Below are 279,352 nucleotides of genomic sequence, written 5' to 3'. Positions count from 1 at the left end.
AGAGAGAAGGGGGGAGGAACAGGAAGCATCAACTCCCATATGTGCCTTGACCAGGCAAGCCCAGGGTTTTGAACCGGCAACCTCAGTGTTTCCAGGTCGACGCTTTATCCACTGCGCCACCACAGGTCAGACCCTGGTGTTTTGTTTTTGTTTTGTTTTGTTTTTGTATTTTTCTGAAGCTGGAAACGGGGAGAGACAAACAGACTCCCGCATGCGCCCGACCGGGATCCACCCGGCACGCCCACCAGGGGCGACGCTCTGCCCACCAGGGGGCGATGCTCTGCCCCTCTGGGGCATCGCTCTGCCATGACCAGAGCCACTCTAGTGCCTGGGGCAGAGGCCAAGGAGCCATCCCCAGCGCCCGGGCCATCTTTGCTCCAATGGAGCCTTGGCTGCGGGAGGGGAAGAGAGAGACAGAGAGGAAGGGGGGGGGTGGAGAAGCAAATGGGCGCTTCTCCTATGTGCCCTGGCCGGGAATCAAACCCGGGTCCCCCGCACGCCAGGCCGACGCTCTACCGCTGAGCCAACCGGCCAGGGCTCTGGTGTTTTTTTTGTTGTTTGTTTTTATTTTTTTATAGAGTGAGAGTGATAGGAAAGGAGAAAGAGAGAGGGTGAAAAGCATTATCTTGTAGTTGCTTTCACTTTAGTTGTGCATCGATTGCTTCTCCTACGTGTCTTGACTGGGGCCAAGCCAGTGTCTCCTTGCTCATGCCAGCAACCTTTGGGCTGAAGCTGGCAAGCTTTGGGATCATGTGGACTATCCCCCGCTCAAGCCAGCGACCTCGCGCTGATGAGCCTGCGCTCACAGCCAGTGACCCGGGGTTTTGAACCAGAGATCTCAGCATTCCAGGTGGACACCAGCACTGCTCAGGCTACTGAACACTTTTTCTGCATAGGCATATAGCAGTGAACCAAAGTCTCTGCCCTCATAGAGTTTTCATTCTAGTTAAGGAGAGGAGACAAGTAAATCAGTTTACAGATAATGGCTAGAAGTGATGTGATAAGCACTGGAGCAAAATGGCAGAAAACACATCCAATGTACCCCTGCGAGGGTTCAGCTAGTTCACTTTGTTAAAGACTTCCTGGATCCTAAAGCAGACAGAAGTTCTTTCCTCATCTACTGTGGGTTCAAAGTTGCTGGTTGGCAGCAGGAGGTAGCAATAAGTGACTAACAAGGCCAGGCTCTGCCTAGAGGTGGCCACACTGGGCAGCTTACTAAATGAGTGGAAGAGGCATTCAGTTTCAAGACAAGCCAGTTGGGAGGACTATGCTGGCTAGGCTGTCAAAGGTTCAGGAGGGTGTGAGATTTAGGCAGGACCCAGAAGAATGGGTATGATTTCACCTTTTGCTAGGCTTACCCAGGGCCTGGTATGTATGCATAGCAGGTGGTCAATAAATGTGGTGAATGACGAATTTAGCCAATTAAAAAAAACAAAAAAGGCCCTGGCCGGTTGGCTCAGTGGTAGAGCATCGGCCTGGTGTGCAGGAGTCCCGGGTTTGATTCCCGGCCAGGGCACACAGGAGAGGCGCCCATCTGCTTCTCCACCCCTCCCCCTCTCCTTCCTCTCTGTCTCTCTCTCTTCCCCTCCCGCAGCCGGGGCTCCATTGGAGCAGGGTTTGCCTGGGCGCTGAGGATGGCTCTGTGGCCTTTGCCTCAGGAGCTGGAATGGCTCTGGATGCAACAGAGCTACGCCCCAGATGGGCAGAGCATCGCCCCCTGGTGGGCATACCGGGTGGATCCCGGTCAGGCATATGTGGGAGTCTGTCTGGCTCCCTCCCCGTTTCCAGCTTCGGAGAGATGCAAAAACAAAAAAACAAACAAAAACAAAAACAAAAAAACAGGCCTGACCTGTGGTGGCGCAGTGGATAAAGCACCGACCTGGAAATGCTGAGGTCGCCGGTTCGAAACCCTGGGCTTACCTGGTCAAGGCACATATGGGAGTTGATGCTTCCAGCTCCTCCCCCCTTCTCTCCTCTCTCTCTCTCTTTCTGTCTCTCTCTCGCCCTCTCTCTCTCCTCTCTAAAAATGAATAAATAAATAAATTTAAAAAATAAAATAAATAAAATAAAAAATAAAACAAAGATAGAAAGTATGTTGTTGGGTGTGTGTGTGATCAGAGCCCAGAGCTTCCGAAGACCCCAGAAACCCCAGGGGGCAGCAGGACTCATCTAGAAAGGCAGAAGATAGGGGGCAGCAGATACCGTTGGGAAAGTGGGGAGGCTTCCTGTGAGTGGAACAGCCCTAGCAAGTGTAGGCAGAGAGTTTCTGCTGGGTTGGAAGCTGTCCTTTCTTTTATACTGTCCCTGATAGGATGATTTGAAGTAATTCCAAGGAGGTGGCTGAGCAGCTGGGCCCCATGAGTCTCCCTTAACACAAACTCTCAGGCCCCAGAGGGCAGCGCAAGTCAAGACAGCCAAGAGCTGGCCCAAGACTCACAGCCAAGTGGGGCAGAACCATAGTGGAATTTCTCCTGCCTTAATCACACTGCAGAGGCTTCTAGTCTGGAGTCCCCAACGTGCTGCAGGGTGTTCTGGGAGCCTTGTAAATTATAGGTAAGGTTCTGTGTGTAGGAAGTGTTGGTATGGGAAAGCATCGATAGCTTTTTTTTGGGTTACGGAGGTAAGAAGGATTGGGACTCTGCCACAGAGAATGAAATCCATGGAAACCCCTTCTCAGGCTTGGCTTTCAGACTCTGCTTCCTCAGGGTCTGCTGACAACACTCAGCTGCCCCATCCGAGACTCTGTGTGTCTAATCAGGGGTGTGGCGGGAAACAAGACTTTCTCCTTGGGGGCTGCTAGGCAGAGCTGGGAGCTTGGAGCGGTTTCCTGCAGCTGCTGGGGCCGGGGAGCCAAGGAATGCTTGTGCTTCCCTAACTTCCCTGGGACCCACTGTCCTGCTGCTGCAGTCACAGGGCTCCACCAGTCCCCGCTCGGGGCCTTGCTGTTGGTACATTTTATCCCATTATGAAAGGAATCTGGAACGAGATGACTGCAGTGTTGGGCAATGCAGGACCAGCAGCTGCTATCTTGTCAGTTCCCCTACCTCCTTTTCTGAGCTCCCCCTGCTTGGTTCCCAACTGCAGACCATTCTGCTCAGTCAGGCAAGTTCCAGCAAAGTACAGGATGCCTGCGCAGGCCCTGCTCAGGCAGTCACCTCTGCCCCGTTCTTGTCTCTCTAGCTGGGCCTAGACAGGCTCTGCTGCTGCTGAACCTCTCCTGGGAATTCACCAAGGCTGCAGGAAACCCAGCTGCTCCTCTCCCCGAAGACCATACTGCAGTGACCCCTCCTCCACACGACCCGGACCAGGCTGGGCTGCATGACTCCCACACACCGCCTTGTTTCCTGGGTACAACTTTTCCCGCTGAAGAGCTGGAACAAGTGTGTCTCAGTTGTCCTGGCTGTGACTCCTAGCTCTCTGCTTTTGGACTTCTTGCATGTCTGGGAACACAGTAGGTGCTCAGTAAAGGGCTTTGTGATTTGATTTTGCTACTTCCTGGCCCTCTATACCAGTGGTCCCCAATCCCCGGGCCGTGGACCAGTACCGGTCCATGGGCCATTTGGTACTGGTCCACAGAGAAAGAATAAATAACTTACATTATTTCTGTTTTATTTATATTTAAGTCTGAACGATGTTTTATTTTAAAAAAATGACCAGATTCCCTCTGTTACATCCATCTAAGACTCACTCTTGACACTTATCTCGGTCACGTCCCACCCTAAAGGCCAGTCTATGAAAATATTTTCTGACATTAAATTGGTCCGTGGCCCAAAAAAGGTTGGGAACCACTGCTCTACATAGTTCCTTACCCTTTTATACTTAAGGACTGATGTGGGTTTAGATTAAACGCCAGAACTACAGAATACCCTATAATCAGGCTACTCTGAGAATACCTCTGTCCAACCACTGGTTCCCAGGCCTTCTTGCTTCTTTGCGTGTGTGTGTGTGTGTGTGTGTGTGTGTGTGTGTGTATGTGTTTGCAAGAGAGACAGAGAGGCACAGAAAGGGACAGACAGACAGGAAGGGAGAGAGATGAGAAGCATCAAGTCTTCATTGCAGTCCGTTAGTTGTTCATTGATTGCTTTCGCATGTGCCTTGACTGGGGGGGGGGGCTACAGTGGAGCGAGTGACCTCTTGCCCAAGTCAGCAGCCTTGGGCTCAAGCCAGTGACCTTTGGGCTCAAGCCAGTGACCATGGGGTCATGTCTATGATCCATGCTCAAGCCAGTGGGATGAGCTCACCCTCAAGCCTGCGACTTTGGGGTTTTGAACCTGGGTCCTCTGCATCCCTATTCCAAAGTTCTATCCACTGCGCCACCACCTGGTCAGGTTGTGTGTGTGTTTGTTAATGTTTATTTTTTATTGATTTTAGAGAGAGGAATTGTAGAGAGAGAGAAAGGAATATCAATCTGTTCCTGTATGTGCCCTGACTGGGGATTGAACCAACAACCTCTGTGCTTTGGTACGATGCTCTAACCAACTGAGCCATCTGGCCAGGGCTTTTGCTGCTCTTTAAAAGGGGTTAGCTTACCTGTAGGCCTCTGCCTTTTCTTCCATACTGAGGTTGGCCTGAAGCTTCTCCCCCTGCTTACTGGTCCCTGACTGTTTCCACAACTCAACAATGTCAAGACTCCAGTAAGGTAAAGCCAGGGTGGCCACTGGCCATGTGCATAAGGGGAGAGGGAGATAGACTTGGCCCTATTTCTCCTAAATCTGGAAGCCCCTTTTAGGAGACCAAAGCCTGTGTGTCACGGCACCAGGGGTAGATGGGTCCTGGTAGTTGAAATTTTGATTCAAATTATCCATTGCCTGACCTGTGATGGCGCAGTGGTTAAACTGTTAACTTGGAATGCTGAGGTCACTGGTTCAAAACCCTGGGCTTGCCTGGGAGTTTGATGTGGGAGTTGATTCTTCTTGCTCCTCCCTCTATTCTCTCTCTCTCCTCTCTCTCGCTCTTTAAAAAAAATGAACAAATAGCCCTGGCCGGTTGGCTCAGTGGTGGAGCGTCGGCCTGGCGTGCAGAAGTCCCGGGTTCGATTCCCAGGCAGGGCGCACAGAAGAAGCCCCCATCTGCTTCTCCACCCTTCCCCCTCTCCTTCCTCTCTGTCTCTCTCTTCCCTTCCCGCAGCCAAGGCTCCATTGGAGCAAAGATGGCCCGGGCGCTGGGGATGGCTCTGTGGCCTCTACCTCAGGCGCTAGAGTGGCTCTGGTCACAACATAGCGACACTCCGGATGGGCAGAGCATCGCCCCCTGGTGGGCAGAGCGTCGCCCCCTGGTGGGCGTGCTGGGTGGATCCCGGTCGGGCGCATGCGGGAGTCTGACTGTCTCTCCCTGTTTCCAGCTTCAGAAAAATACCAAAAAAAAAAAAAAAAAAAAAAAAAAAAAAAAAAAAAATGAACAGGCCTGACCTGTGGTGGAGCAGTGGATAAAGCGTCGACCTGGAAATGCTGAGGTCGCCGGTTCGAAACCCTGGGCTTGCCTGGTCAAGGCACATATGGGAGTTGATGCTTCCAGCTCCTCCCCCCTTCTTTCTGTCTCTCTCTCTCTCCCTCTCTCTCTCCTCTCTAAAAATGAATAAATAAATAAAAATTAAAAAAAATGAACAAATAAAATCTAAAAATAAAAAAAGAACAACTTCATACCAATATATTAAACAAAATTAGCCTGACCAGGCGGTGGCGCAGTGGATAGAGAGTCGAACTGGGATGCAGAGGACCTAGGTTCGAGACCCCGAGGTCGCCAGCTTGAGCACGAGCTCATCTGGTTTGAGCAAAAGCTCACTAGCTTGAACCCAAGGTCGCTGGGTCCAACAAGGGGTTACTCGGTCTGCTGAAGGCCTGAGGTCAAGGCACATATGAGAAAGCAATCAATGAACAACTAAGGTGCTGCAACGCACAATGAAAAACTAATGATTGATGCTTCTCATCTCTCTCTGTTCCTGTCTGTCAGTCCCTGTCTACCCCTCTCTCTGACTCACTCTCTGTCTCTGTAAAAAAAAAAAAAAAAAAAAAAAAGAATAAAGAACTGCTGCTAATAAATAAATAAATAAATAATCCATTTGTTCGCCCACTCAGCAAATATCAGTGAAGTTCCTTGCCCTGGGCCAGGTGCAGTGAAGGCTATGAAGATGCAGATCCAGCACTTGGCCACTTACTGGTTGTGTGACTTCTTTATTTATTTATTTATTTATTTATTTATTTTTATTTTTTACAGAGACAGAGAGAGTCAGAAAGATGAATAGACAGGGACGGAGAGAAATGAGAAGCATCAATCATTAGTTTTACCTTGCGTGTTGCAATACCTTAATTGTTCATTGATTGCTTTCTCATACGTGCCTTGACCGGGGGCCTTCAGCAGACCGAGTAACCCCTTGCTTGAGCCAGCGACCTTGGGCTCAAGCTGGTGAGCTTTTGCTCAAACCAGATGAGCCCTCGCTTAAGCTGGTGACCTTGGGGTCTTGAACCTGGGTCTTCCGCATCCCAGTCTGATGCTCTATCCACTGCGCCACCGCCCGGTCAGGCGGTTGTGTGACTTCTTTTTTTTTTTTTTTTTTAAATACTTTATTTATTGATTTTACAGAGGAGAGAAAGGGGAGCATGGAATAGAAGTATCAACTCATTAGTTAGTTGTTCACTGCTTGCTACTTGTATGTGCCTTGACCAGGGCAGCCCAGGGTTTCGAACCAGCAACCTTGGGATTCCAGGCCGGAGGTTTATCCACTGCACTACTACAGGCCAGGCGGTTGTGTGACTTCTGATGTGACTTAACTCTTGGGTCTCAGTTTGCTCATCCGTAACATAAACCAATACTAGGAACTGCCTCAGACGGTTGTTGGGAGGCATACTGAAATTTTGTGCATCCGGGGTGCAGGGGTACAGGACAGATCTTAATGATGGCAAGCTCTGCCAGCTAGGAGCTTGAGTGCTCTGGAGACAATGAGGAGTCAGATGCTTGGGAGGATCGTGGGTGGGTTTTTTTTTTTTTTTTTGTATTTTTTTTTTCTTTCTGAAGCTGGAAACGGGGAGAGACAGTCAGACAGACTCCCGCATGCGCCCGACCGGGATCCACCTGGCACGCCCACCAGGGGCGATGCTCTGCCCCTCTGGGGCGTTGCTCTGTTGCATCCAGAGCCATTCTAGCGCCTGAGGCAGAGGCCACAGAGCCATCCCAGCGCCCGGGCCATCTTTGCTCCTATGGAGCCCTGGCTGCAGGAGGGGAAGAGAGAGACAGAGAGGAAGGAGAAGGGGAGGGGTGGAGAAGCAGATGGGCACTTCTCCTGTGTGCCCTGGCCGGGAATCGAACCTGGGACTCCTGCACGCCAGGCCGACGCTCTACCACTGAGCCAACTGGCCAGGGCTTTCATTGTGGTTTTAATTTGCATTTCTCTAATGAATAGTGATGTTGAGCATTTTTTCATATGCCTATTGGCCAGGAGGCCTCATTTTCAATAAAATATCCACTCATTCATTAGCATTTTATTGGGCACCTTCTCAGTTTCAGGCCCTGTCTCAGGTACTAGACGTTCCCAGGATAGAGGGAGGGTATAGACAGACACAGATCCTCCAGTCTGTCTTAGAAATCAACTTTATTTATTTATTTTTTTAAACTTTATTCATTTTAGAGAGAGGAAGGGAGATAGAGAGAGACAGGAACAGATTCTGTTCCTGTCTATGCCCCATCCAAGGATCGAACTAGCAACCTCTGCATTTCGGGACAACGCTCTAACCAACTGAGCTATCCAGCCAGGGCTAGGCATCAACTCTAAATCTAACATAATAATATGGTGGGCGAAGCAGGATCCAGAACAGGGACACATGCCCAGGCTGGAAACTGAGACAGGAATGAAACTGGCCAAGTGGGAAAAGAATGCTGTGGGCAGAAGTGTCGCAAGTGGGAAGACTTGAGGGGAGAGATGCCTGGCATATTTGTAGGAACTTTAAAGAGTTTCTGTGTGGCAGGGGTCATGAAAAACTAGGGTAAAGAGGGTAGCTTTGGAGAGGAGTGGAAGTGGAGATCATCTGGATAAAAGTAGAGGGTGGGGTGGGTAAGGTAAAGTGGAGAGAGGGGGCCGCGCTGAGCAGGTGAGAAGTGAATTCTTGTCCTTCAGCAGAAGGAAGTCGGGCAGAGCGCTGAGCAGGGCAGGATCACAGGTGGATTTGGGTCTGGATGTCAGCTCTGGCTGCTGCTCCAAGAGGCCTGGGTCAGCAAAGGACAGGGTCCCACAACCTCCTCCTCCCCAGAGGTCACACCTGAAGGTGCTCAGAAGAGCAAGGCCCCAGAAGACAAGGGGGATGCGTAGGGTGAGAGCTGGCACCTCACCCTTGGGCTCCCAGGAGGCAAGGGCACCTTGGCCCTTCAGGGGCCTGGGAACAGTGGCAGCTGTTGCTCCTTGCAAGGGCACATGTAGCTCACAGCTGTGGTGAGTCTCTAGGACTTCAGGACAGGGACGTCTGAAAGGCAGGGCTGTGGGTGGGCCAGCAGGGCTATCAAGGCAGAGGAAGAGGTCATGGTAGCTCAGCCCAGGGCAGGACCCCACTCTGACCCAGCTGTCTGGGAACAGCTGCCTTCCCAGAGGGAGGGAGCTGGGCAACAACAGGTGAGGAAGTTCCCTGGCTGCCGGGGTGGGAACTGAGGGCAAAGCCAGTGGGGCTGGGAGGGCATTGGGGGAGGGGAAGCATCTGTGTGCCTGCCAGCCAGCCTGGCTTTCAGAGCAACAGCAATTCCTCACGGGAGGGGGGAGGTTGGGGCTGGAGCTGGGCAGCTGAGAAAGAGCCAGTGCTCTCCTCCCAGTTCCTGCGCTTCTCTAGGACCATCCTTCCGGGCTACACTGCCTCCCTCAGGACCCCTCTGGGCCTCTCCCAACCCTTACCCCTGGGTTGGTTTCTTCCCTCCCCACTCCCTTCACCTCCTTATCTGCACCTGCGCCCTGACCCTTCTCCTAGGAAGGAAAGTAAACAGCCTTTTGGATAACTTGGGCTCACAAAGTTCAAAGAGGAAAAGGGGTTGTTGGCCCAAGGTCCCAGTCAGCCAGAGGCAGGCCCCAGGGCCCCAGCTTTTGGAACCCCAATCTCTGGGCTGCCCGGGAATATGCACCTGCCGGCTCTGCCTCCTGCCTGCAGAGGGGACTTACAGGGAGCAAGGCTGTCCCAGTGTGCTCACCTGCACACCAGGGCCTCAGGGTCACCAGTGACACTGAACCAATTGCCAAGGGTCCCAGGCAGCAAGGTGAGAACAAGGAGGTTTCAAGCAGAGGGAGGAGGGGGGTCAGCTGAGGCCAGCCTTCCTTCCTGTTCCCGGTCCCTGCCATGGGCTGAGCAGCTGCTGGGCCCTGGGCTGAGGCCCAGGATATCCCCTTCAGAAGTAGCTTTCCTTCCACTCCCACGTCCCCACCTCTGTATTATTCCAACTGCCACATTCCCTCATGGGCACGAGATTGGATGAGAGAGGCACACATGAACTGCTCCTTTTTAGCTTTTCCAGAAGAACTCTCCACTTACCATGAATGGCTCTTTGTACAGCCCCTGGGATGTACTGGCACCCCTGTGGAGAGCCTCCACCATGCCTGCAGCCCGTCTTGCCCACACCCAGAGGCCCTGAGCTCCGGCTTCAAGCTGAGCCTTCCCCCAGCCCTTCCCACCCCCACCTTCCTGGTCTGGCAGGTCCCTCATCAGGTTCGGCCTATAGAGCCCATCTGATGGGCACAGACCCTCTCCTGCCCATTCACAGGTAACCCCAGCCAGCACCTCAGTCCACTTTGGGTAAGTGGCAGCTGCAGGGAGAGACCTTTGAAGGTCACTTACCCTGCTCCGTGAGCAGTTGGGATATGGATGGGACAGCTGGCTGAGGCCTTAGATGCCTTCAAATTGATACCCAACCTGAGGACCTCCTACAACCCTGTGTCTGGCAGCAGCCCCTGGGGAGTGGGTAGATTATTTCCCCAGAAACTGTCTTGGGCCAGGAACTCCCCCTGCTCCTCACTCCCTACTCTTCTCTCTCCCTCCACTCCAGCCCAGCCCGTGGATCCTTTCCCCTGGGGGTTGGTGCTAGCCCTCTCTGGTGGGCTCTGTAGGGTCTTTCCTAAAGCCCTCCCCGGCAGCAGCTCCAGGAGCTGCCCGTGCCCCAGAACAGCATTCCTCCCACCACAGGGGTGCCTCCCCACCCTGTGCTTCCTCCTCTGGAGCTGGAAGGAGAGGTGCTGGGGGAGGCAGAGGTAGAGAAATAGAAATTTCTCTCTAAATGCTTGTTCTGACTTGACTTCTCTGGTGGCTGGTGCCCCTCCCTCCCCAAGACCCCCAATCACTGCCTGGTCTCAGTCTCTCTTTCTTCACCCTACTGGGGGAGGAGGAGCTCCAAGCTGGGGCCAAACTGCTGCCCCTTCATTCCTCACCCACCACATTCCTGCTGGGAGGCCTGCGGGCACCTGCTCCGCTCGCTCCCGCCTCCTCACTGTCACCCTTCAGCTCACCTACCTGCCTTCCTGAGATCTACTCCGGCAAACCCCCGCCTGGTTTAGTCTGGCTCCAGCTTGTCTTCCCACGGGGCGCTCTTTCTGCCCGGTTCAGTTCCATCACTGCTCAGGCCACGGGGACCTCCAGGGTTTCTCAGAGCTGCCCGCTGGCTTCCTCCTCCCTTCCCTAGGTCCCTTCCACTCCTTTCCTAGAGGACCCCAGGGCTTCCTCCTTTACCTCCTGTAGGATTTCCCTGATGAACTGTGCCACACAGGGGATCCTAGCTCCTCCCAACCGCTGATGATTCCATTTTTATTTACTTACTTATTACCATTTTATTTCTTATTTACTGTCTCTCTCTTTACACTAGAATTTGGGTTCAACAGTAGGGCTTCGTCTTTTATCCCTTGCTGCGTTCCCAGCACAAGACAGGCTCAGCACAGTACATATCCCTGGCCCTGACTCAGTCGCATAAGTGATAATCTGTCACTCTTAGTGAGCAGGCAGGTCTGAAGCACACACGAGGTCACTTGATGATGCGGATGACAAGAGCCTCCCTCAAAATGACGCCAGGGATCTTTCTCATTCCTCCTAGAAGTGTTGGGGGTTCCCCAGACCACAGTTGTGGCTCTCAGAGGCCCTGCATGTCTCTGTCACTCAGCTTAGAGCTAACGCTCTCTTGTCTACCCTGGTCCCACACTTTTTAGTGTTGCAGGGGCATGCCATCAGCCATGAGAACAGAGTCAGAATGTGCGGCTACTGTGTAGCCAGTCATTGTTTCTTGGCCAAGGGGCCACTGAGGGGAGCCTAGGTTGATGAGAGGGACATGCCCAGGTGTCAGGGCAACTGTGAGAGGGAGAGGTGTTTCTGCCCTGGAGGAACCTGTAGCCCATCGGAGCCAGACATGGACATATGAAAGAGAGCAGAGAAGGGACTCTCAGGTCCACTGACCTAGACGAGTGTGGGTGGCTTCACTCATGACTCTGAGTGTAGGGGCTAGCTGGTCAGTGACTGAAGAGACTCAACAAATAGGCCACTCAGCTTTGCTCGCTTTCACTGGCTGTCCAGTCAGAACAGACCTAATCTGGTGTGTAGTCTAGTGCTCAAGGCCAGTAAGCCCAGTGTTTTGGGAGCAATCACCCAAACTCGGCCTTGGGGGATTATCTTATCCCAGGGAGTGGCATATGGCTGAGGAAGGAGACAGTGGACACATGTGTTCATCCAGGGGCAGAGGTGACTTTTTTATTTTATTTTATTTATTCATTTTAGAGAGGAGAGACAGAGGGAGAGAGAGAGAGAGAGAGACAGAAAGAGAGGAGAGAGAGACAGGGGGAGGAGCTGGAAGCATCATCTCCCATATGTGCCTTGACCAGGCAAGCCCAGGGTTTCGAACTGGCAACCTCAGCATTTCCAGGTCGACGCTTTATCCACTGCGCCACCACAGGTCAGGCCAGAGGTGACTTTTTAAATTTAACCTATAATTACCCTTGCTGTGGGGTTCCTGTCCCCACGGCACTGTACTGTCCTGGAGGGCCAGGTGCGGAAGCTGCTGCCTGGCTGACCGGAGGAAGGCCCTGTCCCAGACATGTATGAAGGGGGCTGGTGGAAGTGCTGGCGTGGAGGGCCCTGCAAGGGAAGGAGTTGGCTTCTGGAAAGGCTGCTGGTGACCCGCAAGCACGCCTACTGGCAGTTTCTTCCGGATGAACTTATCAGCCCTTTGATTCTGCCAGAGCTGCCAGACAATCTGCCTTCTGTTAAATTCAGACAAAAGAGACCCCTCCCTTGCCCTGACTTGGCTGGCCCTGCTTGCCAGCCCACTGCTCTAGGCAAACCTGCAGGCGGGCATTAAGGTCAGAAGCCTCCACCCTCAGCCAGCACTACCCTCTCCCCCTTCCCAGGGGTCTGGGGGTGGACCAGCACAGGAGCCTTCCTTCCCCTGGAAGGGTCTGAGGCTCAGCACGGGCCCTTAGCCCTTGGTTCCTTGGGAACATGCCAGAATACAAAGTCCTGGAATCCTAAGACCAGAGAAAAGTTTGGTCTATGTAGATGTCTGCTGGGTTTCATCTGAGCTAGAATCAAGGCCTTGGCTTAAATCATATCAGCCTCAAGCGAACACTGGGACATTTTCCTCGGGCTCTGCACAGGACTCAGACCCTTGGGGATGAGTGACCAGCAGTAAGTAAGGCTGGCAGCACCCTGATACCTTCTTTCCCAAACAGAAATTGAGCCTCTACTGGGTGCAGGTTGTTAGGTGATGGTTGCAATGTGGAGCAAAGCAAATTGGTCTGTGCCTCAAGGGTTCATATTCCAGTTGGGGGTAAATGTTGAGCTGAAACTTATGGCTGGGAGTCTAATCAGTAGTCAGCAAACTCATTAGTCAACAGAGCCAAATATCAACAGTACAATGATTGAAATTTCTTTTGAGAGCCAAATTTTTTAAACTTCAACTATATAGGTAGGTACATTCCTTATCGAGGTAGTGCCCGCATGTGGTATTTTGTGGAAGAGCCACACTCAAGGGGCCAAAGAGCCGCATGTGGCTCTCGAGCTGCAATTTGCAGACCAGGGGTCTAAGTAGAGGAAGTGCAGGAGGCTGAAGGGCGAGGAGAGTTGATGGATGAATGTCAGTCTTGAAGGGCCCGATTCTCAGCTTCCTGGCCAGTCATCCTCAGGCCCACACCACTATGGGCAGCTGCTCTTTGGCATTCTCTGGGCCTCACTCTTGGCTTTGTCTTCCAACTGGCTATGAGCTCCAAACCTGACGTAGGGTGGCCTAGGCCCTGCTAGGGTTCCAGAACAGCCTCCAAGAGTCACTGGAAATGTGCTGAGCCTTAGGGAGGGATGTGCAGTTCCCCAGGTGGCGAAAGGCTTTGGCTCTCATGACTATAGAGTAACAAAGCCTTGACTTTACAGCCTGCACCCAACATAGGGGCACATGAAGACAGTTGTCCACCTCCTTCTTTACTTTGCTATGGCTCCATGGGGGCTGGTTAGGTCCCAAGAGGCTGGTCCAACTCTGGCAAGCCAGCTTCCTGACTTCTTCTTTTTCTTCTTCTTTTTTTTACAGAGACAGAGAGAGTCAGAGAGAGAGATAGACAGGGACAGACAGACAGGAATGGAGAGAGATGAGAAGCATCAATCATCAGTTTTTCGTTGTGACACTTTAGTTGTTCATTGATTGCTTTCTCATATGTGCCTTGACCACGGGTCTTCAGCAGACCGAGTAACCCCTTGTTCAAGCCAGCGACCTTGGGTCCAAGCTGGTGAGCTTTTGCTCAAACTAGATGAGCCCACGCTTAAGCTGGGAGCTCGGGGTCTTGAACCTGGGTCTTCTGCATCCCAGTCTGATGCTCTATCCACTGCGCCACCGCCTGGTCAGGTCAGCTTCCTGATATTTTTTTTTTTTTAATTTTTTTTTTGTTTTTTTGTATTTTTCAGAAGCTGGAAACGGGGAGAGACAGTCAGACAGACTCCCGCATGCGCCCGACCGGGATCCACCTGGCACGCCCACCAGGGGCGATGCTCTGCCCACCAGGGGGCGATGCTCTGCCCCTCCGGGGCGTCGCTCTGCGGTGACCAGAGCCACTCTAGCGCCTGGGGCAGAGGCCAAGGAGCCATCCCCAGCGCCTGGGCCATCTTTGCTCCAATGGAGCCTTGGCTGCAGGAGGGGAAGAGAGAGACAGAGAGAAAGGGGGGGGAGGGGTGGAGAAGCAAATGGGCGCTTCTCTTATGTGCCCTGGCCGGGAATCGAACCCGGGTCCCCCGCATGCCAGGCCAACGCTCTACCGCTGAGCCAACCGGCCAGGGCCTCAGCTTCCTGATTTTTATGGCTTGAAGGAACAGAAGGTTGGGCAAACACCAACTCCAGACCAAAAATAAAGGCAGTAGTAAGGCTCAGAATTCAGAGCTGTTCTGCCAAGGTTGGAGGCAAGCATCAGAGCCAGCCTGCGGCCACAGCACCTCCAAATGAGCCCCAAACATGGAGAGGCAGGGACTAGAAAGGATTTAGCTGTAAGGGCTTCAGGCAAACTGGTTGTTACTCCATTTTCCTAGGACAAGAAGTACCTATCTTACCTTTTGGCTCCAGCTAGTTGAGGTAGAGACTCTCCTTCGGCCTAAGCTATGGGAGTGCTTGGGCACAGGGCTCTGGGAGCCTCGATGACAGAATGTGGCCTGGTGCCTCATCTAGCAAGATCAGTGCCAAAAAGGAAGAAGGGAATTTACTCTGGTATCCATGGATGGTCATCTGCTATCTGTGCAGATGGTAGAAGGAAGGTATCTCATGAAGCCTGTATACAATGCTGTCTTTTGTTTTGGAAAAAAACACACAACATATTCAGATACTAAAACCCCCTGCAGAACCTAGGGTTTCCAAGCTGCACCTGGTGTGATTTTTGGGGAAAGGGGTTGGGGGAGACTCTGTAAGCTGAAGGAGTGAATGAGAGAATATATTCTGTTTAGAAAGCCAAATAATCTGCATTCTTGCCTTTTTAAAGCAATAGAATTAAAAAAAAAAAGCAGCAAAATTTTAGAGCTGGATATGAGAGACCATTAATTTTTTTAGTTTTAACAGATGATTTGGGGCCTTTACCCTGGTTTTTAGTTCTTTTTCTAGTCTGTGTGAATAGGGTTTGGAGCCTATGCAGTTAAGTATAAAGAATCACAAATGCGTACATGTTTGAGAACGGGTCATTTCTTTCTGTTCTCTCTGAAATTTGCTTCTTTCAGATGTTCCTAAGGTGGGGGAGAAAGCAGGGGAGACCCAGAGCTATCTGGATTCAGGGAGAAACCCCTGGCAGGCAGCAGCTAGTGCTGTGTTCAGAATGCTCGCAGACAGGAGTGTGGGCCTGGAAAGGAATGGACATATTCTGCACAGGGTTTGGGTAAGGAAAGGGAGCAGGGCCTACCACAGGTCCCATCCCCAAACCTATTCAGTGACTGTCAGGTCCAGGGCCTCTGGGGTAGGGGGCTGAAGGTAAGCACTGGGGAGAGCGAGAGCCTTTAGGACTCTCCCCTTGAAGGGAGACAGACCTTAGCAGTAACCCCCGCCCTTTAACTCCCCACCCCCTGAAAGAATGCAGGACACCAGGAGTGACCAGCGCATCAGCGGGTCAGAGCTATTTCTGGCATCGGATTCCGGCATTCAAAGCAGGGGAAGGGTTTGAGGGTCAAGCCTGAGGCGCTTCCCGTATCTCCAAGCCGGCTTCCCGCCTTTTCTGTCCGTGCCTCAGTTTCCCCAACCATGTAAGTGCCCAGCAACAAGCCCATCATCCTTGGCAGTTTGGAGGACGTTTCCTGACGGTTTTCATGGCTTAGAAATACCTCTTGATTTGCGATCGGGGGAAATCAGAAGGGCCGAACACAGCCGATGGGTGGTCAGTTGTGGCCCGGCCAGTTCTCGAGCCCAAACAGCCCGGGTTGGTGGATACGTCTCAGAGGCCCAAAAGCCTGGGGTTGGGCGGGACGCCCCTCCCCCACTCCCAGTCCAGCGCGTTCCGGACGACCGGGCCCAGCCGGGGTGTGTCCCGGGGACGGACCTGGCTGGCAGAGAGGCGGGGCTCCCAGATGGGACGTGCCTTTTTTGGACGGGGGCGTGGCGGGCCAATGAGCATAGCAGAGCGGACGGGGGTGGGGCCTGTGCGCGGGTGCGGCGCGCTGCGGGGCGACGGACGCAGGCAGAAGCGGGCGTCGCGCGGACTGCCGGGCGGTGCCGCCCGGAGCTGGCCGCGGGATTGGCTGCGGTGCTCGCGTGTCAGGCGGTTGCTAGGCTCCAGCCGCGCGCCCCGCCCTCGCGCTCGGCGCCCTCTCACCGCCCGGTACGTGCTCGCGCGGAGGCTGCGGTGCGGCGCTCGCGCTCCTTGGGCTCGGCGGCGGCAGTGGCGGCGGCTTCGCGCCGAGTCCCCAGGGAGCGGTGGTGGCGGCGGCGGCGGCGGCATCTTGCGGTCAGGAGGAGCGAGCACCTGCCGTGGCTGGTCGGCCGGCGCTCGGTGAGTGCGCCGCCGGTCCCCCGCCGCTGAGCCTAGCAGCCAGGGCCCCCATCCCCGTCGCCGGCCGAGCCTCCCGAAGAACACCTGCTGCTGCTCGCTGTCTGGCCTGGGGCGGGGACACAGTGGCAGACGTCCTTGCGGGTGAGGCGGCGGCGCGGCCTGGGCAGAACCGCCCCCTGGCTCTCGGTCCCTCAGGCGAAGGCTCGGGCCATTCGGTGGCTGGGCCGGGGCAGCGCGCCGCGGCGATGGGCAAGGCCTCAGTCCGGCCCGCGCTCCCGGAGACGCGGGGCCTGCGCGTCGGCCGCGGGCGGATGCGGTCTGTGGGCCGCCTCTCGGGCTTCCCAAGAGGGTCTCGCTGCCCGACTGGGCGGAAACCGGAGAATGGGACGGTGAGCCTCCGCTGGAGGCGGGGAAGGACGCCGCGGCCGCTGGGTCCCGAGTTGCTCAGAGCCTTGGGGTCACCTCCCCCCACCTCAACCCGGAACACTCACTTGATCTTCTTTGGAAGTCTGCTACCTTTTCACCTTTCAACTTGGTGTTTGGAAAACCAGATTCACCCGCGAGTATATTTGAAAAATGTTTCCATAAAAAAATGCTCTCTGGGCTTGAATTTTTTCTGCGATAAATTTTGAAGTTCATTACATAAAAACTCAAAAAGAAAATTTTTTTTTATACAAACTCAACTGCTATCATAAAATTCATATTTTAATCTCGATGACTTGAGAAGATCTTAGATTTGTAAGCTGACATCAGAATCCGTTTTAATAATGACCGTGAACTTTTGCTTTAGTGGAAGTTACAGCTTGTAACACCACATTTATAGCCTTGACTTCTAACTTAAGAGCCCCGCCTGGTGTTTCCCTAAATAAGCAAGTAAAAGTGATTTCTGGCATGAAACGGAGACTGTGCAGGACTTAGCTGGTGTTTATAGGACATAAGTCCAGATAAAGAGTTGGATGTGCTACCAGGTGTTTTGGAGTCTGGAATACATGGGATATTGTAACTTTATCAGGTTGTTCTATGCTTGGTGTTCAGAGACATGACACTTTTGGAATGTCTGTTTTAAAAAAGAATCCAACCTTGGAGGCATAAAAACCTGTAGATTAAATGTGAAGAGTTGCATTGAACGTTGTTTACCTTGGAGCCAGGGACTAAGAGCCCATGGTCTCCATGCTTAAAGGAGGCTGAGGAGCCATTTCTTGAAGAAATCAGAGTTGAGGAGGGAGTTGGATGCATAGTGTGACCCTGTTTAAAGCCTGTAGGATACTGTATGACTGTACTATAAGCATACTACCCTGCTCACAAAAATTAGGGGATATTTTATTGTTTCATATTCATTTTGAAATATCCCCTAATATTTGTGAGCAGTATATATAGGCAGCAAACACCTGGTTGAAACATGAAAGCTTGTGTTAGTATGTGCCTCTGTTGAAAGTTGCCGAGGGCAAAACTTCACTGTTCTGAAAATTTGATTTGTCATATACATTCATTCATTTAACAAATATTTGGCTTTACTACCTGCCAAATTCTGTAGTAGGTCCAGAGGACCCATGTAAAAGAGGTTAGTTCTGCCCTTAAGGAACTCAGTTTGGGGGACAATGGAACTTAAGGAACCTATAATTGAAAGTTGTCTGCCCAGGAACTGTGCTCACATGGTGCTTTGGGAGCCTGAGGAGAAGAGGAATTCGTGAGCTGAGGCTTGCAGGGCCAGCAGGAATTAGCTGGGGGATAGCAAGGTCGGGCACATGTACAGGAGCACCTAAAATAGCCCCTGTGAGTCCTCTAGCTTGACAGTTGGGAGCCCTGGGCCTTTTTTGTGCTAAGGAGTTCAGACTTCATACTCAGTTCAGGAACCTAGGAAGGCTTTTAATCAGTAGAGTGGCATGGTCCAAACCTGTGTTTAGAAAGGTCTTACAGGTTGTCACATAGGTAGTGGCAGGGAGGCCTGAGGGTGAGACCACGGGGCTGTAAGGTCAGCCAATGGAGGAGAGATGAGGGAAGAGGAGCCAGCTGAGAAGTGGCTGAAAAGGTTGAGCAGAGGGGATGCCAAGCTGTGAAAGGGGAGGAGCCTGCATTCAGGAATGTTTGGGTTAGAAGCCTAAGCATGACCAAGAATTTTAACCACCTCCTCTGCAAGTTTGCTGGTGTCTGTTAAACGTTAAGAATAGTGGGGTTTGGAGGGACCCTGGGGCCACTTTGGGATTGTTGTTTAGGGAAGGAGAGGTACAGCATTTGATTGTTAAAAACTTTCTCTGTTACTTGAACTTGGAGCATTATATTTCCCTGTGGCCAGGGCTAGTGTATTGATCTGTGAGAGTAGATATGTGTTCATCCTGAGGCAGATGCGATAGTATTCAATTCTTTATGTCAGTTACTCCAGCCTTTCCTGCTGTCTAGGTCAGTAATACAATGGACCTAAATCAGCCAACATTGGTGGTCTCTACATGCACCATTACTGATACGAGAATTTCTTATACTGGCTGAGGAAACTGAGTCACAGATGAAGGAATACTCCCAAGGACGTAGAACTGTCATCATGTGGCAAAGTTAGAATCTGAACTCAGGTTGAACATTTGGCTATACGTATCTGCATTTGCGTTGCAGCCAGTTGTTAATAATGGCCTTGGTTGGGTGCTTCTCTGGTGAAGACCAAGCCCAGGTTTCTGGTGGTGGGCGGAATGCCAGGATGATGTAGGAGAGGTGATCAGGAACCCACGTGGAACTCTAGGAACATTCTGTGAGGGACCATTCTCAGAAACAAGGGCTTGTCAGAGTCTTCCTGGCACCTGTGCTGGTTGCTCTGGGCACCGTGCTGAAGTAAACCACAGAGCTTGGGTCCTAGACTAGGTTGGGAAGACTTTAGGGGGGAGCATTGCTTTTGACCTGGACCTTGAAGAAGGAAGGGTTAATGGTTTGATTGGTGAAGGAGTGGCGCAGGAAGGCCACAGCTCTGTGGAAGGAGAAGAGGTGAGCAGAGGCAAGGGGTGGGAGGGAGAAGACTGGGCACCTTTTCTGGGTATTCCGGAAGGTTGCTCGGGTTGGAGCCAGAATGCCACATGGAGGAGTTTGGAGTTATGTAGGGACAGAGAATCTTGAAGGTCTTGGAGCACAGCTGTGATGGGATCGGCACTTGGTTTTAAGAAGTGAGCACCCACTGTGAGTGTGAAGACTGGACTGGAGGCAAGTTGGTTACTGCTGTGCTCCAGTGGGGGGACAGTGGACCTGAACAAGGACAGGGGTCAGCAAGGTAGTGGAGAGAGAGAAAGGGGGTTCAAGATGAGTCAGTTCAGCAGACGTTAGGGACCTGAATGGTGCTGGTGTCATCAGGGGTCTGCCATTGTGTGGAAGGGGCAGGAGGTGACAGTGAAAAGATGAAGATGTAAGGCTGCATCAGCCAAGTGTTGGTGAGGACTTGAGAGACAGAATAAAGAGAGCCCCCTACGCTGCAGAAAGTGGGGAAGGCTTGACTGAGTCTGTGGCAGGCGGCAGGATGAAGGACTGTCCTTGGGTGAGCAGGAAAGAGTGGAGGAGGAGGGAAAGAAGAGGCCATGTCTGAGGACTAAGGAGTAGACAGGCTGGAGCCAAAGGAACTGTCCCCTGGGGAAAAGTAGGGCAAACACTGACCTGAAGGCTAAGCTGGGCCAGTGGGAAACCCCTGGAAGTTCTGAGTGGGGGAGTGCCCGTGCCCCTGGTAGGAAGAGGTAAGAAGTCAGGAGAGCTAGTTTTGAGATAGACCAGGGTGGCAGAGAATAATGTTGAGGAAGAGGTGAATTTACAAAAGAGAAAGCATGAATTGTTGACTCATTTGGTAGCGAATGTGGGACCATTGTGTTTTAAAATGTCTGCAATGTCTGCAGTTCAGGAGACTCAGAATTGTGGCAGGGTTGATGTGGCCCTTTTACTTGTATTTTGTGGCCCTTTTACTTGTACACTGTATTTGCCTTTTTGAGTTGAATTTACTTTGGCCACAGCCTTCTTCATCTTTTTTTTTTTTTTTTTTTTTTTTTTAGTATATGTGTTGCCAAAGTGAGCACCTTTAAAAAATTTTTTTTAATTTTATTTATTTATTTATTTATTTATTTATTTATTTATTTATTTATTTATTTATTGTATTTTTCTGAAGTTGGAAACGGGGAGGCAGTCAGACAGACTCCCACATGCGCCCGACCGGGATCCACCCGGCATGCCCACCGGGGGGCGATGCTTTGCCCATCTGGGGCGTTGCTCTGTTGCATCCAGAGCCATTCTAGTGCCTGAGGCAGAGGCCACAGAGCCATCCTCAGTGCCCGGGCCAACTTTGCTCCAATGGAGCCTTGGCTACGGGAGGGGAAGAGAGAGACAGAGAGGAAGGAGAGGGGGAGGGGTGGAGAAGCAGATGGGCGCTTCTCCTGTGTGCCCTGGCTGGGAATCGAACCCGGGACTTCTGCACGCCAGGCTGACGCTCTACCACTGAGCCAACCGGCCAGTGCCAATTTTACATTTTTGAAAGCTGTTTATAATTTTGGTGCTGGATTGACTCTATAGAAAACATTAATTTTGTCAACTTTTAGAAAATTTAATTAATTTAACTGATTGATTTTAGAGAGGAAGTGGAGAAGAGAGAGAGAAAGAAAGAAAGGGAAACATTCATTTGTTCTACTCAGTCATTATTCATTGTTCTGTTCCCTTACTGGGGATTGAACCCGCAACCTTGGTATTTTGGGATGACACTCTGACTGAGCTAACTGGCCAGAGCCACTTTGTTACCTTTTGACAAAGAAGGATATCTAATTGGTGGTATTGGTAGGAGATTGAGTGGTATTCTCCACTTCCTTTGAAGTTAGTCATTGTATAATTCTGTTTCAGTAGTGGGCATTCACCAATATTGGTTCCTTCTTTTTCTGCAGGGCCTCTGCTCTCTAGGAAGATAAGGCTTGTAAAGCAGCCTAGTACTAGAAGGTGAGGTAAGGTGCTTGAAAAGAGAGATTTCTGCGAAAGAAACATAATGGATAATGAACACATACTTGGCAAAATGACTTCCCATGTATTTTTAAACTGTAGAGGGGAAAAAGCTGTATTAAATAATACATATATTGAAAAACATGGGCCTGACCTGGCGGTGGCACAGCGAATAGAGCGTCGGACTGGGATGCGGAGGACCCAGATTCGAGACCCCGAGGTTGCCAGCTTGAGCACGGGCTCATCTGGTTTGAGCAAAAGCTCACCAGTTTGGACCCAAGGTTGCTGGCTCTAGCAAGGGGTTACTCAGTCTGCTGTAGCCCGCCCTGCCCCCTTTGTCAAGGCACATATGAGAAAGCAATCAATGAACAACTAAGATGTCGCAATGAAAAACTGATGATTGATGCTTCTCATCTCTCTCTGTTCCTGTCTGTCTGTCCCTATCTATCCCTCTCTCTGACTCTCTCTCTGTCTCTGTAAAAAAAAAAAAAAAGAAAGAGTAAACATGGAAGATAAAAATATAAAAGAAAAGGAAAATCTTTGTCCTTCCACCTTTATTCTTTATGTAGTAAATGCTAACATATAGTACATACTCAAAAAGCTCAAAAAGATTATACAAGGGAAAGGAATCTTTATTCTACCCAATTCTCTCAGTCCCTGGTTCTCTACCTTAGAAACATCCATTATTCCCTGATTCCTGGGTGTCCTCCAGAGATGGCCCTTGGGCAACACTTTTACCAAATTTAGGTTAAAGTAGGGATTTAATTTTTATCCTGCTTTCCCCCTCCTAGCATGACAGCATCAACATTGTCCTATAAATATAGCATTTTTTATGGTTAACCTATCCTCAGTTCTTAGATGGATAAGTTGTTTCTAGCTTTGGTTGTTGTAGGTAATGTTGCAGTTAACATTTTTGTGCATAAAATTTTTTTAGAATCTTTTGTCACCATAATATTAAATATAAAGCTTTTGAAAAAGTAAGATGTGACTTACAGTTTTGCAGGAGCACACCTATAATATCAAGCAAGGCAGGTTTGTATTGATTTTTATTTTTAAGCACTGTGTACATTTTTCTAGTTCCTTTTCTGTGATTTGGATGGGTGTACAATTTTTATAGCCACATAGAGGCCCAGATTCGGTGTTCCCTTCCACTAGGAACGTGTGTGGCGCAGACTTCATTTTACCTGAGACAGTCACTGCCCTCGGACGCCCTAGCTGTAGGGGAAGGTGCCAGTTGAGGGGAGCTCAAGGAGGAAGCACTTGGAAGGATTTGTCATATTCAGGGAAGTAGTGTCCAGTGCCCCGCTCGGTCTCCTGTTTTGGTATTTGTTCTTCATTTCTATGGATGTTGAGTTTTTGTATGTGGAGTATGGCAGTCTACGAACAAGAAACACCCAAGGGGGTTGATCTGGGATTACTTAAGAAGCTTCCCAAGCTTCTGTCTATGGCAGAAGTGAACCAGTTCTGTCTTAGTTGACAAAAACACCTTTCTTTCTTTTTTTTTTTTTTTTTTCATTTTTCTGAAGCTGGAAACGGGGATAGACAGTCAGACAGACTCCCGCATGCGCCCGACCGGGATCCACCCGGCACGCCCACCAGGGGCGGTGCTCTGCCCCCCAGGGGGCGATGCTCTGCCCATCCTGGGCGTCGCCATATTGCGACCAGAGCCACTCTAGCGCCTGAGGCAGAGGCCACAGAGCCATGCCCAGCGCCCGGGCCATCTTTGCTCCAGTGGAGCCTTGGCTGCGGGAGGGGAAGAGAGAGGCAGAGAGGAAAGCGCGGCGGAGGGGTGGAGAAGCAAATGGGCGCTTCTCCTATGTGCCCTGGCCGGGAATCGAACCCGGGTCCTCCGCACGCTAGGCCGACGCTCTACCGCTGAGCCAACCGGCCAGGGCTCTTTTTTCTTTTTTAAAGAGTTTATTTATTCATTATAGAGAGGGGGGAGAGAGAAAGAATGGGGGAGGAGCAGGTAGTATCAACTCCCATAGGTGCCTTGACCAGACAAGCCCCCGGTTTTGAACTGGCAACCTCAGCGTTTCCAGGTTGATGCTTTATCCACTGCACCACCACAGACCAGGCTTTTTTTTTTTTTAAAGGGACAGAGAGAGTCAGAGAGAGGGATAGATAGGGACAGACAGACAGGAACAGAGAGAGATGAGAAGCATCAATCATCAGTTTTTTGTTGCGACACCTTAGTTGTTCATTGATTGCTTTCTCATATGTGCCTTGACCGTGGGCCTTCAGCAGACCAAGTAACCCCTTGCTCACCAGCAACCTTGTGTCCAAGCTGGTGAGCTTTTTGCTCAAGCCAGGTGAGCCTGCGCTCAAGCTGGCGACCTCGGGGTCTCGAACCTGGGTCCTCCACATCCCAGTCTGATGCTCTATCCACTGAGCAACCGCCTGATCAGGCGCTTTTTTTTTTTAAAGATTTTATTTATTCATTTTAGAGAAGAGAGAGAGAGCAGGAAGCGTCAGCTCCCATATGTGCCTTGACCCAATATGTGCCTGGACCCCATATGTGCCTTGACCAGGAAAGACTGAGGTTTCAAACCACCGACCTCAGCGTTCCAGGTTGATGCTTTATCTGCTGCGCCACCACAGGTCAGGCCATAAACACCTTTCTTTTTTTTTTTTTGTGAGAGTCAGACAGAGGGACAGATAGGGACGGACAGCCAGGACGGGAGAGAGATGAGAACCAGCAATTCTTCGTTGCAGCACCTTAGTTATTCATTGATTGTTTTCTCATATGTGCCTTGACTGGGGGTCTATAGCAGAGCAAGTGACCCCTTGCTCGAGCCAGCGACCTTGGTCTCAAGCTGGTGAGCCTTGCTCAAACCAGTTGAGCCTGCGCTCAAGCTGGCAACCTCGGGGTCTCGAACCTGGGTCTTCCACGTCCCAGTACGACGCTCTATCCACTGCGCCACCGCCTGGTCAGGTCATAAACACCTTTCTTAATTACTTCACTTATTCTCCAGGGTTGGGTTGATTGTCTAGCTAGTTTTTGCCAAGAAAAATGATAAAGTCACTAATAGAATTCCGAATAGCGTTCCATTTTTATTTGGCTATTAATCAGAACCTGAGACACAATCCATTTCCTGGACCCTTGTTTTTTTTTGTTTTTTTTTGTATTTTCTGAAGTTGGGAACGGGAAGGCAGTCAGACAGACTCTCGCATGCGCCCAACCTGGATCCACCCGGCATGCCCACCAGGGGGCGATGCTCCACCCATCTGGGGCATTGCTCTGTTGCAACCAGAGCCATTCTAGCGCCCAAGGCAAAGGCCATGAAGCCATCCTCAGCGCCCAGGCCAGCTTTGCTCCAATGGAGCCTTGGCTGCGGGAGGGGAAGAGAGACACAGAGAGGGGGGAGGGGTGGAGAAGCAGATGGGCGCTTCTCCTGTGTGCCCTGGCCGGGAATCGAACCTGGGACTCCTGCACGTCAGGCTGATGCTCTACCACTGAGCCAACTGGCCAGGGCCTCCTGGGCCCTTGTTTTACTGTGGAATACTTCATAAAACTCGTATCTCTCATCACTGTAAATGCCGTGTGTACTCCTGCTTAGCCGGTAGGTTGTCTTTGCATTGGAGCTGCCGTGACCTCAGGGAGCCTTGCTTATTGGATTTTTTAATACTGGAGACCTTCCTCATAAGTAGCCCTTAAACAGGGTTGGATTCTGGGTCTTGTGGGAAATGAGGAAGTGTAGATCACTTTGCTCTACCTGTTTGTTAAGCATGTCTCAATAAGTGTCTTATATTTTTAGACTTTTGAGCAGTGTTGCCAAGATTGAATTGCCTGAGTAGAGAAATTTGGTAGGAGACTAGAAGAGTAGCTCTTTATTAAAGATCTAAAAATAGAATTCATTAAAGTCACAAACAGATAACAGTAGGATTCCTGTCTCCTTTTCTGGAGTTAAGCTATCAGCTACTGCTTCAGCTTACCTGGAAAAGGTCATAATATTTTGTCAGAAGGGTCAACAGTGTAGACTTAAAACACTGTGTTTGTCAGTCTGAAGATGTGCTAGTTTTAAAAGTAGTTTGAAAAGTGATTGCATTCCTTGGTGCCAGGAAAAACTCCTTACCAGGAAAAGTTCCTTGTTCTGCTGACAGTGCCAGCCCTGAGCTGACAGGGCCTGTGGTGTCCCTGTCCCCTCAGTGCCCTGAGTTTTTCTCTCTTTTGGTTGGGCATTGCTGACCAGAGAGAGGACTCCTACGCCGTTTAATCTACCGGATTTAATCAGGTAGCACCTCAGGTCTCCATTTTGACTTTTATTAGGAGGAGGCTCCCCCCCCTTTTTTAAGGAAGGGCCCTTTTTGATTCATGCAGCTGGAAGGGAAAATGGCTGTTCATGCTTTCTTCTTATGCAGGCCTCTGGTTCTCCGGGCTGCCTGTGCCCTTTCCTTCCGTGTGAGGGGGTGAAGGAATGTCCTGGTCTGCCCTCTCTCCTCCTGCCATGAGCTTCCAGGGAGAATGGGGCCCATTGTGGGCTCTGCCTGTGGGCACAGCCCTCGGCTTCAGTGTCAGGCCTGCCATGGCCTCTCTGTCCTCCTCCACTGTGGTCCCTTGGAGCTGAGGGGCCAGAGGGCAGGCAGTCACTTCCACATGCTGCCCTGCTGTTTAGGAGTGTTCCGAGAGATGGCTCATGCTTTGTTTGCTCCTGGTTTTGTCATGTCTTGAGAAACATTCTTGTGGACTCTTCTGTGGACCTGAGCTCACTCTTCCATTAGATCAGAGGCCATGTTTGGGTAGGCAGGCCTGCTGCCCCCAAGGGTGGCTGAGGAGTGCTGGTCATAGGAGGCCAGACATGCCCTCCGAGCCTTTCTCATGTTCTGAACTCCCTCGGAAGTGTAGGGTTATGCTTTTTAAAATTTGTGAATGAAATTGGACTTTAAATTCTTGTTTTTAACAGCCTGACCAGGTGGTGGCACAGTGGATAGAACATCGAACTGGGACGCGGAGGACTCGGGTTCGAGACCCTGAGGTCGCCAGCTTGAGTGCGGGCTCATTGGGTTTGAGCAAGGCTCACCAGCTTGAACCCAAGGTTGCTGGCTCGAGCAAGGGCTCACTCGGTCTGCTGTAGCCTCCCCGTCAAGGCACATATGAGAAATCAATCAATGAACAACTAAGGAACCACAATGAAGAATTGATGTTTCTCATCTCTCTCCCTTCCTGTCTGTCTGTCCGTCTCTGACTCTCTCTGTCTCTGCCACCAAAAAAAAAAAAAAAAAATCTTGTTTTTACATTTTATTTCGGTCTTCAACTACATCTCGGTAGAGATGGGAAAAATTATTTTGGCCTTAACTGTAGAATTCATTGAAGATGTGAAATGCTAGATTATGATTCTCTAAAAGCCAGAGGGACTCAGTTTTTTAAAAAAACAGGTTTGTTCTGGATATCGGTGCTCTTCTCTGATAAATTAGACGGCCTTGCTAGTCAGGTGGTTTGTCTCCTGACCTCAGGTCAGTGTGTCCCCGGAAAGAAAATGTATGAGGTACTTGTAGGTTTTGGTGAGTGGACGGATAGAGACCACCAACTGCTTTTTTTTCAGGCATTTTGGCTTCACACAGGGAGCCAGATGTGAGTTCAGCTGTTGTGCTTTTTTTTTTTTTTTTCTTTCATTTTTCTGAAGCTGGAAACAGGGAGAGACAGTCAGACAGACTCCCGCATGCGCCCGACCGGGATCCACCCGGCACGCCCACCAGGGGCGATGCTCTGCCCACCAGGGGGCGATGCTCTGCCCATCCTGGGCGTCGCCATGTTGCGACCAGAGCCACTCTAGCGCCTGAGGCAGAGGCCACAGAGCCATCCCCAGCGCCCGGGCCATCTTTGCTCCAATGGAGCCTTGGCTGCGGGAGGGGAAGAGAGAGACAGAGAGGAAAGCGCGGCGGAGGGCTGGAGAAGCAAATGGGCACTTCTCCTGTGTGCCCTGGCCGGGAATCGAACCCAGGTCCTCCGCATGCTAGGCCGACGTTCTACCGCCGAGCCAACTGGCCAGGGCTTGCTGTTGTGCTTTTGCAGGTTAGCAGGTTCTATGAAGAGGAGATGAGTCAGCCGATGGTGGTGGTGGGATTGAGAGGTCCAGGGCAGGGCCTCCCGGAGTTAGCAAAGGTCTTTTCTTTTTTCCTTTTTTTTTAAAATTTTATTTTATTTATTATTTTCTTTTACAGAGACAGAGAGACAGTCAGAAAGAGGGATAAATAGGGACAGACAAGACAGGAACGGAGAGAGATGAGAAGCATTAATCATTAGTTTTTTGTTGTAACACCTTAGTTGCTCATTGATTGCTTTCTCATATGTGCCTTGACCGCGGGCCTTCAGCAGACTGAGTAACCCCTTTCTGGAGCCAGCAACCTTGGGCTCAACCTGGTGAGCTTTTGCTTAAACCAGATGAGCCTGCGCTCAAGCTGGCGACCTCAGGGTCTCGAAGTTGGGTCCTCCGCATCCCAGTCCGACACGCTATCCACCGTGCCACCGCCTGGTCAGGCTTCCTTTTCTTTTTTTGAGAGAGAGACGGACAAACAGGAAGGGAGAGAGATGAGAAGCATCAACTCGTTGTTGCTGCACCCTAGTTGTTCACTGATTGCTTTCTCATATGTGCCTTGACCAGGGGCTCCAGCTGCGCCAGTGACCTTGGGCTTAAGCCAGCAACCATGGGGTCGTGTCTATGATCCCACACTCAAGCTGGCAACCCCACACAACGCTAGTGAGCCTGCGCTCAAGCCGGTGACTTCGGGGGTTATTTTTGTTTTTAATTTTTTTTTAAGTCAACTTGGTTTTTTTTTTTTTAGATTTTATTTATTCATTTTAGAGGAGAGAGAGAGAGAGACAGAGAGAGAAAGGGGGAGAAGCAGAAAGCATCAACTCCAATATGTGCCTTGACTAGGCAAGCCGAGGTTTTGAAGCAGCAACCTCAGCGTTCTAGGTCAATGCTTTACCTGTTGCACCACCACAGGTCAGGCGACTTCGGGGTTTTGAGCCTGAGTCCTCAGTGCCCCAGGCTGATGCTCTTATCCATTGCACCACTGCCTGGTCAGGCGGCAAAGGACTTTTTTTTTTCTTTTTTTTTTCTTTATGGCAATGACAGATACAGGAAGACCACGCGGCAGATGAGGCCTGGGCTCAGAGCTGGCATGCATCATTCCACCTCCTTCTGTTGGCCAGAGCAGGACCTGCAGCCTTAGGGGGGATAAGGGAGAGCCCTGCAGAAGGTGTGCGTGCAGAGAGGGGTGTGGACTTGGGACCAGTGTGGTGAACTTCCACAGGCTTTATGTATGAACTTGTTTGTTCCGTCCCCATTTTCACAGGTGGAAACAGTTCAGAGAGGTATGGTGATTTGGTCAAGAGCACACAGTCAGGGTAGAGGCAGAGGTGATTAAGGTCGATTGAGGCCCTGGGAGCAGAAGAAAATATTGGCCCCCTCTGTTCCCCATCTCCTCTCTGCACAAACTGGCTTCTGCTTTAGCACTCTGCCATCTTGGCTGCTTCTCTCCTCCACATGGCCTTACTCTGCTCTCCTACAGCATGGGCTCTTCCTAGAATGTAATCACTCTTTAGCAAAGGACTTTTCCACACGAGGTCTCTATGATTGCCTGAGTGGCTGCTGAGAGATTTGCTCCTCTAAGACGCAGATAGGTAGACTTTGGAATAGTCCTGGAATTGTTTTGATCTTCTGAGTGAAAAATTGCATTCTTTCCATGATGCTTCAGTATGTACAATTTGTTTGTCTTCTGTGGAAGTGTCTTGTGAAAGGAACAGCTGGCACTGGCCCCGCCCTGGAGGTTTGCCTTCCTCCTACCTTTTATCTTCTTTTATTACAGGAAAAAAATCTAGACTATTTTATCCTTCTGCCTGAGCAGAGTGGTACTTTTTTATTTTTTCTCTGTTTTAGGATTGGGCTGGTATTTATTTTTTTATCAAATAAAGAAACAAAACAGTGCCGTGCTGGGCTCGCACTGCAAAGTGCCCGCACTGGGTATGAGACGGTACTGAATTTCTAAAGGAGAACTCTTCTTACAGTGCCCGGTCATTCTGTGGTTTTTTGGTCATGACTTCCCAAGAAGTGAGATCTTCCCACTGAGGACCCTGCTTTTTGGCAAGACAGGAAAGATTTTTGGCACAAGGGTGATGAGGTTGGACAGTGAAAACACTGAGTGCCCTCAGCAGTAGAAACTTGGGCCTGAGGAAAGAACCAGCCAGAGGTGCTGAGTCCCCTGGGACCCCTTCCATCCTAATGTGCCCTTAAGGAGAGCCTTTGCTCTCTCTGTCTCAGTCAAGTTGGGACAGAATATCCTTCCCGTAGGCTGCTCTAGTAATATGCCTGGTACCTCTCCATAATTGCTATTTGTTATTATTACACCTATTCTTTTTCTTTCTGGTATAAATGAAGAGTATGATATTTAATAAAGGCTGGACATATTTCTTAGGTTGAGTGATGGGTTCAGGGGTGTTTTTTATTGTGCATTATAAGTACATTAATAAAATACTTGGTGAACAAACCGAGACACGAGCCCATTGGTACCTCTTAGAAAGCAGCTCTCGTGTGACTGCCTGATGACCTGTGGAGCTTTGAGTGCTGTTGTGTCTTACTGGGGTGGGTGGTCCTTGGAGGCACTGGCCCCTGGGAAGACGAGAAGAGGACTAGAATAGTTTGAGGATGAAGGTCTCTGTTAACTGGACAATGTTGTTTAGATTTTTAAGGTGTTTCTTTGATGTGTCTTGGTTTCTTTTTTTTTTCTCTTGGTTTGTTTTATTCACCAGTGAAGCAGACGGGGCATAGACGGACTGGCAGTGTTACCATGTGAGTTGAATGACTAGACATGCTTTTTTATTTTACTTTATTTCTGTTTGAATTATTAACAGCAATGCATGCCTAGTGTGAAAAGCCTTTGGTTTTCACATGGGTACACATATACTTATTTTTTCCTCATGTAACCATATGACTTCCTGACTGGGTAACTCGTAATAACTCTGACTTTTCAGCCAACAGATACGTTACAGTGAGACCTGGGTAGAGTGAGTGCTCCTTTTTGAATGCTGGGCAGCAGTAGGCTCTGTTCCTGGAACCTGTAATTAAGCTGAGCTGTAGGGTTGGATTGCTAGAACAGGAATTTAAAAAATGTTTTGTTGTTAAGAGAGCAACCTTAATATAGAGCGGCTGAACCTTCCTCTGTAAAGTCAGCATCCTCCCCGGAACCCTGAGCTGTGTGAGGCTTCCTTGACTCCCTGAAGGACATATCAAGCACAGAGCTCCGGGGTGTGAGGAGGTAAGGTTGCAGGCACCAGCGCCCACATTCTGAGCCGAGAACAATTGTGATCAAGACCGAAGTTGAGTTCCAGCCTCCACGTGATGAAGGCACTGTATTTACTGATCTCTGTTTGGGGAGAACTGTGTCTGGGTTCCCAGAGGAGAAGGCTTCAGGTGATTTTCAGAGTGAAAGGCATTCGGTCTCTGACCTTTGTGTTAGAGGCAAGTGAGGGGAAAGCTGTTAGCTGTTATCAGATAAGAAAAGGACATGTCACCACAGAGGGAAGCTTAAAATAAAGCTCTCAGTGCTCACTGTAAATTCTTTGATAGGATAGAGGGGAAGCAGAGCCCAGGGGGCTGCTCCCAGCCAGGGAATTATCCTGCACAGTGCAGGACAGGCAGTCTGGAGGAGGCCACTGGGCAGAGCTGATTCTCAGAACAGAAGAAACCCCCGTGTGGAAGCAAGTCCATACCTATTACAGGCACTCCAGACTCCTTGTCATTGTGGGAGATTATTAACCTTGGCAAATTTTTTTTTTTTTTTAAATTAAATGAGAGGCGGGGAGGCAGAAAAAAACTCCTGCATGCACCCTGACCAGGATCCATCTGGCAAGCTCCCTACTAGGGGATGCTTTGCTCATTTGGGGCTGCTGCTCCGTTGCTCAGCAACTGAGCTATTTTAGCACCAGAGGCGAGGCCACCAAGCCATCCTCGGAGCCTGGGGCCAACTTGCTCAAACTATTTTTTTATTTTTAACAGAGACAGAGTGAGAGAGAGAGGGATAGTTAGGGACAGACAGACAGGAACGGAGAGAGATGAGAAGCATCAATTATCAGTTTTTTATTGCGACACCTTAATTGTTCATTGATTGCTTTCTCATATGTGCGTTGACCGTGGGTCTTCAGCAGACTAAGTAATCCCTTGCTTGAGCCAGCGACCTTGGGTCCAAGCTGGTGAGCTTTGCTCAAACCAGATGAGCCTGCGCTTGAGCTGGCGACCTCAGGGTCTCAAACCTGGGTCCTCTGCATCCCAGTCCGACGCTCTATCTACTGCGCCACTGCCTGGTCAGGCTCAAACTATTTTGAGCCATGGCTACAGGAAGGGAAGGGAAGGGAAAGGAAAGGAAGGGAAGGGAGAAAGAGAGAGAGAGAGAGGGAGGGAGAGGGAGAGAGAGAGAGAAAACTGGGCAGATGCTCTACCACTAAGGCAACCAGCCAGGGCCAACCTTGGCAATTTTATTTCAGATTTGGATCTGGGGTGGAGAAAGCAAGACACAGTGGTATGCATAGTGATGTCTATGTTTCTTAGCTAGTATACTCATGTAGGTTGTTTGAAGTGTAGAAATGTTGCACACAAGAGATTATAGGTTACTGGATTAACAGTATATGTATTTTGTATATATATATATATATATATTTTTTTTTTTTTTATTTTTTTTAAAGATTTTATTTATTCATTTAGAGAGGAGAGGGAGAGAGAGAGAGAGAGAGAGAGAGAGAGAGAGAGAGAGAAGGGAGGAGCAGGAAGCATCAACTCCCACATATGCCTTGACCAGGGAAACCAGGGTTTTGAACTGGCGACCTCAGTGTTCCAGGTTGACGCTTTATCCACTGCGCCACCACAGGTCAGGCTGTATTTTGTATATATATTTTAAAGTCTTTGTGTCAGGTTCTTTTCTAAGTGCTTTACATGCATTAGTTCACCTAATGAATCTGTGTTTATAAGCGGAAAAAGTTAAAGAAAAAAGGAATTTGATCTGGGAAGTGTTTAAGATTAAACACTGACTATTAAGCAGCCATGCAAGATAGGCTAGCCTGTGAACTACGGAGGGGACTGTTAGCTGATACCCAGTCCTGGCAAGTGACCACTGGCAGTCAGTGTGCCTCTGATTCATCATAAGGCGGAGGTGGCGGGGCAGCTAGGCCTATCTCAGAGGGTTATGTGACGAATCGGGGAGAGGACCTTGGAGAGCTGACAGGCAATTCTAGATTATTTTCAAAGCCAAGCTGACATTTGGGTGCACACAAATGTGTCTGTGACCTACTGAGCCATTTCCTGTCCCTGATGCTGTGCTTTAGGTGATTCTGGTGGGACCTGCAAAGCCAGGGGTCAGGGACTGGGCAGAGTGAACCACAGGAGTCCTTTAAGTTTAGTGATGATTTGGATGAGGGTGCAGGGGGCACTTTCAGGGATAACTGAGGAAGCTGCAAGGCAGAGTAGAGAAGGTGAATCTTGGAAAGGAGAGGGGCAGGAGAAGAACTCACACTGAGTGGAAGAACCTTGCTGAGTTTGCTCTGCTAATCCCTGAGTCAGCTGGAGGCGGTAGGAGGCAAGGGATAGTGAGGGGTGGAGACTAGAGGCGACTGTGTGGCCAGGCTGACGAGCGGTAGGGATAGGTGATAGGTACAGAGACTTGGGCAACCCTGAGATGACGGAGTTACAGTGGCAGTAGATAGAGCCAACTTCTGAACAGAAACGGAGGCAGTGAGTTGCACTGGCCCAGAGTTGAGGAGTGGAGCAGCCTGAGAAGCAGTGCTGGTGGGCTTCACCAGGGAGCACATTCAAACCCTTTACGGTACGGGAGCCGAGGAAATCTGCAGTGGTGGGAGTAATGACTGGAGGGGGCACATTGGGGTACCCAGTTAAAATAATACACCTTTATCTCTGGGAACCAATTGAGTGATGGATAAAGGAGTCATGCAGGTGGCTACAATATCAGCTTAATAACCAGCTGAGCTGTTGGAGGCCCTAGGACCTGAGTGAGCAGCCATGGGGGGCTCCTAATGTTGAACCCCAGAATTAAAGAGGTAGTCAACTTCTCTGTTCATCATTCCTGACTGGGTTCTCATCCTGCACCTGCTGCTTTGCAAAATCAAGCTCTTCCAGGTCTGGTTTTATTTTTACTTTATATTATTAAAAAAAAGTATTTTATTTTATTTTTTGAGAGAGAGAGGACAGAGACAGAGACAGGCAGGAAAGGATGAGGGGCATCAACTTGTAGTTGCGGCACTTCGGTTGTTCATTGATTGCTTCTCGTATGAGCCTTGACCAGGGGGCTCTAGCTGAGCCAGTGACCCCTTGCTCAAGCCAGTGACCCATGGGCTGAAGCCAGTGACCTTGGGATCATGTTGATGATGACCCTGTGCTCAAACCAGAGAGCCTGCACTCAAGCCGGGGACCTCAGTGTCCTGGGTCAGTGCTCTACCCACAGCACCATCACTGGTTAAGCTGAATTTTCTCATTCTTTAGGCTTTGAAAAATCTGTTCTTTTATAAGTAAAGATGTCTCACAGAATCTCTTGGTAACTAGTAGTGTTTGATTTTTTTTTTGATGTTATGATTTTTTAAAAAATTGAAGCATATCTTACATGTAGCAAAATGTATAAATCATAAATGTACTGATCAACATTTTTACTTATGCATGTATTTACTCACATGTGCCTGTCTTTTCTTGCTAAACCTAGATCTCTGACATCTGGATGGTTCTGTACAACAGTTTTGTTGTGTAGTATTTTTATACACATACAAATACACCACACTTGACTGCTTTCCTGTTGGCAGATATTTGGGTTGTTCCCTTTTTGACCATTATAAATAATATGTGTATATATATATTTTAAACTTTTAAGGTAACACACTAGCGATGTCGTTTTACATATCAAAGACATTCACAAATCTTTTTTAAAAAATTTTATTTATTTATTTATTTTTTACAGAGACAGAGAGCGAGTCAGAGAGAGGGATAGACAGGAACAGACAGACAGGAACGGAGAGAGATGAGAAGCATCAATCATTAGTTTTTCATTGCACGTTGCGACACCTTAGTTGTTCATTGATTGCTTTCTCATATGTGCCTTGACCATGGGCCTTCAGCAAACTGAGTAACCCCTTGCTGGAGCCAGCAACCTTGGGTTCAAGCTGGTGGGCTTTTGCTCAAACCAGATGAGCCCGCGCTCAAGCTGGCGACCTCAGGATCTCGAACCTGGGTCCTCTGCATCCCAGTCCAACTCTCTATTCACTGCGCCACCGCCTGGTCAGGCCATTATAAATAATATTGATGAAAACATTCTTGTCTGTGTTTTTATGGGTATATATCTAAGAGTGAAGAGTGAATAGTTGAATATACAGTATGTGATTTTTTTTTAATAGAGACAGAGAGAGAGTCAGAGATAGAAATGGAGAGATGAGAAGCATCAATCATTAGTTTTTCATTGCGCATTGCGACACCTTAGTTGTTCATTGATTGCTTTCTCATATGTGCCTTGACTGTGGGCCTTCAGCAGGCCAAGTAACCCCTTGCTCGAGCCAGCAACCTTGGGTCCAAGCTGGTGAGCTTTTTGCTCAAACCAGATGAGCCCGCACTCAAGCTGGCGACCTCTGGGTCTCGAACCTGAGTCCTTCCGCATCCCAGTCCGACGCTCTATCCACTGTGTCACCACCTGGTCAGGCTGTGATGTTTTAATTACTGGGAATTTTGTTTATATGCCTGTTGTATTTTATTTATGTATGTATGTATGTGACAGAGAGAGGGACAGATAGTGACAGACAGGAAAGGAGAGAGATGAGAAGCATCAAGTCTTTATTGTGGCACCTTAGTTGTTTATTGAATGTATCTCATATGTCCCTTTACCTCGTGGGGCTCCAGCAGAGTGAGCGACCCTGTGCTCAAGCCAGCTACCGTGGGGTCATGTTTGTGATCCCATGCTCAAGCTAGTAACCGCGCACTCAAGCTGGCAACCTCGGGGTCTCGAACCTGGGTCCTCTTTATCCCAGTCTGACTCTATCCACTGTGCCACCACCTGGTCAGGCTGCATTTTGTTATTGAACTTTTTATTTTGGAGATTTTCACAAGCACACTCAGCTAGTACAATGAATCCTATGTACCTGTTACCAGCCCCAAGACCCATCAACCTGCCCCATTCACACTCCCAACCACTCCTGTACCCCACATTATTTTGAGGCATATCGCAAACATTCTGTCAATTTCATCCATCAATAGTTAAGTGTATCTAGAAGATAATGTAACCACAATATCTGCTGAAGGGCTTCTTGCTTCTTCTCAGGTCCAAGTGATCTTATCTGGTGGTTTGTATCATGGTGGGGTGTGGCTCCCATTCCTGTTACTCCTCAACTTACTGGATTTGTCTTGGTCACCTGGTTTTTCCAGGCAGCCTTTGAACCAGGAGCTAGCATGGTATAGAGTTGGGAGGGTCACCTAAAGACTTTGGAATGTCAGTCATTGTTGTGGGCACCACTTTCTGCTGGGTTAATTGTTCATGTGTGTAAGTCAGGCTGACCAAAGATTAGAGAGAAGCCCTGGCCGGTTGGCTCAGTGGTAGAGCATCGGCCTGGTGTGCAGGAGTCCCGGGTTCGATTCCCGGCCAGGGCACACAGGAGAAGCGCCCATCTGCTTCTCTACCCCTCCCCCTCACCTTCCTCTCTGTCTCTCTCTTCCCCTCCTGCAGCCGAGGCTCCATTGGAACAAAGTTGGCCCGGGTGCTGGGGGTGGCTCTATGGCCTCTGCCTCAGGCGCTAGAATGGCTCTGGTTGCAACAGAGCGATGCCCCAGATGGGCAGAGCATCGCCCCCTGGTGGGCATGCTGGGTGGATTCCAGTCGGGCGCATGCGGGAGTCTGACTGTCTCCCTGTTTCCAAGTTCAGAAAAATCCAAAAAATAAAAAATAAATTTAGAATTGGTCAGTAGTACTTCTATGCTTAGGCCAGGGGTTGGGAACCTATGGCTCGCGAGCCAGATGTGGCTCTTTTGATGGCTGCATCTGGCTCTCAGACAAATCTTTAATTAAAAAAATAATGTTAAAAATATAAAACGTTCTCATGTATTACAATCCACTCATTTCCTACCATTCATGTTCATGGTTGCGGGTAGCTGGAGCCAATCACAGCTGTCCTCCGGAACAACACCAAATTTTTATTGGATAATGCGTAACATACACGGGTCATTGTATGGCTGTCACGGAATTACATTTTAAAATATGTGGCGTTCATGGCTCTCTCAGCCAAAAAGGTTCCTGACCCCTGGCTTAGGCCCTCGACTGTCCCGGCCTGCAATAGATGGTTGTTTCCCCAGTGCTCCACTAGTCTGGTGTGTGCTACTTCTAGGACAGCTGGGTCTAGCATTCCTCCCAGACCCTGCCCCCCCAGTCAAAGGATAATGCACATCAAACTTGGTTTTGGAAATATTATTTAGGAGAGGTTAAAGTTTTTCAGAACAGTGTAACATGTTGAATATGAAGTATGGATATTAGACTTGGAAACCTCCAAATACTGTCTAGCTTCCCTCTCCTGGCCTCCTTTGTGCTCAGCACTTGTATCTGTTTTCCACTGCCCTGAGCCTGGAGTTGTTCTAGGTAGGCCCAGAAGGCTGGTTCAGCGAAACAACGGCAGGAGCAAAGAGCCCCATGGAAACCTTACTATTTGGAGTAATTAGTTCATGAATTCTCCCTAGCAATTTTCCTCTGAGGTAGTCAAGTTTGAGTAGAAAAATATAGCATGATGTTTGGATTCATGAGTTGTCTGGATGCTCTCACCTTCATATTCTCGTATTGCCTAGCTGATGTACCATTACTCCCAGTTTGAATGTGTGACGCCACACCATTCATCAGGCGGTAGCAAGGGGCAGACTGCTGTCTCCTGCTGTTTCAGGCTGTTTCACCTTCCTTCCTCTTCCATCTCATGTCATTATTGAAGGAGTTGGACAGTAACTCAATTTTGGTGAAAGTGTTAAAAAAGTCACTCATGTCTTGAAGTAGGTAAGGTAAGGACCAGACAGCTGATGGCATCATTGTGAAGCTTATTGTGTATCTTCTGGATGGTGACCATGAATCTGATACTGGGAAACCCTGGCTTCAGATCATTCAGATCTGTGTTTAGCTCTGAGAATTTGGAACATGGTAATGTTTTTTTCTTCCGAGGGAAGGTTCCTGGGAAGGGAAGATGAAACTATTTTTAATCTTAAGCAAACATAGCTCAATGTAGTAATTTCAGGCCTTAGTATTTGACATTTTCTTCCATTATAACACAAGTCACTTTTGAAAACAATCCTTTTTTGTCTATTTTGTGTTTGTAGTGTTCCTGGGGGAAAAGGGTTTTAAAATACCCTCATTTTCCCTTATTAACCTTGAAGGCTTGGAGTCCTGGTGGGCTGTGTGTTTTGAGTCGTGCAGTCTGGGGGTTTGGTGTCTAGGTTAATATTTAACCTAGAAATATTAGTGGACGAACTGCTGGGGTATGAGGTAAGGGGGGGGTTAGGGTTCCATTGGTTGTCATGGTGTATGGAGCTCGTCTGCTGACTTGATCATAACTGTTGATGAATATTCTCTGCTTTGCCAAGGAAGAACTGGTGTCCTGAGACTGAGAGGGGAGGTAAACCATGCACCATGTTCCTTTTTTTAGAGAGAGACAGGAACATCAACTGGTTCCTGTACGTGCCCTGACCAGTGATCAAACCAGCAACCTGTGAGCTTTGGGACAGTGCTCTAATCAACTGTGCTATCCAGCCAGAGCAAAGATTTTTCAAGTCCTTTTTCTTACCACTGTTTTCATTTTTACGGCATATATTTTTGTAACTTAAATTTTGATATAACTTCAAACTTGAGAATAATTGCAAGAATAAAAGCAACTCCTAAATACTTTTCCCCTTGAGTCACCATTTGTTAAATTTTGCCTTACTTGCTTTGTCGTTCTCTTTTATTTATTTATTTAAAAAAATTTTTTTTATTTATTCTTTTCTTTTTTTTTTCCCTGAAGCTGGAAACGGGGAGAGGCAGTCAGACAGACTCCCACATGCGCCCGACCGGGATCCACCCAGCACGCCTGCCAGGGGCGTTGCTCTGCCCCTCCGGGGCGTTGCACTGCCGACCAGAGCCACTCTAGCGCCTGGGGCAGAGGCCAAGGAGCCATCCCCAGCGCCCGGCCACCTTTGCTCCAATGGAGCCTTGGCTGCGGGAGGGGAAGCGAGAGACAGAGAGGAAGGAGGGGGGGGGTGGAGAAGCAAATGGGCGCTTCTCCTATGTGCCCTGGCCGGGAATCGAACCCGGGTCCCCGCACGCCAGGCCGATGCTCTACTGCTGAGCCAACCGGCCAGGGCCTTATTTATTCATTTTAGAGAGGAGAGGGAGAGAGAGAGAGAGAGAGAGGAGAGGCAGAGAGAGAGAAAGGGGGAGGAGCTGGAAGCATCAACTCCCATATGTGCCTTGACCAGGCAAGCCCAGGGTTTCGAACCGGCGACCTCAGCATTTCCAGGTTGACGCTTTATCCACTGCACCACCACAGGTCAGGTTCTTTTTCTTTTTTTTTTGAGAGAGAGTCAGAGAGAGGGATAGACAGGGACAGACAGGAAGGAAGAGATGAGAAGCATCAATCATTAGTATCGATATTTCATTACGCATTGCAACACCTTAGTTGTTCATTGATTGCTTTCTCATATGTGCCTTGACCGTGGGCCTTCAGCAGACCGAGTAACCCCTTGCTCATGCCAGCGACTTTGGGCTCAAGCTGATGAGCTTTTGCTCAAACCAGATGAGCCCGCGCTCAAGCTGGAGACCTCGGGGTCTCGAACCTGGGTCCTCTGCATCCCAGTCCAACTCTCTATCAACTGCGCCACCGCCTGGTCAAACGTCCTTCTCTTTTCTATCTGTACACTTTTTCCCCTATACTATCTGAGTAATTGGCAAACAGTATTCCTCTTTATTTCTAAATACTTGTGTATTTCCTAAGAAAAAGGATATTGCCTCATGGAATACAGTACATTTACCACTATGAGGACATTTTGTATTGGTATAATAATATCTGACCTGTAGCCCATATTCAGATTTCCTCACTTGTCTGGGAGTATATTTCATAGCCCCGCCCCATATGAGTAGGCACAAGATAACTCGTTTGTCCTGATGATCAGCTCTGGCTAAGGAAGTGCCTGGCAATTTTCTCTACTGTATAGCTGCTGTTTTTTCCTTTGTTTGAAAACAGTTTATGCCTGGCCTGTGGTGGTGCAGTGGATAGAGTGTCGACCTGGAACGCTGAATTCGCCATTTCAAAACCCTGGGCTTGCCTGGTCAAGGCACATGTGACAAGCAAGCAAGGAACAACTAAAGTGAAGCAACTAAGAGTTGCTATGTCTTGCTCCCCCTACCTCTCTCTCTCTCTGTAAAATCAATAAATAAAATCTTAAAAAAAAAAGAAAAAGAAAGCAATTTATGGAGGGACACTTTGAGGCTATGTAAATATCCTTTTCCTCCTCAAGCTTTGACCCTTGCTTTCAGCATCAAACGATGCCTCTAAGACCATCATTCATTCTGTATTAGTTGTTATCTTACTCTGAGAAGAGTTCTCTCCTCCTTCCATTTATTTATTCATTGGTTTATTTATATTAGTTTATATTGATAACTTATTCAATGAGATACAGCTCATTCTTGTCATTATCCATTTTGATGCTCAGATTGTCCCCGGTGTGGCCAGTGTGAGCCCCTTTATGCTGGTGCTTGTGTTCTTCTGACATGTCCCCATTATTGAGCATTTCCTGACTTTGGTGCAACGAGACATTCTAGCCTCCTTGCCCAGCCTGGCACCAGCCCTTCCATAAGAAGCCTTGGTTCCCTTTAGTTGAAGTGGCACTTAGAAACTAAGGTATGGATGCATGACACATTTTTATTTGTTGAAAGTCTTTTAAAATGTAATTTTGTATTCACTTACTTAATCTTGTAGCAGTTGAATAGAGTTTTTTCATAAGTGACCAGTTCTTGACTTGTTATAGTGACATATGATATTAGCAGAGTAAGATGGACTTCAGCAACAAAATAAAATAACACCTTACCTGCTCAAAAATAAGTTACTTACTCTGAGTTGGTAGGGAAATGATCAGAACCATTGAGCTGATGTTTTAATTTTTTTATTTATTGATTTTAGAGAGGAGGAAGGGAGCAAGAGAGAAAGGCAGAAATATATAATAGATCTGTTGTTTCACTTATCTATGCTATGCATCCCCTGGTTGATTCCCATATGTGCCCTGACCAGGGATCGAACCTGCAACCTTGTTGTGTCGGGACAGCACTCCAATCAACTGAGCCACCCAGCCAGGGCCATTGAGTTTTATAAAGAGGAAAGATACACTTGAATGCCAATACCGGGACACTTGCTCTGGGCTGTGCCCTGTGTGAGCCCAGCTCCATGAGGCTATGCCATGACTCTGTTGTCAGATCTTTGAAGTAATGGTGCGTTGGCCTTCAAGGCGATGGAGGAGGTGTGTCCTGGTGTTTCAGGTGGTCTTTGGCATAGTTTTCCCTCAGGTGGGTGCCATTGTCATGGGAAGACATGGGTCTGACCTGTGTCCTTCCTGTGCCATCATTAGATTATATAAATGAATCAGATCTGGTTCCTGCTCTCACTCTTCTGAGACTTCAGTGAAGAACGGTAGGAATAATGAGGGCTAATTAGCTAATGGAGGGCCGACTTGGGCAGGTTTCCCAAAGAAGCAGCATTTAGGGGGCTGGGAGCCAGAGGGTGAGAGGTAGTTAGAAAAAACTCCACTTGGCCTGACCTGTGGTGGCGCAGTGGATGAAGCATTGACCTGGAACACTGAGGTTGCCGGCTTGAAAACATGGACTTGCCTGGTCAAGGCACATATGGGAGTTGATGCTTCCTGCTCCTCTCTCCCTCCCCCCCCCTTTCTCCTGCCACCTCTCTAAAATGAATAAATGAAATTTAAAAAACAAAAACAAAACTCTACTTAACAAAAACTTAGAGTACTTTTGTGTGTGCCTGGTAGTGAGAGTGGACCTGATTCACGGGCAGCTGTCATGAGCTACCTGGAACACGAGTTATGTGACAGCAGTCGTGGCTGGGGCAGGTTAATATGGCTTAGCCTCTTACTCGGTGTGGACCTCAGTTTCCTCGTGTGATAAAAAATGAGCTGTTTAGCAGGGTTGCTATGTTCCAGGATCTCATGTCAATTTTAAGGTATTGCAGCCTCTGGAACATGATATTCTTCGTATGGCAGTTCCGTGCAGGGTAAACCACAGTCATGAAAGTGGCTGTCTCTAGGGAGCACTCAGTCTCTGCAGGCGTCAGGCTGAGTGGCTTATGTGTCATCATCAATTTATCCGGACAGTAGACCTGGGAAGTCAGTGACAGCATGGTCCCTATTTCAGTGATGGGAAGACAAGCTTGGGCACCACCTGGAGGCTGACTGCAGATGTTTGGGCTCATGCCACAGAATCAGAGTGGAGCCAGGGACTGCTGCAGGTGCTGGAGGGCTGTGGCTGGGGGCCAGGAGGGAGCACGGATCCACAGCACTCCTCGGACTTCCGTGAGGGCCCACGCTGCCTTTTTTTTTTTTTGATTAATTAATTTTTTTACAGAGACAGAGAGTGAGTCAGAGGTATAGATAGGGACAGACAGACAGGAACAGAGAGAGATGAGAAGCATCAATCATTAGTTTTTCATTGCGATACCTTAGTTGTTCATTGATTGCTTTCTCATATGTGCCTTGACCGCAGGCCTTCAGCAGACCGAGTAACCCCTTGCTCGAGCCAGCGACCTTGGGTTCAAGCTGGTGGGCTTTTGTTCAAACCAGATGAGCCCGTGTTCAAGCTGGTGACCTCGGGGTCTCGAACCTGGGTCCTCGGCATCCCAGTCCGACGCTCTACCCACTGTGCCACCGCCTGGTCAGGCCCACGCTGCCTTCTGAGCAGCACTGATGTGTTCTGTGATGAGGGGGCCAGGACACCTGGGAGAGACTTTCTAGAGAATCTGGAATTGTGGGTCTGAGGCTGGTGAGAATTTCAGTACAGAAGTCCTTGCCCTGGTGAGAATTGGTCAGGTATGTTTGATGGAGTGTACATCCCTGCCCATTTCCTCTGCAGTGTGCCAGTTTCCGGTACCTTCAGTACCTGCCCTCCATGTGGTCTGGGCTCCAGACCGTATTGCCCACCACTGTACTGTTTCAGAGCTGCTGTGTCTTTAAAGCAGGGCTTACAGTTGATTGGAATCTGTGTCTTCACTCAGTGACATCAGAATCTGTGTAGGACCCAGGTATCAGCTTTCTAAATCTCCCGCCCAGGTGACTAATGGGCAGCCAGAGTTCAGGGCCACTGCTCCGGAGTCTAGCAGAGCTTGTACCCTCAGTTGCAGTGAGAAACCAAGACTGTCATAGATGCAGAACTGGGCATTCAGAACGTACCCATAAACCTGCCCATTGGATGGACCAAAGCTCATCTGAGGAAGATGGTCATATGGAGGCAAGCCTTAGGTGGCCTTGGGTGGCCAGTGCATCGGAATGGTGTTTTTTGCTCCCCTCTTCCTGGAAATCCTCATGCCTGAGACTGGTATGGTCTCACTGGTTTTGAAGTATAAAGCAAAGGGGAGAAATGAACTTGGATATATATGTATATGTATATGTATATATGTACACATATATCTCCAGTACCACATATGAGGAAAAACATTGATTTTGTCAGCTTACCAACCAAATATTTGTTGAGCAGCTATTCCATTGAAGGGCTGAAACGGCTGTAGCGGGAGTAAGCGTTCCAGGTTAGGTGGAAATGGTTGTGTTGTCGGAACCCTGTGGCTCTGTGTTCCGGAGAATGTACTAAGGAGTGGACTCGGAAAATGAGTGACAAGGGTTGGGCCTGCTAGGGTTAGAAGGAAAGGCATATCTGGAATGGTGAAGGAGGGGCGACCTCGGGAGGAGGGCTTTGAGCCTAGTCCTGATGATTAGCAGGGACCTGAGGGTTCAGTAAACTTCTCTGTGCTGGGCAGTGAGCAGTGTCCTCGCCTGTCGTCTCCCAGGGAAGGCCAAGGTAAAGCAGGTCTCTGCATGGACCCTCCTGTTCTCTCTCCTTCCAGTGCTCTTGAGGGAGGAGCGGACTAGACTAGGAAGTGGAGTCACACTCTGAGGCCTTGGCTTTCCCTGATTGGTGCTAACTTGCCCTCTTCTCCACTCTGTCCAGGTCCTGCTGTCTAGGCCCTACTGAACCAGCCTGAGTCCAGTACCCAGGTAAATTTGACCCTATTACAACCCCCAGGGGACACCAATCTAGTGGGGAAACTTTATTGAGACACTGGGGAAGCTAATGTTTCTTGAGACTTTAATTCTCTAAAAGACAGCAAGCTTTTCCATTTTTATGGTGTTCTTCATTTGTGAAGAGATGAAACAAATGGAGTGGAGTTGGAATTGAAGACCAGATTGGGGGGGGGGAGGTTGGATGGTGTCTAATACTGAGCAGGTGGTCGAAATTTGTTGAATAAAAATCATCAAGGAAATATATTCCTATTGTGGGCTTCTTTGTTAGAGTTAGGTGCTTATGGCAAAAGAGAAACAATTATTGCAGAAACAAACAGTAGGTGTTGTGTTATATTTATCTAGTGCCTTTCCTCCAAAGAATGAAACAGACGCCAAGTACCATGATTTAATTTGCCATTTGCCCAAGTTATCTGCATTCATGTTGCTGATCATTGTTGTAGCTGGGGTTGTTTTATTCCATATTTGCCTAGGAAACAAGGTTTCTGAGAACAACTTAGACTTATAAAATAATTTTTTTAATTTTTAAAAGTAAAATAATTGAAAAAAAAACTTGTCCAAAAAAACCCCTTTGTTGCTCTATTGTACCTGCTGTCGCTTTGCTCTCTGAAGTGCTGCGACCTCTGATAGTCGCTGACCTCTTGCCTGTCCCATACCCAGAGAACAGTCCCAGCTGAGGTTCTCTTGGTCAGGACCACTGCTTTCTGGTTGAGGGTAGATAAAATTAGAACATATTCACTCCTCTTCAGGATGTTTTGGGAATTATTTCTTTCTTTTTCCTTTTTTTTGTATTTTTCCGAAGTTAGAAGTGGGGAAGCAGTCAGACAGACTCCCACATGCGCCTAACCAGGATCCACCCGGCATGCCCACCAGAGAGCAATGCTCTGCCCATCTGGGGCATTGCTCCTTTGCTGCCAGAGCCATTCTAGTGCCTGAGGCAGAGACCATGGAGCCATCCTCAGTGCCTGGGTCAACTTTGCTTCAATGGAGCCTTGGCTGTGGGAGGGGAAGAGAGAGAGATAGAAAGTAGAGGGGGAGGGGTGGAGAAGCAGATGGGCGCTTCTCCTGTGTGCCCTGGCTGGGAATCGAACCCGGGACTTCCACATGCTGGGCCAATGCTCTCCAGCTGAGCCAACTGGCCAGGGTCGGTAATTATTTCTTGAAAGCCTGCTGTGTCCAGGCCCATGACAAGAGCTGTGCAGTAACCATTGAGAGGCCTTGGCGCCTGGGTGCTGCAGTTGGTGCTTTGGAATCACCTATCAGAACGTGAACCTTGAGAAAGCACCGAGGACCAGACAGGTGCACACTGGTCCTGTGCAAGGTGCTTGCTGAGTCTCTTTCAGATTCCTGGAGAGGCCTTGTCACTTCTGTGTTCACTGTCAGGGGGTTATCCCGGGACGAGCTGCTGCTGCCCTTTGCTCCCCTGTTTGCAAGTCTCGTGGGGGGCTGCCTTCAAGATCAGAAGAAACAGATAGGCAAGGACAGTGTCCCTGGGGGGACGTGGAGGGTGAGGAGGAGGAGGAAGGCGTGGGGCATACTCCTGGGAGGGAGAGCACCAGAGCACCAAGTTTGAGTGACTTTCTGAGGTGTCTGTGGGTTATGAGTTTATAGAGTTCGATTAAAAAATAACAAAAATATACCTCTAGCTCTCTAGATAAATGTTACTGGCAACTGGTGAGTTGGCTATATTTTTAGTTCTTTGTCCCAAAGAAGTCTGGACTTCCCCTAATCATGTGCTGACTGTATCTAGTAATGGTCTATGGCTAGCAGAGCTCTCCCTCCCTCGGGATGAGAAACATCTCTGAGGAGCCCGTGGCTCCCTCCTGGTTCCCTCTCTCATTTCGAGGCAGGTTGATGGGTGGGACACCTACTTGGGTTGTCCCAGTCAGCTCCTGGAAGTGAGGGAGGACTACTGTTTTGGGGACCATTTGTTCAACTAGGTAAGAACTGTGTCAAGCCTAGCTTGTCTTGTTGCCTTGATGAACACCTTGGTAGGGTGTGGAGGGCACTCTCCCCCGGTCCCTGTTGGTTGCTGCCCTGATTGTCTTGTCTCCGCATTGCCCACTTTCCCATACAGAAATCTCATCCAGAGGTAACCAGGTGGGGGGACAGTGTGGGGCTAAGGTCGAATCCTGTTTTTAGTCGGGCTCTACAGGGCAGCTTAGTCTGAGAATGGAGAAGCACAGCTCCGTCTAGTTTCCCGTGCTCTCTCTTGCCTGACCTTCCTGCTCTCTTCTTCTACTGACCGGGGAAGTTCCGAGAGGTTGGGCAGTGGTCATCTTCATGGTTCTGTGAGCGGCCAAGTTGTTAGGAGGACTGCCTTGCCATAAATCCCTCTGTGTCCACCTTTATCTCCGTGTGAGATCAATGCAGAGCAGAGGTTCCTGATTCTTGATTAATTCTGTTCATAAGCCGAAAGAACATTTATGATTCATTGGACAATTTTCTACAATGAGAAGACATAAATTTTTTATTTACAAGAGGTCCATGCCTGACCTGTGGTGTCGCAGTGGATAAAGCATTGACCTGGAGCGCTGAGGTTGTCCATTCAAAACCCTGGGCTTTCCTGGTCAAGGCACATATGGAAGTTGATGCTTCCTGCTCTCCCTGCCCCTTCTCTCTCTCTGTCTCCTCTCTAAAATGAATAAATTAAAAATTAAAAAAAAAACCCCAAAACCAAGAGAGGGCCTTTAATAGTTAACCTCCTGGCACGAATGATTTACACAGAGACTGGGAAGGCAGGGTGCTTATGTGCTTACTGTAGAAGCCAGCTGAAGATTCATGGGAAATGAAGATAAAGCATTTGAAGAATTAAGCTGTGGGCTGGGAGGATCTGTCTGCTGGAGCTGTGGGAGTCCATCTGTGCCTGAAAGTGGCCCAGCTTGGAAAATCACTCAGAGCTCCATTTGGGGAAAAAGAAAATGCCTTCCATGCATGAGGAGATTCTTGCCGCCACTGAAAAGTATATACTTTGTAGCTGCTACTTGCTCCCCAGTACTTGGGAATATGTAAATTACATCTGTACCTTTTTGTTATGATGGAAGATCTTTTGCATTTGTCCTTCCCTTATCCCTTTTTGCTTTTAATATTTAATCCTTGGATTCTAAAATGCAGGAATTAGTTTCCAAATAATTACTACTGAGTGGAAACCCACTTTGTTCTTTGTGCTAGGGGCATGATCAAAGCCTACAGAAAGAGAAGGTAGAGGTGGTGGGAGGTGAGGACAGGGTGCTTCAAGGATTTCTTCGGTTGTGTTAACCCTGGGGTCAGTTCATCACAGCAGAGGGCATGTGGCTGGAGATCTCCTGGAGCTTTGAGGAGGAGGAAAGCACTTGGGAGTAATGGGTTTTCTCTGTCTTCCCTGGTGTAGAGGTGCCTGAACTGGACACAGTTTCCTAAATCTGTGCTGTTGTCCTTGAGAAGCAGCCCAACATCCTTTGCTAGGAAAGGCCAGAAATGCAGAATTGACAGGATCTGGCCCAGGAGCTTGGCCTTCACCAGTTCACTAGGAACTGGGGCTCTCAGCTGCCACTTGAGGCCAGCCTGAGGCCAGGCATGGCAGGCGTCTGTCCTGCTCAGTGTTGGCCTTGCGCACTGCTTTATTGCCTGGCCTTAGAATGGCCCTGGCTTTGCAGAGCAGGCTTTCTGAAGTCTGCATGGCCATCTTTTGGCTGTTTGGCTTCAGTCTTTGGCAGCATACCCCTAAAAGCTACCAGGGAAGTTTATGATTAGATTTGTAGCTGTGGCAAGGCTGAGGTAGGTAGAAGGGCCAATTAGAGCCCTATGTGGGAGGGAAGGAATTCTGCTAGCAAAAAGGTCTGAGCAAAGGGAGTAGATGCTAGTTGTGTCTTGTCCTTTTTAAAACAAGGTTTGTTGATCTGTAAATTTCTGGCATGATTGAAATGTTTTTGATGTTTGAGCCTTAAGAAAGTGGTCCAAAACAAGAATGTGGCCAAAATCTGGTCACAACTGTAAACACTGACATTTGAAGTACTTGCCTAGAAAAATAGTATAGCAGCACCTTGCAGTGAAGATACAAGAACTCCTAGTTACCAGGGGCCAGACTCCCCTGTTTGGCTCCTGAGGCCTATATTGTGAGGTGCTGGCTGGGCCAGGGGCTGCAGAAAGGGGGACCTGAGTAGGGAGCTGCTGTGGCTGGGACTACCCTGATGTTTTATCTCATCCCCCTGTTTTGGAGTCTGATTAGCCAATTAGGTCAGGAAGGCCAGCAGTCAGCACACTCTTTCTTTCTTTCTTTCTTTCTTTCTTTCTTTCTTTCTTTCTTTCTTTCTTTCTTTCTTTCTTCCTTCCTTCCTTCCTTCCTTCCTTCCTTCCTTCCTTCCTTCCTTCCTTCCTTCCTTCCTTCCTTCCTTCCTTCCTTCCTTCCTTTCCTTCCTTTCCTTCCCTCCCTTCCCTCCCTTCCCTCCCTTCCCTCCCTTCCCTTCCCTTCCCTCCCCTCCTTCCTTCCTTCCTTCCTTCCTTCCTTCCTTCCTTCCTTCCTTCCTTCCTTCCTTCCTTCCTTCCTTCCTTCCTTCCTTTTTACAGAGACAGACAGGAACGGAGAGATGAGAAGCATCAATCATTAGTTTTTCGTTGTGTGTTGCGACACCTTAGTTGTTCATTTGATTGCTTTCTCATTTGTGCCTTGACCACGGGCCTTCAGCAGACCGATTAACCCCTTGCTCGAGCCAGCAACCTTGGGTCCAAGCTGGTGAGCTTTGCTCAAACCAGATGAGCCCGCACTCAAGCTGGTGACCTTGGGGTCTCGAACCTGGGTCCTCGGCATCCCAGTCCGACACACTATCTACTGCGCCACCGCCTAGTCAGGCAGCACACTTTTTCTAAATTTAATTCATTGAAGTCAGATTAGCATATTAGTTTTGAGCTACAGCACTTATTTGTAATCTTTTGTAGTATAATGGAAAATACATCAGAAAGCTTAGCTTTTAACTTCAAAGTGTGAAGTCAGGTGATTATTACTCTTGTGCTTGATGAATAATTTCTGGAATTTAGTAGAAACTCTTTCCCTGTCCTCTGATGGCCACCGAGTGCCTGCTTGGTGCTGGGCATCTGCTGGGGGAGAGAACAGCAGAGCGGATGCTGCCTGAGCCCCCGGCAGTGGACCTAGTCCCCTTCCCCTCCCCTCTCTTCCTCTCCCCCTCCCCTCCTCCACGCCTCCCCTCTCTCTCCCCCCCTCCTGGTGGCTGGTCTTGACCAGGACAGAAATTGACCACCCTGCCCTCACAGTGTAGTCCCATTCTACCTTTGTACTGAGATGAGGGGGTAGCTGGATAGCCAGGGAAATTTGGGGAGTCAGAGGCAATTTTTAGTTTCTCATAAGCACCTCCTTGGAAAATGCCTGTTTATAATACATCATTACTTAGTTTGTGACTTCTTTTGTTTTATGATTTAGTCATGTATGTAAATCTTAATTGAATATTTTTGTATGAAATCTAGGAAGACTGCATCGCAGATATAGCTTCATACCCAGCACAGGGTCGGGAGTTTGTAAATATGCACAGAAGTGTTAATTATTGTTGAGCTGTCTTGAGGTAATTGTAATTTGCTTTAATTGGGCTCTTGGATGCCACACAGGTACGCGGATGTGGTAATCCATCCGTGCTTGGGTTCTGCTGACTCTGGCTGCCCACCCCCTGCACTTGTTCCTCCTCTGTCCCCATCCTCCCTCCTCATCCAGCTCCTGCAGCCGATGGACAATTAGATCTGGGTCTTGTCTTTGGTCTGTTTGCCTTTTTCTGTCCTCAGTGCCTAAAGTCTAATTGGTGTGACTCTGACTAATATTTTTAGAAATTTATCGATTTTAGAGAGAAAGGAAGGGAGAGAGAGAGAACCATCAGTCTTTTCCTGTGTGTGCCCTGACTGGGGATTGAACCTACAACCTTTGTATACTGGGATGATGCTCCAATCCGAGCTATCCAGCCAGGGCCTGAGTAATGTAGGTTTTTTATTTGTTTGTTTTCAGAGAGAGAGAGAGGGACAGACAGACAGGAAGGGACAGACAACTCTTTTTTGGGGGGGTATTTTTCTGAAGTGAGAAGTGGGGAGGCAGAGAGACAGACTCCCACATGCACCCCACTGGGATCCACCTGGCACGTCCACTAGGGGGTGATGCTCTGCCCATCTGGGGTATTGCTCCGTTGCAACCGGAGCCATTCTAGCGCCTGAGGCGGAGGCCACGGAGTTATCCTCAGCATCTGGGCCAACTTTGCTCCAGTGGAGCCTTGGCTGCTGGAGGGGAAGAGAGAGATAGAGAGAAAGGAGAGGGGAAGGGGTGGAGAAGCAGATGGGCTCTTCTCCTGTGTGCCCTGACCGGGAATCGAACCTGGGACATCCACATGCCAGGCTAACGCTCTACCACTGAGCCAACTGGCCAGGGCTGGGACAGACAACTCTTAGTTGCGGCACCTTAGTTGTTCATTGATTGCTTTCTCATATGTGCCATGACTGGGGATGAGGCTCCAGCCAAGCCAGTGACCTATGGGCTTTAAGCCAGTGACATTTGAGCTCACGCCAGCAACCATGGGATCATGTCTGTGCTCCCACGCTCAAGCCGGTGACCCAGCACTCAAGCTGGTCAGCCCACGCTCAAGCTGGATGAGCCCATGCTCAAGACAGCAAACTTGATTTCGAACCTGGGTCCTCAGCGTCCCAGGCTGATGCTCTGTCCACTGCTGGGTTCTGCCTGGTCAGTCTGAGGAATATTATTTTAAAAAACATTTCTTTATGATTGTGATAAAATGTGTGTAATATAAAATTTACTATCTTATAAAGAAAATTTTAAATTGTGGTAAAAAGCATGCAACAAAATTTACCATCTTAACTGTTTTTAATAGTTTAGTAGTGACTAATGTTTAACAGCAGCATATGGAGTTCAGTGGAGTGTGGAAGGAACAGCTTTTCAATGAGCTTAATCACATAAAAATCTACCCAGGCTAAAACCCACGGTTCAGTGCATAATGACCTTTCAGCCCTGGGTTTGAAACCTTACCTTTCTTCCTTTCCTCTAGGACAGTGTTTTTCAATTGCTGGTCCACCAGAACTTTCATGCTGATCCATGAAAGAGTTAATTACTTTGATGTGTATGAAGTACTGGTATAACCCCAGACCGGTGGTTTAAAAACACTGCTAGGATGTGTTGTACCGTTTGTACCCAGGTATTAATAAACCTTTGCTTCCTTCTTGCTTTTTTTTTTGTGTGTGTTTTTTTTGTATTTTTCTGGTTAGAAACAGGGCAGCAGTCAGACAGACTCCCGCATGCGCCCGACTGGGATCCACCCGGCACGCCCACCAGGGGCGATACTCGACCCATCTGGGCGTTGCTCTGTCACAACCAGAGCCATTCCAGCGCCTGAGGCAGAGGCCACAGAACCATCCTCAGCGCCCGGGGCCAACTTTGCTCCAGTGGAGCCTTGGCTGCAGGAGGGGAAGAGAGAGACAGAGAGGAAGGAGGGGGGAGGGGTGGAGAAGCAGATGGGCGCTTCTCCTGTGTGCCCTGGCCGGGAATCGAACCCGGGACTCCTGCATGCCAGGTCGACGCTCTACCACTGAGCCAACCAGCCAGGGCTCCTTGCTTTTGTTGAAGAAACCAGAACACCATCTTCAGAAGCCACTACCCTTCCTGGGCCTCTGCTTTTAGTATCTGTGATAAGTGGGAATTTGTGAGAGTTTTCAAGTGAGGCAAGTGTTCAAAGTGGCTTTACTGTTTGATAGACTGTTGTTCAGGGCTTGCTTCTCAGAGGTGCTAATTTTCCCCCCACATACAGTGTGTCCGTGAAGTCATGGTGCACTTTGACTGGTCACAGGAAACTCTCCCAGTTTCATACCTATTCAGCACAGTTCGATGCGGGCTCATGCACAGATTTTTTAGGGCTCCTTAGGTAGCTATCCCATATAGCCTCTACAGACTTGTCACTGACTGATAGCCTACCAGAATGGGGTTTCTCCACCGAACTGCCGGTTTCCTTCAACTGCTTATCCCACCGAGTAATGTTATTCCTATGTGGTGGCACTTTGTTATAAACACACCGATATTCACGTTGCACTTTGGTCACGGATTCGAATTTAGAGAGCCACAGAACACACTGAACTTTCTTCTGTACCGTCCACATCTCGACTGGCATGGCCGTGGGCTGCTCCGCTGTATACATGGTGTTGAGTCATCATCTGTGCATGCGCACATGCTGCCACATCATCCTACAGAAACTGGGAGGGTTTTCCTTTTATTTGGTGCAGATTTCACATTTCTATCGTCTTTTGCTTTCCTGTGACCTGTCAAAAGTGCACCATGACTTTACGGACACACTGTATTTTGACTTTTGCATCTCTTGCTATGTATGTGACCCTAGACTCCTTTGATGGGTTGCTCAGCTCTGATGGTGTCTTCACGGGGCTGCCCCCACACCTCTGGTGATACTCCCATAGCATACAGACCAGGCAAGAGCTTGCCTCATGTCAGGGAAGCCTCACCTGCCTCTTGAGCTGTGAGTAAACCTTAGGGTGACACCTTGAAGTTGACATAACACCTTTCTCCTCTGACACTAAGAAGTGAAAAAGTCTGCCTTTAATTCAGAGCAAAGGGATCTGCCTGTCTTGTTAATATTTGGAGCCCAAATAAACAGTGGCTTCACTCTATTGTTTTTCATTGTGTTGAGTACATCCTGTTGGCCATCAGATTGAGCAGCTTTAAATTGGTTAACCCGGCCCTGGCCGGTTGGCTCAGTGGTAGAGCGTCGGCCTGGCGTGTAGAAGTCCCGGGTTTGATTCCCGGCCAGGGCACACAGGAGAAGTGCCCATTTGCTTCTCCACCCCTCCCCCTCTCCTTCTTCTCTGTCTCTCTCTTCCCCTCCTGCAGCCGAGGCTCCATTGGAGCAATGATGGCCCGGGCGCTGGGGATGGCTCCTTGGCCTCTGCCCCAGGCGCTAGAGTGGCTCTGGTCGCGGCAGAGCGACGCCCCGGAGGGGCAGAGCATCGCCCCCTGGTGGGCAGAGTGTCGCCCCCTGGTGGGCGTGCTGGGTGGATCCCGGTCGGGCGCATGCGGGAGTCTGTCTGACTCTCTCCCGGTTGCCAGCTTCAGAAATATACAAAAAAAAAAAAAAAAATTAAATAAATAAATAAATAAATAAATTGGTTAACCCTCCAGAATTTTTGTATTAAACTGACATTTAACATTTCACTTCTGAGTGGACAAAAGCCTCTTTGCTAGATAGAACCTAAAGTGGTTGTTTCAGTTAAGTTTTTTTGCTTTTGACTTTTCTAAAACCATCTATATAAATAAAAATGTAAATGTTTGTTCAAAATCTTAAATCTTCTAAAGTTCTTCACCAATTGCTTTGAAATTTTGAAACAATCTTGCATTTGAATACGTGCTCATTTTTATATACCTAGTATTATATAGATACAGATGTCACACCTGTGACAGATAAAAAACATGTTCTTTTTTGAAAAATAGTGCCATCTGTTGCATGTAAAAGCAACACACGCAGTACTAAATATTTTATGATTCCATTTCAATGTTTCCGATTTACGATCCATTTACATGCAGCCAGACTTGAGGATGCACAGTTCCGATCGCATTCTGCAGCTTCAGATCTGCTTCGTTCTCAACAGAATGAACACGACAGGCTGAGAGTGGCTGAAAGATTTTAACGAGAAACAGCGTTATCAGCGTCAAACACGACTCCGTGCTCAGCAATCACACAATTACAATTGCCTTGCATTCCAGTACAACCCAGCTGGTGATTATAGTTTGAGCTGGCATGTTCTCATTGGCACTATGACTGAAGTGTGTCCTTATTGCAAGGCTCTGAAATTTAATGGAGAAATGAAAGGAATGTGTTACGCCGCCGGAAAAATTAAACTGCCTCAACTTGGAGAACCGCCAGAGCCATTAAAATCTTTATTGCCGGATATACTGCCGAATCAAAGCATTTCCTAACTAACATCAGGAAATAGAACTCATGCTTCCAAATGACGTCATTCGGCACAGAAATCGTAACAGCTCAATTTATGCGAACTTTCAAAGTGAAAGGACAAATTTATCATAAAGCCAGCTCCCTGCTTCCGTTCCCAGATGGTCAAGATAAATTCCTACAAATGTATTTCATCGGTGATGGCAATGATGAATTGAATGCACGCTACAGAATTTCTACCTGCATAAAAAGGTTCATTTCCAAACTGCAAGAGCTTCTTCATGAATAAACAATTTAATGCATTTGTTCAAAACAGCAATTGACATGATGCCATCTGATACACACAAGATTGTTATTCATGCTGACAAAATGGCTGCTGGAGAACATGTGCGAGATTCAATGCTTCAACTATAGACGAAGTGGCAGTTGTTATAGTCGGAGATCAATTCCAACCTAGAGATATTGTTCTTTTTTGGAGAAACAATCAATTGACAAAAGTTGCAGAAACTCATCGATGCTACGATGCCTTGCAGTATTCAATCATTTTTTGGGATGGTGCCGATGGATATCACTTCAACATTAAGATGATAAATCCAGTCAGTGGCGAAGAAACAAATATGAAATGCAGTGCAATGAACTATTATTCATACCAATTAATGATTCGAGAGAATGAAGACAATCACATTTTGAAATGCTGTCAGTTGTTTCACCAATACATCAGAGATATGTATGCAAAAATTGAAACATTTGATATTCATCCATTTGGATCAGACCAAGCTTCTCTCTGATGAATACATTCATTTGCGAGATGCAGTTATAAATGACGGTAATACAACTAACGTTGGAAGACTAATGATTTTGCCATCTTCATATACAGGCAGTCCACGTCATATGCATGAGTATGCTCAAGATGCCATTGCGGCCTGACCAGGCAGTGGCACAGTGGATAGAGTGTCGGACTGGGATGCCGAGGATCCAGGTTCGAGACTCTGAGGTCTCCAGCTAGAGCACGGGCTCATCTGGTTTGAGCAAATCTCACCAGCTTGGTTGCTGGCTCGAGCAAGGGGCTACTCGATCTGCTGAAAGCCCACGGTCAAGGCACATATGAAAAAGCAATCAATGAACAACTAAGGTGTCGCAATGTGCAAGGAAAAACTAATGATTGATGCTTCTCATCTCTCCGTTCCTGTCTGTCTGTCCCTGTCTATCCCTCTCTCTGACTCTCTCTCTGTCTCTGTAAAAAAAAAAAAAAAAAAAAAAGATGCAATTGCGTATGTTCGTCACTACGGGCGTCCAGACCTGTTCATTACATTCACATACAATCCAGCTTGGGACTATATACAATAGCTCTTACTTCCTGGCCAATCACTGGTGGATAGGCATGACATCGTAATACATGTTTTCAGACAGAAGCTGAAATTGCTGATGGATTTCATGGTAAAACATGAAGTGTTTGGGTCTGTGCGCTGTAAAATATTAATGAGCAATGTCATAGAAGCAACAATCTTTTTTTTTTTTTTAATCCATTTTTAGAGAGGAGAGAGAGGTAGAGAGAGAGAAGGGGGGAGGAGCTGGAAGCATCAACTCCCATATGTGCCTTGACCAGGCAAGCCCAGGGTTTCGAACCGGCGACCTCAGCGTTTCCAGGTCGACGCTTTATCCACTGAGCCACCACAGGTCAGGCCAGAAGCAACAATCTTGACAGGACCTTTCAAAGGTGAAGATGTCCTCATTCCTACCATTCCTATTATTCCAACGGATATGCTATTTCAATTTAAGAGATTACAATTTTCAATTTGATTGGCGTTTGCAATCACTATCAACAAAGCTCAGGGCCAATCTTTAGAATTGTGCGCTTTAGATCTACACAGGGGCAACTTCCCTGGCCTCTGTGTCCCCGGGACCAGGGAACATCATCGGGCAGGATGCGCTCTGTACTCAATAAGGCTTTTTTACTATTCTACCAAAAAAAAAAAAAAAAAAAAAAAGATCTACACACGGATTACTTCTCATGTGGACAATTATATGTTGCGTGTTCTAGACTCGGCAAACCAGACAATCTCTATATCTGCACAGACAATGGAACAACAAAAAATATTGTATACCCACAAGCATTGTGAAATTAAACACATTAGAAACGTGCGCTTTCTCTTTTCTTTTCCATTTAACCAGACTGAGCCACAGCAACGTGTGGCTGGGTACAGCTAGTTTAAAATAGGGACATGGAATTTTATCTTTTTAGTTTGGTTTTAAAAAGGAAATCCCATTTTTCTTAAGTGTTCTAATTACCATGGTAAATGGTAGCAGTTTGACAATTTCAGTAATATTTGTAGATAACAGCTATTGAAGAATAGAGGTTCCTGGTGTTGTAAGTTATCAAAAGTTACAGAATTAATATTAATATTTTAGGAAGCTTAAAGAACATTTTATTAGTTTGGGCTAGGTGTGCAGAGAGATTTTTTAAAATGATCTCTGTACTTGTGTGATTAGCATAAAACCAAGATGACTGATGGCATTGTGTTGTAAATGCAAAGGGAAAGGAGATGTGGATTCTCTGACCTTTCCCCTCACCTATAAGGAAGCGAGTGAATAGCTAGCCAGGTGTAGGGAGAGAAAAATTAAAAGGAACCTTTTCTTATACTAATCGACCATTTACAGGCATTTGTCCCCATGGAAACTACTTCTCCCCCTCCTGAAAGCATGTAGTTAATGTGTATCTCTGGGCAAAGGAATAGCAAATGAACACTAGAAATATAGGAATGTCTTGTGGTATGTAAAGTGACATTTTTACCATTGTGTTGCCTTGTAAGTTTTATTGTGTAGAAGCATTTTTTATGAATTCTATAAACAGGTATTATTAACTTGCTAATGAATTGTGTCCCATCCCCTCTCCCTTCATCCTTTTCCGAAACCTATGTAGGTAAAGACAAAGGTTGTGATGTCATGCTTTTTCCCCGCCCATGTATAATTAAGGATATATAACCAACCCCTAGAATATTAATAAGATACATGATTTCAGACTGCTGCCCTGTGTAAGATATATGCAGCCAGCATATTTAATAAATTTCCTCCTTTAATAAAACTTTTCAAAAACTTATTTGGACTACGTGCCTCTACGAAAACCCGCGGGATTGTGGATTGGGTACTTGATAACACTGAGAGTGGTGGGTGAGCTGCCTCTGCTCATTTTGTGTGGCTAGTAATGGGTGAGTCCCACTTTTCCTTGTTAGAAAGTGAAAACTCATGGGCGCTGTACTTTCAGAGTTTCAGTTAAGATATCTTAAGGTTTCATTCTCTGTGGCTTTTCTGCTTATGAGGAAACAATAAGTTTTCTCAGAATTGAGCTAGTACCACGTATGCATTTGTTCCTCGCATTTGTGAGTGGAAAGCACTCCCTGACTGAGCCTGCTGCGTGCTGGGAGGCAGCCTGACCCGCACCACCGCTGCTCTCCTGGGGTGGGGATTCCCGAGGTCTCTTCTAGTTCCCAGGGACCCAGGAAGGCTGTCTGGATAGAGTAGGGTCACAAGGCCTGAGCCTCATGGCTGTCATCCTGTCCCTCCTCATGCAAGGCACGAGCTTCAGACCCATGTAGATAGGGATTAGTATCGGTGACAGGACCCTGTCCTGCTGAACCCTGTCTGCTTCGATGCCTGTAGTCCTGTTTGTTAGTCCTATCACTGTATATGTATAATGCTTTTGGTTCTCTGGTTGTTTTCTTGACGACTGATCTAGTAAACTTTAAATACACCTGCCTCCAGGACGGATTTTACCTATTTTGGTTTACAAAGGACACCGCCTTTTAGGCACTGCTGGACACCGATCCTTTTCTTCTGCTCATCACTGGAGAGTCCCCAGTGTTGGAGAAAGGAAGGATGGCCATGGCCATGGGCAGGTGCAGGGGGATGCTCCCCTACTGCCTAACTAGCTCTGGTTCCTCTCGGGGTGAGCTTTAGCATTGGGGTTCCCTGGGCGTCTCCCAAAACCTAGACTGTTATTTTTTAAAAAAAAAATTTTTATTTGTTGATTTTAACAAGAGATTAAGGGAGAGAGAGAGAGAGAGACAGGAACATTGATCTGTTCCTGTATGTGCCCTGTCCGGGTTCAAATTGGCAGCCTCTGCTTTGGTGCTCTAACCCAGTGGTCCCCAACCTTTTTTGGGCCACGGACCGGTTTAATGTCAGAAAATATTTTCACGGACCGGCCTTTAGGGTGGGACGGATAAATGTATCACATGACTGAGACAAGCGTCAAGAGTGAGTCTTAGACGGATGTAACAGAGGGAATCGGGTCATTTAAAAAAAATAAAACATTGTTCAGACTTAAATATAAATAAAACAGAAATAATGTAAGTTATTTATTCTTTCTCTGCGGACCGGTACCAAATGGCCCACGGACCGGTACTGGTCCGCAGCCCAGGGGTTGGGGACCACTGCTCTAACCAACCGAGCTATCCGACCAGGCCCTCAGACTGTTCTTTTATCAGAAAGTGTCGCAGGAGCCTGGTGGAGGTACTGAGCTCTTCCCTGACCACAGGCCCGCTTTCTGAGAAGTGCTGCCTCAGTGGTCCTGTCAGGTGCTGGCTGTGCGCCTGGCCTAGGGAGGAGTGGGGTGGGTCACTAGGGTGTGGTGGGAGCTTATCCCTGGTGCTGGTGGCTCTGGGGCAGCAGTGGAGGTTTTTACCAGGAGAAGAGGGAGAGGGACACCCTGAGTGTCTGCTCTAAGACAGCAGTGACCAAAGCGCTGTGATGTGTCCAGGCTTTGCAGGCTCTCACATTTTTAAGGTTTTGATGTCCCGTAGGGTGGCCTGTCTGGGACTAAGGGATGGAATAGCTTCCTGGCAGCTATGCCCGTTTTTCACACTGTGTGCCCTGGCTATTGAGCATGTGTTCAGAGAGCCAGGCGCTCCACCAAGGCTCTGGGCAGGTCCCTCTTCGCAGAGCTGGATTTCACTGGAGTCTAGGGCAGTGCTGAGCTCGGACTTAGTGGCTGGCATAGCATTGGGTACTGGCACAGAGAAATGAATCACTCACTCCCACTACCCATCTCTCAGTAGGAGACCCTCGGCAGCCTCTAACAGCCAGGCAGTGGTGCGTTCAGCTGAGGCATATTCTTGGGTTGCCCTGAGCACTTCCTAGTGTTGCAGAGGATACAATGTGTTTGTGTACAGTGTTAAAATGAGTGGTTGTGTCAGAAAGACTGGTTGACTCTGGCCATAGTCTTTCTCTGGTGTCTGAGCACCTGCTCCCATCATGTTCTGCCCACAGGTTCTGTGTGATCGTGGTCGAGTATTTGTTCTTTTGGGCCATGGTCCCTGAAAAATGAGGAGGATCTCTTCAGTGCCTCCTCTGAATGACCAAGTAGATGAGTATGTATAAAACTCTTCCAGCCTGACCAGGCGGTGGTGCAGTGGATAGAGCATCGGACTGGGATGTGGAGGACCCAGGTTCGAGACCCTGAGGTCGCCAGCTTGAGTGCAGGCTCATCTGGTTTGAGGAAGGCTCACCAGCTTGGACCCAAGGTCTCTGGCTCGAGCAAGGGATCACTCAGTCTGCTGTGGCCCCCCGGTCAAGGCACGTATGAGAAAGCAATCAATGAACAACTAAGGAGCCGCAACAAAGAATTGATATTTCTCATCTCCCTTCCTGTCTGTCTGTCCCTATCTGTACCTCTCTCTGACTCTCTCTGTCTCTCTCTGTCTCTGCCACACACACAACCCCCCCCCAAAAAAAAACAACAACCACCTTCCAGAGGGATGTCCTAATATGGGTATGTGGGTGCAGCCTGCCAAGTTCCTAGCATGGGGGATGTGACCCTTGCTTATAGAAAGCCAGCATCAGAAAGAGACAAGGCTACTTTTTGCCAAGTTGAATAAAGAGCTTTTCTCCCCAGAGCATGGAAAGCCAACACATAGCAGTTGGAGTTGTGCCTGGGACATCACCCGCTTGCTAAATGCAGAGCACTTAGTCATGAAACAGATACCCTGTGTCGTCATGTGTCTGCAGATAGCAGCCTGAACTTATGTTTTGGTGACAGGGTGTGTCTCATACTGTTGCTTTTTTTAAATGAATTGAGAATTTTAAAATAGAGAATCATTAAAAAGTAAAAGACCAACTAGCTCTAATAAGTAGAAAAGTAAGTAAACTAAAGAGTAAAGTCCTTTTTCCTCCCCATTCATTCACTAGACATGTCTGGCACTGTCATACATTAGTGATTGCAACACATGTGTCCCTGCCCTTTCATAGTTTACTACCCTTCCAGCCAGTCTTGTGGGGTGTTGGTTGAGCTGAGCCATTTACTAAAGGAGAGTTTAAATGTATGAGAAAGGAAAAGAACATTAAAGAAAGCATTATGCAACAACAAGACAACTCTAAAGTTACAATTTAATATAGCATATAACAAAAGACATAGAAAAAAGTTTCAATTAAATGATAAAATAAGCTATAAGAGAGGTAAAAAGCACAGATAATTAAGAAACTAGGAGATATAAGGAAGAAACTCAGAAAAGAGAAGAAAAACCTTAATCATTTTATGCATTGGAAAAGCTCTCTCCCTGGCTATGATTGGTCCTTTTTACTTTCTCTGTGGTGTTCTTTATTGTAGAGATATTAAAAATTCAAATTCAAATTTGTCTCCTTTTTTTTTTTTTTAAATGAGAGAAGGGGAGATTGTGAGACAAACTCCTGCATGTGCCCTAACCAGGATCCACCTGGCGACCCCCGTCTAAGGCCAGTGCTAGAATCAGCCAAGCTATTCTCAGTGCCTGAGGCCACTTGGACCAACCAAGCTATCCTTAGTGTCAGCCCCAGGCACTTGAGTCATTTGAGACACTGGCTGCCAGAGGAGAGGAGAGAAAAGGGGAGAGCGAGGGGAAGAGAAGCAGATGGTCACTTCCCACGTGTGCCCTGATCCGGGATCGACTTGGAACTTCCGCACACCAGGCCGATGCTTTATCCACTGAGCCAACCGGCCAGGGCCTCCTTTTAAAAAATGTTTATTGATTTTAGAGAGAGAGAGGAAGGGGGGAGAGAGTGGAAGAGGGGAGAGAGAGAGGAACATTAATCTGCCCCTGTATGTGCCCTGATCAGGGATTGAACCGGCAACTTCTGTGCTTTGGGATGATGCTCTAACCAACTGACCTATCTGTCCAGGGCACATTTATCTTTTTTTAAGATATAGAAAATATGTTTGAGATAATTGTGGATTTACATGCAGTTGTTAAAAATATTACAGCGAGCCTGACTTGTAGTGGTGCAGTGGATAAAAAACGTCAACCTGAAATGCTGCGGTCACCAGTTCGAGGCCCCAGGCTTGCCAAGTCAAGGCAAGACAGAGTCAGAGAGAGGGACAGATAGGGGACAGACAGACAGGAAGGGAGAGAGATGAGAAACATCAATTCTTCGTTGTGGTTCCTTAGTTGTTCATTGATTGATTTCTCATATGTGCCTTGACCGGGGGGCTACAGCAGACCGAGTGACCCTTTGATCGAGCCAGTGACCTTGGACTCAAGCTGGTGAGCCTTGCTCAAACCCGATAAGCCCACGCTCAAGCTGGCGACCTCGGGGTCTCAAACCTGGGTCCTCCACACTCCAGTCCGATGCTCTATCCACTGTGCCACCGCCTGATCAGGCAATAAATAAAATCTTAAAAAAAACAAAACAAACAGTGATCCTTGGCTGGATAGCTTGGTTGGTTAGAGCATTACCCCTAAGCACAGAGGTTGCTGCTTCAATCCTCAGAGCACATACAGGAACAGGTCAATGTTCCTGTGTCTCTCTCGCTTCCTTCCTCTTCTCCCTCTAAAATTAATTAATGTTAAAAATAAGGTTAAAGACCAGGCGGTGGTGCAGTGGATAGAGCGTTGGACTGGGATGCGGAAGACCCAGGTTCGAGACCCTGAGGTCGCCAGCTTGAGCGCGGGCTCATCTGGTTTGAGCAAAAGCTCACTAGCTTGAGCCCAAGGTCACTGGCTCGAGCAAGGGGTTACTCGGTCTGCTGAAGGCCTGTGGTCAAGGCACATATGAAAAAGCAATCAATGAACAACTAAAGTGTTGCAACACGCAACGAAAAACTAATGATTGATGCTTCTCATCTCTCCGTTCCTGTCTGTCCCTGTCTATCCCTCTCTCTGACTCTCTCTCTCTCTCTCTCTCTCTGTCTAAAAAAAAAAAAAAAAAGTTAAAAAAATGCAGCAAGATCCTTTGTACCCTTTACCCAGTTTATCCCCTTGGTAACATCTTATAAACAATAGTACAATATCTCAACCAGGATATTAAGATTGATACAGTCAAAATACAGAACATTTTCATCATCGCAAGGATTTCTCACATTGCCCTGTTACAGCCTCACCTTATTCCCTTTTTAACACCTGGCAACTACTAATCTGTTTTCTATTTCTATAATTTTGTCACTTCAAAAATGTAAAAATTAGGCCCTGGCCGGTTTGCTCAGTGGTAGAGCGTCGGCCTGGCATGCAGGAGTCCCGGGTTCGATTTCCGGCCAGGGCACACAAAAGAAGCGCCCATCTGCTTCTCCACCCCTCCCCCTCTCCTTCCTCTCTGTCTCTCTCTTCCCCTCCCGCAGCTGAGGCTCCATTGGAGCAAAGTTGGCCTGGGCACTGAGGATGGCTCTGAGTCCTCTGCCTCAGGCGCTAGAGTGGCTCTGATCGCAACAGAGCATTGCACCCTGGTGGGCATGCCGGGTGGATCCTGGTCGGGCGCATGCGGGAGTCTGACTGCCTCCCCGTTTCTGGCTTCGGAATAATACAAAAATACAAAAATAAAAAAATGTAAAAATCAAATCATGTAGTATAGATCGTACCATTTTGGGATTAGCACTTTTCATTCAGCATAATTCCCTTGAGATTCATCCAAGTTACTGAGTGCGTCAGTAGTAAGCATTCTATGGTATGGATGTACCCAGTTTGTTCAACCATTCTTCCATTGAAGGACATTTGTGTTGCACCATTTGTTGAAAATGCTATTTGCCCCTCCCCCCCCACCTCCATTGAACTGCTTTTTTGCACCTTTGTGAAAAATCATTTGGGCGCTCATATAGCTTCATTTCTGGGTTTTCTCTGTATTTTGTTCCATTGTGTTTGTCCCTCCACCAAAACTGTCTTGATTACTGTACCTAAGTCTTGATATGAGGTAGAATGATTACTCTCTATTCTTTTTCTAAATTGATTTTGGCTATTGTGTTGAGAAGCCAGAGGTAATGTATTAAATTAAGAATATGCGGCCTGACCAGGCGGTGGCACAGTGGATAGTGTCGGACTAGGATGCAGAAGGACCCTGGTTTGAGACCCCGAGGTCGCCACCCCTCCTCCTCTCCTTGAGCACGGGCTCAACAGGTTTGAGCAAAAGCTCACCAGCTTGGACCGAAGGTCGCTGGCTCAAGCAAGGGGTTACTCGGTCTGCTGAAGGCCCACGGTCAAGGCACATATGAGAAAGCAATCAATGAGCAACTAAGGTGTCTCAACAAAAAACTGATGATTGATGCTTCTCATCTCTCTCCATTCCTGTCTGTCTGTTCCTATCTATCCCTCTCTCTGTCTCTGTAAAAAAAAAAAAGAAGAAGAAGAAAGAATATGCAGCCCTGGCCAGATAGTACAGTTGGTTAGAGCATCAGCCCCAGATGGGGTTTCTGGGTGGATCCCGGTCAGGGTGCATATCTCCCCTCCTCTCACTTAAAAAAAAAATTAAAGGAAAGAAAATGTGTTCTATTGTCAGATGGGATACTCTCTGAAGGTCTAGTAGATCTTGTTGATTGATGGTATTTTGTATCCTTGCTGATTTTCTTTCTAGTTGTGGAGAGAATGGTATTGAAGTTTTCAATTAGAATTGTGGTTTTTAAATTTTTTTCTTTAAACCTTTATCAGTTTTTGCTTTACTTTTTTTTTTTTTTACAGAGACAGAGAGGAAAGGAGAGAGATGAGAAGCATTAATCATCAGTTTTTCGTTGCGACACCTTAGTTGTTCATTGATTGCTTTCTCATATGTGCCTTGACCGTGGGCATTCAGCAGACTAAGTAACCCCTTGCTCAAGCCAGCGACCTTGGGCTCAAGCTGGCGACCTCGAGGTCTTGAACCTGGGTCCTCTGCATTCCAGTCTGATGCTCTATCCCAGGGGTTGGGAACCTTTTTGGCTGAGAGAGCCATGAACGCCACATATTTTAAAATGTAATTCCATGAGAGCCATACAATGACCCATGTACATTACACATTATCCAATAAAAATTTGGTGTTGTCCTGGAGGACAGCTATGATTGGCTCCAGCCACCCGCAACCATGAACATGAGTGGTAGGAAATGAATGGATTGTAATACATGAGAATGTTTTATATTTTTAACATTATTATATTTTTTATTAAAGATTTGTCTGTGAGCCAGATGCAGCCATCAAAAGAGCCACATCTGGCTCACGAGCCATCAGTTCCTGACCCCTGCTCTATCCACTGTGCCACGACCTGGTCAGGCAGCTTTACATATTTTATAGCTCTGTTGTTTGGTGCATATACTATTAGGATTGTTATTCTTCTGGGTAGATTGACCCTTTTTTCATTATATGATGTCCTTCTCTGTCTCTGATAATTTTCTTTGCTCTGAAGTCTACTTTATCTGATATTAATATAGCCACTCTTTCCTTTAATTAATATTTGCATGATATATCTTTTTCCATCCCTTTAGTTTCTACCTATCTTTGTCATCTTGGTGTTATCTAGTGATTGCCCTTTTTTCATTCAGTTTGAGATCTTTCTGGTTCTTGGTATGATGAGTGATTTTTTTAATTGAAAATTGGACAATTTTGTATTTTGTTCTGAAACTAGACTCAGTTTTAGCTGGCCTTTTTTGATACTTCTTTGTCCTGGGAAGGGTAAGGAAAGTGCTACCTGAATACTGGGAAGTGGAGGTACAAGTCGATTCCCCATTTGTTGATGCCTAAATGTGGGTGAAGTTCTTGTTACTGCCAGAAAGACGTAGAAATTTTAGTTCTCTGGGCCTCACTACTACAGAACAGCGGTAAAAAGTCTGACCCTCTACTAGTTCTCCTCTGACACCTAGCGGGAGGGGCTCCTTCTTGCTGCTTGGGTGGGCATAGAAATCCAGGGTCCCAGGTGGTTTCCATTGACACCGAGGGGCTGGAGGAGGCGGAGGAGGGCAAGAGTTGTGCATTTTTACTGGCCCGTGGGGATGAAAGTCCCAGCTCCATCCCAACCTCAGGGGGGATATTAGGGCACCTTGTTACAGCCTCAGGAGGGTAGAAGTCTAGGTTCCCCCCCTGGACTTTGTTGGGGTGGGTCGGAGTGAGGCCCCAGTTTTTTTTCTGTTGTGTTCGGCTAGAATAGAGTTGTTATTGTCTAAATGTTTTCTGTCTTGCTAGGCGGCCACCCCCTTCCTGCTCCTTTGGCTAAAGAGAGCAGACTTTTGTTGGAGGCTTTTTTGTCTTGTCCGTTGGTGTTTCTGTATTGCCGGCTTCTTCAGCTCCGGTTCTGGGATAGATGAGGTGAAAAGAAGACCCCGGGGGTTCAGCACTGTCTTCCCTTGAGTCCTGGCAGGCCTAGGTGGTCTGCCTTTTTTCTTGACTTTTCTGAAAGTCTAATGTTTATTTTACACATAATGTCTAGGAGTGTTCATTGTATTTAGTGGGAAACAAGGGGAAAATATATCTACTCCATTTTCCAAGTCCAGTTGTCTTTTTTTCTTAATGTTTTATGTTTCTTGATGTCTTTTTTAAAATTTATTTATTCATTTTTATTAGAGAGAGAGAGAGAGGGAAGGGGGGAGGAACAGGAAGCATCAACTCCCATATGCACCTAGACCAGGCAAGCCCAGAGTTTTGAACCGGCAACCTCAGCGTTCCAGGTCGACGCTTTACCCACTATGCCACCACAGGTCAGGCTCTTGATGTCTTTTTAGTGAAATCTTTCCTTTTTCTGACATTCAACTATATTCTAAAAATTTTTTAATTCTGCTTTTTACTTTTGTGTAGCTTGATCCATCTGGGATTTATTTTGTTTGTGATGGAAAAGTGAGGGAGGAACCGAATTGTATTGTTTTTCTGCATACATGTCCCTTTGTTCCTGTGCCGGTGAGCAGCTCCTTTGCAAAGCGGGTTGTTGGCTCTCCCTCTGGTTCCACAATCAGCTGGCTACTCTCTCCATGAGGCACTGCCTTAAATACAGTAGCTTTAGGGGTCTTTGCTTTGTATGATAGGACTCCTAGCCTCCAAAATTGTTTTCCTTTCTTGGGTTTGGCTCTGTCTCATGAATTTAACTGAAACACAAAATAAGAACCTGGATAGCAAAATCAACGGCAAGAAATTCCTGCTGGAATTGGCTTGGTTTTGCATTGATGTTAGAGGACACTGCCCATTTCTGTGGTCTGGTTTTGTTTTGTTTTTAAAGAGAGGGACAGATAGACAGGAAGGGAGAGAGGTGAGAAGCATCAACTTGTAGTTGTGGCATCTTAGTTGTTCATTGATTGATTTCTCACGTGTGCCTGGACCAGGGAGGCCCAAGCCAAGCCAGTGACTCCTTGCTCATACTTGCAACCTTGGGCTCAAGCCAGCAACCCTACACTTAAGCTGGTGACCTCGGGGTTTGAAACTTGGGACCTCAGCATCCCAGGTCAATGTTCTACCCACTGCGCCACCACTGGTCAGGTTAAACTAGTGTTTGTTTTTTGTTTTTGAAGTAAATCCAGGATCTAGTAGATGTACACACTGCCTCTGGTTGCTGTCTTTCTTTTTTTTTTCCTTTTATTTTTTTAAAGATTTTATTCATTATAGAGAGGGGAGAGAGAGAGAGAGAGAGAGAGAGAGAAGGGGGGAGGAGCAGGAAGCATCAACTCCCATATGTGCCTTGACCAGGCAAGCCCAGGGTTTTGAACTGGCGACCTCAGCATTTCCAGGTTGACTCTTTATCCACTGCGCCACCACAGGTCAGGCTGGTTGCTGTCTTTAAATCTAGAACAGTGCCCTGGTGTTTAGAGATGTTAGCACTTGGACAAACCAAGCCAGTTATCTTATAGAAGGTCCCACATTCTAGATTTATCTGATTTTGTCTTCATGACTCCTGTATTTCCTGTAAAGTGGAGTTAGGTCTACTCTAGAGCATCACTGCCCAACAGAACTATAATGCAATCCACATGTGTCACATAAAATAAAATAAGAATAATTAATTTTAATAATGTATTTAACTTAATGTTTCTTTATTATATATCATTTATTAATATTTATTACTTAATATATTAATGTCCAAAATATTATTTCAATATGTAATGAATATTTTAAAAGTATTAATGAGATATTTTAGTTTCCTTTTTTTTTGTGACAGAGAGAGGGACAGATAGGGACAGACAGACAGGAAGGGAGGGAGATGAGAAGCATCAAGTCTTTGTTGTGGCACCTTAGTTGTTCATTGATTGTTTTTCTTATATGTGCCTTGACCGGGGGCCTACAGCAGAGCAAGTGACTTCTTGCTCAAGCCAGTGACCTTTGGGCTCAAGCCAGTGACCATGGGTCATGTCTATGATCCCACACTCAAGCTAGTAACCCCGTGCTCAAGCTGGTGAGCCCATGCTCAACCTGGCAGTTTCGAGGTTTTGAACCCGGGTATTCTGCATCCCAGTCCAACACTGTATCCGCTGCGCCACTGCGTGGTCAGGTACATTCCTTTTTTATACAAAGTTTAAAAAAGTTCAGTGAGTACTTTACATTTAATGGGCCAACCCCATTTCCAGTGCTCAGTAGCCACATGCAGCTGGTGGCTCTGTACTGGGCCAGCAGGATGAAACTAGATCCATCTCAGGGTAGACATTCTTGGCAGGAACACTTACGGGATAGTACTGCCTGTGCACAACTTTGAAATCATGGGAGTTGCCGAAGTCTGAGACGACTCTTTTTCTTTTTCAGGCTCTGAGTGCTCCGGGATGGAGCAGGTGTGCAGAGGTTGAGGACCCAGCTCTGGGACCACGGCACTTCCTTCCTTTCATTGTGAAATTATCGGCTTGAACAGACCCAACCTGGATGAGGATGTCTGTGGGTTTTTCACTGCTGCTCCCCCTCTGGGGGAAGACCCTTCTCCTTCTGCTCTGTGTGGCTGTGACTCGGTCCCACTGGCCAAGTGAACCTTCGGAGGCCATCAGGGACTGGGAAAACCAGCTTGAGGCGTCCATGCACTCGGTGCTCTCAGACCTCCCCGAGGCGGTTCCCACAGTAGTTGGCATTCCTGATGGTACAGCTGTCGTTGGGCGCTCATTTCGAGTGACCATTCCAACAGATTTAATTGCCTCCAATGGAGAAATCATCAAGGTGAGACTGGATTCTTGTCTTCCATTTTTGTCTTAGATTTTAGTTTTTCAGTGCTATGCTCTAGTGATTCTGAGCTCAGTTCTTCTAAAACCTACTAAGTGTCCCTTAAGAGGGGACAGCCACTGATGTTCACAAGAGGGTCCCCATACGTTTCCAGATAGCATCTTAAACCTTTATTCTCACTCCTGTTTTGAGGGTGTCACCATTAAAAAGCCTTTACATCTGTAATCTGGAAGATCTCTTGAGCAACTAGTTAGGGATTTCATGGAAAAAGGCCTGCGGATAGGAAGAGTTCTGCTTTCAGTAACCACGGGATTAAACCCAAGAAATAATAGAACTTTTAAATGCTTTGAACCTATTTTTTTTTAAAAAAAGAGATAAATAATACAGTTTTGCTCTTAATTTGGTATTTTATATTTACTAATGTATTTGGTCACTTAGAACCAAAATTAGTACCCAAATTTCAGCTTTGCTCCATCTCCTTTTGGGGAAGCAGTCCAGAGAACAAAGGGATCTGAGACCCATGTAATAGGAAGAGGATCTGGCCAACCAAGGGGGAAATCAGGTGAAACAGGAAGCTTCTGTGTGAAGAAGCACTAAGCCTTCGTCTGGGGTTGTGGGACCTTGTCATTTCCCATGGTCCTCAGTAGGTTTGCATGGTGGCTCTGTGGATTTGTGTGGTGTACCTCTCAAACTATGAACATCTCCTAGAGCAGAGGTCAGCACACTTTTTCTTAAAGGGTCAAATAGTGTATTAGGCTTCACAGGCCATTTGATTTCTGTTACAACTTGTCAACTCTGCCATTGTGCCAATGTAGTATAGACAATCTGTAATTGAATGGGTATAGCTATATTCTAATAAAACTTTACTTATGGACATAGAAACTGAAATTTAAACTTCATACAATTTTCACATGTCAAGAAACATTCTTGTTTTGATTTTTTTCTTTTTATTGACTTTATTAAGGTGACACTGGTTAACAAAATTATATAGGTTTCGGGTGCACAGTTACACAACACATCATCTGTACACTGTATTGTGTGTGCAGCACCCCAAATTTGTTTCTCTTTTTTTTCTCAATCACTTGAAAATATAAAAACCATTTTTAGTTATGGGCTATACAAAAACAGGTGGCCGGCCATAGTTTGCTGATCCCTGACCTACAGCATTCTTTCCTTAGAGGTGTGGCTTGAAGATGAACTAAAAATATTTTAAGACCAATGCTTTATGTATGGTGGGTTTTGTTTTGTTTTGTTTTTATCTGTATTGCATTTATTTATTTATTTATTTATTTATTTATTTATTTATTTATTTATTTATTTATTTATGTTACAGAGACAGAGAGTCAGAGAGAGGCATAGATAGGGATAGAGAGAAATGAGAAGCATCAACCATCAGTTTTTTGCTGCGACACTTTAGTTGTTCATTGATTGCTCTTTCATGTGTGCCTTGACTGTGGGCCTTCAGCAGACTGAGTGACCCCTTGCTCAAGCCAGCGACCTTGGGTCCAAGCTGGTGAGCTTTGCTCAAACCAGATGAGCCCACGCTCAAGCTGGCAACCTCGGGGTCTCGAACCTGGGTCCTTTGCATCCCAGTCCAACGTTCTATCCACTGCGCCACCACCTGGTCAGGCTTTATTGCAGTTAGACTTCTACATGCACACCATGTTCTGGCTACGTATTTGTGTGTTTAAGTCACCAAAATTTAGTGGTTTCAGACGTCCGATTTGCTTTGCTTACAGTTTTTGTGGCCAGGAATTTAGAGATTCAGAGCCCATCTGGGAACCTTGTCCTGCTTCACATGGCACTAGGTAGAGTGGCTCATCTGGGACTGCAGGGAACACTTCCACGGTGACTCATTCATGGCTGGCAAGTTGGTGCTGCCTGTTTTGGTTTTCTTTCTTTTTTTTTTTTAGAGAGAGAAAGGGACAGACAGGAAGGAGAGAGATGAGAGGCATCAATTCTTCATTGCGGCACCTTAGTTTATTGATTACTTTCTCATATGTGCCTTGACTGGGGGGCTTTAAGCCAGTGACTTTGGGCTTAAGCCAGTGACCATGGGGTCATATCTATGATCCCACACTCAAGCTGATGACCCTGTGCTCAAGCTGGATGAGCCTGTGCTTAAGCGGCAACCTTGGGTTTTGAACCTGAGTCCTCAGCATCCCAGGCCCACACTCTAGTATGCCACCGCCTGGTCAGGCAGTGCTGCCTGTTGACGGAGCATAGTTGGGATTGTTGGTCAGAGTTCTTGGTTTCTTTCCATGTAGATTTTTCCATGGGCTGCTTGGATTTCCTCATAGCACAATAGTTGGGTTCCATAATTAGGTAGTCCAAAAAACAGGAAGTAGAAGGTGCCAATCTCTTAAGGCCAGGGCTTGGAGACTTGAACAGCAACACTTCATTGCACATCATTGGTCAAAGCACACACAGGCTGTGGTCAGTCCTTACCAACTTGCCCTTCTCTGACCCACACCTTAGGCATCTAGATTAGAAATGGGCATAGTTTCTATTCCACTCTTCCCATTGAGAGGTGGGATTATGCCCCTTTTCCTTGAATCTAAGCAGACCCACTCCTCATCCGCACCCCCGTTGTGCTCTCTGTTGGCCCTCTTCTCTTTGGTCATGCCTTGCTTTCATGGTGGCACTGTAATCTCAGAGGTGATCATACTTCTGAAGATCCTGGTTCACTTCCATGGAGCTCTTTCTGGTTTGCGGAGTGTTTGCAAAAGATTTCTATGTAATCTTCATAATATCCCACCAAGTCAAATGCTAGTCTCACCGATAGGTGAAGAATTGCAGTTTTGGGTATGAACTTCTTGCCTAGCTGCAGATTTGATCTTCTGGCTATATAAACCCTGCAGTGGTTGCCCTTGTTCCAGTGGCCATTGGAATGTTTTACATGGGTTAATCTTGACGAGAGAGGCCTTGAATTGATACAAAGAGCTGGATATTTGATGTATCTGGTAGACAGACACTTGACAGGCTCATTTGCCAGGGGATACAGAGATTTTCCTCAGAAAACAGGATGTTATCTGAGCCTATTTACCTGTAGAAAGCAGACCATTTAGTAGCTGATCAGTCTGTAGAAAAACAGATGAAGATGTGTGACTCTTCATCCCAAATAGTCTTACCACCAGGGTTGTGTGGGGTGGGAAATTGGATCAGAATGCCAGACTTCATTCCTGGAGCTTTGGTTTCCCTTAAACGGGACTGAAAAGTCTTTATGTTAAAGAGGTTTCCCCCTCATTATAATAATGATGGATAAATGCACATTGTAGAAAAGAGATAAAGAAACTCTCTTCTGGTTCCTACCACTCAGTGAACTTCTCCATCATTTCTTCGTCAAGAGGTGTCCATGTCACATACTCACCCTGCGATCACACTGGATGTATTTGAACCTTTTTAAATTTCCTGTAGCTTGGGTTTTTTCACCCTTGGATGTTAAGTATTCTTTGGGAATGTAACTTTTATTTTATTTTTAAAGATTTATTTATTGATTTTATGGAGAGGGGAGGAGGAGAAGCAAGAAATATCAACTCATAGTTGTTTCACTTTAGTTGTTCATTGCTTTGCTTGTTGCTTGTCTTATGTGCCTTGACTGGATAAACCCTGGGTATTTTTTTTTTGTTGTTGTTTTTTCTTTACAGAGACAAGAGAGAGAGAGTCAGAGAGAGGGATAGACAGGGACAGACAGGAACGGAGAGAGATGAGAAGCATCAATCATTAGTTTTTCGTTGCGCGTTGCAACACCTTAGTTGTTCATTGATTGCTTTCTCATATGTGCCTTGACCGCGGGCCTTCAGCAGACCGAATAACCCCTTGCTTGATCCAGCGATCTTGGGCTCAAGCTGGTGAGCTTTTTTGCTCAAACCAGATGAGCCCACGCTCTCAAGCTGGTGACCTTGGGGTCTCGAAACTGGGTCTTCCGCATCCCAGTCCGACGCTCTATCCACTGCGCCACCGCCTGGTCAGGCAAGCCCTGGGTTTTAAACCTGGGACTGAAGCATGCCAGGTCGACACTCTGTCCACTGCACCACCACAGGCCAAGCAGGGAATGTAACTCCTTTAATGGCTTCCCGATATTCTTGTGTATGTGCAGAACATTTCAGATCTTGGTCCCAAGGAGCCTTGTGGGGGTGACCTCCAAACTGTATCCATTACTCTTACCATCACCCAAGCTACCATTCACTCATCTCTTCCCAGGCCTCCCACCTCTATTCTTTTTTTTTTTATTATTAATTTTAATGGAGTGACATTGATAAATCAGGGTACATATGTTCAGAGAAAACCTCTCCAGGTTACTTTGACATTTGATTATACTGCATTTCCATCACCCAAAGTCCAATTGTCTTTCGTCACCTTCTAACTGGTTTTCTTTTTCTTTCTTTTTTTTTTTTTGTATTTTTCTGAAGTGAGAAGCAGGGAGGCAGACAAACTCCCGCATGGACCTGACCGGGATCCACCCGGCACGCCCACCAGGGGGCGACGCTCTGCCCACCAGGGGGCGATGCTCTGCCCCTCCGGGGAGTTGCTCTGTTGCGACCAGAGCCACTCTAGCGCCTGGGGCAGAGGCCAAGGAGCCATCCCCAGCGCCCGGGCCATCTTTGCTCCAGTGGAGCCTCGGCTGCGGGAGGGGAAGAGAGAGACAGAGAGGAAGGAGAGGGGGAGGGGTGGAGAAGCAGATGGGCGCTTCTCCTGTGTGCCCTGGCCGGGAATCGAACCTGGGACTTCTGCACACCAGGCCGATGCTCTACCACTGAGCCAAACGGCCAGGGCCCTAACTGGTTTTCTTTGTGCCCCTCCCACCTCTATTCTTGACCCCTCTATCTGTTCTCCACACTGAAGCAAGACGTCTTTATGTCTGTAAAGCTTAAATCTGTTTAACCACATCCCCACCCCCATTACCACACTGCACTTAGGCTCAGGCCCCTTTCCCTTTGCACACCATGTCCCAGCCACACTCACCTCTTTCTGCCGCACAAACATGCCAGCCTCAGGGCCACCGCAGGCCTCTGGCTTTCTTCTGTCAGCATAGGTATGCTCAGGTTCGGTTTGAACCTCACCCGGACCTTTGAGCCCTTTCCCTCCACTCTGATGAAAGCAGCTTTTCCACAAAGCCCTGTGTTATGTTCTTAGAAAATTTATGTACTTGAAATTTTTATTTTTTGCTAGTCTGAATGTGTGACTCCCATCATCACATAGTAGGCCCCCTAATGTTTATGGGCTTGCAGAGGGAATGAGGACCCCTTCAGTGCCTGTAAACTTGCTTTGGATTGCTGAGGCCATTCTGGCTGTGTGTAGGGAGAAAGGCCAACCTGTGTGGAGGGGTTTCAGGTGAGGGCTGGTCTCCGGTCAGTTTGGACATGGCTGAGTTGCCTAACGAGGACTCATGGGCAGAGCCTCTGCCTGAGATCTGCTGAGATTAGATGGTGTGAATGTCATACTTGCTGTCTGGTCAGGTGGCTGCGTGGCGTTGGTGATAAAATAATTGAGTGTTTGCAACTGACCAAAACTCTATTGAAAGAATAGAAAAGTAAGTCTTATGCTCAGTGAGCTGCACTGGTCGCCTGCTGAGCCTTGTTTGACCTATGCGGGCTGTTGGTTATGCTGACTTTTTCAAGAAGTTATGGCAACTCTGGGAATCACAGTGGCAGAGAGAGTGCTGCTTGGCATCAGCCAGGTGTGCCCATCAGGTAGCATCAGCTCCTAAGACAGGGGCTTCACTAAATTTTATTTTATACACTGGCAGCAAGGACACAGCAGGTCAGGGGAAAGAAGAGGGAACTTAGCCCTGAGGTCCTGAGCCTGTGCTCTGTCCTCCCCTCCCCGAGCTGTCCTCCCGTATCTGGACCGCCTGCGTGCAATCCCGGCCTGGCAGTGCCGGTGCCCTGCTGTTCTCCAGCTCTGTCGGGGATCAGTGAGAGATGATCAGCCCAGCTTCACTCCCAAATGTGCTCCGCTGACTTGATGATGCAGAAAGGGGCCACAGGCTGTCTCCAGGCCCTTGTGACCGCATGGCCTTCCTCAAAGACCTGGGTGGTGAAGCTCTGCTCTCTGTGGCGGATGGTCCTGCTGTGCGCTCCCTTGGAGCAGCCTAGGGGCCTGTATACAAAGCTCATCCCAGGTCTTGATGGTTATTTGCTCTCACAGCTGCTTTTGGACCCTGGAGCACTCTCCTTCCTCATCAGGGACTCTGGGGACTGGCCCCACAGAATCCAGGTGGCCTTTGCTGAGCGGGCCGCAGGCTGTCCCACATTGGCCACAGATAAAGTGACTGACTCCTGCTTCCCCTGGGACTGGTGCCTTTCCTTTGATGGCAGTGAGTGTGGCTGTCCAGCTGAGGAAGGCAAACGTATGCCTGGAGATGTCCTAACCCTTCCTCTGTGGGTGGTCAGGAGAGACAGCTTTGGATCCCATGAAGTGACCAGGCTGCCTCTCTAGGGCCCCCCAGATGTCTCGTTTTTGTAGAGCTGGCACGGACGGCTTTTCATTCCTGTTTCCCCTTAGCCTCCTTGCTTGGGGACAATGCTGACTTTCCCTCAGCCCAAGATGTCGGCAGACTGGGAGCAGCCCTTCCTGGGACTCTGCTCTCAGCTGCTGGCATTGGCCCCCAATTGTTTCCCTGAGAACAATGGCCACTCTTTTTGGCTGGGAAGGGAAGCTCATGAAAGGAGCATTTCTCTGGATACTTGAGAGCTATGTGGCAACCCCGCCTGCGTGAGATGAACTGTGGTTTCTTCCTGCCTCGAGTGGGTGTTCCCTGGCTCTGAATGGACCCCTTGTGGACCCGGCACACCGGGAAAGTCCGGTTGGCGAGGGACGGCATCCTTGGGGGTGGTTGTCAGAATGGCATTTGCCTGGACGCAGCAACTCAAATACTCACTGAAAATATAGGCCTCTATGCTTTGAAAAAAAATACTGATGGGGACAGAAGGGACATGACAAACTAAAAATAGATGATGTCAGGGCTTGGGATAGACAGACTGATTCTGAGAATTTTATTAATGTCTATAACTATGCTAAGCTGTCCCTTACTTTTGGGGGGAAAAGATTAATTTTTGTTTTTATTTTTTTTATTTATTTTTATTTTTTTATTTTTCTGAAGCTGGAAACGGGGAAGCAGTCAGACAGACTCCCGCATGCACCCGACTGGGACCCACCCAGCACGCCCACCAGGGGGCGATGCTCTGCCCATCTGGGGCGTCGCTCTGTTGCGACCAGAGCCACTCTAGCGCCTGAGGCAGAGGCTATGGAGCCATCCCCAGCGCCCGGGCCATTTTTGCTCCAATGGAGCCTCGGCTGTGGGAGGGGAGGAGAGAGACAGAGAGGAGGCAGAGGGGGAGGGGTGGAGAAGCAGATGGGTGCTTCTCCTGTGTGCCCTGGCCGGGAATCGAACCTGGGACTTCCACACGCCAGGCCGATGCTCTATCATTGAGCCAACTGGCCAGGGCTAATTTTTGTTTTTAGATGAGTTAACATTAGGTAAAATGCTTCATAACTCAGACCAGAAGGGCACTGACTGGGCTGGACAGGCTATGTTCAGAACGTGATCCTGCGGCCTTGGCCTTGATGACGGGAGCCGTGTGCTGGTCTGAGGTTTGGGTGTCTAGCAACAGGACCAGTGATTGTCTTTCCTGAGGGTGGCTCTGTTTTACTTGTCAAAGCTTCCACTGTGGTGGTTTACCCTATGTGGGGAGAAACTTGGCTCTTTGACCTCAAGCCGGAGGTTCTTCCTGTTGACCTGTGCCATCTCTGGACCCAGTCATGTGATTCATTTGCAGAAGGTGATTTTGTCTACGGAGCAGATTTGTCTCATTGTCATGGTCCATGACATAGATACAGGATCACCCTGAATGTGAGTCAGCTTCATGGGGGCCTCTGATACTTGATTGGAGGCTCTGTCATCAGAGGGACCATTTCCTGCCTCCCTGAGCAGAGGAGGACACACAGTTGGCCTTGAACCACCTCATGTCTGAGTGCCTACAGGGTATTTATTGCCTGAGGTACCCAGTCATAGATGGCTGCAGGTTGCTCCAGCTCTGCAGTTTGGCTGAGGTGCAAGGAGACTGAAGTGTCAGGAGCCAGTGACCAGGTCTCAGGGAAGGCAGGGACTTTGCCAGGACAAGCTACTAGAGCCCCAGGCAGTGGGATGTCACAGGATAACAGTCTATGCCACTTAAAAATGGACCTCTGGTAAGACCCTCTAGTACATCTGGAGGTAGAATCAGGAAGGGTTCAGCCTGACCCCTCGGACTGTGCTGTGTAGATGTGTTAGTAGGAAGGTACCCACAAAAGGTCTATAGTGTGGAAAAAGAAGGGTTTGTAGTGTGAGGGAATTCTCAGTTCTCACCAGAGGCAGTTTTTTTATGTGAAAGTGCTCACCCATCTTTCTGGAGTCTTCTCTGGCCGTTTCTAAGTCCTGTAACTCCTGCCTGGGTAAGAGACGACCTTGTGGGCTCTGCATGGTAACACTTGGGTTTTCTTGGTTTCAGAAGCCAAAGGTCATAGACTTAATCAGGCCCTGGTGAAAGTCCAGGTGTTCAGTTGTGTAGTTCGCTTGTGCCTAACTGGCTGGCTCATGTTGCGGGCGGAGACCTGCCGTTTTTGATGAGGGACTGAGTAATGGGAGCTCCTCTCTCATTTGCTCTCTCCTGATGTGGAAGGATACTGATTTGGTGGGAGAAACTGCTTGTGTTGCATGGTGTTTAGCACAGGTGCTGTATCTTTTTCAAACCGGAGTTTGATGGTTTCTGTGCAAGAGAGGGTACCAGCAAGTGGTTGGAGAGAATGTCCCAGGATTGAGCAGGGAGTCATTACTAGCCATCTGCTAGCTCCGGCTGAGGAATGACCGGAATCTTTCCATCTGGCAGTTCCCGTCAGTGGTCATGCTCATTCATTGTGGGTATCACTGGGTGAGGGCAGTCTTTAGAACTCCTGGGTCTGCCCAGGTTTTGTGGTTTTGATTCACAATGTTGTAGATGTACTTTAGGGATCAGGATCTCTAAAACTGTGTGCATGGCTGTTTGAGATTTTATTTCTCTCTGTGCTGGGCTTGCCTTCCATCTCAGAAGCATGTCCTTTCTGAGGGTTGTTGAAACTGGAAAGATTTCTGGCTGTTTCTGGGTGCCTTATGCCATTCTCAAGTTGGGCTTTGTCCCGCAGCCCCTGCCTCCCGCAGGTGTTGCCATGCACTCTGAGCTCTGCAGCTCCTTTCCCGGACGCTGCCTTATGAGGACAGCAGGCCTTGTCTCCCATCACTCCAGGGCGGCGGTGGTTGGTGATGGGGTCTGCGTGAACTGAAAACCCTGGAGAGTTCCGTGGTTGGGACCAGACTGTCCCCAGAAATACGTGCTGGTGCTGAGGAACACTCCCACTGAGTTCTGATGCCTGCCTCTCACCCGCCTGCCGTTCCTAGCCTGGCAGCCCTTAGGGTTATTGTGGATGGTAACAGTGCAGGCAGGGCAGACGCGTTTGTATGAGGAAACCGAAGACTCCAAGGTTAGTGAGAACCTCGGGTGCAGATAGGCCGGCTGCAGCCCACCTGTTTTAGACTGAAGAGGAAGTGATTGCCGGTGTATGGGCTGTTACCTTCAGCGAGTCCTCCCCTCCCTGAACCTCCCCCCCAGGGTTTCCATTCCCTCATGGCAGACAGGTCTTAGACAACCAAGTCCCAGAGGGCCCTCAGCCTTGGCCTTATTTCCATACAGCAGTGGCTTCCAACCACTGGTCTGCAGCACTGGTCCACGAACGAGCTAACCACCCTGATGTTGTATGAAGATTATAGAGTCTAGAATCATTGGGTCTAGTCTTCATACAGCATCAGGGTGGTTAACTCTTTCACGGACCGGCACGAAATGGCGGACCGGCAGTTGAAAACTACTGCTCTGTAGGATCCTGGCCACCCCTTCCTGTGGCTTCCTCACTCCATTTGATGCTCTGAGCTGCTTCTGCTTTGGGGAATGAGTGAGGAGACAAGGCCTCAGTGTGTGCGAGGTGCAAGGCCAGTTAGCAGGGAGGCCTGGGGAGTGCAGCTGGGACATGCCCTAGACCTGTTCGTGCGGCAGGCTCGCAGGGTGTCCTGGGTCTCTGCTCAGCCCCAGGGGTGGGTGGGGCAGTCAGTACTGACGGAATTCAGCATGTGCCTGGCGATAGGATCATACAAGGATGGCCCAGTTTTCCTCTTCACAGATGAGAACACGGGGCTGAGGTTGGGTCAGGCCTCAGCCTGCCTGGAGCCTGGGACTCAGCGCAGGGCTCCTGGAGCTGGGGCTTCCCCTCGGGTGGGCTGTTGTTACAAGGATGAGTCCTGGCCTGTCATGGGGACTGTGTCTCTTAGAAAGAAGTTTTATATCCCACCTCACCCCCAGGCCCCAAGAGGAGAAGCGGTCGAGTTCTGAAAGCTGGGGAGAATGTCGGGAGTTCCCCTGGACTGAGGGACTGCTGCTCTGTCAGGGTAGAGCAGGTGTCGCAACCCAGAGAGTTCTCTCAGCTGCATGCCCGCAGGAGGGAGAGGCCACTCAGTGGGATCTTTCAGGGACTGTGGGTGCTGTCAGCCCTTCAGGCATGCTCGGACTTCCCAATGTAGGGGCTTTCCCCAAATGGCCTTGTAAATGCAGGGGTGCCAGCTTCTCTGTGACTTGGCCAGGTTCCTGTGGAGCTCAGAGTTGTTTTGCTTCCCGCGGCCCTCCCATTGACATGAGTCTTTGCCACACAAAGTGCCGCCTGGGCCTGATACTGCTGGTAGCAAGGTGCTCCGAGGTGCATGGGTTTTAGAATGTTCCTGTTGGTACCTTTTCCTTCCAGTCTGAGGAGACCCAGGACCCTGGGAACTGTCTGCTTCAGGGCTGTCGACTCAGCTTGAATACCTGTCCTGTGGCCAGGCGTGGCCAGGGTCGAGGACCCCAGGAGCCCGAACCCGCAGAGGGCAAGGCAGGCAGGTATGCAGGTTGGAGAGTCTTGGCTGTTTTCCTGACACAGCTACTCCTAAATGTCTGTCTGCAAAGCTGTAGGTAGACCATAGTGAAAGAATGTGTCTCAGTTATCAACACAAGGCTACCATTTCTGCTCTTCTGTCTCCCAGTTAGAAGTTGAGCATCATAACTCGCTTTGGTGAACCCTGGCGTTTTCTTTAATGTTTGTTACGGTATGTTCAGTGTTACTTGGCATAGTTTAAATAAGCTTATGTCTTTCAAGATTGGCTGTGTGGGAGCCTAGGCTAGAGTGGCCTGGGTTTATTTGAGGGAAGGAGGGAAGAAGGGAAAGGAAGAAGGAAAGAAGGAAGGAAGGAAGGAAGGAAGGAAGGAAGGAAGGAAGGAAGGGAGGGAGGAAGAGAGGGAGGGAGGGAGGGAGGAAGGGAAGGAAGAGAAGGAAGGAAGGAAGGGAGGGAGGGAGGGAAGGAAGGAAGGGAAGGAAGGAAGGAAGGAAGGAAGGAGGGAAGGAGAGAAGGAGAGAAGGAGAGAGCAGAGCCCTGCTCGTAAGCTTGAGGGGGTGGGGCCCATCTCTGTTTTAAAGTGCCGTGTGTAGTGGGGGTAGACTTGGAAAAGCACTGCAACTGCTTACTTATCTGTGCTGACGGGCCACGCAGAGCTTGGCACAGGCCTAGCTGCCTGACCACTCAAGAATGTCCCATGGGCTCGGCCAGCTAACTGGCACCACCTCTGGGACTTCTCCTGGTCTCTGCAGGCCCTGTTTATTCTCTATAGGTGGCTTCTCTTTGGCTGACTTCACTCAGCGCTCCCTCTAGGCCCTCCTCTTTTTTCCCTCGTTGCCCTGCCTCTGCCAGGTGTGCTCTCATCTCAGTGGTAGCAGTGGGAGGGAGTGAGGTTAGGAAACATCCTTGGGTGGTTAGAGACCTAGAGCACACACCCTGGCTCACTTAACTGTCCACCTCTCAGGACCTCAGTTCCTGCCCCACCCCTGTAAAACATCTCCTAGCCCCTGGCTTCTTCATTCAGGCCTTACATCTTTGCAAAAGAAGAGCATTCAAACTTTGCTTTATATGTTTATAGGTAGATGAGGCCATTTGCATATTTAACATACTTGAACTGAAAAAATTTTTTTTTTCTTAGTGAGAAAGAGAGAGACAGAAAGAGCAGGACAGATGGGGATGGACAGACAGCAAGGGAAAGAGATGAGAAGAGTCAGTTCTTTGTTGTGGCACCTCAGTTGTTCATTGATTACTTTCTCATATGTGCCTTGACCAGGGGGCTCCAACTGAGCCAGTGACCCCTTGCTCAAGCCAGTGAGTGACCCTTGGGCTTAAGCCAGCAAACATGGGGTCATGTCTATGATCCCACACTCAAGCCAGATGAGCCCGTGCTCAAGCTGGTGAGCCCACACTCAAGCTGGTGACCTTGGGGTTTTGAACCTGGGTCCTCAGTGTTCCAGGCTAAGGCCCTATCCACTGCACCACCGCCTGGTTAGGTGAACTGAAAAAATTTAAAGCATAGGTTTTTCCAGTCAAAACAGTTGAAATAAGTATTTTTTAAATAGCCAACAAAAAAGATTGTAAAGGCAAAATATATTTAGTGTTTTTTATGGACTTGAAAACACTGATTTCTTCAAGTATTTTATCATTTCTGATGCTGGCTATGTTTGCAGTAGATGGTGAGTTTATGGAGGACAGAAGTTCTTAGTGGTACATTAATTAGACGATGGCGCACCTACTGTGGATGGAATGTGGTGTCACAAAAGAAATGCTCTTCACAGACCCTCAGAGAGCAATTGGTAAGGACAGCCTCAATAATATTAACTCCTGCAATGTCAGATGTCTTCTCATGGCTCTGGCTGGAGGCAGGACACCTGTGCATAGGAGGGTAAATATTGGTCTGACCAGGCTGATGGGATTGCACACTGCCGTGTACCTCCTTCTTGGCTGGGAAGATCAGGTACAAGCTTGTGGTCTCCTCCCCGATCACTCAGGCACCTGGCTCTTGGCAGGAAGAAGCCCAAGGAAGCAGAGCCCCTAAGGAGCCCAGCAGGCATGGCTTTGGCCTTCTTGCCCCAAGGAGGGAAGCATTTTAGTGTCCTTCTGCTGACAAGCACGGCCATGAAGGGCAGTCCCTGGACTTGGCAGTAAGATATGCTGTCTGTTTGCCAGTGTGTCTCTGGACTTGATGGAACAGGACAGTGGAGCGGAGAGTGCCCTTAGGCGGACCAGAGAGTGGGTGCCAACTGTTTTGCATTGGGGGCAGGAGTTAGGGTTACGATGAGAGGATTTGTAGATGGGCCTTGGTCCAGAGGCATGTCTGGTTTCCCTTGTCAGCTGACGGTGGAAGTTTTTTGTTTTCTTTTAATTTACTTACTGACTTGAGAGACAGGCTAATTTGTTGTTCCACTTAGTTGCTCATTCATTGGTTGCTTCTTGTATGTGCCCTACCTGGGAATTGAACCTAAAACCTTGGCATATCAAGACAATGCTCTGATCATTTCAGCTAACCTGCCAGGGCTGATGGTGGAATTTTTATGGCGGCATTTGCTTGGGTGCTTGGTGTCTCACCAGTCTTGTTTCTGTGGAGTAAATCTGGGAGGTGCTGTTCGGGGACATAGGGGCTGAACTCTCAGGCCTGCTTCTGTTCTGGGGCTCTCCAAGGGCACAGATGAGCTCTGTGTATTTCCCAAACTTAGTTGACTGTAGAACTCTCTTTTAGATACACTGAAGCTCCTTGGAATGCCTTTCGTAAACATTCTTCTACAATAGTTGTTTCCAGCGCCCCACCTTGGGCATCACAGTTTTTCCGGAGGTTTGAAGAGCAGGGTTAATGAAAACATTAGACAATTAACTATATTTGCAACCCAAATATGCATCACTACACTTGAATGTAACTTGATGATTGTAAAGTGAGTCATTTGAGAGCATTGAGTCGATCCTTGCACCCGGACCTATGAGCATTTCCACTTTGGCCAGAAATGGCAGTCGAGGCCAGGCATAGGACTTGAGCAAAGTTGTGATGTCAGTGGAGGGCAAAGAATTCTGAGGGGAGATTGGAAAGGAATGCTGAGGGGTGAGACGTTCAGACTTGATTCTGTAGGCAGAGTGGGTAAGGAGGTGGCTGGGCATGTCACTGGTATAAAACCCCACAATATTCTTGAGCCCCATGGCATCAGTTCTCTGGAATGAGACGTGTTTGGGTGCCAGCCCTCCTGTCTCTCCACCATGTGGACCTGGGTGAATCGTTTGCCTTTCAAGCTAGCCTATCTGGCAGCCCCCATCTTCTGTGACAACTCAGTGAGCCCCAGGACAGAGGAGTTGGTTCCCCCAATAGGAATTCTGAATTATACCTCAGGCCTATCACATAGTTCCAGCTAGGCCAGTGGCTAACTGTTGTGATCAATTTCAGGTTATCCAGTGACAGTAGCACTTAACCTCATGCTGGTATCTCTTCCAGGTATCAGCTGCAGGGAAGGAGGCCTTGCCTTCCTGGCTGCACTGGGACCCACAGAGCCACATCCTGGAGGGCCTCCCCCTTGACACCGATAAGGGTGTGCATTACATCGCAGTGAGCGCCGCATGGCGAGGGGCCAATGGGAGCCACGTGCCCCAAACCTCCAGCGTGTTCTCTATCGAGGTCTACCCTGAAGAGCACAGCGAGCTGCAGTCTGTGCGGGCAGCGTCACCAGACCCTGGTGAGGTGGCATCATCTGCTTGTGCTGCTGACGAGCCTGTGACTGTCCTGACGGTGATTCTGGATGCTGACCTCACCAAGATGACCCCAAAGCAGAGGCTTGACCTCCTGCACAGGATGCGAAGCTTCTCCGAAGTGGAGCTGCACAGCATGAAGTTGGTGCCTGTGGTGAATAACAGGCTGTTTGATATGTCAGCCTTCATGGCTGGCCCAGGAAATGCGAAAAAGGTGGTAGAGAACGGGGCCCTGCTCTCCTGGAAGCTGGGCTGCTCCCTGACCCAGAACAGCGTGCCAGACATTCACGGTGTGGAGGCTCCTGCAAGGGAGGGCGCTATGTCCGCCCAGCTCGGCTACCCTGTGGTGGGCTGGCATATCGCCAATAAGAAGCCTCCTCTCCCCAAACGCATCCGGCGGCAGATTCATGCCACGCCCACACCCGTCACTGCCATTGGGCCCCCAACCACGGCCATCCAAGAGCCGCCGTCCAGGATTGTACCCACCCCCACATCTCCAGCCATTGCTCCGCCAACGGAGACCATGGCTCCTCCAGTCAGGGACCCTGTTCCTGGGAAGCCCACAGTCACCATTCGGACTCGAGGTGCCATTATTCAGACTCCAACGCTTGGTCCCATCCAGCCTACTCGGGTGTCAGAAGCTGGCACCACAGTTCCTGGCCAGATCCGCCCAACAATGACCATTCCTGGCTACGTGGAACCCACGGCAGTTGCTACCCCTCCCACTACCACCACCAAGAAGCCACGAGTATCCACACCAAAACCAGCCACACCTTCTACTGACTCCTCAACCACCACAACTCGAAGGCCGACGAAGAAGCCACGTACACCCCGACCGGTGCCCCGGGCCACCACCAAAGCTCCCATCACCAGGCTGGAAACGGCTTCCCCGTCTACACGCATTCGCACCACCACCAGCGGGGTGCCCCGTGGAGGAGAGCCCAACCAGCGGCCAGAGCTCAAGAACCACATCGACAAGGTTGATGCGTGGGTGGGCACCTATTTCGAGGTGAAGATCCCCTCAGACACCTTCTATGATAAGGAGGACACCACCACTGATAAACTGAAGCTGACCCTCAAGCTCCGGGAGCAGCAGCTGGTAGGTGAGAAGTCTTGGGTCCAGTTCAACAGCAACAGCCAGCTCATGTACGGCCTGCCCAACAGCAGCCACGTGGGCAAGCACGAGTACTTCATGCACGCCACCGACAAGGGGGGCCTGTCCGCTGTGGATGCCTTTGAGATCCACGTCCACAGACGCCCGCAAGGGGACAAGGCTCCTGCGCGGTTCAAGGCCAAGTTTGTGGGTGAGCCGGCCCCAGTGGTGAATGACATCCACAAGAAGATTGCCCTGGTGAAGAAGCTGGCCTTCGCCTTTGGGGACCGCAACTGCAGCACCATCACTTTGCAGAACATCACCCAGGGCTCCATTGTGGTGGAGTGGACCAACAACACGCTGCCCCTGGAGCCCTGCCCCAAGGAGCAGATCACAGGGCTGAGCCGCAGGATTGCTGAAGATGATGGGAAGCCTCGGGCCGCCTTCTCCAATGCCTTGGAGCCTGACTTCCAGGCCTTGAGCATTGCTGTGACGGGCTCTGGCAGCTGCCGGCATCTCCAGTTTATCCCTGTGGCACCGCCCAGGAGGCTGCCCTCAGAGGCACCGGCCACAGATGTGCCAGACAGGGACCCTGAGAAGAGCAGTGAGGATGATGTCTACCTGCACACGGTCATTCCGGCCGTGGTGGTAGCAGCCATCCTGCTCATTGCTGGCATCATTGCCATGATCTGCTATCGTAAGAAGCGGAAGGGCAAGCTCACCCTCGAGGACCAGGCCACCTTCATCAAGAAGGGGGTGCCTATCATCTTTGCAGACGAGCTGGATGACTCCAAGCCCCCGCCCTCCTCCAGCATGCCACTTATCCTTCAGGAGGAGAAAGCTCCCCTCCCCCCTCCCGAGTACCCCAACCAGAGTGTGCCGGAGACCACTCCTCTGAACCAGGACACTGTGGGAGAGTACACGCCCCTGCGGGATGAGGATCCCAATGCGCCTCCTTACCAGCCGCCCCCTCCCTTCACCGCCCCCATGGAGGGCAAGGGCTCCCGTCCCAAGAACATGACCCCGTACCGGTCACCCCCTCCCTACGTCCCCCCTTAACCCACAAGCGCCTAGCAGGAGGCAGGGGTAGGGCAGGGCCCTGGAGACAACACGGTGTTGTCTGTGGAGACCGGTGGCCTGCAGACCATCGCCACTGGGAGCCGACACCTGACCTAGCACACAGTGACACACACGCGGGGCCTGGACAAGCCCTTCCTCTCTGGTCCTCCTAAACCCCAAAGCAGCTGGAGAGACTTTGGGGACATTTTTACTTTATTTTTGCCTAACAGCTTTTTGTTTGTTCATAGAAAATTCTTCGCTGCGTTTCTGATGGCTGGCTCTGAAAGCACTGATTGGAGTAGAGGTAGATGGAGGGAGCGAGGAGCCGTGAATGAACTCGCAGGCAGTGCTGGGTGGCCTCCCGGCTCTCTGCGTTTTGCCTTTAACACTAACTGTACTGTTTTTTTCTATTCACGTGTGTCTAGCTGCAGGATGTAACATGGAAAACAGTAGCTAAAGATTAAATTCAAAGGACTTTCTTAAGGTTAAGTTTTTACATTTAATCTGCTGTTTACCTAAACTTGTATGTATAATTTTTGGGTGGGTATGGGAAATTGCTTTGCTAAAAATAAGCTCCCAGGGTGTTTCAAACTTAAGAGAAGACCAAGGGACAGTATTTTTTATCAAAGGAATCCTATTTTTTCACACTCTGTACACTTGGTTGCTCTGATACCCCAGAGCCTGACGGGGGGCCTCCCGACCCTGGCCAAGGGGCCAGGGCCCTGGTGCTGGGCTTGCTCTCCACTGCAGCCGGGGGCTGGAAGCTGGAGAGGCCTCTAGGGCTGCGAACATCCACACCCCACCCCATGCACGCTAGCGGCTTACCACCAAGGGGTCTTCATTTCCATGGAAAGGGGACTCCCAAGAGGCAGTGGGCCATGGCCCCCAACCTAGGTGCTCCAGGGTGGGCCAGCTACTCATGGGGGGACCTGGGAGGTCGAGGGACTCGACCACACCAACCTAGTTTCTTTCACCCTTCTGTGTTTTTACCCATCCTAAAAGGAATATTATGGTTTTTGAAACACTCAGTGGGGGACATTTTGGTGAAGATGCAATATTTTTATGTCATGTGATGTTCTTTCCTCACTTGACCTTGGCCGCATTGTCCCAACAGTCCACAGCCCCCACCCGGCCCCACCCACCCCTCTTCTCTGGCGCTACAGTCCCAGACCCGGGCCGAACGGCTGGGAGGGTCTGGTGGCTGGGGAGGACTGCCAGCAATAGTTCATAGTGAAAATTTGTGGGCTCTCAAAGCTAATTTTTTACTAAAGTTTTTATACAGCCTCGAATTGTTTTATTAAAAAAAGATTAAAAATGGTGATGCTTACAGCAGTTTGTACAAGCTTTTAGTGTTGATTCCATGAAACTGACGGCTTTGCTCATTTTGATTTATTTTTCCCCCCTTCTTTTCCTCATGGTTTAAATTCTGGAATTACACTGGGGCTTCTTTTGCCTTTTTTAGTAGAATGTCCGTCCATCCATCTGCATCTCTGTCCCATGACTCAGGGGTGCCCCCTCTGCTTGGAGTCTCCTCCTTTGGAAGAAACCGTTTTGAGCATGACTTTTCTTGATGTCTGAAAGTTATTTGGTACCTTTTAGGGAGGAATGCCTTTTGCAATAATGTGATCGAGAGTAGGTGGGTGGACCCAGGCTCCCTTTGCACACTGAGCAGCCATTTCTAAGCCATATAGACCTTTCTGCAGAGGAATTGAGTGTGCTGCCTCAGGAGGGGAGGGCCAGTGAGAGGGAGGGGGCTCCACCCCGCCCTCCAGAGGGCCTTGCCCTTGTGCCTTCTCCCACAGGGCTGGGCAGCGCCCCTGTGCGGGGAAGCCTGTACAGGAAGGCCCAGCGAACCTCTGGTGACTGGGCCTTGTGCCTCCAAGCCCTGATCCAAGCCAGAGTTTTCCTAGTGCCCCAGAGTCAGGAGCACAAATGGGGTCCGACCTGGTGAGATGATTTCTGATGACCTCATCAAAAAGTAAACTATTCCTAGTGTTCCAGGTGAGGGCTCTGAGAGGCCTTCCAAACAGCTCAGTTGCCCCTAGCAACCCCACCATGGGGCACTGCCATGCAGAGATGTGGCTGGCCCAGAACGGCCTGTTGCCATAGCAACTGGAGGCGCTGGGGCAGTGAACAGAATAACAACAGCAACAATGCCCTTGCAGGCAGCCTCCTCCCTGAGTGCAGGCTGGCGATGACCGTTGTTGGACTTTGTGAGACAGCCAATCTCACAGTCAAGTGTTCACCAACCACTGACGTGTTTTTATTTCCTTCTATATGATTTTAAGATGTGTTTTCTGCATTCTGTATAGAAACATATCAAACTAAATAAAAGCAGTGTCTTTATTACAATGCCATTGCCTCCAAGCATTTGTTTCCCTGGCCTCTACATTCTGGGACATGAGGGGATAGGGTGGGAAGACAGGACCCAGGCAGGCCCAGCTGGAGGTGGCCTTTGTGTAGCTCACCTTGCGGCCTCCACAGCCATCATTGTTTTGTGCCCTGGGAGAGGGTGGGTGTGTATTCCACAAGTTCTGCCAACACGTGAGCCCTCCTTAAGCACCTCCGCCCAAGCCAGCTGAGACAAGTCTCAGTTTCCTCAGTGGGGCGGGGAGGTGGGCAGCAGAAAACCCAAAGAAACTGGATGGGAGGAGGGAAGGATGGTAGGACAGGTCCTGCCACAGGCTCCCTGCCCCAGAGGGTCAGCCCATGCAGGTCTAGCACAGCAGTCCCTCAGCCTGGGCCCCTGTGAAGATGGGGACTTAGGGACTCCTCTGGCTGTAGCTCCACCCCAGCTCCTGTCTCCGCTGCCTCATGGGCTTGGAGCTGGCCAGTCTCTCAGGCAGTCTAATGGCAGGTGTGACCTTGGCCTTGGAGGGAAGAGAAAGGAAAAACCGTGTCTGGCCAAGCTGTTCTGCCCTGATTGGGCTTATTGATTCCAGGGACCTACCCCTGAGTGCCCTGCCTGAGATGGATGCGCCAGCTGGGCAGGCTTGACATGACTTTATGCCCAGGAGGGAGCTGGGTAATCCTGGGACACTGCCCAGGGTGTGGGAGGCAGGGGATGCAGCAGCTGTGTCTTCTGAGGCAAGATCAGTGTCCATTGGCCACAAAACTAGTATCATCTGGGCTCAGCCCCACCCCTACAGGGTCCTCATCATCTTCACCTACAACTCCAGTCTGTTTCTCTACTCACGACCTTCAAAACCCAGATATGGTCCCATATTGCAGCTAGAGCTGAGTCCCAGAGTGGGGAATTGTTGAGGGTCAAACAGCTACTGGAACACCATGCTAAGTGCCAGGAAAGGCTGTCCCCAGTACATGTTCAGGGACACATATGTTCCCCTCTATACCTAACAGCAGGGGCCCAGGAAATGAGGCTGCTTTTGCTCTATTGGTTTCAGGAAGTTCTGCTTAATGTCTAAACTAAAGCCACTGGATTGAGTGGACTCAAGGTCCTGAAGGGATATCCGATTTCAGCAGAGAACAGAAGTTCAGCAAAGCAGGAAGAAAAGCCACAAGTGCCTGACGAGGCGGTGGCGCAGTGGATAGAGCGTCGGACTGGGATGCGGAAGGACCCAGGTTTGAGACCTCGAGGTCACCAGCTTGAGCACGGGCTCATCTGGCTTAAGCAAAAAAGCTCACCAGATTGGACCCAAGGCTGGCTTGAGCAAGGGGTTACTCGGTCTGCTGAAGGCCCACGGTCAAGGCACATATGAGAAAGCAATCAATGAACAACTAAGGTGTCACAATGAAAAACTGATAATTGATGCTTCTCATCTCTCTCCGTTCCTGTCTGTCCCTATCTATCCCTCTCTGACTCTGTTAAAAAAAAAAAAAAAAAAAGAGCCACAAGGGTCTCTTGCCTCTGCCATCTCTTCTGGGAATATCTGACGTTTGGCTTGACAGCCCCCAGCACCCTAGCACTCCTGCCAGGTCTCTGTGACCTCTCCTTGGTGGGCGTGGGGAATGTCTACTCAGGTCTTTTGAGCCGGAGAAAGGGTGACGGAAGGGTCAGAAAGGGACACAGGCCCTGGCCGGTTGGCTCAGCGGTAGAGCGTCGGCCTGGCGTGCAGGAGTCCCGGGTTCGATTCCCGGCCAGGGCACACAGGAGAAGCGCCCACCTGCTTCTCCACACCCCCCTTCCTCTCTGTCTCTCTCTTCCCCTCCCGCAGCCAAGGCTCCATTGGAGCAAAGATGGCCCGGGTGCTGGGGATGGCTCTGTGGCCTCTGCCTCAGGCTCTGGAATGGCTCTGGACGCCCCAGAGGGGCAGGGCATCGCCCCCTGGTGGGCATGCCGGGTGGATCCTGGTCGCATGCAGGAGTCTGACTGCCTCCCCGTTTCCAGCTTTGGAAAAATGAAAAAAAAAAAGAAAAGAAAAAAAGAAGAAAGGGACACAGTGGGAGAGGAGAGGGGGGGGCTGTCAGTCATAGAAATTTGCTTCCTGAGTCCCTCTCACCCAGGATTAGTTCCTGGGATCCCTCTGATCTGGCTTCCACATCTGTGAGGTGGGAACAGCATTGGTCTCTAAGGGATTCTGAGACACCCAGGTCATGGGGGGAGAGTGGAATTTGGATAACAAGTTACGTCTGCCTGCAAAAAGGGCAGAGACTCCAAGCGAGGCTGAAAGAATTTGCATTCTCTCCTGAGCTAGAGCTGTTGGCTGGGGACTATAGGGGTGTCTGGAGCCCCTGACCAGGCTCCCCACTGAGGGATGCTGGGTAACATTTCCTTTATGGGGTCTTGAGAAGACCCAGAGGGGAAGATAGGGCAAGATATTCAAAGTATGGGTTTTCATCTGCTGGGGCTTGGGTGCTCCTGCAGGTGGGGCCTGGCCACTGGGGCTCTCTCAGTAGCACCACTGCTCTCAGCTTTGGTGGAGGTGGCCCTGTTCTCTTAGCTCTAGTGAAGCGAAGTTGGCTTGTTCGTGTCCCTGTGGCAGACTCCCTGTGGCAGCCTCCCTGTGGCCAAGTACAGTGTGCCCTTGGGTTGGTTCGCGCCAGTGATCCAGACCCCTCTCCGCCCAGGTAAGCCAGTTCTGGGACTTAGGGGAGGGGAGTTCCCACAGGCTCCCAGGAGGTGGCGCCAGAGGCCAGAATAAACTTGCCAGCGATGGAAGGGTGGGGGCGCCTGACAAGCCGGGCTGTGGGCGGGGCCAGAGAGCCAGCGTCTGGAAGCCCACTGGTATAACTGGGCCTGTCTTCTCTTGCTCAGTCACTGCTGCTCCAGTGGGACATGGCAGTGGGGCGAGTATAGCTGGGGCTCTGAGGCTTGTCCTTCTCCGGGACCTTGTCCATCGGAAAGGGAAGCCAGCAGAGAATAGGAGTAGCGATTCTGGGGCCCGGGTTTGGGATGGCTTCTGCTCCTTGGGCCCCTCCAGCAAACCTCAAGATTGGATGTGTGTAGCAGAAACTACTAAGGCCCTTACTCTGTGCACTCTGTCGCCTTAGAGTTTCCATGCCACCAGGCCTCCTGCGGATGGCGGCCAGTGCCAGGCCTGCAACCCAGCGCTCAGCGCTTGATGGGTGCTCCCCAAACCTCCTCTTCTTCCATCCTGAGAGCTCCTGAGGGCATAGCCGAAACTCCTGTAGGATCTGCGGGATCCTGTATGGAATCCAGGCGTGGGATCTGTGGGATCCTGTATGGAATCCAGGCATCTCCAGTTGCGTGATTGGGGTTCCCCTTAGTCTGTACCCCTAGAGGAAGACACTTGGCACTTGAAACAGACAGAGCCCTGGCCGGTTGGCTCAGCGGTAGAGCGTTGGCCTGGCGTGCGGGGGACCCCGGTTCGATTCCCGGCCAGGGCACATAGGAGAAGCGCCCATCTGCTTCTCCGCCCCTCCCCCTCTCCTTCCTCTCTGTCTCTCTCTTCCCCTCCCGCAGCCGAGGCTCCATTGGAGCAAAGATGGCCCGGGCACTGGGGATGGCTCCTTGGCCTCTGCCCCAGGCGCTAGAGTGGCTCTGGTCGCGGCAGAGCGATGCCCTGGAGGGGCAGAGCATCGCCCCTGGTGGGCGTGCCGGGTGGATCCCGGTCGGGCGCATGCGGGAGTCTGTCTGACTGTCTCTCTCTGTTTCCAGCTTCAGAAAAATACAAAAAAAAAAAAGAAAAAGAAAAGAAAAGAAAAGAAAAGAAACAGACAGAGATGAGGGCGCAGATGATCGCTTTCTCTGGGACAGACCTGGAGTAGAGACACCGTGAAAACCAAGGGAACACCTTGCCCAAAGCTGTCACCACAGCCACAGCCTTAGGCACACACTAGGATATCAGAGAACATCCTGTTGGCAGCTGGCTAGGGCTCCCAGGGCCAGGTCTGAGGGTACGGTTGCCTTTTGTTCTCATGATGTCAGCAGCCTCAGGCTGTAGAGGGCAAAGCCCAACCTTAGAACTCACATCGGGGAGCTCAGGTCAGGCCAGCCCCTCTCCTAGGGATCACTCCCCTCTTCTCTCCCATTCTCTCAGTATCTGTGTTACAAAAGGTCTTGGAGGAGAAAGTTAAAGAAAGGGGCTGGGTCCAGCTCCGGATGGCAGGGCAGGGGAGGTCCTGCTAAGAAGTGGCAGCAGCTTGTCTTTGGGTGTGCAGGAGAGGACCAGCTTTGTCTGGGATGAGCTCACCCTCGGGGAACACATGCCTGGCTGGGCTGGGCAAGGAGCTGGGTTTGAGGGAAGCTGAAGGGGTTGGAGTCCGGCTCTTATTTGAGGAGCATATGTGTGTATGTGGGCAGTAAGGGCAGCTCTGCCTTCTTGTGTCCAGTAAAGTGATTAGAGTGCAGATGTGAAGCTGAGGGGGCATACACTGTAACCCCAATGGCTCCGACTCAGCAACCGCTGTGTCCCCCAAGCAATGCCCTGGATCCCAGGGAGCCCCTTTGCTTCCTCCTATCTCCGACCTCCTCAGAGGAGCCTGGGCCAGGAAGGGCTAGGAGAGGGCGACCCCTAGAGAAGGTCAAGGGATGGAGAAGGGCTTGGCTGGAATCAGCAAAGATGGGGAGAAGGCTCAGCTGAACACATGGCCTTTCTGCTCTCTTGGTGGCCCACGGAGCACGTCCTTTGCCCAACCTTACTATCCATTCCTCAGTATGCACTGTCAACTCGCTGTTCGAAAGACTACCTTCCTGGTAAGCTGATGCCCATGCTAGGCCTCCCAGCTGGAGGAGTTACAAATATAGAAAGAGCAGTGAGAGTGATGGAGCTGTCTAACTGGCACCTGCTGCTACCCAGCCCAGAAGCTGGGGGAGCCAGGCAGGGCTCTCACACAACCCTGTGGCCTGAGTGTGACATCAGCCCTCGTAGCCTGGCCTGGTGATGCTTTGACCACACCCAGCACTGCAGGGCAGCACACTCATCCTGCACTGAGCTATAGCCATCAAGCCCTCCGGTTTCAGGGCTTGGTTTGAGTGGCTGCAATGCAAAGGCCAGACTTGGAGATTGCAAGCTCAGTGAGGGGAGATTAGTCTCAACAGTCTTGATTTCTGCTGCATCTTTGGGGCCCAATATCATGCTATCCTTGTCCTAGCGCTCAAAATGACAAATTTAACTGAATTGAAGTCATTCATTCTAGCAGAGGTCTCGTTCACCGTCAGAGACCCCATGCTGTTCTGCTCATCTTTCCTAGAAGGCAGAACACCTCTGTGGCTCCTGGAAACTTGCCGGGCACTCAGTAATGATAGGGCAAACAAGGCCTATCAACAGTCTACTCTGACTAGGACAGCAATGAAGCTCTGTGGAGAGGGTGGCTGTGGCCCATGGCCTGAAATCTCCGGTGGTCAAGGGTGATTCTGAGTAATGTGCTTGGGTTTGCATAGTAGAACCACAGAGAGGTTAGGAAATATGGCCCCCCTCTGAGAGACTTTCCTAAGGACGTGTGGAATTGAGCCTGATGGAAAGGCTGAACAGGCTGCCCCTTTCCCTGGATTGTTCAAGTCATGTCTGAACCTCTGTTGTCTGGACTGGTTAGGAGAGGGCATACAGCGTGACTCTCTACTGGGCCCGTTCCCCACACCCTTGCTTCCCCATCCATGGAACAGAGGTAGGTGGAGGGAACTCCATGGAACCTGGGATCCTCGTGGGAAGGATTGCAATAAGGATTGAGGTGGCATTTTCTGTAGTTATGGGGAGCAATCTGTGTGCTGGTCTCTCCTGCAAACTGAGCTCCTTGAAGGCAGGGCGCAGTCTTCTCTGGACCTCACGCCGAGTGGGAGCTGGCAGGCTGAAGGAGCATGAGAGATGCACGGTGAGACAGGCAAAGGCAGCCCGGAAGCCTGTCGGGGAAGGGCAGGGGGTGGGGAAAGCGGCGTGTTTTGACTTGGACGCTTACAACTTGGAGAAAGCGTGTGGCTTCATTATATTTTCTTGTCATAACATGCCTTTGGAAATACATAACTCTAATAGCAAAGGAACTTAATTAGCTTTCTTGGGAGCAATGATGGACGGTGAGGTTAGGCTGATAGTAAACATTCCTGATGATTTTTTTTTTTTTTACTGGCTTTTCTTTCCCCCACATAATGCAAGTTAAGATCTTCATATTAGGCAGACAAGGCATCAGACAAATTCTGTACTTGCCGGCTTTGTTCCCTTTTCCAACTCTGCCAAGGGCCATGAGCTAGCTGGAGACCCCAGTATGTGAGCGAGGCTGTCCAGGCCGGCCAGGTGGGCTGCTGAGCAGGAAGAAGATGGGGTCTTCTGTTTGTGACCTCCCAGCAGCCTGAGGCTTTTGTGAGGAGCTGCTCATTCCCCATGTTCAGGGGCAGTGCTGACAAATCTCGGCCAGGAGGGAAGCCCTCTGTTTCTTTGGGCTTCTTTACTTCCTCTTCGCTCCTGTGTCTTCTCCCACCCCCCAGAGCAGGAGTGAGGACAGGAAGACGATTTTCTGAGTTGCTGTCTTTGGGAAGGGAGACAGGTCTCTGCAGCACTAGAATAAATAGAAGAGCGCAGAGCTCATTGTTTCCCACCTGCACTTTCTCTGCCTCGTCCTCTTGCCTGCACAGTTAGCCATTCCTCTTCGTCCCCATTGGCATCATCATCTTGGCCGTGCTGAAGTAGCAGCCCAGGGTGAACGGGACAGAGTGGGGAAGCAGGACAGGCCTAAAGCCAGCACTCCGCCCCTCCTCACCCTGTGGGGGCGCGTTGCCTGACCCATGGCCCAGCTGGCATCCAGAGCAGCTCTGGGGGCCCTGCATCTCTACATCCTCCTGGGATCTGCCTTCCAATGACCGGTCACTGCCACAAATCCCAGCAGTGACCTGGCTCTGACTATGCCTTGCTCTACCTGGATGGATCTCTTTCTGCTTCCCTTTCCCCTCTGGTCTTCTACAGGTGTTTGAGAGCACAGACTGGAGCGGTGAGTGGACATGCGTCCATCCATCAGCTCTGTCTTGGCATGTGGACTGACTTTTCTCTCACATGGCCTTTCTCCAAAATGACTGCCATGTGTTACATGTCACAATGAAGTGGGAAGAAGATACCTTCAGCGAATGAACTTTAGGAAGCTAGGAAACTTCTGCAGGGTATCCAGGGCCATCTTGTCTCTGGCTGGGCAGCAGATGGACCCAGGAAGGAATGGTACCAGAAACAGGAGACTGCTGGTTTACACAAACAGAGATGTATTCATTCACTTTTCATAAAGTTAAGCCTCGTGTGTTCTAGGTGAGTGCAGACATCACATCCACAATCCCCTCCACCAGGAAAAACTTGACATAATCTCAGCACTCTCCCTATTACTTGTTTTTATGGCTAAGTTCCCCCCCCCCCTTAATTTTATTTATTGATTTTAGAGAGAGAGGAAGGGAGAGAGAAAGAAACATTGATCTGTTTCTGTGTGTGCCCTGACCAGGGATCGAACCCACACTTTTTTTTTTTTTTTTTTTCATTTTTCTGAAGCTGGAAACAGGGAGAGACAGTCTGACAGACTCCCGCATGCGCCCGACCGGGATCCACCCGGCACGCCCACCAGGGGGCGACGCTTTGCCCACCAGGGGGTGATGCTCTGCCCATCCTGGGCGTCGCCATGTTGCGACCAGAGCCACTCTAGCGCCTGAGGCAGAGGCCACAGAGCCATCCCCAGCGCCCGGGCCATCTTTGCTCCAATGGAGCCTTGGCTGCGGGAGGGGAAGAGAGAGACAGAGAGGAAGGCGTGGCGGAGGGGTGGAGAAGCAAATGGGCGCTTCTCCTGTGTGCCCTGGCCGGGAATCGAACCCGGGTCCTCCGCACGCTAGGCTGACGCTCTACCGCTGAGCCAACCGGCCAGGGCCGAACCCACACTTTTGCATATCAGAACCATACTTTAACCAACTAAGCTATCCGGCCAAGGCTCCCTACAAATTTTTTCCCGCCCCTCCAATACTCATTAAGTCAACAACATAAATGAGTAATGCAGGAGCTACAGCCAAAGGTCCCTCTGGGGTGCTTTTACGTCTGGTGGTTGGTGAATTCCTTGGGCATGCTAATGCAGAAAGTGCTCAGAGCCATATAGAGAGACCAGCCCAACTGTCACCCCCTCAGGCTATGCTGAAGGCCAGCTCAGGGGACAGAATGAGTCAGACAAGGAGGCTCCCCTGACTTGGGGAGCCCCTACTCTAGGTCAGGAGGAAGCAAATAACCCCTGGAATAGTGAATAAAATTGAAAGGCTTAATCAGAGCCCAGACAAGCAGAGGCCAACACTATCCCAGGGTGGATGTGGCATATTCCTGGGGTCTTTCACAGAGTAAGTGGAACTGAGGACTTGAAAAGAAGGCAGGGGCACCACTGACCCACACTTCCAGGGCCTCCTGGACCCACTGTACTATGTCCTTTGTCACCGAGGCAGCGAAGACCCTGGAAATCTGCTAACAGCCAGGAATCCACTCTGAGGAGGGCAACTCCCCAAGCCTTTGGCTGGGTCGAGCTAATTACCCCCATTGGAACCAAGGGCATGTTAATTTAAATCTATGGAAAGCTCTAGCTCTGTGGTTTCTACAGAAACAGAAAACAAACATCCTTCTTTCCCCCCATGCCCCTATTCCTGCTTCCAAGTAGTCCAGCTCACACTGACTGCTGTCTATGAAGCCAGAAGAGCCTAGGTTGGGACAAGGTCAGGTCATTGGCTTGCCCATAATGCCTGTGTGCATATTCTTCTTAGGAGAAAAGGTATGGCACTAAATCCTCAAATCCCAGGTTGCCCACCACAGAGACTACTAATAATAAAGTTGGTCATCTGAATGCCAGGCACTTGTCCTTGTGTTTTATTTACATCAGTCACCCCACCCTTACAACCCCCCATGTTAGAGGGGCTAATGTTATTATAACTTTGTAGGCTAGAAAATGGAGGCTTGGTGAGCCGAAGTAAGTTGCCAGACAGAGTACCTATTTATTACACTAACTTCAGAGTTTGAACAAGAAAAAACGTGAGAGGCTATTTTTATTTGCCATAGAACATGCATCAGGAAAGTGAAAGATGATCAAAGAGTAAGTTGCACGGAAGAAGTAAAGAATCAATTTAGAAAACTTTAAATCATTTAGTAAATAACATGTGGTAGAAGAGCCTATTAGAAGAAGGAGTTAAAGCAATATTTTCCATTGAAAAATACAAAATATTTTTATATATTATTGCATCTCATAATGGAAGGGTGGAAGAGTAGTCATTTTCTAAGATAAGCATTCAGCCCTGGCCAGTTGGCTCAGTGGTAGAGCCTGGCATGTGGAAGTCCTAGGTTCAATTCCCGGTCAGAGCACACAGGAGAAGCACCCATCTGCTTCTCCACCCTACCCCTTCTCCTTTCTCTCTATTTCTCTCTTCCCCTCCCACAACCAAGGCTCCATTGGAGCAAAGTTGGCCCTGGGCACTGAGGATGGCTCCATGGCCTCCACCTCAGGCGCTAGAATGGCTCTGGTTACAACAGAACAATGCCCCAGATAGGCAGAGCATTGCCCCTAGTGGGCTTGCCCAGTGGATCCCAGTCGGGTGTATGTGGGAGTCTGCCTCTCTGCCTCCCTGCTTCTTACTTTAGAAAAATTAAAAAAAAAGAAAAAAAGAAAAAAAGATAAGCATTCAATTTCCCCAAATATCCCCAATTCTTGGATCAAATTTTATGTATAGAAAGGTAATCAGAAGACCCTTATAGACTCTTCCAAAATGTAATATACTAATATCAGTGAGTGTAGTTATATTTTCAAAAAGAAAGAAGGGAAGGAAGGAAGGAAGGAAGGAAGGAAGGAAGGAAGGAAGGAAGGAAGGAAGGAAGGGAGGGAGGGAGGGAGGGAGGGAGGGAGGGAGGGAGAGAAGTAGCAGGGCTGAGTTGTGGAGCCTCCTGGAGCCTAGATTTGCACACATGGTTACCAGACATTCACGAAGATGATTTAAACACAGGAGAAAACAGCAAGGACCATCAATAACACAGGCAGATAGGCTCTCATCATCCCAGGCAGTCAGTGAGCCCAGGCTCAGGGACGCTCCATCCTGGAGGTAGGAAGAGCAGCTAAGTGTATGGGGAAAGCCCAGTCAAGGTCTGTCCATCAGCCTGACTATTCTTTTTTTTTTTTTAATTTTTATTTTATTTATTCATTTTAGAGAGGAGAGAGAGAGAGAGAGAGGGAGAGAGAGAGAGAGAGAGAGGAGAGAGAGACAGGGGGGAGCTGGAAGCATCAACTCCCATATGTGCCTTGACCAGGCAAGCCCAGGGCTCGAAGTGGTGACCTCAGCATTTCCAGGTCGATGCTTTACCCACTGCGCCACCACAGGGCCTGACTATTCTTGTTCACTGGCATCCCTAGATTAGTCCAGGTTGGGTCAGAAGTACAGACATCTTGTTTGATATATTGTACTTCTCTTATTAGGAGAATTAAATGGGTTTGTAAAATGGGTCCAAGTTTCCTTAAATTCTTCTACACAGCCATGATTTATGAAGCAAGAAATACTTTAGAATATAGTCGGAATCTTGGGAGAGCACAGGTTTGTGTGAGAAGACGTGAGACAGACCATACTGTGTAGTGCGCATACTCTACAATCTGTAGAAGTGAGGTAACAGAGAGTCATTTAGTGAGTTCTCAGGTTAGTGCAGAGGCAGCTTGCAGCCTCCCAGCTAGACAGTCCCTGGAAACCTGAGGCCTCTGACAAATATCAGCTCTTCTTCCCCGTCCCCAAGGTCACGGTCCCAGGGCCTGCTGAGGCACCCTTCCAAATGGCTTCAGGCCAGCCCTGACACACCCTCCGTCTTTTCTAGGGCCACTGCCTGAGACTGTCCCGCGGGACCAGGCCGCAGCGTGAATCCCAGATGGTTCCCATTACCATCTGGATAAACTGTCCACTCCCTAGCTGGCCTTTGACACCCTCACAATGGGCCCCATCACTCAGCATGCTCCAGCTCCGTCCTTTCATGACCTTGCGCCTCTGAACACTGTTCGTTTGCCTCTCCAACTCTTAAACATCTTTGAGGCCACAGTCGGGTGGCTCCTCTCTGAGGCCTGTCCACACGAAGCCTGCCATCTGAGACACTGAGGTTACCCAAAGGAAAGCTCTTATGCCCCCTTTCCCTGGAGCAGGAGGCGCGACGCCCCCAGGGTCCTTTCTCAAGGACTGTGCCCCTCCATCCCGGTTTGGTGGGACTGTCCCGGCAGCCCCAGCCGGGCTCGCGGGCCGCGTCGGCCTCGGAGGGCGCATGCGTTGGTCCCGAAGGCTGGTTCCCAGTGACCCCGCCGCCGGCTCGTGGCTACGCGTCCTCACAGGCCGGCGGGAGCGCGCGCGTGTTGGAGGGAGCGGGGAGGAGCGTGTGCAGAGAAGGGGCGCGCAGGCCGCGCATACGCATGCGCAGCGGCAGGCGGCGGCGCGAGCCGAGCTGGGAGATGGCGGCGGCGGCGGCGCCGAGAGAGTGAGCAGCCGCCCGGGAGCCGCCGGCCCGGGCTCAGAGCGACCCCGACTCCGCCCGCCCGCCCGCTTGCCATGGGCAACGAGGCCAGCCTGGAGGGCGGCGCTGGCGACGGGCCGGTGCCGCCCGGAGGCCCCGGCCCGGGTCCGGGCCCCGGTGCAGGGAAGCCGCCTTCAGCACCGGCCGGCGGCGGACAGCTCCCCGCGGCTGGAGCTGCGCGGGCGACCGCGGGACCACCCGGCTCCGGCCCCGGCCCCGGCCCCAGCCCCAGCCCCGGCCCGGGCCCTGGCACGGGCCCGGGCAGGTAAGCGCGGGTCGCGGCTCCCCGGGGTGGGGGAGAGCTGCAGCTTGTGGCCAGGGCCGGGGCCCATGACCCCGCGATCTAGGCTGGACAGCGAGGTCGGACTTCCGGCCACACTTTGCCCCCAGCCCTGCTGGTGTGAGCCAGGTGGTCTCGGGAGGCGGCCCTCCCTTTCCAGCAGCACCGCCTTGGCTAGGTAGGGTGGTGAGCGCAGGATCAGTCGGGGCCTGCAGACCGTGACTTCGTCACGAACCCCAAATTTTCTTCTCCCCAACGCTGGGCTCACGAGGGTCTTATGTAACCTCAGCCTGGTCCCTTTGCACTGGGGAGCAGTGGGATGGAAAACGTCCTCCCTGTCTGCTGGTGTCTGTGTGTGTCCATTGTGTTGGGTTGAGAAAAGAGCACAATGGGAGTGGCTGTCAGGGAAGATAAGTGTCACTGCGAGGAACACAGAGATATGGAAATAGTTGGACCATGAACTTGGTCATGCGCTTTGCTTGGGCATTTAGTGGCTATAATCATCTTTGGAGAAAGGGAAAATGCCACTGGACACCAAAAGCTATTTATTTGAGCTCAACAATACTAACAAGGATCAGGTACTTTCACCAAGATTTAGTGAAACACTTTGGGCTGAAGCAAAAATGCTTTTGAATCATCTAGCACCAAATAATGTTTCTGTTGTCTTATGACTTAGATTACCACCTCAAACCAGTGGAAAAGCTGAAACCCACACAGAATGCTTTAAACAGAACATATCTGATCAAATACCACAAAACCAGCTTGTTTAAAATGTATGCCAACCAAGGTCCTATAAAAACAATCAAGTGGCAGTGAATGCAGTGGAAGGGAATGCTAACATATAGTAAAATCAGTCAGGAAAGTTACTGAGAGATAACAGGATAAAATGGAAGGCATTATCTTTACACCAAATAACCCTGGGGAGTAGCAAAATGGGGGGGGGAGAGTGCTTCCAGCTCCATGTGACCCGTTGACAATATTGCTTTGACTTTTCTGAGTAGGAACACATAAACTGTGAGGGAACATCATTTTTGATTCTACAGCTGCCCAACTGTACCTCTCGTATGTTTGTTTCCTCAGAAGTAATTTCTTAGACAACTAACAGTAATGAGAGGCTCTTAGTAGCCCGAAGCCTGCCACAGACAGGCCAGTATCCCTTTTAGAGGGGGTTTGCCCATTTTACATTAGCTATTACAGTAATGCAGTCGGATGGCACACAATTCTCAGCACTGCAAATACTGTCCATTTTGCTGCGTGTTGAGCTGCTGTTTGAGTTTTAGCATGAGCGAGGCTCACCCAGGTTTATCAAGCTCCTCCTCAAAGGGAGAACCTCTAAGCTGAATGGAAAAACACCTTGGTATTGGGAATTATCTATATGGGGAATTTGACATTTCTCTCCCGGTAACCAAACAGGCTGCTCTGCTTGTAGTTTACCTGGTGTTGCAAAACCAAGCATATGGAATTTTGGAAAGACTTGGGCAGCTCAGAAGAACAGGAAGGAGGCTGGTGTCTGCTGCTCCCATACCTTTTCAGTCTCATTTCCACCCTGTCTGTGCATTCTGCTATAGGGCTGACCTACACACTACTGTGAGTTAGGGGGACCATGGGCTCCTGCTGGGTTTAGTGGTCACATAATCTTGCTCCTGGCTGTGGGCAAGGTTCACACATGGGCCTGTGGTGTTAAGGTCTCTATGGCCATCAGGCTCAGGTGTTGAGCTGCCTTTTTATCACCAAAGCACGGGACTGGGGACCCTTAGGAAACAGGGATTTATTCTTCCAGCTAGTATTCAACTTCTCCCAGTATGTCAGCTGAGCAGTACATTCATGGTAGGTCTCTCCTTCAGTATCAGAATAGCTTCTGCTTCCTCTTACCAGAGCATCTCAGGTACTTGATGCCAAATTTAGCATGTTCTGTTCTGAGAAGCTGCTGAGCAGATTGGCCCATTGATGGTGAAAAAGCCCTGTGGCATGTGCTTCTGGGCATTCAAGAGAGAGTGTTGGCATAGTTTCAGGCCAGCTTGTGAATTTGGGGGCAGTTGGAAACCTCATAGAGATAGGTGGAGGATCAGGTAAGGAGGAGATTTTTTTTACCAACCCCAGAGGGCAATGAAACCAAGGTTCTGGGGCGGTTGATTGGGCTCTTCCTGTTGGCATGTTAACCTTTGTCACCCCAGGCTGAATTAGTCTTTTCATTCTCATACTGAGCTGACTTGGGCTTTGTGTGTGTGTGTGGGGGTGACTGCGGCAGTTGTGACTGAAGAGCCTGACTTGAATCCTGTGAAGAGCAGCATCACCACACCCATAGTGCTGCTTCAACAACATCCATAATGCTGCCCATTTGGGTGATATAGCACTTTGGGCATCGGAGGGTCCCTCGAGGCAGGGCTGTTTCGCCTCTGGAATCAGGGTCATATGTACTATGCCTTTCCCAAGGAGTGCCAGGCTGGGGGTGGCTGAACTCTGTCTCAGGCTCCACTCCCCAAGCTTATGCCCTGCTGTGGGCTGCATCTTCCTAGAGAAAGGGGCACCTTTCATTTATTCATCCATTGACTTACTTTATGGACATTTGATGTACATCAGATGCCTGACATACAGCGAAGTCTTCAAGTTGACAGTACTTTTCCTGTACACACACCCATGACATACAACCTGTTCAAATGATCTAACCCTAGAAAAGACCTTTAAAAAATTGCACAAAGGACCCATGTATAATCTATGTCAGTCCTGGGGACTTGCACATGTTTGGACATTTGCAAATTGATCATTAGTCAATCAGCCAAGGTATATTTATTTATCAGTATCAAGAGCAAGCACTGTGCTGGGCTTTGAGGAGGGACTAGAAGGGAGTACAGTGCTCTCCTGTCCTCTGGCATCTCACAGTCTGGTTGATCAGACAGCTTTTGAAGAGCCGAATCATGGACGGACCCAAGGAGTGACACTGCAGGCAGTTCAGTGTCTTAGAAGTGACAAATAGGCAGCACGTATAGAAGGGTTGTCAAGTGAGAAGAGTGAAGAGGCAGAGCCAGGCTTTAAAAGCAGGAAAAACCCAGGGTATCTGGAGAAATGGCATGAGGAGTGTAGTCCACACAGGCAGGGACAGTAAGCAGAGAATGGAGCCAAGGGCAGGGGTGTGGAGGAGAGCTGGGGCAAGCCAGGCACGGCGCCTTTCCCTTATTAACCATCAAAACCTGTGGTCTATGCCAAGATTGCCTCTCACTCACTTCCAGTTCACATACCGTGGAGACATCTTGAGCCAAAAGCAGCTTAGCCCAGAAAACTGGTCCTGTCCTGGAAGGTGGGCAGGGCTACTCTGAGAACCACACCTACAGTGCCTTTCTCAAAATGGGTTTTTCATAATTATATCTCAATGAAATATTTTTTAAAGATGGGTTTATCAGGCATAACATCTCTGGTCTGGACTTTTTATATCAGTTAACAGGCTCTAGAAAAATCTGGAACTAATTTATAAGGATAAAATGAAAGGATACAATTGCCAGGGTTGGAAATAATGTTCCTTTATCATTTAAAGATTGTTTGGCTCTAGCCTGACCTGTGGTGGCGCAGTGGATAAAGTGTTGACCTGGAAATGCTGAGGTCGCCGGTTCGAAACCCTGGGCTTGCCTGGTCAAGGCACATATGGGAGTTGATGCTTCCAGCTCCTCCCCCCCTTCTCTCTCTCTGTCTCTCTCTCCTCTCTCTCCCTTTCTGTCTGTCTCTCTCTCTCCTCTCTAAAAATGAATAATATAAAATAAAATAAAATAAAAAGATTGTTTGGCTCTAGTGGCCGGATTCTCATGGAGGGCATGTAGTGGGGTTTGTACTAAAGTCTAACATCTGAATGGTGATCACATCAAAATTTCACCCAAAGGGGGAAATCATTTTTACATTTCTTGCCAGGGAGAGTGGGGCAGCTTTGAAAATATAGCTGTTCCCAGCATTAAGACTGATAAGATGCTGCCAATAAAAAAAAAGTTATGAAGACATTAGGGGGAGAAAGGCTATCTTTTAAGGTAACTTTTTTTTTCAGGGATAGAGAGAGAGTCAGAGAGAGGGATAGACAGGGACAGACAGACAGGAATGGAGAGAAATGAGAAGCATCAATCATCAGTTTTTTGTTGCGACACCTTAGTTGTTCATTGATTGCTTTTTCATATGTGCCTTGACCGTGGGGCTACAGTAGACCGAGTAACCCCTTGCTCGAGCCAGTGACCTTGGATTCAAGCTGGTGACCACTCAAGCTGGCCACCTCGGGGTCTCGAACCTGGGTCCTCTGCATCCCAGTCCAATGCTCTATCCACTGCGCCACCGCCTGGTTAGGCCTAAGGTAACTTTTTATTACAGAAAATTTCAAATGTACATAAAAGTAGTGACACTAAGCCAATGGACTCCCATGTTCCCCTTGCCTAGCCACAGCTCATGGCTGATCCAGTTTTATCATCTTCCTCACTTCCCATGCATTATGGAAGTAACTTTCAGATATCTCAACATTTCATCATCAATATTTCAGCGTGTATGTCTAGAGAATAAAGGCTTTGTGTGAATATTACCACAGCACCATGATCACATCCAGACAGGATCATGGTCCCTTCTTAATCTCAGCAAATATTTTTTTGTGTGTGTGTGACAGAGACAGAGAGAGAGACAGAGAGAGGGACAGATAGGGACAGACAGACAGGAAGGGAGAGAAATGAGAAGCATCAATTCTTCGTTGTGGCACCTTAGTTGTTCATTGACTGCTTTCTCATATGTGCCTTGATGGGGTGGGGTGGAGGGGCTCCAGCAGAGCGAGTGACCCCTTGCTCAAGCCAGTGACCTTGGGCTCAAGCTAGCGACCTTGGGCTTCAAGCCAGCGACCTTTGGGCTCAAGCCAGTGACCATGGGGTCATGTCTATGATCCCATGCTCAAGCCAGTGACCCTGCACTCAAGCTGGTGAGCCCGCGCTCAAGCCAGTGACCTTGGGGTTTTGAACCTGGGTCCTCCACATCCCAGTCCGATGCTCTATCAACTGTGCCACTGCCTGGTCAGGCATCTCAGCAAATATCAAGGCTCAGTTTTTCTGATTATCTTATGAATTTATTTTATAATTGGTTTGATCTGCAGAGGGTCTACACATTGCATTTTTTTGATAAATCTCTTGATGTATCATTAAGTCTGTAGATCGTCTCTCCTCCCCCCCCCCCCAGGCATTGATGATTGGAGAACTGAGTCCTTTGTCCTATGGTTTCTCATATTCTGGATTGTGCCGACTATATCCCTATGGTGTCATTTATGGTGTTCTTCTGTCCCACGTTTTTCCTATAAACTGGGAATTACATTTAGAAGCCATTCAGGTTCTAATTTCATTCTTTTGGCCAAGAAATTCTAAATTTTTAAAAAAGAGTTTGTTAAAGACTTCAGACATGAAGGGGCTAGAAGTTCATGGAAACAGAGCCAGACTTCAGACTAGTTTGGGAGCCAAAGGAATCATGCAATGTATCACTTTTCTGTTCTCTTGCTAAGTCCTTCCTCTAACTAGGCTTGGTTCAGAGCTTCAGGAGGCAAAGCTTTCAGAGCACTTGGGTCATGACTTGTCCCCCAACTTTGTGGAGCCCTCCCTGTGTATGTAAGTAGCAGGCTGTTGATGATAGGATTGGGAGCTTAAATAAAACCTCTCTCTTCTCAGAGGTCCTGCCCACCTGAATGGGGCTCTTTACTCTTGTTGGTGATAGAGGTGGAAGGGACAGACCCTGGTATGTGTGGACTCCCTGAGGAGAATCTGTTTCTGGAGCTGCGGCCCGTGTACAGTAAGTTGGGGCTGACTGTGGAGGTAGGTTGGCAAAACTGCCACAACAGTTATAACTACCATTGTTGGATGCGTGATTCATCATTGGCATTCTGCTAGGGGTTTGGCACATACACTTAAGCCTCGCTCCACCTGCCTGGCCATGTAGTTCTCACAGGCCCTGTCCGTCCTGGCCTTAATTGTCCTTCTTGCCTAGGGACTCTTACGTGGTGAAATGGTGTCTGAGACAAGTGTGTCTTCAGCAAAGGCTAAGTGTCACTTTAGGACTTGAAGCCCTCCTAGTAAACTGGGACTTGGTGGGCAACCTTAGCGTGGGGACTTCTGCCCAGGCCTCTCATTTGGCTCCAGGGACATGTCATTGATGGTGTCTATGGTATTGATCACGGTATTGACAATGCCTTAGTAGGACTTGCTCAGCCTCCTTTTCTGCAGGGATCTCTCCATCTCCATTCACCAGCACGGAGGCGAAAGCTAGTTGTAGCTGGGGAATGAAACGGGACCCTGGCCTCTGGGATCCAGCCTGTGGTAAGGGGAAAGGAATTCTGGGGTTCTACCCTGTGGTTTCCTCTCTTCAGATAGGGTCTGGCATTCCCTCAGCCCATGTGTCTTACACTCTAGGTTCTGGTCAGCTGTGCCTATGGGATGGAGCTGGTGAGCATGCTTCCTGTCTCATCTGTGTTGTACCTTGGGCCTTGGGCTGGGCACAGTGCTACTCTGATACCTCTGCCCTGTTCTTTGCTTTTATGGGCATCAAGGGTTCTGAAGAGAACCTTGCTCTGGCAGAGACCCCTTGTCTGGGGTCTCTACTTGTTTCTAACAAGGGGGTCATATGGAGGCATATAGGGAGCCTCCAGGGAGTTCTAGGTCACCATTGGGGTCAAACCCAGAACTGCTTGGAGAGGCCTGGCTGCCCCTGAAGTGGGTGTGGCTGCTCTCAGGGGCCAAGGTGAAGAACTTTTCCCCGGGAGACTTGGCCCCAACTGTGAGGAGATCAAAGAGCTTCAGCAGTTTGTCCACAATCTCATGCAAGGTTCACCCAACCTGGTCCCATCTGGGACTGCTCCCTGGACCCAAAGGAGCCAGCGCTGTGGCTCAGTGAGGGAGCTGTCCCTGCCAAGGGTGCTGAAAGAACCAGTAAGTAAAGCATTGGGTGCTTTGGAGGAAAGGGGAAGTAAGGAATTTCCCCATAGTCAGACTTATACATTTCATACATCTGAGAATGCAGGTAGGTAATAAGGATTGCCTGTATTTTCTATATATGGGAGCAATTGTGAGAGATTTCTACAATTAAATTCTACTTAGAAGGATTTTAAAGTAAAATTTTACCCATGTATAGAATTCAGGAAATCCCTTGCTGGGCACCTACCTAGTAGACGCCTGGCCCTGGGTGAAATGTGAGGAACAAAGGAAGGGGCACAAAATGGGCTCTACTCTCACGGGCCTCACAGTGAGGGGGGAGTAGAGACCCTTGTTCAGATCTTTCCCTCCAGGGCCTTCGAGGCAAGCTCGTCCTTGCCTCCTCTGCCTCACAGAGGTGAGATAAATGCAGGCCTGACAAAAAGAGGGGTTGTACTATTTCAGATTCTGAAATAGCTGAGCATATATTTGTATGGTATTTTACAGCTTACAAGACACATTCACAATTCTGTTGGGAGCTCTAAAGGCCTAATATGAGAGATCTAGAAGAACAGCCAGCACACTGACTTTAGCAAACCGAAATGCCATACACTGAGCACAGCTGGAGAACCGCGTCACTACTCTGCCTCCTGCTCTGAGAAGATGGAAAATTTAGCAGGAGGCTGGGGAGGGCTTTGAGGACAGGAAAAGATCAGGAAGTAGGACATTTGAGCACAGGAGAGGGCAGGGTGGGGTGGAGATGAAGAACAGTGGAAGCATCCTGGGTGAGGTCAGAAACTCAGGTTTGACTCAGTCCTGACACGGCCCCAAACTGGCTGCACCATTTGTACGTGTTGGGTAGAGCCTCAGTTCTTTCTGTCTGTAAAATGAGAGATCTAACTGGCTGATCTCCAAAGTCTCTCCACCTCTGACAGCTTCCGTCAGATGAGTAGAAAGGAAGAGTGATGCTTCCCGTTGTTGCTCAGCCCCACTAAGGAGAGAAAACAAGTTCAACACACACCCTTGAAGTTAATTACAAGCAGCTTTAAATGAAGAGGATTGCTCTTTCAGCTTCTCCAGAGATCTTTCAGACTGGACGAGATGACCTCACAATCAGGCCTGCAGTCAGGAGCAGCGCTGGCCGGCACCTGGCTTCTCAGTTGCTCCTGGTAGACAGGAGCTCGTGGAAAGCTGTCGGCCTCCTTGTACTGGGCCGGCCAGCCTGCAAGCCCCCGCCTGGGCCGCCATGCCTTCTGCAGCCCCCTGTTCCCAGCCGTGCGCTGCTGCTCATCTCAGGAGTGTTGTCTCATTGTATCCCATAGGTGTTCTGGCAGCAGCCAGTGTGCCCACGATTTCCAGGGGAGCTGGGGTTGGCAAACACTTCGTGGTGGGGGAGGGCAAGGCATGGGAAGGGCTGGCCTGAAAATGACTTTAGTTCTGTCCCCTTTGGTTGGGCAGTTGGGCAAATTTCTTCACTTGTAGAGTGAGGAGATGGGTGTGGTGCTCACTGTAGTTTCTCCAGCTGCCCTGTGGGTTCTGTGGGCTCAGGCCAGACCTCCTTCAATGTCAAGGTCCAGCGTGGGATGCCACTTTCTTCAGGGGCAGGGGATGGTTTAAATCATTATTGATTTTTTTAGAAAGAGGGGAAGGGCCTGACCAGGCAGTGGTGCAGGATAGAGCTTCGGACTGGGATGTGGAGGACCCAGGTTCGAGACCCCGAGGTCGCCAGCCTGAGTGCGGGCTCATCTGGTTTGAGCAAGGCTCACCAGCTTGGACCCAAGGTCGCTGGCTTGAGCAAGGGGTTACTCGGTCTGCTGAAGGCCTGTGGTCAAGGCACATATGAGAAAGTAATCAATGAACAACTAAGGTGTCGCAACGAAAAACTGATGATTGATGCTTCTCATCTCTCTCCGTTCCCGTCTATCTGTCCCTATCTATCCCTCTCTCTGACTCTCTCTCTGTCTCTGCAAAAAAAGAAAAAAGAAAAAAGAAAAACAAGAAAGAGGGTAAGGGAGAGAGAGAGAAAGAGAGACAGAGACATCAACCTGTTTCTCTCTGTGCCCTGAATGGGGACCGAACCCACAACCTTTGCATATAAGGATGATGCTCTAACCAACCAAACTATCTGGCCAGGGCATGTCCTGCCCATCTTTTATTTTGGGTATCTAATCTAACCCCCAATGGATACCAGAATGTCTGCTGTCATATTCCCTGAAGGCAGCACTGCCTTGGTGTGAATACTCCAGTGGTCATTGGTTTCTGGTCTCTCCTAGGCAGATGGCTCTACTATTAGAAAGTTCTTTATTTCTATTTGTCTGAAATGGGTTTCCTTATACCTGCTTCTTTTGGTCCTCAGTCTGCCCTCTGGCACAGCTGACTTATCTGCTTATATGTTTAGCAGAAGCGCACTATATTCTCATCTCCTCAATCCCCATCTTCTACTTTAGACTTGACTTCTCCAGCTGCTGTGGCTGGGATGTGACTCTGGGGCTCTTGCCAACCAGGGCTGTTCTGTGCAGGGCTGTCAGTATCCTCAGGACAGGGAGGCTTATAGAATGTACTCAGTGCTCAGCTTGTCACATAGACTAGATGTGACAGTCTGAAGAACAAGGGGCCTTTGCTCATGCAACCTGAGAACACTTTCCCACAGCTTCCTGAGCACTCTCTGGCCCTACACCCTTCACTTGTCCAGTCTCATGTGAGCTCTGTCAGATAGTTTCTTCCATCCTGGGCCTGTGCAGCCTGAGTGTGAATCTGCGGGGCTTGCCTGGGTCCCTGCCATGTCTTCTCTGGCTGTGTTTAGAGATCCCTTCCAACCAAATGAGAACTTTTGGATCCCAACTCTGTTGAACTGGGGGTTATAACTAAGGCAGTGTGTTTGTTTTGGGAATCTCACTGTGAAGCCTTCTCCCCTTGTTATGGCTCTGTGAGCCCACTTTCCAAATCCCTGTACCTGATCTTGAGTGGCCAGTGTTGGACTTTTGAGGCCAAGGTCTTAGTAACTCAGGTTTTGTGGTGGTGCCAGCTAGTGACAGTGGTAGAGCCAGGGCTGTATTGGAGAGACAACCATCCTTTGTGTCCCAGCCGTGGCAGCCCCTGTGTACTACAGAGTAGACCCTGTGCAGGCCTGCCCTTCCTTGGTGGGCCAAGTCATGCTGGCTTCTCTTTGGGGTGTGTCAGTCTTTGACTTTGTAAGGTCTATGTCCCCAAGAGCAGAAAATGCTCTGTGGATGAAAATTTCAAATACAAAAAAAATAGAGAAAAGATGGTATGATGAACTTGCTTCTGTGAACCCATCACTCAGTTTCAACAATGGTCTCTGTTTTGGCAATTTGTTTCATCTGTAGTCCTCCAACATTTTTTTTGGCCAGAGTATTTTCAGTCAAAATCTAAACATAGGCCTTGACTAGGTAGCTTAGTTGGTTGGAGCATCGTCCCAATATGCCAAGGTTGTGGGTTCAATCCCCAATCAGGGCACATACAAGAATCAGCCAGTGGGCCCTGACTGGTTGGCTCAGTGGTAGAGCCAACCAGTCAGGTGTGTGGATGTCCCAGATTCGATTCCTGGTCAGGGCACACAGGAGAAGCACCCATCTCTTTCTCCACATTTCCCCCTCTTGCTTCTCTGTCTCTCTCTTCCCCTCCTGCAGCCATGGCTTGATTAGAGTGAGTTGGCCTCGGGCACTGAGGATGGTTCCATGAATCAGCACTGAGGATGGTTCCATGGCCTCTGCCTCAGATGCTAAGAAGAGCTTGGTTGCTGAGCAATGGAGGAACAGCCCCAAATGGGCAGAACATTGCCCACTAGTGGGCTTGCTGGATGGATCCCAGTCAGGGCACATGTGCGGGCGTCTATCTCTCTGCCTCCCCTCTTCTCACTGAATTACAAAAAAAGAACCAACCAATGAATAAATAAGTGGAACAACAAAATTGATGTCTCTCTCTTTCTCCCTCTCTTCCTCCCTCCTTTCCCCTCTCTTTATCTCTCTTTCCCCTTCCCTCATTCTCTCCCTCCTTCCTCTCTCTCTAAAAAATCAATAAGTAAAATTTTTGTTTTAGAAAATAGCTGTGAAAAAGCTCCAAAAAAGAAATCTAAACATATTATTTCATCAAATGCTTTAAGATGTACCTCTAATAGTTAAAAGTTGTTTTTTATTTTAATCTAATGACATTATCACAGCTAAAAAAGTTAAATGTAATTTTATAATATAACCTAATACCCAATCAATGTTCAGTTTTTCTTGATCTCAAAACTTGTTTATTTATTAGCAAGAGAGACAGAGACAGACAGACAGGAAGGGAGAGAAATCAGAAGCATCAACTCATAGTTGAATCATTTTAGTTGTTCATTGGTTGTTTCTCATACATGCTTTGATGGGGGAGGCTCCAGCTGAGCCAGTGACCCCTTGCTCAAGCCAGCAACCATGGGATCATGTCTATGATTCTAAGCTCAAGCCAGCAACCCTGCGCTCAAACTGGTGAGCCTGCGCTCAAGCTGATGACCATGGGGTTTCGAACTTCAGCGTCCCAGATCAATGCTATATCCACAATGCCACCACCTGATCAGGCAACAAAAAGGACTTTTTAGAGTTGGTTTGTTTATATCAGGATCCAAGCAAACTTTGCATATATATAGACTATTATATATATATATTTCAAAATAATATGTATTTTTACTAACTATAATACTAATGAATATGGTTTAGATTTCCTAGTGGTTTCTTCTGAAGTCACCGGCTTGATCAAGGGCTTATCAGCTTGAGTGCGGGGTTACTGGCTTGAGCATGGGATCATAAACATGAGCCCAAGGTTGCTGGCTTAAGCAAGGGGTCACTCGCTGTGCTATAGCCCCCCAGTCAAGGCACATATGTGAAAGTATTCAATGAACAACTAAGGAGCCACAATGAAGAATTGATGCTTCTCATCTCTCTTCCTTCCTGTCTGTCTGTCCCTATCTGTCCCTTTCTCTGACTCTCGATCTGTCTCTGTCAAAAAAAAAAAAAAAAGAAAAGAAAAAACATTTTCTAGTGGTTTCTTTTGTTCTTAGTTTATATCTTTCCAGGGTGTATAACCAAAGTTTTGTGTTTTAGAGTTATTATAAACAATTCTTGCACTGGCCTATTGGTTGGTTAAAGCATTATCCTAATAAGCAAAGGTTGCGGGTTTGATCCCCGGTTAGGGCACATACAGGAACAGATTGATGTTTCTGTCTCTCTCTTTCCCTTCCTCTCTCTCTAAAATCAATAAATAAAAATTTAAAAAATAATTCTACTCTATATGGATGCCACTAAGAGTATGTCCAATTAAGCCCCCTTTTTTCAGTTTGTGTTCAGTTTATAAGGACTGTTTTTTGATCACTATCTCTTGCTACCATCATACTGCACAATAAGTCAGCCAAAACTCAGCGACTTCAAACAGCAGCTTTTATTCTCACTCATGTGTTTGCTTGCTGACTAAGATTCCTGATCTAGGCTAGGTTCCAGGCTGTGGTGAGTCCATATCTGCTCCACGTGTCTCTCTTGGTCATCAGACAGCAGGGTAGCCAGATCATGTTTTCCCATGGTGATGACAGACGCACAAAAGAGCATGCCTAACCAGACACACACACTCCCTCTCTCTCTCTCTCTCTCTCTCTCTCTTTTTCTCTCTCTCTCTCACACTTGAAGCCTCTGCTTGAAATCACACATCTACTAACATTCCTTTAGTCAAAGCAATTTCTAGTTCAGCCCAAAGTTAAGGGGTGGTGTTGCATTAACTATGGCTGAATAACAAATTACCCCAAAACTTAGTGACATAAAACAAACATTATATTGCTCACAGATTCTGTAGGTCAGAAAGTCAGGCAGGTTGCAGTGGGCTGGCTCATTTCAGCTCCACAGTGTCCGGAGCTTCAGCTGGAAGACTTTAGGGCTGGGGACTGGAAACGTCTGGCACGTGTCTTCCCCATGCACATGTCGTAGAGTTGATGCTGGCTGTTCCCTGGGGGCCTCGGTGCTCCTCCATGTGGGCTAGTTTGAGCTTCTTCACAACAAAGTTGCTGAGTTCCAGGGGTGTCCTGAGGGAAAGAGAGAGAGAGGAAGCCAGGTGGAAGCTGTACTGCCTTTTATGACCTAGTCCAGGGGTTGGGAACCTATGGCTCACGAGTCAGATGTGGCTCTTTTGATGGCTGCATCTGGCTCGCAGACAAATCTTTAATAAAAAAAATAATAGCATTAAAAATATAAAACATTCTCATGTATTACAATCCATTCATTTCCTACCGCTCATGTTCATGGATGTGGGTGGCTGGAGCCAATCACAGCTGTCCTCCAGGACAACACCAAATTTTTATGGGATAACACATAACGTACACAGGTCATTGTATGGTTCTCATGGAATTACATTTTAAAATATGTGGCGTTCATGGCTCTCAGCCAAAAAGGTTCCTGACCCCTGACTTAGTCTCATAGACTTGCATTTTACTTCTGTCACATTCTAGTGATTGAGGCAGTTACAAAGTCCTGTCTAGGTTAGAGAGGAGGGGACATGGACTCCATCTCCTGATTGAATGTTCAGGTTCTATAAGAGCATGTGGGACTGGAAATCTTGCTGAGACCAGTTTTGGAAAATAGAGTTTGCCACAGCTGAAAAATATACTCTACCTTTAGTAGGAGGAATTGCAAAGTCACATGGCAAAGGGCAGAAATCCATGGAAGGTAAAGAATTGAGAGCAATGTCACCTACCATACATTGGTATCCTCAGTATCCAAAATCCATGGATGCTCAAGTCCCTTACATAAAATAGCTTAGGCCTGACCAGGCGGTGGCACAGTGGATAGAGCGTCGGACTGGGATACGGCGGACCCAGGTTCGAGACCCGAGGTCACCAGCTTGGGCGCGGGCTTATCTGGTTTGAGCATGGCTCACCTCAAGTAAGGGGTTACTTGGTGTGCTGAAGGCCCATGATCAAGGCACATATGAGAGAGCAAACCATGAACAACTAAGGTGTCGCAACGAAAAACTGATGATTGATGCTTCTCATCTCTCTTCGTCCCTGTCTGTCCGTCTCTCTCTGTCACTGTAAAAAAAAAAAAATTAGTCTGACCTGTGGTGGCACAGTGGATAACGTCGACCTGGCACACTGAGGTCGCTGTTTCGAAACCCTGCACTTGTCTGGTCAAGGCACATATGGGAGTTGATGCTTCCTGCTCCTCCCTCTTCTCTCTCTCACTCTCTCTCCTCTCTAAAAAATAAAATAAATTAAAAAAAAAAATAAATTAAAAAAAATAGTTTAGTATTTGTAAATAACATAGCCATGTTCTCCCGTGTCCTTTAAATCATCTCTAGATTACTTATAGTACCTAATACAATGTAAATGACATATAAATAGTTGCTATACTGTATTATTTAGGGAATAATGGCAAGAAAAAAATCTATACATGTTCAGTACAGAAGCAAACATTATAGGCCTAACTATAGTAATATACATCAGCAACAATATAACTTTGCAACAATGTAACACTCTTGGGGGAAAAAAAAATATATCTATATCTATATCTAGAGAGAGAGAGAGAGAGAGGAAGGGAGATGAGAAGCTTCAACTTGTAGTTGTGATATTCTTAGTTGTTCATTGATTGCTTTTCATACATGCCTTGACTTGACCAGGGGGCTCCAGCTGAGCCAGTGACCCCTTGCTCAAGACAGCGACCTTGGGTTCAGGCCAGTGACCTTGGGCTTCAAGCCAGTGACCATGGGGTCATGTCTGTGATCCTATGCTGAAGGCAGAGACCCTGCACTCAAGCTGGTGAGCCTGTGCTCAAGCCAGATAAGTCTGTCCTCAAGCCAGCAACCTTGGGGTTTTGAACCTGGGTCCTCAGCACTCCAAGTCAACACTCTATCCACTGTTCCACCAGCTGGTCAGGTTATTGGGACTATTTTCAATCTACAGTTGGTTGACTCTGTGGATGCAGAATCCATCTGAAGGCTAACTATACATTTTTCTTTTTCTTTTCTTTTTTTTTGTATTTTAATTTGTTTATTTTAGGGAGGAGAGGAAGAGAGAAGGGGGGGGAGGAGCTGGAAGCATCAACTCCCATATGTGCTTTGACCAGGCAAGCCTAGGGTTTCGAACCTGCAACCTCAGCGTTCCAGGTTGCCACTTTATCTACTGCACCACCACAGGTCAGGCCTCTTTTTGATTCCAAATAAAATGAGTGAGTTGAATTGAAAGAAGTCTAGTTCCACCTTGTTCCCTTCCAACTTTTTTATTCCTTCCCTGATAAGAAACCCTTTTTATCAGTTTTTTGCCATTGTTTCTTTTTGAAAATATAAGAAGAATACATTTATTTACCTCTCTTTTTTATAAAAGGTAGAAGTCCCTAAACACTTTTCTGTACTTCGCTTTTCTCACGTGACACATCCCGACAATCACCCTGTCGTGGGATAGCAGACACACCCGGTTCCATTGGCACCTGTACCGCGCTCTATCATGCGGACATGCCACGGTTCATCCGCAGACGTTGGCCTGTATCTGGTGTATACATCACTTTCCACTTTTGCCAATGTGTCTGTGGGATAGTTACTTAGAAGTCAGATTGCTGAAATAAAATGGTGAGTGCACATTTTGTTGCGTGTTGCCAAGCCTGAGGGGGGCAAGAGCAGAAGCGGGGAACTAGGGAGGGGCGCAGACAGTATTCAGGTTGAAAGGATGGTCACTGACCAGGACGAGGGGATGGTGGGAAGGGAGAGGGGCTGAAAGTGCTGAAAAGTGCCCAACCTCTGAAAGTATTCTGGACGTAGAGCTGGAGTTGCTGAAGAGTTAGAGAAAGAAAGTCAGTGGACCCCTGAGTTTTGGCCTGAGCTTCTGGTGCAGCAGGGATGGGGCCTGAGGTTAGGGGTTTGTTCCTGGGCAAGTTGTGTTTTAGAGGCACCCAAGGGAGATGTTAGGTAGGCAGCTGGGTATTCAAGTCTGGGCTGGAAAAATAAAGTAGCACTTCACCTGCAAATGCATTAATATTAATGCCACCTGGTTCCTACAAGTACCCTGAGAAAGATAAGGAAGTGGAAGGGATTGAGACAATACTGGCGTTCCGAGAGGGCACGTCAAGCATGTTTGATTCAAAAGACATTTATTTTATCAAATGAAATGCTGGAAATGAAAGCACTCAGCAAAAGGCCTGGCATTAAAATGTCACTTGTTCCTGCCCAGGACTGAGGATATAAAGGTGAACAGGTAGATTAACATCCCTATTTCCTAACACAAAGGATGTTTGAAATAAGCTTATTAGGGGTGAGGTCCCTACCCCCTGAAAGCTCTGACACAACAGGGGACCCCCTGGGGGCTCAGAGGACCCACTGTGGTCCATTCTCCTCATCTTCACACGTGGCTGCTAACACAGACACAGAATTTTGGGCCTCAGGAGCTAACTTAGTGGACAAGCCCACACGCTTTAGGCCCTGATGGAGTGTATAGCCTTCAGGAAAAAGACCCACAACCACGGAAGTGATTCCATTGAAATGTGTTGGGTATGATTTCGTGACGTGCTGCAGGGATGGGGTTAGACACATAAGATGACACGGGCCAGCACCACCAACACCCTGTGCGAATTAATTTCTCCGGAGACCCTGCTTTATCTCCAGGGAAGTCTTTGCTCCTGAGAGATTCTCATTTTGAGACCGTTGTTTCTGTGTCTAACGTTTTGGTTTAATGTTTACTTTTGTTCATTCAGTAAGCATTGGCTAGTCTCACTGTGCATCAGGGTCAGTGCAGACTGGGAGTTCTCAGAGGAAATGCAGTCGTGGGCCCTGCTGGATCCCAGTCTGGGGGCACAGGAAGAGCTCAGGCGAGGCCACACGCTTAAGAGAAAGGAGCAGCAACACTTCTCTGCGGCCCCCACTGTGGGTATCAGAGCACTGGTGTCCTGCCAGTCTTGGAGAGGATTTCTTTTGTGCCTGGACAGGCCTGGGCCTCAGATGAGGGCTGCTTGTCCCTTAACCCCTTAAATGGAGACACACACACGCGCGCGCACACACACACACACACACACACTGTTCCTGCTACCTCCTGAGGCTCCAGGAACAACGCCAATCCAATGGCCAGTTTCAGCAGACATTTTCATTTTCCTGACCTTAGCTGCCGGGAGCTCCCTCTGACCACACTTTCCTTCTGGAACGCCTTTCTTGGTTTCTGTAGCACCAGGAGTAGCACTTGTCACTCTCCTTTGTGGCACTACTTGCCCTGCCTGCCTGAGGTCCCCACTACTCAGCCCTGAGCCATGTCTCTTCTGCCCTCACTAGGCCCCGCCAGGGCTTCTGCCTGAAAGGTGCCACCTGCTACAGCTCCCACACCCTCTGCAGCTTAGGCCCTCCAGCTCCCTGTGGGCATCTCCTATGCAGAGTGCCATGTCTGGCCCCCTCACTTCTCTCCCTTTTAGCAGAAGGAGTACTCACATGCTGGTTTGTAGAACCTCTTTTCTTGGGAAAACTTGAGCCCGTACCACAACGGAACTAATCTGACATGAAGACTTTTTGAGGACAGGAATGTCAATGATTTTGTTTGGTGTCCAGAAGAGAATTTGAAAAGTCTTGTGTTTGGAACAGAGGCTTCCCAGGCCTGGGCTCTCCAGTACCCCAGCGTCAGTGGGAGCAGCTCAGCAGAGTGTAGACTGTCAAAGAATATTTCAAGTGATGCCCTGGCCAGATAGCTCAGTTGGTTAGAGCATTGTCCAGATATACAGAGGTTGCTGGTTTGATCCCCAGTCAGGGCACATACAGAAACAGATCGATATTTCTGTCTTTCCCTTTCACTCTCTCTAAAATCTATTAAAAAAAAAAAATTTCAAGTGGGGAAATATAATCCAACTTGGACAGTCTTAGGCCAAAAAAGGGGCCATGTTATAAGACCAGAGTGGTGTCTTTCAGAACCTAGGAGTAGTTTACAGCCAGGCCTCAGGAAAGGATGAGGCCAGGGAGACAGCCCCTCTCTGCTGCTTTTCTGCTCTGAGAGGCTCGCTATGAGCTAGAGGCCAGTTTCAGCTCTGACCCACAGTGCAGGTGGGACTGTGTCGTACACAGTCTGCACAGGGCCCTTCTGCAGCTGCAGGAGAGATGAAGATAAGAGGTGAATTTGGGGGGAATTCTGAAAGGTTAATACATCTTCCCCACTCTTCTTCCCCTTACTTCCTCTCCCCCTTCCCTCTCATGGCAAGACTGACCCCAGGGCCACCTCTCCAACTGTTTGACCAGTGACCTCTTATAGTCTGTCCGCCAAGGGTCTTGAGGCTTTCAGCCGTTTGTTCATTGTTTTAGAGCTGAGTCTGCCAGGCCCGTCCCAGTCTCTGCTTTCATAGATGACAGGATTGTGCTTTTCTTGCCAGACCCGTTTCATTATTGGGGTCAGTTTTCACTTTCATGGCCTCCTTGAATTCCTCAGCTGCACAGACGGAAGGGGAAGCCTGATAGATAGATGGTTTCTGCCAGGTGCCTCTTTTAGAGACCATTCTCAGGTACTTAGACTCTGGTTTCTCTTCAGATCGCATAAATCTTTCGCCTTTTACTCAGGTACTCTTAGGTTTAGAAAGGCCACCTTAAGGGACCTGGGCTTCATGCACATTTGTTCTTCCTCTCCTTCCCAGTCACTGTGCCAGGTTCGGAGATGTAGTGGTGAGTAGAGCGGGCACAGTTCTATTCTTGAGGAGCTAAGGGACTAGTGGGGGAGACTGGCATTAATCACACACAAAACAGTGCTGTCAAAAAAGCAGGACCAGAAGCCATGAGATCTAGGTCACCACGTAGGTGACACCAGAGTGGGACTATATGTATGGGGTGTGTCTGAGAGGTGAGTAGGAGTCAAGAAAGCAGGTAGGTGGAGAGGCAAGGGGGCCAAGCCTTCTGGGCAGGAGGAACCACATATGCAAAAGCCCTGAGGCTCATGTTCAAAAAAGCAGGAGGTTCATTTTCAGTGGAAGATGGACCAGAAGCCTGTTGGGAGCAAAGGGGCATGGTCTGGCAAGAGTCCACACAGCCTATTTTCAGCCAGGACATTTGCTACAACTGCTGGGGCTGGTTGTTTGGATGGAGTCTGCCTTCTGTGTCCCCTCTGAGCACTCCCTAGCTTTCTCCTCTGGCATCCAATGGGAGCTCACTGCCCCTCCCCACTGCTGGGCTGTTTGTCCAGCAAGCTGACCCTGCCGCTGTGGGAGGACACCAGGACAGTCACTGGCCCCTGAATACAGGTAGAGAGTTAGCAGCAGTGCTTTTTTTTTTTTTTCTTTTCGCACTTTTCCGAAGCTGGAAATGGGGAGGCAGTTCCACCCATTGTTCCACCCGGCATGCCCACCAGGGGGCGATGCTCTGCCCCGCTGGGGCATCGCTTTGCTGCATCCAGAGCCATTCCAGCGCCTGAGGCAGAGGCCACAGAGCCATCCTCAGCGCCCAGGCCATCTTTGCTCCAATGGAGCCTTGGCTGCGGGAGGGGAAGAGAGAGACAGAGAGGAAGGAGGGGGGAGGGGTGGAGAAGCAGATGGGCGCTTCTCCTGTGTGCCCTGGCCGGGAATCGAACCCGGGACTCCTGCACGCCAGGCCGATGCGCTACCACTGAGCCACCCGGCCAGGGCCCAGCAGTGCTTTTTAAGACATGTTTTCAGATGCATAGTCAAGATCCTATCTTTCCCAGGGCTTACCACATGTAGAGGCAATGTTGAGTGTGGTCATTCCACCAGACTCCTCAACTAAGTGGATAGCTCACTGTCCACCCTTAGAGGCTGTCTGCATGATCTCTACTGCTGGCCAGCATATCAAAGTGCCCCTCTAAACCTCTTCCATGTGCACCGCTTTTGACTCACCTTACACCCTGGAGGAACTGGTATCCAGGTGAGACACAGAAGGTCAGGTGGTGGGAGGGATGTGGGAACGATGGGTGTGAAGCGCTATCCATTGTGGTTTTGATTTGCATTTCTCTTATACTAATGATTTCAACATATTTTCATGTGCTTATCGTCCATTTCTATATCTCCTTTAGAGAAATATCTATTCAAATTCTTTGCCTATTTTTTAAATTGGGCTGTCTTTTTATTGAGTTGTAAAAGTTCTTTATATATTCTGGATAGTAGACTGCTATTGGACATTTGATTTGCAAAATTTTTTTTCCATTTTATGGTTGTTTATTTACTCTTTTAATGAAACATTTACAATACAAAAGTTTTAAATCTTGATTTAGTTCAATTTACTTATATTTTGTTGTTGCTTGAGCTTTTTGGTTTTGTATCTTAGAAAATTGTCCAACCCAAGTTCATGATTTGTTCCTGTTTTTTTCTAAGAGGTTCATAGTTTTAGGTTCTAAGAGGTTCATAGTTCTTACACATTGGTCTATGATCCATTTTAATTAATTTGTATGTATGGTGTGATATTTTTTTCATATGTGGTCTTTATCATGTTGAGGAAATCCCTTCTATTCCAAGTTTATTCCTAAATCAGCTTTGATCATGAAATATTAAATTTTGTCAAGTGCTTTTCCATATCAACTGAGATGGTTATGTGGCTTTTTTCTTTATTCTATTAATATGGTATATTATAGGGATTGATTTTCAAATGTTCAGTCGCCCCTGTATTCCAGGAATAAATCCCATTTGGTCATGTTGCATAATCCTTCTAACATGCTGCTGAATTTGGTTTGCTAATATTTTCTTGAGGACTTTTGCAACTATATTCATAAGGAAAATTAATTTTTAGTTCTTTTATTCTAGTATCTTTGTTCATCTGAATTCTTTTTCAGTGTTTAGTAGAATTCACCAGTGAAGCCACCTGGACCAGGGCTTTTCTTTGGAGAAGTTATGAAATTACTAATGCAATCCTTTTACTTGTTTTAGGACTATTTAGATTTTCTTTTTTTAAATTGCTTCCTGATTTTGTATTGGTAGTTTGCATCTTTCTTGGAATTTGTCCATTTTATCTGAATTACCTCAGGGTATATGATCTTCATAGTATTCTCTGGAAATCCTTTATTTATCTAAGATCAGCAGTGATTTAACCTTTTTCCTTTCTGATTTGAGTCTTTTTTCTCTTTTTGATCAAAAGAATGTTTGTTGACTTTCTTGATCTTTTCAAAGAACCATTTTTTATTTCATTGATTTTTTTTTTCTATTTTCTGTTCCTTTACTTATGTTATCATTTTTATTGTTTTCTTCATTGTAATTGTATTTAGTTTGCTCTTCTTTTTCTAGGTATTAAGATGGAATATTAGGTTATTGAATTGAAGTGTTTTTGTATGTTTGTTTGTTTTATTTTGTTTTAGCAAGAGAGAGAAAGAGAGACAGGAAGGGAGAGAGATGAGAAATATCAACTCATAGTTTGCGGCACTTTAGTTTTTCACTGTTGCTTCTCATTCAAACCAGCGACCTTGGGGTTTTGAACCTGGGACTTCAATATCCCAGGTTGATGCTCTATCCAGTGTGCCACGACCAGTCAGGCGAATTGTTTGTTTGACAGAGACAGAGAGAGGGATAGATAGGGACAGACAGACAGGAAGGGAGAGATGAGAAGCATCAATTCTTCGTTGCAGCATCTTAGTTGTTAACTGATTGCTTTTTCATACGTGCCTTGCCTGGGAGGCAACTGCAGAGCAAGTGACCCCTTGCTCAAGCCAGCGACCTTGGGCTCAAGCTGGTGAGTTCACACTCAAACCAGTTGAGCCCACACTCAAGCTAGCAACCTCGGGGTTTCGAACCGGAGTCCTCCATATCCCAGTCCAATGCTCTATCCACTGCTCCACCGCCTGGTCAGGCAGGTGAATTCTTTTTTAATAGAGGCGTTTTCGGCTATAAATTTCCCTCTGAACACTGCTTTTACTGCATCCTATATATTTTGGTATGCTGTGTTCTCAGTTTCAGTCCTCTCAAAGTGTTTTCTAATTCCTTTGTCATTTCTTCTTTGACTCACTGATTATTGAAGAATATATTGCTTAATTTATACTTGTTTGTGAATTCTTTCAGTTGCTGATTTCTAATTTATTATGTTGTGTTTAGAGAACATACAGTGTATGATTTTAATTCTCTTAAACTTATTGAGACTTGTTTTATGGTCTAGCCTAAGGTCTAACCTGGAGAATGTTCCTTGTGCACTTTAGAAGAATGTGCATTCTGCTGTTGTTGGGTGGAAGGTTTTATAGATGCCTATTAGTTACAATGTTGCTCAAGTCTTCTGTTTTCTTGTTGATCTTCTGGCTAGTTGTTCTAAGCTTTATTAATAGTGTATTGAAATCTCCAATTATTGTTGAATTTTTTTTTTTTGGTATTTTTCTGAAGCTGGAAACGGGGAGAGACAGTCAGACAGACTCCCGCATGTGCCCGACCGGGATCCACCTGGCATGCCCACCAGGGGGTGATGCTCTGCCCCTCCGGGGGGCGTTGCTCTGTTGCGACCAGAGCCACTCTAGCGCCTGAGACAGAGGCCACATAGCCATCCCCAGCGCCCGGGCCATTTTTGCTCCAATGGAGCCTCGGCTGTGGGAGGGGAAGAGAGAGACAGAAAGGAAGGAGAGAGGGAGGGGGGAGAAGCAGATGGGCGCTTCCCCTGTGTGCCCTGGCTGGGAATCGAACCTGGGACTTCTGCACGCCAGGCCGACGCTCTACCACTGAGCCAACCAGCCAGGGCCTATTGTTGAATTTTTTATTTCTTCCTTTAATTCTGTCAGTTTTGCCTCATGTATTTTGGTGCTCCATTTTTAGGGTATATATGTTTATAATTATATATAATTATATATATTATATACTAATTGTATAATTGCATTTAAATATAAATAATTATTTATAATTTTAATCTTTCTAATGGATTCAACTTTTTATCAATCTTTATTTTCAGCAACTTTTTAAATTCTATAGTCTATTTTGTCTGATATTAGTATAGTCACTTTAGGTCTTTTATGGTTGCTGTTTGCACGGTAATCTTTTCCCATTAAAAAAATTTCAAATTATTTGTATAGTTTCATCTAAAATGTGTCTCTTGGATGTAGCATATAGCTAGATTTTAAAAATCAAGTCTGAGCCCTGGCAAGATAGCTCAGTAGGTTAGAGCTTTGACCAGAAGAAGCACAGAGGTTGGCAGTTTGATCCTCTGTCAATGCACATACAGGAATAGATCTATGTTTCTGTCTCTCTCTCTTTCCCATGCTCTCTCTATAAAATCAATAAGACTTTTTTTTAAAAAAAGTAAAAAATCAAGTCTGATAATCTTTGCCTTTTGATTGTTGTTTAATTAATTTTTATTTAAATAATGTTTTGTTATCATTGAATTTACATCAGCCAACTTGCTTTTTGTTTTTTATATGTGTCATGTTTTTTATTCTTCTCACTTTCCTTTAATGGCTTCTTTTGTATTAAGGGACATTTTCTAGTGAAACATTTGAATTCCTGTGATATTTTAATTATATATTTTAAAATTATTTGCCTAGTGGTTGCTTTAAAGCTTCCAATATATATCTTAGTTTGTCAATATCTACTTCAGATTTATGCCAACTTAGTTCCATTGAAAAATAGAAACTTGACTCATTAGCTTCATTACTTCCCTCCCTCCTTTTGTGTTATTATTGTTATACATGTTATATCTATATGTGTTACAAACCCTGCCTGGCCTGTGGTGGCACGGCAGATAGAGTGTCAACCTAGAATGCTGACTGAGGTCGCTGGTTCAAAATCCTGGGCTTGCCAGGTTAAGGCACATACAACAAGCTAGTAATGAACAACTAAAACAAAGCAGCTATACTTCTCATTTTCCCCACACTGCCCCCCTTCCGTCATCTCTGTAAAATCCATAAATGCAATCTTTAAAAACATTGTATACGCTACAAACTCAACAATGCATTGCTATAATTATTACCCTATATAATATTATATAACGTTATAATCACATATAGATCTTTTATAGAAATAGAAAAAAACAGAGGACAAGTGTATATTTGTAGAATTTGTTATATTAACCTTCTTATCATTTCTGACTCTCCTCATTCTTTCCTGTGGATTCGAGATACTGTCTGATGTCATTTCTTTACTTCAGTACTGATTTGTTCCTACCCATCTCCTTGTGCTCTTTTTATCAGACATATTACATTTCTATACATGATAAGCTCAACAATACATACACACAGAATGTTATTCAATTGCCTTTTAACCAGTTAAGAGAATAAATGAGAAGAAATAAGCAATTATACTTTGTTATACTTACCTACATAATTACCTTCTCCAGCCCTCTGGGTTTTTTTTGTGTGTGTAGATTCAAATTACCATGTGGCGTCACTTGCTTTCTACCTGAGGAAATTCCTGTGTTATTTCTTAACCCTCTCCCAGCTTTGTTGAGGTATAATTGACCTTTATATTTCTTGTAAATGCAATTTACTATCAACAATTTTTTCTGCTTTTGTTTATCTGAAAGTATCTTTATTTTGCCTTCATTAATATTTGTCCATCTTCCAGAGATTTGTAAGATAGTTTTATATTCATTACTAAAAAAGATTGTTGGCTGTGATAAGATTAAGAATCAAAGACATAGAATAATATTGCGAAATGATTAAATATCAACACATTTCTCATTCACAGTTTTTAAAAATGGCAACCAATAGTGTAGAATAATTTGACTTTATTAAAAATTGAGTTCCCAGTGGTAACATTTTGCAAAACTATAGTATAATATCACCATTAGAGTATTGACATTCATAGAACCCACCAATCTTACTCGTATTTCTCTAGTTTTACTTGTACTTATTTGAGTTTGTGCTTATTAAATTTGTGCATATAATCTTATCACTTGTGTAGATTTGTGTATTCACTATTACAGTCAAGATTCTGAAGATCTCCGTGTTGTCCTTTTATAACTGCATCCACCTCCCTCCACTCCATCCCTAATCCCTGGAAATCACCTATCTGTCCTCCATTTAAAATTTTTTTTATCATTTCACAAATGTTATACAAGTGGAAACATATAGTAGATAGCCTTTGGGGTTGGCTTTTCTCACTCAACATAATCCCCAAGAGATTTGTCAAAGTTTTTGTGTCTGTCAACACATTCTTTTTTATTCATTCTTTTTTATTGCTGAAGAGCATTTCATGGTATGTATGCACCACAGTTTGTTCAACCATTCACTGTTGAAGGACATCTATCTGGGCTAACTCAGTTTTGGTATATTACAAATAAAGCTTTGGAACATTTATACACAGGTTTTCACGTGGACGTTTCTTCATTTCTCTGGGGTAAATGTCCAGGCCATTTGATAGTTGCATGCTTAGTTTTTAAAGACTGGCAGTGTATGAATGATCTAGTTTCTTTTTATCTTTGCCAGCATATGATATTGTCATTTTAAAATTTTAGTTATTCTGATATTCATTGTGGTTTAAAGTTGCATTCCTCTAAGGTTGAGCATATTTTCATATGCATATTTGCCATTTGTATATCCTCTTTGGTGTAATGTCTGTTCATGTATTTTGCCTATTTCTAATTAAATTTTTTTCTGTTGAATTTTGAGAGTTCTTCATATATTCTGTATATTAGTTCATTATTAGATATGTGGTTTCAAATACTTTCTACTACTCCGTAGCTTTTCTTTTCAATCTCTTTATATGGATTTAACAAAGCAAAACATTTTTTTATTAAATTGAGTGAGATGAGGGGAGGCAGAGAGACAGACTCCATCATGTGCCCTGACTAGGATCCACCCAGCAAGCCCCCTATGGGGCAGTGCTCTGCCCATCTGGGGCATTGCTTCATTGCTAGGCAACTGGGCTATTTTTAGCACCCGAGGCAGAAGCCAGGAGCCATCCTCAGCACCCTGGGCCAACTGGTTCAAATTGATAGAGCCATGGCTGCAGGAGGAGAAAAGAGAGAGAGAGAGAGAGAGAGAGAGAGAGGAGGGAGAGGGGTGGAGAAGCAGATGGTCACTTCTCCTGTGTGCCCTGACTGGGAATTGAGCCAGGCTGACACTCTACCACTGAGGCAACCAGCCAGGGCCAAAGCAAAACTTAAAATTTGATGAAGTCTAGTTTATCAGTATTTCCTATAATCGATCATATGTATAATATCAAGTCTAAAACCTCTTTGCCTACACTATATCCTGAAGATTTTCCTAACATTTAATTCTGTTATCCATTGAGAGTTAATTTTTGTATAAGGTATGAGGCTTAGGCTAAGGTTTCTTTTACCCTGTCTATGGGTGTCTAATTGCTATAACACCATTTGTTGAAAAGGCTATCTTTTCTCCATTGAGTTGTTTTCGTACCTTTGTAAAAAAAAAAAAATCAATTGAGCATATTTATGCAGCTCTACTTTGCATAAATATGAAACAGAATCCTTTATTCTGTTTCATTAATTTATGTGTTTATCTTTCTACCAGTACCACGCTGTCTTGCTTACTATAACCTTAATATTGAGTAGAATAATTCCTCCCACTTTACTCTTCTTTGACAAGATTATTTTAGTGTTTGTTCCAGGGCCCATGCTTTTCCATATAAATTTTAGAAAAATTTTCTGTTTATAAAGACCTTACTGGGATTTTTATAGGAATTGCATTAAACTTATAGATCAGTTTGGGGAGAACTGACTTCTTTTCAATCTTGAGTCTTCCAATTCATGAACATGGTATGCCTTTCCATTTATTTAGGTCTTCTTTGATTTCTTTATTCAGCATTTTATAATTTTCAGCATGCAGATCTTATAAATGCTTTTTAAGTGTATATCTAAGTACTGTTTAGAGTGATTGGTAATGGTATTATATTTTTAATTCTCATTTCTTTATGTTCATTGCTAGTATATGGAAATGTGATTGATTTTTATGTATTTATTTTGTATCCTACAAACTTGCTTAACTTATTTAATAGTTCTATTATTTTTTTTGTAGATTCCTTGGGATTTTCTATGCAGACAGTCATATCATCTGCCAACTTACACAATTTTATTTCTTCCTTTCCAGTCTGCATGTCATTTATTCCTTTTACTTGCCTTATTTTAGCTAGCTAGAACTTGTGGTACTAGGCTGACTAAGAGTGGTAAGAGAATAGCTGGAAGGGAGGACTGGGCCAGGAGATCTCTGGACATCAGGTTGAGTGGAGTGGCAAGACCAGAGGGCTGGGTTTGGACTTAAGTCCAAAAGTGGCAGAAGAACTGTTAAGGATTGCTGAGATTTGTTAGGAAAATTCTTCTGTCCACTATATGTGACATGCATAGAGCAGGGGAGCCTGGGACTGACTGGAGGCTTTAGTCATAGCTCAGAACCCCATCGTGGAGCCAGCGACAGAGATTGTTGAACATAGATCTGAAACAAAAGGATGGTTCACAGGGAACGAGAAAGATACAGATGAGGAGCCACATTCAAGACTGGGTCAAGGCAGGGCAAGAAGCTCTTTTTCCTTAGCCCCTACAATACAGTCAGTGACCAATGGGAGATACCAGCTCTGCCTCAGAGAAACCCTTCTGGGGGAGCAGACAGAAAAATGCATTCTCCAAGAAGAAGGCAAGTAAGGAGGGACCTGGGTTCCAGAAAAAGGAAACCAGGGGGAGGGTGGCCGGGAAGTGTGGCCAAGAATATTGGAACAACAGAGGAGGTGATCTGCAGTGCAGGTAGCAATCATCAGAGCTGCTGGCACACATCTGAGACCTTCTCCTCGGAGGTCCAGCAGAAGTTAAGGAGGTCCTTACTTGCACTCCTGGGCATGGCAGTGTCCAATGGGCTCAGCTCTACTTTCCTGTCCAAAGCCTCATGAGATGTGTGAATGACCAGAAGCCTGGAGAGGTCTTAATAAGAGCATGGTTTCTTTGAGGTTGGTCTTCTGAGCATAATACCTCCTCAATGTTACCTTAAGGCTCTTTCTTGGTTAAAAAGTTTGAGAATGAAGCTGAGTCCAGAGCTGGCAAACATAGCCCAAGGTGCTGGTGGTAGATGCCCCTCATTGCCATTGTTCTCACTCAAGTCACTCTGCGGTGCCTCTTTCAGAATGAAGGCCGAGTCTCAGTCTAGCCTGGTATGTATCAGTTTTCAGCGTGACCCCAGTACAGGGTTCCATGTTTTTGTATGTATCCTTCGCATGGTTTGCTTCCAAAGAATTTATTCTTTTATTTTTCAATAGGAGGTAGTTATTAGATTTCTGAAACTGTGGCTTTTGTTTAAATGAGTCACAGCATTCAGTTGAAATAGAGAGGACTCCATCTGCTGCCTTTGCGTGGTCCCTGGTTCTGTTCTCTGTGATTATAAGGGAAGCAGAACTTGGTGTTCCATGAGCCCACCTTGACTGTTCCTGCCTGTCAGACACAAGCCTCACCAGTAGATATGGGAATGTGGACCCCGTTTCCAGAGAGCTTCTCAACTTGAGGGCTGTGCAATTAGCCCACTGTATTTGGGTGAGAGGGGGTGGGGTACAGGAGCCAAGGGCTCCTTGTCCACTGACCTCTGTGAGCTCTTCCCTTGGAGTGCCCTTGAGCTTGCCCTTGGGTGTCAGAAAGGGTAACCTCCGCTGCAGGGATGGTTTTCTCAAGTCCTCATAGCCTGCTGTGCCCTTATGCTCTGCTCTGTGTCTCTGGGACAGCAAGACGATTCATTCTGACTGAATTGGCTCTCTGAGGACAGGCGGCAATGCCTCAGGTCAGGAAGGGTCATGGGAGTGTGAACAATACAAGGAAGAGGGGACAGGGAAGAGATGCCTACTGCCCATCACGGCTTTGCCCTATTCACGACACCTCCTCTCTTTAAATCTTGGTTTCCTCATCTGGCCCCCCACTGCAGAGCTGTTGTGAGGGTTAACTGAGACGAGTAATGTCAAGTGTTTGGCATACACTAAAAAGGACTGCTCTGCTTGGCCCCTCGCCGTCTCCACCATGGTCCGGCCTCCTCTTCTCTGCACACGCTCTTGCGTCGGTGACAGATCGTTCCGTGTGCGGAGAGAAAGAAGAGCTGTGCTGTGAGTCAGGGCACAGCACAGAAGATGCTGACATCCCACGCAGCTCCCCGCAGGGGGGTGGCAGCTCTGCGGTGGAGGCGTCCCTTCTGGAGCCTCGTGCTCAGTCAGCGGATTGGCCTGACCCACTTGGTTGCTCACAAACCTCCTCTCGCTGGGCAGCTGCATTCCCCACCCATAGAGGACTGGGCCTACTGAGTCCTGCCCTCCGAGGCTGGCTCCTCCAGGGCAGCCAGTCGGGCCCTCCTAGGGGGCGCGGGGCTACCTGCTGCTTTCCACTTCTACTCTGGTCCCAGGACAGTGCTCTCAGCTCCCACGGCTCTGACTCTCTTTTCTCTGCATGTTGGTGGTGTGCTGCCCGGCCAGTATGGGGCATTGGTGGCCTCTTCTTTCTGTGGAGCCAGCTGAAGTGGCTGTGTGGCCTTGTGAGCAAATGCCGCCAGCTTTGCTTGTGTCTTTCTTCAGTTTCCCACCTGTACAGGGTGTATCATAGGAGTTGCCTGCCTGGGTCAGTGCCCGAGCCAACATGGGCCTGTCAGATGACCTCATTCTCACTGAGTTAACAGATGCCCAGAGCCTTGTCTAAGAGGGCCCCCCAAATGTGAGGAGTGCTGAGTGGACCCTGCTCCATTGCTGTGGAGAGTTCCATTATGTGAAGTGATTTAACTTTAAGGGAAAGGCTATGTACTCATTGGATGAAGTCGAAATATCTAAGGTGTAACCAGAGGACAGGATGGGGGGAAGAACAGGACTGTGCAGACTAGGGCACCACTCAATGCTGGGTCAGGAGCGGGGTACACGTGCACAGGTGTGTTGATTACGTGAGGCCTACCTCAAGGTGGAGACAAAGTGAGCCATAGACTACTTCTGCAGCCCAGTAAAAGTCTCTGATTTTACTGGGGGATTCTTTTTTCCTTCTTTTCCCTCTGTCTCTCTTTTTATTGAAGTGAAATTCATATAACATACAATTAACCATTTTATTTTATTTTATTTGTTTATATTAGCACACATGCGTGCGAGAGAAAGACAGGAAGGGAGACGAGAAGCATCAACTTGTAGTTGTGGCACCTTAGTTGTTCATTGATTGCTTCTCAGACGTGCCTTGACCGAGGGGCTCCAGCTGAGCCAGTGACCTTTGGACTCAAGACAGTGACCTTGGACTCAAGCCAGCAAGCATGGCATCATGTCTATGATCCCACGCTCAAGCCAGTGACCCCACGCTCAAGCTGGTGAGCCTGCGCTCAAGCCGACTACCTCAGGGTTTTGAACCTGGGACCTCAATGTCCCAGATTGATGCTCTATCCCCTGTGTCACCACTGGTCAGGCACAATTAACTATTTTAAAGTGTATAAGTCAGTGGCGTTTAGTGTGTTCACAATGTTGTGCAACCCCTCGTCTGTCTCGTTCTAAAACATTCCATCACCTCAGAAAATACCCTCCGACCCATTAGGCAGTCACTCCTTGTTTCCCGCTGCCCAGCTCCCGGCAGTCACTGCTCTGCTTTCTCTCTATTGATTGACTTACTCTGGACACTTTGTATCAGTGGAATCATAGAATATGTGTTCTTTTGTCTACTTAGCATACTGCTTTCAAGGTTTAGGTACAATGTGACTTATATCAGTACTTCATTCTTTTGTTTTGTTTATTGTGGCAAACTGCACATCACATAAAACTGACCATTTTAATCATTACTGAGTACACAGTTCAGTGGCATTAAGTATATTCACATTGTTACGCAACTATCACCACCGTCCATCTTCAGAACTTCTTCATCTTCCTAGATTGGAACCGTGTGTGCATTGAACGCGAGTTCCCCTCTTCCTCTCCCCAGCACCTGGGAAGCACTGTTCTGACTCCTGTCCTATGAGTTTGATTGTTCCAGGTACATCATGTAAGTGAGTCATAATATTTGTCCTCTTATATCTGGCTTGTTTCCCTTAACATCTTCAAGGTTCATCCTTTATAAGGCTGACTAGTATTCTGTTGTATGTATTTCTATATACCATATCTTGTTTATCCATTTATCCATTGATAGCCGCTTGGGTTGTTTCCACCTTTTGGCTACTGTGAATAATGCAGGGGTCCTTGAGTCCCTGGTGGACAGTGAGAGCAAAGACATATAGACCATCACTGGGATGAGATGCAAAGGTTTGGGAAGGAGTCCAGAAGCAGGGTCTTCTGTCGTGTCGCACGTCTCCCAGACGTACTCCCCTGCAGTTTCTCCTCCCACAGTCCTCCAGCCCCCTGTCTGCAGTGCACACCCCTGCCGCAAAGCCTGAGCATCCCCTCTCAGAGGAGCCCGCCTGACTCACCAGGGTTGCCTCCCTTCTTCATCATCTGTGTTGTTTTTCTAAGCACCTGTCATTTGAGTCAGGCTTACCTATTTGTCTTCTTGGTCTTGGCTGGTCTCCTGTACCATAAGGCTAGCCCATGAGAGGAGCAGCCTCGTCTGCCAGCTCACTGCGAGGTCACCGACATCTGCAGTGCGCCCAGTGCCGGGCGGCCTGGGGCTCCCGCTAAGGATCTGATGTTCAGTGAAGGCCCACACTTGTGCTGCTGTGGCTGCCATCAGAGCCCTCGCCACTTCTGTCTTTCCCTCTTGTGTTCGGATTGCACTGACCACATCCTGTGTCCCGGGCATCCCACCCTGTCCTCTGGAACCCCAAACCACCGTGGGTCCCCAGCACCTTCCTCAGCTGTGTTCTCGACCTTCTGCCAGGCAAGAGCCTGGCTGTGCTCGACTCCACAGCATTCCCCTTAGCCCTCAGCAGGGCTGTCCAGAGCCCCACTTGCTTGTTCCTCCTGGCCGGGGGCCTGTGGGCCTGCTGCGTCAGCCTGGCCCTCAGACCTGGTCCTTCCTCTCCTATCAGCTGTAGGCCACACACTTCTGCCGCTTTCTCCCCCTCAGCCTTGCTGGCTGGACTTCTCGTTACTTCCCACTTCCCTACAGACCGGCAGCAGAATGCCAGGCTTCCTGCCCACTCCACTTGCTGTCAAGCCAGGAAAGGAAGGAAGGGAGGAAGGAAAGAGCTAATGTTTTTCTCAGCGCCTCCTGTGTACCTGGCACTGCTCTTCCTCAGGCTGAGGCAGCCCTGGCCCCTCTGCCAGCTCAGTCTGGCCCAGCGCTCAGGGTGCCTGCCCTTCCTCTTGGGGGCGGTGCCCATGACTGAGTGTCTGGGTGTGTGCTGTGAAGAGTGTAATCACACATGCACTCATGTGCTTACATGGGAGCACACGCTAGTGCTTACATGTACATACACCCTGCTCATACTGTGTGCATCCTTGCACATACCACACTCACATATGTGCACATGTACTCACACAGCATCTCATCATGCCTTTTTCTCATGTCTTAATCACCGCTCTCAGACCCACAGCGGACACCTTCCTTATGAGAACATCTGTCTTGATAGATTTTTAATTAGCCTGGGTAGCTGAGTTGAATGTTCTAAACATCCACTGGTTGAAGGCTGGAGGGTGGGGGATGGCTTTTCTTTTTAAATGTTCTTTAATGTCACAGTGGATATCATTTAGAAGAGGGCATGTTATTCCTGCTGGAATCTTGAGTCTCATTTGCCATCTTGAGGTGCCATTTTTTGTCATTCTAGTTTTCTTTCACACACCTGCCTTCAGGCTGGTGCTATACCTCCTCAGCACCAGCCCCGCTGGGTCTGGACATCTGGTCTGGGCAGCTGACCTGTGCCGCATGCAGGTGAGCTGAGAGGGGCCATGGCACCATGGGGGTTGTCCCGTGTGAGGTGTGAGGAGTCTGCAAGAAGGCACGACAGCTTTCTGGTGCTTGAGCCAGGTTTTGAAGGTTAAATTGGGCTCTAAGGAGAGGGCCTTCTAGAAAGAGAGGGACTCCCTTCCCGAAGGCGGTGCAGAAAGAGGAAACTGCAGGTAGGAAGGTCTCTATTGTAGTCTTTGAGTCAGAGTGTGTCCACGGTGGGGCGGCCACTCGGAAGGTGGCTGCTCAGAGTCCTGACTATGTAGGGTAGGGCTTGTAGCATTTCCCCGGCCCCGCTGGGCCGGAGGAGTGAGGATTTAGCACAGTGTGGCCTTCTTATGGGGCTGATTGTGGCAGCTGCCACAGGACAGTCAGGCTTCTTTCAAATGGGCTTCCTGGGTGACACTCCTGAGCAGACTCATGGCTCTGTCCCAGACTTCAGAGTGTTTTCTCCCTCTGGACTGTCTATCATCAGCCTAACAAAACATACAGGCCCCAGGATTGTGGCAGCCCGTCCGCTCTCATCCATGCCCAGTGCGTCAGCCCCTCGACCACAGAGAGCCCCTGATCCCTGGTCAGTCATCTCAGTCTATCAGTCATTCAGTCCATAAACATGGACAGCCCTGCTCTGCGCCAGTCCCTGTGGTGAGCATGTGTAAAGGAAAGGCTGATGGTCCACTTGTCTCTGGAACCTTCTCCCCTTCCTCGTCTTCCTCTAGGGTTTTCTCTGACTGACAGCCCATATTCAGTCCTCCTTCTGGGAGCGCTGAACCTCTCTCCCCTTCCCCCCCCCCACAACTGTGCACATTTCAGTTCTGATTATTTTGTGTATGATAGAGTTTTGTGTTGCCTGACCTGTGGTAGTGCAGTGGATAAAGCATCAACCTGGAACCCTGAGGTCACCAGTTCAAATCCCTGGGCTTGCCTGGTCAAGGCACATACAGGAAGCAACTACTACGAGTAGATGCTTTCCGCTTCTCCCCCCTCTTTCTCACTTTCTCCCCTCTCTCCAAAAATCAAGAAATAAAATCTAAAGTAAAGGAAGTTTTTTGTGTGAGAACACTTGTTTTGAGTTCTTTTGATTGTAATACATTTGAAATTGCAAGACAAAGGCATTGTTCGGAGGGTTTCATTCTCATTCTCTTACCTGTATTTCCAGGGCCAAGCACTGCCTGGCTCCGCACCAGCGCTGCGGCCCTTTGTCCAAAGGCAGGGTTCTTCAGCTGCAGGGATAGCCCTGCTGAGCTAGCCCAGTGCCCTGGGCCGCAAAGGCAAGTGACCCAGGGCGGGTGCCCACAGGATGACTCTGGGAGCTGGGTGGGGCTGGGGCCCATCCTATTGTTTTACTCAGAGCCCAAACTAAGGGTCGTACATGACCTCCAGTCACAATATTCTTTTACCGTTTTTGGGCCACATAAGTTTTCTTCATTCTTGTATGGAAATATAAAAAGCAAGCAAATTATTGCTAATAAAAAAAGTTTTTTAAATTAAAAAAAAATAAGCAGGCCTGGTTTCTGGACAAAGAGGTTTTTAACATGGAATGGACAGACATTACTTTGGTGGGTTTTTTTCCCCCCAAATACGTAGTCGGCATAGTTTTTGGACTGTGTTGGCTGCCTATCAGAAAGGACTCTCAGGAAGGTGCAGTTTTGCTGCAAGCCTGGAAGAGCGGGCTCTCAGAAGCTCATGCACTGGGGTCCCCAGGCCCAGCCCAGGACCCTGTGCATGGCAAGTGTTCAGCCAGTTCATGTATCAAAGACCCGGCCGCTGGGTTGTCCTATGAACTGCATTGCTGGCCTGTCTTCCTTCTTGAGCTTGGAGCAGGGCGAGGGGTGAAGCAGGCCCGTCGCCATCGTGAGCACTGAGGATGTGCCCCGGGGGCAGGCTGAGTGCTGAGTGCCCAGCCCCGGGTCAAAGGCTGGGCAGGAGCTTGTCCAGCTTTCTGGCTTCTGCCTGGTGGTAACTGGAGCGTGGAGAATGGGGCCTGCCACCTCCACGGTCACAAAGACTTATGGTTTTCTCTTAATTCATCTTGACTTCCTGGTTTCAGCAGAAGTGGGAGGGGAGGTGACAAGTGCAGCACTGTCCCCTTGGTAAAAGGCGGTAGTAGAATTTGCAAGAACTAGAAGTGGGGGAAAGCTGGCTCGGCTTTGTGCAATGACTTCTGACTGCTGGTTAGAGCCTCCTGGCGTCAGGAGCTTTCCCATTGAGCCAGAAAACTGGACATTTCACACTCAGGTTGTCCCCATGTGGGGTCCCAAAGCAGATGTCTGCAAGCCTGGGTTTGGATGGGGACCAGAATGTTGTGGCTTGGGCTAGATCAGAACTCCTGGGCCACACTTGGGAGCCATGGCACTCCCAGAAGACAAGGTTGGTAAATGTGAACCGAGGTTGGCACTGGGGACAAGGCTCTTGAGAAGACTGTGGAGAGGGGCAAGGCTTTCTTCTTCAGTCATGTGTCCCCCTCAGAAAGGTAGGCCTAATAGGAGTGTCCCCAGGCTGGCTCGGAGGTATTCTTGAAGGCTGACCCAGTCACCACAGTCTGAGAAGGCCAGAAATTTACTTAAAATTCATATGTTGTGCATGCCATGGCTTGATGCAGGATGTGCTGTGATTTCCCCACAAAGTGTCATCATCCTGAGTGCAGACCCTATGGTGCCCAAATGGAAGAGTCCCTAAGGTTGGTGCCCTTGTTCTCACTGCTATTCTAGGTGGGGCCACCCAGAAAGCCCCTAGGAGTTTGATGGGGAGAGCCCTTCTGGAAACTGCTGACCCGAGTCTCAGCTCTGGGCGGAGACTCCGTCTGGCCACCTGCCTGACTCCTCTTCCCTCCTTTGACCCCCTTGGCTCCCAGACGGACCCCCACCTCCTGTGGTTCCCTCAGGATTTGCCTACTGATGAGCCGTTAGCCAAGTCTGATGAATAAGTGGGGAAAAGGCAGTAGGGCACTAAAAGCAGTAACAGACCCTCCTCCAGCCTTCTAGCTGCAGAAGCAGCTCCTGTACGCACTGTTGTGAAATCCAATCTTTGGATCTCTTCCTTTTGGAATTTGTGATAATTGGCTGAACTAGAGCTTTATAGAAGGTGAGTGGCATGCATATGACTGTTTAGTGCACCTAAAAGAAGTTGCTCTCAAGCCTTAAGAGGGTGATTTCCTACAAACTTTGCCTAATTACAAATTAATTCTCATCAGTTGATTAAAACAGCCTGAGCAACAGCTTCCTTTGACGGACAGGTAGGGATTGTATTCACAGTAGACTCGGGGAAGCTCTGCTCTCCAGGATGCCCAGGCTGACCTGAGAGACAGACAAGGGCAGCACTGGGACCAGGCTGGTGGGGGACACTGGGAGGGACCCCCAGGAGGCTCCACCCCAGAAGTCAGGGTGTAACGGAGCTGTGGAGTTCAGCTGGCCCCTGGCAGGCCTGTGGGCGTGGGGGTAGGAGAGCGCGTTCCTTGTCCGGGGGCTCCTGTGCTGCGAGCAGGGCTTGCATTGGGGCGTGTGGGTGAGGTTCCAGAGACAGGCTGGCGTGATCGGGCCGCTGGCGGCAGGCCAGAGCAGCCATGGGCAGTAGGCCCTCCTTGGAAGACTGGCACCTCCTGAAATCAAACAAAAATGTATATGAATGTGTACTTTTCTTCTTCATGGAGATAAGATCTAAGGTTTAAATCAGATTTATAAATAGGTCTGTGCTTTAGAAAACTTAGAACTTGCGCAGGTGAGAAGTTAGAGAAAAAATGGCTTTTGTTTTGGGTTGTAAAATGGCTTTTGGTTAAATACGATGAATTAAAACATCTCTTTGCTCAGTCTCCTTACTGAACTAACCAAAAACAGCAATAAGAACAAAAAACAGAAAACTTGATCTTCAAAAAAAGTAATAAATATCAATGAGCTGAAATAAAATGAACAAAAAATGGTTTCCAAGTATAGAGAAAGTTAGTCCAGGATGAGGGAGGGTTCTAGAAGGGAACATTTGCCTCTATGGAATCAAGGCACCGAGTTCAGAGTGCAGAAGATCAACCCCCAACCCCCTTCTTGGACTGGTTAGCAAAGCCAACCTATGTGGGAACCTTTCGGAGTGTCCTTGTGAGATGCCACGGAGTTACTAAGGGGGTGGAGCCGCCCGACGGGTTGAGCTGGGGTGGGGTGGGGGGGACGGACGGACGGACCAGGGGTTACCAGCAGCTGGGACAATGGAAAGACAAAGGAAATTAAAATAGGTGTAATTGGTACCCCTGGAGAAGAGAACTATCTAAAGACATAAAGGAAAACTTTCCCCCCTGAAATAAAGGAACACATAAATCTTCAGTTTGAAAGAACATACTGAATCAGGAAAAATAGATATGGAAAACTCGAACATATTGTGGTGAAGTTACTGAACTTCAAAGAGAAGAGTTCTGTTGTATCCAGAGGAAAATGTTAATAATGAGGAGCTAATCGGGCTGGTCCAGCACTCTCCACAGCGATAGTCAGTGCTAGAAAACTGAGGGGCTGTACCTGCAAAGTCTTCGGGGAGAGAAAGTGTGAACCTAGAATTTTATATCCAGACAAGCTGTTGTTCAAGTTTAATGACCACAAATACATGTTCAGACATTTGAAATGAATGTATAAAAATTTCTCTAGATAGGTAAACTTCATAAGACGTGAATGGAGAAGCTATGGTCAAAGGACTAGTAACGTCTCAACAGAGTTCTCTTTAGACCAGGGGTTGGGAACCTTTTTGGCTGAGAGAGCCATGAACGCCACATATTTTAAAATGTAATTCCATGAGAGCCATACAATGACCTGTGTACATTACGCATTATCCAATAAAAATTTGGTGTTGTCCCGGAGGACAGCTGTGATTGGCTCCAGCCACCCACAACCATGAACATGAGCGGTAGGAAATGAATGGATTGTAATACATGAGAATGTTTTATATTTTTAACGCTATTATTTTTTTTATTAAAGATTTGTCTGCGAGCCAGATGCAGCCATCAAAAGAGCCGCATCTGGCTCGCGAGCCATAGGTTCCCGACCCCTGTCTTAGACTAAGGGGCAGGCATCCAAGGCTCACTTGCCTTCAGGTGAGTCATTGTTCTTGCAAAGCTTGTCAGAAGCACTGCAGTACAAGAGACATTTAGCTTTCAAAGCTACAATGAGCCCCTGGCATTTGATGCTCCGGCTGACTGATGCCCACATATAGCTCTTCTGATTCTGGGAAAGCCACAGGAGGGAGGCAAAAATGGGGCTGAAGGAAGGTCAGAGGGTAACACTACATGTATCCTCTGATCTTTTTCTGGTGAAGGTGAATTCGGCCTGAGGTGGTTCTGGCCCGGTTCTGAGTAAGACACTCCAGAAAGCTGGATATCACTTGGGACAGGTCTGAGGGTCTGGGTTTGTTCTATGTCACAGTGACACGTCCATGGCCTTTATGCATATGTGCCTTGCTCCTGGGTTCATGATAGACCTTACTAATTGATGGCAACATTCTTTCTCACTGATCCTTCTCAAACCCAGCTCTCCAGGCAGACACTATCCATTAACGGTGTTAGAGGAAAGTTGCCCTAATTTCCCATCCCTGTTCTAGATTCTGAAGACTGGCTAGACCTAAAGGGAACCAAAGCCAAACTAGCTTGTCTTGAGAGATGCTATCAGCTTAGTGGACCCACGTAGGTCTCAGCGGTGGGGAGTGGGGAGCGAGGGCCCAGGGCTTGCTTTCCTGGCAGTTATGGCCTGGCTCCCATCTTGTTCCCAGCCTCCTGGTGGTCCCTCCTCTTACACTGACAGCTTCCCCTGGCCTGTGTTTGATGACACCAACCCTTCTTTGTGCTAGCCTCTCTAGCAACATCCTCTGCCTTCCTGACCCAGCTGCAGTGTCATCCCAAACATTTCCCTCAGCAACAGCAAAGAAGTCAGAGCTCACTACCTTCAACCTGTTTTCTCCTGGTCCAAAGAGACTGTCCTGGGACCACTGAAACTTGTTTGTCCACAGGAAGAGTCGACTGCTAGTGTCTAAGTGTAAAGGATGAGTGGAGATGGTGGCTATCGGGGTTCGGGGTGACACTGGGGCTTCTTCACGTGGCTTTGTCTGCTCAGGGGTGTGAATACGTGTGTGTCCGAGTGTATTAGTGTACACTTGCTTTGGGGGTTGTCACCATGCTGGTTGGGTGCTTTGCCACTGCCTGTATCAAGGAGGACCTAATTCTCTAGGGTCTTCTGGGTCTTGGCATCTTACCCTCATAGTGGGGAGCAGCTTCAAGGGCCTGGGAAGTTGGGAGGAGGGATGGTAGCCTCTTGAGGAGATCTGCTTCCAGCATCACCCGCAGGATGCCTATGTGTGGCATCTTCCCTCCCCAGCCCACAGGGGGTCCCCTGGCTTCAAGAGAACATCTCAGAGGCCGAGCCCCTATTGCTGGCTTCCTGCCCAGTCACAGACGGCCTCCTTCTGAGGGCTGCAGCTGCGCGTTACAGAGAACCTGACCTCTGTGCTATTGCTGTCTGCAAAGCAAACTCTCTTTGCTCATAGGTGGTCCAGAAGGCTGGTGAGGGCAGCCCCCAATAGCCTGGGGCTCTCCTGATACTAACGTACATATACCTTCAACAGGGCAGGGATAGGGGCAGGAGAGGATCTGGTCTGAACAACCAATAGAGACTCCTTTAAAGAAGGGGAGATTAAGCCTGACCAGGTGGTGGCACAGTGGGTATAGAGCATCAGACCGGGATGTAGAAGACCCAGGTTCGAAACCCTAAGGTTGCTGGCTTGAGTGTGGGTTCATCAGCTTGAACGCGGGGTCGCTGGATTGAGCGTGGGATCATGGACATGACCCCCATAGTCACTAGCTTGAGCCCAAAGATCACTAGCTTAAGCCCAAGGTCGCTGGCTTGAGCAAGGGGTCACTCGCTCTGCTGTAGCCCCCCTCCCCATCAAGGCATGTATGAAAAAGCAATCAATAGACAACTAAGGAGCCACAATGAAGAATTGATGCTTCTCATCTCTCTCCCTTTCTGTCTGTCTGTCCTTGTCTGTCTCTCTTTCTGTCTTTCTCTCTGTCTCTGTACACACAAAAAAGAAGGGGAGATTAAGAATTTCCTCAGCAGTAGCTTCCAAACTGGGGTACACATGCCAAGGAAGAGAAGGAGCAAAGATAGTCAACAGAGGCATGGGAAGAAAATATGAAAATGCTTGTTTACATTTATTTCCTCTCTCGTCCTTTCAAACTCGTCCATTTTGAGAGCTGTGTTTTATCTGCAGTAGACATGCACAGACTTGATGGATAAATATTCATATGTAGAGGATATGCAAACATGCTTTATTTATAGGGACACAGGATCAAAAAGACAGGAGGCCACTGGCCTGAAAGCTGGGCACGTCAAGAAATGTTTGCCTATGTGAAAACTAGAATTTTTTCTAAAGTCAAACTTTGTGAATTCTCCCATTTATTTCTGAGTGAGTAGCTCCAGGACCTGGGCCCCGGTGCTCACTGTTCTGCCAACCCCTGCCTCTCTGTCCAAATACACAGGGACCACTGGGGTGGCCCAGGGATCCTTCCTGTCACAGATCTCAAAGGAGACAGCCCTTGCACAGCATCTGCCCAGCCGTAATTGCCTATTACAGAAAGGTCAGCCATGAATTTATTAAAAACTTGTTTGAAGCTGTGGCACTCTTCCAACTGCTCTTAGAAAAAACAATTTCCTTAAGTTTATTCTTTTCCTGGTAAACAAAGACCGCCATTTATCGCTGTGGAATATTTCTCTTTCAAATATTCCACTGGAGGCCATAGGGGGCATGCTGTCGAATGCTGCCACGTGGAACTCAACCTGGCTACCCTTCTGGAGCCCGCTCTGTCTCCAAGCCTCCCTGGCTTTTCCCTCCTGTTTGCTTCCGCCTGAACAAGTCCTCCCTCCGTGTACCAGAGTGGGCCTACGCCTTTTCCCTTCCCACTGTGGACTAGGGCAGGCACATCTCTCCCTGGTGGCCCTGTCCTTACGGATGTGCCTGGTGTCTGGAGCATCTTTGGTCTCTGGAGCTTGGTGGCAGAGGGGGGCCCAGCTTCTGATCAGTGCAGTCTGGGTTATTTCTGCTGGTAGTGGTCATGGTACGGGGCAGGAAGTGCAAAGGTACTGAGTGTGCCCGTTTCTGACCAGTCAATAGCCTTACATGCTGAAAGGGAGGAAAGCTGGTAGAGAGCCAGCTGTTTTTACGTTCTCTACCCTTTGTGTCTATCTTTAGGAAATACCTATCCCTAAATACCGCATTTTAGTCTCTGCCTGCTCAGCTTCTGGTCACTCCTTATTTCTGTCCTCTCCTTCCTTCTCCACCTAACTGTCCTCCTGTGTCCTTCCTTCTTTATGGCAGTGCCCCTGTCCCCCCACTGTCCTTATCCCAGCTCTCCCCAAGGAATATAGGGTAACCTGAGGCTGCTGGGCAGAGCATTGGCCCCCAGGGACCTCCCTGCTGAAGGTCTTCCCTGCGGCCGGAGACGTCCTGCCTGTAGACACCTCCTTTCCCTTTTCCTCCCTCCCCCTTGGCCCAGGGGAGACCTTTGCTGAGGAGGCCTCCTGGAGGGCGTGCCTCTCCCCTCCTGAGGCAGGGTTACTCCGATAGCCCTGGCCCCCTTGGGACTTGTGTCTAGGGCTGTGTCACTGACAGATCTCCTGGTTCTCCTGTCATGAGTACACCCCTCTGTCATGGGTGTAACTCTTTCCTCCATGGCTCCTGGGGCTTCTCAGCCTTTGGGTACGTAGCCCCTCACAGCACTGCTGACTGCTCTTCCTCCTGGGACTTTTTCTAGCAGTGTGTGCGCATGCATGTGTGTGTGTTCTCCTTTCTCTGACTTCTCTGTTTCTATCATCTCTCCTGCTCCCACAAATGTTGGTGTTCCCCACAAATCTTCCCTAAACCAGCCCTTTTCATGTGATCTCTATCCTGTGAACTGAACCCTTAGCTCTTTCAGATAAAAATATATAAATTTATCTGAATGGGACCCGAGCTCTGACCCATCTCCTGATGTCTCCTGGATGACCCCCTACACACACACACTAACTCAAAGAAACCAAACACAGCCTCTTGATTTTGCCATTTCACTCCCCATTCTCCACCTACCAACTGGCTTTCCCCCCTGGACTTCCCCCATCTCAGTCAAAAGGACCACTCCTCCTTGGACCTCAAGACAGAATACCTTCTGCTGAACCCACCCTCTCTTTCACCACAGGGACTATCTCTTGGGCTATTGCCTTATTTTCAGTGTTTCCCTATCTCTACCATTTCTTTGATACAGGCAGGGCATGAGCATAGCCTTTAAAAAAAAAAAAAAGATTTTATTTATTGGTTTTAGAGAGAGGAGAGAAAGAGAAAAAAGGAGGGGCGGAGTGGGAAGCATCAACCTGTTGTAGTTGCTTCTTGTATGTGCCTTGCCCGGGCAAGCCCAGGGCTTCTAACCAGCAGCCTCAGCATTCCAGGTTGACACTTTATCCGCTGCGCCATCACAGGTCAGGCAAGCATGGCCTTGTTTGAAAACGTAGAGGCCCTGTTCTCCTGGCCCTTGCCATGTTAGCTCTGAGCCTACCTGGTGGGCCAGGTGATTAAGTGTGCTGGCTTGATTCCCAGGAGCTGTTCTTGGTGCTGAAATCGCACTGGCTTCCGCCTGCTCTGCCTGTCCCGCACAGCTACCCAGACCAAGCATACTCTGTCCTGCCTCTGGACCTTTGTGTGTGCTGTTCCCTTTCTCCTACGGAGACAATCCATCCATTAAGACATGGTTGAGGCCCTGGCCGGTAGGCTCAGTGGTAGAGCGTCGGCCTGGCATGCGGAAGTCCCAGGTTCGATTCCTGGCCAGGGCACACAGGAGAAGCGCCCATCTGCTTCTCCACCCCTCCCCCTCTCCTTCCTCTCTGTCTCTCTCTTCCCCTCCCGCAGCCGAGGCTCCATTGGAGCAAAAGATGGCCCGGGCACTGGGGATGGCTTCTTGGCCTCTGCCCCAGGCGACAGAGCGACACCCCGGATGGGCAGAGCATCGCCCCCTGGTGGGCGTGCCGGGTGGATCCCGGTTGGTCGCATGTGGGAGTCTGTCTGACTGCCTCCCCGTTTCAAGCTTCAGAAAAATACAAAAAAAAAAAAAAAAGACATGGTTGAGATGTCTCCTTGTCCTCAAAGCCTCCTCAGACTTCTGCCTCTCCCCCAGACCGGGTGGAGGTGTATCTTGCTGTGATTTGGTTGCACATCTGTCTCCGCTCTAGACTGGAGGTTCACAGAAGACTGGATCCCTGTCTGATCCACGTTTTAAAAAATTCATTTTAATTAAACATTGAATAGGCATTTATGAAGAATATAAGAATACTTATTAAATATGTATAAAATGTAAGGATAACAATACTGTGAACATCTGTAAGGGCCCACATTCCATTTTAGGAGACATAATCCATTCATACCATCAATACCTTCACAGGACCTGAAACAGTTCAAGATCAGTAAGTGTTTGTGAATGACTGAATGCCCAAATAAATGAATGAACCTCTAGTTTTCTCACTGTGTCTCTGTTGCTGAGCAAACTCCAGGTGAAGTGGTCATAACTAACTCACGTGTCAGCCCCACTCCTTGATCTCACTGGACTGCTCACATGTCTGTCTATTTACTTTGCTGTGCTTAGTGAGCGCCCACTCAGTGCCAAACATGCTGCCAAGCCTGTTGGCTCCTGAATCTTTTTTTTTCTTCTTTTTTTTGGTATTTTTCCGAAGTTAGAAGCAGGGAGGCAGTCAGACTCCCACATGTGCCCAACTGGGATCCACCCAGCATGCCCACCAGGGGGCGATGCTCTGCCCATCTGGGCCGTTGCTCCGCTGCAATTGGAGCCATTCTAGTGCCTGAGGTGGAGGCCATGGAACTGTCCTCAGCGCACGGGCCAACTTTTGCTCCATTGGAGCCTTAGCTGCGAGAAGGGAAGAGAGAGATAGAGAGGAAGGAGAGGAGGAAGGGTGGAGAAGCAGATAGGCGCTTCTCCTTTGTACCCTGACCAGAATTCGAACCCGGGACTTCCACACGCCAGGCCGATGCTCTACCTCTGAGCCAACTGGCCAGGGCTGGCTCCTGAATCTTTTTAGCATCAGATGGCATTCATATAGGGGCAGCAAACAGAATCTCCTCCTGTCAGTCAAACCCTACAAGGATTGGCCACTGGGGCTCTGCTGGCCACTGTGGCTGGGCCTCCACAGTCCCCATCCTGGGTACCACTAGCCACCCAAATGATACAGACTGAAGCAAGTGTGGAATTTCAGGGAAGCCATAGAGAGCATTGCCTGTGGCTTTTGTGCTCAGCTTCTTTCAAATTGGAAAAGAAAAATTGACAAAATGAACTTAAGTTGGGTCAAAAAGGAAGGAATTTAAGAGAATTGATGGATTGCCTTCTACCTCATTCAACTACTCAATTCTGCTGGCTTGACTGCAAAGGGCCAGGTCAGGATGGAGGTGGGGGTCAGGCACATTGGACTTCACTTGATGCTTCCTTCAGCGCTAGATCCTAGAACTTCAATCCCACCCAGCCTTGCGTAAGCAAAAAAGTAGTAACACTTCACTCATCTGAATGGACTTGGTCTGGCTTCAGGCTTGCTGGAGGACTGCCAGGAAAAAGAGACCTTTGTCCCTGTTGTGATGGCATTAAATAGGTATTGGGGTGCCTCCCCGACCCATCTCCATCTGTCTGGAGTCAGCTTCTGAAGGGGGCACGTTAGAATGTCACAGACCTGCCAGGGCAGTAGTTCTGAACTTGAGCTATACAGTATTTTGGAATTACCTGGAGAGGAAAAAATATTAATGCTACCACTCTGCTTCCAGAATTTCATGTAATTTGTCTGTGGTTTAGTCTGAGAGTCAGAAAATTTAAAACCACCCTAGGTATTTCTAATGTATGGTTTTGGAGCCCTGGTACTCAAAGTATGGTCTGTAGATCATAACAGAGGTATTACCTTAGAGATTCTTTTTATTTTTTATTAAGTGAGAGGCAGAGAGGCCAAGAGACAGACTCCCGCAGGTACTCTGACCAGGATCTACCCGGCAAACCTTCTACAGGAAGAGGCTCTGCCCATCCGGGGCTGCTGCTCTGTTGTTCAGCAACTGAGCTTTTTAGCACCTGAAGTGAGGCCATGAAGCCATCCTCAGCACCTGGGGCCAACTTTCTTGAACCATTCAAGCCATGGCTATGGGAGAGGAAGTGGGGGGAGGGGTGGAGAAGCAGATGGTCACTCCTTCTTTGGGCCCTGACTGAGAATCAAACCTGGGACTTCCAATGCTGCACCTCTGAGCCAACAGGCCAGGATCACCTTAGAGATTCTTAAAAATGCAGACCCTACCCCAGACTTACTGAACCAGAATCTTCACTTTATCAGGATGTAAGAGAGAACACTCATGATCCTACTATATGGCTGAGGGTTCAAGTGGGAGAAGCTTGTCGGGGTTGAGCATGGGCACAGTCGGCACTCAGCAAATGGCTGTGATGATGCCATTGGGCTGGAGGGGAGGGTGGTGATGGAGCTTGGGAGAAACCCCTGAAGGGGTCTTCTTTAAGAGATGTCTCTAACATAGTCATTTTCAATGTCATTTCAGCGTTTCCAGGAGACTGGACCCCAAGGAGCCCCTGGGTAGCCAGAGAGCACCTTCCCCAACCCCGAAGCAGGCTTCCGCTACTGCTCCTGGCCGTGAGAGCCCCCGGGAGACAAGGGCACGGGGCCCAGCTGGCCAGGAGGCTGATGGCCCCCACAGGACGCTGCAGGCAGACAGCAGGGCGCAGAGATCAGGGCGGTCCCCCTCTGTGTCACCGGACAGAGGCAGCACCCCCACATCACCTTACTCCGTCCCTCAGATCGCCCCCCTTCCCAGCAGTATGCTGTGTCCCATATGTAAGACCTCGGACCTCACGTCGACTCCCAGCCAGCCAAACTTCAACACCTGCACCCAGTGTCACAACAAGGTCTGCAACCAGTGTGGGTTCAACCCTAACCCTCACCTCACCCAGGTAACCACCTGTGCGCCGCTCCCCAGCCTGCCTTCCACCCTGCCCCCGGTTCCATTCCTCTCTGTCACCCACTGCCTTTTCCTCTCATTTCCCTTGGCCACCAGCCGCTGGGTCTTCTGGGGGTTATATTCTGGCTCCAGACGTGGCAGCGGAGGACAAGGTTTGGCCCCAGGTCTCCTGAGGGATTCCTGTACTTCCTGAAGGCTCGGGCCATTCCAGAGCAGAAGATGCTTTCTTACCTGGCCCAAGTTTGACCTGGAAAAATGGTGTTGAGAGCACCAAAGACAGTCTATGGACAACTCTTCCCAATAGGTACTATTTGAATAGGGCCCTAGGCCAGCCTCTCTCCCTGGCAGTGGGGTCCTAGAGGAAGAGCAAGGTGTCCGGAGAGGCAGGAATGCCTCCCACCCCACATCCAGGAAGCTCCTCCCTTGGGATCCTGTTTGTCTGTGAGCCGGGGCAGAGCAGCAGCCCGTCCCCAGAGAAACAACACAACAGAGACCCAAGTTGGGGGCCAAGCATTGACAGTGTGGGTGACAGTGTCCTACACTCACCAAGTGGCCACTTGAGGGCCCTTTCGTGAGTTTGGCCTCTTTTCTGCCCCCGAGGACCCTGGGTCTACAGCCTCACACTGGCTTTGTTCAGAATGTTTTGCATTGCGCTAGGACACTCAGCCAAGCCCCTGGAGGCTCTCTGGTGACCTGGAGCCTGGCTGTGCCAATGTACTCACTGAGCTGGGGCCATGCCTTTGAGATGAACTGAGTGGGTTTGCTGGCTTCCTTGCTCTCCTCCAGGGTAACCCATAGAAGTCTCTGGTTCTCCCCTCCAGGGCTCTGCCTTTGGGCAGGACGGAGAGTGTCTGACTGCAGGCACAGGCCTGTCCGCCTCTGGAACTATCACAGCAGGAGCCATTTGGACCACATGGGTGGGGGAGGAGTGAGAATAACTGTTCACAGGTCAGGGTCTATTTGTGACATGAAGTGCTGTGGGTGTGGGATGTGTGGTGTGCGAGAGGTAAGTGTGAGATTCTGAGGAAGGAGCTGCCAGTGTGGGGAGATGACTCAGTGCGTTTGGAGTCGTTCCTGGAGCGTGGGGGCTTCCTGAGGAGGCGTGCACACTCGTGATGGTTACATCTGGAACTAGAAACGGCCCAGCTCGGCCCTGACTGTTAGATAAGAGTTCGCTCGTCAGTATTTAGGGCAGTGTGGTTAGGCCAGGGCAGCTCACCGCGGTTCTTTGCCAGTGAGAAGCCGGAGCACCTGGCCTCGCCAGAGCTGAGGCTCGGCAGCAGGGATGGGAGAGGCCACTCCACGCGTCCCCCCTTGTGTGGCCTGTTCTTCAGGTCCCGCCACCCTGAGATGCTCACTCAAGCTGCAGGCCCTGAACAACTTGGGTGGGCTGGGCAGAGATCAAGGGAGAGCCCCGCACGGTGGCACTGTTTTTCTGGTGGGCATCCCAGTCCTTGCCACATAGTGGACTCCTCCAAACCCAGGATCTTCAGCACGGTGGGAAGGGAGCCAGCCCTCGAGTGTGCCTGGAAAAACAGCAGAGTGGGAGGACCCTGGCAACACTCAGCCCATCTGCCTCGCTGCCCATCTGCGGCCTGGGGCCAGGAGCAGAGAGAGGGGCCCGGAACTTACTGCAGACGCTCCCTGCTTAGAGGAGAGCAGGCCTCCTGGCACTTCACGCTCGTGCAGGGCTAGGAAAACGCAATGGCTCTTTGCAGTGAGCTTCTCAGGGCCTTCAGCATCCGAAGGGCAGTGCCGAGCTCCATGGCAGGCTGTGCTGCAGCCTCTCCCAGACTTGCTCCCACAGAACACGGGGGTTGCTGTCCCACGGCACCCCGGTGGGGAAATGCGGCCCTAACTCTTCCCCCTGGCGGGTTCCCCTTTCTGCTGGGGGCCCAAGACAGAACCTTTTCTTCTCCACGGTGGGTTTTCAGCCATGTTCCTGTCAAGGAAAAAGAACCTTCGGCACACTTTCCTGAGGGGTTGGAAGAGCCTAATTCTTGACTCAGAACAGGTGCCTTTTGTCACTTAGCTAAAAGCAGATTGACCTCCCCGGTCATGCTTCCATGAAATGAGAAAACTAGGTGGCAGGCTTTGCTGATAGATCCACCCAGCCCAGACTGCACCTGGTGTGAGCACCTCTAACGTGGCATCCTGAGGGCCGCCGCCGGGGACGAGAGGTTGTACCTAAGACGACTGGAGTGGCAATGCCGAGTCCTGGCAGACAGGATTGGCAGCCTGGGCTCTGCATCTGGCCTGAAGGTCACGGGAGACTCCTCATTAGGGCACGCCAGCAGGATGCATTGCTTCTCAGCTTCCCACCGACAGAGGGAGGAATATAGCACTCCTGGGGAGGGACGAGAGACACACAAGTACCTGGCAGGGCGTGTGGCCTCTCTGAGACTGCCAGTGACCCTGCTCTTGGATCTTTGGAGCCGTGAGAAATGGGACTGTCATGTGGGCCACAAGTAGAGAATCACTGTCTGGTTTGTAACTCAAGTTGCGGCATGGATTAGGGGTGTGACAGAACTGCTGTGCTGAATGTCTCTGCGAGGACAGTGAGCAGAGAGGAGGGGAGAGACTGGCACCACTGGGCCGATGGTCACCAGGACTCAGTGTTGCTGTTTTTCTGTCTCACGACATCTGTCAAGGTCTTTTACTTTAGCTGGGTCCCGTGGGACTAGCAGCCCAGGTCTGGAGATGAGACTTGCGTACAGGTGGAACAGTCAGCCCCCTCTGGAGAGTGGGCTGTGAGATCTGGAACCACTGCTTTTCCAGCCAGTAGACCCAAGCTTCCTTGTCAGCCCTGGGGCCGTCGACGGGCACTGCACACACAGATGTGGCGCCTGCTGTTCTGCCTGTGCTCAGGTTGGCCAGCTCTCACGGCTGTGAGACCTTGACAGGAAGTATCTGCGCATTCACTCTGCTAGGTTTCCGAGTGCCCGGAGCACACTGCGGCTGCGTGGAAGTCGGGAAGGAGCTCAGAGCACCCTCTGTTTATGGAGGAGATGACCAAGTCTTGGGAAGTCTTGGCTTCTTCTGGGTCATTCTGGAGCAAAAGAGCTAGAGACTCAGAACTAGTGGCTAGGTCTTTTGTCCTCCCTAAGGTGGCCCAGCCCTCTCTTCCCATCCACAGTCAGTTTTTGCTCCGGCCGAGGATGGTACAGAACAAGCTGGGCTCTCTGCCCCTCATCATGGTAGAGTCATTTCTTCCTGAGGCTTTCCAGTCCTGAAGCTTGGGGTAAATAATTTAACCTGTTTGAAATCATGGCAAAAGACTGGTTCCTTTGCGGGGTCTGAACTTTTCTCAATACCCACAAGAGGATATCCCTGTGAGAATGCGCTGACTAGGAGGCCAGAGGTGTTAGCATTAAAGCCCATTCAGTGCCGTGATGGGGGCGGGGAGCAGGAAGGCAGAGCTGGGTGAGCAGTGGGGATGGGAGTGATAATGGGCTGGAGAACATGGGCACTGGCCCGTGGCAGGCATTGCCCGTCTCTGCCAGCCCTCTTAGAGGCCTCCCTGCCCTGTCAGAGCAGCCCCAGCGGCACATCCTGGCCTGACTCCTCCAGATGTGAGTCTGCTCATTCCTCCCCACCTCCCTCGCTGTAGTCAGAATCACCTATAAGCCCTTCTAAGAAAACTATGGAAGAGTAAGCGTGTCCTTTCTTTGCCTGTTCTATCCAAGGTCTAGACTCTGCTGAGACCAAGCCAGGGATGTTTGATCCACTGTGCTCCCACCCCCCACCCCCCATTGGCAAACCTTGGACTTAGGCACTTACCCGGGGTGGGTGGTGTGGAGAAGGGAGGGAGGCGACGCAGTGGCCACAGTCCTCTTCTTCTCCTGCCTGCATCCCACTCCTCGCCAGCATGCACTGGGGCACCAGACGGCCCGGGGGTGGTGCTGCGAGTGTGGCGCAGATCGCGTCACTGCAGCCGCCAGCCTTGTTCCCTTTCCTCTGCTCCTCCGGGCTGCACTGCTGCCTAGGCCCGTGAGGACTGAGGAGCAGCTGTTCGAAAGCAGGGGTCAGCAGTGGGTTGAGGAGAGGCAAAGGTGTCCCCCTCTTTCCTGAGCCCAGGGGGAGGTGACATCTGCACATGTGTTCAGCCTGCCCCTCTCCACCTCCAAACAAAGTGGAAGTGGGTGTCCAGGGGGCAGGCCCTTCGGAAGGCCTTTCTCCCACCGTATGTCTCGTCCTTGGGCAGTTTGCCTTGCAGTCGGCACTTTGACCCAAACAATCTCCAAGTCAGTAGGGTCGCGCCCCCAAACTTCAGCCAGCCCTGCTGCCCGTCCATGGTCCCAGGAGACAGGACTCTCAACCTTCCCGTGAGGACTACTTTGGGGTGGAGGCCAGAGCCCCTGGGGACAGGTGGAAGAGGGAACTGTGTGGGAGTGGATGTTGGCCCACGACGGGCTTCCAGGCACGAGACAGTAACTTCTAGCTGTGAAAGGGAGCTGCAAAGCATGAACGTAAAAATAGTTCATAACAGAAAATATGAAATTTTATTCCTAAAACTCCTGCTTTTCTAGGTGCAGGCCAAAGAAACAATGAAAACAGAATCAAATAAAATGGCAGCAAAAAGGAGAAATAAGTGGAGTGGGACCAGGGATAAGGGACACGGGGGAGAGGCAGGAAAGGGAGCGACAGAGAAGCAGAGAGGCAGAGCTTGGTGGGGGAGCTGTGGCTGGCCGGCGCCCTGTTGGCTCTGCTGTTTCTGTTACCTGTTTAGCTCAGGCTTTGGCCTGGGCAGGCCCCCTCCTCTCCACTCAGTCACAGTGCTGCCACGAACAACCACACACACAGACACGTAGTCGTTCCTGGGGGTCACGGCTGTGGAGGACCGGGGGGAAGGCTGGTGGAGAGGTCGGTGCTTGGTGTGTGTGTGGGGACTCTACAAGGAGGAGAAATCAGGCCGCAGAATGTTAGACCGCAGCTGGGCAGGAGACTGGTGGAGGCAGGAGAGGCCCGAGGGGAAGTGCGTGGGCCATGCGAGGGCTTGGGAGCACACGTCCGGGGTGGCTGGGTGCCATGGCAAGGACCAGAGGGCGTGCTGATCAGGCTGGCATCTCTAGATGTGATTTCAAGGGTTTGGGCAGGTGGCAGTGGGAAGGTCAGATAGATGTGCATTGAAATTTTCTCTTTGGAAATAGACAATGGTGATGGTTGTACATTACAAATGTACATAATGCCACTGAATTGTAGAATTAAAAATGATTAAAGTGGCAAGTTTTACATTATGTTTCTCTCTTTATAGAAAGATATATATATATATATATATATATATATATATATATATATATATATATATATATATATATATAGGCCTGACCTGTGGTGGCACAGTGGATAAAGCGTCGACCTGGAACGCTGAGGCCGCCGGTTCGAAACCCTGGGCTTGCCTGGTCAAGGCACATATGGGAGTTGATGCTTCCTGCTTCTACCCCCTTCTCTCTCTTCCTCTCTCTCTCTTCTTATCTCTAAAATGAATAAATAAAATCTAAAAAGAAAAAAAATATATATATGTAGAGAGAAACATAATGTAAACACATATATATCTAGCTAGCTATAGAGAGATACATAAAACCACACCCACGCCGCCCCTCTGGCTGCTGAGTGAAGAACAGCCCATGGGGGCGGGTGGGTGGGCTCCGGCCGCAGGCTGGGGCTGGGGTGGTGGTGATGGGAGTGAAGAGCCACAACAGGTTCCTGGTGTGTTTTGGAGGCTAAACAGACAGGTTTTGGAAATGTACTGGACGTAGGGTAGGGGATAGAGAAGAACTTTTCTGTTTGGGTCATGTCAAGTTGGAAGTGCCCGTGAGTCCCCAAGTGGAGTCCAGCAGGCTGACAAATCTAAGAGCCTGACGTGCAGCAGACAGGTTGGGGCTGGAGACCTCTGAGAGCCACAGGCATATGCTGGTATCAATGTACTTCCCACTAAAGACACTTCAGCAAGCACATCATTAACTAGAGATCAGTATTTTATTTCAGTTTTTCTTTAAAAAAAAATATAATTTACACGAATGAAAAGTACAAAGCTTAAGTGTACCATTCAGTGCGCTTTGATGAAAGCTTGCACCTGTGCCGTCCAAACCTCTCTCTCAAAATGGACAGTATCCCCATGACCACATTAAGTTCTTTCAGGCCCCATTCCTGTTCTTCCTTGCCTTCCGCCAGACACAAGTGCTGCTCTGGTTCTTATCCACCGTAGATGAGTTTTGCCTATGCCCAAACTTCATACGGATGAACCCTACAGAATGTAGGGAAGACCTCTTTCACTCGACCCAGTGTGGTCTGAGGCTCATCCGTGGGAGCCTGGCTGAGAGGGAGAGGAGAGCACAGGCAGGAGCTGGGGTTGCTGTGTGGGCAGGGGAGCATTTCTGAGGAGCAGGAGACAATGGCGCTGTCCTGAGAGGAAAGGGATGGATGCCCAGGGGTGTGGGAGACAGGGTGTGGTTGAAGAGGCAGGGCCCTCGGAGACGCAGGTCTAGATCCTGAATGTGGAGGGGACATCCTGTCATGTGGCTCCTCTTTATAATTGGAAGTGGAAGCAGGACCATCATTTGAGCCAGAAAGTAAGGAAGGAGATAGGAGAAATGGGACCAGCCATTGTGGAGAAAAGCTTTCTGGAGAGATGGGGTGAGTTAACTAGGCCACTGTGGGAGCCCAGGAGAGGTGGGACATAAGTTAACTTACTGTGGAGCTCAGGTGCCTCATGCCCATTCAGACGCTCGCCTGGAGGCCTGGAGAAAAAGGGAGGCAGTTGGGTCTAGTTCTGAAGCAGACATGGGCCAGGAGAGCACACACACGCAGCAGAGTGGCTGGAATGACGGACCAGGTTTAGCTGGCGAGAAGAGAAATGAGGGCAGAGGGCCCATGGACAGACAAAGCAGAGGCTCAGTGGGAGGGGTCTCCATGCGGGGAGGCCGGGAGGGGACCTAGACGGTTGGAGGACAGGTGCAGAGCGATTCTGGAGGAGACCCAATTTAGAGTGATGGCGAATTTGCCTGACCAGGCGGTGGCGCAGTGGATAAAGCATCGGACTGGGATGTGGAAGGACCCAGGTTCGAGACCCCGAGATCGCCAGCTTGAGCACGGGCTCATCTGGTTTGAGCAAGGCTCACCAGCTTGAGCCCAAGGTCGCTGGCTCCAGCAAGGGGTTACTTGGTCTGCTGAAGGCCCGCGGTCAAGGCACATATGAGAAAGCAATCAATGAACAACTAAGGTGTCGCAATGTGCAACGAAAAACTAATGATTGATGCTTCTCATCTCTCCGTTCCTGTCTGTCTGTCCCTATCTATCCCTCTCTCTGACTCTCTTTCTCTGTGTCTCTGTAAAATAAAAAAATAAAAAAAAAAGAGTGATGGCGAGTTTGAGGGTGACACTGAAGAATAGAGATTCCAGGTGGGGAGAAGAGTGGGGAAGCCAAGGGCTGAGCCCCAAGGGTCCCAGAGATTCTAAAGAGAATTGTCACATTCTGAAGTCCAGGGAGTGCAGCTTCTGGAAAGGAATGTGCAGGACAGGGTCAGGGGAGAGGCCCTGGTCACGGGCAGGAGATTTTACCGTGAATGGGCGCAGTGAATGGGCCTGAAGGGAGGGGGCTGGCTAGGGCACAGTCAGAGGGTCTGTTCCCTGCATGGGGCTCCAGGCCCGTGAGGCCCTCTAGCCTCCACTCCTCAAAGCCCAGTCTCAGCTGCTGGGCAGGTCTCCGGGGCCTCCCGTAGGGTCTTGGTCTGAACAGACTGGCCCAGGCCTCCCCCGTGGGCCTCCCCTGTAGGCCAGGCTGTGCGGGTCCAGCTACAGACAAGTGTGCTCTGCACGATGGGACCCTGGTGCCTGCTCTGAGCCTGAGACCAGCCAGCTGACAGGACGCAGATTGTTAGTAGCCTTGGGGAAGCTGGACACTGGATGGGGCCTGACTCACTCTGCCTGCTTGTCCAGGGGCCACGGTGGGATACGTGCCTCCTCCTGTCCAGGCCTGGCTAGTGACTCACGAGCCTGAAGAGCATGGAGTCACACTGGCTGGTGGGGCCTTCCCAGGAACCTCTGGATTTGGCACCAGCAGGAAGGGCTCATTTATGAGCTGTTTCTGTGATGTTTCAACTTGTACCAAAATGGAAAAAAGCATGAATGCGGCATCAGGCACGACGTCAGTGCAGAGTGATTGGACAAATGGAACGCCTGCCTTCCCGGGGAGGGCTGGGCCTCAGGCAAGCACTGCTCTCCGCAGGAAGGAAGCCTCAGCGCTGTCTGCAGCACCCTTCCTCGCTGCGGGGGAGGGCGGAGGGGCGTCCTACCTACCAGGAAGAGAGCCTGTCACTGCCGGGGCCCCCAGAGCTTCCTGGCACCCGTGGAGGTGGCAGTGAGGCAGGCACCGCCCCAGAGTAGAAGCAGGTGCCCTGGGCAGCATCCTTTGGGAGCAGACATGGACAGCAAAGCCCAGCCTCACCCTCTGAGGTTCAAGCACGGGTGACAAGCTTCAGTGTCACCAGTGTCCTTGTGGGGGAGATGCAGAAGCCCCTCCTGAGGACTGCCCCCACTCCCCTTCCTGCCCCAGAGCCCAGTGCAGCGAGCAGCCAGGAGTGGGTTCTGCGGGCCGATCACAACCGGCTGCTCAATCCACGGGCGGTTCAGGGAACCCCCAGCCTGTCCCTGGGCCTCCGGAGGACAGTGCCACCCTAGCTGCCCTTCTGCGTTGAACAATCCAAGTAAGGGAGCAGCTGAGAAAGGCTCTTCTTAGGGAGAAAGTCCCTCCAGAGCCACAGAGCCCACAAGGCCCTGCCTTTCTGAATCCCCGGCAGGCTCCTGGCCAAGCGGGCAGTGGCTCCCGATGGGAAGCCATTTTCCGGTAGCTTCTGCTTCCCCCACCCCAAACCACCTTTTGGCCAGCACACCGCCCTAAGCCTTCTCACCCCTGCGGCTGCCCAGGCCCCTACTGGGCTGAGGTGCGTGGGTGTCCATGGAGGCCCCGCCAGCTCTCTAAGATGGTAGGACAACTTCCTTGCTGGCAAGAAGTGTCAGCTTGACAAGGTAGCCTTGGGATGTCCCCTTAGTTCCACCTCTGGCTCTTAGGACATGAGGTCTGTGGCTGGCGACCTGCCCATCTCCTGGCCATGTGCCAGGTCAGGTTCATGGACAGCAGGACCTACAAGAGGTTTCTTGTCACACTAGAAGGCTGTTTTCTCTCATTCTGATGGGCAGCTGCGTGGAGGATGCCAAGGAGTCACAGGCACTATGTGCAGTGGAATAAGACTCGTTGCTGCTGGTCCCAGGGCCAGGAGAGTCTGCCACAGGCCTGGCCTGGTAGACCCAGCCTAGGTGGGCAGGGGACTGGGGTGTGCAGCCATCTCTCTCCCTGCCCAGTGTATCCTTCACCCCCCTGACAGAGGGGTGAGGACTTCGAGTATGGAGGAAGAGGCCGAGGATAAGCCTGTCCCAGCAAGCTCCTGGTGATCTGTGGGGGAGGCAGAAAGGGACGTCTTGCTGGGTTCAGAGAGCCCCCCAAGCCAGTATCCTGCCTGGGCCTTAACCTAGGAGGGGCTGGAAGAGGGTGTGATCAAGGCTCCACGGTGTCTGGAAGAGGCTGGATAGAAATAGCAGCACCCATCTGGGTGATGAGTCACCGAGGGCCACTTCAGCCCTTTCTTGGAAAGGTTCTATTTTAGGTGAGATGCCTGTTGGCAGCCCACTTGACGGGGCTGAATAAGGGAAGGTTCTGGTGGTGAGTGCTGGAGTTTTAGCACATGGCCCTCCCCTTGTTCAACCCTGCCCAGAATCCAAAGCAGGATCACCCTGAAGTCCCAGGATAAGAAGCCTTACCTACCAGATCCCTCTTCTCAGGAAGTCCTGCCTCATGTCATGCCACAGCCGGCAGGTGCAGGGCAGAGATGGATGGGCCTTGGGCATGGACTGGCACCCACTATAGGAACTGAGTGTGTAGCTGCCGCCCTGGGCCTTCCCTCAGGAGAGTAACCCCTTTCCAGGGTACCTCTGAGGGTGAGCAGAGAAAGCTTATCCTTGGGAGCTTCCACTTTGGTGGGAACAAGCCTCACCCTGCCCCCAAGAATGACCTTTCTAAAGGGGTTTTTGGATCAAGTCCCAGGGACACAAATTTTCTCTGTGACTTTCTTCGTCTAAATGTAGACAAAGCTTCCTTGGGTTTTAAACACTTCGGGGTGAGTTAACAGTTCCCAGCTGGGGGTGTCACCACTATCCTTGGTTTGTAGGGCTGGGTTTGGTCTTTGATGGCTCAGCCAGTGTATTTCAGGGCAGCTTCTAAACCCATGAGCTGACCTGCATGAGTGGCCGTAGGAAGAGGCAGGAATGCAGAAGGCACCAGGCCTCAGCCTGCTGCTCACAAGCCTGGCAAGGCGGCTGGGCCCATCTGGCCAGCAACACCACTTCCTCGCTGTGCGAGCACAAGAACACGTCACTAAATCCTGTCAGAACTTGGTTTTCTGTACTGTGAAGACAAAGGAGAAGATGCCTACGAGCATGTCCTGTGTGGTGCTGGATACAAGGGGGTGCTCACCGAAGTAGTTCTCCCCCCCTCCACTCTTGGTGCCACTCTTGGGCTGCTGGGCAGGTCGGCTGAGCCCAGCTCTGCGCCCCGCCCCCAGCAGGCTCCTGGCTGAGCAGGCAGTGGCTCCCAATGGGAAGCCATTTTCTGGTAGCTTCCCATCAGGCAAATCAGCCCTAGCACAGTAGTCACAGCCCTGTGGCTTCGGGAGAGCAGGGCTGGAGGCACCGCTGAGGGTGGGCAGAGGGGGCTTTCTGCCCCAGGGACCAGACTGGATCTTTCCTAACAGCTGGGCCACTGTGGTGCTTTTAAAGCCTCTGGCTGCAACTGCAGACAGAAACAGCCTTGGCCTCCTGCCTCCGCTCGGTTGAGTTGGAAGGAGCGTCCTCATCAAGGCACCAAATCTCCAGTCTCATGGCTGCAGTCTTGCGGCTGTGCCCCCATGAGCAGGTTGTCAGGATTAATCTCACAAACAAGCCAATCTGGAGTGACCCCTGATCAGTGCCATGCATTTGCGCAGCCCTGGAAGCCCCTCAACAAGGGCTTATGGAGAAGCAGGAGACACCCAAGGAAACAAATTAGTAGATTACTTTGGGAAAGAATTAGTCCTGTGAAGAAAATAAACTGGGTGCTTAGATACAGACTGCCTGGGGGTACTTTAGATTGTGTGGCCAGGGGAGGGCTCTGGTAAGGAAGTGCCACCTGATCTGAGACTGAGGGCTGCGGGAAGAGTCAGTGCAAAGGCCCCAGAGCATCACTTGGCAGGACTGGAGACCCAGTGTGTCTGGGATGAGACAGCTCCCGGGAGATGACAGGACAGGAGGCCAGTTGGGGTGGGCTGGGGAGCAGCAGGGGGCCTCATGGGCCATGGTGAAGAGTCCCCTTGGAACATGTGTGATGGGAATCCACGAGAGTGTTTGAGCCCTTAAGTATATGCTCTGTCTATATGTGTATTTTTTTTTTTTTTGTATTTTTCTGAAGCTGGAAACGGGGAGAGACAGTCAGACAGACTCCTGCATGCGCCCAACCGGGATCCACCCGGCACGCCCACCAGGGGGCGACGCTCTGCCCACCAGGGGGCGATGCTCTGCCCCTCCGGGGCGTCGCTCTGCCGCGACCAGAGCCACTCTAGCGCCTGGGGCAGAGGCCAAGGAGCCATCCCCAGCGCCCGGGCCATCTAGGCTCCAATGGAGCCTTGGCTGCAGGAGGGGAAGAGAGAGACAGAGAGGAAGGGGGTGGAGAAGCAAATGGGTGCCTCTCCTATGTGCCCTGGCCGGGAATCGAACCCAGGTCCCCCGCACGCCAGGCCGACGCTCTACCGCTGAGCCAACCGGCCAGGGCTATATGTGTGTTTTTTTAAATCTATTGTGTGTGTGTGTGTGTGTGTGTGACAGAGACAGAGAGAGAGAGAGGGACAGATAGAGACAGACAGACAGGAAGGGAGAGAGATGAGAAGCATCAATTTTTCGTTGTGGCACCTTAGTTGTTCATTGATTGCTGTCTCATATGTGCCTTGGCTGGGGGCTACAGCAGACCGAGTGATCCCTTGCTCAAGCCAGCGACCTTCAGCTCAAGCTGGTGAGCTTTGCTCAAACTAGATGAGCCTGTGCTTAAGCTGGCGACCTCAAGGTCTCGAACCTGGGTCCTCCACATCCCAGTCTGATGCTCTATCCACTGCTCTACCGCCTGGTCAGGCTATATGTGTATTTTTTTGGAGGAAAAAATACTATTGGCTCATGTAACTGGAAGTCCAAGGGCAGACGGAAGGCATAGCTGAATCCAGAGAATGGAATGAAGTCGTAGGATTGGCCCCTTTCTCTTTGTCTTGGCTCCACTTCTGTCTGTAAGACTTCCTTCTTAGTCTCTCTGCATGCTGGGAAAGAAGGCTACTGACCTTCCCAAGAACATTCCTCTGACTAGTCATCCAAAAGAAAAGGCCTCTTCTCTGATTGTTTATTTACCACAGAACCCGGCTGGGCTCTGATGGGCCCTGTTTGCACAGTCACAAGCCTGTCCCTGCACCACTAGCTAAACCGCTGATTGGTCCACCTGGAGTCACGCACCCACTTGACTGAGGGAGGGGTTGGTGACAGGAAGAAACTACATGTCTGTCACGTGAAAAGCAGCACATTTTTTTGTTGTTGTTCTGAAGGCACAAAATATCCCATTTTCTTCAAAAAATGTGTCTTCCTTAAGGAACAAAAAGGGCTCATCCCCTTGTCCTTACGTGCCGCTTGCTTGTATTATGTTGGTCTCACTTATCTGGCTCCCCAGATCCGTCGCGGCGCTGGCCTCCTCACTAGACTCGGCTTCTCAGGACAGGAATCGCACTTTCCTATTTCCTGTGCCTCCCTCTCCAACCCACTTCACTTATTTATTCCTCCTGCAAGTTCTTACGGAATACCTATTGTCCAGGCACTGTTAGGGCGGCCCTCCCTCCACATTCACACTGGCTGCTGCGTGGTGAGGGCCTGCGGGAGCAGCAGGGGAAGTGGACTGCCCCATTGGAGGCTACTGGGGCACCCCACTAGGAGGACAGGGGCATGGGCGGATTGGTGGGGCGGACTGTGGGGTGGAATGATGGACACGGCTCTGAGATGGAGCCAGTGGCCAGTTGGGAGGACTCTTGAGTGGGTGGGCGTGGCAGGCAGTGGGGTGGTGGCTGTGGGGGTGGTAAGGGGAGTATGTGACTGCCTCTGCTCTGCTCCACATGCCTGGAAGCTCCTGGCCGGCTGCACAGGGCCATTTGCCTTCTCAGCCCAACTCCCTGGCAGCCCAGAAACTCCTGAGCAGGGCTTGGTGCTCCTGCCTGTGCTAGGAGCTGCTCTGGCTGCCGTGGGGCCTGCAATGACCAGTGCCATGCGTGCCCCCAGTCATGGTTGTCCTGCTGACCTCGATGCTTCGTCCTCAGGTGAAGGAGTGGCTCTGTCTGAACTGCCAGATGCAGAGGGCTCTGGGGATGGACATGACCACTGCGCCTCGTTCCAAGAGCCAGCAGCAGCTGCACTCGCCAGTCCTGTCTCCTGCCCACTCCCCAGCCAAACAGCCCTTGGGGAAGCCAGAGCAAGAGGGATCACGGGGCCCGGGGGGACCACAGCCCGGCCCCCGCCAGGCCGAGACAGCCAGGACCACGTCAGCGCTGGGGCCTGCCCAAGCAACCGCCCCTCCAGAGGTGGGGAGGGTTTCTCCTCAACCCCTGCACCCCATCAAGCCTTCCACAGCTGAGCCCAGGCCACCTGTAGGAGAGGCCACGGCCAAAAGTGCCACCACAGTGCCCTCTGGGCCTGGTGCTGCTGAGCAGACCCAGGAGGGCCTCACTGGGAAGCTCTTTGGCCTTGGTGCATCCCTGCTGACCCAGGCGAGTACCCTCATGTCTGTGCAGCCTGAGGCCGACCCCCAGGGCCAGCCTGTCCCCAGCAAGGGGCCACCCAAGATCGTCTTCAGTGATGCCAGCAAGGAGGCTGGCCCAAGACCCCTCGGCTCAGGGCCTGGGCCTGGGCCAGCACCTGGAGCCAAAACTGAGCCCACGACTAGAACAGGTCCTGCATCAGGGCCTGGAGCCCTGGCAAAAACTGGGGGAACAACCGGTCCAAAGCATGGCAAAGCAGAACACCAGGCAGTGTCCAAGGCTACTGCCAAGCCAAAGACCATGCCGAAGGAAAGGGCAGCCTGCCCACTGTGCCAAGCTGAGCTCAACGTGGGCAGCAAGGACCCAGCCAACTACAACACCTGCACCACCTGCAAGCTCCAGGTGTGCACCCTATGTGGCTTCAACCCGACACCCCACCTGGTAGAGGTAAGAGCGTTGCACCAAGCATGCTACCCTGGGCTTGGTGAGGGCCGAGGCCTGGGCCTGGTGGGGGTGGGGGCATGGTGAGAATGGGAACCAGAAGGAGCCACAGCGAGCTGGGTCTGCAGCAGTTGGGGGCTGCCCCTGCGTTACTAACGCCGCAGAGGGCTGCGCCGTTTTCTGTCCCTGCCCCAGGCCTGTCCTTCCACTCAGAGCCCTAACGGGCACTGTGGGTGGGGTCATGGTTCCCACTGCTTCTGATTGACTGACAAGTGCCGTGAGGCTGGTCCCAGAGGTCACCAGGCTCAGGAGTCCCTTAACTGGCTGCCTCATTCGCTATCATGGGCATGACCCCGATGAATGATGCCAACCTCTTCTGTTCTGGTAGGAAGAACCTGAGGTCCCCCCTTGCCCTCGGTCTGTGACCCTCACTGGGGGTCGAGGGCTCTTAGGACAGGCCGAGTCCCCCTGCCCAGGTCTAGCCCAGCCATGTGGTATCCATCTCCCATCCCTTTCTGAGGTCGTTGGTTTTGGGGGGTTGATGTTTGTTTGTCAAAGCCACAGCCTTTGCTCCTGTTTTCCCCTGGGTGGGCCTGACTCTCTGTAGGGAAGTCTGAGGGGGTGCTGGGGTTGGGGTCTGCCTCTGCAGCCCTGCTCCGGGGGAGGGTGCAGGGCACTGTGTGGAGGGGGGAGAAGGGTGTAGGAGGCAGTGTTCTGATGCTGGGATCCCTGCCCGAGAGGCTCAGATGGTACAACGGTTCCCTGGCAGAACTGGACCAGCCCCGGCCCCGAGCCTGCTCCTGATGACCCTCCCTTGTCTGTTCCACCCTGCTTGGGACCACCCAGTGAGCCCTGCATGGCTGCCTTGGACACAGCTGCTGTGTCCCTTTCTGTGGCATGCCTTGGGCTCTATGATTGGCTCAATTTGGGCAAGTGGATGTGTCCCCTCCTGTTATGTCAGGAGGTGGCCAAGACAAGGCTCTTCTTATCATAATCAGCCGGCTGAGCCCTTGAGACTCCTGGGTGGAGCCATGCATGGCCAGTGGCAGGCAGGGGGATATGGAGTGCGGATCACTGCTGGCCGAGAACGGGACAGTGGGAGAGGACATACGTGGTCTGTGTGGTGCCTGTTCTGACTGACCGTGGGCCAGGCCAGCACGGGAGCCGCCTCCTGTGAGGAGGAAGACGGCTGTGGCTGCCATACTTACACCAGGGAAGGCAGGGCAGCCCGCAGGAAGACAAACAATACCCTCAGGTGATGCCCCATGTGGCCCTCTAGTTCCCACACTACCACTGTCCCCAGCCCTCACTGGAGGGCAGCTGGCCTGGCTGACCAGGGAAGGGAGGGGGCACCTAGGGGCTGCCACAGGCCAGAGAGACTCCAGAAGAGGGACTTCCGGGCATTCCCTCGCTGCTGGTCGGGTGGGGTGCCCTGACACGGAGGGACTGTGAACCCCAGGGGACTGCTGAGCTGGCCCAGCCTTACTCCCGAGAGACCTGCATTTCCTCATTAAGCAGGATACGCACAGGGTGACAGGAAGACTCTCTCTGTCCAGGCGTGTAAACGTTCCTGACAGCTCCTTCCAGTCGCCCCTGGGCGAGGCCAGGGGAAGTGCTGATTCAGCCCAAACAAGTGTCTCAGTCACATGCTGGCTCTGCAGGAGCGTCTGGACTCTGATCTAAACCTCTCATTAGCTGCTTGCTTTTGCCTTGCTGGACCCTGCAGCTTCCGCCTCTTTTTTTTTTTTTTTTTTTTTTTTTGTCTTTTTCTGAAGCTGGAAACGGGGAGAGACAGTCAAACAGACTCCCGCATGCGCCCGACCGGGATCCACCCGGCACGCCCACCAGGGGCAACGCTCTGCCCACCAGGGGGCGATGCTCTGCCCCTCTGGGGCGTCGCTCAGCCACGACCAGAGCCACTCTAGCGCCTGGGGCAGAGGCCGAGGAGCCATCCCCAGCGCCCGGGCCATCTTTGCTCCAATGGAGCCTCAGCTGCGGGAGGGGAAGAGAGAGACAGAGAGGAAGGAGGGGGGGGGTTGGAGAAGCAAATGGGCACTTCTCCTATGTGCCCTAGCCGGGAATCGAACCCAGGTCCCCCGCACGCCAGGCCGACGCTCTACCGCTGAGCCAACCGGCCAGGGCCTGCTTCCGCCTCTTGATGGCTGGCATTGCCCCACCCCCCTCTCCGTGTCCTGCTGTCTCCATGTCCTGCTCCACTGCTACCTCCTTGGCCAGGACCACCTTTGCCTCCACTGGATTGATCGGACAGGGTCCACGGGCTTGAGGGCAAAGTTGCTCAGCATCCTGGTCCTAGCTCCTCGCCACCTTGTGCCCTCTGTGTCCCCGCCTCCTGCTCACACAGTCAGAGGGTGGCCCAACGTCCCTTTCACCTTTCTCCTCATGACTCTATTCGTGTTGAGGAGTCGCTGCCTGTTCGTGTTGCTATCCGCAGAGAACCCCTGGCTGTTTCCGGGGAAGGTGTGGCTGGGCAGCCATGATGCCCACGCCTGTGGTTCCCACCACAGGAACCAGAAACCGGGCCACCATCCTCCATCAGAGACTCAAGCTGGCTGCCTGGGGTCATCCTTAACTTACTTTCTCTCCCCAGCATCCACTCCATGGACCAAGCCCTGCTGACCCCTTCTGCCCACTGGCACTAAAACCTGGCCTCTCCTCCTCATCCTCATGGCCACAGCCCTAGTCCAGGCCCTTGTCCTTCCTCACTCAGACAATGACTAACACCTGCTCTAGGCTCTGCTCGCCCTGGGTCTTGCAAGAGGCTGGTGGGAAGGGGCTGGTGCTTGCTGTATCTGCGCTTCCCCTCCCACCAGCGTTGTTGCTTTTCTTCGCTGAGGCCCTGACCAGGCAGTAGGCTGTCTTTGATCTCACCTCAGCAAATGGCCGGTTGGTATTCAGAGCCATGTAGTGCTTCCCTGTGACCTACTTGGTGTGTTCTTGCTTAGAGGCTTCTGATCTCTCAACAGGTTCCCCAGACGCATCCTGTCCCAGGACTGAGGTGGCAGGGCCAGCAGGGCCTCCTCCAGGTCCCAGGCTGAGGGCTGCCCTGGCTGTTCCTTCCACACCTTGCTTGACCTAGGCCAGCCCACCAGGCTTGGGCGACTGTGCTCTCTGTGCACAGTGGGAGGGAGGGATGGGCCAGGGGACCCCACCGCCCACTCCCCACAGGCCCCTTAGACCTGCGGTGGCCCCACCTGAGACCGGAGCCCACTATCTGGGCTGCCAGGTTGGGAATTTTCCTCAGGGTCTCTGAGTTTCAAAAATCTTTTTTCCTTCTTTCTAGACAGGGAGTCCAGAGCCCACAATGGAAGAGGCAAGATCCCTTTTCCCACTGAACTGTCCTCTGAAAAAGAAAATAACCATAGTGCTCTTTAGTGAGTCATTTCATAATTAAGAGTTGTTGATTCCAGATTTTCCTTACCTATTTATCTTTTTTAAAGGATAATAGTACCCTCTGGCTTTGTTTTTAATTGGCTTTCAGTTCAAATAGGGTTTGTGAAGAAATTAGTGGAATTGGAATGGTTACAGTCACGCTGCCAGTTCCGTATATTATCATAATGGCCAGAATACCAGCTGCGTCCCTGAGAAGTTTGGCCTCCCTGGGCAAAGGGCCTGGCCCTGTGGTATGTGGGGCTGGGCTGGGTTTATTAGAGCCTGGGACTGCGGTGGGGACATCAGGCAAGAGGCCAGCAGCCGCCTCTACTCCAGACCTGCCTCAGGCTGCCTCGGGGGGTAGAGATCTCAGGGAGTCCAGGCTCTTCTGTGTGGAATAGGGCTTAGTATTTATTCCGTTAGGTTTCTGTGAGGTTTCTGTGAGGACCAGGAGATGCCATACCTCCAATACTCATGCAAGGTCCAAAACATTGTCAGCCCTTGAGCCAGGAGATTGAAACCAGAGTGTCCTACAAAAGAGTCTCTGTGTGGGAAAGAGTCCCCACCAGCCCCCAACTGCCTGGGCGTGAACTGACCCTGTGGCCAGTGCAAGACCCTGGTCTCATGAGGAGAGCGCAGCCTGGCCACAGAGGCACATGTTGTGGATATCGCAGATGGTCCTTCTTACTAGAAGTGGAGGCCCAGAAAAGAAGGGCGTAAGCGTGTCTGGGGACAGGGCAGGGCAGGGGGGCCCCAGGGTCAGGAGAGGAACAGCTACACCAGTGATGGCCGTGCCTGTGGCCCAGAAAAGAAGGGTGTAAGCGTGTCTGGGGACAGGGCAGGGCAGGAGGTCACAGGGTCAGGAGAGGAACAGCAACACCAGTGGTGGCCATGCCTGTGGTCTTGTGCCTCAGTCCTGCGCCCTGTGCCTCTGGGCCTCCTGTTTTCTGGAGTTCTCGCCCGGGCAGTGGGGCTGGGTAGCCACAGGGAGTTGGTTGGCCTGGTGTCCCTATCACCAAACTGACACACAGGCCAGCTCCTCTAGTAAAGAGCTTGCATCAGCAGGGTCATTCAGACGATGGCAGACAGTACGGGGACGAAGCCCGGCTTCCCGTGTAGCCTTGTTGGGCTCCCTTGGACATGAGAGCCAGTGATCCCCAGAGACAGCACGCCTCGTCTGCCTGTAGGATGCCCTGCCAGCCCTCTCAGACAGCTCACCTCTTTCCTACCCTGACCCCCCAGCTCCATCTGATGGTGGGCACACCTGCATCTCTCACCTCTAGGTGCTGACTGCCCTTGGGGGTTCCTACCTCCTGCCCCTAGAAGGGAACTGGGCAGAAGGAGGCAAGGCAGAAGGGGTCACCAGAGCCTCCCATTGTTCTTTCTGCCTGCTTGCCGGAGGGGACAGGCATAGGGTCCAGCAAGCAGCAGCTCCCGGGGCTGGGTGAGGGAGAGACAGAGAACACGCAGGTGAATGAATGAGCAGGGGTGGATGAGGGGCATGGTGGTAGGTGGGGGGCAGGGATGAGACCAGTGAATAAAGAAATTGGGGCCTCAGCAGCTGTGTTCTAACCCCAGGCACAGAGATTCTGCTCGGTCTGCTCCCACCTCATCCTCCTTCCCCTGGAGACTCAGGCCAGGACTCGCCTGACTCCACACCTACTAGCCCTATACCCCTCGTCCGCTACCCCCAGAGGGCTAGGAAGGGCCTTCAGGCAGCCAGGGCGGCTGTTTATTTTTAGCTCTCACCTCACATGCCTCCTCCTGCCTGTCTTCCCTCGCTGCCTCGCTGCCAGCTGCAGCCGAGCCAGGAGCGAGAGGGCCGCCTGGGCAGCCCCTTGTGCAGCCTGGCCCCTCCCGAGGAAGCACGGGAAGGAACGGAGCCTCAGGGAGCATGTGAGCCCAGGTGCCCTGCTTTGCTGAGGGCTCAGGTGGGCAGGCCACCGCAGGGGCTGGCTCTGAGCCCTTGACATGACGTTTGCCTCTCCTTCCAGGCCACCCTCCAAGATGCCTGTGCTTAATTTGTACTATTGCTTTGGGGGTGGGGTCTGTAGGCCAGAGGTAGGGGTCAGAGGTTTGCCAAGCCACCCAGGTGAGCCAGGGAAGATGACCTAACCTTGAGCGGTCTAATCCAGGGTGGCTGTGTGCCGGTCCCCACTGTGGAGTCAGGGCCGTGTTGCCAGCCCTGCTCTGGGCCAGCCCCGCCCTGGGCCTGGATTCTCACCCCACCATGTTGATCCTGGGGCTGGCGAAGGGGCTGTTTGCTTTTTTCCAGAACTCTCTCCTGCCCTCTGCCTACAGCCCTCCTACCTGTCCAGGGTCTTTGTGACAAATCACTGTTTGCCCTGATTGGAGGACACCTGAAGGGTCCTTTCTGTAGCTGGACCCCAGGACCTGGGTGTGGGATTGGGCCTCAAGGCCTGAGTAACAAGCCTATGGAGCAGGCCTATCCTCAGGCACCAGGGCCCTGCCACGTGCCCAGCCTGACCTCTGCTGGGACCCAGGGAGGGATGTGGTAAGGAGCAGGCCTCTCCCTCAGGGTACACCAGGGCCCTGCCACGTGCCCAGCCTGACCTCTGCTGGGGCCCAGGGAGGGAGGTGGTAAGGAGCAGGCCTATCCCTCAGGGTACACCAGGGCCCTGCCACGTGCCCAGCCTGACCTCTGCTGGGGCCCAGGGCGGGATGTGGTATGGAGCAGGCCTATCCCTCAGGGTATACCAGGGCCCTGCCACGTGCGCAGCCTGACCTCTGCTGGGACCCAGGGCGGGATGTGGTATGGAGCAGGCCTATCCCTCAGGGTACACCAGGGTCCTGCCACGTGCCCAGCCTGACCTCTGCTGGGGCCCAGGGAGGGATGTGGTAAGGAGCAGGCCTATCCCTCTGGGTACACCAGGGCCCTGCCACGTGCCCAGCCTGACCTCTGCTGGGGCCCAGGGCGGGATGTGGTATGGAGCAGGCCTATCCCTCAGGGTACACCGGGGCCCTGCCACGTGCCCAGCCTGACCTCTGCTGGGACCCAGGGCGGGATGTGGTATGGAGCAGGCCTATCCCTCAGGGTACACCAGGGCCCTGCCACGTGCCCAGCCTGACCTCTGCTGGGGCCCAGGGCGGGAGGTGGTATGGAGCTCCGCGGGCAGGACACCAGGACAGCATCCCTGATAGGGCATTTTCTATGGGGGGATGTGAGCCCAGGAGACTGCTCAGCCCCACCCTGTCCCGAAGCAGCGCATCTCCCAGAGAGCCTCCCCTGGCCCCAGGAGTCTGCCCCCTCCCTGCATAGCCCCTGCTTGGGAAGGGTGTGGGCAACGATGGTGTCTGAGGCCTGAGAGGTAGGAGGTGGGGAGGGGTCGTGAATCTAGGAGGTGCCCCGACTGATGTTCCTGGCCTAGAGGGGCTCCCCACCACTGGACTCCCCCAGGGGTTGTGTGCTCCCTGGGGTGGGCCCCAGCTCCCCCGCTTGTCCAGACCCTTGTGCAGCTCATAGCCTCCCCTCCCCTACCGTCTTCCTTGTCTGGCCAGGGGAAAAGCTCTTAACGGGGTCAGGAAGGGACTCTTCTTTGGTGTACATCTTTTTAACTTTCTGTATGTGCATTTAAAGAATGGGGAAGTCTGTCATTTGGGGGCACGAATCTATTAGTCATTTTCTCGCTGTGCCTTTGGTATCATGCTTTGGAAGCTTCGTCCTCCTTAAGTTTATAGAAATACTCACAGAAATATTCTTTGAGTACTTCAGTATCTTTGTGATTTCATTGGTTCTCCTCCCCTCCCATTTCCTTACAGAAAACCGAGTGGCTCTGTCTGAACTGCCAAACTAAGCGGCTATTGGAGGGCAGCTTGGGAGAGCCAACCCCCCTACCGCCGCCCACCTCACAGCAACCCCCTGCAGGGGCTCCTCACCGTGTAGCTGGAGCAACCCCTCTGAAGCAGAAAGGGCCACAGGGGCCGGGACAGCCATCAGGCCCTCTGCCAGCCAAGGCCAGTCCCCTGCCCACCAAGGCCAGCCCCCAAGCAAAGCCCCTTAGGGCTTCTGAGCCCAGCAGGACCCCGAGCAGTGCCCAGGAAAAGAAAACAGGAGTCCCGGCTAAAGCTGAGCCTGTGCCGAAACCACCTCCAGAGACTACCCTGCCCACTGGGACTCCCAAAGCAAAGACCGGGGTGCGGAGGACCGAACCTGCCACCCCTGTTGTCAAGGCTGTTCCAGAAGCCCCCAAAGGTGGGGAGGCAGAGGTCAGTCCCATTCACTCCACAGGGACCTTAGCTTTCCGGTGGGACAGCTAGGGAAGGGCGTGGCTTCCTGGGGGGAGGAATGTAGGCCTGGGCCAGGCCCCTTAGGGCTGAGAGGACGGCAGGGATGCCTAGATGAGGCCCTAGTGGGTCTGGAGCCTGTGAGTTATAAGCTAGTCCTGTCCCCAGCACCTTGCTGGATGCTTTGCTGGGTTTTACTACCATTAGATCTACTAAAGTTTCTCTCTGAGAACCTAGGACTGCTAGGGGTTTGCATGGAACCTGCAGGTTACTCAAGGAAGAGAAATGGAGAGGGTGGTAGGCTCCAATCTCCTGGGGGGGGGGGCCTTCCCTAGGGCCCTGGAATGGACAGAGGGGGCTGGGCTCCCCGATGAGCTTTCTGCCATGGGGAATCAGTGTCTGCTTCTCACCTACTACAGGAGCTGGTGGGCAAGCCTTACTCTCAGGACCTGTCTCGGAGTCCACAGAGCCTGAGCGACACAGGCTATTCTTCGGACGGCATCTCCAGCTCCCAGAGCGAGATCACGGGCGTGGTACAGCAGGAGGTGGAGCAGCTGGACAGTGCAGGGGTGACAGGCCCACGCCCGCCCAGCCCCTCCCAGCTCCACAAGGTAGGCAGCATGCGGCCTTTGCTGCAGGCTCAGGGCCCAGCCCCCAGAGGCGAGCGGAGCAAGCCGCCCAGTGGCAGCAGTGGGGAGGAGCAGAAGCGGAGGCCCCACTCCTTGTCCATCATGCCTGAGGCCTTCGACTCCGATGAGGAGCTGGAGGATATCCTGGAGGAAGAGGAAGACTCTCTGGGGTGGGGGCACCAGAGGGAGCAGCGGGACACGGCTGAGTCTTCGGACGACTTTGGCAGCCAGCTGAGGCATGACTATGTGGAGGACAGCAGTGAGGGTGGCCTGTCCCCTCTTCCGCCCCAGCCCCCGGCCCGGGCAGCAGAAATGACTGACGAGGAGTTCATGCGACGGCAGATACTGGAGATGAGTGCCGAGGAAGACAACCTGGAAGAGGATGATGCGGCCACCTCCAGGCATGGCCTGGCCAAGCATGGCGCCCAGAAGGGTGGCTCGAGGCCCAGGCCTGAGCCCGGCCAAGAGCCAGCAGCTCTGCCTAAGAGGCGCCTGCCGCACAATGCCACCACCGGCTATGAGGAGCTGCTCTCGGAAGGAGGCCCGGCAGAGGCCGCCGACGGTACAGGGGCCGTGCAGGGCGGGCTCCGGCGCTTCAAGACCATTGAGCTCAATAGCACAGGCAGCTACGGCCATGAGCTGGACCTGGGCCCGGGCCCTGACCCCGGCCTGGACCGGGAGCCTGAGCTGGAGATGGAGAGCCTGACCGGCTCCCCCGAGGACCGCTCCCGTGGGGAGCAGTCCTCCACGCTGCCAGCCTCCACGCCCAGCTACACGTCCGGCACCTCCCCCACCTCCCTGTCCTCGCTGGAGGAGGACAGCGACAGCAGCCCCAGCCGCCGGCAGCGGCTGGAGGAAGCAAAGCAGCAGCGCAAGGCTAGGCACCGCTCCCACGGGCCCCTGCTGCCCACCATCGAGGACTCCTCGGAGGAGGAGGAGCTGCGGGAGGAGGAGGAGCTGCTGCGAGAGCAGGAGAAGATGCGGGAGGTGGAGCAGCAGCGCATCCGCAGCACTGTCCGGAAGACTCGGCGGGACAAGGAGGAACTGCGGGCTCAGCGGAGGCGCGAGCGCTCCAAGACGCCTCCCAGCAACCTGTCGCCCATCGAGGACGCCTCCCCCACGGAGGAGCTGCGGCAGGCGGCGGAGATGGAGGAGCTCCACCGCTCCTCCTGCTCAGAGTACTCGCCCTCACCCTCGCTGGACTCAGAGGCTGAGGCCCTGGATGGCGGTCCCGCCCGGCTCTATAAGTCGGGCAGTGAGTACAGCCTCCCCACTTTCATGTCCCTCTACTCGCCAACAGAAACGCCCTTGGGCAGCTCCGGTGTGCCCAGCTCCGGCCGGCCCCTCAAGAGTGCAGAGGAGGCCTACGAGGAGATGATGCGGAAGGCCGAGCTGCTCCAGCGGCAGCAGGGCCAGGCGGCAGGGCCCCAGGGGCCCCACGGCGGCCCGTCCCAGCCCGTGGGCCCCCGGGCCCAGGGTTCCTTCGAGTACCAGGACGCCCCAGACCGTGACTATGGCAGGGCTGCTCCAGCCCTCTCGGAGGGCACGCCCGCCAGCCTGGACGTGGCTGTGTACGAGGAGATCCTTCAGACGTCGCAGAGCATCGCCCGCATGCGCCAGGCCTCCTCCCGGGACCTGGCCTTTGCCGAGGATAAGAAGAAGGAAAAGCAGTTTCTGAATGCCGAGAGTGCGTACATGGACCCAATGAAGCAAAATGGTTGCCCACTCACCCCTGGTACCAGCCCCACCCAGCTCGCTGCCCCTGTGCCCTTCTCTGCCTCCACCTCCACCTCCTCAGACAGCAGTGGGGGTCAAGTCATTCCTGACGTCCGAGTTACTCAGCATTTTGCAAAGGAGTCTCAGGATCCCCTCAAACTGCACAGCTCTCCTGCCTCCCCCAGCTCTGTCTCCAAGGAGGTTGGCACATCCTTTCCCCAGGGCCCTGGGACCCCGGCCACCACAGCTGTGGCTCCTTGCCCGGCTGGCCTGCCTCACGGGTATATGACTCCGACGTCCCCGGGCTTGGAGCGCAGCCCTTCACCATCTGCCACGGCCCACAGCCACGGACAGAGCCCCACCACTGCGAACTATGGGTCCCAAACTGAGGAGCTGCCCCAGGCCCCCAGTGGCCGCGCTGCCAGTGGCCGGGCCTCCAGAGAGAAGTCCCTGCGTGTGAGTGATGGCAAAAGTGGCCCTCCTCAGCCCTCCCAGGGACATTCCTACTTCGTGGGCTCCAGCCCACCGCTCTCCCCCTCCTCTCCTTCAGAGAGTCCCACATTCTCCCCTGGCAAGCTGGGCTCAAGGGCCACAGCAGAGTTCTCTACACAGACGCCAAGCCTGACCCCTGCCTCGGACATGCCACGGAGCCCTGGTGCCCCCACGCAGACCCCCATGGTGGCTCAGGGCACACAAACGCCACACCGACCCAGCACGCCTCACCTGGTACGGCAGCAGTCCTCTCAGGAGGCGCCCTTTATGGTCATCACACTGGCATCAGACGCCTCCAGCCAGACCAGGATGGTACACGCTAGTGCCTCCACCTCCCCAGTGTATTCCCCCACTGACATCCAGCCCACCACCCACGGCTATAGCCAGACAACACCTCCGGGTGTGTCTCCGCAGCCTTCAGAACCTCCCGGGCCACCTGGCTTCCCGCAGGCAGCCAGTGCTGGTGCGGATGGGCCCCTGGCACTGTATGGCTGGGGTGCCCTCCCTGCCGAGAACATCTCCTTGTGCCGGATCTCCTCCGTGCCCGGAACCTCCAGGGTTGAGCCAGGTCCCAGGCCCCCTGGCAGTGCCGTAGTAGACCTACGCACTGCCGTTAAGCCCACGCCCATCATCCTCACTGACCAGGGCATGGACCTGACCTCTCTTGCCGTGGAAGCAAGGAAGTACGGTCTTGCCCTGGATCCAGTTCCAGGACGTCAGTCGACCGCTGTGCAGCCTTTGGTTATCAACCTTAATGCCCAGGAGCAGACCCACGCCTTCCTCAGCACCGCTACCACCGTGAGCATCACCATGGCCTCCTCGGTGCTCATGGCTCAACAAAAGCAGCCTGTGGTCTATGGAGACCCCTTCCAGAGCCGGCTTGACTTTGGCCAGGGTGCCGGTAGCCCTGTGTGCCTGGCCCAGGTCAAGCAGGTAGAGCAGGCTGTCCAGACAGCCCCATATCAAGGTGCACCCCGGGGAAGACCCAGGGAGGCCAAGTTTGCCAGATATAACCTGCCCAACCAGGTAGCACCTCTGGCCAGAAGGGATGTTTTGATCACTCAGATGGGTACTGCTCAGAGCGTTGGCCTCAAGTCAGGTCCTGTTCCAGAGCCTGGTGCTGAACCCCACCGGGCTACCCCTGCAGAGCTGCGGTCTCATGCTCTGCCAGGTGCCAGGAAGCCACACACAGTGCTAGTGCAGATGGGAGAGGGCACAGCAGGCACTGTGACCACACTGCTCCCAGAGGAGCCAGCAAATGCCCTGGACCTCACTGGCATGAGGCCTGAGAGCCAGCTGGCTTGCTGTGACATAGTCTACAAGTTCCCCTTTGGCAGTAGCTGCACAGGCGCCTTCCACCCTTCCCCCAGCGCACCCGAGAAGAGTGTGGCCAATGTTGCCCCACATGGCCAAAGCAGCGGCCCCTTCTACAGTGCTCGGGACCCTGAGCCTCCTGAGCCCCCCACCTACCGGGCACAGGGTGTAGTGGGGCTTGGGCCCCACGAGGAGCAGAGGCCCTACCCACAAGGCCTGCCTGGCAGGCTCTACTCCTCCATGTCTGACACCAACTTGGCCGAAGCCAGCCTCAACTACCATGCCCACAGGATGGGGCAGCTCTTCCAGAGCCCTGGGCGTGACGCAGCTGTGGACCTCAGCTCGCTGAAGCAGTCCTACAGCCTGGGCTTTGCGGATGGACGCTTCCTAGGGCAGGGCTTGCAGTATGGCTCATTCACGGACCTCCGTCACCCCACAGACCTTTTGAGTCACCCTCTCCCACTGCGACGCTACAGCTCTGTGTCAAACATCTACTCAGACCCTAGGTATGGCCCTCGGGGAGATGCAGCCAGCTTCCAGGAGGCCAGCCTGGCCCAGTACAGTGCCACTACCGCCCGGGAGATCAGCCGCATGTGCGCGGCCCTCAACTCCATGGACCAGTACGGAGGGCGGCATGGCAGCGGCAGGGCTGGCCCTGACCTCATGCAGTATCAGCCCCAGCCCGGGCCTGGGCTGAGTGCCCCGCAGGGTCTGGCTCCCCTCAGACCTGGCCTCCTTGGGAACCCCACCTTCCCAGAGGGCCACCCAAATCCTGGCACTCTGGCCCAGTACAGGCCTACAGCAGCCCAGGGAGCAGCAGTTAGACAGCTGCTGCCACCCACAGCCACTGTGCGTGCAGCCGATGGCATGATCTACTCGACTATCAACACCCCAATTGCTGCAACACTGCCCATCACCACCCAGCCCGGCTCGGTACTGCGGCCCATGGTACGCAGCACCACGTATAGGCCTTACGCGTCTGGTGCGGTCACAGCTGTGCCGCTCACCAGCCTAACACGCATGCCCATGATTGCCCCCCGGGCACCTCTTGGGCCTACAGGGCTGTACCGATATCCTGCGCCAGGTAGATTCCCCACTGCTTCCAGCATGCCACCCGCCGAGGGTCCCGTCTACCTAGGGAAACCTGCTGCCGCCAAGGCGCCAGGGGTGGGGGGCCCCCCGAAGCCAGAGCTGCCAGCAGGCGCTGCTCGAGAAGAGCTTCCTACGGCCACCCCTGCTGCTGCTAAGGAGGCTGCGGCAGCACCAACCGCAGCCCCCCTGGCTGGCCAGAGGCCACTGGTTGATGCTGCTTCTGGGGGCGGTAGTGGGGCCCCCAGCCGGCCAGGGCTCGAGAAGGAGGAGGCCTCGCAGGAGGAGCGGCAGCGGAAGCAGCAGGAGCAGCTGCTGCAGCTGGAGCGGGAGCGGGTGGAGCTGGAGAAGCTGCGCCAGCTGCGGCTGCAGGAGGAGCTGGAGCGGGAGCGCGTGGAACTGCAGAGGCACCGGGAGGAGGAGCAGCTGCTGGTGCAGCGGGAGCTGCAGGAGCTGCAGACCATCAAGCACCACGTGCTGCAGCAGCAGCAGGAGGAGCGGCAGGCCCAGTTTGCCCTGCAGCGGGAGCAGCTGGCGCAGCAACGTCTGCAGCTGGAGCAGATCCAGCAGCTGCAGCAGCAGCTGCAGCAGCAGCTAGAGGAACAGAAGCAGCGGCAGAAGGCCCCCTTCCCTGTGGCCTGTGAGGGACCTGGCCGAGGGCCACCCACAGCGGCCACTGAACTGGCTCAGAATGGCCAGTACTGGCCGCCCCTGACCCACGCAGCCTTCATTGCCGTGGCGGGGCCTGAAGGGCCGGGGCAGCCTCGGGAGCCCGTGCCGCACCGCGGCCTGCCCAGCTCCGCCTCGGACATGTCACTGCAGACTGAGGAGCACTGGGAGGCAGGCCGCAGCGGCCTCAAGAAGCGGCACTCGATGCCACGCCTGCGGGACGCCTGTGAGCCGGAGCTGGCGCCCGAGCCGTGCTCAGTCAGGAGGATTGCGGACAGCAGCGTGCAGACCGATGACGAAGACGGGGAGGGCCGCTACCTCCTGACCCGGCGGCGCCGCACCCGGCGGAGCGCTGACTGCAGCGTGCAGACCGACGATGAGGACAGTGCCGAGTGGGAGCAGCCAGTGCGTCGCCGCCGGGCCCGTCTCTCCCGCCACTCAGACTCTGGCTCCGACAGCAAGCACGATGCTGCTGCCCCACCGTCCACGGTCACCGCCGTGGTCAGGGCCACGAGCAGCGTGGGCATCCAGACCATCACTGACTGCTCCGTGCAGACGGAGCCTGACCAGCTGCCCAGGGTCTCTCCAGCCATCCACATCACAGCTGCCACTGACCCCAAGGTGGAGATCGTCAGGTACATATCGGCGCCCGAGAAGACTGGGCGCGGGGAGAGCCTGGCCTGCCAGACAGAGCCAGATGGGCAGAGCCAGGGAGGAGCAGGGCCACAGCTTGTAGGGCCAGCTGCCATCAGCCCCTACCTGCCTGGCATCCAGATCGTCACCCCAGGACCCCTGGGCCGATTCGAAAAAAAGAAGCCGGATCCGTTGGAGATTGGCTACCAGGCCCACCTGCCCCCGGAGTCCCTTTCACAACTTGTGAGCCGCCAGCCTCCCAAGTCCCCTCAGGTCCTCTACTCACCAGTCTCACCTCTGTCCCCACACCGGCTCCTGGATGCCTCCTTTGCCTCCAGCGAGAGGCTGAACAAGGCTCACGTGAGTCCCCAGAAGCACTTCGCGGCTGACAGCGCTCTCCGCCAGCAGACGCTGCCTCGCCCCATGAAGACCCTGCAGCGGTCCTTGTCTGACCCTAAGCCCCTCAGCCCCACCGCCGAGGAGTCTGCCAAAGAGAGGTTCTCCCTCTACCAGCACCAGGGGGGACTGGGTAGCCAGGTATGGGCACAGGGGCTGGTCCAGGGTGGGACAGGGGTCTCTGCCTAGCTTAGGGGAGGAGGCACAGGGAAGGGCTTCTTCTGGGGTGGGGATGGAGTCAACTCCAGTGCCAGAGGCCCAGGGGAACGAGTGGAGGACTAAACCTTCCTCAGTGCACATGTGGTGAAGCTTGCAGCCTGGCAAGGACATCTCAGGCAAATACACACTCACACATGGGCTCCTGCAGCCATCTATCCATCTAGACACCACGAGAAACTTCCACCTCCCCTTAGCACTCCCTCCGCAGAGCCTACATCTAGTCCAGCCCCTGCCACCTCCCCTCTCCGGCCTCCTTAAGCCTCCAGTCTGGGCCCTTCCCACTCCAAACCTCTACTGTGGATGTTTCCTGAGAAAATCAGTCCCACAGACCTGTGACTATCCTCATTCCATAACCCTGGTCTGGCTTCCATGGCTCCATGTGAAGCCCAAGCCCCTTGGCATAGCATTGTGGGCCCATGCAAAGGGTTGCAGCATGCTTTCTGCCTTATCTTGTCCTCTGCCCCTATCTGGCCCTCAGTAAGTCTGTTTACACAGCTGTCTGCTGCCCTAGATAGGGGACCCCGGAGCATAAAATTACCCGTATCAGTGGCTTTAGTTGCCAGTGATGTCCTAGGACTATGAGAGGTGGCCTTCTATGGGCTGCCGTGGAGGGGAAGTAGGGGTGGTTAGGGCCCAACGCCAAGGACTTTGAATGCCAGGCTGATGGTGGGCTTTTCTTGAAGGCCCTTGGAGCCTCCAGTGGTTTTAGGCAGGTAAGGCAGGACAAGATGGGTACCTTAGAAAACTTCCTGGGTAGAATGTGGACAGATGGGCTGAAGGAGGAGAGGGCAGAGTGGCCCCAGGGAGGAGGTAGGAACCAGAGGCATGTCAGGCATATTTGCTGTTTTCTGGATACAGTGCAGAGGAGAGAGGCGGGGCCTTGAGGTGGGTGGTGGGAGTGATGAGCTTGGGTGCGGGAGAGCCCGGTGGGGGGGGGGTGCAGGTGTGTGACATCAGGAGTCCGGGCTGGCAAGGAGGGATGGTTAGAGAAGCAGGTGGTCTGGCTCCAGGCTAGGGGAGACACAGAGATTCCCTGGGTTAGCCATGGGGGGCCATGCCACAATGGGCACTCGTGGTATGCAGCCAAATAAGACAGACAACAAAATGAGCACTTCAAAAAGTGAAATGTATTTCATCAAAGGCCCACCCTTTATTCTGAGGTTTGGGGGCACACTATTGTTTATAACATACAGTGAGAGTAGGTGGGGTTTTTTTTGTAGTTTTTTGGCAAGGTAAAATATAAGAAGCCCGATGTTATTCCCCAGTGTATTTTGGGGATTTGGGTGGTTTGTCGAAGTCCCAAAGTCTGAAAGGGCATTCTGGGAAGGCTGTAAGCTAGAGACAAAGGGAGGACCCAGGGAACACCTCCCAGAAACGGGGACTTCCAGGTCATATGGAACGCTGGGGCAGGTGAGCAGGGCCCCATGGAAGACAGCATTAGGGATCCTTGACCAGGAAGCCATGTAGCAGGAGAGGGGACAGGAAAGGACCTAGAGGGGCACCAGCAGCCCCCGAGAGGGGTGGGCTGACACAGCTATGCAGGGAGTTGGGGCCGGGCTGAGCAGCCCAGAGCGCGTGGCAGAGGGTGGTGCAGGGCAGCTGGAAGAGGAGGCTGGGCGGGCAGCTGAGTGGCATGTCACTCTAGAGAAGACTAGGGCAGGAGGCAAAAAAGGATCCAGAGCCTGCAGCAACTGACATAGAATCAGCATGTGCCCCTTCCCACGATCCTCTAGGGAGCCTGTGGGCCCAGGACCCACTCTACTCCTGTCAGTGTGCCTCCGATGTCCTTGGTCCCCCCAGCTGCTAAGACCCAAACCCAGAGCCAGATCTGTGCCCTCATCTCAGCACACTCTGAGAGGTGGTGTTGGGGAGCCCATTGGACATGTGCAGGGTGCTCAGAACCTCCATGCAGTAGGAGTTCTCAGAGCCAGGCCAGTACTAGAGACCAGCACAGAGGACCATCTATCTGTTCCTTCCTATCCTCCTGCTGCCCAGAACACTGGCAAAGAGAAGGCCTGTAACATGGTCACAAGCTGGTGGGTGGGCAGGGCAGGCTTCGAGGCTGCCTGGTGAGTCAGGGCGCCGACAGTAGGAGCCCAACCCCTGCGCCAGGCAAAGCCAGGCTTTTTCCACCCTGTGCCCCACCAAGCCACCCACACCTTGGGTCTCAGTGCTGCCCGCCCTTCCTCTGTCTCAGGTGTCGGCGCTGCCACCCAACGGCCTGGTCCGCAAGGTGAAGCGGACACTGCCCAGCCCTCCTCCCGAGGAGGCTCATCTGCCTCTGGCTGGCCAGGCCCCCTCACAGCTGTATGCGGCCAGCCTGCTGCAGCGTGGGCTAGCGGGGCCTGCCTCTGTCCCTGCCACCAAGGCCAGTGTGCTCCGGGAGCTGGACCGGGACCTGCGGCTGGTGGAGCACGAGTCCACCAAGCTGCGCAAGAAGCAGGCAGAGCTGGACGAGGAGGAGAAGGAGATCGACGCCAAGCTCAAGTACCTGGAGCTGGGCATCACACAGCGCAAAGAGTCCTTGGCCAAAGACCGGGGTGGCCGCGACTACCCACCCTTGCGTGGCCTCAGTGAGCATCGCGACTACCTGTCAGACAGTGAGCTCAACCAGCTGCGGCTCCAGGGCTGTGCCACTCCCACTGGCCAGTACACAGACTTCCCTGTCCCTGCCGCTGTCCCCGCTGCCCTGTCTGGCCCCACGACCTTCCAGCAGCCCCAGTTCCCGCCCCCAGCCCCGCAGTACACTGCAGGCGGCAGCAGGGCAGTCCCGAATGAATTCCCGGCTCACCAAACACCTGCCTACCCAGGCCCCGGCACGTATCCGGCACCTGCCTTTCCTCCTGGCGCCAGTTACTCTGCTGAACCTGGCTTGCCAAGCCAGCAAGCTCTCCGTCCCACAGGCCATTATGCAGCCCAAACACCCATGCCAAACACACAGAGCACCCTGTTCCCGGTCTCAGCTGACAGCCGTGCCCCCTACCAGAAGCCACGCCAGACATCACTAGCTGACTTAGAGCAGAAGGTGACCACCAACTATGAGGTGATTGCCGGCCCCAGCGTAGCCATGTCCTCAGCCCCATCCGAAACCAGCTACAGTGGCCCAGTGCTAAGCAGCAGCTATGAGCAAAGCAAGGCCCCTGAGCTGCCCCGGGCTAGTGACCGCAGCAGCGTGGGCCTGAGCCCAGCCCCTGCCTGTCCCTCTGACTCCCACTACACCAGCTTGGAACAGAATGTCCCTCGGAACTATGTGATGATTGACGACATCAGTGAGCTGACCAAGGACAGCACTGCCACGGTCCCTGATAACCAGCGATTGGAACCCCTGGGGCCAAGCAACAGTGGGCGTCCAGGGAAAGAGCCAGGAGAGCCAGGTGTCCTTGAGGGGCCATCACTGCCCTGCTGCTATGCCCGAGGGGAGGAAGAATCCGAGGAAGACTCTTATGACCCCCGTGGGAAAAGCAGCCATCACCGGAGCATGGAGAGCGACAGTCGGCCAGCCAGCACCCACTACTACAGCGACAGCGACTACCGCCACGGGGCTCGAGCAGAGAAGTACGGCCCCGGCCCCATGGGGCCTAAGCATCCCTCCAAGAGCCTGGCCCCAGCTGCTATCTCCTCAAAGCGCAGTAAGCACCGGAAGCAGGGCATGGAGCAAAAGATCTCCAAGTTCTCGCCTATCGAAGAAGCCAAGGACGTGGAGTCAGACCTGGCCGCCTACCCCTCCCCTGCAGCCAGCAGCGGCCTGGCCTCTCGGGGCAGGAAGTTCCAGGACGAAATCACCTACGGGCTAAAGAAGAATGTGTATGAGCAGCAGAGGTACTATGGGGTGTCCAGCCGAGACCCAGTGGAGGAGGATGAGCGCATGTACAGTGGGAGCAGCCGTTCCCGGGTGGTGCCTGCGTACGGTGGGGAGAAGCTGTCCAGCCATGACTTCAGTGGCCGGGGCAAGGGATACGAGCGGGAACGGGAAGCTGTGGAGCGACTTCAGAAAGCAGGCCCCAAGCCCTCATCACTGAGCATGGCCCATGGCCGGGCCCGGCCCCCCATGCGGAGCCAGGCCTCTGAGGAGGAGAGCCCCGTCAGCCCCTTGGGCCGGCCCCGGCCCCCCGGGGGCACCCTTCCTCCTGGTGACACCTGCCCACAGTTCTGCTCCAGCCACTCCATGCCCGATGTCCAGGAGCATGTCAAGGATGGACCACGGGCCCACTCATACAAGCGTGAGGAAGGCTACATCCTGGACGATTCCCACTGCGTAGTTTCCGACAGTGAAGGTAATGGCAGATGGGGGTGATTTCTGCAGATGCTCAGCACCTGGGGCCCTCCTGCTCGTGGGGTTCTGGGCTCCGAGATGTCCCAGTGGGTCCTGGCCTGGTGTCTCATGCCATGGGCCCTGCCTTCTCCACCTTCACCCTGGCCCCGTTTGTGGGGGATGTGGGGGCAGTGTTATGCTTGCGGCTGTGGTGCCCACTGTGGTTTCCTTGCATGGCTTCCGCTGGGACTCCCTGTGGCCAACCCAGAGGTTGATGGTGTTCTGTTTTTGGTCTCTGAAGCGTATCACCTGGGCCAGGAGGAGACAGACTGGTTTGATAAGCCCCGGGATGCCCGCTCTGACCGGTTCAGGCACCATGGGGGCCACACAGTCTCCTCCTCCTCCCAGAAGCGGGGGCCTGCCAGGCACAGCTACCATGACTATGATGAGCCGCCCGAAGAGGGCCTATGGCCACATGATGAGGGTGGCCCAGGCCGCCACGCCTCAACCAAGGAACACCGACATCACAGTGACCACGGGCGGCACGCAGGCCGCCACACTGGCGAGGAGCTGGGCCGGCGTGCTGCCAAACCACATGTTCGGGACCTGGGTCGCCACGAAGCTCGGCCTCACGCTCAGCCCAGCCCCGCCCCAACCATGCAGAAGAAGGGTCAGCCTGGATATCCCGGCTCCTCTGAATACTCACAGCCATCCCGTGTTCCATCAGCATACCATCATGCTTCTGACAGCAAGAAGGGCTCCCGGCAGGCCCACTCAGGGCCCACAGCACTGCAGCCAAAGCCAGAACCGCAGCCGCAGCCACAGGGGCGGCAGGCACCTCCAGGGCCCCAGCAGTCACAGCCACCGCCATCTAGGCAGACACCCTCGGCAACAGCATCGCGCCAGCTGCAGACGCAGCAGCAGCAGCAACAGCAGCAGCAACAGCAGCAGCAAGGTCATGGGCTACAGCCTGCCCAGCAGATGCCATCACAGGCTCGGCTGCAGCAGCAGGGCCAGCCAACTGCCCGGGGCCCGGCCCCTGCTGCCAGCCAGCCAGCAGGGAAGCCTCAGCCAGGCCCCACAACAGCCACAGGGCCCCAGCCATCAGGACTGGTGAGTAGGGCTCCAGTGCATTGGGTCCTGCCCAGGGTAGATGCTGCAGCTGCAGCTTGGACATCCCTTGGTTCCAGGCTGGGCATGGGCAGAGTCGACGGGCAGTATCTGAGCTCTGGGTTCTGTGTTGCAGCCACGGGCAGAGCCGACAGATGGCTCTAAAGGGGCAGCCAAAGCACCCCAGCAGGGGAGGCCTCCTCAGGCTCAGCCACCACCAGGACCTGGACCTGCAGGTGAGCCTACCCTCTGGTGCCCTCGACTGTGACCCAGAGAACTTGGGCTACTCTTTCTCTAAACCCACGGGTGCCCTAAGCTCCCTTGCACTGCACACCCTCACTGCTCCCTGAGAAGGCGCCCAGTGGGCTATGGATGTCCTCGGCAAAGACCAGGTCTGGTGTTAGAATGAGCAGGGAGGTCACCAGTGCGGGGCTTGCAGCCCAGGCAGCTCTTGGCAGGGACCCTGCAAAGGACTGGGCAGCACAGGGCCGGGACCAGGACTTCCTACTCTCTCCTTCCCTCTCTGTTCTGACTTACCTCCCTCTGCTTTTCCCCCCTTTCTTCTTCTTTACCTTCTTCAGCTTCCTTTGTTCTGTTTCTTTCTACCTCTTTCTTCCTGTTCTTATCTTCCTCTCTTTATTCCTCTCTCCTCCCCCTCCCCTCCCCCTCCCCCTCTCTCCTCCCCCTCCCCTCCCCCTCCCCCTCTCTCCTCCCCCTCCCCTTCCCCTCCCCCTCCCCCGCCTCCTCCCCCTCCCAAGGCCTTTGTGTTCAGATACCCTGACGGCCACTCTCCCGCTCAGGGCCTGAGAAGTCGGGTCCAGCTCAGCTCAGGCACATGGTTTCTTTCCCCCTAGGTATGAAGGCTGGAGCCAGGCCTGGAGGGACCGCAGGGGCTCCTGCTGGACAGCCCGGTGCCGGTGCCGGTGCCGGTGCCGATGGGGAGAGCATGTTCTCCAAGATCCTCCCCGGGGGGGCAGCGGAGCAGGCTGGCAAACTGACGGAAGGTGAGCGCTGCTGCCAGGCAGGGCCACCGGCAGGGGCTACGGCAGAGATTGGGTTGGGGGAAGTACTCCGGGCTTGGTCACTCAGCCAACTGGTGGTACTTGGGCTGAGCTTGCTTCCCTGTGCCAAATGACCCTGACCAAGAGGGAGGCTGGTTCGATTTCCTGATGCCTCTCTCCTTTTTCTGTGTCACAGCCGTCTCTGCTTTTGGCAAAAAATTCTCCTCATTCTGGTGACCATGCCCTGAAGGGTGAGTATGAGCTACCTGTACCCAGTTTCCCCTGGGGAAGGTCTGAGGAGCTCGTGTGGACACTCTAAGTCCAGAGCGGTCCTGTGGGAGGAGTATGGGCTTCAGCAGCAGGCGATGTGGCCAGAGGAGCAGGAACAGAAGTCTCAGCGTGACTGTGCACAGAGGTCTCAGCGTGAGGCCCACGCAGTCGAGGTCCCGGGAAAGGGAAGCCAGGGCTCCCATCACCGTGTCCTGCTCTGCCACCCCGTCCCCCTCAGGCTCTCACAGCTGAGGGGTGGCATTAGGTCAGGGCGGTGGCGGCGGGGGTTCAGTTCCTTCCAACCCTCCTCTGCATGTGCTCCACAGGCTCTTGAAGAGGTGAAGGCAGATGATAGCATTGCTGTGGAAAAATCTCTGGAGTCAGAGGCCTGGGCGCAGCTCTGGACTCTGCGTATAACAGTGAGTGTGGGACCAGGGCGGGGTGGGCAGAGGAAGGGGTGAGGGGTCACCCGGTTCCTATGAGTGTGGGCTAGGAGGGGCCTGAGGGGCTTCCTCTAGCTGTGACAGAGGCCACTGGGCATGAGGTCAAGACACTGTTGGCTTCAGAGGCTGAGCTCACAACCCACAAGAAGGAAGAATAGAATGAGTGGAGAGGCAGACAGGAAAGGGACAGAGAGGAAAGGGAGGCCATGGGACAGGCAGTCTCAGCCCAGGACCAGAGCCGCCCAGGGAGAGTGGAAGGCTCAGGAAGAAGTCGTGGCTTTGTCTGGGCTGAAGTGGCCGAGGCAGGATGAGATGCTCCTACCTGCACCTGCTCTGGCCGGGCCCCGCCTCTGTGGGGGAGGGGAGGCACGTCACCCAGGATGTCAGAGAGGGTGGCCTGGCCATTGGTGCTGGCCTGTGCACAGCCAGGGCCCACCCTTACAGTCCGTAGACGTGGGCCCTCCTCCCTGCTTTGCCATTTCTCACGTGAGGAGTATGTAGGTTTAAAAGAAAGAGAGAGAGCTTTGGGCGCTTCTTGTGTGGGCAGGTGTGTGTGGCCAGCAGGTCAGCCAGCAGGTCAGGAGGGTCCTTGAGGCCAGGCGTGCTGGTGGGAAGAAGCTGGGGGCAGCGGCAAAAGGAGGAACAGCGGGGGGCTTGGAGAGTCCAGTTTCCTATCCACATACTCATTTATGCGAGAAATGGTTTGTCAAGCCCTAGGTCGGGGCCAGGCCCTGTCCCAGGTGCTGGGGATACAGAAAGGAACTAAACCAAGTCCCTGCCCTCCAAAGCTGACTGTCCACTGAGTGGACCAGAGAATAAATAAGTTAAAAAATTGAAATTAGATGAAAAGGTAATTTCTGAAGCCCATGAAAAGGCGGTCCTGGGGCAGAAGGGCCTGCTCTAGAGAAAGTGGTCAGGGCAAGGTAAGACTTGAGAAGGGGCTGCTGCAGGTGGGCCAGGTAAGGGCCCAGCACCAACAGAGGCTCTGATGTTGGGCTTCAGAGGCGGACAAAAGGCCCGCACAGCCAGAGTCACTGTGGAGAGGAGAGGTGGTCAGGGGTGAGCTCGGAGGGGGTGGGAGCCAGCTGGGGTGGGCTTTGGAGGCCAGAGTCAAGAGCCTGGAACTTATTCTGATTCCAGTAGCCACAGTGCAGCGCCCCCAGTGTTCCTCCTGCCTTCACCCCATGACATCGGCTCCCCGCCACTCTCCTGCTCAGCCGGATGTCTCCTCGGAGTTGCTCGAACAGACGAGAAATCAGAAGTGGTGCTGAGAGGAGTGGCAGCCATGGCCAGGTTCATGGCAGCGCCCGCCTTGGGTTCAGAGCCGGGCTCCACCCCCAGGAAGGGAAAGGAGTGGCCTGGCTGTGTTCTGTGTCCTGCCACACGATGTGGGTGGGCCACTGAGACCACTCACCATGTCGTTAAAGGAGTCTCTTTCCAGTTCTGGCATTTGGCTAGTGATTGGGCCAAACAGGTGGCACTTTTGTGAGTGTCCACATCCTGGTGTCTTGTATGGCAGTTGCACAGGTGGATTGGAGAGGCTTGCCGTTTTAAACAGATCCCCACCTCCCTCACTCTTGAGCAGAACAGAAATCAATTTGTGTTATGGTCCACCTGCTTCTTCTTTCTTCCTGTCCTCCTCCTTGCGACCTCGAAGCCGCCCAAACAGCTATCTCCCCAAGCCCCAGTGCGTGGGATACTGAGGCCGCGGAGGCGGCCATTGGCGTGTGGCGGACGATGGAGAGGAGCACGGGGTGGGAAGCCACTGTCCATAGCTCTTGACAAAATTCTTCTTTCTTTCTTTCTTTCCATCCTTCCTTCACACCTCTCTCTTTTTCTTCTCCAAGCATCTGCAATCTGGAGAACGCCTGGCCCACAGACTCACCAGGTGGGACGTGGTGGGCGGCCTCCTTTGAGTGGGATGTTTCCTACCAGCGGCGGCCAGACAAGCAGGACCACTGGCCCAGGGACCTCTGATTGTCTTTCCAGAGACCCTGCTCTCCTCAGGGCGCCACCTTCAAGGCATAGCCGTGGCTGGGAGGGAGGAGCCCTCTCTGGAGACCCGGCCGCCGCGCAGTCTTGCCGCCCTCCCCACAGCCACCGTGTGCGGCCGGCCAGCCAGGCTTCCAGTGCGTTATACACAGAGTTTGGGCGCTCGCTCCTGTTTTTGACGGACGTGCCCCCCCTCCACGATGCCAGAAGTTTTTCCACAGCCTTGGAGAGGTCCTTGGACTGAGGGCTGGGGGTCCTGGGCTCTGTTTCCTTCACATTCCAGCTGGCCCAGATCCCTCCGTGGCCACAGGGTCCTTCCCCCCTCACCCTGCCCTTGGGTGACATCGGAGCAGACCTCCATGTGGCTAGTGTGGGGTTGGGAGAACTTTACAAACATTAGGACCTAACACTGTCTCATTGCTGAAATAAGAGGCCATAGCACCGAAAAGCAGTGTGGGCACTGGCTGAGGCTTCTCCCAGCCCGTGGGTGGCAGCGTGCCAACACGCCGGCCGCCATCTCAAAGCCATCTCCCCAGCCATCATGAGCGTCCCAGCGGCACCGCCATTGTCTCCACCAGCCGTCTCCTCCTTCGTACACCTGGGGATTTCTTTTGATTTCAAGAACAGCCTTAATCATTTCAGTTTGATTTACTTGTATACCTCATAAACATATTTCTTTTGTTTCTCCTTCTCCCCTTTGTCTCCTCTCTTTTGCTCACCTCCTTGCCTCTCCTCCCCTCCACCCCCCCCCCTTGTGACTGACTGATGGTTTGGTTTCCTTCTGCTCTGCCCCTGCTCAGCACAGGGAGAATGTTGACTCAGAAGCAATAGTGGGCAGCAGGCCACCAAGAGCACAACCCCAGGGCGAGGTCTAGGGAGGCCCCTCCGCCCACCTCTGTTTACTGTGCAACTCCAGTCCTTCTTAAGCCATCACCGGTGGGCGTGCTCAGAGCAGAGGGGCCAGGGCTTCTGTCAGCCAAGGGGAGGGCCCAGAGCCCTGTGTTGAGGAATGTGGCACCATCCACCCACCTGGTGGACTGGGCAGCATTCCTCCCAAAGGCCCTTCGCTTTGGGACTTCCTTGTATCTTGGGCACAGCCACAAGTCTCATCTCTAATGTTCTATGCAATGAAATATAAACCCTCAAAGACAACTGTTAATATTTAATAAATTCCATGTTATGTATAAGGAGTTAATTGCAAACATGCAATTGAGAAACTGGATAAATACGCTCATATCAACCCCCCACTCCACCCTGCTCCCACCGTGTGTGTGAAATTCTCAGTCTGTGGCATGTTTGACCTGTGGCAGGACTCGCCAATGCCAGGCGAGTCACCGCTGTCCCGCAGTGGAGCATGCACAGCTCATAGCCTCTTTGCACGATTTCATCCATTTTAAATGCTCGACCCTCTTGCCTGGAGTTCTTTTTGCCTCAGAACCTCTCCTTCAGAAGCACTTCTAGCTGACTTCTGCACGAGCTCGTGAGGACCTGCCAGGACTGTTGCCTGAGCATGTCAGGCTGCGGGCAGGCGGTGTGATGCCCCACGCGCCCTGCTGGTTTCTCAGACCAAGATGGCGGGTGAAAGGAGTTTCCGGAGGGAACACACTGGCGAGGCCTGCACAGGATGTATGTGCGTGAACATTCGGAAGGTTTCCATCTGTAAATTGCTCCCTCATACCACAGTCTTGAAACAGAGGCTTCTGGCTGCCCCTACCCAGCAGTGTACTGCTCAGGGGCAGAGCTGGGCTATGTCTGTTGGTAGACAGACAGGCCAGGGACAGGGCCTTGTTGTGCACGGGGGTCTCCGGCTCCTGACTGCACCCACTCTATGCCTCTCCTCTGTGGCTGGGAGGCTCAAAGGTCTGTGAACTAAGAGACGGCCCCAGGGAGTCAAAAGGTGCTCAGGGAGAGCTAGACACCCGCCATTTGTAGTGAGGATGCTGAAAATACCATCTTGGACCAGAGCAGGTGTTCACACATACAATGACTTTGAGCTGAATTTCTTGGAAGGCTTCTTAATAGCAAAACTTACAGAAAGTCCTGTTGTGACTCTGGCTCTGTCCCCAGGACCTAGACTCTGCCACCCTCATCTGTGAAGCCCAGGCATCCCGCTGCTCAGCAGCTCCGCACAACCGGGCCCAGAGTGCGCAGGCTGTGGCTGGCCGCCCCTCCAGGCCTGGCCATCCTCCGGAGTGCTCTGGTTTGCACCATGCATTTCTCAGGGTCCACATTTTCATGCTTCCCTATAAGGTCTACGCAGCCCTTCAGAAAGGAGTCCTGGCACACCTCTGGCAGCTTTGGGTGGGACAGGAGGCTGTCAGCCTCTATGCTGGGCCTGAGACCCTGGTCCTCCAGGATTTGGGCCTCACATCCATGCCATAGGACACCTGCCTCATCTGAGATCAGGCCTGGGCTATGTGAGACTTATGAGCAAGGGCTGAGGGAGGCCACCATCCATCACCTCTGACCACCCAAGGCCAGGTCTGTGTGGGGAAGTGCCTAGTGGCTGAAGATGTGGGGGCTCAAGACAGTAATTCATCCCACTAAAAAGCCAGGGGATGGGACAAGGAGCAGGGAAGACAAGGAGATAACAATAGGTCAGCTCCATCAGACCCAGCCTCAGGCTCTAAAATACTAACTTTTCAGCAAATTTTCTTTCTGGCCAAGCACCCTGAGTTAGAAATTTCTGACACCTGTCATTCCCCACCTCCCAGCGTACCCACAGGACACATCTGTCCCCATCATTCCTTGTGAAGGTGGCTAGAGCAGGCCTCTGGGCCACAGGTGTCCTGGCCCTTGTGTAGACACAGCTGTGGCTCCCGGGGCACTGCAGCCAGAGGCTAAGGGACCAGCATTCAGTGCCACGTCAGTCGGGGGCATTGGGCACATCTCCAAACAGGCAAGGGGTGCAGTTCAGGCCTTCTCCATGGATCTGCCTCCCCAGTGTCATAAGCAAGGGCATTGCCTCCTCTGCCCACTCCAGGGCCCAATACACTCACTTCACATGACACCACCCCTTGCCCACCATCTGCTTAGTCCTTGGGGAAAGTGTGGTCTCAGGGCCGATGCTGAGAGGGCAGCAATGGCAGCAACTACAGCCTGGCTTCCGGAACCTGTAGGGAGTTTTCCAGGCAGACCTTTGCCAAGGCAGCATGGTCCTGGCCTGTTGGCCCCTGCCTGCCCTTGTGCCCCCTCCCCCCATTCTGTAAATACTTGTCATCGTGGACACCAACAGGGTCAGAGTGACAGGCCTGATCAACTGAAACTCCTCAAAAGATGTCACCTCTGTCTCCCTGGGTATCTGCAGCCCTGCTGCCATGTGCACTGGGTGGCCCTGGAGAGCTGTGGAAGTCGTGACATAGTGTGTGTATGCATGTGACCAGTGTGTGAGTGGGTATGCGTGCGTGTCTGCCTCATTCAGCCTCGGGATCAAATCAGCTCCTCCCTCCAGGTGCAGGTCCTGGAGGGTGGGTCCACCCAGCGCCTTTCCCCTGCTGGCTTCCATGTCTTGTTTTCGCTTTCCCTCACTCCTCCCCTCCTGCCCTTTCTCTCCTTCTCTCCTTTATTTGAGGGGGGGAGAGTGCTGTAAAAAGTCAAACAAACAAGTTTACAGTTGTAAGTGCAATGACCCGAGTCCTCCCACATGACCTTGTGAAATGTGTGCCGTCCTCCTGTGCTCTGTGAGACCTCGTGGTACTTCAGTGTCCCTTCCCCTGTATTGTGACAAGGTAATTCTGTGGTATCAGAATAAAAGGACTTGATATAAACAACCGACACACTGTCTCTGCGATGGTTTCTGAAATGGGAGGGCTTAGCCAGAGGGTCAAATCCCCAAACTTTGGACAGTCCTATCTGCTGACAGGTCAAAGGGAAAGAGGGAAAGGGGAAAGGGCAAAGTTACAGGACCAAGTCCACATCAAGCTGTCCCAAAACAATGGGCCCCCACCCAAAAGGTGTGGGAGCTTTCGGTCACTGCACAGACTGTTGAGGGATGGCGCCACCCCCACCTGTCCGTGTTCAGGCTGCGCCGCCACTTGCTGGGGCCTGGTTCCAGGGAAACAAGTGAGCCAGTGCTGCCCCCTGGTGCTGCCAACAAGCCCTTCACCTGTCTGCCTCCCTGTCGCTGCTCAGCTCTCACACTCCAGCTCCCGGACCTTAGTCCTTCCTGAGAATGCAGGATAACCTACTCAAGTAACCCAGAGTTACTACGTCATTTTAAAAACACAGATAAAAAGAGAGTCAATCTTGTCTCTGGCCTTCCCCCCTAGTTTTAATTTTTTAAAACTGATTGATTTTAGAGAGGGAGGAAGGAGAGATATTGATTTATTGTTCCACTTATCTATGCATCCACCAGTTGATTGCTGTTTGTGCCCCGACAGGACCAAACCCACAACCTTGGAATGTTGGGTCTGCCCTCCAACCAACCAAGCTACCCAGCCAGGGCTCGAGTTAGTATCTTGATGCATGTCCTTCCTGTTTGTGTTTTTCTTTTCTTTTTTTTGTTTTTAAACAACCAACATTTATTATCACAAAGTTTCTAATTTTTTGGTAGTTGAGAATTATTATTATTTTTTTAATTATTTTAGACAGGAGAGAGAAAGGGGAGAGGAGCAGGAAGCATCAACACCCATATGTGCCTTGACCGGACAAGTACAGGGTTTTGAACTGGCGACCTCAGTGTTCCAGGTTGACGCTTTATCCACTGAGCTACCACAGGTCAGGCACAAAGTTTCTAATTTTAAAAAATTAATTTTTAGAACTCATAAAACTCAACAACAAACAAACAATCCAATAAAAAAACGGGAAGAGGACATGAACAGACACTTCTCCCAGGAAGAAATACAAATGGCCAACAGATATATGAAAAGATGCTCATCTTCTTTAGTTATTAGAGAAATGCAAATCAAAACTGCAATGAGATACCACCTCACACCTGTTAGATTAGCTATTATTAACAAGACAGGTAATAGCAAATGTTGGAGAGGCTGTGGAGAAAAAGGAACCCTCATTCACTGTTGGTGGGAATGTAAAGTAGTACAACCATTATGGAAGAAAGTATGGTGGTTCCTCAAAAAACTGAAAATAGAACTACCTTATGACCCAGCAATTCCTCTACTGGGTATATACCCCCCAAAACTCAGAAACATTGATACGTAAAGACACATGCAGCCCCATGTTCATTGCAGCATTGTTCACAGTGGCCAGGACATGGAAGCAACCAAAAAGCTCGTCAATAGAAGACTGGATAAAGAAGATGTGGCACATATACACTATGGAATACTACTCAGCCATAAGAAATGATGACATTGGATCATTTACAGCAAAATGGTGGGATCTTGATAACATTATACGAAGTGAAATAAGTAAATCAGAAAAAACCAGGAACTGCATTATTCTATACGTAGGTGGGACATAAAAGTGAGACTAAGAAACATTGATAAGAGTGTGGTGGTTATGGGGGGGGGGGAGGGAGAGGGCAAGGGGGAGGGGGAGGGGCACAAAGAAAACTAGATAGAAGGTGACAGAGGACAATTTGACTTTGGGTGATGGGTATGCAACATAATTGAACGACAAGATAACCTAGACATGTTTTTTTTGAATATATGTATCCTGATTTATTGATGTCACCCCATTAAAAAAATAAAATTATAAAAAAGAAAATAATTTTTAGAGAGAAAGAGGAAGAGGGGAGGGAGAGAGAGAGAGAGCAACTTGTCACTCCATTCACTTATGCACTCCTTGGTTGATTGTGATTCTTGTATGTGCCCTAACTGGGGATCAGACCCACAACCTTGGCATATCAGGATGATGCTCTAACCAATTGAGCTACTGGGCCAGGGCTCAGTTGGTGTTTTTCTATTCTTTTTCATTTTAAACAGAAGTTAGAAGGTGCAGTACCTCTTATTTATTTCTATATGTTCACCCCAAGTACTTAGGCGGCCATCCTCCAATGCGCAGCCTTCAGAGAGTTGCACCATGAGTTTCAAGCCAGTCTACTGCACATGCCCTGAAGGGCAGGCACCATGTTCCCAGCTTTCATATTATAAACAACACTGTGATGAACATCCTGGTTTCCAACCTTTCCACCCAGATTGGTGGCTGGGACCACTCTTCCTGATCCCAGTTCTGGCCTTCACATCTTGCAGGCACTTACAAATGCAAGTGGTCTCAGGAAGTGAGGACTCTTTTTACTTAACTAGTCTGATATGGTTGATAGGAAAGGGGGAAGCTTCTGGCCAGGCAAGTGGGATCTCAGTCAAAGGCAAGGCTAGGCACAGGGAGCCAGGGCCCTGAGGTGTGGAAGACCAGCCAGGCTCAGGGTATATGGAGAAGGGGGGACATCCCTGCTGGCCCGACTGCGGCCCAGCCTCTCCTGCCCTCCTTCGCAGTCATGGCCCACTCAATCCTATGCCACTGTGCTGAGGGCGCCTGCCTGCCTGGGTTCTTCTACCAGACCCTCTGCACCCAAGAGCTTGCTTGGGCTGAGGCCTGGGGAGGCAGGCAGAGGCCTAACCACTCAGGATCACCAGCAGAGTGCCACTGAGCAGGGTGGGTGCGGGCTGCAGGGACAGATAGCTCTTGGGGTTGGCCTGGTGGCTGATAACGCCAAGCCGCACCCTGAGAGCTCAGCACTCAGACGTGCTTACCCACAGCAGATCTGTCCTCTCCGTCTCCCTGCGAGCCCCACCTAGGTCAGAGCCTGGCACCATCTGGTAAAGGCTGGCCCTGCATTGTACCAGGAGGGGCCCGAAAGTCAGCCCGAACGGCGGGAGATTCCTGCGGGGGCAGGCCCCCTCCATCCCACTGACCTGGCTCCACCCCGTCCCTCTCATGGCGCGTAGGGCCCACCCCGCCCGGCTTCGCTCCTTTCGCCTTACAGCCTAGTCCGGACTCTGACCTCACCCCCTTCTTATGTGGGTCCTGTCGTCTCTCACGGCCTCGCCCCAGCCCGATGACCCGCTCCCGCATTCCGTTTCCATTGTGCCACCCCCTCTCCTCGGAGAGCCCATTCCCTCTCGTCCAGTAACAGGCGTGGCCCCAAGCCCACCTCTTAGCAGCCCAGTGCGCCCCTAAAAGGCCCGCTCCTCTCCTCGAGATCCCTGCCCTTCCCCTCCCGACGCCCCCCGGACCCGGAGCTCCCGCGTGCTCTCCGGGAACCCATCTCCTTACCACGCCCCTCCGCTAACGGCCCCGCCCACTCGCCGGCGCGCTGCCCCTCCCGTCCCGAGTCCCGGCCGTGTGGACTTCAGGGGCCCGCTGCAGGCCCCGCCCCCCGAATCCTCACTTCCGGGCGCCAGCGCGCCCCGCGTCGCCCCGGAGCCAGACCGCGACCATGGAGCGGCAGGTGAGGGCTCGGCTCGCGGTTCCCGTGGTCTTTGCAGCCCGAGCCGGGCCTGACCCTGGTGTGTCCCCTGCGCAGGTGCTGCTGAGCGAGCCCGAGGAGGCAGCGGCGCTGTACCGGGGCCTTAGCCGCCAGCCCGCGCTGAGCGCCGCCTGCCTGGGCCCGGAGGTCACCACGCAGTATGGGGGCCGCTACCGGACGGTGCACACTGGTGTGTGTATAGAGGGGCATCGGGCGGCAGGCCCACTCGGGTGGAGAGGAGGAGGCTGTACAGGGCACGCTGCTTGACAGGGCACACATGCATGTGGAGGAAAACCGGGCTTGGAGGGAGCGGGGGTGTAAGGGCGCACGCACCCCCCAGCGGGCCATGCACACGGGTGTATGTTGGAGGACTGTTCAGACGTTATTATGGGATGGTGCCTGTTAGTACCTAAGTTGAGGGTGTGGGAATAGAATTCAGACCTGGGTGCAGGGTATGGGCCTTGTGGGGCTCATTCCCATCTATGTCAGATGTGCCAGGATTCCCTCATGGTTCTCGGTGGATGCTGGAGGCCATAGTGGTTTCTTTCCAAGATGTCATCATGATCTCAGGCGCTGGTGTCCTAGACTTGAGTTGTAGCACAGTGTTGTCTATCCTGCACCCAGGATATCTGGAGACAGATGGAGGGAGGTGGGCTGGGCCTTCCTGGGGTGGATGAAGGTTGGGGTGGCTGGTCAAGTTGAGCCCTCTCATGTCTCTCCTCACAGAGTGGACCCAGAGGGACCTGGAACGTATGGAGAACATCCGATTCTGCCGCCAGTACCTGGTGTTCCACGATGGGGACTCGGTGGTGTTTGCAGGGCCTGCAGGCAACAGTGTCGAGACCCGGGGGGAGTAAGTTTGAGGAAACAAGCGTGAAGGCAAGACCACAGCCATCTGCAAGGCTTTTATGAGTACCTACCATGTTCCTGTGTGTGGGTAGGGCCCAGAAGGGAGGCCAGGAGCCAGATTCTGGCTCTTTGGAAACTCATTCAGTCTCTAGTGACATGGCCTGGTGAGAAGCACTGGAGTTTTGCCTCAGACTTGGGCCTAGAGCAGAGCCCATGGATGCCCAGGGAGGCTGGGGAGAGTAGAGTCTGTGCCCTGGGGAGGAGAGGCAAGGCCAGCTGCCATGGTGGGGTTAGAAGGGTTACAGGGGTTGTTATGGGGCCAGAACCTCAAGAATCTTAACTAAGAGGCTGTGGCCAGTAAGGGGACAGGATGGGGCTATCGTTAGGTGGGAGACGATCCTGACCTACCACCTGTGTCTTTCTCAGACTGTTGAGCAGAGAGTCTCCTTCAGGTGCCATGAAGGCTGTGCTGCGCAAGGCTGGGAGCGCGGGCCCGGGGGAGGAGAAGCAGTTTCTGGAGGTGTGTCTACATGGGACCAGGTGGTGGGCAGCTGGGGCTCAGCCTACACGTAAGGCTATGTTGGGGGGCAGGCAGCCTGATGCCCAGATGTCTTCAGGTCTGGGAGAAGAACCGGAAGCTCAAGAGCTTCAATCTGTCGGCGCTGGAAAAACATGGGCCTGTGTACGAGGATGGTGAGGCAGCTGGCTGGTGAGCAGGCAGGGTGGACAGAAGGGGCAGCCATAGCCCAGGGCACCCCCTGATTGACCCTTCCTCACCCAGACTGCTTTGGCTGCCTGTCCTGGTCACACTCAGAAACACACTTGTTGTATGTGGCAGAGAAGAAGCGCCCTAAGGCTGAGTCCTTCTTTCAGACCAAAGCTTTGGATGTCAGTGGCAGTGATGATGAGATGGCTACGCCGAAGAAGCCAGACCAGGCCATCAAGGTGCTCAGGGCTGTGGCCAGTCCATGAAGGCCCTGCCGGGCGGCCCTGGGGCTCAGTGTGCCCTCTTCCCAGACTGTACCTGTCAGAACTAGGGAGGCACTGGCTTCTAGGGGACAGGGCAGGCTCTTGCAAGATGGGCTGGGCATTGAATATCTTGTGTTCTCAGGGGGATCAGTTTGTATTTTATGAAGACTGGGGAGAAAGCATGGGTTCCAAAAGCACTCCGGTGCTCTGCGTGCTGGATGTCGAGAGCGGTAACATCTCTGTGCTGGAAGGAGTTCCTGAGAGTGTGTCCCCTGGACAGGTTAGCGCTGACTCCACCTCCATTCTCCTGGGGCCTGAGGGCCCTGCCTGAGCTACCGTCCTGTGTTCATACCTGCCCTGTGGTCTTGTTCACAGGCATTCTGGGCCCCTGGAGACACAGGCGTGGTGTTCGTAGGCTGGCAGCACGAGCCCTACCGGTTGGGCATCCGCTTCTGCACCAATCGCAGGTGAGGAAGTGGGACGAGGCTCAGGGGCCTTGAAGCTCAGGCTGGCCTCGAGGCTGAGTGTCTCTCTGGTGGTTCCAGGTCAGCCCTGTACTATGTGGATCTCATCGGGGGGAAGTGTGGTAAGTGCTGGCACCCACCTGTGCTTTGCTAACACGCGCTGGCCCTGCCAGCCTGCATGATGCTCACGTTTTCATGTGGTCCAGAGCTCCTGTCGGATGACTCTCTGGCTGTCTCTTCTCCCCGGCTGAGTCCAGACCAGTGTCGCATCGTCTACCTGCGGTACCCATCTCTGGTCCCCCATCATCAGTGTAGCCAGCTGTGCCTGGTGAGCTGGAGGTGGGTGGGGGGAGGTGTGCAAGAGGAAGGGATGCTGAGTGAGAACTGAAGTTCAGCCTTGGCTCCTCATGGGTCCCTCAGTGTACCTCCTCTCCCGGGTGCAGTGCTGGTGTGAGTTCTGCCTCTCCTCCCAAGGCAGTGCCTGGACACCGAGAGCGCAGCTGGCGAGGGTGGGGGCTTTGCACTGTTGAGGCTCCCCACCTTGGGAGCATTTTCTGTCTACAAGAATGATCCGCCCTGCCTGACCAGATGATGGCACAATGAGTAGAGCATTGGCCTGGGACACTGGGGACCCAGGATCAAAATCCCAAGGTCACCAGCTTGAGTGTGGGATCATAGACATGATCCCATGGTTGCTGGCTTGAGCTCAAGGTCACTGGCTTGAGCAGTGGTCCCTGGCTTGGCTGGAGCCTCCCCAGTCAAGGCACATATGAGAAAGCAATCAATGAAAACCTAAGGTGCTGCAACTATGAGTTGATGCTTCTCATCTCCTTCCTGTCTGTTATCTCTTTCTGTGTGTGTGTGTGTGTGTGTGTGTGTGTTATCCCTATCTCTCTCTCTCTCCCTCTTGTGTGTATGCTAAAAAAAAAAAAAAAAAAAAGGCCAGTTGGCTCAGTGGTAGAGCGTCGGCCAGGTGTGCAGAAGTCCCGGGTTTGATTTCCAGCCAGGGCACACAGGAGAGGCGCCCATCTGCTTCTCCACCCCTCCCCCTCTCTGTCTCTCTCTCCACCCCTCCCCCTCTCTGTCTCTCTCTTCCCCTCCCGCAGCCGAGGCTCCATTAGAGCAAAAGATGGCCGGGGCACTGGGGATGGCTCCTTGGCCTCTGCCTCAGGCGCTAGAGTGGCTCTGGTCGCAACAGAGCGACACCCCAGATGGGCAGAGCATCGCCCCCTGGTGGGCGTGCCGGGTGGATCCCGGTCAGGCGCATGCGGGAGTCTGTCTTACTGCCTCCCCGTTTCCAGCTTCAGAAAAATACAAAAAAAAAAAAAAAAAAAGGATTCTCTCTTTGCTTCTCAGTTGCATGCAGCAGGCTCCAGAAGGGGCTAGGATATAGTGAGCAGTTATAGAGTCTTAGTTACAGGGTTCTTGCCCAAGAAGGGCTCTGTGCCCCTAGTATTCCTTCCAGACATCTGGCCCAGATCACCAGAAAGAAGATAAATTATGCTTATATTAAGTCCTCCCTCCCTTCCTTCCCTGAGGATAACCTTGGGTACCCTCAGAGGACTGGTACTGAACTCTGCGCCCTCGGGGCACTGCCAGTCCCCTGGTGGGCCTAACCATTGTGATCTCTTGCAGTATGACTGGTATACCAAGGTCACATCCGTGGTGGTGGACATTGTGCCTCGGCAGCTGGGAGGTAAGAGGCACGGGGCTGGACGGGTTAGTGCAGCCTACAGCTGTCTTCCTGCCATCTGTTCTTCCTGTGCCGGGCCAGTTACCTCAGCTCTTCCTTCGTGGGTTCCTTCTGAAGTCTTCCTCCCTGCTGCGCCAGCCCCATGTCCAGCCTCCGTGCGGAGCAGGACATCACCATAGAGAAGGGTTCTGATGGAGGAAGTCAGCCAGCCCAGAGCAGAGACCAGAGCGGCCCAAGCTGGCTGAGGGTTGGATTTCATTCCCATGCTGTAGTTCCTAGTTAGATTTCTCTGGGTGTCCCAGTGGCTGTCCAAAGCCACTGCTCCTTCAGGGGTCTGGGAACCTGCACTAGGCTGGAATGTCCTACTAGAGAGGCGCTGAGCCAAGGGTACTGCTTTGTCCCACCCCCAATGCCCGCCCAGCATCAGTCCAGGCCCAGCCCTTGAGTTAGCAGAGTCTGGGAGGGAAGCTCTGGGCCGTAGGCTCCAGCCACAGTCTCAGTGCTCATAGCTCTGCTTAGGATCCTGGACCATCCCAGGGATGTGCGAGGTGAGTCTCTTCTCAGGCGGTCTGGTGAATTCTAGGAGTCCATTGGAAAGGGACTGCCTCTTTCTCTTTCCTTCGTGCTGTAGGGATGTAGGATGCAGCAGTGGGCACCGGGTCTGAACCCCAGTTCTGCCCCTTATTTACCATGTCTTGACCTCTTGGAGCTTCCATTTTCCCATCTGTGGGGAGGGTGGTCATTCCTGCCTCCCTTGTAGGATTGTAGTGAGGGTTAAATGAGTGGTGGTAATCAAGACCAGGGTTCCTTCGGCCCACTGTGCTAAGCACTGGAATGGACGGACACGTGATCGCCGGTGCTGGTGAGCAGACATAGGAAAACCATTGCGTTTCCTCTAAGCACCTGCAGTTTCTCAGACGCTCCTGGGCTCTGCCTCTCCTGGGCCTTCAGGGGCCCCTGCCCCCGCCCCTCAGCCTCCTCTTCCGGCAGCTCCTCATTGCCTAGTGTACCCCCACGTGCCAAGGGTGAATTCCCCAGCAGCTCGGCCTGTCTTGCCCCCCAACACCTCTCCTGGATGCAGCCCCCAGCCCTCCTGTCTTTGCAGAGAACTTCTCTGGGATCTACTGCAGCCTTCTGCCTCTGGGCTGCTGGTCAGCTGACAGCCAGAGGGTGGTTTTTGATTCTCCTCAGCGCAGCCGACAGGTGAGGGACCCTGACTGTGTTGAGAAGCAGCCCCTGTGGTCAACCCTAATGGCTCGTGGGCCTAGAGTATAGCATGTGCACACTGCTGGATGAAACACCAGCCACAGGGTAGAACATCAGTCCCTTAAGGCCCTGCCTGCCCCTGTCCTGGCCTCACTTTTCCTTGAGGGGTCTCTCTCCTGGTGGGCTCAGATGCCATCCTTGGTCATGGTGTCCCACAGTATCCACAACAGATTCCTTGCCGTTTTTTTCCTACGGTAGCTGCAACCCCCTCCCCCAGGCATTTCCAGCTTGGGACAAGGGGGCTGGCACTGGGGTGGCCCCTAACCAGTGTACAGGGCGTGCTAGAGTTGAGGCAAAGGCCTTTCCCCGGGGATCGGGTGGGGACACCCACAGTGCTTTGGATTCCTTTTCAGTGTGATGTCCTATTGTCCTCATTCCGGCTCGAAGGGGCTCAGAGGCACTTCTTACCTTGCCTAGGGTCACTCAGCAACTTGTGATGGGGCTACAATTTGAACCCAGGCCCTCAGGCCATTTGCTATTTACTGAGTAGATATCACCATAGTTGCTCACATCCCTGGCCTAACTCAGGGGTCCAGAAGAGGGCAGAGAGGAGGTAGGGGCGGGATACACAGGGCTCTTGGACATGATGCCACATGGGGCCTCCTTTCTGCTTCAGGACCTGTTTGTTGTGGACACCCAGGTGGGCAGTGTGACTTCCCTGACGGCTGGTGAGTGGGGCTGTGAATAGGCCAGCCAGGCCAGGGGTGGGACTGGGCAAGCGATGGCACTCTCGGCCACCACACCACGGACTGTCCTGCGGCCTTAACTGACAGTGTCAGAGGACCCTGCCTGTGCGGGCCCCTGACGCAGCCACAGCCTGCCTCTCCTGCTCCCCTCTTCTCCAGATGTCTTGGCCCTGCCTCAGCGTGGCCTCAAATCTACAAACCTCCCTCTTGCCAGGGTTTGCCAGTCATCTTTGTGCTCATACCTTAGGCACAAGCAACTCTGCCACCCAGGGCCCAGGCGTGGTGATTCTGTTCCTCAGATGTCTCAGTCCTTGTCCTGCCCTGACGGCACTCACTCCCCCTCAAAGCTGCCAAAGGTCATTCCCAAACTGTATCACACTGTCCAGACCCTGCTTAGGAATCATGGGCCTCCTGCCCAGAATCAATACCCTGCTCCCTACCCGCTGGACCTAGCAGCCACTGCTCCAGTGGTGATGGATGTGGCCTGGTGGCCTGTTGTGACCCCAGAATTAGCAGCCCCTAGGCATAGCCAGTGTCTGCTGGAGTAACAACAGACTAAGGGAGGCTCACCCCGGGCTGTCTGTACTCAGATGTTTGTGATGGTCCCTTTGTGGACATCCCTTTGCTTCTCGGGGCAGAAGGGGAACCTTGCTACAGTGCCTCCAGCCTAGGACTCGGGCCTTGCAGGGAGTAGGTGGGAAAGGTGGTGGCCCTGGCCAGGTGCTTAGTGGCATCTGCCTTCTCCAGGGGGGTCAGGTGGAAGCTGGAAGCTGCTCACAATTGACCGGGATCTCATGGTGGCACAGTTCTCCACGCCCAGCCTACCCCCAAGCCTGGTGAGTGTCAGTGGTCCCCAACCCAGGAGGCAGGGGTTCTAGGCAGGCAGGGGTCTCCAGGTCAGAGAACTGGCCCCAGAGTCTGACTGGGGCCTTTCAGCATGTGAGAGGCGAGGACGTGAACCCAACCCAGCATGGTCCCTGAGGGTCTGACACCATGGAAAGGAACTAACAGGCTACGGTCTGCTCTAGACAGAACAGCGTGTCTGGGAAACTGCCCAGTCCTTTGGCTTAACAGAGCATAGGGAGATTGCAGAGCCTAGAGGAGGAGGGACGGGTGTGGGCAAGTACCTCTGTATATAGCGGCACACAGTGGGAGTCCGTGCCATACCCGCTGGAGGAGTAGAAGGCCCAGTGTTGTGAAAGCTGCCCACATCCCACCCTGGGCAGAGGTGAAAGGGCAGGGAGGCAGCCCTTGAGATACTTTTTCCCTTTGGCAGAAAGTTGGGTTCCTGCCTCCTGCAGGGAAGGAACAGTCGGTGGTTTGGGTGTCCCTGGAGGAGGCCGAGCCCATCCCTGACATCTCCTGGGGCATCCGGGTGCTACAGCCACCCCCAGAGCAAGAGAATATGCAGTATGGTGAGCGGGGCCAGGGGCAAGGGACGCCTTCTCCAAGGTCCCCAGCACAGAGCAGCTGTGGCCCCCTTTCCTGCCTCCTGCCTCCTGCCCCCCGGCTCACATTGAAGGGTTTCTTGGGATTATCTCCAAGGGTTACTCTTCTTCCTCTTGTGGACAGACATGGGGAGTATAGTGTCCAGGCATCTGGTCTCCTGCTCTGAGTATCAGAGCTTGGAATCACCAGGCCAACTCATCTGTGGTGGGGAAACCAAGGCCCAAATAAGACAGGCCCGATACGAGGTCTGTGACCACCCCTCACCCAGAAAGCTGTCCTTGCAGAGAGGGATTCCCTGTCTAGGGCAGGAGCGTGAGCTTCTTGGGGTCCATGTGTCCCTGTGTGGGCTGCCTTGGCCAGGTCTCTGTTCTAGAGGTCTGGGGCTGCCTGGCAGCGAGAGCTGAGGCCTTTGCGGGGGCAGCCCCTGGGCAGTGGCACCGGCTCTGCTGACTGCTGCCTTCTCCCTGCAGCTGGCCTTGACTTTGAAGTAATCCTTCTGCAGCCCAGCAACCCTCCAGATAAGACCCAGGTGCCCATGGTGGTCATGCCCCACGGTAGGCATCTGGCCTGAGAGCCCCTGCCCTCACCGTCGCCCCAAGCTGGCTCTTTCACCCTCTTCTCCCTGTCTGCAGGGGGCCCCCATTCATCCTTTGTCACTGGCTGGATGCTCTTCCCAGCCTTGCTTTGCAAGATGGGCTTTGCAGTACTGCTAGGTGAGTGAGCAGGGCCCCACAGCTCTGGTAGGGCTGTGCAGGGTGACGGGGTGGGTCTGGTTTGTACAAGCACCATGGGTACCACCGTAGTCTCCAGGCCTCTGTAGCCCAGACCTGGTAACCACTCCTGGGAACTGTCCTGCCCATGGTGTGGTGGCACGAGGGATTAACTTGGGACTCCCAGGGAAAGCTGTGGTCACTGGGCAGCAGCCTCAAATCTCTTGGCCCCTTCCCCCTGACAGCCTGTGTCCAGCTGGCCCCAACGCCTACATCACAGATGGGTGTAAAGGTGTCCAGGGGGGTTGGGAATGTCACTTGACCACCATGTCTGGTCCCTTCCTGGCCTCCAGTGAATTATCGGGGCTCCACGGGCTTTGGCCAGGACAGCATCCTCTCCCTCCCAGGCAACGTGGGCCACCAAGATGTGAAGGACGTTCAGGTAGCAGGGGCTGGGGCTTCGGCCTCTGAACAGGCTGGAGGGTGGGGCTGGGGGTGTGGCTCCACCCAGCCGGGCAGCAGCTGGTTGCAGTGTGTGCTCTGCCCCGCCCTGTAGTTTGCAGTAGAGCAGGTGCTTCATGAGGAACACTTTGATGAAGGCCGTGTGGCCCTTATGGGTGGTTCCCACGGTGGCTTCCTCTCCTGCCACCTGATTGGTCAGTATCCGGAGATGTATGGTGCCTGCGTGGCACGGAACCCTGTGACCAACATTGCCTCCATGATGGGCTCCACTGACATCCCTGACTGGTGGGTGTGCCCCATAGGTCCCTGCCCTTCTCCTGTCCACCCTACGCCCCCATGAGATGCCACATCAGCTCAGTCTCTTGCAGGTGTGTGGTAGAGGCTGGCTTCCCCTTCAACAACGACTGCCTGCCAGACCTCAGTGTGTGGGCTGAAATGCTGCACAAGTCTCCCATCAAGTATACCCCGCAGGTACACAGTCCTCCCCCTGTCCAGTGTGCTGCCAATCTTTCCAGACCTGGGGCCCTGCTCACCATCACTCCTTACACACCCAGGTGAAAACACCACTGTTACTGATGATCGGCCAGGAGGACCGGCGTGTGCCTTTCAAGCAGGGCATAGAGTATTACCGTGCCCTCAAGGCCCGGAAGGTGCCTGTTCGGTGAGCGCATCCGGACAGCCCTGGCTGCTGGTGGGCAGGGGAGCAGGGGAGCACCCTCCAACCTCAAACATGACTGCCCAACCTCCACAGGCTCCTTCTGTATCCCAAAAGTACCCATGCACTATCCGAGGTGGAAGTGGAGTCAGACAGTTTCATGAATGCTGTGCTCTGGCTACGCATGCACTTGGGCAGCTGAAGCCCTGTCTCTGCACGAGCTAGCTGGTTGGCAGATGCCACACCGACTCTTGGAGAGCCCCAGGGTCTGGCAAAGCAGTGAGAGGCTTCCTGGGCTTTGGACTCCATGGATGGGTGAGCCAAGAAATGTGGACTATATGGTTTTAATAAATGAAGACAGAGTTGGTTCCTGCTGGTACTTTGTGCCCAGCCATGCTGAATCCCAGCCCCGCCCCCGGGGTTCAGAGACCGTAGACCCTGGGTATGGTAGCCATAAGGACCTCATCTACCTCCAGTGTGAGAGGGAAGGGGACAATGAGGGATTTAGCCACTGCTTGTCCTTGCCAAGTGGGATTTCACCAGGCTAGCTCCCTCTACTGCAACCCCTTCTATTAGAAACTGCCCCACACCACTCTTCTCCCAACGGTTTATGTAGGGGACTAATGAGGCCCAGCCCTTTCACAACACCCACAGGCTGAGGTAGTCCTAGAGGTCAGATCGCCCCAGCCCAGGGTGCGCAGGGCCTGAGCAACCGAGGCCCTAGCAAGGAGTTGCCAGTTCATTCCCTAGAAACAGGCTAAGAAGCACCCTGCACCGGTGTAAAGAGGAAAGGTGTCTTTATGTCTGACAGGAAGCGTTGTCCTTCCCAAAGTACATGAGATCGAGGCTGGGCCTAGCCCAGCCGCATGACCTTGTGAATCCAGTCTACAAACACAGAGACACGCGTGAAGATTGCTGGCCATTGGGGCCGTGCACACACTCGGTTGGGAATTATAATTCCCTCCAGGACCCAACAGTCATGGGTAAAGCAGGCAAGTGGGCCCCCGTAGTCACCCTAGAAGGTGGGAGAACTGGTGAGTGGCCTGGGCCATGGCAGAGACTAGTCCCATCCCCCCCTCCCGGCTGGGCAGGGGCCCTGCCACTGACCTCACAGGCACCCACAGGGGCCAACAGTCCCTTAGTGCACATCTCACTCTCGCGTACACGTCCTCGGTACTTGATGTTACATTCCTGGTTAGAGATGACATTGAGCGAAGCCACGTTGAGGACCGTGTTGTTCCCTGTATACACGGTAAAGGGGATGAGAGGAAGCTCTGGCCCTCTTGCTCGGAGCAGTCCTTGCCCCCGCACTGCTCTTACCTTTGCTCTCGCCCCAGCCTGCAATCTCACACTTGGTACCTGAGGGCACCACGTACCGCTCAGGGGGCAAGCAGATCAGGGCCACACGCTGGTTCAGGGTCACAGGTCTTTAGCAGAAATTGAGCACTTAGGGCCTGAGGCCATGAGGCCATGAGGCCCAGCCCCACCTCACGCCCTCTAGACTTGTCACACACCTCTCCAGCTTGAGTAGAATGAGCTGGGAGTCTGAGGGTCCACATATCATCTTAGCCACTGCGACCCGCTGCAAGCCTGGCTCCCTGGGCTGTGGGTTCTGGAACATGGTGCCCAACCATACTTCGTAGCCCAGAAGAGGCACGTGGCTGGGAGAGGAGCTCTGCTCAGTCATGATTTATAGTCCACTGCCCCAGGCTCACCTGTTGGCTTGCCTGGGGAAGGTGACTAAGGGGAAGATAAAGGTTTGGGGGTGGGAAGAGGTGAATCCCCAAACCCAAGGGAAGCTCACCAGGAGGAGAAGCACTGCCGGGCAGTCAGTACCCACTGCTCCTTCACTAGGGACCCCCCACAGAAGTGCTGACCCTGCCTGGAGGAGTAGGGGTTGGTCACTCCTCACCCTTCCAGTGAGTCCTGGCCTACAGACTGGACCTGCCATCTCTCGGCTAGGACCTCTGAGGCTAGGGGAAGTTCCGCACCCTCTGATGACATAAACAGAGGACCCAGCCGCAGCCCCTCGCCTGGGGAGATGGGCCATTGTGCCTCACCGGTTGCGCAAGCTGACTGTCCAGGGTGAGTTTCCAGGCTGGCCCCCCACTACACGCAGCTTGGTGCTGCGGTGGTCCAGGCGAGGCACCCTCTTACCACACTTCTCAAACAGCACCTGGTCTGGGGGGTAGGATGGGCCGGATGAAACCCCCACTGTGTGTAGATGGGATAGATAGGAAACAAAGCCCCCCCTTCCCCGCCACGCCTGGCCGAAGTCGGTACCTGGGGGCTCCAGGATGGAAGGTGGTTGATCGTTATCTGAAAGAACCAAGTTCACTCAGTTTAGCAAGCCAGCCTTTGGCTATAGAGTTGGGTGCGGAGCCCTGTGGGAGTGTCCCGCGCTCACCGCATCGCCGCAGTGCACAGTAGTCAAACGGAGTCCCTGGGTCCGTAGTGTAGCACCAGGGCCCGTGGCTGTCCCCGTCCGGGTTCCGGCAAAAGTTCGCCTCCAGATTCGCGTGGGGGGCGGAGGTGGGCGTGAACCTAGGTGGGAAGGGGAGCAAATCGTAGCAGGATCATCCCACATTCTCGCCGGGCTCCAATTTGAGAGGCCACGATGTGGTGTTAGGGTTCGGGCCGGAGGCGCCGACCAACTCACTGTGGCTTGTGCGGCGTCTCTGCGGACCAGTGCTGGCACTGGACGCCCTTGCGGGTCTTGCTGACCGTGCCGCGGTACTGCTCCCCCGAGCCATGGTAGCACTCTGCAGCGGGCGGGAGGGGGCGGCCGTCATACGGTTCTCCCCTGAGTTCTGTCACTAGGTGCCTCCAGCCCCAGCTTGGGCCTTACCCTCGGGTCGCACGTTGTTGGTGCAGCGCCGGATCTGGTAGCAGAAGGCCATCCGCATGCCAGGCCGCGATGTGAAGCACCAGGGTGCCTCCGAGCCGTCAGGATTTCGGCAGAAGTTCTCCCGAAGGTCCCTGGGCAGGTGCTCGACTCAGGGCAGGTGGGTTCCAGCCCACCTCCCGCTGGAGCCCAGCCTCCGACTCCGCCCCAGGCCCCGCCCTCCTCAAGCCCCGCCCCGGGAGCTCTTGTAGAAGTAGGCCCCGGCGACAGCCCGCCACCTCACTTGCACGCATATTTCTCGGGTGCAAAACGATGCTGATGTGGACTCTGCGCATCCCAACGCTGGCAGGGCACGCCCGCGGCGGTGGTGTTAGCCGTGCCCCGGTAGCCCTCGCCCTTCTCGCGGAAGCAATTGAGCGTCGTGACTTCTTGGCGCGGCTGTGCCTCGGGCCCTTGGAAGGACCGAGGCCGATCGGAGCCCAAGCCAGAGCTGAGACCCGGGTTGGGGCTGAGGCTGAAACCCATTCCAGCTGGTCCCCCGCTGGGTCACGCCAAGCCCCTCCCCTTTACCACAAAGCCACGCCCCCGCACTTCCCAGGTGCCTCTCAGGCCCAGGCCTCGAGTCCTACCGCAGCGGGGGAGGTCGCAGAACTCTCGCTCCACCTGCGGGTCGGTAGTGTAGCACCAGGGCCGCTCCGAGCCGTCAGGATTCCGGCAATAGTTGTCGTCCAGGTCTTTGTCAAGGAACCTGGGGACGCGTAAACAAGAAGACCCTGGGACACAGGCCTTGCCTGACCCCTATTACTGCCTTATGTCGGACCCCGCTCCTGGGGACCGGGGTCCTCCCCTCCCTTAGTCCCCAAGGCGCTGCGCCAGCCCAGGCGTACTTGCTGGGCTCAAAGGGATGCGAGTGCGGGCGCTGCAGGTCCCAGCGCTGACACTCGCGTCCTGACTCGGTACGGTCCACTGAGCCGCGGTAATCCTCGCCATTGCACCAAACGCAAGCGGCTGGAGACACAGGGCAGTGTGGGTTTGTGGACCGGTATGCCGGTATGCTCCTCCCACCCCAGGCTCGACCCAGAGCCTCTTACCCTCCCGGCAGGACTTGATGCCACAGCTCTGAAAGCGCTCAGCAGGGTCTGTCGTATAGCACCAGGGACCTCTGGGGTCCCTGTCGGGGTTGCGGCAGAAGTTCTCTTCTAAGCCATTCTGGAGTGTGGGCACGTACCTGGGTGCAGAGAGCTGCAATACAGTGCATGCTGGGGGCAGGTGCTCACCGGCAGGGACAGAAAGGAGGTATCCATCTTACTTGTGGTCATTGGGAAGCCTGTGGCTCCAGGACTGGCAAGTTAGGCCACCTGTGGTGATGGCTACGGTGCCCCGGTACTTGACCCCACTGTCCATGATGCAGGTCCGCACATAGTCTGGGAGCAATAGACCCACATCAACCAGGTCTGAGGCCCCAGCACCCCTATCGTGAACACCCTTCTCCACAGCTGCTCACCTTTCTTTTGGAAGAGATCGCAGCGCCAGGAATGCTGCAGCCGTGTGTTGGGTGAGTCCTGGGTCCATGGCAGCAGCTGGCAACCACGGCTGCTCACATTGTAGTGGAAAGCCCTAGGAAGAGGAGACATAGTGTCACACAGTGCCCAGGTCCCTTTGTTCCTCTGCCCCCTATGCCCTATCACCACTCACCTGCAATCCAGTAGGGGCCCGCAACGCCCTGCACACTCCTCGGCATCTGCTACATCCTCTTGCCAAAGGCCAGGAGGCCCCACTGAATGTAGCAGGTGTTGCAGCTCCCTACCCCGGAGAACCTGGAAGTCATTCAAAGGGGAGCGCTGCCCTGCGAGGTGGGCATGCATGTCGGTTAATGTATAACAAACAGCACATCCACATTTTGTTTATTTGGGGGATCAAAGCTCTGGGATGGACTCTGTGGCCATATTCATGGGTCAGACCACTGTATAGGGTGGGAGGAGCAGGCCCAGACCCGGTAGGTATCACCTGTACCACTGTTTTGTAGGCAAGGCACCAGGCTCAGATCTAAAACATACATTCTATGAGAGCAGTGGGAAGTGGTGCTTGCCTGATGGAATTGTTTCATCTCTCAGCTGAAAATGCCAGGCCGAGAGCTGTCATACTACCCAGGCAGAGGCCTAACCCAGGCATTCTGACTCTTACCAGCACAAGGGCATATGCTAGGTTAGAGGGTTAGACAAGGCTGGTAGGGGATAACTGCCTGTATGTGTGCCTCTGTTCGTTCCCAACATTGACTCAATGCCACAGCAGACATTCTAACGAAGGCCTAAGTAGGCAGTGTGTATCTGTATGCCTGGGACTGCCCGGCTTGAATAGCAGAGGCCTGGGGCTGACCCCTTCCTAAAGGCAGATGGGGATTGAGGTGGGGGACATACTCACCAGGGGTCCATGGGCACTGCATCAGAAGGAGCAGGAATGGGAGCCACCCCATCCTCCTAGCTAGCGGCTGCACTGTGACCCACACAGCTCCATCCGGGAAATTGTGAAACCTGTTTCTACTGGATTGGGTGGCCTTGGTTCCACACCCACACCACTGGCCTGCTAGGGCCTGACCTGAGACCCAGTGACAGGAATGGGGGTGGGGCTAGGCCTCAGTTCCCCTGGATGAGGGGCAAGGACCCTTACTCTGGCATAGCTAGGCCCTGAGAGGCCTTCCCTATGTAGTTGGAAAGATTCGATAGGGACTCTTTCTTAAATTATTATTGAGTTTGAGAGAGAGATCAATTTGTCGTCCCACTTATTTATGCATTCTTTGGTTGATTCTTGTATGTGCCCTGACTAGGAATGGAACCTGCAACCTTGGTGTATCAGGACAATGCTCTAACAACTGAGTTACCTGTCCAGGGCCAGTCGGGACCCTTGAGGTGCCATGGGGTGAGGATGGAGTCCCCCTGCAGCCTAGGCTACTCTGAAGGGAAGGGCAGTATAGACCCAGTTGCTGTCAGATGCCTGGGTTATAGCCCCTAGGTGGTGTTATTAAACCTTTCTGAGCCTGTTTTCCCCTGGAAAATGAGGAGTGTTCCCAGCCCCAGCCTCCACTCCCACCCCCACCCCCAAAGCAGCTGCCCCTTTCTCTGTCTTATCAGCCCCACCTGTAGGCAGCTGGGCCAGTTACCAGAAAGGGGTCCTAGCCCTTTGGGTCTGCTTAGGGCCAGCCAATAGTGTGTGGGTACTTGACTTCATGCAGGAAAAATTTCACAGCTTAAGTCCAGGTGATTTTGAGTATGTTTACTAAAGCTGGGGACAGTGAAACAAGGAAGGGCCTAGAATAGAAGAAGCAACAGTGGAAAGTCTAGGTGGGGCTGCTTTGGCTCTCTAGAAACAGAAACCTTATGGGAAAGGAGTGAGCCTACCCTGGGAAGTCAGAGAAAGAGGACCTTGGAGACAGGTTCAGGGGGTTAGCCCAGGACAAGCTGCTGTTGCCCACTGCTCCCCTGGTTGCAAATCTTCTGGGGCCCTTTAGAGCTTAGAAGAGGCATGCCTGTGGGAAAAGAAGAGGGGGAAGGGAAAGGAAAAGGCACAGGCTTGCTCAGAGTGGGAGAGCCTGTTCTTTGTCTTGAGGGTTTTTGCAGGCTGGGAGTTCAGGGGAGGAGTTTAATAGAATATTCATCAGCTTCCCCAGGTGTGCCCTTTCGTGGGGGTTATTAGTCAAAAACCACCTGGTTTTGCTGCTTTTCTGGGCCTGAAGCTTAAATACAACTGAGGCCTAGCTGTTATTTCTAGAGCAGTGAACTTTTATATCTGACTGTAAACTGCTTAACCAGTTTGTTCAGCTGTCTGCCTCAGTTTCCCCATTCCACTTGCCAAGGCATTTTCCTGGCTTCTTACTCTTCTGCCTCAGCCCCACATCCCCGACAGCAGAGCCCAGAGAGGACACCCTTTCCCCCCCAGAGGTGCCATCCCAGGGAAGGTGAACGAGGCCAGCCATCTGGCCTGAAAGGAAGTGAATGTAACAGGTAGCAGGGACCTGGGGGGAACAGTTTTTGAGACCGCCTTGGGGGACATATTGACCAGGTCTCCAAGTACAGGTGGGAGTTGGGATAGGCGGCCTAGAGCTCCGAGTTAGGACATTGTGTTACCACGTGACTTAGCTAGGAGCTTCTCCTGCGGGACCGGGGGTCCAGCGAAGCAGAGGCCGGGAACAACCCGGCTGGAGGCGGTGGAAGGGGCCCCCTGGCGGAGGCCAGTCCCGGGCCAATGCGCGTGCGCAGCTCGCTCTCCGTTTGACCCCGAACGGGCGCCGTAGCCGAGAGGCTGGGCGGATGTTGTGAGCCGGGACGCCGCGGCGGAGGCTGGGGGTGAGTGAGGGGCGGCCCGGCTCCGAGCTGGGCGGGTCCCGCGGCTCCCCTCGCGGCCCTGGCCGGTCCAGTGCAAGAGTGCTCGCCGCGCGGGGGTCTCAGCTGCGGGACCCGGGCTGGAGCTGGCCTGGAGGATACTCTGTATCTTGGGCCGGGCGGAGGCGACTTAGGGGAGACATGCACTGCCTTCCGCGCCCTTGGGCTCCGAGATGGGGTCGGTTCTGTTCCGAGCCTGGATCTCTCAGCGGGGCTGAGCAAGATGGACCTGGCAGGCAGCTCCTGAGCAGAGTCAGTCTGCCTCTCACCTGGGTCCTCAGTACCTAACACACCCAGAGCCAGAGTGGATGTCTGCCTGGAAGGTGTGCTGATCCAGTAGTGACCGCGTGTGGTCTGTCATGCACCTGTTGTGATGTGAGATGGGCAGCGGTCATGAACGCCCGTGGAAGGCCCGCGGTAGGCGGCAGGGCAGAAAAGTCACCTTCCGAGGCAGGCGTGGTGCGGCAGGGAATGGACAAGGGTGTGTGATGGGAGCACAGGACCTGTGTGGGGTGAGATAAGAGACCGGGGTGCAGAGAAGGGAGTGCTGGCTACGGCCCGTGCTAGAGGGCCCGGCTCTAGAGCAGCGCTGTCTAATGGAACTTTAGGGAACGGTGGAAGTGTTCTCTATTTTCAGTATGCACTACAGCAACCACTAGCCACATATGGCCACTGAAGCCTTGAAATGTGGCTAATATAACTGAGAAATTGAATTAAAAAAGCGTTTAACTTTAATTCAAAGTTGACTAGCCACATGTGGCTAGTGGCTCCTGTGTTGGACGGGACAGCTTTAGACAAGGAGGCTAATACTAGTGACTTTGCAGCTTTTAAAGCAATGGTAGCAAAACCCCAGGGAGCGATGGGCAGCAGTGGGAAGAGCGACAGTCTGTGATAAGTACTATGCTGGTGCGGGGCTCTGACGGAGTGGGAGGCTGTGTGTGTGAGTGGGAACGAGGAAACTAGCAGGACTTTGGACACAAGAAGGGGATCCTGGAGCTGAGGAAGGAGGTATTGGCATTGAGTGTCAGCAGGACCTGTAGCTGAAGATGGCACCAAGCCCTGGAAGGTGGACTACTCTTGGGGAAATGTGGTGTGTGATATTGTATCTTCTGGATATGAGCTGGACCCAGTGTGGCTTATGACTAAGAGAGATACAGAGGCTCTGCTCAGGGAACACCTCACTCTGGACCTTTGGTCTGATTTCCCTAGGGTCGAGGCATTTAGTTTGGTTCAACAAACATATATCTGGCATCTGCTCTTTGGGGCCCTGTGCTGAGCACTGGGACATGGTGGGGCTCTGTCACATGGGCTTGTTTCATGGGGTCCTACGTACCCTTCCTCCCTATGTAGGAAGCTGGGAGCTCCTGCTTTCCTCTTTCTTGCGTTGGTACCTCTGTAAGTGTGCATGCACCTGGCCCCATCTGCTCCTAAGCCTTCCTGCCCCCCTAGGACCGAGGTCAGTGTGGGAGCCCTTGGCTGGCTTCAGACAGACAGCCTGTGCCCCTGGCTCAGCCCCCAGGACCACTGGCTGCCCACAAGAGATGAAGGATGGCATCCAAGGGGTCCGGCATGTCTTTCTCCCGCAAGAGCTATAGGCTGACCTCAGACGCTGAGAAATCCAGGGTCACAGGTAAGGGCCAGCAGGGCTGGGAGGAGACTCCTTGTGTGGAGGGAAGGAGAAGAAAGAGACAAAGGCCAAGTCCCAGATCCATTGAGCCTCAGGCCTTGCTGTTCCCCTTATACTTGTCAGCCAGCCCCTCTCACCAGTTGCCATGGAGCAGTGCACCCAATGAGACTGCTCTTCTGAACCCTGTGGCTGGCCTAGGACCAGGAGCCTCTGTGGCCAGCAAGCTGAGAGCTGCACTGACCATATGACCCTTCTTTCCCTTCTGACCTGTGGCCCAGGCATTGTGCACGAAAAGCTACTGAATGACTACCTGCACCGTGTCTTTTCCTCTCCTGACCACGCACCCACCATAGCCGCCAGCAGGTATGGCCTGGTGGGTAGTCCCCCTCCTTCAGCAGGACCAGACCAGAGGCTGGAAGCCGCGTGTGGGGAATGGGGCCTGGGCTGTGGGTAGGCTAGCTTGGGTTCCGTTCTCGCTGCCGCTCCTGGCTGTGAGATGTTTGGCTAGAGTGTCTGCCTTTTGGACTCTACTTCCTCCTCTCCTGGCAGCGCTGGCCCCTTCCTTGAGATGGAGTTGTGTGAGTTTGAGGGGTGGTGCACGGCCAGCGCTTAGTGTAGCACCTACTCCACAGTTAGCGTCTGGTCTCTTGTGCACCTGCCTACACCTCTCCCCTCCCTGGCCCTCCGTAGCCTCGGCCTGAATCTACAAAGTACAGATCTCACCAGCCCCTTTTCCTTGTAAGTTTAATGCATTTAATTTTAATTCACTTCAAAGTTACAGGTGTGTTTAACAGAAACTTAGGAGAGCGAAAAGCACCTGTCATCTCATACGGCTATTGGAGCAGGGTTCCTCTGTCTCACGGTCGATGTGGTTTGCTGTATAAACACTTTTAAAAAATAATTGAAAATAGGCCCTGGCCAGTTGGCTCAGCGGTAGAGCGTCGGCCTGGCGTGCTGGGAACCCGGGTTCGATTCCCTGCCAGGGCACATAGGAGAAGCGCCCATTTGCTTCTCCACCCCCCACCCCACCCCCTTCCTCTCTGTCTCTCTCTTCCCCTCCCGCAGCCGAGGCTCCATTGGAGCAAAGATGGTCCGGGCGCTGGGGATGGCTCCTTGGCCTCTGCCCCGGGTGCTAGAGTGGCTCTGGTCGTGGCAGGGCGATCCCCTGGAGGGGCATAGCATCACCCCCTGGTGGGCAGAGCATCGCTGCCCCTGGTGGGCGTGCCGGGTGGATCCCGGTCGGGCGCATGCGGGAGTCTGTCTGACTGTCTCTCCCCGTTTCCAGCTTCAGAAAAATACACACACAAAAAAATAATAATAATTGAAAATAAAATTTCCACTCTCAGTCCTTTTTTTTTAAGGTTTTATTGAGGAATGATTGACATGCAATAACGGGCATGCACTTAGAGGGAGTTAATATGGATAACCTGTGACTACTATCAAGCTAATGGGCATAGCCCTCACCTCCAGAAGTATATAGAAGTTTACATCCTATTTTTTCATTAAACGGTATTCCCTGAGTGTTTTTCTACACTACATTTTTATCCCGGTGGGCATCTTTTAGGGCCAGGGGTCGGGCCTTAGCCATAACCTGGTTTGGAAGGGGTTTCTGTGTAGACAGTGCTGTGAATTCCAAGCCCAGGCTTGGACTCATGTGGCTAGAGTATTTGAACTGCAATCACTTTTAAGACTGTTGCTAAATTACTTCTGGCAAATTCTGCCTCCCTGCTGGGAGGCCCGGGTGTCCTGACTGCTCATCCTCTTGCCAGCATGGGCTGTACTGTCTTTCACCACCTCTGCTCTCTGGGTGGGCACAAAGGGCAGCATTGTTGCCTGTTCTGTTTCGGTGGCCCTGGTGGCCAAGGAGTTCCTGCTTCTGGAGGGCTGCTGCCCACCTCCACCCCAGCCCCAGGCCTGGCCTGTCCCCAGGGCCATCTGATCCCTACTTCATGTGATACTAGAAATGGTCCTGCTGCCATTGGCGCTGTGGCTGCCAGGAGGGAGGGCAGGTGGCAGGGCCGTCAGTCAGTGGCTGTGTGGATGGAGAACCCTTGGCTGAGACCTGGGAGGTCCAGAAAGGGCAGGCAAGTGCTAGGGTCGGCCAGATGGGTAGTGCTGCAGGCACTTAGAGAGGCTGGCGAAGTCTCAGGTTGCCCGCCCACAGCTGCTCTTGAGAGCAGGGGCAAGACCAGAGAAGCCCTCCGTAGTGTGGGCCAGGAAGAACTATTGAAGCCTCCTGTACCCCTGGACCGTTGGGGTATTCAAAGATGAGGTTGGCTGCAGCCTCTACCACTCCTGCCTGAGCGCCCTTTTACGTGGCCACCACCCTATAGTCACACGGAGATGCAGCTTTGTGGGTCTCCGCTTTCTGCCACGCGGAGTCAGCCGTAGCTCACAGCTGGGGAGGAGCAAGTGGCCCCTGAGCCTAAGTTGAAGTGACCTTGCCAAAGAATGGGAGCTTTGGCCCATCCACGTCCCCTTCCAGCCCCGACTCTTAGGCGGGTGAAGGTGGTCGGAGCTGGGATTAGAGGTGGAAGAGCAGGTGCCGGCAGTCTATGGCCGGGACCCAGATGGGCACCGGGCCTTGCCTGAGACATCTAGTTTCCACCACCCCATTCCCTGCTATTCTTAGCAGCTGAGTTCAGGGTGGGGCTGGCTGACGTGAGACCGAGCCCTCTGGGCGTGTGTGCTGGGAGGACGAGGGGACCACTCGGACAGATTTCCCAGCCCCTTTGGCGGGGCAGACAGGCCCTGTGCTCTCCTGGCCTGTGCAGGTCGGTACAGGACAGAGCCAGCCAGCGGCACAGGGCCGAGTCCTTCCTACTGCCGGGACATGTCTGATTCCACGCACAGACTCCCCTCGCTGGGTGGTGAGGAGACTGGAAACCTGCCCTGAAAGGAACCACTGGGCTGGACTCGCTGTCCTTGGTACCGACTGCCTTGGGGACCAGCATTTGTCCCAGCCTTCCTTTCCCGGGAGGAGTCAACATGGCCACCTCGAGAGTGGGCAGGTCATAGGCTATGCAGGGAGTCCACGTTATTCCCCAGACCGTCCACAGCTTCTCTGACAGACAGCTGTTTTTCCTTTCCACAGATGAGGGAATTAAGGCTTAGAGAGGGCTCTTCTTTTTTTAATAGTCCTGCGGTGCACCAAATTGTACTAGTCATAATCTTTAGTTTAGCAGATAAGCTAGCCTTCTGACCCCCAGCACGCTAGAATCTACAGCAAGGCACAACCCTTTTTCTGGAGTGTAGGCGGCCACCCACTGAAGCTCAGAGCGCTGGGGTTAGGGGAGGGCTTTAGTGTCATCTGGCTGGTTTCAGGGACGTTTGGGCCCCTCGCAGCCTCTTACTCTCCCCAGGAAATCCCTGAACTTCCAGAACCTGCCGGAGCATCTGGACCAGCTGTTACAGGTGGACAGTGAGGATGAGGAGAGCGAGGGTATGTGACATCTTCTGGACTGGGGTTGGGGGGGCCAGAGCCGGGGTCTGGCGGGCCCTGGGGCTGCCCTGCTGTGCTCAGTGCACTCTGCATTCTCTCAGACCCTGTGCCCTGCCCAACCCCACACCCACCTCTCCTCTTTTCAGGACAGGTGGAAGGGCGACTTGGCCCCTCCACTGTGGTCCTGGACCACACGGGTGGCTTTGAAGGGCTTCTTCTGGTGGATGATGACCTCCTGGGGGTGAGTGAGGGCAAGGCATGGGGCCCTGGGGCCCAGCCCCTTTTGACACAGCCCTAAGCTCCTCCTGATTGTAGCCCATTGAGTCCTCAGCCCCCACACCCTCCCTGTATACCCCTGAAACCCTCCTGGAGGTACTGCAGCCCCAAGCTCTTCCCAGTGTAGCCATGAGCCCCTCTCATCATGCTCCCGGCCCATAGTCCCTGCTGACACAGGCCTCGGCCCTCCCACCCTGCTCGGGCACAGTGCAGTGTTGGCCATGGCAGGCTTGTACCACCAAGGCAAGCTGAGCTGGGAATGGGGCATTCTCCCACACAAAGGTACTCTGGGCCTGGGAGGAGGCTCACCACCCTGCTTTTCACCCAGGTGATCGGACACAGCAACTTTGGCACGATCCGCTCTACCACATGCGTGTACAAAGGTGAGGTCATGCCCCACTGTGGTCCAGGGAGTTGGGAGGATGTTGGAGGGGCCAGGCTTGAGGAGGGAGGCAGTCTTTGTTTACCTGCCGGGCCTGACTTGGCTTCGAACAGGGAAGTGGATCTACGAGGTGCTCATCTCCTCCCAGGGGCTCATGCAGATTGGCTGGTGCACCATCAACTGCCACTTCAATCAGGAGGTACGTGGGGGAGGGCCCTCCCAGGGGGACCTCCTACTGCAGCTCCCCCTGCTGCCCTCTGGAGGGGAACGGGTCCCACCCCACCCCAGGGCAACCCAGCCCGAAAAACAGCCTTCACTCCTTCCTCAGAGCCTCAGCTGCCTCTTCGAGAGCCATGGGGGCCCAGGGTTGGGGACTGGTGGGCTCTGGCCTTGCCCCTGCCAGTTCCCCTGGACCTCACAGGCCTTCCTCCCTAGGAGGGGGTTGGAGACACACATAACTCCTATGCCTATGATGGCAACCGGGTGCGCAAGTGGAACGTGACCACGACCAATTATGGCAAGGTGAGGGCTGGGTCCCCCGGAGCCTGTCCACCTCATGTCCTTTTCCACAGCTTGTCAGGAGCCACTGAGCAGCTTTGAGGGACTGTAGGGCACCAGGGAGGGGACAGTCCCCGGTGGACTCAGGTCCTCTGTGCTTGTGGCCAGTCTCCCCTGGGTGGTAGAGGAGACGCAGCTCAAGAGGCGTGGTGGGCAGGCTGCCGTGTTCCTGCACGCTGTAAGGCCTTCCCCTCGGCAGGCGTGGGCAGCGGGGGACATCGTGAGCTGCCTGATTGACCTGGACGATGGCACTCTGTCCTTCTGCCTGTGAGTCTCCTACCTCTCCCCTGACCTGGCCTGGGGGGGCCTCCCCAGACTGCCCCTGGTTTCCTCGTCCCTGTAAGGGGGAGCTGACGGGTGGACAGCCCCTCCACGGGCCGTCTCACTCGCCCGTGTCGGCCACAGCCTGCTGAGCACTGGCTCACAGGCCCTCCGTCTGCTGCAGGAATGGCGTGTCCCTGGGCACCGCTTTTGAGAACATATCTATGGGCCCGGGCATGGCCTACTTCCCAGCCATCAGCCTCTCCTTCAAGGAGTCGGTGGCCTTCAACTTCGGCAGCCGTCCTCTGCGATATCCTTTTGGGAAGAAGGCTGTGGAGCTGCTTGGAAAGCCTTGGGGAAGTTGAGAGGCCCAGGAGTCCTTTGGGTGGGGGGTGGGCCCTGGCTGCTGCCAGGAGTGAGTAGAGTAGGGTCCAGCTGCGGTGGGCACGGAGGACAACAGCTCCTGGGGTAGCCTGGTTAGCATGTCCCTGCATCGTCTCAGCTGAGCAGACGAAGAGCCCAGAATAGCCAAAGCAGTGTCACCCTGCAGAGTGAGGGGGCTGAGGGCAGGCTGGCTGGCTGACCCTCCACGGGGGGCAGGGGCTGGGGGGTGGAGGCGCAGGTGGTCAGAACCACAGACGCCATAGAAGCCGGCTTAACTCGGGCACCTACCCAGCGGCGGGCTACCGGCCCCTGCAGGACCCGCCGCGTGCTGACCTGGCGCGGGCACAGAGGTTGCTGGGCTGCTTCCGGGCAGTGCTCGGTGTGGAGCTGGACCCCGTGGTGAGCCCGGGTCTGGACTGGGGGAGCCGGGGACCTTCTGATGCCCTCGGCCCCTCACAGTCCTCTCCTCCCCACACACAGGAGGGCCGGCTGCTGGAGAAGCAAAGCTCCGAGTGGCAGTTGCAAGGCCAGCCCACGATCCTGCTCACGCTGGCCCACATCTTCCAGCACTTTGCGCCGCTCCTGGTGAGGGGCCTTTGGGAGGGGAAGAGGCAGGCGTGGCCCCGGCGCCTCTGGTAGGGGCTGGGATGCCCAGGTGTGAGAGGTCTGCCCCTTCACCTGGCAGGAGTCCCACGAGACTAGAACCCTCCGGAGCCGCAAAGGAGGAGACACTTCCAGCTGAGGGTCTCGGGGTGTCCTAGAGAGAAGGTCAAGGGATAATGACGTCCCCGGCCGGGGGCACTGCATGGGCAAAGCCCAGGGGGACTGTGGGGCAGTGGCTCTTGCGTCTCAGTCAGACCCCAGAAGGTTCATCTGTGTCTCGGGATTGCTTACGGGGACCCAAGGGTCCATTTACGTCTGGCCTTGGTTACATGCCACGGCCAGGGTGTCCTGAGTGGGGGGAAGGCCACCACCTCACCAGTGCCCGCCCTCGGTGCAGCGCAAGGTGTACCTGGTGGAGGCCGTGCTCATGAGTTTCCTGCTGGGCGTCGTGGAAGTGAGCACCCCCGCACAGACGCAGGCCGTGGTGCACCAGGTCCTGGACCTCCTGTGGCTCTTCATGGAGGTGAGGCTCCCGAGCTCGGGCCTCGGGCCAGGACATCCGGCTCTGCTGGGTGGAAGGGTCTCGGAAACGGCTCTCCGGGAGCCTGCCCCGTGGGCATGCAGCCTGGCATCTCTGTCCCTCAGGACTACGAGGTACACGACTGCCTGAAGCAGCTGATGATGTCCCTGCTGCGGCTGTACCGCTTCTCCCCCATCGTCCCAGACCTGAGCCTGCAGGTGGGCACTCGCACTGCTGCCCTGAGCCCCCGGGCCTCCCCCGCCCCCTCTGAGCGCCCCCTCCCCGCAGATCCACGACCTGAGGCTCACCATCGCCATCTTGAAGCATGAGAAGTCCCGCAAGTTTCTGCTTAGCAACGTCCTGTATCCTCCTCTTAACTGCCCATTAGACCAGACACGTGTCCTCTGCGGTGAGCAGAGGCGCTGGAGGGCAGTGTGCCTCTGGCCAGGTGTTCCCAGGGAAGTTCAGGAGCACCAGAGCCGCCCAGCGTGTGAGTCCTGGTTCCAGGATGCGCCTCCACCCCCAGCACCCTCTCGAGGCTGGGGACCTCGGACAGAGAGCCCGAGCAGCGGCCTCCAGATGGCTGTAGACTCCCGGGCTGCACGGAGATGCAGGGGCGCCGCCGGGGCGCGGAGATGCAGCCAGAACACTGCGTGTGACCCGCATTCTGGGTTGGGGCTTCCCCGAGATCCAGGAGGCAGCTCTTCCTGCTTCCCCAGAATGTCGAGAAGGGTGGAGAGAATAGGAAGGAGAGCGAGCTTTGGTCTCCTGGGAAGCTTGTGCCAGTAGCTGTCCTCCCTCTGGGGTCTCCAGCCTCCAAGGGGCAGAAACGAGGCTAGGTGATGGGCGCTCTCCCCAGCCTCTCTCATAGTCATCCGTCCCTGTAACAAGCCTTTACTGCGCACTTGCTGGCGACCAGGTTTGGGCTCAACAACCGCAGCCCTTTGGGGGCTCAGAGAGAGACAAGCACAGAGCAGCTGTGGCACCTGAGGGGCGGGAGTTCTAGGGTGGGCACATCAGAGGTGGTGAGTTTGGGCAGGGCTTTCTGGGAAGACTTGTGGGAATGTGTGGGCACCCTGGGGTGAGCAGAGCTCTGCCTTGACGAGCACCAGCTTCGACGTGCTCCGGTCCGCTGTCTTCTTTTACATCAAGAGCCCACTGCGTGTGGAGGAGGCCGGCCTGCAGGAGCTCATCCCCACCACCTGGTGGCCCCAGCGCTCCAGCAGGGAGGTGGGTGATGGGGAGGGTGGCAGGGCAGGCCTGAGGCCTGGCCCCTGGTATCTGCGCCCCCGGCACGGGTGGCAGGGCAGGCCTGAGGCCTGGCCCCGGGTATCTGAGCCCCCGGCACGGGTGGCAGGGCAGGCCTGAGGCCTGGCCCCGGGTATCTGAGCCCCCGGCACGGGTGGCAGGGCAGGCCTGAGGCCTGGCCCCGGGTATCTGAGCCCCCCCGGCACGGGTGGCAGGGCAGGCCTGAGGCCTGGCCCCGGGTATCTGAGCCCCTGGCACGGGTGGCAGGGCAGGCCTGAGGCCTGGCCCCGGGTATCTGAGCCCCCGGCACAGGTGGCAGGGCAGGCCTGAGGCCTGGCCTCTGGTATCTGAGCCGGGGACACTCAGCAGTTTTGCCACTGCTGCAGCCCTGGCCCGGGGCTAGAGTGGTGGGGGAATCCCGACGTCTTCCCTCCCTGCCCCTCGCCCTGCCCAGGGCAAAGACAGTAAGGAGGTGAAGGAGGAGACAGCCGAGGAGCGGCTGCGGAGACGTGCCTACGAACGGGGCTGCCAGAGGCTCAAGAAACGCATTGAAGGTCGGGCTGCCTGGGCCTGGGCGGGCTGGAGGATGTGGTGCACGTGTCCTTGGGGGTGCTTGGTAGTGACCGTGCCCAGGCTGGGCTGAGGGTCCCTGCCAGTGGAGTTGTGTCCACACCTGCTTCCCCTTCTGGTTGCTGGGAGCCCACAGCAGGGCCGGGCTGAGGGCTCAGTGTCATCTTCCCCACCCCACCTCACCCTCAGTGGTGGAAGAGCTACAGGTCCAGATCCTGAAGTTGCTGTTGAACAACAAAGACGACAATGGGGTGAGTGACTCTGGGACGGCAGCATGAGCTCCTGGCCGGGTGGGCGAGGCCAACTCCAGGTCCTATGGCGGGGGCCAGGGTCTGGCACGGCATTGAGCTGGTCCAGCCTGGTGCCGGCCCCCTTAGCTCGTCGCAGCTTCAGCTTTCCTTCCCCTGTAGGGTGAAGCTTCTAGGTACATCTTCCTGACCAAGTTCCGAAAGTTTCTGCAGGAGAATGCCAATGGCCGGGGGGTAGGTGTCCACTAGGCCAGCCCACCACGGGCCGCTGGCTGTGTGGCAGGGTCTGCACCCCAGGTTTCTGCCACCTTTCCGCCTGCTCCTTCCTACCTAACTCAGTACTTTGCCCAGGACCCTGGGGAAGGCCTTGGATGGGGAAGCGGGCTCGGCTCTGGGCTGGAACCGCTGCGTGTCTTATGCCCCGTGCCCACAGAACATGGCCATGCTCTGCCCCCCTGAGTACATGGTCTGCTTCTTGCATCGGCTGATCTCTGCCCTGCGCTACTACTGGGATGAGTACAAGGCTGCCAACCCCCGTGCCTCCTTCAGCGAGGGTGAGTTTGGACAGGGCCTCAGGTCTTAGCAGCTGGGTAGAGCCTGGCACAGGGCGAGTCCTGGTGTTGGAGTGCAGTGCTCAGCTGAGTGTGGGCTGGGGGCAGCTGTCCCAGGCCCCCTGCCCGGTTGCGTCCTGCCCCAGCCATGGTGGCTTCTCCCCTGCGACAGCAGCGGTTCTGCACCGCAGCACTGCCGAGCCCGTTTGCAGGGACTGTCCCCACAGGCTCCTTGCGTCAGTACCAGGCTGCCCCGCCCTCTGTGCAGTCCTTTGTAGGGGGCGTCTTGGTTGGGCTCTGAGTCTGGGGCCCTGTGTTTATGTGGGACACAGTCCTCAGGGGTTGGGGAAAGCCTTACATTCCCTGTATTGGGGGGTAGCCCACAGGGCTGGACCAGTTAGTTCTCCCCTGAGTGACCCACAACCAAGAATGCCCCCCTCAACCCAAGTTGTGCAGTTGGTGACACTGACCTGAAATGAGGAGGATGGGGAGAGAGGGGAGGCCATGCTGTATGCCTGGGAGGGTAGGTGGCCAATGCCAGGGGCCCCCTCTGCGCTAGGCCAGAAGGGGGGTGCGACCTCTGGGAGGGTCTTCCTGTGGGGTTCTGACCGCCGGCCCGGCCGCCTGCCTCCTCGCAGAGGCCTACGTCCCGCCCCAGGTCTTCTATAATGGTAAGGTGGACTACTTCGACCAGCAGCGCCTCGGAGGCCTCCTCTCGCACCTTCGGAAGACCCTCAAAGGTGAGCGCCGGCCTGTGGACAGGATGCCGGGCTGGGTGGAGGGCCCTCTTGGAACCAACTCCGCCATGGGTGTCGAGCAGCCCTGTGTCCACTAGAGGGCGCCCGAGTATCAACTTCAGGTGGAGGGATGCTGATCTGCCCTCTCTGCCTTCGGTCTTGGATCCAGCTATCCCTTTCCCCCAGCACCCACCCCAGTGACTTGTGGGAGCCCTGTAATGAAGTGGGGGGGCAGGTGTGCTAACAGAGGGGGGCCATAGAATCGTGACGAGGTCACCTGGGTGGGAGGGGGCTGTGCAGTTGCTGCCTGAGCTGCTTTTAGGGATGAGCACAGTGGCTGCCGCGCAGAGGGCTGAGAGCACCGCGCACGCCAAGGCGGGAATGCCAGAAACGGCTCGGCGTAGCCGGGACGGGAAGCAGCTGGTGTGCGAGCGAGGAAATGTGAGGCAGGCAGCACTGGGAAACGAGGCCAAGGAGTCTCAAGGGCAGTCTGAGGCCCTGTGGCCACAGGGCGGTGTCGGCTCGTGCTGGGAGGGGAGTGGAGCCTGGAGTACGATCCTTTTCTGGCGGTTGTGGTGTTTAGAATGGGGTGCTAGGGCCAAGAAAGGAGACAGGGTGGCCAGTTGTCCAGGCAACAAAGGAGGTGTGGAGGTATGGGGAGGGCATGGGTATAGGTAAGGAGTCAAGGGTGACCCGGAAGCTGTGGGCAGGGGCATCTTCAGGCAGAGGGGCTGCAGGAGGAGGCTGAGGTGACAGCTTCGGCATGTCTGAGGTGCCTAGGGGCCTGGCCAGGGCCAAGGACAGGTCTGGAGGCAGAGGTGGCGCAGTCAAAGCCTGTGGTGGGGCCTGGCCCCTGGGGAATGTGCAGAGTGAGGTGACAAGCTTAGGTGGCCTTGGGTGTCTGTTTGTTTATGGGGCAGAGGAGGAAGGAAGTTATGGAACAGTCAGAGAAGTGGGGGGGAGGGGGGCTGGGAAGCATGAGGTCCCAGGAGACAAAGACAGAGGGACTGACAGTGATGGGGATGCCTCCTGCTGCCCAGTCTGTATGAGGCAGAGGCCTCAGGGATGGAGAGTGACACTGTAGGGATTAGTGCAGGGAGGAGATGCAGGCACAGCTGGAGACGGGCCCCGCCAGGCCTCCTGCCCAGCCAGTGCTGCTCTCATGGTCCTGGGCAGCGGTGCCTTGACCCCTCACCCCTCCACTGGACTGAGAGACCCTCTGCCCTTCCTCCCAGATGACCTTGCCTCCAAGGCCAACATCCTGATTGACCCGCTGGAGCTCCAGGCAGCCACCATGGACGATCTGGACGAGGATGAGGAGCCGTCCCCGGCTGCGGCCCAGGTGCCGCGGTAGGGGCAGGCAGGGGGCTTCGTGTCGGGCTGTCTGTCTCCCACACTCTCATGAGGGCAGGGGTGTCACACAGGGCCCCAGCTGTTCAGGCAGGGGCCTTCTGAGCTTGCTGTAGGCGGCGGCACGAACCTGCCCTTCCCCTCCCCAGCCCCATGAATCAAGGGAGCCCTGCGTGGGGGCCTGGGACCTGGGTAGCTGAATGGCTTCTGGCCTCCTCTCTCCACCACAGCGCCCCATGCAGGCCCTGGCCATTGGGGGTGCACTGCCCTTGCCCCGGCCCAGCTGGCTCAGCTCTCCAACCCTGGGCCGGGCCAACCGCTTCCTCAGCACAGCGGCTGTGAGCCTGATGACCCCACGGCGGCCTCTGAGCACCTCGGAGAAAGTGAAGGTCCGCACGCTGAGCGCAGAGCAGAGGACCCGTGAGGACAGTAGGTGTCAGGCAGGGCCTAGCATGGTGTCGGGACAGCCTTGTGTCCCGTACACTCCCCTGCCTGGGCACAGCCGGGACGGCTCCCACGCCCCCTGGTTCTGCGGCCCAGCTGTCTCTCAAGGGCATGGGAAGTACATTTGGAGGCAGGAGATCGATGCCACAGAAATAGATGCCTGACCTGCGGGCCCTTGCCCTTGTCCCCTCCCCCGTGTCCTCCCTGCGGCCCCTCCTTGGGCCCAGACAGGGCAGAGGGCTCCCTTCTGCTGTGAGGCTCAGCGGTTCAGGAGACAAGCGGAGTGGCCTGAGCCTGACCCTCCCCCCCCTCCCCAGTTGAGGGCAGCCACTGGAACGAGGGCCTGCTGCTGGGGCGGCCCCCGGAGGAGCCCGAGCAGCCCCTCACGGAGAACTCCCTGCTGGAAGTCCTGGACGGGGCCGTCATGATGTACAACCTCAGCGTTCACCAGCAGCTGGGCAAGGTCTCGCACCGCGGGGCCAAGGGCATGGCGTGCGGTTTTGTGTTTGGATGCGTGTGTGTGCGTGTGCATGTGCGCCCACCTGTGCCCTGGGTCTGCAGGGGTGCCGGGACCTGTCTGCACGTGGGCCTGTGCCGCAGCAGGCTGGTTCCTGCCAGAGCCGTTCGGGCCCGTCCTGGGCCTGAGGTTGGGAGCTTGCTGGGGCTGGGGTCCAGGCTGGGTCTGGAGACGCCTGGGTGAGGGTCAGAAGGGTCATTGCAGGTGTGTGGTGTTCTGTGCTCTAGATGGTAGGCGTGTCCGATGATGTCAATGAGTATGCGATGGCCCTGAGGGACACAGAGGACAAGCTCCACCGGTGCCCGAAGTGGGTAAGCCTGGACAGGCAGCTGGGTGTCTGGGAGGGAGGGGTGTAGTAGAGGGGCAGCTTGCCCACTTAGGGTCCCCAGGGCTGTCCACAGAGGAACTCTAGCCTGGCCTGCCCCTGAGGATGACCTCAGCAGTTTTTCTTGTCCCCCCCCCCCTGACCGCAGCAGCTCAGTGACAGGGAGGCTGGCACCATGGCCAGGCCCAGCCTCAGCCCCATCAACCAGCCGTGGCCTGTGCCAAGATGCCCCCACCCCTGGCCAGCTAAGTGCCGAGCACACCCACTGTCCTCATCAATTATGGATTCGACCTTGAGTGCTTCCTTGGCCACTTGCAGAGTCAGCAGGAAGCAGGCCCTGGCTCTCCCCCACTCCCCAGAGCCCCCTCCTGTAGCTCACCCAGCCAGGGGGCGGGGCCAGGGCGCCTGGGCGGGCCACCTGCCTCAGTGGTCGGCAGTTCCTGGTGGAGTCTCTGGGGTGCTCCAGCGGGGGTCCCAGACCCCGGCTGCACTTCCCCTCCGCGTTCCGAGGGGAGCACCCGGCCCTGTTCGGAGGCTCGCTCAGGCTTAGCACCAGGCACAGGCAGAGGTGGCTTTAAAGAGGGAGCTGGGTCTGCCCACCACTACCTGCCCTGGGCGCCCGTGGGCCCCTGTGAGGCTACCTGGATATGGAGCCATGTCCTGATGGTCCTTTCTCCTGGGGGGGGGGGGCAGAGGAAGGACATCCTTGCAGAGTTGACCAAGAGCCAAAAAGTTTTCTCAGAAAAGCTGGACCACCTGAGTCGCCGCCTTGCCTGGGTCCAGGCCACCGTCTACTCCCAGGTGAGCGGGTGTGGCCTTGGCCAGCAGCGGTGCCTTCCACCGACTCACTGACTAGTCACGGGTTGGGCAGGGTGGTGCCAGCTCCCTGGTGCCTCCTGCTGCCCGGGCCTTTGGCACACACCCTCTGTACCCTCATCTTCCCTCCTCCCACCTCATGTCACCCCCTGAACCTCTCAGGACCCATGAACTGGAACAGATCCCATTTTTAGACCCTCCAGGCCCCCTCTTGCTTATAAACCCTGCAGTCGAACCACGTCTGTCTCTACCGGCCTCCCCTTCTCCCTGCCCTCCTTTCAGCTTCCTGAGTCGCCCTCCCTCCCAGTGCACGGGGTGGAGGGGGGGAGGGGCTCTGTGGCCTCCCCACGCCACGCCCTCCCTCTTTGCATCTCCTCTCAGACTCTCCCCACCCTTGAGGCCAGTGGCTTGTTCTCTCGTCCTTCACTCCCTCCCTCACTTATTCAATAACATGTGCCCAGAGCCCCGAGAGGGCCAGGGGCCATCCTGACATTAGGGACACTCAGCAGAGAACCGGGAAGACTAGGCCGTGCATCCCTGGGCAGTCAGCCTTGAGGGGTGGAGGGACAGAGGGTAGGCTCCCTCTGACCAGGCTTGCCCCCAGGCCCCGGACCTTGCAGACTTGTGACCTCTCCCCGACTAGGAGGGCCCGGGTCACGCCGCAGGTGCCATACAGCGTCTCAGCCCCTGTGTGCCTTCTCGGGGAGGCCCACTCCGGTACCCGCTATTCAAGGCCCTTGGTGTCTCCATCTCCACTTGCTTTGTCCCCTCGTGGCTCCTCCCTAGCCCACCCCTCCCCTTCCACCCCTCCCTTCTCTCCTGCCGCAGACCACAGTGCCGGCAAGCCCACAGAGATGGTCCCTGTCTGGGCTTCCTCTCCCTACTGCCCGCCCAGATTGCGTGCCTGGCCACCTCCCAGGCAATCTTGCAGCTCCTTCCCATATATTTATACCTTTTTCTTTTTTTAAAATTGTGAGAAAACATACATAACATAAAATGAACCATCTTAACCATTTTTTACAATTGTGGTAAAATAGAGTAATATGTAAATTACTTCCTTAATCATTTTAACCGTACAGCTCAGTAGTGTTAGGTATGTTCACATCGTTGTACAACAGATCTCCAGAACTTTCTCATCTCCCCACCCTGAAATCTACACGCACTAACTCCTCCCTCCCGCTCGCCTCAGGCCCTGGCAACCGCCATTCCGCTTTCTGTCCGTGAATGCGACTGCCCTGGGTACCTCATTTACGTGGCGTCAGACACAGGGTAGTCTTTTTGTCCGTGGCTTACTTGACTCAGCAACTTGCCTTCTCGTTTTAATTTTAATGCCGTACAGCTTGTCTGTTTTTTCTTCTCTTGCCTATGCCCTTGTCATATGCAAGAAATCATTGTGAAATACAACGTCATGACTTTTCCCCTGTGTTTTCTTCTAAAAATTAAGAGATATTTCAAAATGAATATGAAGTGATAAAAAAAAAGAAGCATTTGATTTTTTTTATTAAACAAGAACATCAGAAAAGCAAATGACAAGTCAAAGAAAGTTGTTTGATTATGCAAATGAGATGCAAAACCAGCTTTTATTTTATTGGTGAAAATGCACTACACAAAAGGCTGAAAGTACTGGAGTATCTGCACAGTCCCCGTTCCCCTAATTTTTGTGAGCAGTGTATTTTTTGCTCTTAAGTTTTAACTTTCTGATCCATTTTAGTTCATTGTTGTATATGGTGTGAGGTGAGGTTCCAACTTCACTCTTTTGCATGTGGAAATTATTTTCCCAGCACCATTTATCAAAGAGACTGCCCTTTTCCCATTAAGTAGTCTTGGCACACTTGTCATCACAATTGTTTGTGTATATATATATATATGGATATGGATTTTTTTCTGGGCTTTTCTGTTCTATTCTGTTGATCTATATTTATATCAGGATCACACTTTTTATTATTGTAGCTTTGCAATAAATTGAAATCAGGAAGTGTGAGTTCTCCAGCTTTGTTCTGTTTCAAGGTTGTTTTGACTGTTTGGTGTCCCTTGGGATTCCATGTGACTTTTACGATAGGTTTTCCTCAATTTCTGCAAAAAATATCATTAGGATATTGATAGGAACTGCATTAAATTTGTAGTTTTGGGGTAGTGTTGGCGACTTAACAATATTAAATGTTCTAGTCCATGAGCATGGGATAGCTCCCCATTTGTGCCTTAAAAATTTTTTCAGCAACATTCTGTAGTTTTCAGTGTACAGGTCTTTTGCCTCCTTGGTCAAATCTGTACCTATTTCATTTTTTTAATGCTAATATAAGTGGAATTATTTCCTTGGTTTCCATTTTGGATTGCTCATTGCTAGGATATAAGAACACACTTATTTTTGTCAGTTTTGTATCTTGCAAATTTCCTGAACTTATTTATTCTGACAGGGTGTGTGTGTGTGTGTGTCTGTGTGTGTGTGTGTCTGTGTGTGTGTCTCTATGGAATCTTTAGGGTTTTCTTTTTTTTTTTAATTTTTTAAATTAATTATTTTATTTATTCATTTAGAGAGGGGACAGAGAGAGGGGGTGGGGGAGGAGCAGGAAGCATCAACTCCCATATGTGCCTTGACCAGGGAAGCCCAGGGTTTTGAACCGGCAACCTCAGCATCCCAGGTCGACGCTTTAACCACTGTGCCACCGCAGGTCAGGCTAGGGTTTTCTACATATAAGATTATGTCATTGCAAACAGATGATTTTATTTCTTCCTTTCTATGGGGATGCCTTTCACTTCCTATTCTTAGTTGCTCTGACTAGAACTTCCACTGCTCTGTTGAGTGGAGTGTGAAAGCAGGCCTCCTTGCCTGTTCCTGCTCTTAGAAGAAAGGTTTCAGTCTTTCACCATTGAGTATGACGTTCGCTGTGGGCTTGTCACAATGTAGTCCTTATTGCGCTGTAGTGCCTTCCTCCTCCTGCAGCTCCAGAGCTCCCCTCCTGCCTCGGTTTCCCTCACTTTCTCCTGTCAGCAGAGAGGAAATCCCAGGATACCCTTTCTCGACTCTGCGCCCACTTATGGCTCCCGCTCTCTCCTTGCTGCGGGGTCTCGTTGCCCCTCACTCTTGGCCCGGCACAGGCTCCACCATTTCTCTGAAATAGTCTTGCCAGGCCTCTTGGGCTCCCACCACTTTGCAGACACACCTCCCCACTGCAGCGGCCCTGTGGCCCCATGGGAGCCATTGCTGTCCGCTCCTCAGACGCGGCCATGTGTGTGCCCGGCCCAGGCGCAGCCGTCTGACTTCCTGCTTCTATCTCCTTGGGCTCTCAGGTTTGAAGGCACACCGGAGCTGCTGTGAGCCCATGTGCTCCGGCTCCTCCCAGGAGGTGCGGGTGCTCTGGGTGTAGGCTGGGACCTGGGGCCTTGTTCTGGTCCCCTTCATGGGGGGCTGTCTGGGTACCATGACCCTGTGGGGAGCCAGACCCTGGCAGGTTGTCTGCGCTCTGTGGCCTCCGTCCCCCCAGCAGCCGTGCTGCCTCCTGGCTTCCCCCCTCCTCCCCCTTTGAGCTCCAGGCCTGTTTCTGCCTCCTCAGTGCCTCTTTGGGGCATCGTCAGGCACCTGGCGTTTCACATGGGCTGACCCATATGCCCTTGCCTTGTGCCAGGCCGACTTCTCCTCCCCTTCTTGTCACCTCCATGGGGGCTCTGTCACCCCCAGAGATGTCTGCCCCATTCTTGGTGCGACTGTCCTCTCCACCCCCAGCCCACTGGTGCATCCCCACGCCCGGCCAGCCAGATACTCTGCTGTCAGGGGCCTCGGAGAGCCTGTAGCTTCCTCACGGGCTCTGTTCCCCTTTGTCTCTTCGGGCCCTTTTGCACTGGGCAGTGCTCCCGACACACTTCTGGTCACAAAAGCCCTCTGCCTTTAAAAAAGTAAACCCGAGTTCTCCAGGCCAGGGCAGCCTTCTTGCCGGTCAAGTGCTTGAGCTTTCGTTCCTGCCTGAGCCACTGCTCCTCCTTCCGTGATCAGTTCTCAGTTCTCATGTCATATTCTGGTGAGGCCTTTCCTGGTTCCCAGATGGGGCCACGTCCACTGCGGCCCTTACCGTGAATGGCCCGGCAGCCCCATGTGCCTCCCACAGGAGAAGATGCTGGACATCTACTGGCTGCTGCGCGTCTGTCTGCGGACCATCGAGCATGGAGACCGCACGGGACCCCTCTTTGCCTTCATGCCCGAGTTCTACTTAAGCGTGGCCATCAACAGCTACAGCGCTCTCAAGAATTACTTTGGCCCCGTCCACAGCATGGAGGAGCTCCCAGGTGAGGGGGCCGGTCCGGCTGGGAGAGGGCAGAAAAGGGCCTTTGGAGGGAGCCCTGGGAGCGCTGCTCCGAGCCGCCTGGGCCCTGCAGCGCGCATGCGCGGGGAGGAGGGTGGCTCCTACTTTGCCCACGTGCATCAGACACGCATCTGCTAACGCCCACGTGGCGGGAGCCGTGCCTGGTGCCAGACCCGCAGGACCAGCGGCTCCTCCCTGGCGCTGGGAGGGAAGCTGACAAAATGGGTCCCTGCTTTCACTTCCTCTTTGGCCTGGCCTCTCACCTTGCTGCCCTGGCCCTGGCACAGGGTGTGGCAGCTGGGCAGGGCAGTGGTTTGTCTCTGTAGATCACAGCCAAGGGGCCACACAGGAGCCGCCCCATCTGGCAGACCCGGGGTTCCAGGCTGGACTGGGGGGTTTATGTGTGGACCAGGCGGCAGGCTGCCGGGCTCTTGCTCGCCCCTGCCCGCCTCGGACCTCTGTGTGTAGACTATATCCTCAGGCGGAGCTGTGGGTGCCTGGGCGCTCTGACTGTTGAGCCCCCGAGTGTGTGTGTCACATGGGCTGTGCGCGGTTAGAGCTTGTGCCAGGTTCCCTTCCCTCCCAGCTAGTCTGTGCCTCAGCCTCTCACCAGCTGCCAGTGAGTGCTGTGTCTGAAGTCCCCGGAGGCTGGCTTGGACCCAGACTGACCCTTGGAGCCAGCTCTGGAGCCCACTGTCCAAGCCCGCCCACCTGCCAGGGGACATGCCTGCCCTGTCGCCCCCACCCCCAGCCAGCAGCTTCTACTCCCGTCCTGCAGGCTATGAGGAGACCCTGACCCGCCTGGCTGCCATCCTTGCCAAACACTTTGCTGACACACGCATCGTGGGCACTGGTAAGGTGCCCTACACAGGGCTCTGGGGGATGGGGACAGGATGGCACCTCTGGCTGGCTATTTCCTATGCAATATGTTGGCCAGATGGGCGTGAGGCATGGGAGACAGGGCTCGTGCTAGGCACCTGCTGAGGCCCGTCCTGTCTCGGCAGACATCCGTGACTCGCTGATGCAGGCCCTGGCTAGCTATGTCTGCTACCCGCACTCCCTGCGGGCCGTGGAGCGGATCCCTGAGGAGCAGTGAGTGGGGGCGGGGGGCGGGAGGCGTGCGCCCTGCCCTGCTCAGCACCGTGCCCAGCCTTGCCCTGTGCCTGCCCCCCTCCCCCACAGGCGCATCGCCATGGTGAGGAGCCTCCTGGCTCCCTACGAGCAGCGGCCCTGGGCCCAGACCAACTGGATCCTGGTGCGGCTCTGGAGGGTGAGCCTGGCTGGAGGGAGGCGTGTGTCTGTCTAGGAGGAAGGGTCGCCTGCCCCACTGACCTCTGCTGCCCCATCCCCAGGGCTGCGGGTTCGGTTACCGCTATACACGGCTGCCACACCTGCTGAAGACCAAGCCCGAGGACGCCAACTTGCCCAGCCTCCAGAGTGAGTGTCCAGGGCAAGTGGGCGGTAGCCCTTGCTCTCTGCGCGCAGGGTCTCTGGTTTTCCCACTTCTTTCCGCCCCTTTCCTGGGCTTGTGTTGGGCCCCAGCTCCTGTCTGTCCCCTGGAGTCTCCATTCCCCTTTGTCATCCCAGCCCAAGAACAGTGGGACTACTGCCCCTTGCTCCCTGGTCCCACGCGTGCCCTCTGGGCCTGAAGCTCTCATGGGTCACCGTGAAAGGAGCAGCGTCTTCCCAGGCTCCCGGCAACTTAGGGTGCGGACCCTGTTCCCTGCCTTCCGCCTTGTCTCAGCACAGCGTCTTCCTGCCCCTTCTCTGTCCTGTGCTTGGAGACTGAGTCCAGGAGGGCACAGACTCGGGGTTGGGGGGGGGTTCCTGGAGGTGGGGCGTTGGGTTGGAAGCAGAGGCTGCGCTCCCCCTCCTGGGACCCTGGTCTAGCGAAGGCCTGTGAGCCTGAGGACCTTCCCCAGCCCAGGGTCTTGTGTGGTCCAGCTTGTCATCTGCCTGCTGCACACTGTGCTCCCCTACCTGGTGGCTTTCCTTGGCCCGCATGCTGTGTTTCTGCCTGTGCGGGCAGTGTTTTGGCCTGAAGGGTGTCCAGACGCCAAGGGCCTTGTGCAGTCGCACAGCGAGTCCTTGCGGTGGCCGTGGTCCTGCCGCCAAGGTGGAACTGAGCTGCGCGGCCAAGCACGTCCTGCTGCTGCAGGAACTATTGATTAGCATTGAGAGGGGATGGGGGACAGCTATTCAACCTAGCTGGTGCGCAGGGCTCTAGTTACTGCTGCCTATCCGCCTAGACTTGGCGCCCATCACCTCGGCCATATGCCAAGGCCAGGCAGGCCAAGGGCAGCAGAAGGACAGCAGAGGACAGCCCGGCTCAGAGGAGGCTCCAGGGGAAGCCAGCCTTGATACGACTGAGGAGGGGTCTCGGTCGCCCTGCCTAGGTCTTGCCCTCCCTGAAGGGCCTATGGCTGAGAACCTGCTGGGGCTCAGGAGCCGACTGCTCGGCCTGAGGGTGATGCTGGAGGCTGGAGGCACCTGCAGCCTGTGGCTTGCTCAGCAGTGGGAGGGGACAGGTTTAGCCCCGCCCCTTCATGACCTGAGCATCCCCACAGCCACCTTTCTGTCCTTGTACCAATGGTCCAAGGAGCGAGGACAGAGGCAGCCGGGCAGGGCCCCTGACTGGAGTCCCTGGTGCCCCTGCAGAGCCCTGTCCCTCCGCTCTGCTGCAGCGGCACATGGCAGACCTGCTGCGTGGGGACCCTGAAGTGGCGCCCAGCTTCCTCAACAGCGTCCTCAACCAGCTCAACTGGGCCTTCTCCGAGTTCATCGGCATGATCCAGGAGGTGGGTTGTGGTGGGGCCGCGCGGGCCGGGGCGTCGCAGGAGATGAGGCATGATCTGCGGCGTGGCCAGGCCGCTGACCAGTGCCCTCCCACCTGTTGGTGGCTCAGATCCAACAGGCTGCTGAGCGCCTGGAGAGGAACTTTGTGGACAGCCGGCAGCTCAAGGTATGTGCCACCTGTTTTGACCTCTCAGTCAGCCTGCTGCGTGTCCTGGAGATGACCATCACACTGGTGCCCGAGATCTTCCTCGACTGGACCCAGCCTACCTCCGAGATGCTGCTGCGGCGCCTTGCGCAGGTATGTCCCGCAGGGCGGCGTGGGGGGCCCCGGGGACGCCCCGGCAGTGAGCCCGCCAGCCACCAACAGCCTGCTGCCCTCACAGCTGCTGAACCAGGTGCTGAACCGGGTGACGGCTGAGCGGAACCTGTTTGACCGCGTGGTCACCCTGCGGCTGCCCGGTGAGGACCTGGGTGCCTTGCACTCAACACGCTAGGCCTCAGCACCCCAGCCTTAGTGCGCCCCTCGGGGAGAAGGCAGTGGGAAAGGAGGGGGCATCGCCTGGCCAGCCGGGAGCCCCCACAGCGGGAGGAGCTCATCCCCTCCCCCCCTCCCCCCTCAGGCCTGGAGAGCGTGGACCACTACCCTATTCTGGTGGCGGTGACAGGCATCCTGGTGCGGCTCCTGGTGCACGGCCCGGCCTTAGGGTGAGTGTCAGGGACTGTGGGCCCCTGTGGGGGCCAGGCATGTGGGAAGGGGCCAGGGCAGGACTTCTCTGCAGCTCTGGTCCCTCGTCTCTAAGACGGACCTCAGGATCAGGTTCTGAGTCAGAGGAAAGAGGGAGAGGTGATAAATGCCAGAGTACGGGCAGTACCAGCAGCTGAGTGGGAGAGTCAGGCTTCAGCAGAACAGGGTGCTGGGCCCACAGCACGAGCCTTGGGCAGGGGAACCAGCTCTGTGGCGGGGGATGGGGGGTGGCATCTTGTGCTGTCCAGAACAGACTGCTGAGATCAAGAGCCGAGCACACACACTACCACCTGCATCTGCGAAGGCTCCAGCAACGAGCAGGTCCTACCTTTATTAAGAAACTCCATGACTGCCAGATTTAGGACATTCAAGGGGCCCCCCCCCCCCCGGCCTCCCTGCAGTGGGAGGGCTGAGCTCCCTATGGAGCCAGGATACTACCTCTGCCAGTAGGCCATGACCAGTGCCAGCCCTTAAGAGGCCTCTACCCTCTAGGGATCGTGAGTTCTGGCTCTGTGCCCCCGTCTGGGCCATTGCTCAGCAGGGTTTTTACTCCTGAAGAGCGGGGCCTAGGACCACGGTGCACGCACTGCTGCCCTGTGAGCCCACAAGGAGGCTCTGCCCCCAGAGTGGCCTGTGATGCTCCCGGCCATGGAGGGAGCGGGCCACTCGGGTGGGGCCTAGACCAGGCCCCCGGGGGCTCCTGCATGCCTCCCCCCGACTGCACGGGTTTGGGAAGCCGGAAGGCTGGATGTGGGTGCACGGACAACCCTGTTTCACCAGGGGCGGTTTGTTTGCTCCTTGCTCCCCAGCAGTGGGGACCAGGTCTTCCTTTGGAGCCCGCCCCTGTCCCCTGCGGCCCACGCCCTTGCCACCCCTTGGGGAGGGAAAGAGGCTCTGCCTCAGCCCTTCACCACCACTCCTGGAGCTCCTCAGCCCCAGAGCCACCTGGGCTCTAACGCAAGGGCTCTTCCAGGTGGGCCTCAGTTTGAATCCGCGTGTCTAGAGGAAGGGGGGCGTAGGCAGGCCCCATGCTGCGGAGAGGCAGGAGAGCAGTCCGGGACCCCAGCCCTGCTACTGGTGAGGGGGCCTGCGGTGTCGGTGGAGGCTCCAGCCCAGGGACCCCCCCCCCAGCAGCTGGCAGTACTGTGTGCAGCAGCAAAGAGTAGGGCAAGCGGCAGGCGGGCGCTGGCCCGGGTGGGGGCCGTGGGCACTAGGTCATCACCAGCCCCTCAGAGCCCGTGGAGCTCGTGGACTCAGAGCCAGCCTTGAGTTGCAGGCCCATGGGGCTGTAGAGGTCAAAGTCCTCAGCTACTGCCAGCTGGACACGACCATTGAGGCCCCTCCTGCCTGGCTCCAAAAAGACCACGTGCTTGTGGACACTGGCCTTGCGGCTGGGCGCGTCCGGGGGCGTGGTGCTGAGCACAGAGGACTGCGCGCTCAGCTCCTGCAGCGGGCTGGGCGCCCGAGGCCGGCAGCCACAGGCGCGGTGGCAGCAGCGGCGGCAGCCAGGGCAGGGCGGCGTGAACAGATAAAGCAGCACCAGCACCAGGCCCACGGCACAGCCCAGCAGAGTCGTGTAGCTCGTGCTGAAAGCCTCGGGCTCGGGCTCCGGAATGTGCACGCTCACATTGTACTCGTGCGTCTGGTTGTGATGCAGGCGGGGCCCGGTGGCCAGGCACACAAAGACACCAGCGTGCCGGAGCTGCACGTTGGGGATGGCCAAGCTGCCGTTAGCCAGCACCTCAATGCTGCCGTCGTGGGATCCGGGCGCGACCAGCAGCTCGCGCTCTGGGGAGACCCAGGCGGTGTGCAGGGCCGGGACACCGGTGTTGCAGTGGAGCGTCAGGGGCTGCCCTGCCTGCACGAGCAGCTGCCCTTCGGGCCGCTCTAGGTCCGGTGCGGGGGCCACCGAACAGTTCTCAAAGACGCGGCTGTGTTCAAAGAAGCGGACGCGGGACGTGGGCACCTTGAAGACTTGGCACATGTACTCACGCGCGAAGTCGCTCACGGCGCTCAGTCCCCGTTGGTGCCAGCGCTGCAGCAGGTGGTAGAGGTGGCAGTCGCAGGGCAGGGGATTGTTGTGCAAGTAAAGGCCGTTCTTGAGAAAGGCCGGCAGCGCAGCCAGCTCAGGTACGGGGACTTGTCTCAGGTGGTTGGAGGACAGGTCCAGAATGCGGAGGTGGGTCGCACTCAGACCATGCAGTTGATCAAAAGAGAAGGACGCGAGCTCATTGCAGCCCAAATAGAGCCAGCGGAGCGCGTCCAGGCCGCGGAAGGCAAGCCGGTCCAAGTGTGCCAGGCGGTTATTGAACAGAAACAGTTCCTCCAGCGCCCCCAGCCCGTCGAGGTCGTGGGGGCCAAGCGCCCGCAGCACGTTCGATGACAAATCGAGCAGCTGCAAGCCGCTGGCGTTAGTGAAGACTCCGCGACCCAGCGCCTCCAGCTCGTTGTGACCCAGGCGCAGAGCGCGCAGCCGGCAGAGGGGCGTTAGCCAGCCGGGGCGCAGGCGCCGGAGCGCGTTGTGGCTGAGGTCGAGGTCGGCAGCCGCTGCAGGTAACGCGGCCGGCACGTCCTGCAGCTCCAGGCCCGCGCAGCTCAGCAGGTCGGCAGAGCAGACGCATCCCTGGGGGCAGTTAGAGGGCGCCGAGGGCAAGAAGCCCTCCGAGTCCGGGGTGGCAGACCCGTGGCACAGCGTGCACAGCAGGGAGCCCAGCAGCGCCAGCCAGCCCATGATCGCGACTACCCGGGATGGACCTGCTGGCTCCGTACGGGGCGGGCGGAGCCCCAGGACTCACCCCGTCTCGGGCTCTGTTCGTGGCTTCGCTCTCTGGGTCCAGGTTCCGCACCCCACTGAGCACTCCCGTTTGGGCTTCCCCAGCTCTCCGAGTGTTCTCCGGTACACTCAGCTTCTAAATACTCTCGCGGAGGATGAGTACTCGGGGGCGGCGCCTCGGGCTCCCATTGGCTCTGCCGGAGAGGGCGGGCAGGGTTAACCTCAGGCCAGCAGGGGCCCGCGTGGCCGCCAGAGGGGGCGCAAGTGCAACCCCACGGCCACAGCCGGTGCTTGGTGAGCATGTTCTCACGACTCCCATTACACGGGGAAGTCTGGGAATCACCTTTAAACTGTTTTCTTTGAAGGGTTCATGTATGTTAAGGGGCTGGTGGCCCTGCACTATCTTCTGATGGCAACCCCGAGCCTCCTTAAACTGGTAGCCGGGCTCTGTGGTCCTTACTGGCACATGGACCCCTGGGGGACATTGGGGGGAGCTGGATTGTCACCCCATCCTTCAGTAGACACTGCTCTCAGGCCGCAGCCTCCTGACCACTCTTGCTCCCTCTCCTACCTAGGACTGAGAGAGCCACGTCAGTGCTCCTGGCTGACCCCTGCTTCCAGCTCCGCTCTATCAGCTATCTCCTGGGGCAGCCTGAGCCCCCTGTCCCTGGCTCTGCTCTACCAGCCCCTGACCGGAAGCGCTTTTCCCTACAGAGCTGTAAGTTGGCTGGGGTGGGTCAGGGAAGGAGGCCAGGTCAGGAGTCTCTAAAAGGGCAAATCACCAGGCTGGGGGTCCTCAATAGGCACCAGGTACTAGTGCCACATTTGGCCTGACACCTCCTATCACCCCAGATACAGACTATATCAGCACCGAGGAGCTGGCTCAGGTGGAACAGATGCTGGCACACCTGACCTCTGCGTCCGCCCAGGCTGCAGCCGCTTCCCTGGTGAGTGGGGCCACCACACACAGGTCCACGCCCATCGCCCGGATGCATGACTGGGCACACTATGTAGGTATGGTGTATGTCCACTTGTCTGGGCAGCCAACCCCAGCCCACCTTGCACATTGCTCCCTGCAGCCCACCAGCGAGGAGGACCTCTGCCCCATCTGCTACGCTCATCCCATCTCGGCTGTGTTCCAGCCCTGCGGCCACAAGTCCTGCAAGTAAGTAGGCCCTATGGGTGTGGGTGGCAGGGGGTGGCAGCGGGTGGCAGCAGGGACACAGGCCACCCTCATCCCCTCCTGTTGGCAGAGCCTGCATCAACCAGCACCTCATGAACAACAAGGACTGCTTCTTCTGCAAAGCCACCATCGTGTCTGTGGAGGACTGGGAGAAGGCAGCCAACGCAAGCAGTTCCTCGGCTGCCTAGGCCTGCCTGGTCCCCATGGCAGGAGCCTCCACACCTGCCCAGACCTAGGCTGGGCCCTATTTATGAGCTCCCCTTGCCAGCCCCCACAAGCCCCGCCACAACCAGCCTCCTTGCCTGTGTGCCACCTTGTTGGTGGGAGCCCAGCCATGCCTCAGTTGTGCCCGAACTTGACTTGCAGTCGGGGCCACAGTGAGCATTAAATTATTATTCCATACAGCCCCAGCCCGGCCCTTCTTGAGAGAGTGGGCCTTGTGGGGTGTGCCCAGGCAGAATCCTGCCACATGATGTCCACAGAAGAAGGCGGGTGTCTAATGGCTTCAGCCTCATCCAAGCCTCCCCAGACAAACGGCAGTCCAGGGCCTTCCGACAGGTCAAGCTGGTGCTCCCCTTGCCAATAACGGGGGCTCAGCCAGCCCCACGGCAGCCCCTCACATGATGATTCGAGGTTCCGGCACAGACTCTCCGATGGACTTGTGGGGCAGCACGCTGGCCCCATTGAGGTAGAGCTCGTCATTAACGATGACGTCCTCACCCAGAACCGTCACATTCTCCATTCGAACCTGGAGGGAGGGCAGAGGCAGACCTTGTTGGGGAGGCAGACACATCCCCTGCCCCCTCCCACCTGGCCCAGCCCAGGGCTTACCCACTGGCCCACACGGCAGCGCCAGCCCACAATGCAGGACTCGAGCCAGGAGTGGGAGCGGATGCGGGCGTCCCGCAGCACTGTGCACCGCCGGATGCACACGCCATCCTCTACCACCACGCCAGGGCCCAGGCTCACGTTGGGGCCAATGCTGCAGTTCTGGCCAATGCGGGCACTTGGATCCTGAAAACGGGAAAACACAAGTGGGCCATTTGTCCCTCAAGACGGGGAGGGTTAATGATGGGCTGGGCAAGGGCCTCACCACCAGCACGTTGCCCACAATGCCAGGACCTGAGCACAGCTGCTCAGGCTGCTTCTGCCGCAGGGACTGTAAGAAGAGGCACATGCCAGTGAGGAAGTCCTTGGGCTGCCCAATGTCCATCCAGAAGCCTGCAGGGATGGAACGCATCAGGGGGCTCAGCCCGTCCACAGACCACCCCCACCCCGTGCCTCCCTGCCTCACCCTGCAGCTCCATGGCATATAGCTGCCCCTCTCTGGCCATGACAGGGAAGACCTCCTTCTCAATGGACGTAGGCTGCAGCTGTGGGAGTGGGCAGCTTGTGAGCAGGGTCGGGGAGGGGGGGGGGACGGCGGCCTGCCCTACCCCAGCCCGTCCCAGAGCTGCTTCCACACACCTGGATGCGCTGCAGCACGTTAGGGCTCAGGATATACATGCCTGCGTTGATCTTGTTGGACACAAACACCTGCGGCTTCTCCACGAACCGGTGAATGCGGCCTGTGTCGGCCTCACACACCACCACACCGTACTTAGAGGGCTCCTCCACTTTGGTCACCTGAATGCAGGGGGACCTCAGGCCTTGTCCAGTGTTCCTGAACCTTGACAGGCATGCTATTCTAAACCTCAGGGGCTTTGCCCGAGACACCTGAAGTCTTCACAGCTCTGCACCCTCAACATAAGAGGGCAGGTCAAGGCTAGAGGGGGAGTAGGCTAGACATGGAAGGTGGGAGTGTCAGAAAAAGCAAGACCTGGTCCTTACCAAAATGGAGCCCTCCTGGCCATGGTGCCGGTGGAACTGCACCATGGCTTGGAAAGGGAAATCGCAGATCACGTCACTGTTGAGGACGAAGAAAGGGTCTGCAGTCTCAGAGAGCAGGTCTCGGGCCAGTGCCAAGGGCCCAGCTAGGGAATGGGGACAGGTCACCATTTTTCTGGGAGGGTCTGAGCCCTGGATCCAGGCTCAGCAGGCCCCATCCAGGCTGGGTCTCACCCTTTCCTAGCCCTAAACTCTCCCCAAAGGACCTTCCTATATTTACTGACCTGTCCCCAAAGGCTCCTCTTCGTGGGACATGGAGATTCTGATTCCTAGCTGGAAGGGAAAAGTTCCAGTCAGGTCCCTCCCACCAAGGTGGGAGGTTGAGCGGGGACCGAGGGAAAAGCCAAGAGCCGACTCACCCTCTGTTCCTGCGCCTTCATTTCCTTCTCCAACACCTGAGACATATAGCTCACAGCCAGAATCACGTGGTCCACACCTGCCTGTCGGACAGAACAGCGCCGGCCGACAGGCGGCCTTAGCCAAAGGCACGAGCGACCCCTGACCTCCCCTGTGTCCTACTACGTCGCGGGCCTTACCGCGGCCAGCGCCTCCACCTGGTGCAGTAGGATGGGCTTATTGCAGAAGTCCACCAGCGGCTTCGGAATGCTGAGCGTCAGCGGCCGCAAGCGCGTCCCATAGCCGCCCACCAAGATCAGTGCCTTCATCGCGCCTGCGGGCGGGCGGGCGGGCGGAGACCGAGTCCCGGGCTCCGAGGCGTCCGCGGCCCGCCTGGCCTACTCCTGTCGCTCAGTCCCGACGCCGGGTCGGCCCCGTGCCCTTCACCTTCCCGACTGCCCAATTCTGGATCTGTCTTGTCCACCCGGGACGCCCTGACGCCGAAATCCAGGTCCCCACAAACCAGGACGCGACGCCGGACGTAGGGCCGCTGGCCCCAAACACAGGCCCGCCCGGGCAGCGGTGACGTAGAACCAAGCGGGCCAATCGGATGCCATATACGTGGCACGGCCACCGGCGCCAGAGCGCCGGGGCGCGGCTCCGGCAGACGTAGCCAATGAGAGCCCGAGCGCGCCCGGCTGCCATGGGGACCGCAACCCGACCCGCGGGCCAGCTGGCCATTGGTGGGTCCAAAGGCGGAACTGGCGCCAAGGGTGAGACTGTCTTCTCTCCTGATGCCTGCCGAGTCTGCCGCCGCCCCGCTGCTCGGCCGCGGAGGAGCAAACTAGAGCCAGGGCCGCCTCGTCTTTCCGGAAGCCGCGTGGTCTTCGCAAAAAGACGCGGACACACCTGAGTTTCTAGAGGCTTTATTTTGACATACACGACCTCAGACACAAGCGGGGTGGGCAGCGCTAGGTGTACAGAAGAGAGAGGTGTTCCTCCGAGCACCCCGTCCCCTCCTTTGCGTCCCGAGAACGCGCAGCTGCGCCAGGATGGCCGGAGCCACGTGTCGTATCCCGGCGCAAGCCTCGGGTGGCGTGGACAGGAAGGTGGAGCAAGAAAGCGATTCCCAGAGGCGAAGCTTACAGTTTGGGGGGTGGGGGTGAAGCAAAGGGTTCTCCCAATTTGTTTCCTCATTAAACTATATTTTAAACCGGCACAAAGAAAACCAAATTGGACAGCTTTAACGTTCAAAGCAATCTGCATCTGAGGGGAGTGCACCTGGCCAGGTGTGAGCGAATGAGCAGCGGCTACTCAACTAGCCTAGGCCTTTGGCCCCTTAGGGGAGTCCCCACGCCCACTGCACAGGTCCCAGTGTGAGGGAGGGGTTGGGTCCCCGGCAAATTGCTATACTGGTCCCCTTCCTCTTTAAGCACCGCCCGATCCCACTCCCCATGGGGGCTGGTGTCACTTGGCCCAAGGAAGCACTATAGAGAGGGGTCACTTGAGTGCCCCAACCGTGATCCCACGTTGCACTTTGGTCCCAAGTTGGGGCTGGGAAGGCAGGGCCTGGCAGGGACAAGGCTCTGGCAGAGCAGTGAGAAAACATGGTGGAGAGCACGGGCACACTTACACACATGCCCACCAACCACCAGATAATGGGGCTGGGTCTCCAAGTGTCAAAAGTGCTGAAAAGAGGGGACCCACCCTGGGGGAAAGCAGCAAATCCCAGGCTCTCTGCTCCTTTTAGTGTCAGGAAAACACTAATTATAAGTAGGTACAGCCTCTTGCAATGAAGAGCAAGAGGGGTGGCATCTGCTCCCAGAGGACCTCAGGAGACACAGCACACCTCCAGGCTACAGATGTCCCATCAGAGGTATCCCAAGTGGCCCTGTCTCAGCCTCTGCCCTGCCTGGAAATGACTGTCTACACTAATGAAGAGCTATTGCTCCTCTGGCTGAAGCCACAAAATAGTACAGGAGAGAAGACGGTTGTTACAGACCAAAACAGGCAAGCTGTCCCTCCCAGCCCCAAGGAATGGGAACCTGCCCACCACTGGCACCAGGGTCAGAGGGCTGAGAGATGGGACCAATCAAGGAGCCCATTTAACATATGTGAGGCCGCATCTAAGGACCAGGACACTAATCCCTCAGTTACCAAGGCCCCTCACAGAAACAGGCTAGCAAGCTTAACCTTTAATGCCCAAAGACATACCCAAAGTGACAATGACAGTGACCCTAGGTGCAGAGGCGAGGGCACTAACCTTGGCAATGGTTAGGAGAGTGCAGTGTCACCTCCTAAGCCACATGTGTTAGAGGTGGCAGGTCCCTGTGCCATTAAAGGCTGGCAGCAAAGTCTAAAACCATGGGGCAGGAAGGACCGGGTAGCTCCTTGACCTTCATGGTACCACTGTCAGTGCTGGGTATTGAGGGGCCACACGCCAGGCCTGCAGAGAGGGCGCTGGCCAGCAGGGAGCGCCCACTACAATGATTCTGCTACCAGTTCTTTGTAACAAGGCAGCACTTGCTGGAGAAGGGCAACAGCGGCAAACGCTCACCTCAGAAATGGGAGAAAATATTTTGCTGAGGAAAGCATGAAGGAAATGAATATTTACTAATAAACAAGGCTATACTCCAGGGAAGGATCCCAAGAGACAGGGGCTGGCAGATGGACAAGTGGACAGACGGATGGACCCCAGGACTGGTGAGACAGAACTCTCATTAGCAGAACTTGGGCACCTACACCCACGGACACCGTCCCCATGTGCAGACAAGCTTAAAGCTCTGCCCCTCAAGCCTGGAGCGCCTCCCAGTGGGATGCCGCCTTGAGCTCGGCCTGAGGAGAGGGAAGACCCTGAGCGGACCGCAGCCCAAGCCCTGGGAGGGGCAGCCCATCCGGAGGCAGCACAGCTGCCCGAGCTAGAGGCAGAGGACTCCCACCCACAGCACAAGAACTGCAACACTGTCTTGGCCAGAGCCACCACTGGCCCTCCACAGCACTAGAGCAGGGCCCCTGCAGTGGGGCAGGAAGGACTGGGCTCCTTGAGCGAGGGAGCTCAGTAAGAAAGGCTGGCTGGGGCATACAGGCAGGAGTAGGTGCAAGTGCCAAAGGAGCCTGAGAACCCCAGGGCCTGCCTTCTGCCATGAGCTGACACGCGCCCAGCTCCATGAATCTAGCCTCATGCCAAGAACAGAACCAAGGATGGGTCTTGTACTGCCTCGGAGGCATCAAAAAGCACTGACACCCACGACACTAGAATACACCCCCCTAGAGATGGAAACCCAAACTCTATTTTGGAGGAAGAGGGGATGAGTGGGCATGGAGTGGCTCTATGCAGGCTCCAGGCTTCACCCCACAACCTGCAGGGCCCTGCAGCCACAGACCCTAAAAACCTAGGCAAGAGGAACCAATGTCCAAGGGCACTCTGTCCCTGCTGCCAGGCCCGCCAGGGGCACCTCTTCTAGGTCAGTCTGGACACAGCAGTCAGAGCTGTAGCGCTAAGAAGCCTGGCTAAGAGGATGTGTGTTCTGCTCTCCTCTTTATATATATGGATTCCAGGCTACAGCTAAAAACATTTCTTTTAGTTTACACCCAAGAGAAATATAACCCTTTCAAAGCAAGTCTGTGTGTCCTCACGGCAAGTTCAGGTCAGTGGTCCCTGCCTGCGGGTGCAGAGGAAGTCGGTGCTGGGCCCACAGCTGGGCCTACTGGTTCTCGTCCCGCATCTGCTCCATGATGCCGATGAGGCTCTCCAGGCCGAACACATAGCCTCGGTCGGGCCCGTCATGCACGGTAGGGTCATCCCGGAAGCCCTGGAACGTGCTGTGTGCAAAGTCGATCATGCGGACATCCACCTTGGGTGGGGAGGAGGAGCCCGCCTCGGGGCCGGTGCTGCTGGGGCTGGTGCTAGGGCCGCAGGGCGCTGCCAGCTCAGGCAGCCCCGAGTCCAGCTGCTTGAGACGCAGCTCGGAGCGGCGGTCCAGGCAGGACTCGGGCCAGCACTCCTTGCCGTCGTAGATAATGAGCAGGGAACTGGAGTAGAAGCGGTACGAGGCCTGCCGCTCCAGCACCGCCTTCAGGCCCTGCAGTTTGCTCAGGATGGGCTCGAAAAGGTCACGTCGCAGGTCCAAGCCGTTGTGCAGGTACTGATAGAGGGCATTGCGGAAGCCTTCAATGGACAGCCCGCGGCCATAGTACTTGTTCCTGCAGAGGTAATGCCCGGTGTCCAGCTGGTACACCTGAAAGCCAGGACACAAAGGTGAGTGCCAGGTTGTCTGATGACCTCCCCGTGGCCTGAGCAAGCTCGGTCTGGGAGGTACTTCTGCTCAGCCCACAGCGGGGGCGGGCAAATCCGGCTCAGCCTCGGTGCTCCTGTAGTCAAGCCAGGGGAGGGGCCAGGCCTGCCGGGCTGGGGCCTCAGCCATCCCTTCAAAATCCTTTCCCACATGGCCCTGTAGATAGCCGGACTCAATCTAGAGACAAGTCACTCGCCCCCACCATCAAGGCCACCAGCTGTCGTGGCAGCTGTCCTGGAGCCCAGCCAGTCCCCAGGCAGAGGGCTCAGGGCACGCTCAGCACCCTGTGGGGGACCGCCCACGAGGACATAAGGAGCACTGGGCCCGGGTATGGGCACCCAGCACATGCAGCGGCGCCCCAGCTCACCTGCATGCCGCAGACCCTGACCCCCAGAGTGGCCGACGTGCTCTGCTCACACTTCCTCATCTGCCGCGCCGCCTTCTCCGCTGACGCGTCATCGCCATGCTGCCGGGTGCCCATCTTGAGGTCCAGCACACAGGGGTACTTGAAGTGGTGCACCACGTTCTCGAGCAGGAGAAACTCTGGGCCATGGTCAAGGAGAAGGACAGCACACCCTCCCTCAGCCCAGCCTGGAGAGCATAGCCAGTCTCCTTATGAAAGGGGCGTTCTCAGCTGCTGCAAACTGGACTCACACCACTGGCTTATTTCTTTAAATGTTATTGTGGTAAAATATACATAAAATTTGCCACTGTGTGTGTGAGGCAGACAGGAGGGAGAGACATGAGAAGTATTTACTGTACTCATAGTTCAGGCACTCTAGCTGTTCACTGATCGCTTCTCATATGTGCCTTGACAGGGGACTCCAGCCGAGCCAGCGACCTTGGGCTCAAGCCAGTGACCATGGGGTCATGTCGATGATCCCACGCTCAAGTTGGAGACCTTGGGCTCAAGCTGGTGACCATGGGGTCATGTCGATGATCCCACGCTCAAGCTGGCGACCATGGGCTTTCGAACGTGGGACCTTAGCATCACAGGTCAACGCTCTGGCAACTGTGTCACCACAGGTAAGGCCATTTTAAATATTCTGAGTGTGCAGTTCAGCAGCATTAAGTAGATACACATTGTTGTGCAACCATCACCACCATCCATCTCCAGAACTTCATCTTCCCAAACTGAAACCAGGAGGAGCTGTGCCCATTAAAAGCTCACGGCCCTGGCCGGTTGGCTCAGTGGTAGAGCGTCAGCCTGGCGTGCAGGAGTCCCGGGTTTGATTCCCGGCCAGGACACACAGGAGAAGCGCCCATCTGCTTCTCCACCCCTCCCCCTCTCCTTCCTCTCTCTCTCTTCCCCTCCCGCAGGCAAGGCTCCACTGGAGCAAAGTTTGCCCGGGCATTGAGGATGGCTCTGTGGCCTCTGCCTCAGGCGCTAGAATGGCTCTGGTTGCCAAAGAGCAAGGCCCCAGATGGGCGGAGCATCGCCCCCTGGTGGGCGTGCCGGGTGGATCCCGGTTGGGCGCATGCGGGAGTCTGTCTGACTGCCTCCCCGTTTCCAGCTTCAGAAAAATACAAAAAATAAATAAATAAAAGCTCGCTCACATCCCCTTCCCCCTCCAGCCCTGGGAACCACTCTTCTTTCTGTCCGTGCGAACCTGCCTACTCTAAGTACCTCATGTGAGCGGACCTATATAATTCTATCAGTTCCTCTCTGTCTGGCTATTTCAGTTAGCAGAATGTCTTCAAATTTCCTCCCTATTATAGTGTGACAAAATTTGATTCCTTTTTATGCTGAATAATATCCCACATCTGTTTCTTCTTCTTTAGCTCTCTCTTTCAGGCATATGCAAACTAAAGAGTCGGGAAGACTCATGCAGCCCTGCACCATCAGTAAACCGAGGTCCCCCTCCAGCCAGTGTCTCACCCAGGCCTAAAAAACAAGGACGGATCTGGAATACCACTATAAAAATGAGAACTCAGTGTAACGTTCACAAATAGGAATCTTTAGAAAAAATTGGCTTGAATTTCTACCTTGCCATTTTCTGACTTGACTTTAAACCAGGACTATATATTTAAAACTTCTCCCTTAGTATGTCTAGGACCTTAGCTCAAAACGGCTGTATGGTCCTGGCATCACTCATTTGTATCCATGTCTTCATCAAAATCTACCATCTGCAACAATCTTGGATAAAGGTTAAATGTCTGCCAAGTCACTGGGGCTCACAGCCTGGACCGCAATTCTGTATTTGGGGATCAGGACACAATCACAGTCTCAGAGGGTAAGATACTCACATCACTCTGATGATGAATTTTAATGTCTCCTAATTCTTTAAATAACTTACAGAAAACCATTCAGCTGTGCCTTTAATTGATCTGTATCTTACCTGCTATAAGCTGTAATGACACCAGACCCGAGAAGGCTGTGAACCTCTCTGACCGTGCCTGAGCGCACAGGCTCTTGCTCCGGCTGCACCTGGCTCTGCGCACCACGCTCACCTGGGCTTTCGCTCCCTCACACGGATTCCCAGTCCTCCCGAGACCGGGAGGGAAGCTGAGTCACCATGTGCGTGCACATCTCCCCTGGTTTCTCAGTAGGCATCACTTCCTCTCTACTGCTGCCAAACTCTGGACAGCAGCTGTAAGGATTCCCACTTCACCATTTACCTTTTTTAAAAAAATGTTTATTTTATTGATTTTAGAGAGAGAGGAAGGGGGGGAGAGAGGGAGAGAGAGGGAGGGAGAGGGAGGGAGGAAGAAAGGAACATCAATCTCTTCCTGTCTGTGCTCTGACCAAGGATCCAACTGGCAACCTCTGCGCTTTGGGATGATGTTCTAACCACTTAGCTAGCCAGCGCCTTTCTTTTTAAGTGAGAGAGAGAGAGGCAGGCAGACAGAAAGGCAGACAGAAAGGGAGAGAGATGAGAAGCATCAACTCATAGTTGTGGTACTTTAATTGTTCATTGATTGCTTTCTCATACATGCCTTGACCGGGGGGCTCCAGCTGAGTCAGTGATCCCTTACTAAGCCAGCGACCATGGGGTCATGTCTATGATCCCACGCTCAAGCTGGCGACCCCGCACTCAAAGCCCCATGACCTTGGAATTTCAAACCTGGGTCCTCAGTGTCCCAGGTCAACAATCTATCCACTGTACCACCATCTGGTCAGGTTTTTTTTTTGTTACCTTTAACATCTTAAAACTATTTACATTGTACAGGTATGGTGTTTAGACAAAAACAAAACAAAACAAAAAAACACCAAAACCAAACATATTTCCTTTTAATTATCTCTCGTGGGGGGAGAAGTACACGTGTGCTGCTGCGCATACACACAGACCCGACTCTGGCCACGTGCTGATCAATGTAGCCACTAGCCTCTTTTGGTGATTTAAATTTTCATCAATTAAAATAAATTTAAAATCCAGTAACATAAATAACAGCAGCCAGATTTTGTATACTCAGTGTCCACCATACTAATAAAAAGCACATACTCCCATTGTCACAGAAAGTTCTATTGGACAGTACTCTTCCAGATGCCAAATTTAAGATTCAGTCTCAACAGCCCCAAAAGCAGAAAAAACCCAGTGTGTTGACAAAAGCAAGGAAGAAGAGGAAGAAGAGCGCATGGAAAAGGGACAGGAGAGCCACGGCAGGAGCCTGAGCAGAGGCCTGCCGCCCCAGAGCCGTGGTCCCAGGAGCACACCGCTGCAGGGACAAGGATACTGTAGAGCTTCCGGTCCTTGGACTCAGAGCGCATGCGGCTCAGCTGCTGCTTGTGGCAGCGCAGGCTCCAGGGGTTGTGGCTGATCTTCTCCGAACTCAGACCACTATTGCCATCGAGCATCTGGAACGGAACGTCCGAGTGGCTGTGCAGTTCCACCTTCGGACTCTTTGCCTCCTGAGAGCTAAGGAGAAAGAACACGAGTCACCCTGTGGGGTCTCACTGCACAGGGTAGATCAGGCCTCACCTGCCACCCACAGCGCCTGCTGGTAGGTGGCATGGAGGTCCCAGATGGATGAGCACACGGAAGTACGTAAATGGTTACTAGTGATCTTCTAGGATCTCTGAAAAATAATTCTTTGCTTAAACTATGAAAATACCACTCCCCACCCATTAGGAAGGATATTATAAAAATAAACTGAAAACTGTTGAGGAGGTGAAGAAATTGGAGCCCTCACACACTGCTGGAGGGAATGGAAAATGGCACAGCCAGTGTGATCAAGTTGGACAGTTCCTCAAAAAAAGTAAACAGAATTATCATATAATCCAACAACGCCATCCTAGGTACACACCTGGAAGAACCTTGATCCTTGAGTGTGTCCTGACTGGGGATCAAACCCGCAACCTGGGTGTATCGGGACAACACTCTAACCAACTGAGCTACCCGGCTAGGGCTGGAGTTAACTGTTTAATATGCATAGTTTCTTTTGAGGGTGAAGCAGTAGTTCTGGAAATGGATGGGGGGGACGGTTGCACAACAATGTGAATGTACTTAATGACACTCAACTGGATGCTGGATAAAGATGAAAATGGTAAATTTTATGTGTATTTTACCACAATTTTTAAAAATACAAAAATTGATGGACAGAGAGGAGCACAGGCTGCCACTGTAAAGGAAATGAATAACTATCCCTTCAGATGGAGTTGAGTCCATGACAACTACAACAGAACCCTCCTTTAATGAGACGGAAAGGAAGCAGATGCTGACGTTCTGGTTACGGGTGTCTGTCTGTGTGGAAAGGAGAGCACGCAGCCAGGTCAGTAAGGAAAGTTGATTTCTAACATAAGTCAAGCCCCACGACTTTCGGTAAGATGATTCCAGTTTAAAGTATCAAGCCTACCCCCCCTCCCAGGAGCACAGCTCCGCCCTTCCCTCCCTCCTCTTCTCCCCCACGCTGTCTCTCCTGGGTCGACCCCCTGAAGCCTCCCCAAGGTCCCCTTTCCCCGACTTCCCAGGTAGTCTGAGCAGCCCTGCCTCACGCATTTCTCCCCCGTAACATTTCCAGTGAGCCAAGGCAACCCCACCCAGGGCCTCCTGTGCTTCTACCCTAAACTTGTTTTACTGCCTACAGCTTTAATAAACATATTCTCAAAACAACAACAACAAAACCAGAACTTGACCACAATTCCATCTGTCCCTGACATTAGAGCTTCCATGAAGTAACTGTCAAGGCTGCTGGCCACACTGCTGAGTGGGCAAAGCGAAGCGCAGATAGAGCCCCGTGTCCAGGGAGGGCAGAGCAAGGCTGCGGCCCAGACTGCGGCAGCGATGTCAATGTCGCTGTCCTCTCCAGGACTGGCGACGCTCCCAACAGGGTGGCACTGGCAGAGATTCCGGGTCCCTTTTAAGGAGCCCGCCAGTACCTCTCAGTGTGACAAAAGTCTCATTTTCTTCTGGTGAGGGCACTGCTAAGGCCATTAATAGGTGCCTTTTTGTGATCCCCTTTAAGAAACAGCAAAGTTGATTTACTTGCCAAGTAAACCCAAATCAGTTCTCTGTGCCTAGACGGGACCCCTGTGGCACTTGGTGGCACCCCTGGTTCCCGCCCTGGCCCTGGGGAAGAAACAGGCTTCACTCCTGGTAGTGTCTTAGAGAAATTGCGAACCAACCAAGCAGAAGTCTGCTCACCACAGACACAGCTTTGACCTTCAGAGCAGTGCCCTGAGCCCGGACACCGGCAGACCTAGATGTGAGTCTATCTTCACTGGCTCTCCACCAGGTGGTGTATGAAATAACTTCTGTACCTTTGGAGAAAAGGAAGCCCGCTCCCCAGAGCTGCTGAGAGAGGCACGTCAGCTTACAGAGACCATTTCATGTGGGCTGATATTTAGGATGCACGCCCCCTCCAGGCAGGAACTTTCAACATGTTTTCAAGATTCATCCTTACTACAGCATGCATTAGGACTTCATTCCTTTTTATCACTGAGTTATTAATATTCTATCAGTCAGATATACCTCGTTTTATTTCACCATTCATCAGTGGGTGGACACTTGGCTATCTCCACTTTCTGGCTATTAGAAATAATGCTGCTATGTACATTGTGTACAAGTTTCGTGTGTCTTATATTTCTTCAGTTCTCTTGATTAGAGGCCTAGGAGTGGAATTGTTACTGGGTTTAACTTTTTTTTTTTTTTTTAAGAGAGAGAAAGAAGACAGGAGAGAGCCAGAAGCATCAATCTGTTCCTGTATGTGTCCTGACCGGGGATCGAACCAGCAACCTATGTGCATCAGAACGATGCTCTAACCAACGGAGCTCTCCAGCCAGGGCACTGGGTTTAACTTTTTTTTTTTTTTCTGAAGTTGGAATCGGGGAGGCAGTCAGACAGACTCCAGCATGCGCCCGACCAGGATTCACCTGGCATGCCCACCAGGGGGCGATGCTCTGCCCATCTGGGGAGTTGCTCTGTTGCAACCAGAGCCATTCTAGCGCCTGAGGCAGAGGCCATAGAGCCATCCTCAGTGCCCGGGCAAACTTTGCTCCAGGGGAGCCTCGGCTGTGGGAGGGGAAGAGACAGAGAGGAAGGAGAGGGGGTGGAGAAGCAGATGGGCGCTTCTCCTGTGTGCCCTGGCCGGGAATTGAACCTGGGACTCCTGCACGCCAGGCCGACGCTCTGCCACTGAGCCAACCGGCCAGGGCGGGTTTAACTTTTTGAAGCACTAATTGTTTTCCAGAATGGCTGAACATTTTACATTCCCACCAGCAATGTAGGAAGGTTCTAATTGCTCTACATTCTCATCCACGCTTTCATCGTCTGTCCTTTTGATTACTGCCACCATGGTGGGAGTTCACATTTTTTGCATGAAATAATAAGAAACATAATTCTTTGTAGACAATTTTCCTAATCTACAAGGAAAGTCAATTTCTGATGCAATAAACTAAATGTTAGGTTTAGGAAAGGGTTAACAGCTAATATCAGTGTCCGGGAGAGATCTGACACCTGAAGCCTCTAAAGGACACTAGTCTGAGTGGCCTGGCACAGCCGTTGGGCTCTGACACTCTGCAGGGCAGAAAGAAGCATGGCCTCTGCGGACCAATGTGTTTGGACCTCCTGTCTTGGGAGCGAGAGACATAACAAAGCTCACAGGCACAGGGTATCTGGCTTCCCAAGGGCAGAGAGAGCTTCATTCTGTCAACCGGCTACAGCCACACTCAGAAGGCGTCACTGGGTGTTGTGACACTCAGGGAACAGGTTGTACTTGTGTGGGTAGCCCAAGAACACCAGCTGCCTTCCCCCAACTTGGGCCCTACTTTCTCATGCATGTGTCAGGACTCGGGCGGCGTCTTGGGCTTTGGTGCCGACAGGGCCCGACACGCACCTCTGGACCTGCTCCCCAGCCCTTACCTCTCTGAGGACTCGAAGGCCAGGCTGGCCTTCTCCTCCTTGTGGTCACTGCCACTGCCTGAGCGGTGCAGGCTCCGGCGGGAGTGTTTGCGCCGAGGCTGCTCCCGCTCGGGGGCGTCGTCCTGCTCCACCGTCTCACTCTCCACATATGGGTAGGCCACCAGGTTGATGTAGCCATCACTGTCCCCCTCAAAACAGACAGACACCACACCTGTTGAAAAAAAGGCAGCCAGTCAACAAATGTCTACACAGGCTGGGTCCACACAGCACAGACAGCTGGCCCCAGATGTGCCCCTGCACACAAACATCACCTGTCCTGAACCAACTGTGTATCACTGTAGGGACAATGACCAGCAGACATCTTTCCAGAAAGCAGCTGACCACTCATTCCCACTCCAAGTCTGCTACTTGCTTTTGATCTTGGATAAATCTATATTTATCCCCCACTCTCTCAGCTGGGGCTCTCAACTGCAATTCATGTCTTCTGTACCACTCAAGAGAATGGTGTCCCCTCAGTGACATCCACAGACCTGAGGTAATCAACCCTTCTATGTACTTACTTAACCTCTCTCTGATGCTGCCATTTCCTGTGGCCTTCTCTACATTGAGTCTTACTGCCTGACAGTGTCACCTAGCGAGACATCCAGACTCCTCCCTACAAGACAATCCTAAAAGTATGTCTTCTGTCCACACTGAACATCAGGCTAAACTAACCTCCCAACAGGGAGCTCCCGCTTACCTAGTCAGCATTCCTGAGCTGCAACAGCTTTATTTTCCATGCTGCATGCATTCAACACAGATTTGTTACACCCGTTTTTATCCAACAGGTTATCTGTAGTTTCTTCAGGACCATTACCCATACAGTTAAAACACTATCTGAAACCTAACTCAAGGAAGGTGGGGTTTTCTTTGTTATTTTTGTCTTGTTTTGTTTTGTTTTTCTAAGTGAAAGGAAGGGAAATAAATAGTAAGACGAGTGACTCCCACATGTGCCCCAACCAGGATCCACCTGGCAATACCCGTCTGAGGCCAATGCTCTGCCCATCTGGGACCACGCTCACAACTAAGCTATTTTTAGTGCCTCAGACAAAGGCTCCAAGGAGCCATTCCCAGTGCCTGGGCCGATGCTCTTGAATCAATTGAGCCATGGCTGCGGGAGAAGAGAAAGAGAGAGAGAGAGAGAGAGAGAGAGAGAGAGAAGAGGGAGGGGCAGAAAGCATCAACACCCATATGTGCCTTGACCAGACAAGTGCAGGGCTTTAAACCAGCGACCTCATAGTTCCAGTTCAACGGTTTATCCGCTGAGCCACCACAGGTCAGTCCATTCTTACGATCTAAACCAGGGGCCAGGAACCTGTGGCTCGCGAGCCAGATGTGGCTCTTTTGATGGCTGCATCTGGCTCATAGACAAATCTTTAATAAAAAAAATGTTAAAAATATAAAACATTCTCATGTATTACAATCCACTCATTTCCTACAGCTCATGTTTATGGATGCAGGTGACTAGAGCCAATCACAGCTGTCCTCCGGGATGCCAATTTTTATTGGATAATGCATAACATACACGGGTTGTTGTATGGCTCTCACGGAATTACATTTTAAAATATGTGGTGTGGCCTGACCTGTGGTGGCGCAGTGGATAAAACATTACCTGGAAATGCTGAGGTCACCAGTTCAAAACCCTGGGCTTGCCTGGTCAAGGCACATATGGGAGTTGATGCTTCCAGCTCCTCCCCCCTTCTCTCTCTCTCTCCCTCTCTCTGTCCTCTCTAAAAATGAATAAATAAATTAAAAAAAAATTAAAAAAAAAAAGTGGTGTTCATGGCTCTCTCAGCCAAAAAGGTTCCGAACCCTTATCTAAACCCTTTAAGATAAGCTACTTAAATTCACTGAAGGTGCTCTAAGGCAATGTTAAAAGGAGACAGGTTCTTACAGGCCCTCATCCACCTGGGCACGCTGGCTCGCACTGTCACACTGAAGCCTCCCTTCCGCTGGAGCGAAGACCTGTCACATCTGCCACGGTGAGCTCATTCACAACAAGCTAGGGGCTCTTCCCAAAAGTAGAGTTCATGGAGCACAGCGGCCTTTTCGTTACTGCTTCCCTCTTTAGCTAAAAAATAGCTATACCTACCCAGTTATTTATGAGCATTACATTTGCAGCATTATGCTTCTAGAAAATCAGGGAGAACAAAAAACATGCAATGTTTCCTTCCTCTTCGATGGGACACATTGTTTGAACTTCATCTGAATCTTAGGCATGTTCTTCCCAATTTAAGTAAAGCCTAGCTGATATTCATGAGGGGCTGTTTCTCGGTCTGCTTGCCTAAGCATCTGGGGTGTTCTGGCACACTCTTCACTGAAGGCATGTGAACAGTGGACGGAGCCCTGGTCACAGAGCAGCTGGCGCGGGGAGGGGGCGGAGGCGGGGTCTGCATTGGTCACCTTGTCATGCCCTCTAACCCTTTCCAAGCACTAAATCTAAGTCCAGTGCACTGGGCAATAAGGCCAAGGCTCATCCGCTTGCTGGAATGATGCTGGTTCCATCCCAGTCTGCACCTGCCTTCGGAACCCTCTGGGGAAGGCCGTCAGCCACAGTTTTCAGTCCATACAGATGTTTTTAAAGTACCATCTCAGCAGAACTGCAGAGATGGGTCAGAGTCCTGCCGGGCACACTGGGGAGCCAGTACACACAGAGGGGAGGCTCCCCACAGACAGAGGTGTTGCCCAGCAATAGGGCTTCACCTGGTACTCTGGCTTTGTGGGAGCAGGAAAGGAAGCTGGTACATAAGAACTCTCTTATTTTTGCAACTTTTCTGTAATTTTAAATTTATTTCAAAATAAAAGGTAAAAACCCTATGCTGTTGGCCTCTGAAACATATGAATTGAACCAATAATATCTTCAATTTTCTTTGAATAAATTGGGCTTCATTTGACTTAAAAAAAGGAGGATCAATTTTAGTTTAACTGAACTGTACTTCTGAGAAAGTCTGTTTATTCATATCTAGGGAAATGAAGCAGGAGGGAAGAAAATTAAGTAGATATTAAGGATTTGTATGCCTTTGAGAGACTTCTGTTCCCTAGTGGGGTGGGGGGGCTGAACCAGTGCTATGGCTGAGGCACCTTGAGATTGCAACTTGTCCTGATTCTGGGCGCTGTGACTTCGAGAACACTTCTCATGATCTGGGCTCAACTCCCTTTTCAGGGACATTTTCTTTAGCAGTAGCAGGACTCCACGTGTCAACAGGGCCTATCATTCTTGCTCTGGTTTTGGCATATTTATAGCAAAAGGCCTGGCCATGGATGTGTTGAGTGTGGACAAGGAAGTGGCTGAAGCTGCATTTACCAAGCCTTTGCAACTGTTGTTTCTTAGCTGTTTAAGAGATGGCAGGGCATTGGATTCTGGCTTCCCACTTATTTTGCAGCCTTAGAATATTTATTCCTCCAAATTCAATATTTTTCTGATTCCATTTTGAAAACAGTAGCAAACAAAAACCATCCAATTCAAAACTGCATAAACAACTTGAATAGACATTTCTCCAGAGAATATATACAAAAAAGCACATCAACATCATTAGTCATTAAGAAAATGCAAATCAGCCTGATCAGGTGGTGGCACAGTGGATAGAGCATCAGCCTGGGGTGCTGAGGACCCAGGTTTGAAACCTCGAAGTCGTCAGCTTGAGCACGGGATCATCTGGCTTGAGCACAGGCTCACCAGCTTGAGTGCAGGGTTGCTGGCTTGAGCATGGGATCATAGATATGACTTCAAGGTCGTGGCTTGAACCCAAGGTCACTGACTTGGCTGGAGCCCCCCAGTCAAGGGATATATGAGAACCAATGAATAACTAAAGTGCTACAACTATGAGTTGATGCTTCTCATATCTCTCCTTTCCTGTCTGTCTCTGTCTCTGTCTAAAAAAAAAAAAAAGAAAAAGAAAACGCAAAACCACAATGAGCATGGCGCATGGTGACACAGTGGCTTAGAGCATCAACTTGGAATGCTGAGGTCACTGGTTCAACATCCTAAGCTTGCCGGGCCAAGGCACATAGAGCAACCAAGCAATGAACAATTCTCCTTCCATGCCTCCGCTCTGTAAAGTCAATGAATAAACTCTTAAAAAAAAAAAACCCAAAACCCATAATTAGATACCCATCCACTAGGATGGTTATAATAATTTTAAAAACTGGAAAATAAGTGTTGGCAAGGATATGGAGAAATAGACACATTGCTGATAAGAATGTCAAATGGTACCGCTGCTATAAAAAAACAGCTCCTCAGGAAGTTAAATATGTAATTGCCCTATGATCCACTTCCACTTCCAGGTATATACCCCAAAGAATGAAAAACAGTGAAACAGATACCTGTACGCTAATATTCACAGAAGCATTACCCACAATAGCCAAGTGTCCATCAAGAAATAAGTGGATAAACAAAATGTGCTATATGTTTACACTGGAATAGTATTCAGCCGTAAGGAGAGACGACGTTCTGATACAAGCTGCACGACAGCTGGAGCTTGAAATCATTATGCTAAGTGAAATAAGCCAGACACAAAGGACAAAAATGACATGGTTCCACTTAAATTAAGTAACAGTAGGCAAATCTGTAGAGATAGAAAGTAGATTAGAGGTTACGAGAGGGGTTTAAAGGAGGAAATGGAGAGTTATTATTTAATGGGAACAGAGTTTTTGTCTGAGGTGATGAAAGTTCTGGAAATACTTAAGATAATGATAATGGTTATATAACACTGTGCATGTACTCAATGCCACTAAATTATATACTTAAAAATGGCAAATGTTATGTATATTTACCACAGTAAAAGAAGTAAAAAAGCAAAAGTCAATACTGGTCTAGATTGATTTTTCTAAATTGAGGCTTCCCTAAGTATGACTTAATTCATACAGCTTTAAAAATGTTAAAAAGCAAAACACAAAAAAATGTAACTTACACATGATGGACAATCATAAAATTGTATAAACATAGTGACAAAAATCAATTTGAAAATAAAGTGACTTAATTCTGGTATATCTTCATGGGGATATATTCCATAAATTTAAATTTTATTACATTCTTTTTTTTAAACTTACTGTTAATTTACATTTTTTTAAAAAATTTACATTTTAAAACATTATTTTTCCTTCAAAAGTGAGGGCCTTCAGACCCCGGTCCTTCTGTACCTTTCTTGCCACTGTCTCATCCCCACAGAACACAGACCCAGGCTCTGAGAGCTCCTGCCAGCGTCTCACTCCCTCAGCCTGGCACCAGCTAGTGCTTCCTCTTCTGGAACCGGAGAAGGGCTGCCCTTTCTCTCCCGACCATCCCAGCCAACGGAAACCCCTGACGCCAGCCGGGTCTGCACCAGTGGCACTAATGCCATGCATCCTTTCCAGGTACACCTAGCAATAAACCCACTGCCAAGCTCTACAGACCTCACTGGTGCTTTCAGAGCGAATTCTGTGTAACAGAGTGACAGTGTACCCTGAGACAACACAGACCAACAATCACCTCACAGGGCCAACGAAACAAGGACAACCGGGCTGAGGGCCGGCAGGCCCACGGTCAGTGACTGACCTTTGTACTCCGGGGTGAACTCCTTCATTTCAGGAGGGAGGGACTCATAGAAGCGCTGCTCCCGGGAGATGAGGGGCTTGCACACGGTGTGGTCGTCATAGCGCATCATGCTGCTGTGCCCGCCCACCTGGTGGATGAAGGGCTCCAGGAGGACTCCCCGGTCTCCGGCCCGACTGGCATTCTTGCCATACTGCCCCACTTCCATGGTTTGACAAACACACATTGCGTTGGGGGCCAGCTGCACACTGAGGGCAGAGGGTGCAGCACATGGGCCACAAAAGGAGAGCTAGGCAGAAGGTCCTGGCGAGCTGAAAGCCAACAGTCAGAGTCGGTTCGGCTTCTTCTTTCCTACCAGAAAGAGAGAAGAAATGAGAGAATCACAATAGCGGACAGGCTGTAATTCCCTGGAGGATCTGCCCCAAGAGTAGAACGGGTGTCGTGGACCCTGGCATGGAGCAGGAAAGGCAGCTGGGGAAATTTTACCCAATGACGCAACTTTGGTCTCCTCCATCCATCTTTTTATGCACAAAAGCCCACATTCTCTTCCTTTCCTAATTCTCAGATCCCTTCTAAGTTCTCTAAATGAACTGAGTTTAGAACGACAGTATGTTACAGTCATCAGAAAGCAACTATCCCTGTTCATTTCACATTCAAAGGTTAAGAGTAAAAAGAAATAAAAACCAGAAGCCAACATGAATTCATTCTGTTCATTTCTCACAATACCCAGTACTGGTAAGGGTCTCTTACTGACTCAAAGAAAGGGTTTCTGCCCGAGAAATCAGGTCATGCTCGATTCCCAACTTTCCTGCTGAAGGTGCCAAGGACCAGCAGGGGAAAGCCATTCCTTGCTGAGTTGTAGAATCATCGAAAGGTCTTGCTTTTCCCACTTGAATTCAGGCTTCAGATTTTTTCTATGTTAAATCTGTGGCTATCAGGTTCAGACCATGTCGAGCATCACAGCCTCCCTTTGCGTCTGACTCGAGACCGACAAGTGGGATAAGGAAAAGCTCTGGGTCTTCAAATGCCCTCCTTGGAATGTCAATTTCTCTCAAAAACTTAAAGCAGTAGGCACCTTACTTAGTATTGAATATATTTTTAAAACTAGGAATGGATTGGCAAGACTATATCTGAAATTCAAGACTAAAACAATAAAATACTTGCAAAGCGGGAATATGGTTTTACCTGCAAGCGACAAACGATTACTATTTTCCTGAACCTCATAATTATGGGCAAAATGGGTTATATAGGAACACTGTTGCAAAACTGTCTTAATCCAAAGCTGCCCAGGAAACTATGTTCTATTTCACTATCAATAAAAATAAATCACACTCCACTCCCACTGCCCCAAACAGAGCAGCAAGGCCTTGCTGCACACACGTGTTTGCTTAGCCATCTACTTTCTAGTCCTCCTGCAGGATAGGACTCCGTGCCCAGGGAGCACTGCCAGACCCCAATGCCTCCCACCAGTTCACACCCCATGGTTCCTAAGGTGGCCTGTGCTAACTCTATCGCCATGTCAGTGCTGCCATCTACCTACTTGTCTGTCACTACCACCAAATCATTCTCTCTCATCTCCATCCAGGATCCAAGGCAATTCCTGGCACACAGTAAGTACTCCAAAAAAAAAGTTTGTTGGAATGAATTCAATAATTCCAGAAGAAGACTACAGTGAGCAAAAGCACAACATGAAAGTAAAGGGATCTAACAGTGGCAGCATCTACAGCAGAAAGTGGGCAAGCAATCGGGGTTCCTGGAGGTGTCCACTGTGGCAATGGGCTCTAGGTGGCACTGTCAATCAGCTCCTGCCCTGGCTCCACTGCATCCTGAGATTGCTACTGATTGCAAAGGGGACACCAGCAAGGTGCTCAACTTTCTGAAAGGCCTGGGTCAGAGGGGTCTGGGAAAGAAGGGGTCAATAGTGCAAGCGCCCAGAAGAGCTGAGTAGAAATAGGGCCAGGACCACTCCCTGGATTCTGGGAGAAGCCCAGCAGCCTCCACAGGACTGAGGCAGAGGTCCAGTCTCCACTCAGATCTCGACTTCTGAAAGTGTTTCCACATGGTGTTTATATAAAATCATGGTACTGTTTTTGTGTCTGAAATATCTTCTTAAAAATCAACACAAAATACACCGCCATTTTTATAACTTTGTTTTGGCATTTCTTTTTAAGTATATCTGGAAATCCAAAAAAGTTGAAGTGCCCACAACTTTCTCAGCTTTGGTGAAGCTTAGAGATGTGGAGTCTTGGTCACTTAACTTGCAGTTTACTCACCTATAAAATGAAGACATGCCCGTTGCTACCCCTGCAGCATATGCCCCTGCAGGTGAAGGCTCGGGCTGGTCTCGCCTACTGCCCAGCCTTGGAAGGACTGGAAAGAGCGACAGCCTGACTCATTTTTATCAACAACCAGAGGTTGCTCCCGAAGCCTGGTGTTCCCCAAAGCCCATGGACGGAGAGGGCTGTAGCTGAGGACTGTTCTGCCCTCTATTTCCTTGCTGACAGAGCTGTAACCTTGTTCAGGTAGCCAATCTCAGGGAACGTGAAATTTCATTCTAGCTCAGGGAGAACTGTCAACAGGACCCAGTTCTGAGTGGCGGATTGAGGAAAGGGCACGTGAGGGAAGTTGGCCAGGGGTTCTCTAGGAAAGCTACCTTGTTCTTAAAGAACATGAGAGAGGCATCCCTCCTCTTTCTTAGGACATTCTCCTATTCAGATGTGATACCTGAGACTACTGCAACCAATTGGGGCCCTTAAAAGACACTAACTTAAAGGCAAGGCCAACATGCTGAGAGTGCAGAAAAGAAAGAAACCAGACTACCACAAAAGTACTGGATATCTTGTTATATAACAAACAATAAATTTCCCTTTGTGCTTTGAAAGTCTCACATGTTACTTATAGTAAAAACCATCCTAAATGAAAGGATAGAAACAGTTACATCAAAATCCCCAGATTAATTGTTTTTTGATAACAAGGAAATTTCCAGCAACTGAAGAACAAATAAGCCCTTCACTGGTGACAAAGGGCACACCTCTCCCCAAGGCCAAAAGTAAAAAATGTTGCTCTATAATCTTTAATGTGTCCCTTAAGGCAGAGAATCTGACTTATATCTGGTCCTCAAGGCTCGAACCAAGATATTAAAAAAGAACCTGACAAACAGAAATTTCACTTTCTTTTTATTTTTTATTTTTAATTTTTTTTGTATTTTTCTGAAGCTGGAAACAGGGAGAGACAGTCAGACAGACTCCCGCATGCACCCGACCGGGATCCACCCGGCACGCCCACCATGGGGCGACGCTCTGCCCACCAGGGGGCGATGTTCTGCCCATCCTGGGCGTCACCATGTTGCGACCAGAGCCACTCTAGCGCCTGAGGCAGTGGCCACAGAGCCATCCCCAGCGCCCGGGCCATCCTTGCTCCAATGGAGCCTTGGCTGCGGGAGGGGAAGAGAGAGACAGAGAGGAAGGCGCGGCGGAGGGGTGGAGAAGCAAATGGGCGCTTCTCCTGTGTGCCCTGGCCGGGAATCGAACCCGGGTCCTCCACACGCTAGGCCGACGCTCTACCGCTGAGCCAACCGGCCAGGGCCGAAAATTCACTTTCTAATAAGGGCAATGAATCTGTCCAAATATCCAAATAATTAGCTAAGAACTACCATATTTTTCGCCCCATAAGACGCACCTGATCATAAGACACACCTAGGGTTTTAAGGAGGAAAATAAGAAAAAAATATTTGGAACCAAATGGTGTGTTAAAATATTTAATAAAATATATTTTTCACTCCGTAAGACACACAGGCATTTCCCCCTCCACTTTTTTTGGGGAAAAGTGTGTCTTACGGAGTGAAAAATACAGTAAGTCTCCTGTGATTCAACAAGAGGCAGAATATAAAAGACACTTACACTCTTGCCACCTCAGGACCTCACTGATCATGATTTTTCACAAACACATCAAAACACAACAGAGTCAAATAAACCCTATTTTCCAGAAGAGTAACTAATCCTCAAACAAAGATTCTGCAGACTGTTCTCTGCCCTGATTTCTAGTAGTTTATGCCACATAAAATACTAACAACTTCTGAAGTCTTTCTCTAGACTTAAACTGAGGAACTACTAGCATACAGAAAAACTTGCACCTGACCAGGCGGTGGCACAGTGGATAGAGCGTAGGACTGGGATGCAGAAGACCCAGGTTCGAGACCCCGAGGTCTCCAGCTTGAACGCGGGCTCATCTGGTTTGAGCAAAGTTCACCAGCTTGAGCCCAAGGTCGCTGGTTCGAGCAAGGAGTTACTCAGTCTGCTGAAGGCGCACGGTCAAGGTATATCTGAGAGAGCAATCAACAAAAAACTAAGGTGTCGCAATGCGCAACGAGAAACTAATGATTGATGTTTCTCATCTCTCCGTTCCTGTCTGTCTGTCCCCGTCTATCCCTCTCTCTGACACTCTCTCTGTCTCTGTAAAAAAAAAACAAAAAAAAAAAACCTTGCAAATTCTTTCAAAGCTACAAAGAAATAATGTCAGATAACTGAAATCATGACAGACTCTGGTTTCATTGTCATGATTTAAACTAACAACAAAAAACACCCCACTAGTATATTTTTTGCTTCTGTAAAGGGCTCCAAAAGTTTCCCTGGTAGAAACTTGATAAATGGTCCTCTTTTCCCCTTGTGGCAGAAAAAACAAACAACAAAAAAAATAAAACAAGGTTCTCTATTAGGTTTGCAACCCAGTGCATCCACTATCTGAAATTCATATGGCTCAAGTATGTCATGTAAAAACTCTTTGGCTAGCCTGACCAGGAGGTGGCACAGTGGTTAGTGCGTCAGACTGGGATGCAGAAAACCCAGGTTCGAGATCCCGAGGTCGCCAGCTTGAGTGTGGGCTCATCTGGTTTGAGCAAAAATTCACCAGCTTGGACCCAAGGTCGCTGGCTCAAGCAAGGGGTTACTCGGTCTGCTGAAGGCCCATGGTCAAGGCACATATGAGAAAGCAATCAATGAACAACTAAGGTGTCGCAATGCGCAACGAAAAACTAATGATTGATGCTTCTCATCTCTCCGTTCCTGTCTGTCTGTCCCTGTCTATCCCTCACTCTGACTCTCTGTCTCTGTAAAAAAATAAAATAAATAAAAATAATTAAAAAAAAAAAACTCTTTGGCTATAACAATAGTAACAGAATGGTTTTTAGGTTGAGACTAATAAAAAATATTTCTATTAAAAAAAATAACTAAACATTGTCCCCTGCAAATATCAGAAAACCTTTATTCATAAGAAGGAAAAGGCTTAGATAAATAATCTGCATATTATAAAGACCTTACAAGCCTGACCTGTGGTGGCGCAGTGGATAGATAAAGTGTCGACCTGGAATCCTGAAGTCGCTGGTTTGAAATCCCACACTTGTCTGGTCAAGGCACATGTGGGAGTTGATGCTTCCTGCTCCTCCTCCTACCCCGTTCTCTCTCTCTCTCTCTCTCTCTCATCTCTAAAATGAATGAATTAAAAAAAAAAAAAACACACCTTACAATTCTATCCACTCAACTATATTAGGACTTGCAATCTTTTCTTTTTTTCTGTTTTGTAATTCACACCACTTAGAGTAAAAAATTCTCCCTTGGTCCCCAGAAATGTTCCTTGATCCCTTAAGCACAACTCCAATTCCTCACTGTGCAGTTTCTTCAGAAGATTTGCTGTCCAGCCTGACCAGTTGTGGCAGCAGTGGATAGAGTGCCAACCTGGGACATGGAGGTTCCCGGCTTGAGTGCCGGCTCATCCAGCTTAAGCACAGGCTCGCCAGCTTGAGTGCAGAGTTGCCAGCTTAAGCGTGGAATCACAGACACGACCCTATGGCTGTCAGTGTGAGCCCAAAGGTCTCTCTGGCTTGAGCAAGCGTGGAATCATAGACACGATCCTATGGCTGTCAGTGTGAGCCCAAAGGTCTCTCTGGCTTGAGCAAGCGTGGAATCACAGACACGATCCTATGGCTGTCAGTGTGAGCCCAAAGGTCTCTCTGGCTTGAGCAAGCGTGGAATCACAGACACGATCCTATGGCTGTCAGTGTGAGCCCAAAGGTCTCTCTGGCTTGAGCAAGGGATCACTGACTCAGCTTGAGCCCCCAGTCAAGGCACATTTGAGAAGCAATCAATGAACAACTGAAAAGTGACTCAACTATGAGTTGATGCTTCTCATCTCTCCCTTCCTGTCTGTCTCTTCCTGCCTCTGTCTGTCTCTTCTCTTTCTCACTTGCTAAAAAAAGAAAAAAAGGAAAAAAATATAAAAGACTCACTGTCCACTCCTTTCATGAGACAATGGGGTTCATTACGTGGTTATGCTTGTTTCAAACAAGAGCTATAGGAGCAGACAGACTCTTCCTTTCCTGTGGAAATTCTAAGGCATGTAAATACTACAAGGACAACAGGAACAGAAAAGAATCTAACAGTCTAAAACCATGCTTAGAGGGGTTTTTAAAAAGATTTTATTTATTGATTTTAGAGAGGAAGGGAAAGGGAAAGAGATACCATAGTTACTTTACTTTAGTTGTTTATTAATTGTTTGTTGTATGTGCCTTGCCTGGGCAAGCCCAGGGTATTGAACTGACAACCTCAGCATTCCAGGTCGATGCTTTATCCACTGTGCCACCACAGGTCAGGGTTGGAGTCTTTGTTAAGATGAACACAAAGCCTGACTAGGCAGTGACACAGTGGATAGAACGTCGAACTGGGATGCCAAGGACCCAGGTTCGAGACCCCGAGCTCACCAGCTTGAGCGCAGGCGCATCTGGCTTGAGCAAAAAGCTCACCAGCTTGGACCCAAGATCACTGGCTTGAGCAAGGGGTTACTCGGTCTGCTGAAGGCCCGCGGTCAAGGCACATATGAGAAAGCAATCAATGAACAACTAAGGTGTCACAACGAAAAACTGATAATTGATGCTTCTCATCTCTCTGTTCCTGTCAGTCTGTCCCTATCTATCCCTCTCTCTGTCTCTCTGTCCCTGTTAAAAAAAAAACACAAAAAACCCGAAACAAAAAACAACTAAGGTGCCACAACAAAGAACTGATGCTTCTCATCTCTCTCTCCCTTCCTGTCTGTCTTGCTAAAAACAAAAAAAGATGAACACTGCCTGACCAGGTGGTGGCGCAGTGAATAGAGCATCGGACTGGGATGCAGAGGACCCAGGTTCGAGACCCCGAGGTCGCCAGCTTGAGCGTGGGCTCATCTGGTTTGAGGAAAAGCCCACCAGCTTGAACCCAAGGTCCCTGGCTCTAGCAAGGGGCTACTCGGTCTGCTGAAGGCCTGCTGTCAAGGCACATATGAGAGAGCAATCAATGAACAACTAAAGTGTTGCAACGAAAAACTGATGATTGATGCTTCTCATCTCTCCGTTCCTGTCTGTCTGTCCCTGTCTATCCCTCTCTCTGACTCACTCTCTGTCTCTGTAAAAAAGAAAAAAGAAAAAGAAAAAGAAAAAAAAATGAACACAAAGGAATACACAGCAAAAGACCAATTAAAAACCAAGTTGTTCCAAGTTCCCCAAATTCCTATGCAAGAGGCACTTCACAAAGGCAATATTTTTAAACTCTTTGGAAAGAATTAGCATCCCAAATGAGCTACCTCTGAGTCCCTGGACAGCAGCCCAGTCACCAGCAGCCTCTGGTAAACACTGACATACCTGACACTCCAATCACAAGGCAACTTGCTCTTCCCCAGCGTGGCATCGGTCAACTGGGAAGCGCCAGAGGAAAGTGATGCCCCAGTTTATCTCCCAGGCCACTGCAAGTTAACTGCAGTCGGGAAGCCTCTACAAGGGTCCCCCAAACTCTTTACACAGGGGCCAGTCACTGTCCCTCAGACCGTTGGAGGGCTACCACATACAGTGCTCCTCTCACTGACCACCAATGAAAGAGGTGCCCCTTCTGGAAGTGCGGCTGGGGGGGGGGGTGAGGATAAATGGCCTCAGGGGGCCGCATGCGGCCAGTGGGCCATAGTTTGGGGACGCCTGCCTAGAAGATCCCACAGCCTTGATCCCTCTGTAGGCCATGACTTGACTGCATCTCTCAGCCAAGCAATACCATGGATGCTCCTACTCCTGGCAATCACTGTAAAAGGTTGCTGTACTTTTCCCACAATAGCATTGCCTTCAGCATCTTCAACCTCATAAGCCCTCCAAGCGATTCAGTTGCCAGTGCCACCAAGACGGTCATGGTCACCACAGTATTCTGACCATACACTGCAACATGGTCACCAACATTAATATTCTGGGCATGACAACAGCAATCCTGGGGAGGGAGCTTCCTATACAAGACCAAGGAACTCAGTATGATGCAAACCAGTAAGATAGTTAAATACCTTCTCCCTGTCATGACTAAGGACCTTAGATTATCAAAACACACTGAATAAACCCCACATAATCCCCCTACTCTATCCCACCAAGACTATCAATATGGCAACATTTTAATAGGTCCCTTTCAGTACATCTAGCAGAGCTATCAAACTTGTACAGTATAAACCATCAACACGTGTAAAGTCTACAGGGCAGAGAGACACTATTCCAACCCTTCCTTTCTCTCCCAGCAGTATTAGAAACTTCTGCCCTGCCTAGGTAGTCTCATCCCAACACACCAAGGTTGCAGGCTTGATCCCAGGTCAGGACACGTATAAGAATCAACTAGTAAATGCATAAATAAGTGGAACAAGTAGATGTTTCTCTCTAAAAAACTTTTTTAATAAAGTTCTTCTAAAAAAAACAAAGATATTTCTGATACATCTGAAGTCCCAGAGAAAGGCAAAGTACATAATCACCAAGTGTCTCCTGGTGAGTTCCTACTCATGACTGTGTAGGAACAGGAGGACATGCTCATATACATACTATAGCGAGAAGGGCTGTGAGCTCTGGGCAGAAGGAAACCTAAATGGAGACCAATGTTTTATAGTGTTTCTTCCTGGAATCTGTCATCTGAGAGCTGTGTCACTACAAAAATCCTGACCAAGTTTAATTTCTCTGTAGACTCACTCTCACATAAATGTGTTCCCAAGTTACCTGTCTTGTGTGCTTTCTAAGTAACATTAAGATTTTCTCTGGAAAGGTGGAATCCCTGTAGGCACAGACCTCTGAGCTAGCAAAGGGTGGTTTCCTGCGAGCCAAGGAAAGAAATGAAGGGTGGTGCTTGAGCAGTACCATAATAGCCACTTTAATTCCACTGCCCAGATGTGTCCAAGACAAACCCAACCACCATCAGTATGGAAGAACTTGTGAGCTGCCACCTATTTCTAAGAAAGGCTGGAAGTACACATTTATTAAAAGCATCTCCAGGAATCAAGACACTCCCACTTTCTCCGGTCATCCTGATGGTCCTTTGCTATGACTGACATTGAAAAGGAAAAAGCAAGTACAATTAGTATTTAATTCCTATACAGCCTAACTCTGACATGCAAGTCTAAAGTGGCATTTATCCAGACAGAGCGGAATGGAAATTTACTCTTTTCTTTCCTCTCTACTGCTTTCTCTCTTGCCACAAGTAGGGCACATTTTTCCTTTGGGGCATAAGAATATTAAAGGAAGTAACTACAAGGCGGCTTTTGAGAAGGATCCTTGGGAGATTGTCTTAGTCCATTTGAGATTTTTTATTTTATTTTTTTTTCTCTAGCGAGAGAGACTGAGACAGAGAGATAGACAGGAAGGAAGAGAGATGAGAAGCATCATGTCTTCATTGTAGCAGCTTAGTTGTTCACTGACTGCTTTCTCATATGTGCCTTGACGAGGGTGGGAGTGGCCTCCAGCAGAGTGAGTGACCCCGTGCTCAAGCCAGCCTGCACTCGAGCCGGATGAACCGTGCTCAAGCCGGCGACCTTGGGGTTTCAAACTTGGGTCCTCTGCTTCCCAGTCTGATGCTCTATCCATTGCGCCACCGCCTGGTCAGGCAGGCCGTTTGAGCTACTATAACAGAATACCAAAGTCTAGATGGCTTACAAGCAACAGAAATTTCTTCCTTACAGTTTTTGAGCTTAGGAAGTTCAATATCAAGCCACCAGATCTGGTGTCTGATGAGTGGCTGTCTCCCCACATGGCTAGTGGGGTGAGGGAGCTCTCTGGGGCCCCTTTTACAAGGGCACCACCCTAATGACCTCATCACCTCTCAAAGGCCCCACCTCCCAATACCTCACACTGGGGATTAGATTTTAATATATGAATTAGGGGAGTGGAGACACAGACATTTAGCCTATAGCAGAAATCATGATCAGTGTTTAAAGCCCTGTTCTAGTGGAGCACTGGTGGTGCAGCGGTGAGCAGAGTACTTGTTCTATTGCTGCTGAGACTTCACCATTTCTGTGATGACTTGGTAGGAAATTAGGTGAGAAAAGTCTTGTTTTTGTGAGAAGGATCTTGTACTTTTCTATGGAATAGTTTGTAGCATTGTGTGTACTAGATTAAAAATTAATTTACTTTTAAATGTTTAAAAATGCCTGACCTGTGGTGGCACAGTGGATAAAGCATCAACCTGGAGCACTGAGGTTGATGCTTGGCTTGCCCTGTCAAGCCACACACAAGAAGCAACTATGCTTCCTACTTCTCCCCCCTGCCTTTCCCTCTCTCTCTCCTTTCCCTAAAATCATTAAATAAAGTCTCTATAAAAAATGTTTAGGCCTGACCCGTGGTGACGCAGTGGATAAAGCGTCGACCTGGACTGCTGAGGTCACCGGTTCGAAACCCTGGGCTTGCCCGGTCAAGGCACATATGGGAGTTGATGCTTTCTGCTCCTCTCCCACTTCTCTCTCTCTCTCTCTCTCTCTCTCTCTCTCTCTCTCTCTCTCTCTCTCCCCTCTAAAATGAATACATAAATAAATAAATAAATAATTTTAAAAAAAGTTTGAAAGTCGCCTGACCAGACGGTGGCGCAGTGAATAGAGCATCCAGCTGGTATGCAGAGGACCAAGGTTCGAGACCCCGAGGTCGCCAGCTTGAGCGCGGGCTCATCTGGTTTGAGCAAAAGCTCACCAGCTTGGACCCAAGGTCCCTGGCTCGAGCAAGGGGTTATTTGGTCTGCTGAAGGCCCGCGGTCAAGGCACATATGAGAAAGCAATCAATGAACAACTAAGGTGTTGCAACGCGCAATGAAAAACTGATTGATGCTTCTCATCTCTCTGTTCCTGTCTGTCAGTCCCTGTCTATCCCTCTCTCTGACTCACTCTCTGTCTTTGTAAAAGATAAAAAAATAAATAAAAATTTAAAAAAATGTTTAAAAGTAAGAAAATTTCCACCCTGGTCACACTGGCTAGACACATAGACATCTTCTGCTCCTCTATATAGTTTCACACCAGCCATTCCCTCCGCCTGGACCATTCTTCCCCCAGATGTCTACATGCTTCCCTCACTCCTTCAAAAGTCTGGGCTCAAATGTCTTCTTCTCAAAAAGACCTATTTAACTCCCCTAAGTTTAAACTGCCCCCTGCACTCTCCATCCCCCTTAATTGGCTCTACTTTTTTTTTATGGTACTTATCCCCTTCTGAAATATTATTTTATTTATCAATAATGTCTGTTATTTTTACTGTGATATCAGCCCCATGAAGGAAAGGCTCTTCACCTGTTTAGTTCACTATATATTATCCTAAATGCATGGAGCAGTGTCTGGCACACGGTAGCCACACAATAAAAACAGCAGAATGAATGAATGTATGTTAATAACAGATGTGTACAGTAGGATAAGTACATAACATGAAAAAATGCTGATGGAGGACAAGTTGTTTTGTCTTTACTATTAGGGTTGTAAATCAAAAAACGTTTACAGACTAATCTAGGGCTACCAAAACCAGAACAAAGAGGTGGCTTTACAGAGAACAAAGCATGTTGGCCACAGGACAGAATTCCAAATTAACAAATAAAGAAAATGCAAAATTCTGCGTTTTGACTCTAAAAAGACAATATATGAAAGAAAAACAGTTTTAAATGAACTTGGATAAGAATAGCAACAGGCCCTGGCTGGTTTGCTCAGTCAATAGACCGTCAGCCTAGCGTATGGACATCCTGGGTTCATTCAGTTCCTGGTAACGGCACCCATGAAAAGTGACCATCTGCTTCTCTCTCCTCTCTTTCCCCGTTCTCTCCCTCTTCCTCTCCCACAGCCAGTGGCTGGATTGGTTCCAGCACTGGTCCTCGGGTTCTGATGATGGCTCAGTTTGTCCGAGCACACCAGCTTCAGGCGCTGAAAACAGCTCGGTTGATTTCAGCATTGGCCCCGGATGGGGGTCACCAGGTGGATACTGGTCAGGGCTCATGTGGGAGTCTATCTCCCCTCCTCTCACTTAAAAAAAACAACCCAGTAACAACAGAAACTAAACAAAATATGGAAAGAAAAAGAAAAGAGACTACTAGGAGGAAGAGGATAAGATCAGTTTTATTAATGATGCAAAGGAGAAACAAGGGGGGTAATTAGGCAAACACACAGATAATCTCAATAAAGGATGAACCATATCAAAGAACTCTAATCAAATTTAGAAAATACAACATTAAGTTTGTTTATTTGAATTTAACAGTAGAGTGAGCCTAGAAAGTGGCAATGAATAAAAGCCCTGGCAAGGAAAGAGAAATTGCAATCAGATATGTTAGTGAACAAGGTCAGAACTATTTTAAGAACTAGGCAGGCACTGTCTCCACAGCAAGAGCAAGATAATACCTGGTCACCAAGTTCCTTAGTAGGGCAGGCTCAGACACACACTCAAAAGGCAGATCAGCAGTTATGCACTCTAAGAAGCCTGGTGAGAATTCCAAACTCTAGCCAACATATTTTTATAGCCTCACATTAACCACTTGAGTTTGATAAGCAATCTTTTTATAAAGAGAAGCATCCTTGGTACCTTCACATTTCATAGGTATATTTGCAAATTTTCATTAAAAATATTTTTGTTCTTTTAATTTTTATTTACTGATTTTAGAGAAAGAGGAAAGAGAAGAGAAAGACAGGAACACTGATCTGTTCCAGCATGTGCCCTGACTAGGAATCAAACCAGCAACCTCTGTGCTTCAAGGTGGCACCCCAACCAACCAAGCCATCCGGCCAGGGCTGTTTTGTTTGTTTTTTAAAAGATTTTATTTAGCCTGATCTGGTGGCACAGTGGATAAAGGACTGACTTAGAAGGCTGACGTCACCTGTTCAAAACGCCAGACTTGCTCAGTCAAGGCACATGCAAGAAGCCAACTACTACAGGTTGATGCTTCCATTCTTCCCAACCTCCCTCCCTTTTCTCTCTCTCTCTCTTAAAAAAATACACACACACACACACACACACACACACACACACACACACACACACACATATTGACTTTACAGAGAGGAGAGCAAGAGGGAGGTGGAGCAAGATGTATCAACTCATGGTTGCTTCACTTTAGTTGTTCACACTGATTGCTTGCTGTATGTGCCTTGACCGGACAGGCCCAGCATTTCAAACCAGCGACCTCAGCATTCCAGTTCAATGCTCTATCCACTACGCTACCACAGGTCAGGCATAAAAAGTGGTTTATAAGTCCAATATTTCTACATCCTCTACAAAAATTAAACATACCCACCTAAGCACTAACAGCATAATGATGAAGTATCATGCCCTTTAAAAATCCTATGAAATTTATTTAGTTTTTAAAAAATTAAATTTAAACTTGGTAAGTCAGGAATGCTAAGTAAAATTCTGACAATAATGTATCTTTAGTTTGTTTGTTTGTTGTTGTTTTAGAGACAGAGAGAGAGAGTCAGAGAAAGGGATAGACAGGGACAGACAGACAGGAACGGAGAGAGATGAGAAGCATCAATCATTAGTTTTTCGTTGCGCATTGCGACACCTTAGTTGTTCATTGATTGCTTTCTCATATGTGCCTTGACCGTGGGCCCTCAGCAGACCGAGTAACCCCTCGCTTGAGCCAGGGACCTTGGGTCCAAGCTGGTGAGCTTTTTGCTCAAACCAGATGAGTCCGCGCTCAAGCTGGTGACCTCAGGGTCTCAAACCTGGGTCCTCAGCATCCCAATCAGACGCTCTATCTACTGCGCCACCGCCTGGTCAGGCTCTTTAGTTTATTTTTTACTCTCTGATATAATATAAGATCAAAATAACAAAATCATTCAATTAAAAAGAACACAATGTGTCTCAGTGGATAAGGCGTCAACCTGGAAACACTGAGGTTGCCGGTTCAAAACCCTGGGCTTGCCTGGTCAAGGCACAAATGGGAGTTGATGCTTCCAGCTCCTCCCTCCTTCTCTCTCTCTCTCCCTCTCTCTCCTCTCTAAAAATGAATAAAAAAATAAAAAAAAAAAAGAACACAATGGATTGGTAAATCATTCTAACGGAAAAGAACACACAATGCTTGGGTTGTATAGCTCTAGACTTTATGAAAACTAATTTCTAACTAATTTCAGAAATTATATGCTGATACAGATTCTGACAGGAGAAAGATGCCGGAATACCCTCAAAGTCACAGACAAGAAAACTAAAATGAAAGCTTGTTTGTTCTCTAAAACACATAACCAGCCTGACCAGGCGGTGGCGCAGTGGATAGAGCGTCAGACTGGGATGCAGAGGACCCGGGTTCGTGACCCCGAGGTCACCAGCTTGAGCTCGGGCTCATCTGGTTTGAGCAAAAACTCACCAGCTTGAACCTAAGGCCGCTGGCTCCAGCAAGGGGTTACTTGGTCTGCTGAAGGCCCGCGGTCAAGGCACATATGAGAAAGCAATCAATGAACAACTAAGGTGTTGCAACACGCAATGAAAAACTGATTGATGCTTCTCATCTCTCTCCGTTCCTGTCTGTCTGTCCCTATCTATCCCTCTCTCTGACTCTCTCTCTGTCGCTGTAAAAAATAAATAAATAAATAAATTTAAAACACATAACCAGGGAACCAAACACCTTCTTGAAATCAAGTCCATTCTTGCTTTTACATTTGAGACTGCAGGCACTGATGGAGATTAGGTATGCTCAGGAGGGTGCGAGAGAGCAATTCTTCCCCACACCCACGGACTGGATTATTCCAAGCAAATGCTTACAAACCTCTCCTCTGAGGAGAGAAATAGAAGAAATGTTTTTGAGGTAAGTAGGGCTGCCAACCTAAGTCTGCTCTTCCAATCTACCAGGGACTGGCACATCCCTCACCTAGAAACCAGGAGTGTGTGCAGAGGCCTAGCAATCTGGGAGGTATGAAATAAGGAGAGGGGGGAGAAGACAAAGGTATCTCTTTTGTTGTTTGTCCTCAGAGAAGAGATGAAGAATTGTTTAGACTCCTGGGTCCTATCCCAGGATCAAGAAACACAGTGGCAATCTCCTGAGAACACCAGTCTGAAATCAAACAAGGAGCAAGGAGAAACGGAAACTTGGCAGGAGGCCTGAGATGTGCCAGCCCATCAAGAAACAGCCAGAAGAGAATTAATTTAGGACAAAGAGAAAAGCTAGAATCCAATGAAGCCCTTTCCTGTTTCTACTAGATTTCAAAAAATTAGAAACCTGTACTTTTACACACACACACACACACACACACACACACACACACACACTAGCAAAGATCCTTCTGAAAATATCTATTTCAACTGAAACGAATGGAAAAAATGGGGGTTGGCCCTGGCCAGGTGGGTCAATGGACAGAGCATCATTCCAGTGCACCAAAGTCATGGGTTTGATTGCTGGTCAGGGCACATATGAGAAGCAACCAATGAGTGCACAACTAAATAGAACTAAGTAAAACAACAAGTTGATGCTTCTCTCTCTCTCCCTTCCTTGCTCCTCCCTTTCTCTCTCAAATAAATGGGAAAAAAATTTTCGGCTCTGGCCAGTTGACTCAGTGGTAGAACGTCAGTCTGGCGTGTGGATGTCCCAAGTTCAATTCCCGGCCAGGGCACGCAGGGGAAGTGCCCATCTGCTTCTCTATCTCTCCCACTCTCACTAATCTCTCTCTTCTTCTCCTCCCTTCCTGCAGCCATGGCTCTATTAGAGCGAGTTGGCCCCAGGTGCTGGGGATGGCTCCATGGCCTCTACCTCAGGTGCAAAAAAATGGCTCCAGTTGCAATGGAGCAAGGGCCTCAGATGGGCAGAGCATTGCTCCCTAGTGGACTTGCTAGGTGAATCCCAGTCGGGTCATGTGGGAGCCTGTCTCTGCCTCCCCTCCTCTCACGAAATAAAATAAAAATAAATTTCTTTAAGAAAAATGGGGGGGTTGAAGACAGAATTTAAAACACAGGTCCCAGGTGATACAGGGGAAATCAAAATGAGAAGACCAAAAGACAGGAAAAACAAAAGTGCCCCTTCCTTCTTCCCTGAGACACTGTCTGCTCACAGTTTGAATGGGATTGTTAACAAGCCACAGAAATACCTGTGCTGTGACTTAACAGTCCCTGTGAGTCGTACCTGAATGGTAGGTATGACTCTCTGCCTAGCACATTTACAACTGAAACTAAACATGGTCAAACCCAGAAAGCACACATGTGGAAAGACAGGAGAAACAGTTCTAAAACAAATACAAAACCCTTAGAATACTTCAAATGAGGCGGTCTAAAATGCTAAACTATGAAATAGGGGACTTCTTGGGCTTCCTGTCTCATTCTGTTCATTGCAATGAAGACCCAAAACTGAAGGGAGAAGCTTCTGCACAACTGACAGATGCACAGGGAGAGTAACAGGCCTGTTCTCAAAACTCAAGGTTCTGACATGCCTAACGAGTCTAGTTCCTTTCTCACCTCCATGCCAATGTAGCCAACCTAATGTAGCAAGAGGAGCAGAGCTTCCTGGGGAAAGCTGACAGGACTGGGCCCAGGTGAGCACACCCAAAGGGACTGGGGAACTGATGGACACCTCCCTAGACAGAATTTGCCCTCACCGTAACATTTTTTTTTAAATAAAGGACTGCTCTATTTCAGAGCAGAAACAAAAGAACAAAAATTCTTGTCATTCACCTGAATTTCAACTAGCTGTAACTCAGGTTTATAACAGGTGGTCATTCCAGTATGAATCTGCTCATCAGGACCAGTGATAGTCACGTTTGTCTTGCTAGTAAAGAGGTAAAATGTGGACATAAAATCTCCTGCACCTAGGAGAGGTGAGAGCTAAAACTCTGGTCAACAGCACTGAGCTTTTTAGATTACTTGGAAGCCTCCTTTAGAACCACACCTCATATTAAAGATGATTATTAGCTTAAAACAAGAAAAATCTCCAAACTAAGTAATTATTCAACTATGATAGAACTCCTGCCTTTTCTGTGATGTCTCCAGGACATTACAAAACTATTAGAACCCCAAAGGGGTTTTAAATCACTAAATTCAGCCTGACCTATGGTGGCAGGCACAGTGGACAGAGCATTGACCTGGAATGCTGAGGCTGCAGGTTCGAAGCCCTGGGCTTGCCCAGTCAAGGCACACATGAGAAGCAATCAATGAACTAAAGGGCTGCAAACAAAATGATGTTTCTCATCTCTCCTCCCTCCCTTAAAAAAATTCATTTTAGCAGCTTCATAAGAGCCTATTTAATTATTTAAAAGATTTGGAAAGGCAATCCCAGAGGGAAGGGGGGAGGGAGTTAGGGGCAGAGGGGCAAAAGAGGTGTAATGAAGGTCACGGGGGTGGGAGGTGAGGGTGTTATATTGAGTGGGACATGAGTCCACGTTAACACAATAAATAAAAATAAATAAAAGATTTGGAAAGCTTTAAAAGAGAATTCTGATAATCAAGTTCCTGACGCCTGACCAGGCGGTGGTGCAGTGTATAGAGCGTCGGACTGGGATGTGGAGTACCCAGGTTCAAAACCACAAGGTCGCCAACTTGAGCGCGGGCTCATCTGGTTTGAGCAAAGCTCACCAGTTTGGACCCAAGGTCGCTGGCTTGAGCAAGGGGTTAATCGGTCTGCTGAAGGCCCACGGTCAAGGCACATATGAGAAAGCAATCAATGAACAACTAAGGTGTCGCAACGAAAAACTGATGATTGATGCTTCTCATCTCTCTCCGTTCCTGTCTGTCTGTCCCTATCTATCCCTCTGACTCTCACTATGTCTCTGAAAAAAATAAAATTAAAATAAAAACTCCTCACCTTAATTAAAGATTTTTTTTTAAGTTCCTGACTACAAAGAACCCAGCAGCCACTGAACACTGGTCCAAGAAGTCAATGGTGAAACAATGCAATGTGCCAAACAGAGCTATGAATAGGCACAGTGTGTAAATGATGTTTAATAGGAGGGATTTAAGAGGTGAAATCATCACCAAAAGCACTGCTTGCTGCTCCCAGAAATTAGAATCTAGAACACCAGCAAGGACCCTCTGGTTGTGCTCATTTGCAAATATCATACATGGTAGATCATCAGACAAGGAAGCTCCAAGCTTTAAAAAGTTACATGTTTAAAAAAAAAAAAAAAGTTACATGTGGCCTGACCTGTGGTGGCGCAGTGGGATAAAGCGTCGACCTGGAACACTAAGGTTGCCGGTTCGAAACCTTGGGCTTGCCTGGTCAAGGCACATATGGGAGTTGATGCTTCCTGCTCCCCCCCCCTCCCCTCTCTCTAAAACTCAATAAATAAAATTTAAAAAAAGTTACATGTGAATTAAAATTAAGTCCCAAAATATGTTCCACATGACCAACAGTCTAAAGAGGCAGTACCAACCACGGTAACTGGGCCCAGACACTACAAAGGCACAAATCACCAAGGCCAGGCTCTACAGAGAGATGAAGAAGGAACTCTGTCGTCCCTGTGGATGGCCAAGAAGTCTCCGGGCCTGCATCAATTTAGGGAACAGAATTCTAGAAACATGACAAGTACAGAAGTAAATTCTAAAACAAACAGACCCCTCAATCCAGAAGTCTGTGTCTACTTGCAACAGTTCCTGGCTATTTTAGCTTCCAACCCTAAAGGAGTCTTCATTAGTTCTTCACTCAGTATGAGTAGATCTGGAAACCTGACAAAATGGAAAAGGAAGCTTGCAGCTGAGGACTCTGGGGAGAAATGTCAACAAAACTGGCCTGGAGTCTATAGGACTGCTCTGTAACTTTCCTGAAACAGTGTCCTCTCTAATCCAGTCTGGGAGTCAGAGCAATTCTCCTTAGATATTGGTTCAAAGAGAAATAAAAACATATGTACACAGAGATTTGTACAAGAACATTTATTGCATCTTTATTCATAATAGCCAAACACTAGAAACAACCCACATGCCCATCAGCAAGTGGCAGAACCATAAACAGAATACTCCTCAGCAGTAAAAAAGAGCAAACACAATAAAGGGATGAACCTTGAAAAAGCCAGATACAAAAGACTATATAATCAGTTCTTGTTATTGACTGTAGTTATGTTCTATAAAGTCACCTCAAACACGAAGTTGGCAAATACTGAGCCACTGCTCCTAGGAGAAATACAGCATTAAGTTTCTGTGAGCCTCTGGTCACATTTTTGTCACCCAATCAATACATAACCTCCCAGAACTACATACCTACAATATATAACCTCTTGTATTTCTTTTTAAATACACTTTATATTGTCGGCTCATTAACATAAACTCAGTCAACAGCCCTATAACTCACGTCTGAACAAACTTTGCTAACATGTATTTTCTTCAGAAGATGCGACAGCACTTCCAGAAAGCACAAAACTATGAGAAACCATGGCACGTACTGCACCACTAAAAGGACACTTGTTTATAGCATTGGGCTTAAACAAGACAGCAGCCCACCACAGCTGAGAACATGCACATCAAGCAATTCAAAATTTTTACCATTTCCAGTTGGCAAGTGGTTTTCTTTGACCAGTGAAATGGCTCAAATTTTAATTCACTGCCAATTTTTTAAAGGCTTTATTTATTCATTTTAAAGAGAGGAGAGAGAGAAGGGAGGGAGAAGGAAGCATCAACTCCCATATGTGCCTTGACCAGGCAAGCCCGGGATTTCAAGCCGGCGACCTCAGCGTTCCAGGTCGACGCTTTATCCACTGCGCCACCACAGGACAAGCCACTGCCAAATTTTAAAATCAAGTAATTTCACATAAATATCCATATTTCTGGTTCTTAAAAGAAAAAGGCACAAGATATGATAAGAACTGGCTGGAAATGAGTAACAGTGACCTTTCAGATGGGGCCTGTGCTAGTTAGTGCACTTAAGTCCCCACTACTCCCCACTGCCTTTATACGTGGCTTCCCTAATGTCCTGTCAGCTGGCCTCTGATAGAAATGCATCATTACTAACCCAGATGTTTAAAACATATCATTGACTGTAAGAAGATGCACAAATCAGGATGTATAACATCATCTCATTTTTGAAAAAGTTATAACACGGGAAAAAATCTGGTTATACATTAAAACACTAACAGTAAACTTATGGGTGATCCTTTATTTTTATGTCTTGTTACTCATATATCTTTTTTATTATATTACTAACTGTTTTAGAGAAAGAGAAAGAAGGGGGAGAGAGAGAGAAGCATTGACTGTTTGTTCCACTTGTCTACATTGGTTGACTCTTGTATGTGCCCTGACTGGGAATCGAACCCACAACTTTGGCATATCAGGAGAACGCTCTGACCAGCTGAGCTACCCAGCCAGGGGTATATTACCTTTTTTTAAACTAGTGAATGTATATTACTTATAAAAGTTGTTTTTTTTCACAACTGCTTTGAGATATAATTCATACATAACATTTGTTCACCTAAAATGTACAATTTAATGGCTTTTAGTATATTTGCAAATATGTGCAACCATCTCTACAATCTTAGAACATACTATCATCTCAAAAAGAAATCCCACCTGACCTGTGGTGGCGCAGTGGATAAAGCGTCGACCTGGAAATGCTGAGGTCGCCAGTTCGAAACCCTGGGCTTGCCTGGTCAAGGCACATATGGGAGTTGATGCTTCCAGCTCCTCCCCCCTTCTCTCTCTCTGTCTCTCCTTCTCCTCTCTAAAATAAATAAAAAAATAAATAAAACTTTAAAAAAAAAAAAAAAGAAATCCCATAACCTTTAACTACCCTAAATTCTCATCCACCCTGAACCTCTAAGCAACCACTAATCTACTTCCTATCTCTATAAATATGCCTATTCTGGACATTTCATATAAACAGGATCACACAATATGTGATCTTGTGTAATTGGTGTCTTTCACTTAAGCATAATTTTTTTCCAGGTTCATTCATGCTGTAGCATGTGTCAGTACTACAACCTTTTTTATTGCTAAATAATAGTCCAATGTATGTATATACCACATTACATTTATCCACTATCAGTTAAAGCAGTGGTACCCAAACCCCGGGCTGCGGACCGGTACCAGTCTGTAGAGAAAGAATAGATAACTTACATTATTTGTTTTATTTATATTTGTCTGAATGATGTTTTATTTTTTTTAAATGACCAGATTCCGTCTGTTACATCCGTCTAAGACTCACTCTTGACGCTTGTCTCGGTGATGTGATACATTTATCCGTCCCACCCTAAAGGCCGGTCTGTGAAAATATTTTCTGACATTAAACCGGTCTATGGCCCAAAAAAGGTTGGGGACCACTGAGTTAAAGGACATTTAGGTCGTTGCTCCCTTTGATTATCATGAATAACGGTGCTATGAACATTCATAGAGGTTTTTGTGTGGGCACATTCCATTTCTCTTGAGGATATAATTAGGAGTAGGTCTGTCTGCTGGGTCATATAGAAACTGTTTAACCATTTAAAGAAATGTCAGACAGTTTTCTAAAGGGGCTGCATCATTTCACATTCTCACCAGCTGTGTAGGAGGGCTCTACTCTGACCTTCACACCCTCATCAATACTTGTCATTATCTGACTTTTTGATTATAGGATAGATCATACGTATTCAAGCATAACATGCCCAGATTTTTATGGACTTCAAGGACTTCACTGACGTCCAACTTTAGACTGGAAGAGAGTGCAATACTAGACCTGCTCCACAACCTACCTATCTTTAGTAAAATGAGGGGACAAGAATAAGCAAGCTACACTCCCACTCACAAATAAAATTTTTACAGAAGCGATCAGAAGCAGATTTTCTAACCACTCAACAAAACAAAGTCCCTCATAGGGATCTAGTACTGAAGTGAATACATATTCCCCTCAAATTGCATTTGTAATGCCTCCTACATAAATGTGACTTGAAACTATAGCATCAAACACGAGAGTCTTGATCACCTTTCATAAAAGAACCAAGATGTCTTAGGTTTTCTCTTTCAGAATCCGTTGCTCAAATCCTGCTGTAGCAGGAGAAATCAAATCTGATCTAAAATTGGGGCAAAAGTGCAGATCCACTGATACAAACATATAAAATACCCAGTTGCTCCCTCGCTCCAAGCCAGAGATAAAAGTGCACTGTGCTGCCTTTCCCCAGATGTGCCCATCACTGTTCCTTATAGACTCAGGGCAGCAGTGGGAGAAGAGCACACAGCAAATACTACTGACACATGTACAGCAGCCCAAGGTGGTAGTGAGACCAAGCCCCAACCAAGAGGGTCTAAGAAGTACCCAGTGCCATGCTCACCCAACACATTTTCCAAGAGTCAAAACTGGCATCTTAGGAAGGGGGTGAGCCACACAGCCTTCTGAGATATAGAATTATTGTTTTCAGGCCTCACTTCTGCACTTTAATCAAGTTTTGCCTCTGTTCTGTAGCACTGAGGATGGGCCTCCATAGAGTCAACTTGTGCTACGATTTCAGGCAGGGTAGAAGATGGAGCTCCATAGCCACCAAACCTCCATTTCTATCTGCCCATTCCCTCCATTTCCCTTCACTATGTTTAATTACCGCCAGTGATTCCAACTCAGACAAATGTAGCACATTTTTGTAACATTTAGTCTTCATATATTCAGGTACATGAAGACACAAAAATACAGTCTCCATAGAAAAGGTGGTGAAGTCTTATCAGAGCAAACAAAAAATTATTTTTAAAAGATCAAATACTATTTTGTTTTTGCATAAGGGCAATGATGCTACTGCAGTTCAGAGGGAATGGAGCACCTCCAGGGACTGGAATGTTGGGAGACTGTTTCATAAAGGTATAAAGGACCTGAACTGGGCTCCGGGGAAAAGAGAAGCCGAACTGAAGGAAAGGGTTTTCCAAAGAGGGCATAACCACTGGATTAATCCGGTCAGTGATTTGTGAAGGGAAACAACTAACGTGTGTAGAACGTTTAGTAAACCCATTTGATTAGTAGGGATTAGAATAAGCCCTGGAGAGGTGGGCTGAAGTCAGCTGGCCGGAAAGACCTTGATGTCACACTGGGACATCATATCTCGTCCCACACACCTGTAGCGGTTTCTGACTTCCGTGCAGTATTGCCACAGTCTATGAAGTGTTTCTTCTGCTCATATAAGTTAAAAGTGCTGACATTTACAGGTGAATTACATAAAGACAAATAAGTTTAAGTGAAAAGAGAACCTGTTATTTTAACAAAATTCTTTCTTATTTGCACTTAAAAATGCCCAGAACAGAAGTACTACTAATAGCTACCTTTGGATAATACCTAACAAGCATCATCTACTATTCATAAATATTCACAAGGCTGTAAGAGCATTAAACAAAGGCAATAAAAGTTCTTGGATAGTCTATAATTTTCTTGAGGTAGCTGTTCTTACATAGGGTTACTACACCACGGATAGACTTTTAATAGGCCCTTGAAACCTAAAATTGTACGCAAAAGTTAGTGTTGAGGCCCTGGCCGGTTGGCTCAGCCGTAGAGCGTCGGCCTGGCGTGCGGGGGACCCGGGTTCGACTCCTGGCCAGGGCACATAGGAGAAGCGTCCATTTGCTTCTCCACCCCCCACCCCCTCCTTCCTCTCTGTCTCTCTCTTCCCCTCCCGCAGCCAAGGCTCCATTGGAGCAAAGATGGCCCGGGCGCTGGGGATGGCTCCTTGGCCTCTGCCCCAGGCACTAGAGTGGCTCTGGTCCGGCAGAGCGACACCCTGGAGGGGCAGAGCATCACCCCCTGGTGGGCAGAGCTTCGCCCCTGGTGGGCATGCCAGGTGGATCCCGGTTGGGCGTATGCGGGAGTGTGTCTGACTGTCTCTCCCCATTTCCAGCTTCAGAAAAATACAAAAAAAAAAAAAAAAAAGTTAGTGTTGAGAATTTCCTAAGGAATATGTCACTTTCTACATCTCAAAGAGGTCCTAAATAGACTAGGAACCTAACTTGGGGTTATTTTAACAGAAACCAGCTACCATTTAACCATGTGGCTGCCTTAAATTTCTAAAGGAAGCCTGGCCAGTTTGCTCAGTGGTAAGAGCATCAGCTGGGTGTGTAAACGTCCCAGGTTTGATTCCAGTAAGGGCACACAGGAAAGGTGTCCATCTGCTTCTGCCGCCGTGCCCCTTCTCTTTCTCTTCCCCTCCTGCAGCCATGGCTCAATTGATTTGAGCGTGTAGGCCACAGGACTGGGGATGGCTTGGTGGAGCCTCCAAGTCAGGTGCTAAAATTAGCTCAGTTACAAGCACTGGCCCCAGAGAGGGGTTGCAAGGTGGATCCCAGTCGGGGTACATGCAGGAGTCTGTCTCTCTGTCTCCTCTCCTCTCACTTAAGGAAAAAAAAAATTCTAAAGGAAGCATTAATCAAAGGGTGGGGGGAGTTGGGTTAGCTTGGGACAATTCCGAGAAGCTTCTAATATTTCAGTACCTCCCTCCTTTCTTATCAAGAACTGCCCGCCTGACCAGGCGGTGGCGCAGTGAATAGAGCATCGGACTGGGTTGCGGAGCACTCAGGTTGAAGACCCCGAGGTCGCCAGCTTGAGGGCGGGCTCATCTGGTTTGAGCAAGGCTCACCAGCTTGAGCCCAAGGTCGCTGGCTCCAGCAAGGGGTTACTCAGTCTGCTGTAGCCCCCTGGTCAAGACACATATGAAAAAGCAATCAACGAACAACTCAAGTGCCGCAACAAAGAATTGATGCTACTCATCTCTCTCCCTTCCTGTTGGTCCCTCTCTCTGTCTCTTGTCACAAAATAAATAAATAAAATTACAATTTTTTTTTTTTTAAAGAACTGCCCAAGGAACTGGTCTCACCGAGATCAAAACTAATTCAAGATTCAAAAAATGGCCGAAGGAAAGGCAATGAAATAAATAACTAAAGACTACTCAACTTTTCTTTCTTCTCACAAGTAAGCAACCAGCAACAGGCCACCAGCCTTCTTTGGTTTCAGCATCTGTTCTCCACAAGGATCTCCTAACCAAAGAGCTGATTTCTTTCAAAATTAAACATTCTGAAGGTCGGTAGATCTTGAAAGTGCACCAAGGACTGCTGCGTTACTTCTTAGTGGTCGCATGCAGGCTTTTCATAGGACCACATACAAGGAGCCTGTGCTGAGAAGCCAAGGCAGCACGGGGAAAGAGAAAGGTGTTTGGGGGCACTCAGAACTCTTGTGCACACCTGGCCCGGGATCCCTAACCCTCTCACCCTCACAGAAAGAGAGCCTGACCATCTGTCTTCATTGGGCAAGATGCATTCAGTCTGTTAAAAATTAATCTGGCAATTCATACAATCCACAACGACAAAACACATTCCTACATTGCCTCTGTCTCATTACTCTGGCAGAATATCTCTTTAGAAGAAAAACTCGACCAAGTCATCACCATAATACTTTCTCCTAAAACCAAAAAAAAAAAAGAAGACCTTACTAGGACTCCAAAAAGTGGTGGTCAAAAGCCAAGAAATTACGCCCCAAAGTATAGCACGGGGATCATGGGCATTTAACCAGGCCTTTCGGGAAGAAGCAAACGGTGAGCTCCGAGGAGCACGGGAGGGAGGCGCCGGGAGAGGGCCTTAGCCCTTCCAGAACCCCAGGGCCTGCCACCCGCCTGCCTGGTTCGCGGGGCTCTCGCCTGTTTCGTCATCTAGTCTTAGTCTCAAGCCGTGTGACAATCACTCGCAGGAGCGACATCTGAGAAAGAGGTACGGGTAATTCTCACCCGGGAGCAACACGACGCCCCGGCGAGCGTCGGCTGGCACAGGACACAGATCGGTGTTGCGGACACGGGTCGGCGTTACGGGTCGGCCGAGCCCAGGGTTTCGGTCAGAGAAGCTCGCTCCCCGCTACCCCGCGGGCCGGGCTTCCAGCGCGGGGCTCTCAGACCGCCCCCCCCCAATGCCGTCCCCCCGGTCTCAGCACCAGTATCCGGAAGGCTTCACGAGCCGCAGGTCAGGATGCTCAAGCGACATTCATGTGATGCTCAGCCGATACCCGGTCCGGCGCGCACCCGCTCCAACCCCGCGCCTGCCGCCCGCCCCGCGGCCGCAGGCCGCCTACCGGCCTGGGTCCTGTCACTCACCGGCCCGGCCCGGGCAGCGGGCGCCCACGGCTCCCCACGGGAGCTGGGCCCCCCGGGCCTCCAGGTTTCGGCCCGCCCCCTGGTAGGCAACGCAGATGGCTGAGCCCCGCAGCCGCGGCCCCACACCGGCCGCTCGGTCCAGCTCTCGCCGCTGCCCACTGGGTAGGGATCAACAACAAGATGGCGGCCAGCCGAGGGGGCGGGGGCCGGGCGTCATAGTAACCAGGGCGGCAAAGAGCCCGCCTCCGGCCGAGATTATCCCCAATTAACAACCTCTTTGCCCGACCGCCTGGGAGTGCTCCCCGATGACAGGTTGACATGCCTGTCAATCATATCCAGCCTCTCAAGACCTGTGCCGAACTCTTTGGCACGTGACTGTGACGGCATGGGTTGGCGCGTGCGTGCGGTCCTCGGAGTTGGCGGCAGAGGTTTTGCGGGTGACTCGGGGGTTGGATCGCCCTTGGCCTCCCGGCGTCTGCATCTGCGTTGCTGAGCCGACAGCGTCTTCTTACATACGCACGCACACTTAGAGAATGTCTGTTGCGTGGTACTTGCTTTTTTTTTTGTCATCCAGGAAGGGAGGGGTTGCGGTCCCCAGTTCACTGGTGGTGGAACTGAGGCGCAGAGAAGAAGCGAGACCAAGGTCAATCCACCTCTGGAAGTGGAGGCACCGGGTCTCGTACCTCCTTCCTCGTGGTTCCAGGGTTTAATGCCGTCTTCCCAGCAGGGTTCCTAGCTTTTCCCCTTGTCAGTACCGAGGCGCAGCCA

The 279,352-nt window shown here is 51.8% G+C and overlaps 8 protein-coding genes, 1 long non-coding RNA gene and 1 pseudogene across 21 annotated transcripts; 4 read left to right on the top strand and 6 right to left on the bottom strand.

Annotated features, from left to right (window-relative positions):
* The first annotated feature begins 9,073 nt into the window (after positions 1-9,073).
* Positions 9,074-87,031, top strand: DAG1 (dystroglycan 1). Of its 10 annotated transcripts, XM_066350993.1 has the most exons (5): positions 16,271-16,435; positions 21,322-21,373; positions 43,577-43,623; positions 67,488-67,886; positions 82,277-87,031. In XM_066350993.1, the coding sequence occupies exons 4-5, from the start codon at positions 67,602-67,604 to the stop codon at positions 84,677-84,679; spliced, it is 2,688 nt and encodes an 895-aa protein (XP_066207090.1). In that variant the 5' UTR covers positions 16,271-16,435; positions 21,322-21,373; positions 43,577-43,623; positions 67,488-67,601; the 3' UTR covers positions 84,680-87,031. The 10 variants fall into 10 exon arrangements, with proteins under 10 accessions (XP_066207097.1, XP_066207092.1, XP_066207096.1 ...); XM_066350995.1 differs by lacking the exons at positions 16,271-16,435; positions 21,322-21,373 and adding an exon at positions 9,079-9,225; XM_066350991.1 differs by lacking the exon at positions 21,322-21,373.
* On the bottom strand, positions 11,710-15,967 carry LOC136382101 (uncharacterized). 3 transcript variants are annotated; one of them, XR_010747195.1, is made up of 3 exons: positions 15,771-15,967; positions 14,523-14,753; positions 11,710-13,499 (listed from the first exon to the last, which is right to left on the bottom strand). It is a non-coding gene; the product is annotated as an uncharacterized lncRNA (long non-coding RNA). The 3 variants fall into 3 exon arrangements; XR_010747194.1 differs by having other exon boundaries at positions 14,523-14,701; XR_010747196.1 differs by having other exon boundaries at positions 14,523-14,633.
* An 11,517-nt stretch (positions 87,032-98,548) lies between the features above and the next one.
* BSN (bassoon presynaptic cytomatrix protein) lies at positions 98,549-186,274 on the top strand. Its single transcript, XM_066352048.1, has 12 exons — positions 98,549-98,821; positions 143,944-144,352; positions 157,788-158,672; positions 165,837-166,283; positions 166,721-173,380; positions 175,656-177,732; positions 178,012-178,823; positions 178,957-179,056; positions 179,675-179,824; positions 180,018-180,072; positions 180,418-180,510; positions 182,382-186,274. Exons 1-10 carry the CDS (start codon positions 98,592-98,594, stop codon positions 180,056-180,058), a joined length of 11,811 nt encoding a protein of 3,936 aa, XP_066208145.1. The 5' UTR covers positions 98,549-98,591; the 3' UTR covers positions 180,059-180,072; positions 180,418-180,510; positions 182,382-186,274.
* Positions 186,275-189,785: 3,511 nt separating this feature from the next.
* On the top strand, positions 189,786-199,461 carry APEH (acylaminoacyl-peptide hydrolase). The gene is made up of 22 exons (XM_066350441.1): positions 189,786-189,871; positions 189,947-190,079; positions 190,616-190,742; positions 191,165-191,258; positions 191,356-191,431; positions 191,520-191,683; positions 191,850-191,987; positions 192,083-192,174; positions 192,253-192,293; positions 192,378-192,499; positions 193,807-193,867; positions 194,970-195,067; positions 195,747-195,798; positions 196,564-196,652; positions 197,093-197,231; positions 197,736-197,819; positions 197,898-197,978; positions 198,329-198,417; positions 198,532-198,722; positions 198,806-198,908; positions 198,992-199,098; positions 199,189-199,461. The coding sequence occupies exons 1-22, from the start codon at positions 189,860-189,862 to the stop codon at positions 199,292-199,294; spliced, it is 2,199 nt and encodes a 732-aa protein (XP_066206538.1). The 5' UTR covers positions 189,786-189,859; the 3' UTR covers positions 199,295-199,461.
* Positions 199,462-199,872: 411 nt separating this feature from the next.
* On the bottom strand, positions 199,873-204,472 carry MST1 (macrophage stimulating 1). The gene is given in 19 exon segments (XM_066350442.1): positions 199,873-200,107; positions 200,200-200,333; positions 200,413-200,519; positions 200,607-200,753; positions 200,897-200,974; positions 201,153-201,273; positions 201,376-201,411; positions 201,500-201,636; positions 201,752-201,854; positions 201,941-202,071; positions 202,221-202,389; positions 202,567-202,685; positions 202,825-202,945; positions 203,029-203,165; positions 203,247-203,361; positions 203,442-203,554; positions 203,633-203,783; positions 204,359-204,442; positions 204,445-204,472. Coding segments are annotated over 19 exon segments (2,172 nt in total). The 5' UTR covers positions 204,452-204,472; the 3' UTR covers positions 199,873-199,945.
* Positions 204,473-206,208: 1,736 nt separating this feature from the next.
* On the top strand, positions 206,209-233,368 carry RNF123 (ring finger protein 123). Of its 2 annotated transcripts, XM_066351777.1 has the most exons (39): positions 206,210-206,277; positions 207,826-207,943; positions 208,219-208,303; positions 211,303-211,382; positions 211,529-211,623; positions 211,987-212,041; positions 212,154-212,239; positions 212,476-212,562; positions 212,798-212,865; positions 213,044-213,169; positions 213,528-213,642; positions 213,724-213,828; positions 214,244-214,369; positions 214,492-214,584; positions 214,655-214,728; positions 215,479-215,596; positions 216,069-216,168; positions 216,374-216,435; positions 216,595-216,666; positions 216,866-216,986; positions 217,622-217,723; positions 218,956-219,062; positions 219,301-219,499; positions 219,832-219,977; positions 220,259-220,342; positions 221,050-221,157; positions 225,273-225,450; positions 226,246-226,320; positions 226,472-226,559; positions 226,650-226,737; positions 226,820-226,904; positions 228,126-228,265; positions 228,373-228,561; positions 228,647-228,722; positions 228,884-228,968; positions 232,357-232,499; positions 232,634-232,728; positions 232,861-232,946; positions 233,035-233,368. In XM_066351777.1, the coding sequence occupies exons 2-39, from the start codon at positions 207,862-207,864 to the stop codon at positions 233,150-233,152; spliced, it is 3,942 nt and encodes a 1,313-aa protein (XP_066207874.1). In that variant the 5' UTR covers positions 206,210-206,277; positions 207,826-207,861; the 3' UTR covers positions 233,153-233,368. The 2 variants fall into 2 exon arrangements, with proteins under 2 accessions (XP_066207873.1, XP_066207874.1); XM_066351776.1 differs by having other exon boundaries at positions 206,209-206,277; positions 232,634-232,946.
* On the bottom strand, positions 229,311-232,357 carry AMIGO3 (adhesion molecule with Ig like domain 3). The gene has a single exon (XM_066351779.1). The coding sequence runs from the start codon at positions 231,737-231,739 to the stop codon at positions 230,219-230,221; it is 1,521 nt and encodes a 506-aa protein (XP_066207876.1). The 5' UTR covers positions 231,740-232,357; the 3' UTR covers positions 229,311-230,218.
* On the bottom strand, positions 233,338-235,755 carry GMPPB (GDP-mannose pyrophosphorylase B). Its single transcript, XM_066351780.1, has 9 exons — positions 235,388-235,755; positions 235,211-235,291; positions 235,076-235,124; positions 234,795-234,937; positions 234,432-234,590; positions 234,259-234,337; positions 234,058-234,185; positions 233,796-233,978; positions 233,338-233,712 (listed from the first exon to the last, which is right to left on the bottom strand). The coding sequence occupies exons 1-9, from the start codon at positions 235,514-235,516 to the stop codon at positions 233,581-233,583; spliced, it is 1,083 nt and encodes a 360-aa protein (XP_066207877.1). The 5' UTR covers positions 235,517-235,755; the 3' UTR covers positions 233,338-233,580.
* A 342-nt stretch (positions 235,756-236,097) lies between these two features.
* On the bottom strand, positions 236,098-278,782 carry IP6K1 (inositol hexakisphosphate kinase 1). The gene is made up of 6 exons (XM_066351966.1): positions 278,585-278,782; positions 252,353-252,700; positions 246,781-246,991; positions 243,158-243,339; positions 239,850-240,025; positions 236,098-239,425 (listed from the first exon to the last, which is right to left on the bottom strand). Exons 2-6 carry the CDS (start codon positions 252,573-252,575, stop codon positions 238,892-238,894), a joined length of 1,326 nt encoding a protein of 441 aa, XP_066208063.1. The 5' UTR covers positions 252,576-252,700; positions 278,585-278,782; the 3' UTR covers positions 236,098-238,891.
* LOC136381989 (aminoacyl tRNA synthase complex-interacting multifunctional protein 2 pseudogene) lies at positions 248,626-252,158 on the bottom strand (annotated as a pseudogene).
* Positions 278,783-279,352: the final 570 nt, after the last annotated feature.

The sequence above is a fragment of the Saccopteryx leptura genome, chromosome 10, assembly GCF_036850995.1.
Source record: "Saccopteryx leptura isolate mSacLep1 chromosome 10, mSacLep1_pri_phased_curated, whole genome shotgun sequence".
In the NCBI taxonomy this organism is placed as follows: Eukaryota; Metazoa; Chordata; class Mammalia; order Chiroptera; family Emballonuridae; genus Saccopteryx; species Saccopteryx leptura.
The sequence above is the reverse complement of the archived record's forward strand: the minus strand, read 5'-3'. Positions and strand labels throughout refer to the sequence as shown.

Excerpts from the sequence above, each read along its gene's own strand:
- DAG1 (XM_066351000.1), top strand. The coding sequence starts at position 67,602 with ATGAGGATGTCTGTGGGTTTTTCACTGCTGCTCCCCCTCTGGGGGAAG. Across the intron at positions 67,887-82,276 it reads CCAATGGAGAAATCATCAAG|GTATCAGCTGCAGGGAAGGA; the intron begins GTGAGACTGGAT and ends TATCTCTTCCAG.
- IP6K1 (XM_066351966.1), bottom strand. The coding sequence starts at position 252,575 with ATGTGTGTTTGTCAAACCATGGAAGTGGGGCAGTATGGCAAGAATGCC. Across the intron at positions 243,340-246,780 it reads GCCTTCGAGTCCTCAGAGAG|CTCTCAGGAGGCAAAGAGTC; the intron begins GTAAGGGCTGGG and ends CTTTCTCCTTAG. Across the intron at positions 240,026-243,157 it reads CAAGGACCGGAAGCTCTACA|AGTTTCTCCTGCTCGAGAAC; the intron begins GTATCCTTGTCC and ends ACCATGGCCCAG.
- GMPPB (XM_066351780.1), bottom strand. The coding sequence starts at position 235,516 with ATGAAGGCACTGATCTTGGTGGGCGGCTATGGGACGCGCTTGCGGCCG. Across the intron at positions 235,125-235,210 it reads TGAAGGCGCAGGAACAGAGG|CTAGGAATCAGAATCTCCAT; the intron begins GTGAGTCGGCTC and ends TTTCCCTTCCAG. Across the intron at positions 234,938-235,075 it reads AGAGGAGCCTTTGGGGACAG|CTGGGCCCTTGGCACTGGCC; the intron begins GTCAGTAAATAT and ends CCCATTCCCTAG.
- APEH (XM_066350441.1), top strand. Across the intron at positions 190,080-190,615 it reads CTACCGGACGGTGCACACTG|AGTGGACCCAGAGGGACCTG; the intron begins GTGTGTGTATAG and ends CTCTCCTCACAG. Across the intron at positions 196,653-197,092 it reads CCAGCCTACCCCCAAGCCTG|AAAGTTGGGTTCCTGCCTCC; the intron begins GTGAGTGTCAGT and ends TCCCTTTGGCAG.
- RNF123 (XM_066351776.1), top strand. The coding sequence starts at position 207,862 with ATGGCATCCAAGGGGTCCGGCATGTCTTTCTCCCGCAAGAGCTATAGG. Across the intron at positions 225,451-226,245 it reads CAGCATGGAGGAGCTCCCAG|GCTATGAGGAGACCCTGACC; the intron begins GTGAGGGGGCCG and ends CCCGTCCTGCAG. Across the intron at positions 232,500-232,633 it reads GCGCTTTTCCCTACAGAGCT|ATACAGACTATATCAGCACC; the intron begins GTAAGTTGGCTG and ends CTATCACCCCAG.
- AMIGO3 (XM_066351779.1), bottom strand. The coding sequence starts at position 231,739 with ATGGGCTGGCTGGCGCTGCTGGGCTCCCTGCTGTGCACGCTGTGCCAC.
- BSN (XM_066352048.1), top strand. The coding sequence starts at position 98,592 with ATGGGCAACGAGGCCAGCCTGGAGGGCGGCGCTGGCGACGGGCCGGTG. Across the intron at positions 158,673-165,836 it reads CGACACCCCACCTGGTAGAG|AAAACCGAGTGGCTCTGTCT; the intron begins GTAAGAGCGTTG and ends ATTTCCTTACAG. Across the intron at positions 179,057-179,674 it reads ACCAGGACCTGGACCTGCAG|GTATGAAGGCTGGAGCCAGG; the intron begins GTGAGCCTACCC and ends CTTTCCCCCTAG.